This window comes from Capricornis sumatraensis, chromosome 2 (genome assembly GCF_032405125.1).
Source record: "Capricornis sumatraensis isolate serow.1 chromosome 2, serow.2, whole genome shotgun sequence".
NCBI lineage: Eukaryota > Metazoa > Chordata > Mammalia > Artiodactyla > Bovidae > Capricornis > Capricornis sumatraensis.
The window spans coordinates 127,869,453-128,157,810 of record NC_091070.1 but is presented as its reverse complement, the minus strand read 5'-3'; the positions used below and the strand labels follow the sequence as shown (position 1 = coordinate 128,157,810).

General features: G+C 45.5%; 2 protein-coding genes across 4 annotated transcripts; both read right to left on the bottom strand.

The window, feature by feature from the left end:
- Positions 1-91,851: 91,851 nt before the first annotated feature.
- On the bottom strand, positions 91,852-141,432 carry CD58 (CD58 molecule). Of its 3 annotated transcripts, none has more exons than XM_068964254.1 (6): positions 141,319-141,432; positions 113,218-113,514; positions 108,019-108,300; positions 102,301-102,372; positions 99,899-99,939; positions 91,852-94,735 (listed from the first exon to the last, which is right to left on the bottom strand). In XM_068964254.1, the coding sequence occupies exons 1-5, from the start codon at positions 141,386-141,388 to the stop codon at positions 99,899-99,901; spliced, it is 762 nt and encodes a 253-aa protein (XP_068820355.1). In that variant the 5' UTR covers positions 141,389-141,432; the 3' UTR covers positions 91,852-94,735. The 3 variants fall into 3 exon arrangements, with proteins under 3 accessions (XP_068820355.1, XP_068820357.1, XP_068820356.1); XM_068964256.1 differs by having other exon boundaries at positions 102,357-102,372; XM_068964255.1 differs by lacking the exons at positions 91,852-94,735; positions 99,899-99,939; positions 102,301-102,372 and adding an exon at positions 106,103-106,190.
- Positions 141,433-148,435: 7,003 nt separating this feature from the next.
- On the bottom strand, positions 148,436-232,650 carry IGSF3 (immunoglobulin superfamily member 3). Its single transcript, XM_068960566.1, has 11 exons — positions 232,485-232,650; positions 210,847-211,257; positions 208,006-208,416; positions 202,669-203,058; positions 201,199-201,258; positions 198,068-198,469; positions 192,286-192,690; positions 181,187-181,597; positions 177,168-177,575; positions 169,217-169,705; positions 148,436-148,686 (listed from the first exon to the last, which is right to left on the bottom strand). Exons 1-11 carry the CDS (start codon positions 232,648-232,650, stop codon positions 148,436-148,438), a joined length of 3,804 nt encoding a protein of 1,267 aa, XP_068816667.1.
- Between the last annotated feature and the right edge of the window lie 55,708 nt (positions 232,651-288,358).

The window sequence follows — 288,358 nt, the reverse complement described above, 5'->3', positions numbered from 1 at the left end:
GACCCCTACCTCTCAGGCTTCTGGCTTCCAGAACTAGATACATTTCTACTGATGAAGCCACTCAGCTTGTGGTACTTTGGTATGACGACACTCGAAAACAGAGGCTCACACAACTGTCCCCCTGAATGCTTGCCTCTCCTTACTCTCTCCCTTGAGCAACCGGCCTCCTTCTGCTCTGCAGATTCACAGGTGCCCCTCTACCTCAGGGGCCTTGCAAAGCTGTCCTCTCTGCCAGGAAAGTTCTTCCTCCAGATATCTGCCTGGCTTCCTTCTTCACATCCTTGAGTTCAGTTCAGTTCAGTTCAGTCGCTCAGTCGTGTCCGACTCTTTGCAACTACATGAATTGCAGCACGCCACGCCTCCCTGTCCATCACCATCTCCCGGAGTTCACTCAGACTCATGTCCATCGAGTCCGTGATGCCATCCAGCCATCTCATCCTCAGTTGTCCCCTTCTCCTCCTGCTCCCAATCTCTCCCAGCATCAGAGTCTTTTCCAATGAGTCAACTCTTTGCATGAGGTGGCCAAAGTACTGGAGCTTCAGCTTTAGCATCATTCCTTCCAAAGAAATCCCAGGGCTGATCTCCTTCAGAATGGACTGGTTGGATCTCCTTGAAGTCCAAGGGACTCTCAAGAGTCTTCTCCAACACCACAGTTCAAAAGCATCAATTCTTCGGCGCTCAGCCTTCTTCACAGTCCAACTCTCCCATCCATACATGACCACAGGAAAAACCATAGCCTTGACCAGACGGACCTTTGTTGGCAAAGTAATGCCTCTGCTTTTGAATATACTATCTAGGTTGGTCATAACTTTTCTTCCAAGGAGTAAGCATCTTTTGATTTCATGGCTGCAGTCACCATCTGCAGTGATTTTGGAGCCCCCCAAAATAAAGTCTGACACTGTTCCTACTGTTTCCCCATCTATTTCCCATGAAGTGATGGGACCGGATGCCATGATCTTCGTTTTCTGAGTGTTGAGCTTTAAGCCAACTTTTTCGCTCTCCTCTTTCACTTTCATCAAGAGGCTTTTTAGCTCCTCTTCACTTTCTGCCATAAGGGTGGTGTCATCTGCATATCTGAAGTTATTGATATTTCTCCTGGCAATCTTGATTCCAGCTTGTGTTTCTTCCAGTCCAGCGTTTCTCATGATGTACTCTGCATATAACTTAAATAAGCAGGTGACAATATACAGCCTTGACGTACTCCTTTTCCTACTTGGAACCAGTCTGTTGTTCCATGTCCAGTTCTAACTGTTGCTTCCTGACCTGCATACGGATTTCTCAAGAGGCAGGTTAGGTGGTCTGGTATTCCCATCTCTTTCAGAATTTTCCATAGTTTATTGTGATCCACACAGTCAAAGGCTTTCAAGTCTTTACATAAACATAGCCTTCTCCGTGTGGCTTTTCCTCACCACTTTGCTAAAAACAGAAACCTTCTCTCCATCCATACCTTCTGATTCCTTACTCCCCTCTGTTCGTTCCCCATCTCCTTTATCACCTAGTAAACTGCAGACTTTCCTTATTTATTATCCTTAGTGTTTCTTGTCTGTTCTCCCCCCATAAGAAATTGCGTTCTTACCAGGACGGAGACCTCTGTCTCTTTAGTTCTCTGATTGCCTAGCACAGTGTCTGGCACATTTTCTTGTTGTTTGGTCACCAAGCTGTGTCCAACTCTTTTGTGATCCCATGAACTGTAGCCCACCAGGTTCCCCTGTAATGGGATTTCCCAGGTAAAAATACTGGAGTGGGTTGCCGTTTCCTTCTCCAGGGGATCTTCCTGGCTCAGGGATCAAACCCGAGTTTCCTGTGTTGGCAGACCGATTCTTTACCACTGATAGAAGACACTTGATACATATTGAGCAAATGCAGGATGTTGAGTGGCTGGGGTGTGTGAGTGCTCATGAATATGTCCACTCCATGCAAAGCACTGCTTGATACCCATGGAATGTTCTCGACAGCCCATGCTGTCGAGCCCATGAGAACTATGGTCCTCATTCTACATGAATGAGGAAATTAAGACTCATAGAAGTTAAGGACCTTGCCTATGCTGGTGCAAACCAGGACTGGAACCCATGTTCACATTCCCGGCTTTTGGCTGAAGCTACACCAGCTCTTCACTGGGCATTGCCAGGGGGCTCTGTCTGAGAGAGAATGCTCTCAGCCTAGTTTGCTAGGGCTCAGGGTTGGGGACCAGGGCAGCTGCTACTCTGCTGCCCAAGGAAAGCATTCCCCGGGGCTATGGCTGGCCGCTGCCCAGCTGGTTTTCTCTCAAGCGTCCAGGCTTGGCTCCCTGGTGATCAGTTGGGTCCAGATCACTCTGGATCTGCCACTCACACGTGTGCTGGGGAGGGTGAGAGAAAGAGAAGACGGGAGAGGGCAGTAAATGAGGGCAGGGTGAGGCAGGCTGTTGAAATTCTAGACTTGCCAGGAGCCAACTGGGCCGGGAGACTGGTGTCCCTGGCTGTGCTCAGCAGGCACCCAGTGGGCAGAAATCCCATTGCCTGGCCTTCCTGGGGTGGGGGTAGAAGGGCAGACTGTAGCTCTGTAGTTGTATTGTGATGGCGAAGGAGGAAACAAGAGCAGCTGATCCAGCCTGGATCGGGGGTGCCCACGTGCACACAGATAGGCCTTTGTATCCTGGGCCCAGACAACAGGCCACATTCTTCCCCCACCTCAGTGACGTCCTTCACGGACATGTCCCCGGAGCGAGTTTTCAAAGGCTTGATCAGCTGTGGATCAAATGACACGGCATTCCCTCCACTGCCCCCTCTTTGCTTAGGCTGCACCTTCTTTTTGTGGTCTCGAGTGCAGAATGGGTGGCTGGCCCCAGCCCTGCCCTGGGTCTGCTTACAGGGCTCTCTGCACAGCTGCAGGCCTCCAACCTCAGGCCTGGAATCTCAGAACACAGCAGCTGGATGGGCCCCAGAGCAAGTCCAGCCCTAGGTGTTAAGGAGAGGTGATGGCGTCAGGGCTTCCCAGGAGGCTCAGCAGTAAAGAATCCACCTGCTACGCAGGAGATGCAGGAGACTCGGGCTCAGTTCCTGGGTTCGGAAGATCTCCTGGAGGAGGAGATGGCAACCCACTCCAGTCCTCTTGTCTGGAGAATCTCATGGGCAGAGGAGCCTGGAGGGCTATTAATACAGTACTTGGGGGTCACAAAGTTGGACAGGACTGAGTGACTGAGCACAATGGAGTCAGAGATGCAGCCACACTCAGCCCCAGAGCCCCTCCCCACAGAGCAGTGGCCTTTCTGCTAACAGGGCAATATTGTCCCAGGAACCTGGTGGTTACAGCAGCCCTGCCTCAGGGTCTGGACCACCTACCAGAGATGCCTGAGGGGGAGGGGCTCTTCATGAGAATATACTTAACTCTTAGCACTGTGACTCCCAGTCCTGCCTGACTGCTTTCCAAAGCCAGTGGCTTTACTTAACCCAAGCCAAATGCAGGAAACAGGAAGCACCCCAGGATGTTGCTTGCTAGCCCTACACTGTGAATCTACTGAGGAGCAGTTACCTGTAAAGTGCATGCTGTCTGGATGTAGAATACGTCCCAGAAATACCAATATGGCTACTGCTATGGACTGAATGTTGGTTCAGTTCAGTTCAGTCGCTCCGTCGTGTCCGACTCTTTGTGACCCCATGAATCGCAGCACGCCAGCCCTCCCTGTCCATCACCAACTCCCGGAGTTCACTCAGACTCACGTCCATCGAGTCCGTGATGCCATCCAGCCATCTCATCCTTTGTTGTCCCCTTCTCCTCCTGCCCCCAATCCCTCCCAGCATCAAAGTCTTTTCCAATGAGTCAACTCTTCGCATGAGGTGTTGGTATCTCCTCTAAATCTTCATGTTAAAGTCCTAAAATTTCCTCTGTGATGGTATTTGAGATGGGACCTTTGGGAAGTGATTAGATTTAAAGGAGGTCATGAGGGTGAGTCCCCCATTAGGGAATTAGTTCCCTTGTAAGAAGACATGGAGACCAGAGCTCTCTCTCTACTATGTGAGGACACAGTAAGCAAGTGGTCATCTGCAAGTCAGGAAAAGAGCCCCTTTACAGACACTTAGGCCTTTCCTGGTGACTCAGCAGTAAAGAATTCGCCTACAATGCAGGAGATGAGGGTTCGATTTCTGGTTTGGCAAGATCCCGTGAGGAAGGAAATGGCAACTCTCTGCAGTATTCTTGCCTGGGAAATCCCATGGACAGAGGATCCTTGTGGGTTCAGACTAAACAACACCCTAGGCACTAAATCTGCAAGCACCTTGTTCTTGGACTTAGAGTGTCCAGAACTGCAAGAAATAAATATCTGTCACGTTTTGTTATAGCAACTTTCGCAGACTAAGACAGCTGCCTTCCCTGTTTCTCTAGGTCATGCTTTCAGAGTTGAAAGACCTGGGGTTCTATTCCCAAGTATGGCAACTTCAAACTGCAAGATCTTGGAAAAGAAGGCACCCTCTCTAACCCTTCATGTAAAATGAGGCTTATGATCTCTGCCCTGGGTACCTCTCAGACCACTGTGAAGAATCAAATAAAACAATGCAAGTGAAATACTATTAGGAGAGCGACAATGACTGCAACTACTGCCGTTATCACTTCGTACTATTACTCCTGCTACTGCCAACAACAGTGGCCAAGCCCTGAGCAGCTGCTTCAGGTGCCAGACACTGTCTCACTGACTTCCAGTATAAAGACTCTTTATACCTGATGATATGTGAAAGCATAAAACTAAGTTTAAATTATATATTTGTGTTGGTTATAATCGTGTTTAAATGCATTTTAAAGTGTCCCATGTACAATTTATTTTCTATCAAAAAACGCTTGGGTATAGATTAAAAAAAAAAAAACAAAAACGCTTGGCATCCTTCTGGATTTACAGCCCTCCTGTAACAACAACTGTAGTTTCTCTCATTCAATTAAATCCTCTAAAGAATCCTATGATGTGGGTAGTTTCCCCATTTTACAGATGAAAATAATGAGGATCAGCAATACCACATACTTAGGAAACGGTGGAGCCAAGATCCAATAACAGATTGACTCCAAATTTTGTGTCATTCCTATTGCACTACACCAAACATCTTCCAGACCTAGAAAAAGTTAAGCACATCTTCAGGTTAGATGGGGCCTTCCCGGGTGGCACTGTGGTAAAGAACATGCTTGCCAATGCAAGAGACATAAGAGACGCAGGTTCAGTCCCTGGGTTGGGAAGATCCCCTGGAGAAGGACGTGAAAACCCACTCCATTATTCTTGCCTGGACAATCCCAGGGACAGAGGAGCCTGGTGGGCTATAGTCCATAGTGTCAAAAAGAGTTGGACACGACTGAAATGACTTAGCACGCACGTACGAAGCTTAGATGATTGACTTGAGACTTTCCCTCTTTTCTAATGTATGTATTAGTGTTATGAATTTCCCTGTAAACACTGTTTTAAAAAAACTAAACTATAGTTGATTTACAACATCATCTTTGTTTCAGGTATACAACAGCAACTCAACATTTTTATAGATTATACTCCATTCAACATTACCGCAAAATAGTGGTTATATTGTGCTGTACAATACCTCCTTGTACCTTTTTTTAGTGGTCCTTCTAATTTATTTTTTTAAATTTATTTTTAATTGGAGGATAATTGCTTTACAATATTGTGTTGACTACTGCCATATATCAGCATGAATTGGCCATAAGTATATATATGTCCCCTCCGTCTTGAACCTCCCCCCACCCCTTCAGGTTGTTATAGAGCACGGACTGAGCTCCCTGCATCATATAGCAAATTCCCCGTCGATATCTAGTTTACCTATGGCAATGCACGGGTTTATGCTCTGATGCTACTCTCTCAATCCGTCTCACCTTCTCCATTCATTTCATGACAGTAGTTTGTACCTCTCAATCCCTAATCCCACCTCACCTCTCCCCACTGGTAATCACCTGTCTGTTCTCTGTATCTGTGAGTCTGTTTCTGTTTTACTGTGCTACATTTTAATTACCTTTAGTTTCAAATAGTTTTAAAAGTCTCCCTTGGGAGTTCCTCTTTGATTTATGGATTATTTAGAACTGTGTTAATTAGTTTCCAACTTTGGGGCATTTTCCTGTTTTCTTTCTGTCACTGATTACCAGTTTGAGTTCCTTGTGGGAATGCACTCTGTATTTTTTTCAGTTCTTTATAGTCTGTTGAGCTTTGTTTTATGGACCAGGATAAGATCTACTGATACCTTTGTTTAATGGACACTTGAAAAGCATACATATTTTGCTATTATTGGATGGAGTATTATACAGTGATTAGGTTCCGTTTTTTGATGGTGTTGCTGAGTTCTACATCCTTTCTGATTTCATATCTAGTTGTTCCATCAGTTGTTAAGAGAGAAGGCTGCTGAAATCTCCAACCATAATTATGGGTTTGTCCACTACTCCTTTCAGGCTTTTCGTTCTTGCTTTGCATAATTGGCATTGTTTGGTGCACACAGCTTTAGGATTTCCACGTCTCCTTGGTAGACTGACCCTCTTATTATAACGTAATGTCCATATCTGATTCTGGTCATTTTATTTTCTCTATATTGATATAGTCACTTTATCCTATATTGATATAGTCACTCCTACATTTTACTTAATGTTGGCATGATAAATATTTTCACATTATTTTGCTTTCAACCTGTTTACATTATATTTGAAGTGAGTGTCTTATGGGCATTATATAGTTGATTTTTTTTTTTTTTTACTTCACTCTGCTAATCTGCCTTTATATTGATGTAGTCAATCTATTTACATTTAATGTAAATACTAATGTTAGGACTTACTTAAGTCTTCCATTTTGTTTTTTGTTACCTGTTTCTTCTCTCTGATTTTCATTTCTCTTTTCTTTTTCCTGCTTTCCTATGGGTTACTAAACCATTTTTTAGGTTTCCATCTGTATTCACCTATCTTGTCTTCAAGTGTATCTTCTTGTGCTTAGGGGTTTCCCAGGTGGTGGTGGTGCTGCTGCTGCTAAGTCGCTTCAGTCATGTCCAACTCTGTGTGACCCCATAGACGGCAGCCCACCAGGCTCCTCCATCCCTGGGATTCTCCTGGCAAAAACACTGGAGTGGGCTGCCATTTCCTTCTCCAATACATGAAAGTGAAAAGCGAAAGTGAAGTTGCTCAGTTGTGTCCAACTCTTAGCGACCCCATGGACTGCAGCCCACCAGGCTCCTCCATCCCTAGTGGTAAAGAACCCTCCTGCCGATGCAGGAAACATAAGAGACGCTATATATACGTGACACCACAGTCTACTGGTGCCATAATTTTACTAATTCAAGTAAATGTAAAAACCTTACTCCCTTTTATATCTGTCTACCTCCCTTCTTTAATTATACTTTTCTTAGATATTTTCTCTACATACTTAGAACCACATCAGAAGTATTATAATTTGTGCTTCAATCATATAACCTAACTTAGAAGATTAAAGAGGAGTCTTTGCCTTCATATTATTGCTTACTGTGCTTTTTTCCTCTTCCTGACATTCCAAGATTCCTTTGTTCATTGTTTCCTTCTGTTAAAGAACCTCCTTTAGCCATTCTTTTAGGATAGGGCCTGATGGTGACAAATTACCTTAGTTTTACTTCATTTGAGAATATCTTCATGTTCCCTGCATTCCTGAAGGATATTTTCCTTGGATACAACATTCAAGGAATATTCTGGGTTAACCTCTTTCAGCACTTGAGAAATTGTGCCACTTCGTTCTGACCTCCATGGTTTCTAATAAGAAATCCACTATCATTTGAACTCTTCTCCTCCTAGAGGTAAAACACTGTTTCTCTCTCTCTCTGTGCTTTTAAGATTTTTTTTTTTCCTGTTTTTAGCTTTCTGAAGTTTTACTAAGATATGTCCTAGTGTGATTTTGGTTAGCATTCACTTACTTTCTTGAATCTGTGGGGTTTTATATTTTGCCAAATTGGGGGGATTTTCAGTCAGTTCTTTGAGTACTTTCTCAGTTCAGTTCAGACTCTCAGTCGTGTCTGACTCTTTGCAGCCCTATGGACTGCAGCACACCAGGCTTCCCTGTCCATCACCAATTCCTGGAGTTTGCTCAAACTCATGTTCATTGAGTCTGTGATGCCATCCAACCGTCTTATCCTCTGTTGTCCCCTTCTCCTGCCCTCAATCTTTCTCAGCATCAGGGTCTTTTCCAGTGAGTCAGTTCTTCACATCAGGTAGCCAAAGTATTGGAGTTTCAGCTTCACCATTAGTCCTTTCAATGTATATTTAGGACTGATTTCCTTTAAGATGGACTGGTTGGATCTCCTTGCAGTCCAAGGGACCCTCAAGACTCTTCTCCAACACCACAGTTCAAAAGCATCAATTCTTTGGCACTCAGCCTTCTTTATGGTCCAACTCACACATCCACACATGACTACTGGAAAAACCATAGCTTTGACTAGACGGACTTTTGCCGGCAAAGTAATATCTCAGCTTTATAATATGCTCTCTAGGTTTGTCATAGCCTTTCTTCCAAGGAAGAAGGATCGTTTAATTTCCTGGCTTCAGTCACCATCTGCAGTGATTTTAGAACCCAAGAAAAGAAAGTCTGTCATTGTTTCCATTGTTTCCCCATCTATTTGCCATGAAGCAATGGGGCCAGATGCCATGATCTTAGTGCTTTGAATTTGAGTTTTAAGCAGCTTTTTCTCTCTAGTCTTTCACTTTCATGAAGAGGCTCTTCAGTTTCTCTTCTTTTTCTGCCATAAATGTGGTGTCATCTGCATATCTGAGTTTACTGATATTTCTCCCAGCAATCTTGATTCTAGCTTGTGCTTCATCCAGCCCAATATTTTGCATGATGTACTCTGCATATAAGTTAAATAAGCAGGGTGACAAGATACAGCCTTGATGTACTCCTTCCCCAATTTGGAACCAGTCTGTTGTTCCATGTCCAGTATTTTCTCAGACTTATTCTTTTTTCCCTCTCCCACTGGGACTCTTGTAGTACAAATGTTCAATCCTTTATTATAGTCCCACTAGTGTCAAGATTCTGTTTATTTTATCTCAGTGTATTTTACCTTTGTTATTTGGAATGATGCTAACTTGGGTATTAAAAAGGAGAAACATTACTTTGTTGACAAAGGTCTGTATAGTCAAAGCTATGGTTTTTCCAGTAGTCATGTATGGATGTGAGAGTTGGACCATAAAGAAGGCTGAGCACCGAAGAATTGATGCTTTTGAACTATGTGTTGGAGAAGACTCTTGAGAGTCCCTTGGACTGCAAGGAGATCAAACCACTCAATCCTAAAGGAAATCAATCCTGAATATTCTTTAGAGGGACTGATGGTGAAGCTGAAGCTCCAATACTTTGGCCACCTCATGCGAAGAACAGACTCTGGAAAAGACCCTGGTGCTATGAGATGGTTGGTTGGTATCACTGACTCAATGGACATGAGTTTAAGCAAACACTGTGAGATGGGGATGGACAGAGAAGCCTGGTGAGCTGCAGTCCGTGGGGTCACAAAGAGCTGGACACGACAGAGCATCTGAACAACAAGTTTTTGTAATTTCTATTGTTCTATCTTCAAGCTCACCGATCCTTTCCTTCTCTCTTCCATTTTCTTGTTGAGCTTTATATTTTAGTTGTAGTTTTCAGTCCTAAAATTTTCATTTGGCTCTTCTTTATACCTTCTATTTCCTTACCAAGACTCTTTATGTTGTCCTCTGTTTTAAGCATGCTAATAAATTTTTATGAGAGCTGGTTTAAAATCTTTGATATATAATCCAAAATTTCTGTCACCTTGGTGTTGGCGTCTATTGTCTCTCTTCATTCAGTGTGAAATCCCCATGGATCTTGGTATAATGAGTGATTTTTCTATTGAAACATGGACATTTGGAGTGTAGCGCTGTGAAATTCTGGGTCTGATTGAAGCTTTCTGTTTTCACTGGCTTTCTCTGACACTGCTCCAGCATGGAAAGAGGGGGTAAGAGGCCACTTCTTTATAGCTAAGTGGGTATAGAAGACCAGATTCCCTGCTTGGTCTCTGCTGACACTCGAGGGCAGGGGTTCCTCATTAATGCTGGGCCGAGGTGGGAGCTCCAGCACCTCACTATGCCTCCACTGATGCCTTCTTGGCTGGAAGAGATTAGATTGCTTCATTACTGCTCCCCACATGGCCACCACAAGTCCCTTGGGGGTGAGCGGCCTTTTACCACTGAACAGTGATGAAAGTCCTGTCTCTTCCAGAGCCCTAACACTACCCCACTGGGAAGCAGGAGGGGCACTTCATTACAAACCCTTGGATGTCAGAGTTTAGGCTCCATGTCTGACATTTGCAGTTGTGGGAGCTGTAGTTTTTGCCATGGTGTCTGAAGTAGAGCAGTTAATTCCTAAAAGTTTTCTCTCTTGCAAGGTTGCGCTTTCCATGATCATTTGGCTAGACAGAGCAAACTTTTTTTCAGTTCAGTTCATTCGCTCAGTCGTGTCCGACTCTGCGACCCCATGAATCGCAGTACGCCAGGCCTCCCTGTCCCTCACCATCTCCTGGAGTTCACTCAGACTCATGTCCATCGAGTCCATGATGCCATCCAGCCATCTCATCCTTGGTCGTCCCCTTCTCTTCCTGCCCCTAATCCCTCCCAGAGTCTTTTCCAATGAGTCAACTCTTCGCATGAGGTGGCCAAAGTACAGGAGTTTCAGCTTTAGCATCATTCCTTCCAAAGAAATCCCAGGGTTGATCTCCTTCAGAATGGACTGGTGGGATCTCCTTGCAGTCCAAGGGACTCTCAAGAGTCTTCTCCAACATCACAGTTCAAACGCATCAATTCTTCAGCGCTCAGGCTTCTTCACAGTCCAACTCTTGCATCCATACATGACCACAGGAAAAACCATAGCCTTGACTAGGCGGACCTTAGTTGGCAAAGTAATGTCTCTGCTTTTAAATATGGTATCTAGGTTGGTCATAACTTTTCTTCCAAGGAGTAAGCGTCTTTTGATTTCATGGCTGCAGTCACCATCTGCAGTGATTTTGGAGCCCCCCAAAATAAAGTCTGACACTGTTTCTACTGTTTCCCCATCTATTTCCCATGAAGTGATGGGACCGGATGCCATGATCTTCGTTTTCTGAATGTTGAGCTTTAAGCCAACTCTTTCACTCTCCTCTTTCACTTTCATCAAGAGGCTTTTTAGTTCCTCTTCACTTTCTGCCATAAGGGTGGTGTCATCTGCATATCTGAGGTTATTGATATTTCTCCTGGCAATCTTGATTCCAGCTTGTGTTTCTTCCAGTCCAGCGTTTCTCATGATGTACTCTGCATATAACTTAAATAAGCAGGTGACAATATACAGCCTTGATGTATTCCTTTTCCTATTTGGAACCAGTCTGTTGTTCCATGTCCAGTTCTAACTGTTGCTTCCTGACCTGCATACAGATTTCTCAAGAGGCAGGTCAGGTGGTCTGATATTCCCATCTCTTTCAGAATTTTCCACAGTTTATTGTGATCCACACGGTCAAAGGCTTTGTCATAGTCAATAAAGCAGAAATAGATGTTTTTCTGGAACGCTCTTGCTTTTTCCATGATCCAGTGGATGTTGGCAATTCTTAGGGCTTTTTTTTTTTTTTGGTTTGTACCCACTGGCATGCCCAGGGTGCAGCTTCTCCAGCACTCATGCTTAGATCTAACATGGGAAAAAAATCCCTTCTCTCAACTCTCAGAGTATCTTTTTATGTTTCTTTTATGTATAATTTCCAGGCTACTTCTCAGAGGAATAAAGGAAAGTACTCCATCTGCCCAGAAACAGACTTTGCTATGTAGCCTTTGAGACTGGCTTTTTCACTCAGCAGAAGGCTTTTGGTATCCATCTATTGATACCTGCTGTTGCGCCTATCAATCATTTGTTTTCTCTCTCTCTTTAACTGCTGAGTATTCTATTACATGTACCATTCTGTCTATACGTTAAACTTTTGAAAGGCATTTTGGTGTTTTCTAGTTCGAGGGCTTATAGAGTTGCTATAAATATTCATGCACAGATTTCTGCACGAACGCAAGTTTTCATTTTTCTATGGTGAATACCCAGAAATAGAATGGCTGAATTCTATGTTGAGCTTAATGGGAAATTGCTAATCTGTTTTCCAGAATGGCTGTGCTATTTTGCATTCTCACCAGCAGTATGACAGCTCCTGTTACTCCCTATCCTTAATCACACTTGGTGTTTTTATTATTTTTATTTTAGCCATTCTAATGATGGTATCTCACTGTGGTTTACTTTACATTTCCCTAATAGCTAATGACACTTGACACTTTTTCATGCACTTAATTGCTATCAACATATTTGCTTCAGTGAATTGTCTATTCAAGTCTTTAGCCCATTTTTTTCCACTGGCCTGTTTGTTTTTCTTTTTTTTCCTGTTGAATATGAGTATTCTTTACATATCCTGAATACAATAATAACCTTTTAATATTATAAAACTAAAGCAAAGAGAGAGAAAGAAGAGAGGAATAAGGCAATCTAATACAATCAGCCATCACACCACAGCTTTCTGCCTGCAAAGTACTTCTCCTGAGGCTCAAATATGTAACCTTGGCCACATTAGGACTATTTTCTACCACCAACAGAAGCCACAGCCTACTTACAGTTCACGTTCCAAGTCATTGGTGTCTCTTTCCATGCCCCGTTCTCTTCATAACTCACAAAATCCAATAAAGTAGGGCACTGGGCTTAGACATTTGATGAGTACTTGTTTTCACATTGTGATCTCCTAGATAACAGGGACTATGTCTGCTTCATTTTGCTTTTTCCTAGAACCTAGCTCTTTTCTGCATTCATTCAAATTATATTTATTTAGTTCCCCTTGTGTGCCAGGAACTTTCTACTGAAAATACAATGATGAATAAAACAGAAATTGTTCGTGGACTCATGTTCTTTCAGAATTAAGTCTGGAATATAGTAGATGCCTATGCTGTGTGGTTATTTTTACATTTCTTTTCTTGTTAAAAATTTCCCCCTGGAGTTAATTGCCTTAAAAAAACATTGTTGGTCTATTTCCATATTGTTTCATTAAGTTAAATCCTCTAACAATTATACCAAATTCCTATCAACAGTTTTCATATGCTCAAACACATCTATTTCCATTTTTCCCCGGATATTTCTTAAGGAAAGTCCTCTGTATTCTTTTCCAGCTAAAAGAAATGCTCTCCAGGACTGAAACATGTCTGTTTTTCTAAGTCTTCTCTTATAACCTAGGTTCTTAGATACCAAGTTTTTTTCTTTTTTATTTACTCTTTATTTTTCTGGAGTGCATGCTCCAGTACCTTTAAAAAATATATATATGTGTGTGAAGTTATTTTTAAATCCATTCATGTCCCAAATTCTCATATTTGTTAATAGTTTAGCTGGATATAGAAACCTAGATCAAAAGTAATTTTCCTTCCAATGTTTTGATGCATTTCTTCATTTTATTCTAGTTTCTAGCTGTTGAGATGTCTGATAACTTTCTGATTCTTGATCTTTTGCATGGACCTCTTTTTCTCTCCAGAAGAATACAGGAACTTCTCTTTGTCTGCTGTGTTCTGAAGTTTAACAATATAGTGCATTGGTCTGGGATTTTACGCATTCATTGTAGCAGACATTCCAAAGCCTCTTTCATTCTGAAGACATGTGCTTTAGCTTGCAGAAACGTTCCTGTACCTTTTTTTTTTTTTTCATCTCCTCTCCCCTGATTTGATTTTCTCTCTTTCAGAAACTCCTATTAGCCTGATGTTGGACACTTTTATATAATACCTACCTGGATTTGTACAGAGAAGGGAGGCAACACGCCAACAAGCCAAATCTTAGTCAGATTTACCTCTTTCTCCCTCCACTCTCTTTGCTTTCCTGTGTCATTTTTGACCAATAACCATTTAATTCATTTATTTAGAATTTAAAAAAATTGGAATATAATTTCTTTACAGTGCTGTGTTAGTTTCTGCTGTACAACAACGTGAATCAGCTATATGCATTCTTATATACCTTCCCTCTTGAGATTCCCTCCAATCCCTCCCTCCATTCCACCCCTCTAAGTCATCACAGAGCCCTGAGCTTGGCAAAAACCATTTCAAAGTGGACATTATTGCTGCCCCACTCCCGTGGCTTGATGTCACGTTTGTCCAGTTCAGATGATGTAGGTGTTTGTCCTGACCTCCATTCATCTTATTATCATTTCAGAGGCTTTTCTTTAGGGTAAGCCCCCTGAAGCATCCTGGGTGTTCAGAGTACCCTGAGGGAGGCCATTTTTCCAGGAGCCAGCTGGGAGTGGAGGATGGAGGAGGGAGTGTGTCCTCAGTGACCTGCTGTGATGGTAACCAGCCGGAGACCTTGCCTGGAAGTGGGCAGAGGCATGAAATGCACCCTGGGAGGGGGCATGTGAGGCCATCGTGCCCTCCCGCTCCTCTGTAAGGATGCCCCTAGCCTGTATGTTTGGATAAAGAGTCCTAGCCCTTTTGAAAACAGGATGTCATCCTTGACTATTAAAAATTGCCCTGTGTGCCTGCCATCCTGCCTGACCTCAATCCCTGAGTTTTGGATAACCCAATCTCTTGTCTCCTCCTTAGCACTTGTTCCAACAACCCCTGCAATAAGTTCCTCAGGAAACTTGGTGTCCTAGAGCTCCACACACAATACTTCTTTCTGAGGAAGGGCTCTGAGGGCTGTAGGAAGGAGCAAACGGAGGGAAGAACAGGCTGCAGTTTCCTCTGAGTGTAACGCGGGTTCTGAGTTGTTCTTTGATTTTCCCTTCCTCCCAACTCTAAGCAAAGCTCGCTTGCTTTCCTAAAGAAGTGGCCAAAGAAATCTGTGCTAATTGTGAACTCCATTTCTAGACTGGCCCCGGTCTAACTCAGCACATGAGAGGGTTACCCCCAAACCTGAGGTCAAAGCTGTGCTCCCAGGTATGTCTTGGCAAACCTTCTAGAAAGGATAGGCAGGACCCACTCTGTCCTCTCCTCGGCTTGCAGAAGACTCTCCAGCAAAGCACCACCCCAGACTCAGCAGATCTCCAGCCTGCTCCCAACCATACAACATTCAGAGGCGGATTACAGAACCCTGGGTCATGCTCAGGAGGGGCTGAGCTTCCTGCAGTGGTTGAACTGCGTGTGGTCACAGGCCAGGGCTGCAGATCAAAACCTATGTCTGCTCAACTGGGCTTTGCCATTAGTTTGCTATTCAGCTTGGGCCGAAAACCAAACCAATCACAGCCTCAGTTTCCTCATTTGAAAACAAGGGAAATTTTTCTCCCTACAGTTTGATTTGTGGTGAGACATGTGTTGCTGTTTGAATCTTAGCATTATTACTTATTCACTGTGCAACTGAGGGTGAATTATTAATTTTCTCATCTATACAAATGTAGAAAATAAATACAGTAAACATAGTTGTTGTAAGGAGTAGAATAGTACTGTAAGGTTTAACAGAAGGTTGAAATAACCACCATCACCCACCTCTGGAAGGTTCTAGTCCTCTTCCCTCTCCACACCACATCACTGGCTCATATGTGCTCCTCTCAGATCTAACCTGACATATGACTGTTGCCTGGAATATATTTAGTAAATTGAAAGAGAAAAAAAAGGCCAATATTTTTTCTCACTCACTAACTGTTCTCAATATTTTGGATCTTTTTGATTCTGTCTTTTACATATGACTCAGTGCTTGGAACAGTGTCATACATATATTTGACATTTAGAAAACATTTGCCGAATAAACAAATTTAACAAAGATATGTAGAGAAATTGGGGTGCAGTTATCACGGATAAGTGAATTAAACAAAAATATGATGTTACTTTTCCTGCCCCCTAGGTTTGCTCACGCACAAGCCAGAAACCTGGGTGTCTTTCTTGGGTCCTCCTACCCCACCACCTTCCATGGCCAGTTGATCAACACATTTGGTTCATTCTACCTCCTCATTATCTCTCAGGGTTTCCCTGGTGGCTCAGAGGCAAAAAAGCCTCCTGCCAATGCAGGAGATATGGGTTTGATCCCAGGGTTGGGAGGATCCCCTGGAGAAGGAAATGGTAACCCACTCCAGTATTCTTGCCTGGGAAATCCCATGGACAGAGGAGCCTGGCGGGCTATAGTCCATGGGGTCACAAAAGAGTCAAAAACAACTTAGCAACTGAATGACAATTATCTCTCAAGATTGTCCTCTCAACTTCAAACCCTGCACGGCATCCCAGGTTGGACTGGGACATCTTTTGTTTACCGCCACAGCCTCCTCGTTAAATAACCTACATCATCTTTCAAACTCCAGTTGGATCCTCCCACTCTCTTGCTTAAAACCCTTCAGTGGCTCCCCGATCTCTGTAAAGTGATTTCCAAACTCAGTGTATTATGAGAACACTTTGCGAAGAACGTTAGACAAATCAAATCTCTGATGGTGGGTCCTAGGATCTGTGTGCGTTGAAAGTTGCCCAAGTGGCCTTGATGATCAGTCAGATTTCGGAACCATAGGTTTCCAGCTAAAAACCCAATGTCTGCACTTCCGTGGTGCTCCAATGGCTAAGACTCCTCCCTCCCGGTGCAGGGGCCCAGGCTCATTCCCTGGTCAGGGAACTAGTCCAACGTGTTGCAATGTCAGAGTTCCCATGCTGTAATTAAAGACCCCACATGCCGCAACTAAGACCCAGTGCAGCCAAATAAGTAAATGCATATCAAAAGAAAAATAAACTCTGAAATCACACATTGCTCAGAGTAAATAACAACTCCATATTTGAAATACTTCTTATTAAAAAACCAAACAGACCCAATGCCTTTGCGTGATGTGGAAGGTTTTCCATGACAACCTTCTCTCCCCGCCTTCCTCTTTAGTATTCTTTCAGGTCTCCTGCCCCTCTTGAATGTTATGCTCCAGCACAGCTGAAAGCTGACAGTTCTCATATGTGATGTTATTCCATCTCTGCTTTGAGCATTCTACCCCTTCTTCTCGCAATGCACTTCTCTACCCTACCCCCTGATAATTCCTATTTATCCTTTCAGCTTCATCTCAGCCATCAAGGAGTTCATACCGAATGGCTCCATTTATATAAAGCTTAAAATAGGCAAAACAAATTATGCGTTAGGGCCAGGACAGTGGCTCCTTCTTGGGGGCTAGGGGCAGTGGGTAGCACCCGGGAGGGGACAAGAGTGGGCCTTCTGGGATGCTGAGTGTTTCTTGATCTGGGTGCTACTTCCATGGGTTTATTCCAATTTCTGAAAATGCATCAAATTGCACAGTAGTCACTTGTGCAGCTTTTTTATGTTGAAACTCACATGAGAACGCCACTCACATGACACTTCCTCCAGGAAGCCCTTGTGGATATCCTCCCTTAGAGTCAAGACATCCTTTCCCGTTGCCACTCTGCCTGGTTCAACCTGCTTTTTTGGTGTTTAGCCCTCTGATATCATTGCTTTATTGCTGTATCCGTCTCCCTACCTAGACCATGAGCTACTTGAGGACAAGATGGGAGAATCCCCTCACCTTCCCAGTGCTCTCATCCAGCTCAGAGCTATATGGAGAAATGTCCATGGATGAATGAAGGGAAAGTGAGCGTCAGTGCAGTGGCAGTCACTCTTTCTACCCTTTTTTCCTGCTGAGAATACATAGTGTTTTGCTATTAATCTTTTAAGCAACCAGATCAAGAAATGTAAATGACTCTCACATGCCTCTCATGCCTGAGAAAAACTGACTACATCCCATAGCACGAGCTCCAGACTCCACGGCCACTGAGGCTCACTCTGCGCTCCCAGTGCCCCCCAGCTAATAGCAGCTCTTCTGACCTCGTCCCCTGTAAACATCACCACCCAGAAGAGTTCCTTCCCATGGGATCACCCAGCTGGCATTTGGTCACTGTCTTCCATTATTGCTTAGCTGGAGAAAACACTCCAGGCAAGTCATAAAACAACAACAACATTTTTAAAAAGGCTTTTAGGACCAGGGGGAGGTCTGTGGCCACTTCTGAGCTAACAGCAGATTCATTCCTTGGCAGGGATGTAAAGCTGGCAGAGTTCACCCAGGATAATCCTCCCCTTCTTGCATCCTCTCTACCCCTATCCTTCCCCTGCATCCTTTCAGGAGACCCGCTACCTGCAGGTACCTAGGTTCTAAGGCTGGGGATATCTCTTCCGACTAGCAGTTCTAGCTTTGGGGATAATGGCCACTTATATCTCAGTGTATAGTAAGAAGCAGCTCCGCTACAGTGAAAGAGTTCTGGACTTATAACCATCAAATCTGGGTCTCAGTTGTCTTGCGGTCACCTACTGTCTTTTGACAAGTCACTCTAATTCTCTTGCTCTCTCTCTTTTTCTTAAAACTAGTTTTATTTGTTTATGTTTAGCTGCACTGGATCTTCACTGCTGTGCAGGGTTTTCTCTAGTTGTGGCGAGTGGGAGCTGCTCGCTACTTGCAGTGTGCAGGCTTCTCATGGCAATGGCTTCACATGCTGTGCAGCACGGGCTCTAGAAGGTGTCGGCTTCAGTAGCTGGGCTCAGCTGAGGCACATGGGCTTAGCTGCTCCAAGACATGTGGGATCTTCCCAGATCAGGGATCGAACCCACATTTCCCGCACTGGCAGGCACATTCTTTACCACTGAGCCACCAGCAAAGCCCCTCTCTTGCTCTTTTTATAAGAACTGAGACATGAGCACAGGTTGCTGTGAGCATTCACAATGACATAGGCTAATGCAAATGATTTACACACTGTGGAGTTCCACACACATGTGAGGAGTAGTCATGGTGTGAAGAGGAGTCCACCTTTTCAAGGAGCCATTGCTTTTTAAACCTTGTATCTTAAAGGAATGTCAGCCACCACTGACCAAGCTGGTGGGAGTGTGCGCAGGTGGAGGTCAGAGGACTTTCTAGTAAGAGCACTCCAAGACTGCTTACCTCCTTCAGAGGACTGTATTTCCACATTTGGAGCATCCTGCCTCACTAGTTTTAAACAGACTCAAACCTGAGGTTGCAGGACCCTTTTCCCATATAGGAAGACCTATTCCCTAAAGCTTAATTGAAGCTCCAGTCTCATTAAATGGACATCCCTGAGGGCCTACACCTGCCTGATGTCCCTTCAGGTAGAATTTGTGTAGTTCTCTGCCAACATCTATAACACAGGTACTCAGGCAAAACCAGATGGGCAGGAAAACACATACCTTTGTCAGCACATAATATCATTGGTAGTGAATGGATAAAGTGAGTTTTGAAAGGCCATTTGTAGCTAAGGGTCTTCAGTTCACCACAGAGAGAAAAATAAAAAAACAACACCCAGCACCTAATTTTTTAAAACAGTATCAACAAAGGATGTTTTAAGCCTTCCTCTGAGTTAACCATTACAGGGTATTTATGGGGCGGGGGGTGTCCAAGGAACTCCAGATGAACTCGTAGTGCCATCAAGTAAGAATATCTGATGGCATGAAGGCTAAAGTACTTTCTTGTGAAGTTGGCGTGTTTGTCTCTTAAGCATCCAGGGAAGCAGAAGATGCTCATCCTTGGAAGTTCAAGGCCATTGATAAGGCACCCAGTAACACAGTGGTTATAATGAGAGGCTTTTGGTCTGATAGGCTTAGGATGGAGTCTTTGTTCTGCCATTTAATCACCAATGCAGGAGACCCGGATTCAATCCCTGGGTTAGGAAAATCCCCTGGAAAAGGAAATGGCAACCCACTCCAGTATTCTTCTCTGGGAAATCCCATGGACAGAGAATCCTGGTGGGCTCACTAAGTTGGACTTGATTTAGTGACTGAACAACAATGAACATTAGGGATACATGCTGCTGCTGCTAAGTTGCATCAGTCATGTCCAACTCTGTGCGACCCCAGATATCTTTTTAAATCAGAGTTCTCATCTTTTCTGGATATATGTCCAGGAGTGGGACTGTAGCCCTATTTTTAGTTTTTTGAGGAACCTCCAAACCGTTGTCCATAATAATTGCAGCAATTTACATTCCCACCAACAGTGTAGGAGGGTTCCCTTTTCTCCACACTGTCTTCAGCCTTTATTATTTGTAGACTTTTTTTTTTTGTAGGCTTTTTAATGATGGCCATTCTGACTGGTGGCCACAGGACTGGAAAAGGTCAGTTTTCATTCCAATCCCAAAGAAAGGCAATGCCAAAGAATGCTCAAACTACCGCACAATTGCACTCATCTCACAGGCTAGTAAAGCAATCCTCAAAATTCTCCAAGCCATGCTTCAACAGTAAGTGAACTGTGAACTTCCAGATGTTCAAGTTGGATTTAGAAAAGGCAGAGGAACCAGAGATCAAATTGTTAACATCCTCTGGATCCTCGAAAACACAAGAGAGTTCCAGAAAAACATCTGCTACTGCTTTATTGACTATGCCAAAGCCTTTGACTGTGTGGACCACAACAAACTGTGGAAAATTCTTCAAAAGATGGGAATATCAGACCACCTGACCTGCCTCTTGAGAAACCTGTATGCAGGTCAGGAAGCATCAGTTAGAACTGGACATGGATCAACAGACTGCTTCCAAATCGGAAAAGGAGTACATCAAGGCTGTATATTGTCACCCTGCTTATTTAACTTCTATGCAGAGTACATCATGAGAAACACTGGGCTGGATGAAGCACAAGCTGGAATCAAGATTGCCGGGAGAAATATCAATAACCTCAGATACACAGATGGCACTACCCTTATGGTGGAAAGCAAAGAAGAACTAAGAGCCTCTTGATGAAAGTGAAAGAGGAGAGTGAAAAAGTTGGCTTAAAACTCAACATTCAAAAAACTAAGATCATGGCATCTGGTCCCATCACTTCATGGTAAATAGATGGGGAAACAGTGACAGGCTTTATTTTTTTGGTCTCCAAAATCACTGCAGATGATGACTGCAACCATGAAATTAAAAGATGCTTGCTCCTTGGAAGAAAAGTTATGACCAACTAGACAGCATATTAAAAAGCAGAAACATTACTTTGCCAACAAAGATCCATCTAGTCAAAGCTATGGTTTTTCCGGTAGTCATGTATGGATGTGAGAGTTGGACTATAAAGAAAGCTGAGCACGGAAGAATTGATTCTTTTGAACTGTGGTCTTTAGAGTCCCTGGACTGCAAGGAGATCCAACCAGTCCATCCTAAAGGAAATCAGTCCTGAATGTTCAATGGAAGGACTGATGGTGAAGCTGAAACTCCAATACTTTGGCCACCTAATGTGAAGAATTGACTCATTGGAAAAGACCCTGATGCTGGGAATGATCGAAGGCAGGAGGAGAAGGGGATGACAGAGGATGAGATGGCTGAATGGCATCACTGACTCAATGGACATGAGTTAGAATAAATTCCAGGAGTTGGTGATGGACAGGGAGGCCTGGCGTACTGCAGTCCATGGGGTCGCAAAGAGTCAAACACGACTGAGTGACTGGATTGAGCTGAACTGACTGGTGTGAGGTGAAACCTCACTGTGGCTTGATTTGCATTTCTTTAATAATTAGTGGTGCTGAGCTTCCCTTCATGTGCCTGTGGCTACCTGTGTGTCTTCTTTGAAGAAATGTCTATTTCTGTCTTTTGCCCATTTTTAAAAAAATTTTTTATATGAAGCTGTATGAGGTATTTATATATTTTGAAAATTAAGCCCTTGTCAGTCGAATCATTTGCAAATATATTCTTCCATTCTGCAGGTTGTCATTGTTTTTCTGATGACTTCCTTTGCTGTGAAAGGCTTTTAGGAATTTTCCTGGTGGTCCAGTGGTTAAGACTCGGGACTTTCACTGCAGTGAGTGCAGGTTTGAACCCTGGTTGGGGAACTAAGATCCTGCATGCTGTATGGTGTGGTTTAAAAACAAAACAAAACAGGGGACTATTTTGTGATTTCCCTGGTGGTCCAGCAGCTAAGACCTCACACTCCCAATGCAGGGGGCCTAGGTTCAATTCTTTGTCAGGGAACTAGATCCCACATGTCACAGTTAAGACCTGGTGCAGCCAAATAACTAATTTCTTTCTTTCTTTTTTTTTTTAAAGCTTTTCAGTTTCATTAGGTCTGGCTTTTTTTTTTTTTTTTTTTTGCTTTTATTTCTTCTGTCTTGGGAGACTTATCTAAGAAATGATTGCTACAATTTATTGTGTGAGAATATTTTGTCTATGTTCTCTTCCATGAGTTTTGTGGTAATGACAGTTATTTTAAAATTTTGCTTCAGAACTAATTTCCTAGCAAATGGTCCTATACATGAAGACTCGGACTTCAGTAAAACACAAGCATAGTTAAATTCTATTTTTATCCTCCCAAGATTTGTTAGAAAAGAGAGAGAGGATATCCAGAGAAAGGGTGAATTAAGGGATATGATTTTCTATCACTCCATCCAGGATGTGGTACAAGCTGAAGGTGAAAAATGTATATGGGGGTTCATTCCAATAGCCTAAAAGTCCCACCCAAGGAAACCAGAGGCTGGGGGAGGGAATGGGAGTCAGTGTTTCATGAGGACAGAGTTGAGTTTGGGAAGGTGAGAAAGTTCTGGAGATGATGGTGGGGATGTTGCACGAATGCCACTGAGCTGTGCACCTAAAAATGGGTTAATATGGTAAGCTTTGTGTTCTATATATTTATCACAATTCTTTAAAAAGACTCATCTGTGCAGTGGACTTCAGCCCTCAGCAAGCTACTTTGGCTATTGATAGGCAACCATCCATTGCTTGCATACTCAGTCATGTCCAACTCTTTGCAGCCCCATGGACTGTAACATACTAGGTTCCTCTGTCCATGGGGTTCTCCAGGCAAGAATACTGGAGTAGGTTGCCATTTCCTCCTCCAGGGAATCTTCCCAACTCAGGGATTGAACCTGCATCTCTAGCATCTCCTGCATTGCAGGTGGATTCTTTACCAAAGATTGATTCAACCTAGGCAGCCCATTCCAGATAGAGAGTTGTTGCAAGCTTCAGACTCTTACACACTGGCCATCTCTCATGGGGCCAGCTGGGGATCATCTGATTTCTAAATGAGAATGAACAAGGATGGGGCTTCCCATGCACAAATGACTCCGCAAACTTTCAAAAACATTTGGCTAAAAGAAAACTAGGCTTTTATCATTTCAACCACACCATAGGCACTTAATCCCACCTACTGGATTATAGTCACTATGCATCAGCCAGTTTCCTAGTTATGCCTACAAGCTTCAACTATTTTAAGGAATACTCAAGTAACAAAGGACAGTCTCTTTATAAAGTGGACTCTGCTGAGGAGCTTTCAGTCCAGAAAAGGGATTATTCTGCCAAAACCCTATTATAGTATATGGTCCATAAATGAACCAGCAACTGACTGGTTCATCGATTCCTTAATTCATTGATTCAGCAAATGCATACGAAGCACTCACTGCCTCAAGACTTGAAGGCCAGAGATGAGTAAGACGTAGTCCCTGATCTCAAAAAACTTAAAACTCAGTGGAAGATTATAAAAAGCTGACCATAATACCAGGAAGAATGAAATAGGTGCTTTAGGTGAGCTGCAAGTAAAGGGCTGTGGGAGCTCAGAGGGAGAGCAGTTGCCCAGCACAAAGGAGACAGTCAGTGATATATGGGTGCATGAAGGCTGATGCATGTGATGAGCAGTGAACAGAGGAGCACTCCCAGCGGTCTGCAAGGCGGTGTCCTATGCCCCACTTCACATCTGAGCTGCATGCCCACTGCAGACCCTCACCCGAGGCTCTGCAAAGCGCCCAGGAATTTAGGTGGCCAGCCCCTCCCAGCACTCTTGGGTCTGCATTTCTCCCCTGAATTCGAGCCAGCATTGATTCTCCAGCATTGCCAACATGTCACACCACTTTACAAAGCCAGCATCTTACAGGCTCAGTTAATAACTCTCTAAGCGGATCTTAGGAGTCTCAGCTTGTAGAAAATCAGTTCACTTCTGAACCCTGTTGTGACGAATCATTCCCCCCGTTTATTAGAGATCTTGTCAATTTGGGAAATTGTTTTGCTCTGCCTATAAAATAGAATAGAGAGAGAGAGAGAGAGAGCACAGGGCAAAAGTTAAAGGAAGGAGATGTGTATTGGCATCAGGGATTTTGTCAAGAGGTGGTGCTCAGGAGTGGACAATTTCTCTCTTGTATGAATAGAAAAACTTGAGGACTTAGTACAAGAAAACCCTAGCAGGATTCTAATTTTTCATAATCACAAGGTTCGGCATTTGCCAGCTTTGAGTTTCCCAAGTGTCAGTCTGAGGGCAGAGTGGAACCAAAGAGGAGCCTTTGGAAGATGTGATCTCAACAGCTGGGGGGTGCCTTGGGTCGGGGAGCACTGGAGTGGTCCAGGAGACAGTGTGAGTAGAGAGCTGTGAGTGACTGAGCAAGGAGTGGGGTTTGCAGTGCAGGACCTGGATCGGGGTCCTGACTCTCTAGATAAGTGGACATGAGGCCTTACAGAAATCACTTCACCTTCATGAATCTCAGTTTTCTTAGTCTTTAAAAGGGGGTATTACGTGTATATATATGGCTGAGTTCATTTGCTGTTCACCTAAAACTATCATAATATTGCTAAATCAGCTATTTGTGTGTGTTAGTCAGTCAGTTATGTCCGACTATTTGCAATCCCATGGACTGTAGCCCACCAGTCTCCTCTATCCATGGAATTCTCCAGGCAAGAATACTGGAGTGGATAGCCATTCCCTTCTCCAGGGGATCTTTCTGATCCAGGGATCGAACCCAGGTCTCCCACACTGCAGGCAGGTTCCTTACTGTCTGCACCACCAGGGAAGTCCTGAATCAGCTACACCCCAATACGAAACAAAAAGTTAATTACAAAGCAGAGAGAGACTCACTGACTCGGGGAACGGACTTGTGGTTGCCAGGGGAAGGGATAACGATAGAGAGTTTGGGAATGACATGTACACACTGCTGTGTTTGGAATGGAGAACCGACAAGGACCTACTGTATACAGTGCATGAAACTCTTCAGTCTTGTGTGGTGGCCTAGATCGGGGGTGGGGGGAGTTTGAGGGGGAATGAATACATTTATATGTGTGGCTGGGCCCTTTCGCTATTCACCTGCAACTATCACAACATTGTTAATCAACCATATCCCAATAAAAAGTTTTTTTAAATGGGGGTATTTATATCTTCTCTGACAAGATGGGCCAGAGACTGAAACACCATGAAATTCCTTTCTAGAAGATAGAAATCAGTCTAAGGAAGACCTCGATTCAGTGAATTTGCAGGCCAAAGACTGGAGATCTAGAATAAGGTTAGCACACATTAAGAAACCTGCTTTTCTTTTCTTTCTTCTTCTTTTGAGTGTTGAATATTCCTTACCTCTTAAGATTTCTAGCTCCCTAAAATGAGCATTAATTCTAATTATGCTGCTAATTATTAATTCTACTTATTGAGCACTTTCTCTGGCCAGATTGGGCTTCCCTCATAACTCAGTTGGTAAAGAATCTCTGCAATGCAGGAGACTCCAGTTCGATTCCTTGGTCGGGAAGATTTGCTGGAGAAGGGATAGACTACCCACTCCAGTATTCTTGGGCTTCCCTTGTGGGTCAGCTGGTAAAGAATCTGCCTGTAATGTGGGAGACCTGGGTTTTATCCCTGGGTTGGGAAGATCTCCTGGAGAAGGGAGAGGCTGCACCCTCCAGTATTCTGGCCTGGAGAATTCCATGAACTAAGTCCATGGGGTGACAAAGAGTCAGACACAGCTGAGCGACTTTCACTTTCTTCTGGCCAGATAGAAATGTAATCCTCAAAACATTCCTATCAGATAGGAACTGCACAGATAAAGAAGGAAAGAGTCAGAGAGAGGAGTAATCTGTCCAAAGAGATTACTGGTCATAAAGCTAGAGGCAGAGACAGGTTTCAGATCTGGAGCTAGATCTTCTTTGAAGGTTGGTTCTGAAGATAAGAGAAGGAGGTTGGTTAATTCTGAACCAGTGTTATAGTTTCCTAGGCCATAAAGGATGAACCCTAAAATGTCTCCCTTCTTCTCTCTCTCCCTAGAAGCTTTGCTGTAGGAGAGTGGAGAAAAACCAAAGCATTATGGATGAAATAGACCAGTGCTGCATGGACAGTAATCTAAAGAAGAGTAATTATGATTCTAGCAGCCACATTTATGGAGCAGTTACTATCTAGGCTCAATATTTACCCTCATCTCATTTTAACCTGTAAAACTTCCCCATTTTACAAGTGGGTAAACAGATTGGTGGAGATGGAAATTCCACTGTCCACATCTTATACTACAATGCCACAGGACCCCTCTTGTTTCTGCTGCTTTCTCTTGAGACTTGAACCCACGGATTATGTCAGTGTTGCTTGTGCAGCCCACCCACTGCCAAGGCTAATAACCTTGGAAGAGAGCTGGTTTCTGGAAACTCAGCCTGCAGAGTACTTTGGACCTGCATAGGTCTTTGTGATTGCTTGCTTGCTGTACCGTGGGTTTTGGCTGGGTTTGAGTCCCAGCGCATGGGTTCGAGTCCCAGCGCATGGGTTCGAGTCCCAATCTGTGGTAAATGGTTTCAATAAGGCTGCCCCAAGGGTCATCAAGAGCCATGCTTCTGTGGCCACTCCACTAGAAAGAGTGCAGTATTTTAGATCTAGTATTTTATTTCATACCCATGCTCAATCAAACAAATAAAATAGGTTCTTAAATGATATAAAAACACAAAAACAAAAACAGAGTCTTGGAGTTCCAGAGACTGGTTATTTAGGTCAAAACAAACAATCCTTGTTTACAGCTCACAAACTACAGCCTCATTTTGAGCCAAGTGGTTAAGGTTGTCTTCAGCCTCTTTCCCTCCCACTCAACCTCAATATACAGACACACCCTTGGTGGTCCCCACATTTGACCCTCATGCTGGCAAGTGCCCTAAATCCACACGTTACTCTGGTTGTCTAATTTACCTCCACCCTGCACAGAGCCCCACATTCCAGATTTTCTAAACCCCTATCCACTCTCTCCAAAATTAACCCATGTCTCCCCTCCCCCACTCCTACTGAGAGTAGAGGGTAGGGGTCAGGGCACAACCATTAAAAAAATGACATAGCCCTTGAGAATATGACAAACTGGTTAGAACTGATCAGACCCAAGATGGCAGAAGATTCAGCTCCCAGTAGATCCTGAGATTCACTATATGCTCACTGTAATACATTAGCATATGCTACACAGCACACCCACAGGTGCAGGACACCTCCCAGGACGACCATAAAAGGCCAAAAAGTGGGCAGTGGCTCAGTTCCTGGAAATGCCGTCCCCTCCCCCCAAATAGTTGGAACAATTAGCTTGTAAAATTACCACCCATTAGCTTATAAAACTACCCAGCACGTAAAAACTACCTCCTATTTCGGGCTGCTCCCACTCTCTGAGATGGACTGCATTCTGTCTATGGAATGTGTGTCTCTCAATAAGCTGTTAATGCTTTCATTTTACCATGGCTCACTCTTGGATTATTTCCTCCACAAAGCCGAGGATCCTCCCTTGTCGGTGCATCCCAAGGACTCACTGAAAACCTGGGACATGACCCTCCTCTTGTGTGACCTTGGGCCTGTCAGTTAACCTTTGAGCTTCAGGTTCTTATTTAGGAAATAGTGGTATCAACAATTATCCTGGAGGGTTGCTGTAAAGTTGATGATATGCCCTTCGTAAAATATTTATTATAGTGACTGGGATGTAGTTGCTCAGGAAGTTAATATTCTTTCCCTTCTGAAGGACTCACAGTTTGGCTATTGGAATATGTACAATGGTGTCACAGGAAAATGGGGTGCAAGAGGATGGTCACTGGCTGCTCTAAATTTTAGTTTCCCAAAGTTACAGGGGGATAGACTTTATTCTCAGAGAAGGCAGTGGCACCCCACTCCAGTACTCTTGCCTGGAGAATCCCATGGATGGAGGAGTCTGGTAGGCTGCAGTCCATGGGGTCACTAAGAGTCGGACACGACTGAACGACTTCACTTTCACTTTCATGCATTGGAGAAGGAAATGGCAACCCACTCCAGTGTTCTTGCCTGGAGAATCCCAGGGACGGGGGAGCCTGGTGGGCTGCCATCTATGGGGTCGCACAGAGTCGGACACGACTGAAGTGATTTAGCAGCAGCAGACTTTATTCACTTTTGTATGTCTCCTGATCTGTCTTAGTGCCTACAAGTAACAGGTGCCAAATAAATGCTATTGAATAAATGAATAGATGAATGAACAAATGAATGGATGAGTGAGAGCAATAGGTACACTGAAATGAACTTTCATGGGCATAAACTCAAAGGTTGGCCTTCTCAGATAACATCTATATGTGTTTCGATTCTGAAGACAGTTCTGAAGTTATGGTGCCATTTTCGTGTATGCCTTCCTTACCAGTTGGAGAAAAACTGAAACTTGTTCAGAGGAAAATATCAGGATTGAAAGGAGATCCAAATGACTTCTCATGAGGAAGACTCATTGAGACTATCAGAGAAGAGAATGTTCCGTGTTCAAATATTTGCAAGTTGAGTAGAGGGTATGTGGAAGAGGACGCGGGTTGTTTGTTTCTCCAAGCCATTAGAACTAGGATCAAAAGTGATACTATGATGGGGCTGATTTACCATCAGCATATTCTATTCTGTGCATACATTCAACAAGCACGTTTGGTCATTTCCTGTATCTGAGACACAACAGAAGCTTGTCTGAAGAAGGAATTGCATGTACATTTTTATGCCTCTTCAAGAGAAGCAGTAAGCAGTTGCTGGTGCTTCTCTTAGGGTCTTGAAAAATGTCTGTACTTGCAAGGAATTCTGAAGTTTAAGCATTATTATGTCTTCTATCAATCCACTCCTGATTCAGTTCCCTCTTCCCTGTCCATTCTCTCCTCCCTTAGTTAAAAAAAAAACAACAAGCAAATGTGTGTAAATAGCCACACTCTCTTTTCCTTAGGTGAAAGAGAAAATGCTGTATATTTTTTTCTAACTTGAATTAACATTGTACCCTGGAGATGGACTGCACGGCAGTACACTGAAGCATCTTCATTCCTTTTCACAGCTGCATAATGCTCCATTTAGAGGATACACCATGGTTTATTCTCTATCAACAGACATTTGATTCATTTTCAGTCTTGTATTCTCTTAATAGTGAGTCAATGAATGACCTTGAGAATTATCTTAAATTTTTTGCTGACGTATCTTTGGGACAGCATCCTAGAAGTTGTATTGCTGGGCTGAAGTGTCAGTGCGTGTAGAATTTTGTTGGATACTGCTGAGTTCTCTTCCATGGGGCCTGTAGCTGAGGCCGCTCTTAATACTACCCTCTCCCCCGATCTGCTGTTTCTTCATGCACTGCCCAGCAGTGTGGCCCACTGACTCCCTCCAGAGTTGCCTGAATCCAGACCAGTCAAAGAAGAGAGAGCGTCCCAGGGTGACATGACGGCAGGTTGGGAAGGGCCCTGAGTGGAGACATTTACCTGGCAAGAGTGTTTCTAAACCCGGAACTGTCCAGGGCTGCCAGGAGTCAGTAAACCTTTGTGATCTGCCTCTGAGCTGGGAGATGATTCATGACAATATTGATATTAATCATTTGAATGATGATAAGTGACTGGGGAGAACGGGTAAGGCCAGTAAAATGGGTAAGGCCAGATGTGCCTCCATGCATCAAGGGAGGAGGGGAGAGGGCCTCCAGACCCCAGGGCTGGGAGAAAAGGGCCTCAATCCTTCCCTCCAGGGAGACCCTGCCATTTCTCATTTGTCTCAGCCAGTATGCCCACACTCCCAGACAAAGGCAGTAAGCTGGACAGCAGCTGCCAGGAACTTATTAGCTTATTTATAGCACAGGCTACTCTTACCTTCACCCCTGTGAAACTGTGTGAAGAGAACAACTCAGCAGGAAGGGCCGCATGGCCATCTGCGATTCTGTTTCCACAACAAATGCCTCGCAGCTGCAAGTCATCTGCTGGGCTCCCGTCTGTTCTGCTTGGGCACTTGAGCTGATGGCATTCAGCTGGGGCAGGGCCAGTGGAATCCCAACCCTCTGTCACCTCATCCCTTCCCAGAAACAGCCTGGCACCCAGATGGCCCTGGAGGTCACCCTCTGTGCTCCAGAGAGAATAAAGAACAGTGCTGAGACTTCCCTGGAGGTCCAATGGTTAAGGCCCCACACCTCCACTGCAAGGGACAGGGGTCCAATCCCTAGTTGGGGAACTAAGATCCCACATGCCCCATGACTTGGCCAAAATCAAACAAGAAAACAAAGCAAAAAACAGTTCTGGGACTAGTTTGCAGCCCATGGTTGGTGGGGGCGGGAAGTGGTGGGGGGCATAGACAGCCCTGAGACATCCTTGGCAGGTACCTCCACCTCTGCCCCAGTCTGCAGCAAATTGAGATTATTATTATTTTTTTTTTAAGGCTTGGAGAGCCCAGGGGCATAGAAGGAAGAGACAAATTCCCAATGCAGCACAGAAGCAAGTGGGTGAGATCCATCAGAAATGGGGCAAGTACACTCCAAAATACGCCTCCTGCTTGGAAAACTCAAAAGACTGGTTTTATGTCCACATTTTGTCACTGATTCAACTACTGAATCAGGCCCATGCTATTTTTAAATTGTGAGGGCCATGCTTCATTGTAAAAACAAAACAAAACAAACTGTTAGGAGCAGTCAAGACCCTTGTTCCGATCTGCCCATCTTAATTCAGCCAGCCAGGAGTCTCTCCCAGGCGCTTGCGATCAGTCTGGAGCTGTGAAAAGAAGGTGGCCAATGGACCCTACCTTCCACTGATCCTACTCTTCCTCCTGACTCCAGCCCATAACACCACTGAATGGGGTGTTTCCCCATCACGCAAGAGGAATTGATTAATTACGATTTTCAGTGCATCACTAAAAAGAAATCACCATCGCTATATGTGGAACATGGCTGACAACTGACCTGAGGATTCAAGTAGTTACTGTCAGGATGTTAAAAGCCTAGATGCATGCTCAGTCACTTTAGTCGTGTCTGACTGTTTGCAATCATATGGACAGTAGCCTGTCAGGCTCTTCTGTTCGTGGGATTCTCCAGGCAAGAATACTAGAGTGGGTTGCCATGCCCTCTTTCAGGGGATCTTTCCAACCCAGGGATTGCAGGTGGATTCTTTACCACTAAGCCACCAGGGAAGCCTGGAAAGGCTAGGTAGTAATATCTCTTTCTTCCCAGGCTGGGCTCCATGGATGGCAGGGTGCAGTGTGGGAACTGAGGAACTGGCCTCAGGAGACCAGAGCTTTCAACTCTTTGCTGAGAGCTCAGCCGAACCATCCACGAACCACACCAGCCAAGAAGGTCACCCTCTCTGAACTCTCAGCCTCCTTGGTGTTTGCTCTCATCACCTGGTTCTCAGATTCTTGATTTTGTACCCAGGATCTTTTATCTGTTCCTGGTCCCTTTAATTTGGCTAATTGCCCGATCCTAGTCTTTTGGACTTAAAATTTCTCAGTTCAGCCCATAGCAGTCCTCATTCCAGTCCCCAGCAATGAAGGACAGCATCCCATCCTGATAGCTAAACTCCCCTGATGTCCCTCCCCAAAGAAGGCAGATGAGGGGTCCACTCTCATGAGACCTGTGTGCTGAGATGTTAGAACACTGGGTCTGAAACTGAATCCCCATAAAGCTGAATTCCCTTGCTGAATTTCAATTCAGTTCAGTTCAGTCACTCAGTCGTGTCCAACTCTTTACCTATCCCAAACTTTATTCTCCTTCTTGTCCTGCTTCCAGTTCCTCCCAAGATTAAGGAGTATCAAAGAAAAAGGGGAGATTGAAACCAAGAAGGACCCTACAGGGCCTTCCTGGATATAAAAGCCCCTCAATCCTCCCCATTTCTTGTTTGTAGAAAAGGGCTTTAGTCTCCTAGACCTTCCCTGAGTTCCAAAGAGTAGATTCAAGCAGTTACTAATTAGGAAAGTGAGGGAATGTAGAAACACAGGGAAAGCAATCAAGAAAATAGTTCAGCAATGAAACAAAGTTCTTGTTCGTCCTCAAGGGATATACCTAATAGTCTGACACAGGTCTTTGAGTTGCTCATCAGGAGCTGAGACGTCCACTTCATCCAGATGGAGGATGCTGACTGCATGCTGACCGCAAGCATGGAGATATCAGCCTCCTTGGAAGCAGAAGGTTAGTGGTTAAGATTCCTGAACTACCACTCTGTTATCTTACTACCAACCAATCAGAAGAAAGCCATGCCCCCTGCAACTCTCACAGCAAACGTTGCCTTTAAAAGCCCTTCCCTGAAAGCCATCAGCAAGTTTAGGCCTTTTGAGCATGAACTGCCTGTCCTTCTTGCTTGGCAACAGCAGTATAAAAAATTGTACTTCCCTTTGCCACAACCTGGTATCAGAAAATTGGTTTTGCCGCACAGTGTGAAGCGAATCCAAGTTTGGTTCAGTAATAGGTCCCTACCTGACAGGGTAGAGGGGGAGCATCAGAGCCTGCAGGAGCCAGTTCTGAAGGGATGGGCTTCCTGACCCATCCTCAGAGCAGAGTCCTGGACCTGCAGATCCAAGAGGCTCTCAGATCAGAGCCAATCTGGATTCTCAGCTCTGCAGTGAAATGGTCATGATGTCAGGGAGGTCACCCTCTATGCTGCTCCCTGCCTCTGTGTCACACTTGTGGAAAGGGAACGTGGTCTGCCATTCCAGGAGACAACAAATGCTGCCCCAGCATCAAGCCATCGGCCACTGCAGCTACCCTCCCCTTATAGTACAGCATGAGGGGCATTCAGGGTGGAGAGAAACAGGAAATATTCTGTGCTCTGGATACTGGCCCTGGATAGTTAAGATGTACAGCTAAGGAATAATTTCAGTGAATTCAGACTCTGGCATCTTCCCACTCAAAGTGCTAAAATGATTACCTTGAGATGTCATTTTCTGTGATTAGCAATAATCTTTAAAAGTTAGACCACATGGTTTTGTTTTCAGCAAAAATTCCTGTATATCCTGGCTCCTTCCTTACCTCTTCAGAGCAGTGCCTCAGAGCCATCCAACAGGCTGCCTCCTGGGCTATAGTCCTGAGGAAGGTTCCCAATAAAACTTAATTTGCACCTTTTGGGTTGTGTGTTTTTCTTTGGTTGACATACTCCTTCCCTTCCAGGCTCTTCTCAGAGAAATGAAGCTTCCATTTACCTCCTGCTCTCACAGATGCCAAAGAATATGTATTCCAGACACTTAGCGCTTCCTATGTGTCACCCTTATTTTATAGATGAGGACACTGAGTCACAGAGAGAGAAAGTAACTTTTCCAAGGTCATTCAACTGGTAAGTTGCAGAATCAGGATTCAAACCCAGAAAGTTTAGCCCTATCCATGATGCAGAGTCAAATGGAGAGCTCCTGGCATATAATACGTGCTTGGCAAAATGTAGTAGGATTAATATATTACCTCAGCATAGCCTCAGCTGTTCTTTTTTTACTATGTAACACTGGACTATGACAGAGAGGTCACTTGGTAAAGGGCCAGTTGTAGTCAAGTCAGGGGTACAAAACTACACAAAGCGATTCTGAGTGCCTGACCTTTGGCATTCATATTTCGTAAGAGCTGGTTTGTGCAAAAAGCTATACCAGATAATAATTTCTAACTTTGCTGAGGCACAAATCTGAATCATAGATACTATTTGGAAGTGAGTTCATTGGCACTGGTCTCAAGCCCTTCATATTCCCTTCCCCTGACACAGCCAAAGGGCCAGCCTGACCCTCCTCCCCAGCCTCCCACATCCCCAAGGCAGTTCAGGAACCTGCTTCCTGATTGTCAAATTCAAGTTTGATAGTTCTATAATGGGCATCCGATTTCCTGAATCCCCTGCCCTGCGTCACCCTCTGTTCTCCTATCTTCAGTATTTCTCTGGGTATTTTCAATATGGAAGGGGATTCATCAGAACAGCTTCTAATTAGGCCTGATATTTTACTTGCTGAGGCGGCAATATTCGTGGCATTAAGAAGGAACATTAAGAGCAAAGGCGTCACCGAAAATGAGGACAACCAGCCAGGTATTATACGTATAAATGGTCCCTCTGCCAGTCTCACCAAGCTGAAAACAAATATTCTGAGATCATTGACTAGCAGCCAAATAAGTTAAATATTTAATTAAAAGAGAATTGGAACTGCTTTAAAATTGAACATATTAAATATTTGCCAATCTGAGCATGGTGGAATTGGGGGTTCTGAGTAGCAGCAGCAAATAAAATAGCTAGAGGTCTTAGCAGAAAGAAATGCAGAAAGCCTCATTTCTAAGGAAAATGCATGATGGCCATTTTAAACCCACCTTGGTGAATACTTGATGACTTGGAGGAAGAGAACATGCCAGCAGTGTAGATTGCAGGGGCAGTACCATTGTTCAGAAGCAGGCTGTCACTGACAGTGTTTCCGGATGTGGATGTTCCCAAAAGGAGAAGGAGAGCGTGGAATTTCAGTAGGGTGGCCAGAGGGCAACAAATTCTCTTTCCAGTGTAAGTATGTCTCAAATATCGCATGGGACATATCTATACTAAAATTGTATTTGTTGTTTATCTGAAATTCAAATTTAACTGGGCATCCTGTATTTTTTGCTCAATTTGGCCACTGTAAATCTATGCTGTGCAAGTAACCCCCACGACCCAGAAGAGTAGCTGAGAGACAAACGAACATCCTGGAGTGGCTCAAGTGCCGCGAGGGTGTCATCTGAGTATCTGGGCCCTTGCATCTTCATCTAGACAATTGGGAGATGCACACTTACTGTGCAGGGTTGTTGCTAAGTATCATCGGTGGAGTTATAAGGCACCTGACTGTCACATTTTATGTCTTTAGTCAATAGTAGCTGTTATGATATGTAGACAGTCTGTAGCCAGGAAGCAGCACATAGCACACTACTGCACAAAACAAGTTAGTTCTTATCTCCAAAGGAAAGAGAGTTGTCAGGTAAGACTAAGCATCATTTACACGTACCAACTATATACCAAGTACTTTGCAACATTGTCTCATTTCAGCCTCATAATAACCCTATATAATAGGTATGCTAATCCCCTATTCATGGGTATGAAAACTGAAGCACAGAGAATTTAATTTAATTAAAATTTTATTTTTGGTCGCACTGGGTCTTTGGTGGTGCACACAGGCTTTCTCTAGTTGTGGTGAGCTGGGGCTACTCTTCATGGCGGTGTGCAGGCTTTTCATTGCAGTGGCTTCTCTTGTTACAGAAAACAGGCTCTGGAGCGCCAGCTTCAGCAGCTGCAGCACATGCGCTCAGTGGTTGCGGCTCGAGGGCTCCAGAGTCCGGGCTCAGTTGTTACGGTCCATGGGCTTAACTGCCCCTCAGCATGTGGAATCTTCCTGGAGCAGGGATCGAACCCATGTCCCCTGCATTGGCAGATGGATTCTTTTCCACTGGGCTGCCAGGGAAGTCCAAAATTGACTGAATTTAATTTAAAATTAATGTTACAGGTAATGTTACATAAGAGACAGAGCTGAGATCCAAACCTGCTTAACTCCACATCCTGCACCCTTTTCTTTGTATCATTCTGTCCCACACCCCCAGATTCCAGGCAGGCACAACCCTGCTAGAATAACACAGTAATCTGTTTGTCACAGAAGTGGCACTTTCTTAACCTCTTCACCTGAAGAGTCTTCACCTCTGATTATTGGAGGAGTTCCTTTCCCTGTGGGAACCCAGCTACAGTCTCATGTGAACTTGGTGAAAAATAGTTTTGGAAACTTTGAAACTCACTTCACTGTCAGCCTCACTGATGTGTCTCCTTTGCACAATAACAGATAATTGGAAACTGTTAAAATCAGAAAATACATGCTCTTTTTACGTGGTTGGTGGGAAATTAAACAACCAAGCACTCTACATGCTTCCCTCATGTCCCATTCTGTCCTCATACAGACTCCTCCATGTTTTTGAATGAAACCAGGAAGGCTTGCTGCTCCTTTCTGCTTAGGAGCTTGACTAGTGAGCACAAAAAATAAAATGACGGGCAGGAAGGCTGCTGAGCTGGAAAAAGAGACGTTTTGCAGGGTGGCATTCAGAAGTCAGTATCTTTTTAAGCAACATGAGGGATCCTAGCTGGGGAATCTCACTTAGGAAGGAAGGATCTCTCCCTTTGAGGGTAACCACAATGTGGGAAGAACAGGACTTGATGTTATTTCTTGCAGGACTGAAGGTATCAGAGAGACTTGGCGGAAGATGTAGAAGCAAGTGTCACACCGACCACGCCAGAATGGGAAGTCAAGACACAAAACCGGCAGTGTATAGAGAAATGTCCATCAGTCGTATTTAAACTGCTTCCCTCCGCTGACTTGGTTAGTTACCTAAATGTCAAGATGTGGAGACTTAGACTCAGTGACAGCCAAGATTTTTTCCAGTACGTGCCTTCCTCATCAGATTTCACCTTCAACCTTTTATTGTTTTATTGGTCAGAACACCCCAGTATTTTGGGATTACACCCTAATTCTACTTAGTTCCGTATTATAATTTGACTCAGGCTAAGAACAACCATTTCAGCTCGCCCCTTACAATAGTAAGTTCCTTGAAAGGCACTTTGACGGGCTCACTTGGCTCTTTACTGAAGCTTACCCTTTCCCTCTTGTCCAATCTCCTTCTCTTTCACGCTCCTTCTACTTTGTCAGCAAAACTTGTCTTTACTGGAGCAACCCCAGTAGACGATACATTCCCTTTCTAAGCTATGTCCCCACGTCAGAGCTGGTTCCATGCCCGTCTCCCCACTGGACTCCCTCTTTCATATCATTCATCCTTGGCTCACTAATAAATCATTTTGCAACCCATCTCTAGGCCCTCTCCTTGGGCACAGATGGAGGCCCAGCCCCTCTTCTGCACTCCTGGATCTGAGATCTGGTGGCGTTTCAATACTGAGTTCATGTTTGAATGTCAGTGCAGAGCTGTTTACACATCTGCAGGCCCAAGGGGGCTTATTTACCTGGAGCTCTGACCTAAGCAGAGCTGGTTACAAGCCCCAGGGGCCCCTCAAGGGCTTCCTAGGCCATCCCGACAAGGGTGCAATTAGGGAGCTGTGGAGAACACTGTTGCTCAAGTCAGGCTGCAGCTTCCAACAATAAGCTTCTGACTGGCTACCAAGCTTCTCCCCTTGTTTATGTCAGCAAGTTTTCAAGTTGGAGACTTCCCAGTGGGGCCAAAGCCTTCGATGCAGAACTATATTTGTCATGTGTTTACGCACAGGGCAGGTTCTGAGGCGCCCTCTTAGCCCACGTCTCTGAGCTCCCACTCAGGGCCATGTGTGGAGACAGGTCGGCTTCATAATGTCTGTGGCTTATCAGACACTTTCTTTAACCCAGTGATTCTGTAGCTTCGGGGCTGCCCAAGAGTGCGTGAAGAAAGCTGAGCTCTCTTTATATCTGTTCACAGGGATTCTGACGCCATAGCAATTTGGAACATGACTTGTTCTTTTGCAGAGGTGGGAGTAAGGAACTGTGGTTCTTCTCATTTCTCTGTTGGTATAGTGGATCTGCTTCATGCTCCCAAAGTGTGGCTGGTGTGAAAGGGAGAAGCATCCAGTAAAGAACATTGATTTGGTTTCCTTGGGTTGGGCGGTGGGGAGTAATGTTCATGAACATTAAATAGGTCGTATTAAATTTTCCTCATAAACGAGTGATGGTGGAGGTAGTGGTCCTGGTGCTGGTGTTGACGGTGGAGTTAGGAGAGGAAGATGAGGAAAGAGGAGGATGGTCAAGGGAAGGACACATTTCTGTCATTATTGCTTCTGTTTCTGAGATCTTGGCTTGAACGATAGTCCAAATGGCATTCCCTTCCACTAGCTGCCCTATTAACTCTGAGTTTTGCTGTTGTTTAGTCGCTAAGTTGTGTCCGATTCTTTTTCGACCTTATGGACTGCAGCCCACCAGGCTCCTCTGTCCATGGGATGTCCCAGGAAAAAATACTGGAGTGGGTTGCCATTTCCTTCTCCAGGGGATCTTCCTGACCCAGGGATCGAACCCACCTCTGCTACATTGGCAGGCAGATTCTTTCCCACTGAGCAACCAGGGAAGCCCAACTCTGATTTTACCAGTATTCAAAATCGTCAGGTTTTATGGACAATGACTGGATCTGAAATGAGACAAGTACAGCAATTTCTCACAAAGCTTCCCAATATCAAGGTTGAAGAGAGCTGAATCGTCTGCAGGTGTCATTCTTCTTTAGCTCATTTTGTCACTTTTAGATACAGAAAGAAATACTAGGGAGGATTATAGTGTTTTGTACCCAAAAACTGCTGGAGGAGAAAAGGCATGGACTTTGGAGTCATATAGATGAGAGTTCAAATTCCAGGCTTTGATTTCCTAGTTAATCACACTCTTTAAGCCTGACTTACCTTGTCCATGAAATGAGAATAATAACACTTGCCTGACCAAGTTATGCAGATTAAGTGAGACAGGGCCTGGCATAAAATCAGTTTCTTTGATGCTCATACCATTTCCAACAGGGGGTCTAAGACAAGATGAAGATGCTCGCTCAAGGCAGTTTTATTCTAACATTCTGCTTCTCCTCCTTCTAGTCTCAGCCAGAACCAGTAAGCACTTCCTGTCCCAAACATTTTTGACGAGTCATATTTTAATTTATTAAGAATCATCTTGATTCCTGTGACTTAGGAATAACAAAGCTTCAGACATCAAAACAACCATTTAAAAAGAAGAGAGACAGAATGTAAGCATTCACTTGGTTGTTTTTCAAATGCTGCCCAACTGTTTTTTTCCACTGAATGGACTGATACTGTGGTTGACTTAACCATGTGAAATGATTCTATAGCAGTTTTTTTTACACTACTGGATGTTTTCCTTGATGTCTGGCCCAAGTGCTTCTGTCTATGTCATTCCGTTACTCCTACTTATGCCATCTAGTACCTGAATAAAATATTTAGATTCCACCACTTGAATTTGTTCCTTTAAAATATTTATAAACCATAGTCATGACTTCATCTAGTCCAAGGCTATGCATATTTAATTTTCCTTTATAAACAAGTTCTAGTTTCCCTACATCACTTGTTTCCTCTTTTGAGATCTTTCCAAAGTTGCTTTTGCCTTAAGATGAGGAGATGCCTCTAAGTGGATTGTTATCAAACAGACTCTATAAAATAGCTGTTCTGGAACCTGGGGTATATCTGAAAGGTAGATTTCCTGACCTCACTGCCAGTGATTCTGATTCGTGGTTCTGGGATGTAGGATCCTGGAAAGTGCATTTAACAAACCCACATCCACCCTTACACTGTCTCCAGGTAATTCTGATGTGGGTTCCCTGTAGACACCCCCTCTTGGAAGTAGTGTCACGTCATAGTTGATAGAGTAACAAACATGACATATAAGCCATTAGTTTCCCACTTTCTGATTTGCAATCACATTCGGGCCTGTCTTCCTTAAATTACAGCAAGCTCACCTTGATTTCTATTTGAGTATTCCCAGACTGTTCAGTCACATACATCGTTTTGGTTTACAACTGCATATGGCTAAGCATATTCATTAGAGACAGCTTTTACCCATTTAAGTTCTAGAAGTTTCTCCCATTTCTATGCTCTTCATTTTCTGGGTTGAAGAGCATAGGATAATGAAGGGGGGCTTTCACTGCTACCCGCAAAATCCTAGAAATCTAGCATTCTGCGTTCTATGTAATTACTATTCATATCTCATTTTTTATATGATTGTGACTCCAGTTAATGATAGTAATTATATTTGTGCAGCACTATATGAGTTGCAAAATATTTCACTTCTCTGATTTCATTTGATCTTCACAATAGCTCTGGTGTGGTAAGCAGGTCAGGCATTACACTGTTTCCATTTTACAGATGAGAAAATGCCCATAAAGAATAAGAAAATTGGCCAGGGATTTATAACAGGTAGAGGACCTAGGACTTAAAATGATGAATCTACTCTTTCATGACCCTCCACCTTAAGGCCACAATTTTTATGTTATCAGATCTACACTCTTGAAACTTTGCTGATTAATGAATTATAATATGACTGCTTCACTAAGGTATCTGTTACTCAGTATAGCTGCTTGAAATGGGAAAGATATATTCAAGTAGCACACTTTTAAGCTGCTTCTTAAGCATCGCATCGATACTGTCCACAATTATATGCCTGCTCAGTCGCTCAGTCGTGTCTGATTCTCAGCCTGCCAGGCTCCTCTGTCCATGGGTTTCTCCAGGCAAGAATACTGGAGTGGGCGGCCATTTCCTCTTCCAGAGGATCTTCCCTCCCAGGGGCTGAGCCTGCCTCTCCTGTGTCTGCAGGCAAATTCTTTACCTCTCAGCCACCTGGGAAGCCCCCACAGTTATGTAACAATTCTTAATTCCTCAAAGTTATATTTTGAAAGTTAAAATAAAAGGCAGTGGCAATTCAGCACATTGTGAAAAATACACCTATTATACCTCAAGGGTTCAGCCCACACGGATGCCACTGGCCAGAGAGAGAAGATAAAAGGGAGATCTCAGTTCTTGAATAAAGCCTAGGCCATGTGTCTAGTTGTCCCAGGCTACTGTCAGTCACTAGGCCATAGTTACTGAAAAGTATTTACTGGACACTGGTTATATGCAATCAAAGATCAGGACAATAAAGGACAGAATGGTCTGGACCTAACAGAAGCAGAAGATATTAAGGAGAGGTAAAAAGAATACACAAAAGCATTATACAGAAAAGAGCTTCACGGCCAGATAATCCCGATGGTGTGATCACTCACCTAGAGCCAGACATCCTGGAATGTGAAGAGGCCTTTTAGGGCAATGAAACGACTCATTATGATACTAGAATGGTGGATACATGTCATTACGTATTAGTCAAAACCCACAGTGTACAATACCAAGAGCGAACCCTGATGGGAACCATAGACTTTAGATGATGCTGTTTCAGCGTAGGTGCATCAGTTACTGCAAGCACACCACTCTGGTGGGGTTGTTAATTATGGGGGAAGCTATGCGTGGGGAGGGTCATGACGTATAGGAGGAATCTCTATACCTTCTGTTCAGTTGTGCTGTGAACCTAAAATTGCTCTAAAAAAATAGTCTATTTAAAAATTGCATTGGGATGCCATTTATTTTGTTTACTGAGGCTTTTTTTTTTTTAGTTTTGCTACCCCCATAAATTCTGTAACTTCTCCTATTGCCAGAGGCCCCGGGGATCTGTCTTCCAGGACCTGTGTTTCGGGGGATACTCAGAGTTCCTCTGCAGGAGCTTGACATCAGCTATGACCTGGGCTGAGGGACTGCTGATCCTCAAGGCTCACTCTGCTTCTTTGGTCCTCCTCGCCTTCCGCGTTTCCTTCCCTTCCCCTCCGGTAGCTCTCCCCTCGGCTTCTCCCCCAGTCTCTCTCTTTCTCTCCTCAACACCCTCTCACCCCAGCACCCACACTCGGGCTGTGTGTTCTCCGCAGTCTGCTCTACCTCCCCCCTCCCTCCCCTTCAGGCACAACTGCCTTGTGATGAGGGAAGAAGCTCTTGAACACCTGTGAAATCCTGTCTGGGCGGCAAAAGCCATGCTCATTGGCTGAATCATCAGCACAATGCTGCCATGTGCTGGAGTAGGCCCCAATTCCCCCACAGTTCTCCCTTCCGTTTTCCTCCCTCAAAAGGACCCTGAGCCCTGCAAAGAGGCCGTAGAACAAGACTATGGACCGCCTGCCCTGACTGCCTGCAGGCCTCAGATGGGCCCATCTCCTGTGGCTTCCCACCCACCACAGCTGGGCATACACTCAAACCATAAACTCTGCCAATGGCCGCACATCCCTGTGTTGCTCACAAAGAACAGACGAATGGAGGCACTCGAGGGTGATGCCACATCAATCAAAGGTATGACCAATCAGGACAAGATAGAGGTTTAAACCTAAGGTTTATGACCCACAGTCCTGTGTTCAATGAGAAGCCCAGGTGACTCAGTGGCAAAGAATCCACCTCCCAAATGCAGGAGGTGCAGGAGATGTGAGTTCTATCCCTGTGTCAGGAAAATCCCCTGGATAAAGAAATGGCAACCCACCCCAGTATTCTTGCCTGAGAAATCCCATGGACAGAGGAGCCTAGAGGGCTACAGTCCACGGGGTCGTAAAGAGTGGGACACGACTGAGGAGACTGAGCCTGCCTGTGTTCATTCCATTATTCCATGGACTCCCCCCTTTACAGCCCTCGACCCCATCACACCCCACCCCTTGAAAAGTCACTTCAGTCCCAGATCAATTGGTGGGAATGGGCCAACAGTGATGTTTTTAAATTGCAGACTTTTGGCTTAATAAATTCAAGACACTCTTCAGGTCTCCATAGACACATGCAGTCACTAGTAAAAGAAAAAAAATGTCTCTCCTGCATTTTCCCTCTAATCTGAATTTATTCACCAACTTTTCCAGTATCTCTGCAGAACCTTTTACAAATTACCACTTGCAACCATGCTAAAGGACGAAATGATGCATTCTTTCAGGTGGTGCTGTGTACTCTAAAAGCACAGACACTACCAGTGAATATGTGCCTGTATTGGATTTCTCAGCTGAACATCCTCAGAAGCCGGGGCGGTTGCTTTTCCACACCAGCAGGCAAGGTTTGTGGTCCCTGAGCTTGTGGGAGGGCAAAGTCCTGTAGAGAGGCCATTGTTTTCCTTGCCTTTGCAGATAGCATGAGATCAACTAACTGATGGTGGCCGATTTCCAAGACCAAGTGCAAGAGCAACTAGGGGTACCGTAATGGGAAACAGTAAATTGTAGAAGGTATTTATAATCTAGCCAACATAAGTCATGCTTTTTCTGGGAAACTGAAGTACTGAATGTTTGAGAGCCTAATGGGTTTTGAAGCCTCAGTAAGTGTGTGGGGATAGGCGCCAGGAGTGAGCAATCATTGTGACCGCAAGCCACCTCAATCCATATCTGAGATCCCCACTGAGAATGACTGGAAAGGCTCCAGGCTCTGGCAGCCATAAAGTCGTTCAGATTTGGGAGGCCCTGGGGAAGGCCCATCCTCAGTGATCTCCGGGCAGTCGCAATTAAAACGTAACCTCTTGTCAGACACTGATATAGATATTTACATATGTCATCTTGGCAAACCCTCACCACAGCACTATTTGGACAGGTGCGCTTATTTCAAAGATGGGGAAACTGAAGCTCAGAGAAGTTATAACCATGCATCTATTAAGAGGTGGAGCAAAATCCAAACTCAGTTTTATCTGATTCCAAAGCACATGCGTTTAACTACCCCAAGAGGTCAGCTTATCTTCATTCATTCAACACTCAACAATATTTAGTGAGCGTCTTCACTGTGACCAGGCTTTGGCTAAGTATTCAGGCTTTGCTGATGAAAGAGATAAGAGACCATACCTTCCTGGAACTTGAAATCTAATGAGTGAGCTTCAGGTCTGCCCTTATGGTTGAGTAGGTTGGGGCCTCCATAAAGTCTCTTGCCCAGAGCCAGGGCTGGGGGGGGGGGGGTGGGTGGGAGGTAAGTAGGTGCTGAAACCCAGTTTGCATTCTTCTACCTGCCCACAGAGCTGCATCTTTCAAAGGAAGCAATTTTTAAATATTTTCCCATAGTGTGATAGGGCCCATGACAACCTTCAGGGCCCAGGGAAAGTAAATCTGCACCAGGCCAGGTTCTGGACAGTAAGGAGGTCAATAGCAAATCCAAAGAGAGTGTAGTCTGGTCCATTTGACCTCCACTAGTGAGGCCCACACCCACTTCCAGGGAATCCTGACTAATCAACCAGGACTTGAACTAATTCCCTCCAAAACAGTGCTTGCATGAGGGAATCTTCCAGCGATTCCGAAAGATAGCACCTTCTCCAGATAAGGCTGAGCCTCTTGCTTAGCCCTGGATCTGCAGGTTTTCTTCTCATAGCTGTGAGGCCCAGGGATGCTGTAAGGAAGGCTTCCAGAGATGCTAATTGCAGGGAATAAGCCAGAAGAAAGGTCAAGGTGATATCAAGTTCAAAGCCCAGAAATAGGAGGAGAGTATCCCTATTAGCAGAAATAGAGGCTAAAGAATGAGTTATTTACGTATGCCAGCTTTTAAGTTCCAATCATATAAGGGCTTGTGTTTAAGGAGCCTTCACGCGTGAGATATTGTGTATAATTCTTCCCCAAACCCTAATATGATTCCCTTCTGATAGATGAGGAATTAACACCCAGACAAATCGTTTGGCCAAGGTCACATAGCTAAGGACCCAGGTCTCCTTCATTGCAGGCAGAGTCTTTACTGTCTGAACCACCAGGGAAGCCCGGAAGTAGAGCTGGAAAGTGAGACATGGGTCCACTTGACTTGGGTCCACAGAAGACACGTGATTGTGTTTCAGCTTCCAAGGTGACGTCCGCAGCTCTAAGGTAAGGGTAAGGGAATTGAGATGAAGGAAGGCACAGCAGTGAGGCAGATGGAGAGAAGGGAAAGGAGAGAGAGGCAAAGGGAGCAGAGAGCTGACCTAGTGAATTCTCACGCATGAGAAAGAAATACTGAGTCGGCCAAGAAGTACGTTCGAGTTTGTTCATAAGATGTTATGAAAATAACATACGGAATGTATTACCACAGTTAGCTCTAAGTGGAGTTCATGGGTCTCAGCATCCAGGGCAGAAAATATCTGAGTCAGAATGGAGATTTTGTGCTTCTCTTCCAATCTCTCTTTTTACATCCAAGGGAAATGAGGCCCTGAGACGACTAGCCTCTCCCACAAGACTCCCCAAGCTGTCCCAGAGGCAGAGCCAAGGCTGACCCCTGGGTCTCCCGGCTCTTGGGTCTGATCCTTTCCATGACCCCCCGCAAGGGCAAGATCAGTCTGACCAGTGGCCATGATGCTATAAACAGCTGTGGTCACCCACCATCCAGTGCCTAAGCACCCACCACTTGGCACCCACCTTCGCTACGTGGCTTGCGGAAAACACTGCCCTGGTCATGTGAGCTTCAGAGCAATGGAAAATTCCAGGTCAGTGAACAACCCTCCCTCCAGGTATCCTTCTTCATCAACCCTGCCTTCAGAGACTCCCAGGCCCTCTGTCCCACCAGCAGTTAATATTTCACTTGGTGAGACTTGAGGGAACAAAGAACACGCACGAAGCTGGCCTTGAAGGGCCAAAGGTAGGCTGCCGATGGCGTCTGATGCAGCTCATAAATGAGAACAAATGTACTTTGGATGAGAACGCGGCTTGGCCTCCTGCAGAACAGCTGGGCAGGCTATTCATAGGCGAGCAGAGCGTGCTATTTGCGTCTGCCTGGCATTTGAATGAGGCTCCCCTAACTGTGGCTGCTTGGCCGAGCAGATGTGAGTCACGAGCCTCATTCATGAGAGGGGAGTGGTGGGGGCAAAGGCGACCTGCCTCTCCAGTGCAGCCAAGGGCACACAGGGCCAGGAGGGGTGTGTCCAGGGATATCTCCTGCCCCTGTGGAGGGCTTGGGATCCAGAGAGCACATTTTGTAGGAATGTCAGCCTGGTCCCTAGCGTGTTTTGTAGGAATGTCAGCCTGATCCCTCTCCACGTGGGTGCCATGTGTCCTTGGACCCTTCCTGAACGCCATCTTCGTCCAGCATGTTGAGTGTGTGTTAGTCGCTCAGTGGTGTCCAACTATGCAATCCCATGGACAATACCCCGCCAGGCTCCTCTGTCTATAGAATTCTCTAGGCAAGAATACTGGAATGGGTTGCCAAGCTCTTCTCCAGGGGGTCTTCTCGACCCAGGGATTGAACCCAGGTCTCCTGCATTGCAGGCGATTCTTTATCATCTGAGCTACCAGAGAAGCCCCAGTTCACCTTTGTCCAGGCTCCAAGGCAAACACAGGAGACCATCCACAGCCCCTCCAAGGCCCCCAGGGAGGCCAAGTCCCCTCACCAGGCTGTGCTCCAATATCTCAGGCTTCTTGCATGAGAAAGCCAAATGGAACAACTATGGAAGGGCTGTTCCCTGATGTTGCACTGAGCCCCCATGCCACCTGTTTCCTGGCCACCATACAACAAGCTTTCATGCTGGGGACTAAAGTGCTGAGGCTGGGGGCAATGAGTGTGAACTGACGTATGGGTGATTCTTTCCCATCCTTAGCACCAGCCACCCTGGAGATGTCACCCACTGCTCCTTCTCCCAGTTATGCAGTTAAGCATAGTTCTGGCTGGTCCTGAGGCAAGAATATGCCTCAAGGAGGGTCCACTCTGGTCCAAAGTCACCCCAAGAGGTCCACCCTAGGCCTGGGTACCCCTCATCTAAGGAGCCCTGAAAGAGTGCTCCCAGGGCCTCACTGCAGAATCAGCTCCACTCATAGAAGCCTTAATGGTTCATATCCATCTCAGGCCCGAAAGAAAAATTCCAGCCGTATCCCAAAAGCAAAGTGGCATTTAAGTCCACCGACCCCACGCGTCAGGAATGGGCCAGGTCCTCCTTCCTGGTGGTTTCCACTTCCCTACAGTGTTTCCCCCACTCCTGCTCTCACAGACTGGAAGGCCCCAAGGGTTCGGCACACGCTGACACTGGGGGCCCGTGCACACCTAGTCAAGCCTTAGGTGTGTTTGGAGCTCATCCAGCTGTGGATGGCTCAGCTCCCCAGCTGAGCCAGGCGTGCTGTGACTTCCTTTCAGTAGCCCCACACAGAAGCTCACAGCTGGCCCACACACGAGGAACTCACATGCATTTAACACCTGACCACATCTCCGCAGCACCTAGACTTTGTTCCCAATAGGGAGAGACCTCTCACTGTGCATTTCCGTGGGGCCTACTGTCAACTCGGACACAGAGTAGATACCTACTCACCATGGTTAATCTGACTTGTCTACCCTGAGGAAATACGTTTGCAAGTGATTCAACATTATGGCCTAACAGACACAGACAGGACCATCTGATGCAAATTTACGCTAATGAACATATTATGGCAGATGCTGTGGATTCAAGGACTGACGCAAATTCCACCTTCAACAAACTAGTAACCTATTTAGAAATTATACTTTTCCAGCAATCCTACTCCTGGGCATATATCTGAAGGAAACTCGAATTCAAAAATGTACATACCCTCCAATTTTTATAGCAGCACTATTTACAATAGCTAAAACATGGAAGCAATCTAAGTGACTGCCAACAGATGAATGGAGAAAGAAGATTGGCACATATATACAGTGAGACACCACTCAGCCCTAAAAAAGAATGAAATAATGCCATTTGTGGCAATGTGGATGGACCTAGAGATTATTATACTAAATGAAGTCAGACAGAGAAAGATTAATATCATATGATATCATTCATATGTGGAATCTAAAAATAATGATACAATGAACTTATTTACAGAACAGAAACAGACTCTTAGACTTAGAAAACAAACTTACGGTTACCAAAAGGTAGGTGGGGGGAGGAATAAACTAGGAGTTTGGGATTAGCAGATACAAACTACTATATATAAAATAGATAATCAAAAAGGACTTACTGTATAATATGCACAGGGAACTATATTCAATACCTTGTAATAAATTACAATGTAAAAGAATCAAAGACATATATATATCAACTGAATCACTTTGCTGTACACCAGAAACAACGTAACATTGTAAAATAAACTATACTTCAGTTCTTAAAATTAAAAAAAGAAATTATACTTTTTAATATTCTTTGTGAGCAAAGATGATTCATACATAGAAGACATGGCATTTAGGCTGTTTACGCAGAAAAAGAGCAGGGTCTCCTGCTAAATCATACCTTCATTCAATGTTTATGGGCATCTACTTGGTACCCGGTTGCTTACTCAAATTAAACAAGGCATAGGTGAGTGCTGCATGGATAACTCACAGTCCAGTGGGGCCAAAGGCGTGTTTCAAGGAATGCCTTACACTGGGGGAGGTGCTGCTGAGAAGTATGGCCTAAGCTCCTTGGAGGTAGAGGAGAGAGATGAATTCTTCCTGAGGTCAGAAAACGAGGATAGAGTTTGAGAAGGTCTCCCAAAGGAGGGGCCATTTGAAGGATGGACAGATCCAGATGGACAATAGCAAATTCTAGCCTGGAAAGTGAAAGTATTAGTTGCTCAGTGGTGTTTGACTCTCTGTGACCCCATGGACTACAATCTGCCAAGCTCCTCTGTCCATGGAATTGTCCAGGCAAGAATAATGGAGTGTAGGTTGCCATTCCCTTCTCCAGGGGATCTTCCCTGGAGATCAAACCTGCATATCCCGACTTGCAGGCCAATTCTTTATTGTCTGAGCCACCAGGGAAGCCGGAGGATATTAACCAAGGCATCCAAACCCAGCTGTGTTTTGGGAATGGAACTGTCTCCCCTGCAGCTACTATGGGTGATGGCTGGATGACGGCATAAGATCAGGTGACACCTTTGGCTAAGGGATGAGTCCTTTGCTTCTCTTGAATAAGTCTGCTTGTCTTGAGGATACTTCCCAGTCTGAAATCGCTGCCTGGATCTACTTTTCCTAGAGAAGAGTTGGGTGAATGGCTAGAGCTGGGTGAACGGACTTTCTGACATGCAGGGCAGAACTTTTAGCTGGAAAGCAGGACCCACAGCATGACCAAGGACACCCTGGGGCACCTGGCAGGAGGCCATGCGTGACCACACCTAAGGTCTGACCAGCTAAGTTTGGACAGACCCACTGTAGTTCTTTCCCCTTCGTGTGACTAAGAACCTTATCATAAAAAAGCTGTAAAAATGCCAAACTTTAACCCTATTAAAGTCACACTGTTCTGGCCTTGGCCACCCTAATGGGATTTTACAACTCACCCTCCGCAGCAGGAGTCCTTGAATAGCCTGAGGCCTGCCAGAGTCCATGATGAGTGACTAATGCCTTCATGGACTGGAGCCCACCCCCATTATTCCCACCCTCCCCTTGCCAATCCCCCACCTTGGCTGTGACCTTCCACAGTGGCCTCCTATTCAGTGACAAGTACAAAGTGAGAAATTGCCAGGGTTCTGGACCCCGGGAAGAATGTATGAGTGTACCCTAGAGGGCTCATCAGCTAACATGGTATTTTCCTTGGGATTAATGAAGCGTGATGGAATTCTTAGCTGCTGTTGTAATGATTAATATGTCAAGTCCATATCACAAGAGAAGTGAACAGGAAAGGGATGCAGGAGTGAGCCTGGGGTAAGGGTGGTTAGGGAGGGGGAAAGTGAGAAGGGAAGAGAGAAGGCAAAACTGGCGAAGGGAAAGGGAAGAAAGAGAAGAAAAGGGGAGGGCTGGGAGAAAGGGGGAAGGGGGCTGATGGGGTTTTATTCCATGGGTTACATTGGATCAAACAGGCCTAAGAACTTTGGTGGGGTGGGGGGCGGTGGTGGCAGTCCTCCTACCCTGGGCCGTACCGGTAGAAAGCTGGGTTGAGCCAGTTCAAAACAACCGCTCTCCTGGGAGTGGTTGTGAACAGAATGTTCTGCTTACATTGTATCATGGGACGTCATGGGTGCTTAACAACTAAGGGATGTGTTTTCTCCCCAGAAAAATATGCAGAAAGAGAAACTGTGCAACTAGTGTCTAGGGGCTCACCAAACACCTAACCTTCATAAAAGAGCCGAAAAACAGCCCTGGACTTCCCTGATGGGCCAGTGATATAGATTCCACCTGCCAATGTAGGGGACATGGGTTGATCCCTGTTTGAGGAACTAAGGCTTCTCTGGTGGCTCAGACAGTAAAGAATCTGCCTGCAATGCAGGACACCTGGGTTTGATCCCTGTTGGTAAGATCCCTTGAAGAAGGGAATGGCTACCCACTCCAGTATTCTTGCCTGGAGAATCCCATGGAGAGTGGAGCCTGGAGGGCTATAGTCCATGGGGTCGCAAAGAATCCAACATGACCGAGTGACTAATAATTTTGCTTGGGGAACTAAGACCCCACATGCCAGAGGGCAACTAAGCCTGTGTGCCACAGCTACTGAATCTGTGCTCCAGAGCCCATGAACCACAACAAGAGAAGCCGCTGCAATGAGAAGCCCGCACAAACTACAACTAGAGAGCTGCCTCCACTCACCTCAATTAGAGAAAGCCCAGCATGGCCAAAATAAGTAGGATAAATTAAGAGAGTAGTGTGGAAACAGACACTCAGTTCAGTTCAGTTCAGTCGCTCAGTCATGTCCAACTCACTACCATATGTAAAAATAGATACCCAGTGGTAATTTGCTGTACGACTCAGGGAACTCAAACCAGGGGCTCTGTAACAACCTAAAGGGGTAGGATGGGGTGGGAGGGAGGTTCAAGATGGAGGGGACATATGTATACCGATGGCTGACTCATGTTGATGTACAGCAGAAACCAACATTGTAAAGCAATTATCCTTCAATTAAAAAGAAATTTTAAAACTAACTTCAAAAAAAAAAAATCCCAGCCCTGCGTCTAACTGATGGTTTCAGCAGCTGGAAGTGTGTCATATGTCTCAGCACCCCTCTGCAATGGAGGGCCTTCTGCAAACAGATTTGAGAAGGGGACAGTGGCATCAGTCATGTGCTTCCTTTCTGCCAAGCCTTCACCTTGCTCTGCAAGGATATGACCCAGCTCCTCCGACCCTCAAGCCCACAGCTGAGGCAAACCCCAGGAGACTACACTCACTGGTCCCCTCCCCCACTCCAGGCCATCCAGATGCTCCCACAAGAACTGGCATCCACCCTGTGCATGCTTGTGCCCCAAGTCCTTGAGGCCAGCTCACAGAGAGGCTGAGGGACGGTGGCCAAGCTGCCAAAGAGAAAGATATTTGCAATGTAAATCAGCCCTGCCAAGCCAGGCTTTTTCCTCTCCTGCCGATTATTTTTATCAGGATGTATTATAATAATTTCATGTTCTGTATAATCATGAGCTGGCTCTGTGTAAACACCCTCGCATCTATTGAAATCACCTGTCAGTTACTGCAGCTCTCTGAATTCTCTTTCCTGCCCTTGCATCCGCTCTTCTCAATCACATCATGGGCCAGGTGGTTCACGTTTACAGAACCCCATGTGCTATCCTGCGGACCATCACATGCAGTAGCTCTCCTAAAAGAAGAGGGGAGAGAATCAGGTTCTGGATGCCCTGTAATGGTCGAAGTATCTCTGTGATCAGAAAACAGTACCGAGCTCCACCACACACCCCGGCTTACCTACCAGCAAAAACCTGGCTTACATTTCCAGCAGAGGATAGAATTACCGAATTCACAATCACATTTTACAATTGCATTTTGGAATATATTTTTACACCTAATATTGATTTATCTATTTAGTTCTTTGTCCACATTAAAACCATTGGTAAGTAGACCTGACTTCAACACAACCACTTACAGAGCAGCTGGCCCAGGGGCTCACCAGGGTGTACTGAGCCACTACCTACACACCCAGGGCTTCATGTGGGCCCCAGACCATGTTTCCTTAAGGAAAGAGATCCTGGGACGTCCCTGGGGGTCCAGTGGCTAAGACTTCGTGCTTCCAATGCAGGGGGCTCAGCTTCTATCCCTGGTCAGGGAACTATGAATAGATCCCACAGGCCACGACTAAAAATTCCACAGGCCACAACGAAGATGGAAGATTCTGAGTGCTACAACTAGGACTCGGTGCAGCTAAATAAATAAACGAATGTTTTTAGAAGGAAAGAAAGAAGAGGTCTTGCAGGGCAAGCTGTCTGGCCTTCTGACCTTCACCTGTGGGGACAGGCAGGATTACATGATGAGAACCCCATCGATCAACAAAGAAGTCGTGGACTCAACATCCCTTCCCCACCCTACATGCCTGGGTGGCATCATGGGAAGAGGCAGCTGGGGCTCCTCTAAGGAGGAAGGGACCCGTCGTCTAAAACCACCATGTTTCCAATTCTCAGACGGGAGCTTTCATATTTCTACCACCTGCTGTAGCATACCCACGATAACTATTAGCTGTTTCCTTGATGGCCAAGTCCAGTATAGCATAAATCCCTAGCCCCTGTGCCTGGCACCCACTGGCACTCAGTTAATGCACTGTAGGTGGTGGTGGTATCAAAGCACAGGGGCCAGGTCAGGTGAAAGGAGGGTTGGTTACAAAGGATCACCAAACATGGCCAGCAAGATGTCATTTCATTAAAAACCCTGTCTCTTGGCCCTTTGACAACAGGTGGGAGAGAGGGCTCCCAAGGGAGAAATCAAACAGTCCCTTCTTTTTCCTCCTCGCTTCCAGCTCTGACTGCCCTCCATTCTCACGCCCAGCGTCTGCCTCCCGAAGTCTGGACTAAGCTCCGTGTTCTGGGAAGGGTGGAGTTTCTTACAGGAAAGCAAGTGGCAGGGGAGGTGAAAAGGGCAGTCTGGGTGGGGTGCTGGTGGGGCTGAGGCCACCGGGGCCTCTTCAGGCACAGGCAGGAAGGAGCAGGATAAGACTGCCCAGGGCGGGAGGTGGGAGTCTGTAGGGGAACCAAAATGGGGTGGAGGAGCCTTTCCTTCCATCTTCCCCTCCCCACGGCCATACCTTCACTTCCAAACATTTGACTCCTCACCCAGGGCAACCTGGAAACTCTACAGTTTTAGATGAAAGCAGAGAGCAGACATAACCCTACATCCTTGTAGCTGCCTTGAGACCCCAGACCTTGGACCTCTTCCCAGATGCTCAGCTTCTTGGTCCGAGGAGGATAACGGGAACATGGCTGGAGCTAGCCTGGAAAGGAAGAAGTTACAGACAGCAGCTCTTTGAAAGGAACAAAGGCCTTACAAATCCAAGGGATCAGCCCATCCCCAGGACCCCAAGGGTGACTGCTTCGTAAATAGACAAGGCACACCCATTTCCATGGGGGTCATTTCATGGCTCAATAAAGCGCCAGTGAGGAGTTGGCATGGGCATCTCCTCTGTGCCTACATCCCTTTCGGGCAATCGTCCTGTGCCTTACGTTGGGTTCAGCTGCTGTGGCCTCTGTGGAACAGTTAAGACTCTGCTAGCTTGGATATAAAGTGAAGGCCCTTCTTTGACACCAGTAAAGGCTCTCATCATCCCCCCAAAGCATTGGAGACCTAGAGATATCCATGCCTTAATAACCAGAGTTGCTGTGCACTCTATCTAGCATTTAACTTACCTGGCCAACTGCATGTCATAAACCCAGCATTTCTTCAATAAAGCCCATATCCATTTACCTTTTATCTTGCAGCTGAAAATAACTCAAACTCCTGCTCTTTGTTCTTTAAAGGTGAAAGATTATGTCTATTAATAATACTTATCAAGTCTTTAGAGTCCCTATTGAGCTCCTAGGGTTAATTCAGGCTCCAGTAAATCCAAAGTCTGGCTGGGAGACAGGAGGTGGCAGGATTTCACCTGCAAGGTCAATTTTTATCTAGATCAGGGCTATGCTACATTAATTTATCACCAGTGGAATATAAATATCAACCCACCAAGAATGATAGATTTTGACATGAGGAGTGGTGGGTTATTCAGAAATTTTAAAATGAAAAGCCTAAAAGAAATTTATATTTTTTAGCACCAAGAGAAGAGCTAATACCTGTCATGTTGAAAGTGTCCTTACGTCTCTCCCTGCTCCCCAGTTTGATGACAGGTTCCCTTCTCATCCTTCCCATTAAAGCTTCAATTTTACCCTCTCGCAGTGGCTTCTAGGACCACTCCTTCTAAGCCAGATCCCATCCACTATTCTTCTTCTTTAATTTTTAGTTATTCACTTATTTTTGGCTGTGCTGTGTCTTCGTTGCTGTGCCGGCCTTTCTCCAGTTATTGCAGGCAGGGGCTGCTCTCAAGCTGCGGGGCATCTCGCTGCGGCAGCTTCTCTCGTGGTGAAGCGCAGGTTCTAGGGTGAGCTGGCTTCACTAGTTTAGTTGCAGCTCCTGGCCTGTAAGGCCCAGGCTCAGTAGTCGCGGCACGTGGGCTTAGTTGCTCCGCGGCATGGGATCTTCCCAGACCAGGGATCAAATGCATTGGCAGGCGGATTCTTTTCCATGGAACCACCAGGGAAGCCTCCACCTGCTATTCTCATCTAGGCAATGGGAACAGCCTGAATGAAGACTATAACTCAGGACAGAATGTGGTGTTTCTAGGGACGGGTGGATGGCCAGGGTCACTCCACTGCGAGTGCTGGGAAAGCGGTACAAGATAAGGTTGGAGAACTGACAAGGAACAATCTGTGCAGAACTGGCGGGCCACTGTGAGAGGTTTCTCCTTTATCCCAATGTCCAGACCAGGGAAGAAGGATTTGCAAACACTTTTTAGCATGTTTCGGTACTGTATGTCTTTTTATGGCTGGCTAGTATTACACTGTATTTATATATCACAATTTGTTTATCCCTTTATCTGTTAATGGACATTTGGTTTATTTCTATCTTGTGGTTATTATGAATTATGCTCCCAGAAGGAGTATATGTTTGTAAAGTTTCTACCTATCAGATTGACAAAGATTAAAAACAACATTGAGAAATTTTAAATTTCTTTGATGTTATAATGTTATTTGTACCAGTGGCCAATGAATATGTTCAAGCATAATCAGATTCCTTGATGTGGACAATAGCAGTCTTCTTGATGTTTGTCACCAATCAGTGAATCTGGAAATACGTGGTGGGTACTTTGTTGTTCATGTTGTTGTTCAGTTGATAAGTTATATCCGACTGTGACCCCATCCGTGGACTGCAGCATGCCAGGCTCCCCCGTCCTTCACTCTCTCCCAGAGTTTGCTCAAATTTATGTTCATTGAGTTGGCGATGCTATCAAACCATCTCATCTTCTGTCATCCCCTTCTTCTTTTGCCTTCAGTTTTTCTCTTCATCCGAGTCTTTTCCAATGAGTCAGCTTTTTGCATCAAGTGGCCAAAGTATTGGAGCTTCAGCACCAGTCCTTCCAAAGAACATTCAGAGATGATTTCCTTTTGGATTGACTGGTTTGATCTCATTTTTGGTCCTGGGCTATGTGCTGTGGCTGGTTGGATTTCTGAAAGAAGTTGTTTGCGAATGGACCCAAGAATCTGCACATCTTTTAATTGGTTTAAGCAAAGGGATTCAGCCACAGTGACTGCACTGATTCAAGCCGTAGGGCAGGTTAGTGTTTGCAGAGACTCGCTCCCCTGAGTTAGCCTCTTGGAGTAGAAGTGAACTGTCTAGAGGTTCACCGGAGCAAAAGGAGATAAGCCACATCACAGTGGGGCTTGAGCCACAGGGGGACCTGCCTGGAGCTGAGCAGACCGGCTGAGGGCTCCACGGAGCCTCAGGCTCTCTGGGGCCACTTCCATCGCTCCCCCATTTCCAGGGCGTAAGAGCCTGTGCCTGCCTCACCCCTCCTCCGGCCTGCCCGCTTCACTGCCCCTGCCGCCCTCCCCTGCAGCCACCCCACCCTTCCCTGGAACACAGAGTTCTCTGCTGTGGACTCTGGGAGGGCCCTGAATCAGGTGCCAGATGCAAGATGTGCTGCAGCGAGGAGGGGAAGGAAGGAGGCAACTGGGAGGGAGGGAGAGAGGAGAAAGGGACTGTTCTGGAGTTTCCCCCTCATACATTCCAGCCCTTTCTTTTGACAAAAAGCAAAGGGATTAATTTTCTTTTAATAAACTGAAATCAAATTTTGTTTGTTGGATTTGGTCAGCTTCCTTAGTGGCTCAGACAGTAAAGAATCTACCTGCATACCCGGGGAGACTGCAAAACCTGGGGAGACCCAGGTTTGATCCCTAGGCCAGGGAGATCCCCTGGAGGAGGGCATGGCAACCCACTCCAGTATTCTTGCCTGGAGAATCCCATGGACAGAGGAGCCTGGCGGGCTACAGTTCACGGGGTCACAAAGAATTGGACATGACTGAGCTACTAACACTTCCTTTTCCATGATCCCACTCAACTTCCACATTGCCCCTCTCTTTCAGGACACTCATCGGCAGCGGCAAACACTACACGAAGTACCTACTGTGTGTCAGGCAAGGACAGGGCCCAGGAGTTCAGGCGGCCAACTGCCATGTTTGCCAGGATCTGGGTTTCCCAGGACATGAGACTTCCACTACTAAACCCGGGACAGTCCCAGGCAAATTGGGAGAGCTGGTCACCTTAGCAGGAGTTGACCATCTAGGAGAGTCAAGTAGACAGGTGTGGCTTGTGGGCAGTGGCAGATGGAATAAAGAGCTTCCCCCTTAGAACTGGAAACCTCTGCTTGGCCCTTAGCTCCCTTCCAGAAAGGACCCCAGTGTCTGTTTCCATGATGCCAAACCTAAGCTCCTAGGATGGGCAGGCAGTGGTGTCGAGACGTTTTCTAAGATCACTTTCATTATATTGAGCTGTGGGAGCCTGTCCACTGGCTCTATAATCAAAGGTCAGCTAAGGACAGGCAATTAGCTTGCCCCTTTGGGCCTTTCTCTTGGTGACACCACCTCTGAATTCAGAACAAAGGCTCCTCATTTTGCTTGGGCACAGTGTTGAATGTGAGAATGCTGCCACCTGCTGGTCACATGGGGCTATTTTTCAGGAGGAGCGCTGACACCCCCCAGAAGAGTGACAGGTGATCCGAGAGACTGCTGAGCCCACAGGCCACAGTATGACCTCCCAGACTGCCCAGGGCCAGAGCTCTAGAGAGAAGCAGCCAAGGACCCCCTCAAAGTACACCTGGAAGAGCCCCGGAAGCCCCCCAGTGTCTGCTCTCTCAGTCTGGCTGTGGAGTCAGAATTCCCAGCTAGGATGGGTGCTCTTTTAGCTACACAGTACAGTCCCCTGGACCCCAAAGGCATGCTGGAGCAGGCTGCACCAGAATCCACAATTAAATATCCAGAAGTTGTACAAGCTGGCATAGCAGCTGAAATCAGTGCTGGTAGGAACATTTACACCATGAAAATTGGCAAATGCTACAAATCTCCCAGCCCCACCCGACTCTAAGGAATTTGTCAACATGCCACTGCAAAGCCCCTGTCAAGCTTCAAATACTGTGAACCGGAAGAGGGAATGTACCAGCCTGCTAGCAGGAATTTTCTCAGATAAAATTCCATACCAAGTATGGAATCAGTATCAGAGAAAAGAGACATATTCTAAGAAGGAGGTTGTGGGGAAGACATTTAAAAAAAACAAAAACAAAAACAAAAAACCTCCCTAAGAACTATGGGACTTCCCAGGCGGCGCTAGTGGTAAAGAACTCACCTGCCAGTGCAGGAGACATAAAAGAAGCTAGTTGATCCCTGGGTTGGGAAGATCCCCTGGAGGAGGGCATGGCAACCCACTCCATTATTCTTGTCTGGAGAATCTCATGGACAGAAAAGTCTGGCGCACTATGGTCCACAAGGTCACAAATAGTCAGACACAATTAAAGCGACTTAGCATGCACACAGCAACTACTTAATGATTAACGGCCCTGGCATCAGAAACACTTGGAGTTGAGTGACAGCGCTGCTCCTTGGGAACTGGAAGACACTGAGCAAATGGCTTCACCTCTTAGCTCCCAGTCTGTCTCAAATGAGGGCAATATTAGCAGCTTCCTCGCACGGTAGCTGTGAGGCGATGCACTTAAATGCTTAGAACGTTGCCAGGCACAGAGTGAGCACTCAACACATATTTAATATTAAATATTATCAGTCATTGATTAGAATCACAACTCAGCAGGCTTGGAACTGATCTTGCCATCTCCTTACTAAAACCAGTTTCACCTCTAAGCGTCCTTCACAGAGTTGGGAACCTCCATCCTCACCAGCAGCTGAATTTTGACATCAGCCTCACTTGGGGCTATTTATCTGCACTTTTCCCTACAGTTAGAACAGAGGACAAGGTGTCCCCTGCTGCTGCTGCTGCTAAGTCGCTTCAGTCGTGTCTGACTCTGTGTGACCCCATAGACAGCAGCCCACCAGGCTCCTCTATCCATGGGATTTTCCAGGCAAGAGTACTGGAGTGGGGTGCCATCGCCTTCTCCAAAGGTATCCCCTAGAACACAGAAATAAGGTGATAAGGTAACATCCTGAATGTAAAAACATTTAAGATGCAAACAACAGATACTAACAGAGTGCAGATTTTCTGTGAATGGGTTCCTGGCCATCCAGTACATGAGTTCAGAAAGGGAAGGATTCAAATATGATTTTAACCTATATGACCTGAATCCTCTTAAATCATATTGCCTTCTAGCCAGCAGGAAGCCAGAAATCTGACATTTCTGATTACAAATCAGCTGGTCAGATGTAGTCATGTGACCACACCTAGATGGAAGACAAGTGGAAAGGGATAGGAGACATGTGTCTAACTGAAAACTAGGGGTTCCATTTTTAGGAAAGGGCTTCTCAGATGGCTCAGTGGTGAAGACCCCACCTGCCACTGCAGGAGACGCGGGTTCGATCCCTGGGTCAGCAAGATCCCCTGGAGAAAGAAATGGCAACCCACTCCAGTATTCTTGCATAAAAACTCCCATGGAGAGAGGAGCCCAGCAGGCTATAGTCCATGGGGTCGCGAATGAGTCAGGCATGGCTTAGTGATTAAACAATAATCAATATAAGCAACATGAACAAAATAATCAAAATAAACAACAATAACATTTTTAGGAAAGGAAGAACAGATATTTGGGCGGGGGTGACCCACAGACTCTAACACTGTAGATCAGTTTCTCCAGGCCTGCTCACTTCTTAACCTCAGGGTACCTCTAGATAACAACTCCCAGGATAAACTACCCTAAATCCAGGCTGGGCGGGTGGCTGTATTCCCTCCAGAATGTCTTGTCTACTTCAGCATGAGGCACAAACCCCCCATCCCATCAGGCATGGATCCCCACTCTATTACCTCCACAGCTCTTTTCCAAAGTTTCCCTTCTTGCCCGTCCTGCTCTCCCCACTGCACTTCAGGCCTCCATGATCGCCAATCTGGGTGACTGTGTTAACCCCTCCTCGTTCTCTCTGCCTGCACTCTTGCTCTCCTTCAAACCCTGCAGCCAACACATCACTCTTCCCATGAAGCACAGGTCCCACCGTGACACATTCCTGCTCAAGAATGTCCACGGTTTCCCAGATCCTGCCCCAGATTTCTTAGAATCTTGAAGGTTTCCTGTGACTAGGCCTTTGGCTGAATTTCTACACCATTCCCCTTCACACATGTGAAGCTCCACGGGAAAGGGCTGCTCACCCCTCCTAGGCTGACTGTGCCTCCTGCCTCCCTGTCTTGGCTCTGCTATGCGCTCTGTCGGTATCTTTTTCCTTCTCACTCAGCCTGTCTAGATCTTACCGGTCTCGCAAAGCTCAGGTCAAAGCCTGCTTCTTCCAGGCAGCCTTACCCAAGCTAGAGCTACTCCCACCCTCCCAAGCACTGTCACAGAATTTCATGCTTCTATCAGGCTTGGATTGCAAGCATCTCTGCATTCCCTACTAGCATGAGCCTCCACAGCGCTGAGGGCCATGCTTGCTGGCGTCGGGCTCTAGTACCTGCCATGTTGGTGAGTCACAGTAAATGTTTGTAGATGAGATTTGCAGAGGAGGAATAGTGCTCCATGGAAGCAGGGCACATGGGGGCTGGGTGTGAACTTGAACAACTCACACAATGACCTATGAACCTGCTGAAAGTCAGAAAGCCAGGGCGACCATTTACACCACTCGGGAAGCAAATTCAGACTCCATTGAATTTATAAATGTAGGTACAAACCTTCCACAAAAGGGGAGCACCTTCTGGGCTTGTGTTTGAGGGGCTGCCTGAGGGAATGGAGTGGCACTGGTAAGGATGCCTGTCATCTCTCCCATTTTTTTTTAAGGATCAAGTGTGAGTAGCCATGAACAGCAAAGCTTTTCATGCCGGGTGGCTGGGGTGGGGATAACACATTGACAGGAAACTAAGTTATCTAGACAAACCTGTCATTTCTCAGTGAGGAACCCCAGTCCCGGAGCAGCAAGGTGGCTTGCCCAAGATCACATGGTCATAGTGTCAGGCTGTACATAGACTGTTCCAGTTTCCTGGCTACTATTTTCTGCTCCGCTGCACAAGCTCTCTAGGTTAAAGGCACCATTAATTCCAAAGGAAACATCTAGTTTGGGGAAGTATGAGGTCATAGGGGTTACACATAGATTGTGTGTTTATTTTTATGCTGGCCATTAAAATTTATTTTATGCTATATACCCCAAGAAGGAAGACATACAGTCAATTTTAAATTTTACATGTTTAAATTTTACATGTTCCATCTGCTATTTAGACTTTCCTCCTCTGTTCAATGTCACCTTTTTTTCCTTAGAAAGGTATCAAAATGGCTTTTCCTCACAAACTACTATATATAAAATAGATACACAACAAGGTCCTACTATGTAGCACAGGGAACTATATTCAGTATCTTGTAATAAACCATAACGGAAAAGAATATGAAAAAATATATAGATGTAACTAGGTCATTTTGCTATACAGGAGAAACTAATACAACATTGTGAATCAACTACACTCCAATTTCAAAAGTTTTCATGGCTTTTCCAGTTTTCTGAGATGTCTTACTAGGAGCACCCACCCTGACTCCAGCTTCTAACTGGCTAGAATTTAATGCAACAGATAAGACTTGTGACCACAGGCTACTGAAAAGCCCTTTGTGTGTGGATTACAAGGGGGTCACTCAGTGTCTCCTTCATTATACCATGCAACTTTTTTGAGTTGCAAGGTTAAGGCCTGGGGCAAAATGTTGATGGAAGGGAACGTGAAGCACCAAACTGGTCTGTGTTTTTGTTCCCTCCAACCCACTTAACCTCCCTTAGCGGGTGAAGGTTATGACTCCAGCCCAATTCTCTAGTGACTGACTCCAGGAAAAGGACATGTGATGAGAACCTGGCTCTCATGGGACTGCTGGCCAGCGGTGCCAAGACAGAGATGGTATTGTTCAGGGAAGCCTCAGGAAGTCAAATATCCGGAGACAAATGTACATGGGCAACTCACCCCACAGGCTGCAAGAGAACATTTTTCCCCACCGATCAGCCTGTGTATTTGCTTCCACAAGGGCATTCAGAGGACTTCTGCAACGCTTATTCTCTTCAGTCAAATGCAGCTTCTCAGCGGGCCAGGAAAGGAAGGGGTCGGTGTTCCTGGAGGCCTGCTGAAAGCTTGAGTGCCTTGCCTGTTGTCACATTTAGTTCCATTCCCACATTGAGAGAAACACTTTTGCCTTTCACTTTTTACAGACGAAGAAATTTAGGCGCATGGAATTTGACTTTGGCCAGGCCCAGCCAGCTATTAAGCAACAGACTGAGGAATCAAACCTGGGTCTAGGTTGACGTTAAAGGGTATTTCCAATGCCAGAAATGCGGGTCCTTTCCACGCTGTTGTCCAGCCTTCTGATAAAAGAAATGTTCACATACTGAAATATAGGGTAGTCATTCTGGCCTATACATGAGCTAAGTTGAACTTTATGCTAACTACAATAGCTTGTTTGTGGCCTATCAAACATACATGGTAATTCCGTTTTAATCATTAAAGAAAAGGGCACCCTGGCCAGAAGTAAGGAATGTCAATGTTAGAAATAAAGATCAAATACACCTCTTCCTTTGATGATAAGATTCCTTTTCCAGGTGCCAAGACCATACTGTATGTGCTGCGTGCGGACATGCTGGTCTGTTTTTCTGAAACTTGAAGACATGTGTCCCCAATTTGTTTAATGTTCTTTGTTCTGACAAGATATAAAACTGTGCTGAAAACCCTGCTTCTCCAGAGCAGTTTCTCAGAATAATTTGGAGAACAAGCTTCCGGGCTAGTCCTCGGTTTGGCTCAAATAAAACTCTTCCCTGTTCTTGTTATTGATCGTTCATTGTTTTCATTGACACCTGCTCTAAGGCAAGGCAAGTGGTACTGGCCACTGACCAGACGCTTCTGGAAGCTTTGTCTCTCCACTTACTGCCAAACTCAGTTTTATTCTGACCTCTTTCACTCCACATCTTCACCCCTGAAGACCCTTGCAAATGCACTTTCCCCATGAATGGTTCCTGAGCACATAGTTTCAAGAGATTTCTCCCCCATTCTCTCTTGCCCTCTGACCCTCTCAGCCTGTGCTCCAAGCTCAGCCTTCATAGGGACTGTAGTTCAGCTCACTGAGGCTTGCAAGTGCACTCGTAAACTCCCAGTTGTGCTCTGAACTCCTCAAGGGTGTGGGGAACAGCCTTGGAGAGCCTTGAGAAGGCTTAGCATAACAAATAATAACAGGTACTGAATGACTACCTGGTTAATTTTTAGGAGAGGCTATGGGAGTCTCCTTTTTGCCTTCAACCTTTCCCAATCAGGGTCTTTTCCAATGAGTTGGCTGTTCGCATCAAGCGGCCAAATTATTGGAAGAGAAGGCATCAAGAGGATAAGATGGTTGGATGGCATCACCGATTCAACGGGCATGAACTTGGGCAAACTCTGGGAGATGGTGAGGGACAGGGAGGCCTGGCGTGCTACAGTCCATGGGGTTGCAAAGGGTAGGACACAACTGAGCAACTGAGCAACATGGGAGTCTCTGTGACTCTCTTAGGTAAAGAAGTACAGAAAACTCAGACAAGTGGCTGCTATCTCTGGCTCTTTTGCCAAGACTCACCTTTGCATCACATAATCCTACAGAGCATCTATAATCCTCTCCCCAACCTTCTGGAGGTCTCAGAGGAGATAGCCATTTCCTTGCGCTAAATCCATGCCTTCAACCACCTGCCAGTCCTGGGCAGGGAACACGGGGTGGTAGGGAGAACCCTGCCCTGAGGGTTGGCTGAGCAGTCCAGGCTTTCTGGCAGCCTTGCCTGTTCCTTTGGCCTTTTCCCAAGTCTGGGTGCTCACACCAAGCACCTTCCCGGGACTCCGTGATGAGGATCTAATCATACTGGTCACCACCAACGCCTCAAATCTCCTCTAGGGACGTATCTGCCAGCACAAACCCCAGTTCTCATTTCTTTCTTCCTGGGATCCTGCCTGATTCCTTTCCCCTATCTTACCATCCTTCCTGTCTGAGCACCTGTTTATCTCCAGCACCAACACCCACATGGCATGTCTGCTCCCATCCCTCACCCCTCCTCCCACCCCCAGGTCCCTGAGTCTTCAGAGTCAGCACCGACCCTCCACACAGCTTGCTTCCTCCCCTTCTTTCCTCCTGTCTCTCCTCCCAGCCAGGCTCCAGGCACGGAGAGCACTGTGACCCACTGCATGCCCTATCCTGGCCCCCAGACTGCCTGCCCACACCCGGGGGCCAGACCTACCCCTGGCTCTGAGCATGCACCTGCCTGTCTCCCTCACTCAGCTGGGAGGACTGCAAAGGTGCTACCCCATTACCTTGGTTCCTGATAACTGGCCCTGTGACCGTCAATCACTGTTAACTGAAGGTGGAAATGAATGGCAGTTGAGTTAATGGTGTTGGTTCTGTTCTCAATGCAGGAGATCAATCTACATTCACAATTTAGGGGCTTTCCTGGTGGCTCAGTATTAAAGAATCCACCTGCCAGTGCAGGAGACACGGGTTCAATCCCTGGTCTGGGAAGATCCCACAAACCGTGGAGCAGCTAGGCATCTGTGTGCTACAACTATTAGCTTGTACTCTAGAACCCAGGAAACACAACTGTTGAGCCCACGTGCCACAACTACTGAAGCTGCACACCCTAGAGCTCATGCTTCACAGGAGAGGCAACCTCAATGAAAAGCCCCCGCTCTCTGCAACTAGAGAAAAGCCCGAACAGCACCGAAGACCCAGCGTAGCCAAAAATAAATTAATAAAATGACATTCACAGTTCAGCCCCTGCCTGGAGGTCCCTGAGGCAGACTTGGAAGTATGGACTAGCAAAGGTGCTGTATCTGGAGGGCCCTAAGTCTACAAGACGAGGACCCAGACAGGGCAGTGGCTTGCCCAGGGTCATCTGGTGTGAGTCACAGATCAGACTGGACCCGACTCTCTGATTCCACCACAAAGGCACTGCTTCAGTCATGCCTTCAGAGTAGTAATATGCTTGCTTTGCTTCTAAAAGACCTTGTAATTCAGACCTGACTCTCCTCCCAGTGATTTCTAAATAGTGAGGGCTGTTCTTGGACTGCTAACTCTAGCTAGCATTGATGAATCCTCTGAGGAGGAATGCACACAGGCAGGCAGGGATACTGGCATCCTGTTCGGTCCTGCAGGGTTCACAGTCGCAACGTGTGCAAGGTTGAGATGACACACTTGAAGCGTTCCTCTCTGCCTCCTAGACCTGGCATTGTGCGTCTCCCACCCTGCTACACCCTTCATCCACAGCCCGTTGGAGGCTGTTCTGGCTTCCCCCACTCCTGCCAGCATCATTCCTGTTGAACCTATTAGGGAGTTATTGTTTTTGCAACAAACAGCTGATGCCTCCGGAAAAGGTAGCATTTGCTGGTCTCTGCTCCATTTATCTTGTAGTTGGTACATTTTCTCTTCTTTATTAGCAGGGGTACTTACTGGAAAACTAGATCTCTGTCACTTAGTGGTTTCATCTGTTACTCCTGTTCAGAACCCACCTGGAGTCAGAATCCCATCTCTGCGACAGAACAATTGGTTGCTATGGAAACTACTGGACCACCCCAGGCACAGGCTTGTCTGCAGAGCAGCAGAGTTGCTGCACACAGGGATGGGGGAGGGATAAGGTGTAACAGGATTCCGGGCATGACCTGTTAGACTAGTGACTGACTTTTCTAGGTCACTCTTCTCCTTCTGCTCCTTTCCTCCCAAAACACTGTGTGTGTGACTTCACTTATCCATACCCTGCCCTGAACACCCGCACCCCCCACAGCCCCCACCACTAACCACTCCACCCAGATTTGAAAATCTTCCCCTACCTGCTCTCTTCTGCTGCCAAGTCCAGCTTAGAGCTCGCTTCCTCACTCTGTGGTTAACCACACCTGAAAAGGCCTTCTTCAATCTAAACCTCCCAATTGTAGTGAGTTGGCATTTAATTTATTTGAATGGAATCACTTGCTTAGTTTCTCATTGTGCTATTTTTTTCATCCTTCTTCTCAAGCTCCTATACTTTCTCTTTCCAATGGTATTCTGGCCCCGTCAGAGCACACCTGGGCCAGTTGTGTGCACCCTCCCACAGACCCCAGGCCGGGCTCTGCTGACCACACACACACAAGTGCAAGTGTTAGTCACTAAGTTGTGTCTGCCCACAGACTGTAGCTTATCAGGCTCCTCTAGCCATGGAATTCTCCAGGCAAGAATACTGGGGTGGGTAGCCCTTCCCTTCTCCAGGGGATCTTCCTAACTCAGGGATTGAACCCAGGTCTCTTGCATCGCAGGCAGATTCTTTACGGTCTGAGCCATCAGGAAAGCTCTGCTGACCACAGGTTCTTGATAGATGCTACTCCTTGACTCCCAGAAAGAAGACAGACTCAGCCCCCAAATGTGTCCGATTAAATTTACCCAGTCTTATTTCTTGAGGATCAATAAGTCCGGAGCGATAGACAAATTGTATAGCTCTGGATATCATTTTGAACTGTTGACAAACGAATGAAAAGGAAAAACTCTAACGCTTCAGTTGCCTGAAATACCCTCAGCTGATAATGAATGAAAAAGCAGTGCTTTGTTATTTAGAAATGTTTTATTTTTATGGGTTTTAAATCAGTTTCCTGTTTCAAGTTTTTCTTTGGTCTCATTTGCCTGTCACCTGGGACAGACGCAAGGAAACTCACCCTTGAGGCCCCGGACCGCTTAGGTTGAACTGGCCAAACACCCTCTTCTGCATTTTCACGTGAAGGGCTATGCATGACCGCCCAGCCTAATGGCAGCTCCTTGTGCCTTGGAGAGCCTGGAACCCTTCCAGAGCACTCTTTAGATGAGGTTAAGCTTACAAACCTGAGTGTGGATTTGGGGTTACCCCTGTGTCAATCGGGCAACGTCCCTTTATCCAGCGCCTGGGAGCGCAGGGCCAGTGAAGCCCCCTCTTGCTGGGTGTGGCTGCAGGTGAACAGACCTGTGCTGGATCACACGGCGAAGGAGGCAACGTTGGATTTGGGGGTCCAACCTTTTTCCAGAACCTGCCCTCCAGTCCCCTGTGGTGGGAGTCAACCAGTGGACATGTCCCCCTTAGCTAAGAAAGGGGCAGAAGTCAGGGGGCCTCCAGCTGCGGATCAACCTTGGAGCTGGACAGAAGCCACTTCCCAGAAACTCACTGGAAGAACGCCGGGCACACAGGCTGCGGCTGCTAGGGAGGGCACCCTACGCCCAGCAGTGAGAGCGTGGCTCTCCCAGCACTCATACCATAGCCGAGTCTGCTCATGAAAAGAGGTGCTGCCCCTTGAAGGCCCCAGCACTCCAGAGAATTACCCACGCCCCAGGAGAGAAGAGCCGGATGTGGGAGGGGCCTGTCTTTCCCCCCACCCTCAGGGCTGTTTCCCTTGGGGGGGGGGCGGGTCCCCTGAGGCCTGAGGAGGTGTTGGCAAGGTGTCCTCACCAGGTGAAAGCCCAGGACAAACACCGAACCTGGATTCCTCTGGCAGTGGGGCTGCAGAAGAGCTGGCTTTGGCCCATGGCGGCTAGGAGAAGGGTCTCAGTCGGGGATACCCCTTTAACCCCAGGCTTGTCACCCCATGGGGAAGCTTGCCCTTGCCCTTCCCAGTGGGTGCGGAGAAACCCTCGCACGAGTCTCAGCCCCTCTGCAGCCCCAGCTTGAGAGAAGGCCTCTGTTCCCCATGGGATGAGGGTGTGGGTAGTGACATTGAGGTTCCCTCTTGCTCTGCCCTGACTGTAAGAGAAGAGGAAGTGCCCCAGTGGCATCGCCCATGGGACAAAGACCTTGCCCAGCCTCACTGCTCACGTTTATTACAGTTACTAAAGGGGTCTAGGGTACTCTCCAAAACTCACTCACTGCTCGAAGGAGAGGCCAGAACTCCAACTCAGGCTGTGTGGCCGCAGCTCAGGTGGTGCGGAGGCCACGGAGGGCTACTTCTGAGTTGGCCACTCTGGATACGGACCACAGGCTGGCTTTAGAGCCTTGAGGGGTGAGAGGCACAAGGGGGAATCCAAGACAGCCCGATTCCAAATGTTCCTTGAGCATCTGGGTGAGGTGCTTGGTCTTTTTCCAAAGAAATAATTTCTTTCTGCGAGAGAGGGAAAACAAAGCTCAAAAACCAGAGCCACAGAAATAGCCTGAGGCTGATCAGCCCTGACAGGCCAGTGGCTATGGTCTCCCACCAACAGCCTTGTCTGACATAACAGAGGAGCCGGGCGCACCAGGCCCCATTTGCAAAATAGGTACCTTAAGCTCTGTCAGCCCAGATCCAGGAGTCAGACACTTCTTCAGATGCTGCTTCACGGGAGGGAGGGATGGAGGGACAGGGAGAAAGAGAAAAAGAGAAAAAGAGAAAGGAAGAAGGAAAGAAAGAGCACAGAGAAGTGGAAAGGTGGGGCACCCAGCCAGGAGAAGAGGACTGGGCAACCAGAGTGCCTGGACCAGGTCTGGCTGGAGCTGGAGTAACTGCTTTATGGGAAAGATTGAAAGGTTAATATGAAACCAGCTGATGCTGCAAGAGAACAATTAGGAAGGTGTAAGGGGCTTCGTATTAGATTTTTTTTTTTAATTTTAAAATCTTTAATTCTTACATGTGTTTCCAAACATGAACCCCCCTCCCACCTCCCTCCCCATAACATCTCTCTGGGTCATCCCCATGCACCAGCCCCAAGCATGCTGTATCCTGCGTCAGACATAGACTGGCGATTCGATTCTTACATGATAGTATACATGTTACAATGCCATTCTCCCAAATCATCCCACCCTCTCCCTCTCCCTCAGAGTCCAAAAGTCCGTTATACACAGCTGTGTCTTTTTTCCTGTCTTGCATACAGAGTCGTCATTGCCATCTTTCTAAATTCCATATATATGTGTTAGTATACTGCATTGGTGTTTTTCTTTCTGGCTTACTTCGCTCTGTATAATCGGCTCCAGTTTCATCCATCTCATCAGAACTGATTCAAATGTATTCTTTTTAACCGCTGAGTAATACTCCATTGTGTATATGTACCACTGCTTTCTTATCCATTCATCTGGTGATGGACATCTAGGTTGTTTCCATGTCCTGACTATTATAAACAGTGCTGTGATGAACATTGGGGTACATGTGTCTATTTCAATTCTGGTTTCCTCGGTGTGTATGCCCAGCAGTGGGATTGCTGGGTCATAAGGTAGTTCTATTTGCAATTTTTTAAGGAATCTCCACACTGTTCTCCATAGTGGCTGTACTAGTTTGCATTCCCACCAACAGTGTAGGAGGGTTCCCTTTTCTCCACACCCTCTCCAGCATGTATTGCTTGCAGATTTTTGGATCGCAGCCATTCTGACTGGTGTGAAGTGGTACCTCATTGTGGTTTTGATTTGCATTTCTCTAATAATGAGTGATGTTGAGCATCTTTTCATGTGTTTGTTAGCCATCCGTATGTCTTCTTTGGAGAAATGTCTATTTAGTTCTTTGGCCCATTTTTTGATTGGGTTGTTTATTTTTCTGGAATTGAGCTGCATAAGTTGCTTGTATATTTTTGAGGTTAGTTGTTTGTCAGTTGCTTCATTTGCTATTATTTTCTCCCATTCAGAAGGCTGTCTTTTCACCTTGCTTATAGTTTCCTTTGTTGTGCAGAAGCTTTTAATTTTAATTAGATCCCATTTGTTTATTTTTGCTTTTATTTCCAGTATTCTGGGAGGTGGATCATAGAGGATCCTGCTGTGATTTATGTCTGAGAGTGTTTTGCCTATGTTCTCCTCTAGGAGTTTTATAGTTTCTGGTCTTACATTTAGATCTTTAATCCATTTTGAGTTTATTTTTGTGTGCGGTGTTTTCGTATTAGATTAATGGCTGCCGGAGGATAAAGTTTACAGCTTCCAGGAGAGAAGTCTGGCTCAGAAAAATCTTTTTCATTGATGGTTCTTGGTTGGGTTTTGCTGATATATTTTTTTCTTCTGGATAATTTAGAGAAAATGACCATTCATTCAGGTGAGATTCATTCTCTCCTTCCCTCCCCCACTCTCCCCTTCTTCTCTCTTTCTGTTTGGCAATGTCTAATTATCTTCAGGTTCTGGAATGAGTTTTAAGGTCCCACCTGTACCATTTCCCCCCAGCGAGACTTGTGATGCTCAATAAGAATATTCTCTGCAGTGCTGCTTGTGTTACGGGGGTATTTCAGGCCAGTAAGTGGTTTCACAGGTCAATAGCTCAGCCCAGGAAAGATGTTCTGCATATGTGCTCAGTTGCTAAGTCATGTCCAACTCTTGGCTACCCCATGGACTGTAGCCCACCAGCTTCCTCTATCTGTGGAATTTGCCAGGCAAGAATATTGGAGTGGGTTGCCATTTCCTCCTCCAGGGGATCTTCCCGACCCAGATTTTGAACTCGTGTCTCCTGCATCGCCTGCATTGGCAGGTGGATTCTTTACCACTGTGCCACCTGGGAAGCCCCAGAGATGTTCTGAGGTAAGACGTCAAAGAGTTAACTCAAGTGTGGGGAGCCAGCTAAGGAGACTGGGGCAGGGGGTTCCCAAGCTTCTGCAACCCAGCAGCAACTCGGTTTCCCCCAGGGAGCTTTTAACATAACAGACTCCCAGCTCCACCTGGACCAGCTGGATTAGAATCTCCGTAGGAGCCCTTGGGAGTCTGTATACAGAGTTCCCCAGGCAACCTCAGGACCAGCCAGTGTGGGAAACACTGGCCCAGGGGCACAAGGAAGAAAGGCAAGGGCCGGGGCCACTGGCCCTTTACAGCGTACTTGGTCATTTGTGTGACTTCCTAGGTCCCATCCCAGCTGGTGGGTTTCTTGGAACAGACACTGTGTTTTACTCATCTTTATGGTCCCTGCACAAGGCTGACCACATTCAGTTTTCAGGTTCACATTTTCAGAAGCCTGGATGGTAGAAACCCAGCTTGCACAAGACCACAGGATCCCTGAGATGGCAGGGCCCTAAGAGACCCTCCAGTGCAGTGGCTTGCAAACTGTGCCTTGGGGTCCCACCGCAGAACCCCAGAGACCACCTCGAGGAAAGAGCAGAAGCCCATGGAGGGGCTCTTCAGGCTCCCCTCCACCCCCCACCCCTGCAGCCTCTTCGCCTCATACGGCTCTGTGTTACCTCTAAAGGGGAGCAGAATATGTCACCTAAAACATGTCACTGTGACCTATAGGTCATTCTGAATTAGGATTTAAGAAACAGCCAGTGCAAAAAGACACCCTGACCTTCTTTTGTCCTCCTGAAAGCAGGAGATAAATCTCCCATTGAAAGGACCCTCCTTGTTCCAGGAGGAAGGAAGGCATCCTTATCACCAGAGGCAGGAAATTTGGGGCCCAGAAGGCAGTATAAACAAACCCGGTTAGCTCTTCACCATTTATTCCCTTGGCTTGTCAACTCTTCCCAAATGTATTATTTCTTTATCCAAAAGGCCTAGAAGCTGCTTTTTCTGGTCGCTTCAGGTCTTCATTCTCCTGTGAAGACATTCATGTACGTGTAAATAACTGATAAAATCCATATGCTTTTCTTTCATTGATCTGGCTCTGTCAGTTTAATTTTCAGACCCAGCCAGGTTCCCTAAGATGGTGAAGGAAAACTTCCCCTCTTGGTGCTTTTTTTTTTTTTTTAAATAATGACCCAGAATGGAAACAACCCAAGCACCTCTGAATGGGTGGATACATTTTATTTATTTTTTAAAAATTTATTTATTTATTCGTGGCTGTTGCTACAGTGGGCTTTTTCAAGTTGCAAGCAGTGGGGGCTACTCACTAGCTGCAGCGCACAGGCTGCTCACTGTGGTGGCTTCCCTTGCTGCAGAGCTGGGGCTGCAGGCGCGCAGGCTTCAGGAGTTGCAGCGCTCGGGCTCAGCAGTTGTGGCACACAGGTTTAGTTGCTCTACAGCTTGTGCAGTCTTCCCAGACCAGGAATCAAACCCGTGTCCCTTGCATTGGCAGGATTCTTATCCACTGGACCACGAGGGAAGTCCTCCCTACGCTATTGCAATCACCTATTTGGCTTTCCAGCTCCCACCCTCAGCAACCCCCAGTCCCAGTCCCAATCTATTTTCCATCCAGTGTCCAGAATAATTCTGTCTAAATATAATGCTGGTCAGGTTGCTTTTCATTCAAGGGCCTACGTTGGATTTCCATTTCACTCACCTACAATCTGAGGTCCCATCCTTGCCTGGCTGCCCGTTGCTCAACTGCTCCAGCTACACTGTCGCCTTCGTGCACTGAACATACAGCCAGGCTCTAACCACACTATTCCTTCTGCCTGAAACACTCTCCCCCCAGATGTCTGCCTTGCTGCTTCCTCTTTTCCTGACCACCACATACCATAAATGGTGCCCCATCCCATCAACCTACAGTCCCCTCCTTTGCTCTGCTGAGTGTCTCCTCTACCAGGACATAAGCTCCAGGAGGAAAGGGACTTTGTTTTGTTCATACTGTATCCCCAGCACCGACAACAGTGCCTGGCACATAGTTCGTTGTTGTTCAGTCCCTCAGTCGTGTCCGACTCTTTGCAAGCCCATGGACTGCAGCAAGCCAGGCTTCCTGTCCTTCACCACCTCCCAGAGTTTGCTCAAACTCACGTCCATTGAGTTGATGATGCCATCCAACCATCTCATCCTCTGTCATCCCCTCCTCCTCCTACCTTCAATCTTTCCCAGCATCAGGATCTTTTCTAACGCATCGGTTCTTTGCATCAGGTGGCCAAAGTGCAGGGGCTTCAGCATCAGTCCTTCCAATGAATATTCAGGACTGATTTCCTTTAGGATTGATTGGTTTGATCTCATTGCTGTTCAAGGGACTCTCAAGAATCTTCTCCAGCACCACAGTTTCAAAGCATCAGTTCTTCAGCGCTCAGCCTTCTTTATGGTCCAGGTGCTCCATTAAATAAAGCTGTTTCCTGAAATAATCAGGTTGGTTTCCCATCTAAAATCATTCTGTACATTTTCTCCTTTATGCATGTCTATATTTTCTGAATTTTCTGCAGTCTATATCACTTTTAGTCACAAAATGAGCAGTAAATGAAGTCTTCTCCAGGACCATTCTTTAGGGGGTCCTCTGGGGTCTGATTGGCACCAGGTCTGTCCTTGGAACCATAAGGAAACTAGGAGGAACGACTGGCTCCTGCTGGTGAACTGGGAACTTAGTCATGCCAGGTAACAGCATCTTGTCTTGGAGTTAGTGGGAGAGCTGAGGAGGGGAGAGAGCAGTGAAAACATAACCAACAACAGCTGTGATACACGCCCCTCTCTGCTCTGCGCAGTACACACACAGACACAAACTCTTCCAAGGCCCCAGCCTCCCAGGCCTGCTCCAGAGAAGGCCCTGCTGCCCTGGGCTGAGGTTTCGCTGGCACCACCTGCTTTCCTCCCTTATCTTGTCTCTTTAGGGGCCCGCTCTGGGCCCGGTACCTGCCGCCTCCACTCCTTTGAGCGACTGAATCTAAAACAAAGGAGCAGCACTGAGGCTCTGGGGGCAGGTCTCAGGCCTGTGGGAGCCCCTCGTCTGTCTCTGTCAGGAGCCCTGCCTCCCCAATGTGGGTGGCACTCCCAGGTCGTCCCATGACTCGGATCCTGTTCACAGGAGCTCAGCAGTTCCGGAAAACAGCACAGCCTCACGCACTAGAAACGATTCCGGAAATGAAAGCCCCTTCACTTGGTCATTTTCTGGTGGAATCTTTTCTGATCTGCTTTCGTAAAGCCCATCCAAAATAGACGTCGGAAAAGAGAACTGGGAGGCCTCGTTTCCTCTGCAGCCCCAGAGCTTCCCTCCTGAGGGTAACTCAAAGCCCCAGAACCTGGCTCCTGCCTGTCTTCTTGTGAGGCACCAGCCAGGTCCCACCACCTGCAGGGACAGAGCTGCTGTCTCCTGGGCTAAGATGAGCCCAGGACACTAAAGAGCTCAGCTCTGTCAACTCCTACAAAGAGCCAGGTGGCAAATACTTTAGTCTTTCTGAGACACCTACAGTCTCGTGTCTGTTGCCTCTGCTTTTCCCCCCGCAAAACCATTCTTACTTCTTAGAAATATAAAAACCATTCTTAGTTCACAGCCCTTACAAAATACAGACTGTAAAGCTGGGCAAGGTACAGCCCTTGAGCCAAATGCAGCCCCCTACCTGCTTTTGTGAAATGAGGTTCTATGGGAACATAGCCACACTGGTCTATGTGGCTGCTTTCAGACTCTAGTAGCAGAATCGGGCAGTTGCAACAGAGTATAACTTTCCTGGCGACTCAGTGGTAAAGAATCCTCCTGCCAGTGCAGGAGATATGGGTTCAGTCCCTGGGTTGGGAAGATCCTCTGGAGAAGGAAATGGCAACCCACTCCAGTATTCTTGCCTGGAGAATCCCATGGACAGAGGAGCCTGGGGGCTGCAGTCCGTGGGGTCTCAAAGGGTCAGACACGACTTAGCACACACACATACAACAAGAAGGCTGACAAAGCCTGAAATCGTTACTATCTGACCTTTTATAGAAGACATTTGCCAAGACCTGCTTCAAAGTGCTCATATAAATGATTCACAGGTATTCCAGCTTTTAAAGTACTTCACACACATTCCTACTTCTTACTGGAAACATTTTTTGACATTAGTAATTGTTCCATTTTACAGATGAGGAAACTGAGGACTGGAAAGGTTAAGGCTTACCCAAGGTCACACTGCTCATGGGGATTTTGGACCAGACGAAGCTGCTCTGGAAAGAGCAATCTCTGAAGCCTGGCGTCTACCTTTTGATCCGCTCATCAGGAAAGGAGGCAGTAAGCAGGTCCCCGGGTACAGCCTCAGAGAGAGACACCGGGCATGGAAAGCAGCCGGGCTGTCCTGCACAGGCACTTCCAAGAGTCTCGTGAAATGAGCAGGGACTTCTGGTGGTCCAGGGGTTAAGCGTCTGCCTTACAATGCAGGGGACACAGGTTTGATCCCTGCTCTGGGAACTAAGATCCCACTTGCCATGGAGCAGCTAAGCCTGCAAATGCTGTGACTACTGAACCTCAGTGCTCCAGAGGCCCTGTGCACAGCTAGAGAGCCCGTGCTCTGCAAGGAAAGACTCTGAGTGCCACAATTAATGAAAAGAAAAAGTCCTCAACGCAAGTCCGTTTTGTGCAAGTCCTCTGCACAAAAAGTGCCGAGAATATCTTCAAAGGCTGTCTGTGTACAGGGAAGGCTACTGGCTGACTGGCTGGCAGGAAAGCAGCCCTTTCAAATCCACATTTGGCTTCTGTAAATAGCTAACAGGCAGTCACATCACTGTGAGGAGCAGGGAGCCGCAGCAATCCTCTCACGGAGTTCTGGAGAGGGCCTTGCACCCCACAGGCTCCCAGAACTGCTACTTCCTGCAGAACTAAAGATGGCAACGCCATCACTGGTGTGAGAGAGACTCTCAGTGGACACTGGTGGCATTGCCACCCCTAAGAATCATTTCAGAAACACCCTCAGGTTCCTAGGAGCTCACTTCCTGGGCTGGGAGTGTAAAGGGCTGGTGTCATCTTGGAGTAATCGTCCCAGTACACTCACTCATGTGAAACTAAATGATTGTCGTCCTACTCCAAACCCTCCCTGAGGAAGGCTGGTGTGTGCATGCTCACAATGCTGCCATTTCATAGAATGTGTTAGGAGTGCTTCCTTCAAGACTTCGTGACCTTTCCTGCACCTTTGGAGTCTTATCCATGGGGTGTGTCTGACTCCTGAAAACAGTTAGCCTTTGTGAAGCTTTGTTTGCATTTCCTTCCATCCAGCTTTGCTCCAGGACCTGTTTAGTGTGTCTCATGGAGTTGTTAGTTTTGGCTGTTGCCATTGTTTATGGGTTTTTTTTTTCAATTGGAATTAAACACCACAATTATAAATTAGGATCCCCAATATTTCTAGAAAAGTCAGACAAACGCTGGTTCTAAGTGTTGCAGTCAGTGGTGGAAACTAGGGAGCTGGTGCCCCCTAGAAGCATTCTCCTGTTTGCCACAGTCCTCACTGTTCCCTCTTAGACACATGTGAGTACCATGACCCTCTCCTGCAGAGCACTCATTCCTCAGGGATGGAATTCCACATGTATTGATTTAACATACTCCTCAGATGATGAGTTCAATGATGCCATCGTGGAGATATTTTATTTTTCTATTCATTTTTAAAATCCTAGTGCCTAGGTGCCTTAATTCATATTTGCTGAAGGAAAGTGGTGGCCAGAGGAGGAGGGAAGGGAAGAATTACTAATGACTTTCTGCAGCTGAATCAGAGAGAACTTAAATGACTTGCTCAGATTCGCAGAGCTAGCTAGTGACACAGCAGAAAGTCGGACCCAAATTTCAAAGGCACATTTCTACTCCACTTTATCATTCTCTGTTCTGGTGCCTCTGCGGGTCCCTTTGGACTGTGAAGAAGAATTGCACCCTGAAAATTGTTATGGCTTTGGAGGCATGCCTGGCCTGGCTCCTGACAGAGCTGGTGTACTGGAACTGGGCTGCAGCTGGGTCCCTCTGCCACATGCAGGGGCAGCGCAGCCCTCTGCATCCCCTCCAGGTGGGCTCCTGGGGCACCATGGCCACACTTAGTGGACACGTAAGACCCAGGATCATCAATCTGTTGGAAGAAGAAATGTGACCATCTGCCACGTTCTTGGGATTCCCAGGCGACTCAGTGATAAAGAATCTGCCTGCAATTTAGGAGACCCGGGTTTGATCCCTGGGTCAGGAAGACACCCTGGAGAAGGAAATGGCAACCCACTTCAGTATTCTTACCTGGAGACTCCCATGGACAGGGGAGCCTGGCGGGCTACTGTCTGTGGGGTTGCAAAGAGTAGGAGATGACTGAGTACACACAGTATTAGGTTGATTTTGACATAAGACCTGTCAGAAGCATGTTATTCTCCATTTACAGACGAAGAAACAGGTCCAGACATTGAGTTTCCAAAAGTCACACAGCCAGTCAGTGCAGGAATGGGTTTTTAGACTTGATGTGTGAAATTCCTGGGCAAATTGTTACACCGTGGTACATGACAGCCTTGAAAAAGGACAGACCTTATTCATGTCCAGAATATAAGAAATTAACATCAAAAGAGTAAGAAGCGAGCAGGACCTAGGACCCAAGGAGGAAGGGCCAGCTGGAGGTCGGGAAGCAGAGGCTGCAGGAGTGAGGGAGGACCTGGGGCTGGGCAGAGAAGGACAGCGATGATGAGCCTGGAGTTCAACGCACTCTCCTCTTTCTCCCGGCTGTGCCCTGCCTTTGCGCCTCAGTGCGTGCATGCTCAGTCGCTTCAGCTGTGTCTCTTTGTGAACTCTTGGACTGGGCCTGCCAGGCTCCTCTGTCCATGGGATTCTCCAGGCAAGAATACTGGAGTGGGTTGCCGTGCCCTTCTCCAGGGGATCTTCCCAACCCAGGGATCAAACTTGTGTCTCTTGCAGCTCCTGGGTTGCAGGTGGATTCTTTACCACTGAGCCACCAAGGAAGCCCCTTACACCTCAGACTTCTGAGCAAAAATATGTTTTATCTCCACTCTCTATGGAAACATAATTTCTCAGCAATCAGATGTCCTAGATCTGGAAGAAGAAAGTGGTGGTCCAGAGGCTTGGCTGTCCAGTTCAGAGGAAAATGCAAGGATGTGCTCCTGTCCTTCATGTTGAGTCTCTGACCCCTGCTTCAGAGAAAGGGGCTCAGGGCGGGAAGGGAGGAGAAACCCGGTGTGTCCCGGGGAGGTGAGGCTCAGGAGCTCAGGCTTCCCACTGGGTGACTTTGGGCTCTTTTTCTGGAATTCAGTTTCTTCCCTCTAGAGGGAGGGGCTAGGTGGGATGGCCTCTTGTACTTTGTGGTTTTATGCTTCTCCAGCACAGGCCTGGGGTGCAGGCAAGTGAGATAAGAACAAACACAATGGTGATCAAGAGTCATCCAAGAGATCGTTTAACCGATGACCCCGGAGCCACTGAACAGCCTAAGATGGTGTTTGAAACTTATCTCACCGGCATGTGCTTTGAACCTTGGGAGTTTCTCATTGTCCATGAGAAAAGCGATTGTAGATGTGAAGTCTGTGGGTGCTGTGTTAGCTTAATGGCAAAGGTCTGAGTGTCAGGCCCAAGTTCAAAAGATCAGGTCTTGGGTAGACGGCTGACCCTCTTTGAGCCCCAGACGCCTTGTTTTTGGAAGATGCACACCTCACAGGGTGGCCAAGGGGTTAGATGAGTTTCCACAGAGGGAGCATCTAACACGGGACCTGGTAGGATTCCTACAAATCATCTGTCCTCCTCCCACTGTAGACGGGAAAAACCGAAGTGAAGAATGGAGCTAAACTGTGAATTCAAACTCAACAAGTGTTTGTGGAACCCCAGCTGGGTTCTGCCCTCCTCTTCCGCACATTGATGTGTTCACAACCAACTGAATAGGTACTGCTACTCCACTGCTGAGGGGCTTGCCAGGTGGCGCTAGTGGTAAAGAACCCGCCTGCCAATGCAGGAGACACAGGGGACGATCCCTGGGTCAGAAAGATCCCCTGGAGTAGGAAATGGCAACCCACTGCAGTATTCTTACCTGGAGAATCCCATGGACCGAGGAGCCTGGTGGGCTACAGTCCGTGGAGTTGCAGAGTCGGACACGACTGGATCGACTTAGCACGCACGCACACTCCGCTACTATTCAGAAGAAGACTGATGGTCAGAAAGGGCTTCAGCACGTAAGCAGAACTGAGATCTGAATGTTTGTCTGCTGGATTCAACCCCAAAGAGTCTTTTCACAGATTCTGAGAAACACCTCCAGGGCAGATGCTCTGGGGGCCAGGTCCCCTGGGAGGGAATTTAGCTTAGGGGTTGCTCTGGGAAGCCCCCCTGTTATATAGTTGTATTTAACATCCTCATATTCTTGGCATTGTGAGGAGGGGCTGGAGCAAGTGTGCCCCTGCCCTTGGTTCTGGCTGGAACAACCAGGCGCAGGTCCACCTTGGGAGAGGGGATCTCTCAACTGCTTTCTGCGGTTCAGTTCAGTCGCTCAGTCACGTCCGACTCTTTGCCACCCCATGGATTGCAGCACACCAGGCCTCCCTGTCCATCACCAACTCCTGGAACTTGCTCAGACTCATGTCCATTGAGTCAGTGATACCATCCAACCATCTCATCCTCTGTTGTCCCCTTCTCCTCCCACCTTTAATCATTTCCAGCATCAGGGTCTTTAACAAAGAGTCCGTTCTTCGAATCAGGTGGCCAAAGTATTGGAGTTTCAGCTTTAGCATCAGTCCTTCCGGTGAATGCTCAGGATTGATTTCCTTTAGGATGGACTAGTTGGATCTCCTTGCAGTCCAAGGGACTCTCAAGAGTCTTCTCCAACACCACAGTTCAAAAGCATCAATTCTTCAGCGCTCAGCTTTCTTTATGGACCAACTCTCACATCCATACATGACTACTGGAAAAGCCATAGCTTTGACTAGACAGACCTTTGCTGGCAAAATAATATCTCTGCTTTTTAATATGCTGTCTAGGTTGGTCATAGCTTTTCCTCCTATGGTTAGTCAAGGCTTTTTTAGTATTGTCACTCCAGCTCCTCATAAGCATTACTATTCACATAGGGTCTTGATGTTTACGGTGATTTCTCTTACCCACTGCGATGTGGGGGGAGAGTAGTGTTAATATTATCATCATTTTTCAGGTAGGACTAGGCTCAAGACGTCCCCTGACTTGCTGGAGGCCACGGCCCCCTCATCCACCTCTGAGAATCCTCTGCATCTTGCCAGCACGGCTCCTCTGCCCTTTCATTCTTTAGCCCTAAGGCCTAAGGGGTTCTTGTCACCCAAAGGCAGAGTTGAGGGGAGGGCCTACAGTCAGAGCACTCGTGAGTTCAGTGGTAACAAGGCTGCTCTTTCTTTCCAGGGATTGAGTCATTAATAGTTCCTTAAATATGCCCACCCTTCAACTTAGAGTGCCATTCAGTCTGCGGTGATCACTGCCGCCGTGGGTGTGGTATGAGAGGGTGGGTGAGTCACTTCACCCAGAGGCGCTCTCAGCCGGGGCAGTGTTCTGTGGGGGCTCACCAGCCCCGCCTGCCTGCCCCAGTCAGCCAGAGTGCTGAAACCTCTCCCTCTGGCCACAGCAGTTCCTCAGGAAACTACCCCACCAGGCTGCAGCTTTCTGACTTTGCCCCACTTTGTAACCCCTTCCTGGCCCAACCTGGAACACAAGTGTAGGCCTAAGCTCCAAGCTTCTGGCCTTGCCCACACCATTTGCTCCTAGGTAATTCTCAGGCCCTGTCATCTATCAGCTAAGGTCTTGGGGTCAGGCACACCTGGGTTCAAATCTTGGTTCTACCACTTACTGGCAATGCACATTCAACCATGTTGCTACACTGCTACAAATCGCTGCTTTCCCATCTGTGTAATGGGAATAATAGTACTGCCTTACCTCCAAGAGAGGGGCGAGATGCAGCAGGCAATGTACTTAGCACAGAGACTGGCTCGTAGCAGATGTTCAGTGAATTTCTCTGTGTATGTGTGTGTGTGACTGTATGTCTCTCCTGAGCACCCAGCTCCCCTCTACTGTGGTTCTGTTTTATTTTTCTTTTTTACCACATATCAATGTGAGTACCACAGGGCTAACCATTTGTATCTTCCCAAGCATCCTGATTTCACCCCTCCTTTTTCCTTTTGTTCTAACCTCTTCTATGCCATTTTATTTTTCAAAGCCTTTTGCAACTTTCATGCCCTCTGTCTGTTTTTAATGGTTTATAATAACAACATATTGTAGCAATATAACATTTTTCAGTCTTATCCAACAGGACAGGGAGTGGAAACTGATGGACTAGCTGTGAAACACTGATTGAAGCAATGAATTATTTTCTTTAAAAAAAGAATAAAAATTTGCAATTCACAGAAGAGCAAGTGCAGATGCTCAAAGAAATATGAAAAAGTGTCAGACTCTAGTAATCAGGGAAATGCAAATGTAAATGGCATTGAGCTGCTTCTTTACTTCTAACAGAATGATCACAGTTTTAAAAGACTGATATTACTGGATTGGCCAAAAAGTTTGTTTGGGTTTTTCCATACTGTCTTATAGAAAGAAACCCCCGTATGAACTTTTTGGCCAACCCAATACCTATTGTTGGTAGGAATGCAGGGATAAAGGTTACTTTAATCATTGCTCTTGGATTCCACAGCTTTTGCAAATCACCCTGGCACCATCCATTAAAATTAAAAATACATAACATATACCTTTTGCCTAGCAGTTCCTGAAAATCTACCCCATAGAAATAAAAATATCAGAATGTTTAAAATAAAATAAAAATAAAAATATCCTTATGCACCAAGATTTCTGACTATGTGCATAGGGATTTAGAATTAACTTTATATCCTGGAACTTTATATCGTGGAAAACAAGCAAAACCTAGAAACAGAGAAAATGCCCTTCGAAAGGGGTATTGTTGAATATATTATGACATGCCAGGGAATATTCTGCAGCCATTAAAAAGAATAAATTGGAGCTATGTCCCATGACTCATGGGGATTGCCATGAATAATTGATGAGAAAAAGCAAAGTGCAGGACACTGGTTATAAAATTTTAAAGCTGAAATAATGCTAGTCTCCCTCCCCCACCCTCCCCTACCCCAGATCCCCACTGTGCAAATGAGCCAATATACATGAGCATGGAGAAGAACATGGCAGTATCCTGACCCAGGGTCACTATGGTTTTGGAGGGGAGGATAGTTATATGGCAGGAGAGAGATGGGAGAAAGGAAGGGAGAACCCAATCTGAAGAATAAAGAAAAGAGAAAAAGACTGCATTGAAATGTATGTGTGTGTATGTATATATATATATTTAATAGGGGCTTCCCTGGTGGCTCAGATGGTAAAGAATCTGCCTGCAGTGCAAGAGACCTGGATTTGATCCCTGGCTCGAGAAGATACCCTGGAGAAGCGATGGCTACCCACTCCAGTATTACTGCCTACAGAATTCCATGGACAGAAGAGCCTGGCAGGCTACAGTACATGGGTCACAAAGAGCTGGCCACAACTGAGCGACTAAGCACAGCACAGCACATAACATGTGCAGATTTATGTATTTATGTATTAATTAATCTGTGTAAGTAGATGTAAGAAGAAAATTTTAAATTATATATACAAACCTTGTATATTTTTGTTAACCTAAAGCAACCAAATGTACATTTCCTTCACCAATGGTGTCACAGACAGCCAAGATCTTTTCACTGAGAATAAGCCTGTTTTGGGGGGGGGGGGTTCGGCCCTATTCTGCCTTATGTACAAAAATCACACATTTAGTGCTTTGTCCTATAGTTTCTAATTTCTGTTTCTGTAGAGTGCAGTGAGAACCTAGACACTTGGAAAATAAGTTTGTACAGCAATCTTTTAGATATTATGCTTCCCCTCAATCTATTCAGTTCTCTTGCCTACACGCAATTCAACAGTAAACTTATTTTAGGATCTCACCTTTACTGTTTTCCCAAAACTGTTGCCTGGGTTCTTACAGAAGCAATGATTCTCTTTCTCTTCTATTCACATTTCCTCAGTTTTGCGGCATTTGTTAAGGTACAACTGGCATAAAACAGACTTGGGAATAAATACATCTCTCTGTAGGTGACATTCACGTGAACAGGCAGACGCCATTGTATGTGGCTTCCTGGAAGGTGTGGGCACCTTCAGGTGGCATAGTCAATGTGCACCCCCACGTGCACTGAGAGAAGGCACAGGGCCATGGATCCTGGCCGGTAAGTTACCAGAAGTAGGACTTCACTGAAAACCCTTCTGTGCTGAATTGGTAATCCCTGCTGGATCACATCCAGCTCTTTGATCATCACTCTGTCGATTATTCTATGACTGAAACGTCTAAGGTTGCATGTGGGTGTCGGAGACATGGAAGTTTGCAGCCTTCTTCCTGCAATACATCCTGGAATGTTTTTGTTAATATGGCAAAACATCTGGGTCCAGTGGCCTGTCTAGGGTGGGCAGACCTCATGCTTACAATCTTGTCTTGGGACAGGTGATGCAGGGCTGGGACAGGACTCTGGCCCACCTTCAAATCCCCTGACTGCCTGTGTAATTTTGGGAATGTCATCTTACATTACTACACCTGTGCCCTTGTTTGCAAAATGGCGTGATACTATTTAATTCACAGAGGCTCACATGAGATGAATGATTTTAAAAGTATTTGCAGAAGGATAAGATCATCTGGTTTTTTTCATCTGTGTACACCCTATATGGTGTGATCACTCACCTAGAGCCAGACATCCTGGAATGTGAAGTCAAGCGGGCCTCAGGAAGCATCACTACGAACAAAGCTAGTGGAGGTGATGGAATTCCAGTTGAGCTGTTTCAAATCCTAAAAGATGATGCTGTGAAAGTGCAGCACTCAATATGCCAGCAAATTTGGAAAACTCAGCAGTGGCCACAGGACTGGAAAAGGTCAGTTTTCATTGCAATCCCAAAGAAAGGCAATGCCAGAGGATGCTCAAACTACCACACAGTTGCACTCATCTCACACGCTAGTAAAGTAATGCTTAAAATTCTCCAAGCCAGGCTTCAGCAATATGTGAACTGTGAACTTCCAGATGTTCAAGCTGGATTTAGTAAAGGCAGAGGAACCAGAGATCAAATTGCCAATATCCGTTATATCATTGAAAAAGCTAGAGAGTTCCAGAAAAACATCTACTTCTGCTTTATTGACTATGCCAAAGCCTTTGACTATGTGGATCACAACAAACTGTGGAAAATCCTTCAAGAAATGGGAATACCAGACCACCTGACCTGCCTCCTGAGACATCTGTATGCAGGTCAGGAAGCAACAGTTAGAACCAGACATGAAACAACAGACTGGTTCCAAATTGGGAAAGGAGTATGTCAAGGCTGTATATTGTCACCCTGCTTATTTAACTTATATGCAGAGTACATCATGAGAAATGCTGGGCTTGATGAAGCACAAGCTGGAATCAAGATTGCTGGGAAAAATATCAATAACCTCAGATATGCAGGTGATACCACCCTTATGGCAGAAAGCGAAGAAGAACTAAAGAGCCTCTTGATGAAAGTGAAAGAGGAGAGTGAAAAAGTTGGCTTAAAGCTCAACATTCAGAAAACTAAGATCATGGCATCTGGTCCCATCACTTCATGGTAAATAGATGGGGAAACAATGGACACAGTGATGGACTTTATTTTGAGGGGGCTCCAAAATCACTGCAGATGGTGACTGCAGCCATGAAATTAAAAGATGCTTGCTCCTTGGAAGAAAAGCCATGACCAACCTAGATAGCATATTAAAAAGCAGAGGCATTACTTTGCCAACAAAAGTCCATCTAGTCAAAGCTTTGGTTTTTCAGGTAGCCATGTATGGATGTGAGAATTGGTCCATAAAGAAAGCTGAGCACCGAAGAACTGATGCTTTTGAACTGTGGTGTTGGAGAAGACTCTTGAGAGTCCCTTGGACTGCAAGGAGATCCAACCAGTCCATCCTAAAGGAAATCAGTCCTGAATTTTTTTTAACTTCTATTCTTTGATGTTCATTATTTTAAAAAAAAATTTTTTATATTAATTGGAGGCTAATTACTTTACAGTATTGTGGTGGTTTTTGCCATACATTCATATGAATCAGCCATGGGTGTACATGTGTTCCCCATCGTGACCCTGCCTCCCACCTCCCTTCCCATCCCATCCCTCAGGGTCATCCCAATGCACCAGCCCTGAGCACCCTGCTTCATGCATCAAACCTGGACTGGCAATCTATTTCACATATGATAATACATGTTTAAATGCTGTTCTCTCAAATCATACCATCCTTGCCTTCTCCCACAGAGTCCCAAAGTCTGTTCTTTACATCTGTGTCTCTTTTACTGTCTCGCATATAGGGTCTCTTTACCATCTTTCTAAATTCCATATATATGCATTAATATACTTCATTGGTGTTTTTCTTTCGGGCTTACTTCACTCTGTATAATAGGCTCCAGTTTCATCCACCTGATTAGAACTGATTCAAATGCATTCTTTTTAATAGCTGAGAAGTATTCCATTGTGTATATGTACCACAGCTTTCTTATCCATTCACCTGCCAATGGACACCTAGGTTGCTTCCATGTCCTGGCTTTTGTAAACAGTGCTGCAGTGAACATTGGGGTACATGTATCTCTTTCAATTCTGGTTTCCTCAGTGTGTATGTCCAGCAGCAGTCCTGAATATTCATTGGAAGGACTGATGCTGAAGCTGAAACTCCAATACTTTGGCCACCTAATGTGAAGAACTGACTCATTGGAAAAGACTCTGATGCTGGGAAAGATTGAAAGAGGGAGGAGAAGGGGATAACAGAGGATGAGATGGTTGGATGGCATCACCAACTCGATGGACATGCGTTTGAGTTAACTCCAGGAATTGGTGATGGACAGAGAAACCTGGCATAGTGCAGTCCAAGGGGTCGCAAAAAGTCAGATACAACTGAGCGACTGAACTGAACTCAACTGTACTGAACTGAACACCCTATACATTGTTTGTAACAACAGGATGGCATGAGGGACTCCATCCCTACAGCAAGCAGCAAGATTTACAACAAGGAGCCTACCCTTTGGAGGCAGGTAGAGGGGATCTGGATGCACTTTCACCAGAATTTCACTGTACCTCCTGGTGCAAGTCACTTTATCTCTCTGAGCATTAGCTTTGTCACCTGAGAAGTGGAGAACAAGAATTGGAAAATCACATCTAGCTTGAGCAGTGATGGTGGTGGTGGTGGTGGTTTAGTCGCTAACTCATGTCCAACTTTTGCGACCCCATAGACTGTGGCCTGCCAGGCTCCTCTGTCCATGGGATTCTCCAGGCAAGAATACTGGAGTGGGTTGCCATTTCCTTCTCTGGGGTTTCTTCCTGACCTGGGTCTCCTGCATTGTAGGCAGATTCTTTACCAACTGAGCTACGAGGGAAGCCCAAAGTTGAAGAGAAATCGCCTATGGTGAGAATTAGAGATTAGGGTCCAAAGATGTCTGGAACACAGGAGAGGCCAGATAGATGTCATTCTTGAGGACGTGACTTAGTCCATAAGCTAAGATCTAAAAGAAACTTCATGTCTTTTAGTTTCTGTAACTCAAGTCATTTCTGACTCTTGAGTTCTCGTTTTGTTGGTAGAAAACTTCAACCCCAGCCCTTCTGGGGAGCATCCCCACTCTGGCTCTGTGGACTGTGACTTTATGTTGAATGACCTGAGGGTCGAGGGTGCTTGACCTTGATCTTTTGCCCACACAGGTTGGGCTGGATCTCCTTTGCCCTGTCCATCTGACCTGTGGCTCTCTATTGCTTACAGGACATAGTTTGAGCGTGCAACTATCTTTGTGGCTTGGTACATAGAGCCAGGAAGCAGAGGAGTGCAACACAATAGGAAAGAGTAGGGCCTATGGATAAAGCCAAGCCCATCTAAAAACATCCAAATCCAAAACAAATGGCTCACACTGTGAGGGCCAAACAAAACGAATGGGCCTCTCTTCTCCTCTGTAGTCACAGTGGGCCTTCCCTCACCTCGGCCTCGGCTGGGAATACTCATTCCCAGCAATCAGTTTGTCATCTTGTCCAAGCTCTACAAGCAAGGCCTTTCTTCCCCATTTCTGGTGCTCCCTATCCCTTCCTTGTTTTATTTTCCTCTAAAGCCCTTAGTGGTGTACTTTTCTTATTTATCCTGTTTAGTGTCTATTCCCCTCCATTAGAATGCAGACCCATGAAGGCAGGTTTTCATTTCTTTTATTTATTGTTATATCCCGACTGCCCAGAACAGTACCTGGCACATAGTAGGCACTCAATAAATGTGTTGAATGAAATAAAATGGATGGATGTTTGAATGAATGGACATATGGATGACTGAGTGAATTCACTGTTGAATAGTCAAATTGGTTTCCTTTCTCCCCTTCCTATGATACTTGTGCTTTCAGAAGGTTCTCATCTGGGCTGCAACTAGGGTGAGGTCAGTGAGGCACTCACTTTGGGTACAAAACTTACCTGAGAACCAAAAAAGCTCAGCAATTAAATAAGGATATTTAATGCAATTGTTTGAAAAATCAAAATTAATGCCCAAAACTCTGTGATGAGCAAAATCTCAATTTTTAAATGAAGACATGATCTGAAAGAAACTGCAGTGAGCTAAACTGAAAATTATTAAAGATTGTCACTTGATCAAGAGGAATTCTCAAACATGGCAATGTTCTGAATTGAAAATAAGGTAGGCAAAGAGGCAGGATTTGAAAGTTTTATGAGTTTCTTTTGTTAAAGCCAGGAAAGTAACAGTCTAATTAATTCTGGGGTAAGTAAAATATTTAAATGTAAAATAATGTTAGGTTTTAATATTAATTAAAACTTTTCAATTTTTCTCTCTTTTTTTTTTTAATAACACTGTGTAGCTTGTGACATATTAGTTCCCTGACCAGGGATTGAACCCAGGCCCACAGCAGTGAAAGCACAGAATCCTGGCCACTGGATTGCCAGGGAATTCCTTTTTTTCATTTTTTAAAAGCTGTTTTAATGTTCTGGAGAAATATAACTTGTTAAGAAAAGACATGCACACATAGGAGCACACATTTTTCTTTTGCTATAGAATCTTATTTAGGTTGTTTCTCAGTAGATGCATGATCTCAGTAGACGCATGTCAGCTAAGCAGCGTTATGAGTCATCCCTTCCCAACAGGCCTCCAGAGTTTACACAACCTGAACTACTTTCATCTAAATGAGTAAGAGGAACCTCCATACTCTCCCCATGGTGGCTGCACCAATTTACATTCCCCTCAACAATGTATGAGGATTCTCTTTTCTCCACATTCTCACCAATGCTTGCTATTTCTTGCCTTTTTGATAATAGCCATTCTAACAGGCATGAAGTGATACCTCACAGTGGTTTTGATTTGCATTACCCTATGATTAGTGATTCTGAGCATCCTTTCATGTGTCTGTTGGCCATCTGTATGTCTTCTTGGGAAAAATGTCTTTTCTGCTCCACTGCCCATTTTTAAATTGGGTATGTGTTTTTGCTGTTGTTACTGTTGAATTGTATGGTTTCTTTACGGATTTTGGATATTAGCGCCATACTGGATATATGATTTGCAAATATCTTCTCTTATTTGATAGGTTGTCTTTTCATTCTGTTGAAGGTTTCCTTTCTTGTGCAGAAGCTTTTTAGATTGACATAGTTCCATTTGTTTATGATCCAGCTCTCCCACTTCTGCATATTTATCCAAAGAATCTGAAAACACTAGTTCAAAAAGATATATGTATCCCTATGTTCATCACAGCATCATTTAAAATAGGCAAGAGATTAAAAACAACCTAAGTTCCCATCAATGGATGAATGGATAAAGAAGATATGGTATACACACACACACACACATATATGTATAGATAGACAGATAGATACACACACACACAATGGAAAAAAATGAAATCTTGCCATTTGCAATAACATGGATGTACCTTGAGGTTATTATATTAAGTGAAATAAGTCAAACACAGAAAGAAAATAACCTATGATTTCACTACTATTTGGAATATAAAAACAAAAAAACCAACCAAACAAAAAACAAAATAAATAAACCAAATCAAACACAAAGATATAGAGAATGGATTCCCTGGTGGCTCAGATGGTAAAGAACCTGCCTGCAACGTGGAAGATCTGAGTTCAGTCCCTGGGTCAGGAAGGTCCCCTGGAGAAGGAAATGGCAATCCACTCCAGTACTCTTGCCTAAGAAATCCCAAGGACAGAGGAGCCTGGTTCATGGGGTTGCATGAACACAACAGAGCAAGTAACACTAGGCTACCAGAGGGTAAAGGGTTGGGGGAAGGGGAGGACAAAATGGGTAAAGGGGATCAACTGTGTGGTGACAGATGGAAATGAAATGTTTGGTGGTGAGCATGCTGCAGTGTTTACAGAAGTAGAAATATGTCGTGCTCATGAATTTATGAATGTTATAAACCAATGTTACCTCAATGAAAAACACATTAAAAATAAATACTAAAAAGGGAAATGAGGGCTTCCCTTGTGGTTCCATGGTAAAGAATCCAGCTGTCAAAGCAAGAGACATGAGTTCAGTCCTTGGGTCAGGAAAATTCCACATGCCACGGAGCAACTAAGCCTGTGTGTCACAACTGCTGAGTCTGTGCTCTAGAGCCCAGGAACCACAACTACCAAGCCAGCGCGCGGCAACTACTGAAGCCCACAGGCCGAGAGTCCGTGCTCCACAGTACGAGAAGCCGCAGCAGTGAGAAGCCCGTGCCCACAACTAGAGAGTAGCCCTTGCTTGCGGCAAACGGAGAAGAGCCTGTGACGCAAACAAGACCCAGCACAGCCAAAAATAAATAAGATACATTTTTTTAAAAAAAGATAAAGATGTAAGACGTCAGAGGATTGCAGGAGTCTGGTGAGGGAGGTGGTCTTGATTGGGACACTTTTCAGTGATTCCCAAATCAAGACACATAGGCCTATGACTTTGATCATTAGTTTTCCGTTTTCAGGAAGGGATTTTTTTCCCTAATGTTTATTTATTTATGTGGCTGTATTGGATCTTTTTTCCAGCATGCAAACTCTTAGCTGTGGCACGTGGGATCTAGTTCCTGGAGCAGGGATCAGACCCGCGCCCCCTTCACTGGGAGCCACTGGACCACCAGGGAAGTTCCCAGGAAGGGATCTTGAAAAAGAAATATTGAGAGAAAAAAAAAGACCAAGAAGAGGAAGAGCCTGGCAAAAGAGGAAGGGCTTTCTTATTACGCAGACGTCAGACAATAACACAGGCAGCCCGGGCAACCCACACACTTTCTCACTTTGCTCTCACTTCCGCCATCGTCTATTCCTTCCATTCTGACCCAGAGGAATGGGTACCTCCCAAGATGACACGTGCCACAACCCCTCACAGGATGCTGAGCTGAGCCAGGCCCCTGACTACATGGCCCCGGCAGCCAGTGCCATGCTTCCTGGGGGTGGTGTACAAGCCTGACACTTGGTGAGGGGTTAAATCTGAGGGTGGATGTTAGGAGACAACCCTGGTGGCACCCAAAAGCACTGGAGCCAAGGCTGAGATTTCCGGGCTCCTGCTTCTGGCCCCTTCACTGGACTACCTGTTGAGTGGCTGGTCCAGTTCCCTTCCCTCTCTGAGCCCCAGGCTTTTCATCTGTCTAATCAGACCTGGGTTCAATTCCTGGGTCGGGAAGATCCCCTGGAGAAGGAAATGGGAACCCACTCCAGTACTCTTGCCTGGAGAATCCCATGGACAGAGAAGCCTGCCATGGGGCCGCAAGAGGTGGATACAACTTAGTGACTGGACCACCAATGAGACCTCGGAGGACCCCTACAGCTTTGAATCTAGAAGGTAGAACTCAGCATAATATTTGGTGCCTTGGATAGGCGGTCAACACAAGTGGTTAAAAGCAAGCCCTCCCTCTAGAGAATACCTAAATTATGGATAAATTTTTCCTTTGAGTGAACATAAAACTTGGAAAAGCATTTCCAGGGACTCCCAACTATATGTAGAAAATAGACCACAGGCACCTGTCTTTTCACAGTGTGGTTGGTGGTCAAGAGGCCTCAGGGGCCACACTGCCTGGGTTTGAATCCTGGTCTGACTGACCTCAGACAAGTGCACGTCAGTTGTCTTGTTTCTGAGATAAGGAAAGTTCTAGGACCTGCTTGTCCCTTGGAGAGGGCTACCAGTGGAGACATTTTTTGGGAAGAGGGGCCAAGATGCAAAGATGGGTGTGACTAAAACCTAAGGTTGAAGGCTGAGGCTGAGGCTGTAGGGTAGACAGTTGATGGTGGAAAGGAGGTTCCAGTGGCTTTGCAAGAGGACACCCCCAGGAGGAGGACAGGGGTGGGAAGCACAAGGCAGTGTGGAAATGGGAGTGTAGAAGAAGGCAGATGACCGGGGGATGTGTACGTGGGGCAGAGCCTGGCTGAAGAGGGAGAAGGGAGAGACACAATGAGACAAGCTGTCTCAAGATTCCAAATTAAACTCTGGTTTAAGGGGCTTTCATAGATTCACTTCAGCTAGTGTCTGAAGCTAGTTCTTTGCTCGATCTTCCAAACAGGAAGCTGCCTTTTGACCTGGTAACTTCAGGTTCTGGGTAGAGAAACATAGAGTCCCGAGAGGAAGAAGTTGCGTACATAGCCTTTCAGCCTCCGAAGAGCTGAGCCCAGGCTGAGGAGCCGATGGGGAAGTCCTGCTTCAGGGTAGGAGGCCAGTCCCCTTCCTATTCTTTTTTTTTTTTTTTTGGCCAGCCACTCAGCTTGAGGGATCTTATTTCCCCGACCAGAGATCAAACCCGTGCCCCATGCAGTGGAAGCTCAGAGTCCTAACTGTTCGGTGTCTGATTAAAGCTTGGAGTCTTCCCCATCAGGGAAGTCCCAGTTCCTTAGTTTTTTTAGTAATGACAGTTTTATTAGGACATAATCCACATACTATACAATCCACCTATTTAAAGTGTACAGTTCAGTAATTTTAGTCTCATCAGAGTTAGGCAATCACTTCTAGAAGGTTTTCATCATCCCCCCCAAAGAAACCATGTACTCATGAACAATCACTCCCTCCCCACACCCAACATCCTCCTCCCAGCCCTATTTGGAAATTTTGTATAAATATAATTGTATAACATGTGATCTCTTTTTAAAAACTGGGGCGCAACACTCTCAGACATAAATCACAGCAGGATCCTCTATGATCCACCTCCCAGAATTCTGGAAATAAAAGCAAAAATAAACAAATGGGATCTAATTAAAATTAAAAGCTTCTGCACAACAAAGGAAACTATAAGCAAGGTGAAAAGACAGCCTTCTGAATGGGAGAAAATAATAGCAAATGAAGCAACTGACAAACAACTAATCTCAAAAATATACAAGCAACTTATGCAGCTCAATTCCAGAAAAATAAACGACCCAATCAAAAAATGGGCCAAAGAACTAAATAGACATTTCTCCAAAGAAGACATATGGATGGCTAACAAACACATGAAAAGATGCTCAACATCACTCATTATCAGAGAAATGCAAATCAAAACCACAATGAGGTACCACTTCACACCAGTCAGAATGGCTGCGATCCAAAAATCTGCAAGCAACAAATGCTGGAGAGGGTGTGGAGAAAAGGGAACCCTCCTACACTGTTGGTGGGAATGCAAACTAGTACAGCCACTATGGAGAACAGTGTGGAGATTCCTTAAAAAATTGCAAATAGAACTACCTTATGACCCAGCAATCCCACTGCTGGGTATACACACCGAGGAAACCAGAATTGAAAGAGACACATGTACCCCAATGTTCATCGCAGCACTGTTTATAATAGCCAGGACATGGAAACAACCTAGATGTCCATCAGCAGATGAATGGATAAGGAAGCTGTGGTACATATACACGATGGAGTATTACTCAGCCGTTAAAAAGAATTCATTTGAATCAGTTCTGATGAGATGGATGAAACTGGAACCGATTATACAGAGTGAAGTAAGCCAGAAAGAAAAACACCAATACAGTATACTAACACATATATATGGAATTTAGAAAGATGGCAATGACGACCCTGTATGCAAGACAGGAAAAAAGACACAGCTGTGTATAACGGACTTTTGGACTCAGAGAGAGAGGGAGAGGGCGGGATGATTTGGGAGAATGGCATTCTATCATGTATACTATCATGTAAGAATTGAATCGCCAGTCTATGTCTGACGCAGGATACAGCATGATTGGGGCTGGTGCATGGGGATCACCCACAGAGATGTTATGGGGAGGGAGGTGGGAGGGGGTTTCATGTTTGGGAACACATGTAAGAATTAAAGATTTTAAAATTTAAAAAAAAAAAATAAATAAAATAAAAACTGGGGCGCATGCATGTTCAGTTATGTCTGACTCTTTGTGACCCCATGGACTGTAGCCCGCCAGGCTCCTCTGTCCATGGAATTTTCCAGGCAAGAATACTGGAGTGGGTTGCCATTTCCCTCTCCAATATATTTGCTTTATAATGTTAGTTTCTCCTGTACAAAGAAGTGAGTCAGCTGTATGTGCACGTATATCCCCTCCCTCTTGGGCCTCCCTCCTACCCCCCAGTCCCTCCCCTCTAGGTCATCCAGAGCACTGAGCTGAGCGCGCCACACTGTACCGCAGGCTCCCGCTAGCTAGCTATTTCTCACATGGCAGTGCACGTGGGCTTCTTTCACTTAGTATATTTTTAAGGTTCATCCACTTTGTAGCATGAATCAGAACTTCAGTATTTTGAGTTTTGAAAAACGTTGTTTAATATTATACAAATACACCATAGGTATAGTCTGTTGTAAATATTATGTGGGTCAAGAAATAACAACGTTAACCCCCCTAAAGCCCTCATACCCCTTCACAGTCAGTATTCCCTCCCCACCCGCCAACCACCTAGAGTAAGAATGACTTTTTCTTTACCATGTATCATCAAACATTTGCATTACTAAAGACCTTTGAGTATCATTCCATTGTATGGATAGACCACATTTCATTGGTCTATTCATCCATGTATGTGTATTTGGAGTATTTCCATTGTTTGGCTGCTGTGAATAATGACCTATGAACATCCGTGTGCAAGTTTTTGTCTGGACGCATTTCTCTTGGGTATATTCCAATGGGTGGGATTGCTGGGTCTTATGGTTACCTCCTTCTTCCTTTGGATACACTTCCATTTTAAGACGTGGCGTATATCCCACAAGTGATCACAGGTCTGCCTGCTCTGCCACACTATGAGCTTTCTTCATCTTGAATACCCTGCCAAACCTAGTACTTGTGTGTGTATGTGTGTGTGCAAAGTTACACAGTCATGTTTGACTCTTTGCAACCTCAGGAACTGCAGCTCACCAGGCTCCTCTGTCCATGAGATTCTCCAGGCAAGAATACTGAAGTGGGTTGCCATGCCCTCCTCCAGGGGATCTTCCCGACCCAGAGATTGAACCTGCATCTCCGCATCTCCCGTACTGCAGGCAGATTCTTTAGCACTGAGTCACCAGGGAAGACCAACCTAGCACCTAGAAAGCACTGAACTATGGTAAGGGGCCCTCCACTGCTTCAGATTATGCTTCCGGGCAAAATAAGAAGAGGTCTGTGAACTGACCATCCAATCTCCCAGGAGGGCCTGGCAAGCTTGATCTCGGCAAGATCTTGGTAAGCTTGGCAAGTAGTGAGAGTGAAAGCCTGACTGACCTGTGTTCAAGGAAGAATGGGGAGAGAAGAGTCAGAAAAAGAAAGTACAGATCATTCCTTTGAGGAACTTTTCATAAAGAGAGCAGAAAAGTGAGACAAGACCTGGATGGGAAAGTGTAGTCAAGAGTATTTTGTTTTTTCTTAAAGATATGAGAAATGACAGTATGTATGATGTCATAGAAAGGTAAGAGCTGATGATGGGAGAGAGGGGTGGGCAAAGACAAGAGTGATGTCCTTATGTAGATGAGGAGAGACGGGATCCAGTGCAGAAGCAGTGTGAATGGTCCACCCCCTGAAAGTCACGTGGAAACCCTAACTCCTGCTGTGACTATATTTGGAGGTAAGGACTGGGAGGAGGGGATACAGGTTAAATGAGGTCATAAGGGGAGGCCCGCAATCCAACAGAACTGGTGCCCTTCTTCAAGGAACAGATACCAGAGCTCTTCTCCCTGCCATGTGGGGACATAGCCAGACAGGAAGAGACCTTACCAGGAACCACACTGGCCGGCATCTGATCTGGGGCTTAGCCTCTAGAACTAGGACAAATACATTTCTGTTTTTTAAGTCACCCAGTCTACGGTATTTTGTTATGGCAGCCCAAGCAGACTAAGACAAGTGGAGAGATTGGTTTTAGGAGGAGTGAGACGAGTTCACCCACAGTAACAGGAGGGGAGGCAAGGCACATGGGTGCTGACGCAGCTGGGTGGGAGGTGTGGGAGGGCGGGGAGTGGGAAAAGGGGTCTCCTCAGTGCTTTTTTTCAGTGATATAGGAAGCACAATGAGAAGTTGAGAATGAGGACACAGCGTTATGGGTGTGAGAAGAGCAATGAGGAAGCAGCGAATGGACCAGCGTGATCCAACGAGGACCTCTGAGAAACACTGGGAATCCCTTTAAGGTGTGCTGTCACTGAAGTGAAACTCATCAGCCAGGTGGTATGTTTTTCTCCAGGATGTTTAGCAGTTTGACTGGAGGGAAGGTAACTAGTACAAGTGACTATAACCGCAGCTGGGGGCTGGCCAAGTATAGGGGTAAAGAGTGAGGGTGGAGTTGCCCTGTTGAACACTGTAGACCCCAAAGAGTGAGGAGAAGGAGGGCTCAAAGAGGATGAGTGCCAGGGTAGAGGCAGGGTGGCCAGCTTGCAGGTCCTGGTGGGACCGCTGGAGTTTTGGATTAGGGCCCCTTGGGGGTGTGGTGTGGAAGACAGCAAGCAAAGAGGGCATGCTATCGCTAGTGAGGGGCTGCTAAGGGAGGGGGTGGCTAAGATACTGAGGGGCTGTGATATTGCTGAAAAGGCCAGGAGCGGGGCCCAGGCGGTGCTGGGAAAGGAAGCTGAGATCCCTGGGGGAGACCATGCCAGGGTATTGGAAGCTGCAGGTTTTGAAAACACTCCAGTTCTGAAAGGGGCAGGGTTGAGAGTGGTTTCCACCTGGTGTTAAAATCTTCATGGCATGAGGAATAACAAAGATAACTCAGAAAAGGGCTGTTGGGTGGTGTGGGTCTGCTGGCGTGAGCATCAGAGCTGGAGAAGGAGCAACGGTCTGGAAGCAGAGGTGAGCCAGGAGGATGCCGCTCCTCCCCTGAGCCCACTGTACAAAGTGCACAGGAGAGGAGCGCTGGCCCTCAGGATGGCTGCCAGGGCTCATGAGAACAGAAAGGGGACGTGGACATTCATTAAAGAGGATACAAGGGGTTTTACTGGTGATAGATGGGGTCAGAAAAGGCCAGGGAGACCATATGGGGACCAAAGTATGGAAGATAAAGGAAATTCTGGGAGTTGCTTCGCCATATACATACACATACTTACATTATTTACAAAGATTTACATCTCTAGAAAAATACAATTTATAATAAACAAGGAACAAGATAGCATCCAGTTATGTTCAGTGTGGGTGACAGAGTAGAAGCTAATGCCTGTTATGTGTTAGTCCTTGTTTCTTCTAGGAAACATTACTTCTCATAAACGGTCCATTTCAGGCAGACTTTCAGAGTTTCCTCAAGGAGAAGGTAATATATGAATGGTAAATCAGATGCCTTCCCGAAGCGACTGAAATAACTTAATTACCATGTGTTCCATTTCATCTTCTGTTACCAAACAACAGGCACTATAAAAGAAATATCTCATATTAGAATAAAACACAGTCAATCTGTGCTGCAGTATATGAGTCTAAATGACCCTCTTATTCTAATGCAGGCAGCCCTTTTGTAATAAACCCATCAAAAGCAAGAGTTCTAGGGAGAAGAGGTGGAGGGAGACTGGTCTTATGGGATGGTAGCTGGAGATCTGCCAGGAGTGCTGTCCTGGTGCACAGCACAAATTCAGAGTCCCAGCTTCTCAAACCAACTCAGTCTTGATCTTTCTACACTTGTGCTTTTTGCGTTTTGTTTTTCATCTGACATTTACTCTTCTATGTGACACATAAAAGGATTTTAACTTTTTCTTTGTTTCTTCAAATATTTTCTAAGTATGCTGTCATTTTTAAAGTAACTTCTCTTCACTACTTTAAGATGGAGTTTTTTTTATCAGATGTGTAATTCCTGTACTAAATAGTACTTGATTATTATTTTCATTATGATGTTTGCCAACTGTAGGATGGGAGAGAACTTATTTGACATCTTGCCATGTGCTGAATGGCTTGAGAGAGTAGACTTGCGGATAACGTGAGTGGAATAATGACGTTAGTGTAATTACTGAGCCTATGACATGAACTATTTCTTTTATGAAGAATTAGGGCTCACTTTCTTCATGCTGAATTGAATCCTGGTATCCCCAAATAACAGACCTGAGCTCGTAAGACCCATAGGTAAACCGTCACCCCTTCTAACAGCCATCTCCTTTGCCACAAGAATATCCTGGCCATGGTTTTCTTCTTTCAGCTTCTCTTCCTGATTATTCATCTTTGTGGTGATGACAGAACACCCTTGAGTGACTCAGAGGAAATCAACTCAGCTACAGCCCTGCCTGACAAAGTTCCTTCAAACTGAGAAAAGGTCATTTCATGGCTTTTTTTTTTTGGTCTTCCCCACAGTCTGTATTTCCATAGAACAGATCAGACCAGGGTTCCAAAAGATCTGCATGAGTTTGGTAAAAGGAGTTCATAAAAAATCAGTGCTGGACATGAAAAGATGTTCAGGATCATTAGTCATTAGCAAAATACAAATTAAAACCACAACAAATTCTTGTTTTATATCTTCTAGTTTGGGGAAAGTTAAAGAAATTTGACAATAAAAAAAAATTAGTGCTGGGATCAGAGGGGTTAGGTAAAGGAAATAGGCCTTTTCCTTACTAAGAATCTTGTTGTTTAGTTTCTGAGTCATGTCTGACTCGTTTGTGACCCCACAGACTGCAGCACACCAGGCTTCCCTGTCTTTCACTATCTCCCGGAGCTTGCTCAAACTCATGTCCATTGATTTGGTGATGCCATCCAACCATCACATTCTCTGTCACCCCCTTCTCCTGCCTTCAATCTTTTCCAGCATCAGGGTCATTTCCAATGAATCAGCTCTTCGAATCAGATGGTCAAAGTATTGGAGCTTCAGCATCAGTCTTTCCAATGAGTATTCAGGGTTGATTTCCTTTAGGATTGACTGGTTTGATCTCCTTGCTATCTAAGGGACTCTCAAGAGTCTTCTCTAGCACCATAATTTGAAAGCATCAATTCTTCAGTGCTCAGCCTAATTCTTTACGGTCCAAATCTCACATCCGTATATGGCTACTCACAGAGATGTGACAATTTTGCATTTCTTTCTGGTTATGCTTGTCCCCCATACCTCCCCCTGCCCTGCCCCTCCACCACATCTGTTAACCCTTTAATAACTGAGTTTAGGAAACTCCCCTCTGCAGCCACAGTGGGCTCTTTCAATCCAAAAGGCATTCTTAAATAGGTAAGAAACACACAAAATACAAAATCTGAACAGCCAACAAAAATATACCAAGAAAAGTAAGCTCCTCTCCCACACCCAGCCCCAAGCTACCTATTTATTCCTCAGGATGTTACCCTGAGATGTCAGTTTTCTCTTCCTAGCTCATCATCCCAAGGCAATATTTTTCATGAAAAATTCTCGTGCCACAGAACCTACAAATGCCTCCCTACTCCCATATCACTCATTTTAATGCTCTTGACTTCCAAATATTTTCTTGCAAATATGGCCTCTTTCACCACTTCTTCAATTTGATGCGAAGCAGGCGGACCTCTTTATCAATAACGATGCTATGTTTGGTTCCCGCCTATGTCTCTGCCTCTGCTGCTTCTCCCAGCTGGAACGCCTTTCCCTCTCTGCTCTTGCTTTGAAGATCTAGCTCACATCGTACTCCTTTCAAAGTCTTCATGATTCTTTTTCTTTCCCTCCCCCTTGCTGGTTGCCTAGCCCTGATCGTCCATTCCAGTCCATCACCATGGGCTTCTTGCCTAAGTCCTGTTTCTTACATGCCCATCCATTCTCCCCAGTGTGACCTTAAGTTTCTCAGAGGTAGGATCCCTAATATACACTTTCTCTGAATCTCATACAGCGTCTAGCCTCACTGGGTACACTGATCTCAAGGCATCGGCTCACACAGTGCCTGCCACCTAGTCATCTCCATAAGAGTGCTTGTTGAAAGAATGAAGGAGCAGGTAAAGGAACGAGGCCTGGACTACACCGTCACCTTTCTCAGTGGCCCTGGATGACAGCCCGCGCATGAACAACATGCCCTGTCACTGTTCATGAAGGCCACACCTCCACTGTTACCATCAGGATCTCAGCAGAGGCCCTGCCTAGGATCTCACCCTCACCTGCCCTCACAAGCACTGCTTCAGATCTCAACGCCGCCCCCGCCCCCGACCATAACCTCCAGGTCTTCTGCCGCTGCCCCCACACTCCTAGCACACCTGCCTCTCACCTCATCCATGGGCTGTTGATCCCTTTCCACCCTCTCTCCACGGGGCCTCCTAGCCCACCAAGCCCTGGTGGCCTCAGTACCCCTGCCCAGCCTGCACCCTGCAGCTGGCTGAGCTGTCTTCTAGAATCCCTTGTCCCAGGCCTTCTGCAGTAGCTGACTTGCCAGGTGACTTGGTCACTGTCCTGGCCAGCAGCTGGAGGGAAAGAAACCTCCCAGCCCACCCAGTGGTCCAAGGTACCACTGCTCTCAGGCCAACACTGCCATGCAGTGATGGCTCCATCACCCTACTCCAGCCACTCAGCCAGTGGCTTTCATGAAAGCCAGCCAACTCGCTCAGCCAAGCCAAAGGTCGTGGCCACCGCCCTCCTCCTTTGCCTCCCTGAGGCTCTAATGCATGGCCTTTTCCCTTGGATCCATAACGCGGTGTTCCTCCTGGACTCCTCCACCTCGCCCTCCACTTGAGGGCCTCTGGTTTCTATTTCTCGGTGACCTCAGATGCTCTGGCAAGCCGTTACTGTCCTGACAAAGGTGCTCCCCAACTTGTAACCTTAGCCCCAGCCCCTATAGCCACTTCTCCAATTAGGTGCTGGATATCTCTACCCACATAATGTGCCTGCACCCCAAACTCGGCCTGACTGAGCACAAATCCACCTTTCCAAACAAGGGCTCCATCTGACTCCTGCTATGTCTGGCAGTGCTGCCAAGAGTTGAAATTCCTGTTGCTTTTGGCTCCTTTCTTGAAGAAGAGTCATAACCAAAACAGCTATTTATTGGGCACCATTATGAGCCAGTCCTCCTCCAATGTGGGAGACCTAGGTTTGATCCCTGGGTTGAAAAGATCCCCTGGAGGAGAGGGCATGGCAACCCACTCCAGTATTCTCGCCTAGAGAATCCCATGGACAGAGGAACCTGGTGGGCTACAGTCCATGGGGTCATCATGAGTCAGACACGATTGAGCTACTAAGCACAGCACAACATGAGCCAGTCACTCTGAAGCATTTTGATTACACCAACTTGCTTGGTGGCTTCCCTGGTGGGTCAGATGGCAAGGCGTCTGTCTGCAATGCAGGAAACCTGGGTTTGATCTCTGGGTTGGGAAGATCCCCTGGAGAAAGAAGTGGCAGCCCACTCCAGTACTCTTGCCTAGAAAATCCCATGGATGGAGGAGCCCCTGGTAGGCTACAGTCCATGGAGTCGCAAAGAGCTGGATACAACTCAGCGACTTCACTTTCACTTTCACCTTGCTTGTACATATTGTTATTTCCATGCTACTATGACCTAAACTATCATTATTTCTATACTATTGTTATGCCCATTTTCCACAGAAGAAACTTGAGGTGCAGTGGGGTTCATTGACTTGTCCAAGTCCTATGAGAGATGGAGTTACCACTGAACCCCAGGGAGCCAGGTGCCAGACTGCATTCTCTGCTGAGACTCTGTTTATACAATATCCACACTTTCCCTGAAGTCTATCCCTCTTTCATTTGTGCCACAATCACACCGATACAGCTTCTCTTCTGCTTGGCTAGATTATTTCATTTATCCACTAACCAGTGTCCCCATGTTTTGCCTCTTGTCTATTTATTCACTGTATGCTTTACCAATACAGACAACGTCCCAAAGCATAGCTCTGCTCAAAAATCCTCAGTGGTTTCCCAGAGAGAGATCACTGAACCTCTTGGTAGCTCTCTCTCAGTATCCTGGCCTGGCTCAACCCCTATCCCATCAAAATATGCTGCCCCAAAAGGGGTGACTTGCCACCCCCAACCCTGCCCTTTCCAGCCCTGAGCTTTACTCTTCCTCGAATTCCTAAAAGTCTAGCTCATCAGCCTCTGCCTCCTGACCACGGGGATTCTGCAAGGACAGGGACTTCTGGATCTCCTTAAGGCAACTTCCTTCACCCATGGCAACCATTCATTGTGTTTGAATCCTATCTTTTGTTCATGATGCAGGCCCAGCTCTGACCCTGGCTCCCTAATGAACCTTATCCTTGGCTCCATTTTCCTGGGATGGAAGAAGGAGGGAGTATATTTTTGGTGGTTAACAGGATAACCCATGGAGTCTGAAGACCTAGATTTGAGTCCCAGCTCTACCATTTATGAGTCACGTGACTTGACTTCTCCAAGTCTTCCATTTGATGTCTCTAAACAAGCTGTAATGATACCCCCTTGCAAGGCTTGATGAGAGGATTGAATGAGATGTTACATGGAAAGTGAATGGTTGGTACTTAATGAGTAACCTGCTGGTATTACTTATTACTGTTCAAGGCAACTAACTGACAGACAAGTAGAACCTGGGTCCCCAAGGAACAGGCCCTCTACATGGGGGTTGTTCTGCTTTTAATACATGATACATAACTTGCCCACTGAGCAGTCTATGGGTTACTTACCTAGGCCCCTGAGTTTCGTTGGCTACGACGTCCCAGAAAACCTACAAATGAAGACATTTTTGTCTCAATTAAAGAGCTGAAAAAAAAAGCTGAAATGTGGGGTTGCTGGCTAGAGGCCTGAACTGGGAAAACTCAAGAACACAGCCCTGTCGAGCTGGTCTTTCCTACTCTCTTAAATGCTCACATCAAATTGGCTACTGAGTTGAGCCAAAGAGTTGTTCAAAAATTGGTCATCAGATGATAGAAAAACAAAAACTGTTGATGAATGTTTTTTTCTATAGCAACTTTGCATGAAGCTAAAGATGGAGGGAAGGCTAGAATATCCTGGACCAGCGATCCCCAATGGGGATATAATGTGAGCCACCTAAGTACTTATATATGCTTACTAGCCACATGATACAGTAAAAAGAAATGGATGAAATTAATTTTATTAACTACCCCAACATATCAAAAATATTACCGTAACATATAATCAGTATAAACATTATTAATGAGATACTTTACATTCCTTTTTAAATAAGAAGTCCTACAAATCTAGTGTTTATTTTATACTGATGGCACATCTCAGTTTGGACTCTCATATTTAACTGTTTGAAAAGCCACATGTGGCTACTATTTTGGACAGCACCAGTTTGGATGTTAAGATATGGTCTCACATGTATCCCTCAGTTGCCTCCCCATCAAAGGCACCAGTTAGCCTGGAGCCATGCTGATGATCCGGCAGCTGAGTCCACAAGGTTGAATGAGCTTGTAAAAGTGTCAACTACAACTAGCTGATGGATCTGTGTACATTCAACTCTCTCCCGTTTTGATGGCTCCATGCCAAATACCTCATCTTTCCAATTACTGGCTTTAGGATTGAGATGCTTGCTGAAGTAATTATTGGTTACTTTTGGCGGGGGGTGGATATATGGTGCAATCAGTATTGACCACTGGGGTAAGTTTCCTTCCATTGAATAAAGGTTTGTTTTTGTTTGTTGTAATAAGTTAAGTCAGTCAGTTGTTTTGAAGTTATATGGGTACACAGGGCTCTTTTTTTAGGCTCAGGAGTTGTGATCATAGACATCTTACCTCCCTACCCCCCAAAAAACACATATGAGTAGAAAATTACTTTGGTTTCTGGTACCAATCTGTTAAAGACATTATTAACTATACTACTGCTATTTGGGGATTAAAAATAACTTTTTGAAAGAACACTTGAGTTCCTTGATGTTTTACTTATTGGTAATGATGCCTTAAAACCTTCTTCAGCTGATTTTTTTATAACTTGGTTAGAGGAGATTCAGTTGACTGACAGTCAATTACTTAGAGATCTACATGGTATTTGAAACCTATAATATAGAAATGGTATCTTTGGGAAATCACATTCTAGGGCCAATACCCCAAAACAGACTAGGTCAGTACTGGCCTATAATAGAACTTTCTGAAGTGATGGAATTGTTCTCTATTTGATCTAACATGGTAGCCACTAGCCATCTGTGAGCACTTGAAATGTGGCTAGTATGACTGAGGAACTAAATTTTAAATTCTGTTTAATCTTCATTGATTAAATTTTATATTTAGATTATTACATGTGGCTATAACACACCGTACTGAACAGTGCAGGTCTAGGGAAACTGAAATCTAGTTTGTGAACTTGATTAAAGACACAAGTATGAAATGACCTGGATCCAGGATGCCTTCACCTTGTGGAAACCTTACTCTTCAACAATCCCTATGGGAGCGACAAATTGTAAATTTCCTTTTGGCGAAGGCTGATACGGAAACTGTTAGGGCTTCAAGAACCCCCTAGTCTGAAATTTACAGACTGGTCATCATCCTCTAGGACTTAAGGAGGGGTTTCTTGTCTCCAGGAAAGAATAGACTGGGACAGGGTCACCAGTTCTCCAGGACATATGGGTTGCCTTCCGGATTGGTCCGAGATCTCAGGAGGCTGAGGAAGGCAATACAGGTAATACCATGTCAGCTTTACCCTCTCCACATCACCTGACTCAGTAAAAACTCCTTCTTACCTCGGACTTGCTTCTGGGTTGTAAGTCATGGGAATTATGACCACAGCAGCCAAGAGTAAGAGTTTTGTTGTTTTTTTTGCAAAGTCTGGCTTGGAGACCAGAAGTGTAATGTACGTTGAGGCAGACCATAGACAGGAGGCTGTGGAATGGTCTCAAGTATTATTGGCTGTGTTCCCACTCCTGTAATGGTCTCTACAGCCCAAGGATTCCTACCGCCTCAGGATAATGCAGAATCTCAGGGAACCCCAGCCAACAAGTACAACAAAAAAGGTTTTGCGAAACAACTAAAATGTCAAACTTTGTTTTCATCTTCAAATTAATCATTTTCTGGCCTTGAAAAACCAATTCCCATTTGAAAACTTTTTTTTTTAAGGAAAAAAGTATACATACATTTTAAAAACAGCAAGCCACATATTACTGCTGGCAGTATGGCAAAAAGCACATACCTATGCCTTGCATAATCTGGAAAAAAAAAAAGAAATACAATTAGCTGAACTGACCAAAACAGATACAGCTGATCCTCCTTATATGCAGATTTCATATTTGTGATTTACCTATTCACTACAATTTATTTGCATTCCTCAAACCAATACCTGCAGTACTTTCATAGTCATACGCTGACACAGGCAACAAAATGCTGAAAACTGTTGTTCCCAACTGAGGGTCAAGGCGAAACTCTGCCCTCATGTTTCGGACCTTGTACTGTAGACACGATCCTATTTGTGATCTCTTTAGTGCCATGTGTTCCACATTTTGTGCTTTTTTGTTGCCTATTTCACTGTCTAAACTGGCCCTCAAAAACAGTGCTGAAATGCCAGAAGGACCATAATTGATGCTTAAATGAAGTTTATTTAACACGTGTATTCTCTCTATAAGACACACAGTATTTCCCAAGCACAAGCAGGCTGTGTATGTCATAGAGAGAATACACATGTTAGATAAGCTTCGTTTAGGCATCAGTTATGGTCCTGCTGGCTGTGAATTTCACCATTCATGCATTAATCACATATATTAAATACTGTGTCTTTGAACAGAAACACACATAAAACAAGGTTCTATATAGATTCCTTTTCAAACGTGATCAGAGACTTGCAGGAACCTAACCCTATATCTCCCCTGGGAGGAATGCTTCAATATTCACTAATTCTGTGTTCACAGTGACTTAATAAAACATAACTAGGTGAATAAGTGGCTTCCCTGATAGCTCAGTTGGTCAAGAATCCACCTGCAATGTGGGAGACCCCGGTTCGATTTCTGGGTCGGGAAGATCCCCTGGAGAAGGGATAGGCTACCCACTTCAGTATTCTTGGGCTTCCCTGGTGGCTCAGCTGGTAAAGAATCTGCCTGCAATGCAGAAGACCTGGGTTCGATCCCTGGGTTGGGAAGATCCCCTGGAAAAGGGAAAAGCTACCTACTCCAGTATTCTGGCCTGGAGAATTCCATGGACAGTCCATGGGGTCGCAAAGTGTCGGATATGACTGAGCGACTCACTTCACTTTCACTGTGAATAAGTAAATTTATATGCACAAGGTTGATACATAACAGGTCCAGTGCTTTTTATTAAAAGCAGCAAGTATTTCACTATTTGGCCATCCCATCCTGCCACTGGCAGCACAACTTGGCATCGCGTGCTTGGCAGGGCAATGTGGCAGCCGTGCACAGCAAGCCTTAGAAGTGTTTACCATAGAGCAGCTGACCCTGTCCTAATGATGTGCCTACAGTCTCCCTGAATCACTGCCACAACGCTGGATTAGTGAGTGATCTAATGTTTCAGAGACTCAGGTTTCTCTCGACCTGAGAAATATGCCTCCTGGGGCAACTGTGAGCATTAATTGAATCAATACATGTAAGAGGTGATTAGCTATTGTGTGCTCAGTTGCTCAGTCATGTCCAACTCTTTGTGACCATATAGACTGCAGTCCACCAGGTTCCTCAGTCCATGGGATTTCCCAGGCAAGAGTACTGGAGTGGGGTGCCATTTCCTACTCCAAGGGATCTTCCCAACCCAGGGATTGAAGCTGAGTCTCCTGCATTGGCAGGTGGATTCTTTAACAGTGCGTCACCTGGGAAGCCTGTTAGCTATTACCATCAACCTATTGGAATCTCTACTAATGTCCTTTGATTCTGCAGTTCCATCTCTAAGATGCTAACCTACAGACAGAATCAGTGATGTGCCTCTCTTCTCCGTCCAAAAAAGGCGCAAAGATATTTACTACAGCCTTACAATATCAAAAAGATAAAACAACCAAAGTGTCCACAACAAAAAATAATGATGGTTCATCAGGTGGACTCTATCCACCTACCAAAAATCTAAGGGCAGAACACAGAGGATATGGCAAAACAATCACCACACATTGCTAAGGGAGAGGGTAGGGTCACTAACAGCAAATACAACATTTATAAGAGACAGGGGAGAGGAGGGGAGGGGAGGAAAGGGAAGAGGAGACAGAAAATGAATGAATGAATGAGAATATGAACACACCCCCTTTCCTCTTAGTTGGAGCACAGGTGGGTTAGAATGAATAGGCACTGGTTTGATTTGAGAGGTCCCTGGTTAGGAACTGTTAAGTTGTCCCACATACCTATTCTCTCCTCTTTAGTAAAAGAATTCAGATTTGCAGCTGGGCATACCGCCACTCACCTAAAAAATTAGTTTCTCAGCCTTTCTTGTAGTGAGGTTTAACCATGTGACAAGTTTTGGGCAATGAGATGCAAGAAGGGTTGTGTGGTATTTCTCAAAAGCCTCCCTGGAAGGTGTAAGACACACTATTTTTCCCTCCCTGGGTCCCACTCCTGAGATAGCAGGGGAGGTGGCAGGAGCCAGACCATACTTGGGTTTCTGACAACTGCATAAAGCAGCAATGTGTGCCCAAGGCTGCCTACCTTCAATTATTATTATTACCTTTTTTAGTTGAGAAAAGTTAATCATTTATCCTTGCTTTCCATTAAACTGAGTTGACTCATTGGAAAAGACTTTGATGCTGGGAGAGATTGGGGGCAGGAGGAGAAGGGGATGACAGAGGATGAGATGGCTGGATGGCATCACTGACTCAATGGATGTGAATCTGAGTGAACTCCGGGAGTTGGTGATGGACAGGGAGGCCTGGCATGCTGTGATTCATGGGGCCGCAAAGAGTCAGACATGACCGAGCGACTGAACTGAACTGAACTAACTTAAAATACTGTGTTAGTTTCAGGGATATAGCACAGTGAATTAGATACATATATAAAGGCTGAGTGCCAAAGAATTGATACTTTTGAATTGTGGTGCTGAAGAAGACACTTGAGAGTCCCTTGGACTGCAAGATCAAACCAGTCAATCCTAAAGGAAATCAACCCTAAATTTTCACTGGAATGACTGTTGCTGAAACAAGCTCCAACACTTTGGCCACCTGATGCAAACAGTCAACTCACTGAAAAGACCAATGCTGGGAAAGATTGAAGGCAAAAAGAGAAGGGGGCAAAAGAAGATGAGATAGTTAGATGGCATCACCAACTCAATGGGCATGAATTTGAGCAAACTCTGGGAGATAGTAGAGGACAGAGGAACCTGGTGTGCTACAGTCCATGGGGTGGCAAAGAGTTGGACACGATATAACAACAAATTTTGTATCAATGAAAGGGATGCTATTGTGACAATCTTTTCTCAAGGTATCAACAGGGAAAAGCATCTTACTTGAGCATTCAATTCTAAGGGCAAAGGTTAAACGAAAACTGTGGGAGGGGAAAATGCTTAAAAATCTTAAAATAGCCCACATAATTCTAAGGATTTTATTTAGAAATTATTTCCTTCAATAATAGTAATAATAATATTTCCTTCAATATTTCAAAGGTAATAGAATTATTTCCTTTGGCCACCTGATGCGAAGAGCTGACTCATTTGAAAAGACACTGATGCTGGGAAAGATTGGGGGCAGGAGGAGAAGGGGACGACAGAGGATGAGATGGCTGGCTGGCATCACCGACTCAATGGACATGAGTTGGGGTGAACTCCGGGAGTGGGTGATGGACAGGGAGGCCTGACGCGCTGTGATTCGTGGGGTTGCAAAGAGTCGGACACGACTGAGCGACTGAACTGAACGGATTTCCTTCAAGTATATTGACTCTTTGAACACCTGAAGCTTCTCAAGATTTCAACTTGCTTGTTCATTCTGTAGACAGTCAACTTCTTTCTCCTTGGTGGTTGTGCACACTGCACACACGTCCAAGCCGAACGCGCATTGGCTTTGTTTCTTCTTCTCAGTGTAAAGCACACAAACTGCATTCCCACGCTGTACGCCCTGGGTGTTATGCAAAACCCGATAAGTGGAAGTAACGAAGGACCGTTCGCTCCGAGTATAGTAACTGTCATTAACTCTGCAAATGGATTTTTAATATTCTTGGCAATTGTGTTACTTGTATAAATGCTTCGAAAGACACCTCTGCGGGCTTGGTCTTTCCTCTGTTTTTAGAGACCCAGTCTATCAGTTACGAATTGCAAGCCATTTCATACTTTTTTCTGGAAGCATTTGTTTGTTTTACTGGAGAAGTCACACTGCTTTGTCTGAAAATGATATCATAACCTTAATGGCTTTCTATCATTATCTGAAAAGTTTTTTAAACGTTCAATATGTGGGAGACTTAGGGAGAATGGCTCAGGAGCCAAATAAAATTCAGACTTGTTCATATTCATCTGTTGGAAGATATCATTAAAAGGATGTGATTGTAAGTTGACTGGAGAACTGGACCCAGGCCATCAGAGGCCCAGCACAGCCACTCCTGTGCTTGAAATGTACATGCTCCGAGCTAGTCCCACCATGCGAACGGTTTTTAAGGATGCAGCCTAGAGAGAGAACTTTAAGAGTTGTGAGGCCATCAGGATGGTCTATGTGACTGAATCGTGATCTCTATATGAATTCTAAGATTTGGCAGGCAGACACAGAGGTCTATTCCTCTTGAGGTCACCCAAGACAAGCCTCCTAAGTGAGCTTCCTTGCTTATTAAACCTGCCACCACTAATCTGGAGTGGCTGCCTTCTTCCTCAGTCTCTCCTTGCCCTTTATGAAGGGTTATGACCAGTGGGCCAATTTACAAACCAACATCATTATATTCATTTTTTGCCTTTTTCTGTTTCATTTGTTTAGAAAAAAAATTATGCACAGAATCACCCTGCCCCAGCCTAAGGAGACTCACATTCTCTTGTCTGCCCTAGAATCCAGTCCACACTTTACAACTGTGGTATTATCCTGAAATACAGTATTGACTATACATTTCATCTCTTAGGCTTTAATAACCACTTTCACATTACTGATCCCTCTGTAAACTGGAAGTACAATATAAAAAATAGATAAGGAGAACTGTAAATTACAAATATACATGAAACTTAAGCAACATAAAAAGACCATAGCTGAGACAGATTGTCACGCTATTAATCAAGTATTAGCCTACACAAGCATATTGAATGCACTTTCTTGTGGCACATGTGCAAACTTGAAGAACATAATGGTTATGAAGAATATTAGGAAGCAGTGAATAAGTGTGAGTAATTAAGAGAATGGACTCTGAAGCCGGATGGCCTGATTTCAAAATCAGGTTCTACCACTTACAGGTTTGTGGCTTTGGACAAGCACTTTAAACTCCCAATCACATCTTGGTTTCCTCCATAAAATAAGGATAATTATTAGATTGTGTGGGAACAGAATTAACATACGTATTAAAACGGTGCTTGACACAAAGTACTAAAAAATACTAGATTTAGGTCTAAAAACAAAGTGGAATTTCCCTGGTAGTTCAATGGCTAGGATTCTGCGCTCCCAGGGGAGGGGGTCTGGTTTCAACCCCTGTTCAGGGAACTGGATCCCACGTGCTGCAAGAGTTTGAATACTGCAATTAAAGATTCCATATGCTGCAACTAAAGATTCCACATTCTGCAACTAAGACTCTGTGTAGCCAAACAAAAAAAAAAATTTTTTTAAGTATCTGTGAAAACTATAACTCATTTTATGTTTCAATTTTGTGAAGTGAGAGTTAGCCACTAATCTGTGGTGTGAAATTCATGAATCACCAGTGGTCCGTGAACCCCATTTGTATATAGGACCTCTACCATAACCCATGCAGTCACTTACTCACCCTCTGGCAAACAGGTTGACAAAGAGACGGAAGCTGATGTTCTGAACAATGGATTGCTAACGATACACTGAACATTCTGTGAAAGATCACTTTCCGCTGAGACAAACGCTTCAGATGAAATCGAGCCACGGTGACACTGTACTGTTGGCGGACATTCCCACAAATACCGTATTAGGTCACTATCATCGAACTCTTTGGGGTCACCTTCCTGGATCGAGCAGGTGAGAGTAATGTTTCCACCCTCAGTCAAGAAGCAAGATGCTGACGGTGTTGGAGGAGGTTCTGGGGGGAAAAAAAGGGATGTTTAGTACAGAAAAGAATAATATTTAAACTCCTCATCCACAAATTCACAAAGAACTCCCAAACTTCCTTACGAGCTTGAAAAGATAAGCAGACTACTCCTTGAGAACCAAGGGGAGAAAATTCTATTTTCTTCTGGATCAAATTCAGTGCAGATATGGGCCCTGAATCCCTTATCCTCAATTCTGAAATCCAAAGACGTCTGAAAGCCAAATGATTGTTCACAAATATTTGTTATCATGTTTTACTAAAAATACCTGCTTGAGTATAAGGTGCTCCCCATTAACTAAGTGAAGTGCTTCCTCACACACACAGAGATCATTTACATCACCTTTCTAAAATCTGAAAAAGGCTGAATTCCAAGACATCTGACTCAAATGAGTTTGCTCAAGGTTCTGGGGAGCTATACTGTGGGCTGGTCCCACTCAGAGGTAGAGGAGGGTGTGGTACGCGTCACAGGCCTGCCAGTCTAGAGGCATCACCCCCAGGTTTCTTCTGGAAACGCCTGCTACTGGTGAAGGCAGGTGGGCCTTTGAGGATGAGTAAGACACAAGTCATGATGTCCCATCATTTCTCTCTAAAGCCTCAAAGCTAATCAGCTGACAGTATCAACCACTTGTTTATTTATTAATTCATACACCTTCTTGCATCTCTCCTTTCCACCTAAAACCAATCATAAGAGATTTGAGAAAAAATGTAAAAATATATCAAATATACAAAAAGTGGTCATGGACACATTTGGATAATAAAATTTCAATACCTTATAAGTTGCATGTGGAAAAAAAAATTTCAATACCTTGGAAATACTAAAAAGCAAAGTCAAGTCCATCAAGACGATGCGATACTATACTGTCACTTAAAATATCTTCTAAGACAAAGGAACTCAAGCTCCAACTAACAATCTAAAAAATAAACATGTACAACTCATCTTGCCCTCGTCTTCTCCTTCTATTTCTGGCTCAGTTAAATAAAACACCCAGCCTGTCTTGTTAGACCCGAGTTATACATGACTTTCCTTTCTGCTTGGGGGCTTCTTCAAGTTTTAGGTTTAATCTAGCTCATATTATTCATTACATGCTGTCTTAAGGTTTGTTCTTTTGTTAAAAGAACTCATACACAAACACACACCACACGAGTGTGTATTCACTGCAGAGTACCTGCTATCAGTAAGCAGGGTGACATATGGTGAGTCGTGGCAGAAACAGGCATCAGTAAAGTGTGCATTCAAGGGCAAAGGGAGAGGAAGGTGAGGGGACGCTGGGAAGGCCCAGAAGCCATGCTTCACGATTTGGCCAAGAACAGGTCCTGAGCAGAAATGACAGCTGAACCCAGAGCTCAAGGAGTCAACCTGGAGCCTCTTCTAATAATCACTTCAGAATCCCATGGTCTACTGGAAAACCACAGACCATCCTCACCATGGTCATTCAAAATCACATTTGCAGTCAGCCTTAAAAGAAAGGAAATTCAGACACATGCTACCACAGGGATGAGTCTTGAAGGCATTATGCTAAGTGAAATATGCCAGTCATGAAAATACAAATCTTGTACAATTCCACTTATAGGAGGTTTTTAGAGGAGCCAAATACTTAAAGAGACAGAAAATGGAATGATGGTTACCAGGGAACAGGGAGACAGGAGGGAGGGGGGAATTAGTGTTTAACGGGCACAGAGTTCTACTTCGGAAATGAAAAGTTCACCATGTTCTGTTACAGACTCTAGTTTCTGATCTAGTTCAGCCAATGTTGGGTCTTTCCAGGTGGCACTGGTGGTAAAGAACCCTCCTGCCAATGCAGGAGACATGAGATGTGGGTTCAGTCCCTGGGTGGGGAAGATCCTCTGGTGGAGAAAATGGCAACCCATTCCAGTATTCTTGCCTGGAGAAGCCCAAGGACAGAGAAGCCTGGTGGGCTATAGTCCATGAGGTCACAAAGAGTCAGACACGACTGAGTGACTGACTACACTCAGCCAATGTTTCGCTGCCCACAGGACTTACCGCAGCTATAATCTAACAAACATTAGTTACATCTGTCCCTTAAACAACCAGCAAGAAATGTGCCTACTTCATCCATCGGACAACTTAGTTAATTGATATAGTTATGAATTAAGAACGCACTATTCTGTAAGAAATGAGAATTTCTTACACATATCTGGTGACATTTCTATATTTTCATACATACACCTTAATAAAAAGTCATATACTAGTCCAGACTTATTAAGGACAGAGCAGTTAATCCTATTTATATGAACATTACCAGCCCCCATGCAATAAAGGTTGTAAGAGGATGGGGAAGAACTATGAAATGTTGATGGTGGCAATTTTAAGGGGACTTTGAAGGAAGGAAGAAAGCCAGATGTTCACCTCTAGAAAAGCACAAAGATGCCCTGAACTGAGGAGGTACCAGGAAATCCCCGTCTAAAATATCTTTTCTGAAAGGTTCTGGTGTCTCCGGAAGGCTACTGAGTCTTATTATTTTAGTCTTAACAAACCCTCATGGAAGTATGACTTCCTCATTTCTAAAAAAAAAAAAAATAAAGTGTGACTAATCATTTTGACATTCAGATGTATATTTTTATAACCAAAATCTAAATTTTATTAACTCTAACTTGGAAATACCTTCTGGTTCTTTCCTTTCCAAACATCTGCTACCAACACCTCTGTCTACCAGGATGATCATGATAGCTTCCAACCTGGGGTCTCTTCCTAATCCACCATAAGTTGATATCATCTGATTAACCTTCCAAAAATACATTTCATTAAGGCACTTCTCTGTTCCAATATGAGACACAATGGCTCTTGACTGCTGCTGCTGCTAAGTTGCTTCAGTTGTGTCCAACTTTGTGCGACCCCATAGATGGCAGCCCACCAGGCTCTTCCATCCCTGGGATTCTCCAGGCAAGAATACTGGAGTGGGTTGCCATTTCCTTCTCCAACGCATGTACATGTGCTAAGTCGCTTCAGTTGTATCTGACTTTGTGCGATCCCACGGACAGCAGCCCGCCAGGCTCCCCTGTCCACGGGATTCTCCAGGCAAGAATACTGGAGTGGGCTGCCAATTCCTTCCCCAGGCTCTTGATTGCCACAGGCTAAAACCCAGATTCCCAAACCAGAACTTGAAGTCGACACATTTAATATGGAAGCAATTGATCTGGATGGTGGGATATACAACTGATAGAAATGAGTGCCCTCAGACTGGGTGACTGGTTTGTCCAGGAGATTATGAACTCCTTTTAGATAAGCGAAGCTTTTTAAGGTGTGCAGGCATCCCCCTAGAACCAGTTGATGCCAATATTACTCACTGTTTCCTGACTGAAACTCACATGCCCTGCATCTTGCGCCTCCCCAGGCCTTTGCTGAGCTTCCTAAGAACGGTCCACTTGGCTTAATTATCAGAATCAAGCACCATTGTTGAGTTAGCGGGCAATTTTAAAATTTTAATTATTTTTAAATTATATTTTTAAACATTTCATGAAGTTTCAGAAAGAGAAATTGTTTTGAACTCAGGTTTATAAACTCTATAAAGGGGCTCTTAAGAAGCATTCAATTCTAATTTAAATTCTGAGCCAATCTTTTCATTTGTTTGCCCTCTAAACTGCCAGATCCCCAACTTGCAGGTTTTAAAGATTCTGTTTCTTCAGTGGCATCAACTGGTTCTAGGGGGATGCCTGCACACCTTAACAAGCTTCACTTATCTAAAAGGAGTTCATAATCTCCTGGACAAACCAGTCACCCAGTCTGAGGGCACCCATTTCTATCAGTTGTATATCCCACCATCCAGATCAATTGCTTCCATATCTGTTGAGTGCCTATTACCTATTTAAGTCCTTTGCTAGGCTCTGAAGTTACAATGGTGACCAAGAGAGAAATTCTGTCTTCCTTCCAATGTCGCCAACACTCAGTAGTTGAACTGGTGAGTGACAGCTGTTCATCCAGTTAGTCATCATATCCTGTTCCACTGAGACCACCACAAACAGGAGGTAGGGAGCTCAGACTTGAACTGTTATATTGCACTCTTGTCTCTACTTCACCCCCTGGAAACTATCTTACACACTTTGTCACCGGCTGGATCTTCCTAAGACAGCCTTTAACCTAGAGGAAGTAGGCCTAGAACTATACTCACACCTCGGATAAGATGAGCGGAAACTGTGATGCATCAGAGGGGAGAGATGGGAATGGGTTGAGCTGTGCTATGCTGCAGCACAGAAAAGGCAGCTATGAGACAAAGCATTACTAGGACATCTGAGAACAGCAAGGGAAGATGAATGTTAGCTGAACCTACTGTGATAATCATTTCACAATGCATGTGAATCAAACCACCAAGCTGTATGCGTTAAACCTGTACAGTGATGAATGTCAATTATTTCTCAATAAAACTAGAGGAAAAAAACAAACATGTAGATGTAGCCATCAGCCTCTGGAAGCCTGTAACAAGGCAAGTGCTTTAGAGATGAGGGAAAGAGAATAACCAGGAAGCATTCGTGAGAAGCACAGAGGAACCTGAATCCTATCCCCAGTTCCAGTTTAAAGTGATAAGAGGAGGGAAAATAAAATCCCACCACATGTGTGGGGTGCAGGCGGAAGCAGGAACTCCAATTCACAGGTGTTCAAAGAGTTCTGAGCTCATGTTGCCACTAAACCCTTTTCCAGAACATTCCCTGCAAGACAAGGGATGCTGCTGCCATGGCCAGCTTGTGCTCTTCTCTCGACCTCAGTCACATACTCTCTTCCCTGAGAGGATGACAGGGAGCTGAAAGTGGCTCCTGGGCACCAGAAAGAGAGAAAATCCCTGACAACACGTGACATAACTCATTGTTTTACTTCCCATAAACCATTGGTTAGTATTAGTCTCTTAAAATACTTGGAAATTTGCTATTTGAACAAACAAATTTATGGATACTCACCAATCACTCTGAGGTGGAACTGGGAGCTCTTTTTAACACTTGGGGATTCAATTTCATACACATCTTCATCTAATTTTGTTAACCCGGTGATGGTGAGGTTACCTGACACAATGTCTAAATGAACTCTATTTTTAAAAGACTGAAAAGCTTCGAGTCCAGATATTTGATCCCATTCTACAACTTTATCCTTCCCCTTCTTCCACATAATCTCTGTAAACGGTTGAGACTTTGAAACGTAAAAGGTTACATTCCCATTCATAGCTCCATAAATATCTTGGGAAAAACAGCTGATGAAATCTAGAGAGGAAAAAAAAAAAAGAAATTGATTAGGAAAAGTAATATGACTTGATCAAAAATAGGAAACTAGCTTCCAAGATGCCTTTTTGGGAAAATGATTAAGTTTAGTGGTAAAAATTATTCATTAGCTACTTTTTGTGCAAAGCTGATAAACTGCTGATAAAAAGTACAGGAAGTAGAACATGCTTAACCCTGTAGAGTTTATTCTTTAATGGGAAACGGGGTGGGGGGCCCTTCCTTGGTAGTCCAGTGGGTGAGAATCCACCCAGCAACGCAAGGGGATACAGGTTCGATCTCTGGTCTAAGATTCCTACGTGGTGCAGGGCAGCTAAGCCCCTGCGAGGCAACTACTAAGCCCATTTGCCTAGAGCCTGTGCTCCACAGCAAGAGAAGTCACCACAATGAGCCTGCACACTGCAATGAAGAGTAGCTCCTGCACACCACACTAGAGAAAGCTGGCGCCCAGCCATGAAAACCCAGCAGAAGCAAAAGTAAAATAAATAAATAAATTTGAAAAAAAAAAAAAATTAGGGAACTGGGGTCTGCCCAAATACAAGAAATGGATTCAACATTTCTGGAGCACCGTAGGTGGTTCAGCTGGTAAAGAAGCCACCTGCAATGCAGGAGACCTGGGTTCAATTCCTGGGTTGGGAAGATCCTTGGAGAAGGGAAAGGCTACCACTCCAGTATTCTGGCCTGGAGAATTCCATGGAATGTGTAGTCCACAGGGTCACAAAAAGCTGGACATGACTGAGCAACTTTCACTTTCACACCAACTACATGCCAGGTACTGTGGGCCATGCTGGGAATAGGGTGGCAAACAAGACAGGTATCGCTCCAGGCTCTCAAGGGAGAAGACACTGAGCAGGCAAGGAGAGCCACCCAGTCAAGGGCCTTTCCTAGGAGATCATGCTGACCTGACACAGGATAATAAAGCACTGGAAGATAAGAGGAGTCAGCGAGATAAGAGGAGGTGTAGGAGAGGTGATCCAGCAGATAGGAGTCAGGGCATGAGTCAGGAATGTGCTTGGCATGTTGGAGGAAATCAAAGCCATTCCAAATGGCTGGAAGGCTTCCCTGGTGGCTCAGATGGTAAACGTCTGCCTACAATGCGGAAGACCAGGGTTCGATCCCTGGGTTGGGAAGATCCCCTGGAGAAGGAAATGGCACCCCACTCCAGTATTCTTGCCTGGAAAATTCCATGGACTGAGAAGCCTGATAGGCTACAGTCCACGGGATTGCAAAGAGTCGGACATGACTGAGCAACTTCACTTCAAATGGCTGGAACAGAGCAAGGCAGGGGAATGGGTGGGCAATGAGGCTGGGGAGGCAGCCAGGGGCCAGATCACAGAGTCCGGGAGTGAGGGGCTGGGCAGAGTCAGGCAAGATAAGCTAAGGATTTGGGATTTATTGTAACTGCAAGGGAAAGTCACAGAAAGGTTTTAAACAGAAGACTGGCATGATATAATTTAAATTTCAGCAGGCTGACTTTGTCTGCAGGGTGGACGTTGGTTGATGAGCAAGTGTGAAGGCAGAGAAGCCAGAAGATAGGTCAGTGGGGTAGCAATGAAAGAATGGCGGGTCAGGAGACCAGACTAGGCTGCTGGCAGCGGGAAGGGACAAGTGGACAGACTTGACATTTGAGAGAGAAATGAACAGGGTTTAGTGATTGGATGAGAGGGGTTAACTGTGACTGTCAGGCCTCTTTCTTGGCTGACCACTAAATGAAATCAGAATGACTAAGAAGAAAGTTGGGGGATGTGATGAAGTTTAAGGTCTCAAGGATTGAGCGCAATGGCACGTCGGAGCCAACTGTAGGTATCCCTGCAGGACTCCATTCAGTGAAGTCTGGTTGATAGCTTGAAATCCACCACAGTGGGAGTATTTACAGCCAAGAAATTGACTCATGCTTCAAATCAGAGCCTCCCGCCTCCTCCACATCAATCCAGTTGGCAAACATTGACTATCACTATTAGATTGGGATATTCTTGATACCCCCAAACGGGCTTAAAAACATCTTGTTCCAGACTTAACTTTCTTAAGAGAGAAAAGCAGCTGTTAAGGGAAAGACATTCAAGATAAATTAAAACTTCACTGTTTGAAATTTTTGGAGGTGCAATCAGGATAACTGAAAGAGTACAAGAAAAATAAAAAAATAGTAAATGGACCAATTGTGGGCTTTCTTGGTCAAGCACTATTTCTCCCACACAACCAGAGCCCATGAAAAGGCATGAACAGGAGTAAGATTTGAGGTGTGAGAGTCTATCCACACACAACAGCGGAGGCTGGAAATGTCTTGTAAATGAATAAACGGATGAGAGTAAGCAGGGTGGCGGAGGAAGAGAAGAGGTCTGAGTTCAATCGCTTCTTCCTGGCTGCATAATGCTGCCTTCTGTCTTTTCAGGGGCGGGTGGGGGGGGGCGGTGTGAGGCAGGGGGTTGTTTCCTGGGGTTGAGCACAGGAAAAAGAAAAGTCAGAAATGGAGCTAATGGTGGAAAATGGGGAGACCAGTTGAGGAAAAAAATCACAGTCATTTTGAGTTGAAAGAAATCTCCATGATTAAATCACCCCCATCTCACAGGTGCAATGACAGAGGGAACTAAGAAAAATGAAAGAAAATGTTACTGAGTGCTTACCAACTGCCGTTACATGTTCACGTACTCTTGTGTCCCTTTTTAATCCTCTCTACATTCCTGTGCAGTCGTGTTGCTAGTTCTGTATCACGGATGAGGAGACAGGGACCAGAACAGACCTGACCTGGCCCAGCCCCTCACTCACTCACAGGGGCCAGACACTGTGATCTGACCCCTGTCTGCCTCTCCAGCCTCATTCCCCGTCCGTTCCCCTCTTGCTCTCTTCCTTCCAGCCACTTGGAACTGCCTTTATTTCCTCCCACATGCCAAGCACCTTCCTGACTCAGGGCCTGCCTTCTTGGAGGCACTGCTTCCTCTACCTGCTTCATCATCGCTCCTCTCCCGTCCTTACCCAGCCGTCAACTGACTGATGGATGCTAAGCAGAAGCAACTGATAAGACATCCACATGGAGCTGTCCTGGGTCCAAAGGTCTGGGGCTCACAGGGGAAGGTACAGATTTGGGAATCATCACATTTGCAGAGGCTAGTCTACCCTTTCCTTCCTACAGTAAAGACTTTTCTGTTGCACCTCCAAGACTGATCCTAAAGTAAGTTACTAATACAATCATTTCCAATGAAAAAGGACAGGAGAAAGGAGAGTGAGTTTTTCCTCAAGGTAACACACTGTGAACAAATGAATAAATGAGCAAACATCAGCTAAGGAAAGGACTCAGCAGTGAGTTGGTTACTTTGCTGATAACAGTGAGTGGTTAGAAAAGGGACCACTGGGATGCTGCTCTTACTATGCCAGAGGGCAGTATGAAAAGGGCCCCAACTTTCAAGCCAGATGGACCCAGGATAAATACTTAAAAGTTCCTGCCATGCTAGATTTCCTCAGCCTAAAATGAAAATCATAATGGCTCCCAGAGAAGATTGCTTTGAGGTCTGAATAAGACTGAGAGAAAAAATAATAATAATAAAATAAATAAGACTGAGAGTATACACAATGGCTAAAACAAAGTAGGCTTTCAACAGGGTTTTCTTTCTTTTTCTTTCACTGATTCACTGTGAGACTGTGTGAGAACTGGGCATAGAGTGCCTTCTCGCTGTTGCAAAGTAGAGAGAGATAGAGGGAGGGGAAAAATGTATCAGTGATTGCTTAAACAGATATTCTATACTAGACAGATTTTTTTTTTAACTATTGGAGATGTATTTGTTTTCAAGAATATTGAATGATATTTTCTTTGTAAGATATGAACGTACCTAGTACCAATATGTAGAGTGGTAATTTCCAACTGCAAAGACTCTTGTAGTCTTACAAAGTATCATCATTACACCCAGTTTGGTAGTTCTCATAGGGCTAGAAGTCCAAAGTGGAACTCAAATATTTTCAGACAAAGTGACATGATTTTTTATTTAGAAAATATAGTCACCATTAACTACTGGGTTAATGAAATGGGCCTCCCCACCCCCCTCAACTCCCAGCCACAAAATCCTTTGCTCATTTTTACTTGAGTCCTGAGATTCAGGTTGACTGCTATTTTCAGTTTATTTAATCAGACACTTCTATAGCACTTACTATCTGCTGGGCAGTTGGAAGAGCTCTACAAATATGTATTCAGAGAATCCTCTTAAAAACAATATTAAGCAGGTATTATTTTTAAAAGCCTTTGACTGCATGGATCACAACAAACTGTGGAAAATTCTTAGAGAGATGAGAATACCGGACCACCTTACCTGCCTCCTGAGAAACTTGTATGCAGGTCAAGAAGCAACAGTTAGAATAGGACATGGAACAATGGACTAGTTTCAAATCGGGAAAGGAGTCCATCCGGGCTGTATATTGTCACTCTGCTTATAACTTCTACGCAGAGTACATCATGTGAAATGCCAGGCTGGATGAAGCAAAGCTGGATATTGTTTTAACCCTGTTTTGCAGACAGGCACACACAGATGAACCGGCTAATTAGGTAGTGACACTGGACTTGAACTCTGGCTGACTCTTCACCACTGCTTCTTCCTTGGCTCGTATGTGTGTGCTCAGTTACTCAGCCATGTCCAGCTCTTTGCGACCCCATGAACTGCAGGTTGCCAGGCTCTTCTGTCCATGGGATTTCCCAGGCAAGAATGCTGGAGCGGGTTGCCATTTCCTTTTCCAGGGTATATTCCCAACCCAGGAACTGAACCTGCATCTCTTGAGCCTCCTGCTTTGACAGGCAGATTCTTTACCACTATCTAGGAAACCCCTTCATAATTGGCTTGCTAATATGGTATAAGGTTATTAGAGACAGTGCCATGATACAGGGTATCTCAGGATGTAATTTCTAGAATGTATTGGAACAGCAGTTGTCAGGAATGAGAAAGTCAAACCATTCTAGTTGGGAGTCAAGCACATCTCTAAAGCCTATAGGTAAGGCACAAACTCAGGGGTCCCCAAATCACTGAATGTCAGGGCTGGACAGATCCTCAGAGAACCATGCCCTGTTCCACACCCATCTTCAGATACATGAGGAAATTGAGAAGGTTTGCTTGAGCAAGGTATCAGTGAGCCCAGATCTTCAAAATGTTCCATGGGAGCCCAAATTCAAACCCAAGTTTCATAATGCTGTTGCTTTCGAAAAAAAATTTAGATATTCAATGAGAAATAAGACAGGGCTTCATAATTAAAGACCAAGGGAAACTAAGTTGAAAGGAAGGTCTAAGAGTCTGTACTTCTCACATATGATAGCAAGGAATATGTGACATGTGAAAAAAGTAAGGAGGGAAAGGGGACGAGAGAGAGAGAGAGAGAGTCAAATGCAGGAAGGAAGAAAAGCTAAAGGGGGCATGCAGGGAGAAAACAAGGAGCAAACAAACAGGCCATAAGGACACAAAATCATAGGAGCCACTGAGAAGCCTTTGAGAACTGGCAAATGAAACCCTGAAATAGAGACCAGCGATTCAGCAGAGAAGCCATGGACGAGCCAGGTGTGATACAAAAGGGACAGGTGGAGACGACAGACCCAGCAAGCCTGGCTCATCTAGAGAGGGCTCCTCAGCTCTTCCCCGTGTGGCACGTGGAAACTGCCAGATTTCCTCAGTTTCCAAGAAATGTTGATGCTCAAATTTTACGTGAACATAAAAATCAAATTTTATGGAACGTCAAATTTTATGGAACGTCAAATTTTATGGAATTAGTTGGCAACTAATTCCAATCTGAGTGGAGGGCTGAATCAGGTCAGCCCCAAAGACAGGGTCATTCTCTATCTCTGCTGCATCCCCATTGCCCAGCACTTGAAGGACATTCAATAAATAAATATTTTTTGAGTGAATTAACTAAACTGATTTAAATATAACTTTAATGTAATACAAAACTTAGGGCTTCCTGACAGAATCACAAAATTTAATAGTCATCCCAAATCCTGAGATTTTTGCAAGACCCCATATCATTGTGGATATCAAGACCCTGGTGCTGAGAAGGATTGAAGGTGGTGGGGGGGAGGGGGACAACAGAGGATGAGATGGTTGGATCTCATCACCGACTCAATCAACATGAGTTTGAGCAAGCTCCGGGAGTTGGTGATGGACAGGGAAGCCTGGTGTGTTGCAGTCCATGGGGTCACAAAGAGTCGGATACGACTGAGCAACTGACTTGATATCATTGTGCCAACGAAGAATCAAGACTCGGCAAGAAGAGGTGGAGATGGTTAACTGAAGCTGTGGAATAAATGGCCTGGGACCCCTCATACGCAATCAGAAGAGACCTCTTTCCTCCTCACTGTCTGCCTCCAGCACCAAAGCAAGACTGGAGGGTCTGTCAGCTCCCCACTCCCCATCCCCTTCAAGTTTAGCTAGGTTTCACCTACCACGTGTTGTGGGCTTCAGGGCACTGCACCAGATAAGCATACCCACTCAGGACATCAGCCCTTAATCAATGTTAACACCTTGTCTGAGGTTTGAGGACATGCAGTTTTTTCACTTCCATTATTTAAACACAAGCTAACAAGTCTTCTGGATTTTGAAGAAAGGTGTTTTTCTGGAGTTTTTCCTTAGAAACGAACAATATGATTTTAAAATACTTCCTTCTCTTCCTAAAATTTTTTCAAGGTTCCACATGGCTGCAGATTTTAGCAGTTAAAACAAAAATTCATTTGATGAGTAGAAAAAAAAATCCCCTGAAAGTTTCAGTACCCAAACATATAAATCTTGGTATTTCCCCCTGTGTGTATGACATCATAACGACAATTCAGTTAAAGATTCATTCAAGCCAGGAGCTAGGAGGGGCCTGGGCATTTTTGTACCCGAGTGAGCAGCTGGACGTCTCCAGCAGACGAGCTTGTGGCCACGATCTTGTTCCTCTCATTTCAGCATCAGAGCACACTTTCAGTTGACACCCATTTGGGGTAGTGCAACAGCGGCAGCTGGGAAACTAAGTCTCTGGAGACATGAGCACACATGCTCACAGTACAGAGAGTGGCCACCCTCCTCAAATGTCTTGGTCACTGTGATATCGAATAATCTGTTCCATGAAGTCCACAAAAATTCTATTCATCAGCCCCATGCCCCAGTTCTGGCATAGGAAATATGCTCACTGGATACAAAGCTGTTGTTGTTCAGTTGCTAAGTTGTGTCCAACTGTTTGGGACCCCATGGACTGCACATGCCAGGCTTCCCTGTCCTTCACTATCTCCCAGAGTTTGCTCAAACTTATATCCATTGAGTCAGTGATGCCATCCAACCATCTCCTTCTCTGTCACCCCCTTCTCCTCCTGCCTTCAACCTCTCCCAGCATCAGGGTCTTTTCCAATGAGTTGGCTCTTCGCATCAGGTGGCCAAAGTATTGGCGCTTCAGCTTCAGTATCAGTCCTTCCAACGAATATTTGGGACTGATTTCCTTTAGGATTGACTGGCTTGATCTCCTTGGTGTCCAAGAGACTCTCAAGAGTCTTCTCCAGCACCACAGTTTGAGATACAAAGATAATCAAAAGGACAGCATAGTCTCTTCATCTGAGGAAGTTTAGTGCAGCTCGTTTCTCTAACCTAGCTCTTAATAAATTCAAACTGAACGAGCCCTAGATATTAACAACAGATCATCCAAATGAGCCCTAGACCAGCTCAGTCTCAATAATACTATTTAACAATAGCAGCAACATCAGCACTTTTACTGAAGGCTCACTATGTGCCAGGTACTTGTTCCAAGACATAGATAGATATGTGAATAGATAGGTAGATGGATAGGTTCATTAAATCCTCAACTTAACTCTGCAAGGTAGACCTTACTCTTCATTTATTCACTCACCAAATATTTATTGAGTTCCTCCTATGTCCCAGGTACTGTACTAAGCAGTTAGGATACAACACTGAACAAATCAGCCAGAATCCTGCCCTCCTGGAGTTTACATTATTGGTGGGGGTTAGGGGTGGGGGAAGGGGAAGAAAACATTAAATGAAAAAGTATATTAGGTGGTATTAAGTGCTATTGAGAAAAATGAAGCAGTGTATGGGGAGGATGATTAATAATGAGAAGGGAAGTTACTGTTATATGTGAGGTAGTTATAGCTGGCAAGTGAGCAAGGCCCAGAAAAAGTAAAGGAATGAGCTTGAGCATATGGGGAAGAGCATTCAAAGGTAACTGGAGCTCAGAGAGGTTCAGAAGCTGACCAGTCACCCAGCTGGTCCATGACAGAGCTAGTAACAGACAGGCAGCCAGCTCCAGAGCCCGTGCTGTTAGCTACAATGTGAGATGCCTAGATCTTTCCTTGTCAGTTCCACCTACATCCAGTCCCAGTCAGTGATTTCTCTGTTTCCATGATTTCCAAAGGCAGAAATCTACTGGTCTTAGCTATACCACCACAGCTTCCCTGTCTTCATCTATTTCAGACTTTAACTGCAGCCCCCTGCCTGCCAACAGACAACAACTCCCCAGGCTCCCCCGTTCCAGAAACTCCACAGAACTCGCCTCACACGTGCTCTCAGCTGTCAAGCTATTTCTAGTCTCGTAGATGAGTTCAACCAGAATTAAGATGTTTGTTCTTTAAACCAACTTCCTTCTGAGCTTTCCTGTCTCCTGTCATGCTAAAAATACTCTTCTTTTTATTCCTTATTCTTGTACTTGAGAATGCTTCTCTCCCCAGGATGTTTCCCTCTCAATCTGTGCAGTCCAATTCAACAGCCACTAGCAACACGTGGCTCATAAGCCCATGACATGTGGTTAGTCCAAATTGAGATGTATTGTGAGCATAAGACACATACCAGACTTTGAAGATTAAGTACGAAAAGGGAAATGTAAAATCTCTCATTAATATTTTTTATATCAACTACATGTTGAAATGAAAATATTGTGGGTATGTAAGGTTAAATAAAATATACTAAGATTAATTTTACCTGTTTCATATTATATTTCTATTTAACAGCATTACTCTGGCCTGCTCTTTCAATATACCCATATCATATTATGCTCAAAAATCACATTTGCCTTTGATTGTTCTTGTCTTGGATAGTACCTACAGCATGCTTTGGAGAATAAGGTTCTTACTAGAGCTATTTAAGATTCTGAAAGTCTTTTTAAATCTATTCACCAAAGTTTGATTAAAGGTATTTCAATACACTATTGGTTATTTCATTAAAAATTTCTTTATAATCCCTATTATTTTTTCCAAGTACTCAGCTCATACTTGAGAAACTCTATTACAACAAATTTATGATGACAGCCTTATTAGTTTCTTATTAATATGGATTTATTATAATCTGAATGTGCACATTAAACTTTTTTTTCCCTACTTTTTAACTGTTACATGGGAAAAACATTCAGAAACTACAGACCAGAGAGCCTGATGGAAATTCAGACACTGATCTTGACAGACATTCAGGGAACATTAGGGAAAATGAAGGTCACTAGGGGGCATTCCCTGGTGGGCCAGTGGCTAAGACTCTGTGCTCCCAATGCAGGGCCTGGGTTCAATCCCTGGTCAGGGAACTAGATCCCACGTGCTGCAATTAAGAGTTTACATGCCTCAACTAAAGATCCCACGGGCCACACCAAAGGACAAAGATCTCACATGCCACAACTAAGGCCGGACACGGCCAAATAAATAAAAATTTTTTTTTAAATGAAGGTCACTAGTAACCAAAATGGGTTCATTTCCTCAGAACAAGCCTATCAAAATAATTTGGTTTCCGAGTTTCTGACCTTTACTGGAGCAGGGGACACGAGGAGTAAGGTGTCTAAGAGATCGTGGTCTTACATGGCTTGAGCTTCCCAGTGTGGCTTTAACCAAGAGAGCAGATCCAGCTGAACTTAAAACAATATTTTTGAAGTATGCAAGCATTGAAAAAAATGGTGAACTTTTCATGTCTCCCAATGACTTCGTCACCCGATATTTGAACATTTCTGGAGAAAGCCAACCTAATCCAAAGACTGTGGAACTTTTAAGTGGTGTGGTGGATCAGACTAAAGATGGTGAACCTCTCTGGCTGTCCCTCAATGTGGAGAAACTTTTCATCTTTAACCTAGATGTTTTATCATCGGTGTTGTATAGATGGAGAAGTCTTGAGGCTACTGTAAAAATAAAACTGAAAACCAGAAGCAGGAGGCTTAAGTCCAAAGCCTGAAAACATTAGAGAACTCCTGAATCCAGGAAACATTAATCAATAGGAGCTCATCAAACGCCTCCATACATACACTGAAACCAAGCACTACCCAAGGGCCAACAAGTTCCAGAGCAAGACATACCACGCAAATTCTCCAGCAACATAGAAACACACCCCTGAGCTTCAATATACAGGCAGCTCAAAGTTACTCCAAAACCACTGACGTCTCATAACCCATTACTGGTCACTCCATTGCACTCCAGAGAGAAGAAATCCAGCTCCACCCACCAGAACTCCAACACAAGCCTCCCTAACCAAGAAACCTTGACAAGCCACTGATACAACCCCACCCACAGTGAGGAAACTCCATAATAAAGAGAACTCCACAAATTCCCAGAATACAGAAAGGCCACCCCAAACGCAACAATATAACCAAGATGAAGAGATAGAGGAATACTCAGCAGGTAAAGGAACAGGAGAAATGCCTACCAAACCAAACCAAAGAGGAAGAGATAGGGAATCTACCTGAGAAAGAATTCTGAATATTGATAGTGAAAATGATCCAAAATCTTGAAATAAAAATGGAATCACAGATAAATAGCCTAGAGACAACGATTGAGAAGATGCAAGAAAGGTTTAACAAGGACCTAGAAGAAATAAAAAAGAGTCAATATACAATGAATAACGCAATAAATGAGATCAGAAACACTCTGGAGGCAACAAATAGTAGAATAATGGAGGCAAAAGATAGGATTAGTGAAATAGAAGATAAAATGGTAGAAATAAATGAATCAGAGAGGAAAAAAGAAAAACGAATTAAAAGAAATGAGGACAACCTCAGAGACCTACAGGACAATATGAAACGCTCCAACATTCAAATTATAGGAGTCCCAGAAGAAGAAGACAAAAAGAAAGACCATGAGAAAATCCTTGAGGAGATAATAGTTGAAAACTTCCCTAAAATGGGGAAGGAAATAATCACCCAAGTCCAAGAAACACAGAGAGTTCCAAATAGGATAAACCCAAGGCAAAACACCCCAAGACACATATTCATCAAATTAACAAAGATCAAACACAAAGAACAAATATTAAAAGCAGCAAGGGAAAAACAACAAATAACACACAAGGGGATTCCCATAAGGATAACAGCTGATCTTTCAATAGAAACTCTTCAGGCCAGGAGGGAATGGCAAGACATACTTAAAGTGATGAAAGAACAGATTACTGTACCCAGATTACTGTACCCAGCAAGGATCTCATTCAAATATGAAGGAGAAATCAAAAGCTTTACAGACAAGCAAAAGCTGAGAGAATTCAGCACCACCAAACCAGCTCTCCAACAAATTCTAAAGGATATTCTCTAGACAGGAAACACAAAAAGGGTGTATAAAACCGAACCCAAAACAATAAAGTAAATGGCAAAGGGATCATACTTATCAATAATTACCTTAAATGTAAACAGGTTGAATGCCCCAACAAAAAGGCAAAGACTGGCTGAATGGATACAAAAACAAGACCCCTATATATGCTGCCTACAAGAAACCCACCTCAAAACAAGGGACACATACAGACTGAAAGTGAAGGGCTGGAAAAAGATATATCACGCAAATAGAGACCAAAAGAAAGCAGGAGTGGCAATACTCATATCCGATAAAATAGACTTTAAAACAAAGGCTGTGAAAAGAGACAAAGAAGGCCACTACATAATGATCAAAGGATCAATCCAAGAAGAAGATATAACCATTATAAATATATATGCACCCAACATAGGAGCACCACAATATGTAAGACAAATGCTAACAGGTATGAAAGGAGAAATTAACAATAACACAATAATAGTGGGAGACTTTAATACCCCACTCACACCTATGGACAGATCAACTAAACAGAAAATTAACAAAGAAATGCAAACTTTAAATGATACAATAGACCAGTTAGACCTAATTGATATCTATAGGACATTTCACCCCAAAACAATGAATTTCACCTTTTTCTCAAGTGCTCACGGAACCTTCTCCAGGATAGAGCACATCCTGGGCCATAAATCTAACCTTGATAAATTCAAAAAGATCGAAATCATTCCAAGCATCTTTTCTGACCATAATGCATTAAGATTAGATCTCAATTACAGGAGAAAAACTATTACAAATTCCAACATATGGAGGCTGAACAACTCGCTTCTGAATAACCAACAAATCACAGAAGAAATCAAAAAAGAAATCAAAATATGCATAGAAACAAATGAAAATGAAAACACAACAACCCAAAACCTGTGGGACACTGTAAAAGCAGTGCTAAGGGGAAGGATCACAGCAATATAAGCATACCTCAAGAAACAAGAAAAAAGTCAAATAAATAACCTAACTCTACACCTAAAGCAACTAGAAAAGGAAGAAATGGAGAACCCCAGAGTTAGTAGAAGGAAAGAAATCTTAAAAATTAGGGCAGAAATAAATGCAAAAGAAACAAAAGAGACCATAGCAAAAATCAACAAAGCCAAAAACTGGTTCTTTGAAATGATAAATAAAATTGACAAAACATTAGCCAAACTCATCAAGGAACAAAGGCAGAAAAATCAAATCAATAAAATTAGAAATGAAAATGGAGAGATCACAACAGACAACACAGAAATACAAAGGATCATAAGAGACTACTATCAGCAATTATATGCCAATAAAATGGACAATGTGGAAGAAATGGACAAATTCTTAGAAAAGTACAACTTTCCAAAACTGAACCAGGAAGAAATAGAAAATCTTAACAGACCCATCACAAGCAAGGAAATTGAAACTGTAATCAGAAATCTTCTAGCAAACAAAAGCCCAGGTCCAGATGGCTTCAGAGCTGAATTCTACCAAATTTAGAGAAGAGCTAACACCTATCCTACTCAAACTCTTCCAGAAAATTGCAGAGGAAGGTAAACTTCTAAACTCATTCTATGAGGCCACCATCACCCTAATACCAAAACCTGACAAAGATGCCACAAAAAAGGAAAACTACAGGCCAATATCACTGATGAACATAGATGCAAAAATCCTCAACAAAATTCTAGCAATCAGAATCCAAAAACACATTAAAAAGATCATACACCATGACCAAGTGGGCTTTATCCCAGGGATGCAAGGATTCTTCAATATCTGCAAATCAATCAATGTAATTCACCACATTAACAAATTGAAAAATAAAAGCCATATGATTATCTCAATAGATGCAGAGAAGGCCTTTGATAAAATTCAACATCCATTTATGATAAAAACCCTCCAGAAAGCAGGAAAAAAAGGAACATATCTGAACGTAATAAAAGCTATATATGACAAACCCACAGCAAACATTATCCTCAATGGTGAAAAATTGAAAGCATTTCCCCTAAAGTCAGGAACAAGACAAGGGTGCCCACTTTCACCACTACTATTCAACATAGTTCTGGAAGTTTTGGCCACAGCAATCAGAGCAGAAAAAGAAATAAAAGGAATCCAAATTGGAAAAGAAGTAAAACTCTCACTGTTTGCAGATGACATGATCCTCTACATAGAAAATCCTAAAGACTCCACCAGAAAATTACTAGAGCTAATCAATGAATATAGTAAAGTTGCAGGATATAAAATCAACACACAGAAATCCCTTGCATTCCTACACACTAATAATGAGAAAGTAGAAAAAGAAATTAAGGAAACAATTCCATTCACCATTGCAACGAAAAGAATAAAATACTTAGGAATATATCTACCTAAAGAAACTAAAGACCTATATATAGAAAACTATAAAACACTGATGAAAGAAATCAAAGAGGACACTAACAGATGGAGAAATATACCATGTTCATGGATCAGAAGAATCAATATAGTAAACATGAGTATACTACCCAAAGCAATCTACAGATTCAATACAATCTCTATCAAGCTACCAACAGTATTTTTCACAGAACTAGGACAAATAATTTCAAGATTTGTATGGAAATACAAAAAACCTCAAATAGCCAAAGCAATCTTGAGAAAGAAGAATGGAACTGGAGGAATCAACTTGCTTGACTTCAGGCTCTACTACAAAGCCACAGTCAGCAAGACAGTATGGTACTGGCACAAGGACAGAAATATAGATCAATGGAACCAAATAGAAAGCCCAGAGATAAATCCACACACATATGGACACCTTATCTTTGACAAAGGAGGCAAGAATATACAATGGAGTAAAGACAATCTCTTTAACAAGTGATGCTGGGAAAACTGGTCAACCACTTGTAAAAGAATGAAACTAGATCACTTTCTAACACCACACACAAAAATAAACTCAAAATGGATTAAAGATCTAAACGTAAGACCAGAAACTAAGAAACTCCTAGAGGAGAACATAGGCAAAACACTCTCCAACATACATCACAGCAGGATCCTCTATGATCCACCTCCCAGAATACTGGAAATAAAAGCAAAAATAAACAAATGGGATCTAATTAAAATTAAAAGCTTCTGCACAACAAAGGAAACTATAAGCAAGGTGAAAAGACAGCCTTCTGAATGGGAGAAAATAATAGCAAATGAAGCAACTGACAAACAACTAATCTCAAAAATATACAAGCAACTCCTGCAGCTCAATTCCAGAAAAATAAACAACCCAATCAAAAAATGGACCAAAGGACTAAATAGACATTTCTCCAAAGAAGACATACAGATGGCTAACAAACACATGAAAAGATGCTCAAAGTCACTCATTATTAGAGAAATGCAAATCAAGTCCACAATGAGGTACCACTTCACACCAGTCAGAATGGCTGCGATCCAGAAGTCTACAAGCAATACATGCTGGAGAGGGTGTGGAGAAAAGGGAACCCTCTTACACTGTTGGTGGGAATGCAAACTAGTACAGCCACTATGGAGAACAGTGTGGAGATTCCTTAAAAAATTGCAAATAGAACTGCCTTATAACCCAGCAATCCCACTGCTGTGCATACACACCAAGTAAACCAGAATAGAAAGAGACACGTGTACCCCAATGTTCATCGCAGCACTGTTTATAATAGCCAGGACATGGAAACAACCTAGATGTCCATCAGCAGATGAATGGATAAGAAAGCTGTGGTACATATACACAATGGAGTATTACTCAGCTATTAAAAAGAATACATTTGAATCAGTTCTAATGAGATGGATGAAACTGGAGCCGATTATACAGAGTGAAGTAAGCCAGAAAGAAAAACACCAATACAGTATACTAACATATATATGGAATTTAGAAAGATGGCAATGACGACCCTGTATGAAAGACAGCAAAAGAGACACAGATGTGTAGAGCAGACTTTTGGACTCTGAGGGAGAGGGAGAGGGTGGGATGATTTGGGAGAATGACATTGAAACATGTATACTATCATGTAAGAAACAAATCGCCAGTCTATGTTCGATGCAGGATGCAGGATGCTAGGGGCTGGTGCACGGGGATGATCCAGAGGGATGGTGTGGGGTGGGAGGTGGGAGGGGGGTTCATGTTTGGGAGCTCATGTACACCCATGGTGGATTCATGTCAATGTATGCCAAAACCAATACAGTTTAGAATAAAGTCTTAAAAAAGAAAAAAAAAATTAAAAAAAAAAGAAACAAAATAATTTGGTTTCCTGAGATGGATACTTGCTTGATAAAACAGATCAAGGTCACAAAGGACAGACCTTTGAACTGACAGTTTCCAACTTCAGGCAGACAGCAGACATGAATTTCTTACAGTATTTCTGGGAAAGAGGTGCCCTCACTTTCACTGGTTTCATTTTGAGCCCCACAGTCCTTGGGCTAAGAGCTCATCAGCACAGGCACAAGCAGCATTGAGAAGGAGAAGGCCAACAAATGCAAGGGAAAGGGATTGAAAACAAGAAAACAAAGAGGCCAAAGGAGAGAATCCCATGCCCATAAAGTAGCTACAAGACATTCTCCTTTGAGGCTGGTGGATGGGTATTGAAGGCTATCTCCAAAGAGGAACTGCTTGAATGTCTTCCAGCCCTGTTCTGGGGACAGGATCATTATTTTAGTCACACTTCATATTCAAACTTGTCTGAGCAAATGGAAAAGGTTGTATCCTGGTTTCACCTTCAGTCCTGAGATGGAAGCTTTTATCTGTAACTGCACAATCTAAGGTGCTGATGCTGTGCCCTTCAGTAAAAACTTCAAAAAGCCTTCTGTACTCGAGAGAAAACAACATGAGAAAAAATCAAAAGACAGAAAACTTGGGCAAACAAGGGCTGATGCATGCAGGCAAACATTCTGCTTTTAAAGAGAGAAAGCAATGCCTACCCTCAAAGCTTGTATTAATTTAAAAACACGAGTGTAAGTCATGCTGGGACCCAGACTCACCCTGCAGCAGGCCAGCAGCTTCCACACCAGGTAGGGCCTGGCAGCCAGTGGAGTCAGGGGGGTCAGTGGAGCCGGCTGCCCACAGTGTCTGACTGTGCCGCAACAGAAGGGTGCATGCAGCCCACATGGGGGCAGCCCTGGAACATATAGTTCTAGTTACCAAAAGGGAGAGAGTGCTGATGGGCCAAGAGCTCACCAACACAGGCACGAGAAGCATTGAGAAGACCAACAAGCACAAGGGAAAGAGATGGAAAATCAAGAAGACAGGACGTCTCCTACACAAGGCCGCTTCTCCAAGACCAGAAGCCATAACCAGCCCACTCGCTGCATAGAAAAAACCCAGAGAATTAGGCAAAATGAGGACACAGAAATATAAAACAAACAAAGGAAAAAGACAAACCCCAAAAGAAGAACTGAGTGGAAAGAAATAATCCATTTATCTGATAAAGACTTTAGGGTAATTCAATGAACTCAAGAGAAGAATAAACAGTGTGAGAAGTTCACCAAAGAGTTAGAAAATAGAAAGATTCAAACAAAGCTGAAGAATACAATAACTGAAATTTTAAAACGACACTAGAAGGAATTAACAACAAAAACTTGATTGGAAAATAGGCAGGGGACCTGAACACACGTTGTCCAAAGAAGGCAGAGATGGGCAACAGGCCTATGAGAAGATGCTCAGCATCACTAATAATCAGGGAAACACAAATCAAAATCACAATGAGATGCCACCTCACACCTGTCAAAATGGCTATCAGCAAAAGGGCAACAGATAACAAGAGTTGCAAGAATGAAGTGAAAAGAAAACTCATGCACTGTTGCTGGGAAGATAAATTGGTACAACCACTATGGAAAACAGTATGGCAGTTCCTCAAAAAATTAATAGAAACTGCCATACGACTCAACAATTTCACTTCTGTAAATTTACCCAAAGAAGAAAAAAGCACTTATTATAAAAAACATGCACACCAATATTCATTGCAACATTATTTACAATAGCCAAGATGTGGAAGCAACCTATGTGTCTGTAGATAGATGAATGGATAAAGAAGATGTGGTATTTATAAACAATGGAATATTACTCACCCTTAAAAAATGAAATCTTGGCTTTTAGAACAACATGGATAGATATAGCAGGTATTGTGCTAAGTAAAGTTAGTGAAACAGGGAAAGACCAATACCATATGATTTTACTTATATGTGAAATCTAAGAACAAACAAACACTCAAAAGAGAAACTGACTCATAGATACAGAGAACAAACTAGTAGTCACCAGAAGGAAGGTGGGTAGAGGGAGGAGTGAGATAGGTGAGGGAGATGAAGAAGTACAAACTATCAGTTATAAAATAAGTAAGTTATGGAGATGTAATATACAGCATAGGGAATATAGCCAATAATATTGTAATGACTTTCTATGGTGACAGGTGATAACTAGACTTATTGTGATCATTTTGTAATGTATAAAAATATTGACCCACTATGTTTACACCCGAAACTAATGCAATATTATGTCAATTAAAAAAGGGAAAAAACAAATAACAGTAATAAAGTATACAATTAAACAATTCAATTTTTAAAAATTATAGTAAAAAGAGGGCAACAAAACAAATTCCCAGATCCAGTTCTTTAAAAGTAGTTGCAAGTTGTTTTCAAAATTCCTAAAAGACACTTGTCAAAGATAAAACAGCAGCAAAGGAAAAAAATGTGAAATTTGATTAGATCTTGGTATTTTAAAAGACATTCTTGTGACAATTGAAGGAATCTGAATAAGAGGAGAAGTTAAGTGATATTATGAAATTATTGTTAATTTCAATATTAATAAAATATTGTTAATTTACAAATATTATGTTATTGGGTTTATGCCAAAGCATTTAGGAGTAAAGTGTGAATGTATAAAACAGTACAATTATGGCAAAATATTAATAAATGAATACATAAATAAACCCCCATTCTTAATTCCATGGCCCAAAGAAAGTTCCTCCACCCCTGCGCTGTAGATTACAATATTGAATACAATCTATGTGACTGGTAATTTGCTGTTTTATATCATTTTACCTGCTTTGACAACATTACATTGGGCAATATATACATGTTATAAGAGATCAACTATGGTTATACCAATCATTAAAAAGTTGCTTATCTGGACTTCCCAGTGGCCTAGCAGTTAGGATTCTGGGCTTTCACTGCCTTGACCCAGACTCAGTCCCTGGTTGGGGAAAGATCCCACAGGTCACATGGTGCAGGGGGGAAAAGTTGGTAATCTCTTTTGGGCTGGGAACACATGGACTTTGAGTCACGGACTAAGTGCCAGCAGGTTCTATTACTTCTCTGCTGTGTGAACTTTGACATGGCACTCAACATACCTCAACTATTTCTCTCCTCTTTAACAGTCTCTATCTTATAAAACTACTACAACAATTAAATGAAAACAAAAACTTAAAACTCTAAGCACAACACTTGACACAGAGCATGTGCTTAATTCATGGCAACCCTTATATCCACCCCATTATAATACTGGATCTAGTTGGTTTTTTTAATAGGAATACACAACATTATTTTGACTTGGATTATCTTTCCTAAATAAAAACACATAGACTCTCCAAACCTTAAGTCAAACAAAGTGTATGAATAAGTTTCACATAACAATGAACTTCCGCTTCCCGGGTGGCTCAGCAGTAAAAGAATTCACCTGCTAATTAGGAGCCAAAGGAGCCACAGGTTCAGTCCCTGGGTCAGGAAGATCCCCTGGGGAAAGTCATGGCAACCCACTCTAGTACTCTTATCTGAAAAATCCCATGGACAGAGGAGCCTGGTGGGCTACAATCCATAGGGTCACAAAGAGTTGGACACGACTGAAGCGACTTAGCACACACACACACAACAATGTGACATAACATAAGAATTTAAAATGGAGAAATGTTTGACCAATACTTTACCATCTAATGTTCAGATTCAACAATCTGTACTGTTAAAAATATTAAAATAAATCAATGAAAGAGGCATTTTATTAAGTATTATCTGATTTGGTTCCTGTGTACAAAGATCTAAAATCTAGTTGGAGAGATTAGGTCAACAACAGCAGAATAAGGCAAGCTCCACTAATAGGAGCAAACTAACAAAATCACTGTCTGGGGAGGCCTTACAAATAGCTGTGAAAAGAAGAGAAGCGAAAAGCAAAGGAGAAAAGGAAAGATATTCCCATCTGAATGCAGAGTTCCAAAGAATAGCAAGGAGAGATAAGAAAGCCTTCCTCAGCAATCAATGCAAAGAAATAGAGGAAAACAACAGAATGGGAAAGACTAGAGATCTCTTCAAGAAAATTAGAGACACCAAGGGAATATTTCATGCAAAAATGGGCTCAATAAAGGACAGAAATGGTCTGGACCTAACAGAAGCAGACGATATTAAGAAGAGGTGGCAAGAATACACAGAAGAACTGTACAAAAAAGATCTTAACGACCAAGAGAATCACGATAGTGTGATCACTCACCTAGAGCTAGACATCCTGGAATGTGAAGTCAAGTGGGCCTTAGAAAGCATCACTACAAACAAAGCTAGTGGAGGTGATGGAATTCCAGTTGAGCTATTTCAAAGCCTGAAAGATGATACTGTGAAAGTGCTGCACTCAATATGCCAGCAAATTTGGAAAACTCAGCAGTGGCCACAGGACTGGAAAAGGTCTTTTCATCCCAATCCCAAAGAAAGGCAATGCCAAAGAATGCTCAAACTACTGCACAATTGCACTCATCCCACATGCTAGTAAAGTAATGCTCAAAATTCTCCAAGCCAGGCTTCAGCAATACGTGAACCGTGAACTTCCAGATGTTCAAGCTGGTTTCAGAAAAGGCAGAGGAACCAGAGATCAAATTGCCAACATCCGCTGGATCATGGAAAAAGCAAGCGAGTTCCAGAAAAACATCTATTTCTGCTTTATTGATTATGCCAAAGCCTTTGACTGTGTGGATCACAATAAACTGTGGAAAATTCTGAAAGAGATGGGAATACCAGACCACCTGACCTGCCTCTTGAGAAACCTGTTTGCAGGTCAGGAAGCAACAGTTAGAACTGGACATGGAACAACAGACTGGTTCCAAATAGGAAAAGGAGTACGTCAAGGCTGTATATTGTAACCCTGGTTATTTAACTTATATGCAGAGTATATCATGAGAAATGCTGGGCTGGAAGAAGCACAAGCTGGAATCAAGATTGTTGGGAGAAATGTCAATAACCTCAGATATGCAGATTACACTACCCTTATGGCAGAAAGTGAAGAGCAACTAAAAAGCCTCTTGATGAAAATGAAAGAGGAGACTAAATAAGTTGGCTTAAAACCCAACATTCAGAAGACTAAGATCATGGCATCTGGTCCCATTACTTCATGGGAAATAGATGGGAAAACAGTGGAACAGTGGCTGACTTTATTTTGGGGCTCCAAAATCACTGCAGATGGTGATTGCAGCCATGAAATTAAATGACGCTTACTCCTTGGAAGGAAAGTTATGACCAACCTGGATAGCATATTTAAAAGCAGAGACATTACTTTGCCAACAAAGGTCCGTCTAGTCAAGGCTATGGTTTTTCCAGTGGTCATGTATGGATGTGAGAGTTGGACTATAAAGAAAGCTGAGTACAGAAGAATTGATGCTTTTGAACTGTGGTGTTGGAGAAGACTCTTGAGAGTCCCTTGGACTGCAAGAAGATCCAACCAGTCCATCCTAAAGGAGATCAGTCCTGGGTGTTCACTGGAAGGACTGATGTTGAAGCTGAAAACTCCAATACTTTGGCCACCTCATGCAAAGAGCTGACTCATTGGAAAAGACCCTAATGCTGGGAAGGATTGCGGACAGGAGGAGAAGGGACCGACAGAGGATGAGATGGCTGGATGGCATCGCTGAGTCGATGGACATGGGTTTGGGTAGACTCCAGGAGTTGGTGGTGGATAGGGAGGCCTGGCATGCTCGATTCATGGGGTCAAAAAGAGTTGCACACAACTGAGCGACTGAACTGAACAACAGTTCCTATTTTTGAGCTTGCTACTTGCCCAGCACTACCTAGGTCCTGTCCACATGTTACCCCACTGATGCACTCCACTGCTGAATCCTGCCAGCCCAGCCTTCAAAACACCCCCTGATAGTTCCTATTCCTCACCCGACTCCGTCATTTCTTACCCATCCCCAGCTAGTCATTGTTCCCACAGCTTCCTAACTGGTCTCCCTGCTTCTCCTTTTTCATTAGCAAGGACTACTCTCTACCCAGCATCTAGAATAATTCATCACAGTTTCACTCCTGTTCAAAACTCTGAGACTTTCTACTTCACTAGGAATTTAACAAGTTAGTCTTTAAGGGCCCACAAAAATTTATCTCTAGAATCCAGTCCTGACTACTTGTACAATTTCATTTCCTATTTACTCTCCAGCACGGTGGTCTCCTCAAAGTTCCTTAAATGTTTGAAACCTATTTCAGGGTTTTTGCTGCCATCCTCTTTGTCTGGAATACTACTCTCCCAGTCACCTCGCCTGCTCCATCACTTCCTTTTAAGTCTACACTCAACTGTTTTCCCTTTTAAAGAGACCTCCCCTGACTACACTATATAAACTACTAACTACCAGAGAGTGACTGAATGAAATATACCTCCATCCCACGGAGCACTATGCAGCTGTAAAAGAAAAAAAAAAAATGAGGATGATTTCTATGAACTGATATGGAATGATTTTCCAGACATGTGGTTAAGTGACAAAAGCAACCTATAAGAGGGTACATTGAGCATGTTACCTATTGTTTGAAAGAGGGAGTTAGAAACAAACATATGTATCTGTTTGTATCTATAAAAAGAAACAGGAAAGACAAAAACAAACAAATGATACCTTGTTGGGGGAGAGATAGGGATGGAATGGAATTTCTGAGCATTTTTTAAATGGTCATCCCTCAGTGTCCACAGGGTATCGGTTCCAGGATCCCAGTGGATACCAAACTCTGAGGATGCTAAAGTCCCTTACATAAGAATGGCATAGTAACCTATGCACATCTTCTCATATACTTTAAATCATCTCTAGATTACTTGTGCTATCTAATACAATGTAAATGCTGCTTAAATAATTGCAAATACAACATAGTTCAGTTCAGTCGCCCAGTCCTGTCTGACTCTTTGCAACCCCGTGAACCACAGCTCGTCGGGCCTCCCTGTCCATCACCAACTCCCGGAATCCATCCAAACCCATGTCCATTGAGTCGGTGATGCCATCCAAATACAACATAAATGCTATTTAAATAATTGTCAGAATACAGCATATTCAAGTTTCGCTTTTTGAGATTTTATGGAATTTTTTCCCTGAATATTCTTGATCTGTGGTTGGTTGAATCCAGAGAGGCAGAACCTGCAAATATGGAAGGCCAGCTGTGTTTGGTTTCTATTTGAACCATGTTAACAGCTTCCATATTTAAAAATTAAATTAAGGTGGGGGAAACCCTAAAATTGAATAGACAGAAACACATTGATTTAACTATGTATCCATTTGATAACATAACCACACAGAAGAAAAATTAAGAATTCAGGTAACTTGAAAATACAGTGTTCTGTACATATTTAGTGGAATATATGGAAGAATAAAAGTTTCGAACTATATTTAGTAAAACTTGCGCTTGGGAGTAGTATTGGCACAGGAATTATGGGACTAGTCTGTGTTTAATGTAGATTAGGCAAAAATACTAATGCTACTAAGAATAGAATTCTTAGGAGGAAATTCTTAGGGAGGAAACAGAACTGAATTTTTGGATTACTCTGCGGTAACAAGATAAACGCATGACTTTGTGAAAGCTATTTCCTAGCTCTGAGAATTGACAGGGCCTAGAAGCTGTGACTTCAGGAGCCTTGAGCACACCTAGTCTTAGTCACGCTCAGTCGTGTCTTACTCTTCCTGACTCTATGGACTGTAGCTCATCAGGCTCCTCTAGTCCATGGGGTTTTCCAGGCAAGAATACTAGAGTGGGTTGCCATTTCCTTCTCCAGGGGGTCTTCCCAACCCAGTGATCAAACCCGTGTCTCTTATGTCTCCTCATTAGCAGGTGGATTCTTTACCGCTGAGCCACCTGGGAAGCCCTTAGCACATCTAGCACCCAGATCTTAAATTCTAAATACCATTCCCCACTAAAAGAAAAAGGGGGTCTAATGAGTCCAAGGCTGAGGCAGGAAAGGTACAAAATGGGTCCAGAACATCTTTCTATGCCAGCAAGGAAGGCAGTGCTCACAACTGAAGCTTGGAGGGGTTCCCAGTGACCAAATTCAGAATCACCAAGCATTAGAATGGATAATGACAGGAATGCTATCTTAAATAGGAGAAGGCAATGGCACCCCACTCCAGCACTCTGGCCTGGAAAATCCCATGGACAGAGGAGCCTGGTGGGCTGCAGTCCATGGGGTCGATAAGAGTCGGATACGACTGAGTGACTTCCCTTTCACTTTTCACTTTCATGCATTGGAGAAGGAAATGGCAACCCACTCCAGTGTTCTTGCCTGGAGAATCCCAGGGATGGGGGAGCCTGGTGGGCTTCCGTCTATGGGGTCACACAGAGTTGGACACGACTGGAGCGACTTAGCAGCAGCTATCTTAAATGATACCAATGAGTCCTTACTAGTACTAAAAAATAAAAGAAAAGGAGGTCCCAAAGCTCTTTGTTACTGAAGACTGTCAATAAAGTATATAGACAAATTAGGATAGAAAATTGCCATCTGCAACAATTTAGGGATAATGGACTCGGGGAAGAATTGTCACTGAGTGCTAAACCACTGGGTGAAAGATTGTTGGAGGACGGGATATTCACACAATCTCAAAGTGTTACTTAGTGAATCACATATTACAGATATACCTCATTTTATTATGCTGCATTTTATTGCACTTTGTAGATACTGTGCTTTTTACACAAACTGAAGTTTTGTGGCAACTCTGCATTGTCAGGTAGTAGTCAGCATTTTTTAGCAATACAATATTTTTTTATTAAGGTATGTACATTTTCTTAGGCACAATGCTATGGCACACTTAGACTACAGTACAGTGTAAATGTCATTTTTAAATGCACTAGGAAATAAAAACTCATATGACTTGCTTTATTGCAATATTTGCTTTATTGAAGTGGTTAGGAACTGAGCCCACCTATCTCCTATATTTACTCACCTCTACAATAGAGAAATCTGATGGACCTCACCTTAACCAATCAATCAATATTAACATCTCCGATAATCAGCAAATGGACTGCATCTGCACCCTGATGAGATGGACACCTGTGCTCAGGAAAGTCCACATCAGAATTTAAGCATGCACGCCAACACTGAGGGACATTTATATAAGACAACTGGTCCAGACCCTTCAAAAAGACCAATGTCATACAGTTTAAAAAAAGAAAAATGTTGGCAACAGTTTAGATTTTTAGATTCAAGGGGATTAAAAAAGCATGGGGCTTCCTCGGTAGCTCAGCTGATAGAGAATCTGCCTGCAATGTAGGAGACCCTTGTTCGATTCCTAGGTTGGGAAGATCCCCTGGAGGAGAGCATGGCAACCCACTCCAGTATTCTTGCCTGTTGAGTCGCCATGGACAGAGGAGCCTGCCGGGCTACAGTCCATGGGGTCGTAGAGTCGGACAGGACTGGGCGACTAAGTATAACACAGCACAAACAGGCGTGAGTACCAACCTTGATGTATGATCCAGGACTGGCTTCTGGACCCCATCTGAAAACAGTCTTTTATCAATGCTATACTTCCTGACTCTGAAAATGGTGCCAGGGCTTACTGGAGACATATTATTCTTACAAGACCTATGTTGAAATATTTAGGGTTAAGGTGTTGTAAGAGCTGCAACTCTCAAACGGTTTAGCAAAAACAACAAGAAAAAGTAACTGGGTAGGTGTGGGTGTTTGTCTCTATAAAAAGAGAGAAGTAAACCAAATGTGATAAAATGTTAATAACTGGTGATTCAAGGAGAAAGGCGTGCAAGTGTTCACTGTACTGTTTTTGCAACTATTCTAAAGATTTTAAGTTTTCCAAAATTTAAGAAAATTAGTAAGAACTATTAACCACTTCCATTTCCCTTGCTCTGCACTGCTAACCTCTGTATTAGTAAATGTTCACCACCACCCAACAACTGCACACTCACTGCTTTCTTTCTTCACTGTCTCTCCCCCACTCTAATAATTGTAAGTTTCCCTGTGCTGACATAGAGCTGACAGTCAGTAAGTATGTGTTGAATTACTGATGCTCACAATCATTCTATGAAGCAGATGTTAGTATCCTTTCTCTCACGTGTGCTGCTCTCTCTTCAAAGGCAAAGAGACAGAGTCACAGAGAAGTGAGGTAACTTACAGAAGTTTTAACCGTGAGGGGCGGGGCCAGGATCTGAGATCCAATACTGTTAATCAGTTAGGCAGCTTTCCCCACTGAGACCGGCTTGGTACCCAAAGGGCTCACTATCTGCAGAGCTATAGAGTTTTCCTTAGTGCAAAGCCTATTCAGAGAAGGTAATATTCATGTCTGCAGAACCAAATGACCTCTGAATAAATAAATGAATTAGGTGGGAGAGACCATCATGAGGGGACTGTTTAGAGAGTCTTCCTAGAAAAGGTGTGGCTAGATCGGTAGACTGTTTTCAGTGGAAAAGAGCATAGCAACAGGCAGTGGTGGCCAAAGGTGCCTTCTGAGACCAGGGAGAGACCCGCACATCTGAAGGAATTACCTCATCCATTCAACCTAGGTATGTGCTTCTTCCTCGTGCTGACAGCTCTGGCCTATGAAACCCTCACAGCCTTTGGGGCCTGTGATGGTACCTGTCCTGGCCCCCTCTGCCTCCAATCCCTCTCAACTACAATCTTTTCTCTTCATTGCTGCCAGATTATTCTAAGTGGATGGGTCTGCTCCTGTCAGGCCCAGAAACAGGTCTGCTTTGCCTGCAGGAGAGAATCCCAGCTCCCAAAGGGGACTTTCGGGGTCCCCCATGGGGCCTCAAGATCCCACGGGCACACCGACTCTCCAGTGACACTGATGGCTCCCTACTGCCAAAGTTTACCCTCTACATTCTCCTCCTCTTTCTTTCTCGATCTCCTCCTCCTGGCACCTTTTCCCACATCATGGCATGATACCACCTATCCTCGGAGGCTAGGTTCACACACCCTCCCTTCCAGGAAGTTTTTCCTTCACGAAAGATATTTGATTTCACCAAAGATGTGGCTCTCTTCCCTCTGCACACCCGCAGCACTTTATATTTACCTCTTGCAACGTTTACTTCTGTGCCTTACACTGTAGGTACTTTTGAGCACATGTCGACCCGCACCACGACCACCCCCACCCAGGCTGGATTCCATAGACGCATGCCTCCCACAGGCACTCAACACACTCTGAACGCAGAGTGGAGAGGAAAGGCTGATCAGGTGTGTGTGCTAAAGGGCCAGCAGGGGGATTTTCCCAGTACTAGTTAAGGGGGCTGTTACTATGCTCCCGGGGTTTGGCTATGACTTAACTAGGAGCCTGTGTGGGAAGAGGTTGATGACGTGGGTGAGGAGGTAAAAAAATGGAGACAAAGATACCTATCTTACGGGGCTGTCGTGACAGTTTAACTGAAGAAGTGTGAAAAGGAGGAACACAGTCCTAGGCACTCACACATTCGTCCTTTTCTGTTCCGAAGGGAGGGGAAAGCAGCACCAGCCACACTACTTAGAAACTCCGAATGGAGGCCCACTCGTTCCTGTTGCGAGGCGATTCTGAACCACCGCCAGCAGCCCAGGGCGCGGCCGCAGGACAGGCGCGGTTGCACTAGGCTTTGGCCGCGGCGCGCCCATCCCAGCGCAGAAGCCGGCGCGCGCGCACACAGCGCGATCCACTGCCAGTGGAGGCCCGCCCCGGACAAGCTCGCGGGCTGCGGAAGCAGTAACAAAAAAGATCTGCTCAAGTTCTGGACGATGGCGTCTCGGGAAGTAGTAACTTAGTCACTGGGGTCGCGCAGAAAAGGCACCCCTTCCAGAAAAACACGGGGTGGAAGACAAGCGGGGTTCGGGGATGGTGGGAGTTAAGAAGGACTCCCAAAGGGAGGAAAGAGCGCAGGGGAGGAGAACGAGCCGGAGTCTGGTTTCTTTTTCCCAGACCTCAGAGCCTGAGGAGCAAGTTTCTTACTGACCACCCTATGGTGATTTGTGGATGACACGACCAGGTCCCGCGCACGTGCCCCCCGCCACCTTCGCCACCCGAACTTGCAGCCGCCTTGGGCCGCGCCCGTCCACCGGGCCCGGAGCCCGGGGGCCACTGACACCTCGCGCTACCGGTCCCTGTGGGCTCCCGGAGGAGGCCTCCACTCACCCAATTTGAGGAACAGGCAGACCAGTCCAAGGGCCCCCAGGGCACACCCAGGGGCACTCCCTGCGGCCATGGCGGTCCAGGCAGTTTCTGCTAATGGGTCGCAGCCGCACAACTCGGCCTGGGCCTGCCGGAGAGCCAGCCCCACTGCGCACCCCGCCCCGCGCCCCGCCTCGCGCGCCCCGCCTCCCGCGCGGCGGGCTGGCACCGGATGCAGTCTGGGCGCCGGCCCTTTCCTCTTTTCCCGGACTCGGTTCGGGTCCCAGTCGTTCCTGCCATTCCGCAGCCACCCGCTTTGCTCTGTGGAGCTCTTTAGCAAAAGTGGTGTGCGTTTTTACAACCAGGTTTATCCTCGTTCCTCCCGCACTTTTCCTTGGCATTAGGAACGCGATGGAGGCGCCCCCGCAGCTGGAGGTATCGGACTGTCGGTCCCCGAAAGCTGCGCCCCACTGGGCGGGAGGTGACAGGAGAACTCCGGTGGGACACGGAGGTTCCGAAGCGCTTTATTCTTCCAGCGCTTTCCAGCAGCTGCAGCAGCGCGGAAGTTTTGCCTGCAGGTTAAGACGGTGAAGAGCTTGCCCACAATGCCGGAGACCCGAGTTCAATCCCTGGGTCAGGAAAATTTGCCTGGAGAAGGGAACGGCAACCCGCTCCAGTATTCTCGCCTGGAGAACCCCATGGACAGAGGAACCTGGCGGGCTACAGTCCGTGAGGTCAAAGAGTCGGGCACGACTGAGCGAGTAGCACGCACGCCCCATTGATGACTCTAGATAAAACAGCCTCTTTGAAGCACTCTTTCCTCAAATACTCGGAGAAGGCAATCAAATATTAAAACGAAAGGAAACGGGACATGCTAGACAACTGCTAGAATGTGTAGAGTTCCCTGGTGCAGCCCCAACCTCCCCACCCCCCTCAAGTGCCTACCTTTCCTCATTGCAGGGCAGTCATCTTTTCCTTAAGACTGACTCCCACCCCAGCACTCCCCTACTCGGAGCTGGGATTTCCAGCCTCGGGTTTCTCCCTTCTCCATTTGCTCTGTTTCACTCTTCCTCCTAACCCTCAGGCTGAGGAGTCAGACCTGTTCACTCCCTCAGTGTTTGGCCTTCCCAAATCTCTGTCCCTCAAGCTGCAGTGGGCACTTGCAATCTCTATCTTATTGGCTAGTCCTCTCGCCTCAAATCCACCTGCTCCCAGGCTCAGTTACTACTGTATTCCCAGAACCAGCTCCTGGCATGGGCCTCCCTGACAGCTCCTTTTCTTTCAGACAGAAGCACCAGAGTGACCTCTGCTCAGCCACTGTGGCTCAGGGAACTCTTCCTTACCATGTGGGCAGGAAACTCCTCCCATGAACTGGACTCATGAACTGGACCCTCTGTTGTCCTAACAAACACCAACCTGTTTGCCAGTTGTGAAAGAGTGGAAATGTGCTTTATTCTTGCTGTGATTGCCATCATCCTCAGGTGGGGACCCCCAAACCACTCAAGATACTTGAACTACACTGTAAGAATCCATAAATTATTTCTTAAATTAGCCATGAAATTGTAAAAGGTGTCTCTATCTGTGAAATTCCTGGGACCAATGTTCGATAAGGCAGGTACAAGTGTGTAGCACAGAAAGTGAGAAGGTCAAGTTTCTCCTCTACTCTGGGCTGGCAAGAATTCAGTTTAACTTGGAAAGGTAAGATGGAGTCAGACCTTTAAACTCTGGGGAGCCACTCAAAACCCCTCAAAGGTTTTGAACTGGGAAGTGATATAACAGCAAACATCTGTTGAGTACTCAAGCCCTGTGTTAAGTGCATTGCCTGCATTAATTTAATCTTAATGATGTCCCTGTTTTTACAGATTAAGAAACTGAGGATCAGAGAAGGTAAATGACTTGCCCAAGAACACACAGCAAGGCACAGAACTGGGAGTCCAACCAAGCTTAAGTCCAAAGCACCACTCTTACCCTTTCATATAGGATGGGCAGCTATACTACTGTTTGGACTGGGCCAGCAAAAGCTCTCAACCCCCTCTGAGCAGGGACAAGTAAAGGACCACCAAGTCACCTGGGACCGGGAAGCATCTCCAGGTCATGGTCTCCAAGTACCAGGTAAGGAATGGTTCATTAAGTCTTCCTTGGTTGGCCATGTCTCTGGCCAAATGAATGATGAGACATGCTGTGGTTCCAACAAACATTTTCAGATATGCCTATATATGCCTGGTAGCAGACTTCATGAATTAAACGTGGCTCAGAAAGGCTGGATCTGCAGTGTATCAGGCAGATGGGCTACTGAGGACTGGGCACCAGAAGAAGGGCTGGATGTATTTTACATCCTGTGGCCAGTGTGGAGAGGTCCAGTTTTATCTGCTTGTCACTGTAAAGAAACATGGCCTAGAAGAAAGGAGGGCTTGTTCAGTCTGCCTGTGTGGCCTGGACGGGCTGCTGCTCTTCCCAGCATGTCACCCTCTGGGTCTCTGGCTGTAGTTCCTGCCAAACTTGGAACCACACCCAGGAAGCTTAGGAATCCTAGATAGAACAAAACACTGCTTCTAATCCTGCATACATGAAAATGGTCCTTGCCCCATGTGGAAGTGTACGTTCACTTTATTTAAATAAGCACTGGGCAGGTTAGCACCAAGAGGGTGTGTGTGTGTGTTGGGGTAATTTTTATTCTGTAATAATCTGTTTCCCTTTTTCAAATGTTCCCCAGCAGAAAAGACAGCATTAGGAGAAAATTAGGCGAAAATAATACATAAGACTTAACATGGAACCATTATGGGTACCCAAGAGATAAACAGTCACATTTCAACTCCTGGCCAAGCCAGCAGCTGCAAGAAGTTGATAAGCATGCAGCAAATGGGGCTGGGAAGCAGAGGAAAGCACATATTAAAAGCCTTTGAAAGGCCTGAGTTTTAAAAAGAAAGAAAAAAAAAGGAAGTACCTCCTTTTGCTTTTTACCTCCATCTAGTTCCTTCTGCACATTCTGTGAATTTTGAAGAATTAGTTGGGTTCTGACTAACCACGTGTCACTGCTATAGCTTTAATCATGCTATCATTCTTCCCAATTTGCAGATGTGGTGAACTCCCCCCACCCCCAAACCTCCCAGCATTTGAGTTGTGCAGGGAAGAGATGGGTGTGCCATGTGGCCTCACTGCACAGGAACCCACAGCTCTTGGGTTTTCTTCCATTCTGGAAAAGGTGTGCTGAGCATTTTGTGGTCAAGACAATACTAGAGTTGGAAGAAGGTGGTGAGGTCCTGCTGCCAAGACCAAGCAGAAGTTTGTCCCAAGTTCCTGCTCTCTTCTATCAGGCTCCTCTTACCATGTCCTGTCTCCCTACCTCTACCCCACCCACCCCCACCCCAAAGCAAGCTAGATTCTGAACTGGCCTATCTGGCCTCTGGGTCTGTGTGTTGAGACGACTCTGGTCTTGACAGTCAGGGTAGATGTCTACTCATGCATGCTTGTGCATGCTCAGTTATGTTGGACTATTTGCGACCCCCTGGGCCACAGTCCATCAGGCTCCTCTGTCCGTGGGGTTATCCCAGCAAGAATACTGGAGTGGATTGCCATTTTCTACTCCAAGGGATCTTCCCAACCCAGGGATTGAACCCGCATCTCTTGCATCGCCTGCACTGGCAGGCGGTTCTTTACCACCAATGCCACCTGGGAAGCCCTATCACACATACGTACATACATACACATACATTTACTCTGTCAAATATACATATGTGTGTGTGTGTGTGTGTATATATATATATAAACATACATTTTTTAGCAGCTGACAGTAAAGTGTCTTGAGGAAGGGTTGCTTTTTATCCTGTATACAAAGGTGCCACTTGGGCTGGGGGTGGGGTGTGATAATAAAGGCCACAATTCACAAACCCTGAGTTTAGCAAGTCAATGTCAGGGGCAGAACTCCAGGCCCCCAGGGCATAGTTCCATAGCCAAGAGTGGCTGATTAAGTGACCAGAAAGGATGACAGTGGACTCAGTCAATGTAAACAGCCATATTTTCAACATAATTTACTACAGGTCTCTGAAGTGTATATAAAACATTTTAGTGCAACATCTTACAAATAGTTTTCTTTTAAAAAAAAACAAATCAACAGCTCTCTACATCATGCATGGGTAGACTGTCTACCCTACTTTTTTTTTTCTTCAACAGTAAACGCAGAGAAACCATTGTTTGAAAAAAACATGAAAACTTGCTACAGAAACCCCCTAGGGAAAGAGGGTGTGGTCAGAGCCATGTCCTGGAATGGGCCTAGCACAGTGTTGTTTTTTATTAATGCAATATTGTAGATACAGATAAGTCAACAGAGCTGTTGGCCGTTTTCCTCTCTGGGTCTCTCCTGTAGGCAACTTGCAATGAGGTCTCCCAGCCACTGGAGGCCAGCATTACCACTCAGCAGATGCCATATATCCACAGAAATGGCCAAAGAAAGAAGGTCCTTGGGATTTTCATACAAAGCAGAAAAGCTCACCCTTTGAGCTCACCCTTTGATGGTACCCCCTGGCCCAACAGAAAATGCACAAGAATTAAAAAAAAAAAAAAGACAATTATTAAAATACTGGCTTCGGTTTCTTTTTTCCTTTCAAATCTCCAGCAAGTGCTTCACTTATTTATATGCAGCACTGGCTTTTCTTTTTTCCATGAACCTGTTCAAACTCAAATCTTCATTACATGTCCCAGTTCCAGCCAGCCCTCCAGCATCTTTCCATTCAGATGGATGGAAAGTACATCATCATCTCAGGTTGACTCAGTCTATAAATGAGGGGCTAGCAATTTCCCACCAAAAGTCCACACCTTGACATGAAGAAATGGGGCCAAAGGCCATCTGATTTCCTCACCACTCCACCTGTTCTGTGCCTCTACAGCGTTGATGCAGCACAAGAAATGGGGATGAGCGTGTGAGGCATTGGTGGGATTAAGGTGGTGGTGACTACAGAGAGTCGCAGGAGAGGACTGGCATATCTGCGAGGGAGAGAACGCAGCCTATGTAAGCCCTTCGGAAAACAGCCAGGCAACGGCGTTGCTTTCCCTTGGCTATGACACATCCAAGCACCTGCCAAGCACCCAGGTAAGGGTCAGCGTCCACATGGCCTGGAATCCCACAGCCTCCCCTGCCGTTTGTTCAGCCTCAGGATTGGGTTCCACACTCATCTCTTGGGTTAGACTTAGTTCCAGAACTCCTGGACACTTTTTCCAAAGTGGGTTCTCCCTTGGGATTCAAGCTGCAAGTTCATAAGAAAGGAAGATGGCACTTGTGGCCAGCAAAGTACGAGGAAGTGAAGTGAAGTGAATTCGCTCAGTCGTGTCCGACTCCTTGTGACCCCATGCACTGTAGCCTACAAGGCTCCTCTGTCCATGGAATTTTCCAGGCAAGAGTACTGGAGTGGGTTGCCATTTCCTTCTCCAGGGGATCTTCCCCACCCAGGGATTGAATCTGGGTCTCCAAAATTGCAGGCAGACACTTTACAGTCTGGGCCACCAGAGAAGTGGCCAGCAAAGTATGAGGAAGCCAGGCAAAAAAAACAAAAACAAAAAACCATCTTCATGGAGCAAGCAAAAGGAAGCACTTGCAACTGAGGATGCTCCGGAGCCCAGGATCTTGCCCAACAAGTGAAAAATAACAGGTGACATTGGCTTCACCAGGCTTTAAGGGACATCCAAATAAAAAGTCAACAATAAACAACCAAATCACCTAAAGCCACAAATAAGATCTAAGAAAGGGAAGGGTACAAAGTCCACGCATGTGACCACGTTCTGCTGAGATGGGGTAATCCATAAGGATTACAAAGGGCTGCGTCTGGGCTTCCCCTGGGGAGGTATTCTTATGGCAGTGAGATGCAGGTCAAATGGTGAAGAAGAAAGACATCAATATCTTTGAGAAAGATGTAGTCAGAAAGAAGAAGGAAAACATCGTCTTCATACCTCCAGCGAGGTAGCTATTCCTCCCTGTTCTCCAGCGCCAGGCTCTGGAAACCACTGCTGGCTACTGTCCCAATGTTCATGAACCTAAGCTGTCAGTCGGCTCCTGTGCCTTCCGATGGTGTATGTGGTAGCTGCTTGAGCCCCGTGTGTTCAGCTCAGTTGCTGGCCCCTTTCCAGGCTCACTGGCCACTTGCCCTTAAGAGTTTGATAAAGCACCTGGAAACAGAAGCCCACCTGCTCACGGTTATCAGAGACTGCCCTTGTAGAACAGACCAAGCCAACAACCAGCCTTATTTCCTTCTTTCACTAATTGCTGACTTTGATCAATCTGAAAGTCAGTAGCTGAAAGTAACCTTCTGCCCACTTTAACTTGCAAAGTGTGTACTGTTCAGAGTTTCTGACTTGTTCTCCAACCAAGTCTGCTTATTTTTTGGCAAGGATAGGATGAAGCCTATTGCCCCCCAAGACAGATAGGCTAGGCTGGGCACTACCTACTCCTAGTGGGGTTTATACGCAGGATTTATCTTGTACACACACAGTTCTTTGAAGCTAAATTCAATGCTTTCATCTTGACTACAAAGTGGTTCCAACAACTCCAGCTGAGGGAAAAGATAAGATACAAATTGGGCCCATACTACACATAATTTTCAAGTCTCGTTAAGGAAGTAAAAAATGTTGGAGTACATTTTGATCCATGGGTGGGATTTTCAAGTGTGCAAAAATGAAAAAAGCCTTGGAAGAGAGTCCTTTGCACTATAAAGTCTGTCCTTCCTTTTGCCATCAGTGGTAGTTCAGAGTAATTCATCCACAACATCATGGAATCCAAAAAGGGTAAACCAAAGGGATCGAAAAAGAGTCCCTTACAAAGAATAAGAACCCCTGTAACATCTATATCTGAGAATACTATATAAACCAGCGAGTAGACGTGCCACCGGGAGCTACTCACCACATTACCAAAAACAAAAACAAGAAACCTAACTGGCAGGATGGCGCCATCTGCTCGAAAATAGCTAACCGGCCAAGACTGCCACCTAGCGGCAGTCTGCCTCTGACAGATGGGCGACTCTGAACACTTCTGAAGTCTGACTGTGTTCTGCGAGGGCGCCCCAGAGGTCGGGTGCTGTCCGCTGCCTGGTGGTAGAGCAAGATGCAGCGAGGAGAGCCTCAGCTCCTCCGTGGTTTACGATCACCTGCAGTCCCCTTAGTCTATGGCTCCTGGGTGGATACTGAGCACGGGGGGCTCCAGGCAAGTGGGGGAGTAGTTGAGGTGTGGCTCCTTGATCCACAACAGGGGCACCCCATTCTTCCCCTCGGAGTTCTTGCTGGAGTTCCGGCTCTTGAAGCGCACCAGCAGGATGGTGATGATAAGGATGCCAAAGATGGGGAAAGGGTAGAAGAAGACGAAGTAGAAGAGTGCGTCATTGGAGCAGATGATGGACTGCAGGGTGGAACCTGAAAAGGACAGACAGGGAGACAAGACATGACAGCTGAGAACCTGGACGGTTGCTCACTCCTGAAGACCCCACCCAGATCCACAGAAGTGACTTGGCAGAACTCCCATACCTACGCTATCTTTCCCCTCTTGCTACTAATGGAGGGCGGACTACCTATGTATTTTTTTTTTTTTACTTTATTTTACTTTACAATACTGTATTGGTTTTGCCATACATCAACATGAATCCGCCACAGTGTACACGTGTTCACAATCCTGAACCCCCCCCCCCACCTCCCTCTCCTCCCCATGTATTCTTGTTCTCACACTTGTGTCTCTTCGAATTCATAGTTGGAAGTTCAAACAAAGCCAGGCCTCCATTTCCCACTGTGAGTCAGTATTACGACTTGGAAAGCCACATAAGAAAGTGTAATTTACTGATTATGTACTCAGCTGTATCTGAGATGGTGAAGAGGCCAGCTGCACTTCAGCTTGAACCACCTTGTTGGTTCTATTTTCACATGTCCCTTTGCATTCGGTTCTGCTGCCAATGCCCTTCTTTGGGATAGAGCACATTCTCTACCTACCAGCTTCTGAGAGCAGGTTTACCAGAACTGATGGTTATTTGATTAATGTTACCAATTAAAAAGTCATTATGGCCCACTTACACATGTCTGCAGTGTATCTGTGGCTGCACAGAATACAGTGTTAATTGTTCCTGGATATAGAGGAGAATGAAACCCCACACCTCTCACCCCATCAAGGCCTGCTCTGGACTGGAGCCTGGGCTCTAGGAGACTGCATTTTCTCCGTAAAGTAAGGCTGCTGGATGATCTCTGTGTTCTATAAAGCTTACTAAATTTGGATAGCCACAGTGGGCAGATAAAATACGGTCTAATCACTTTCCCTTGTGCTTTTGGTCAGTGGGTTATTCAGCAGATCTTCAGAGGGTCTAAAGTACAATTCAGGTGGTTGGGTGTTTTTTTTTTTTTTTTGCTTTCTACTGAATAGCTGTTGTTCATCATTATTAAGAAAATTTAACACACACTTACATGTATCAGATTTCCAAAGTATATGAGACTGGTGATATTAACCAGTTTTGACCAATGAAACCTCAATTTCATAAGTTCTATCTAATAAACAGGAAGTTATCAAAGAAAAGAAAAAGCTGATGAAACTCAAAATTATCTGATACAATGTCATGCTGGGAAAAAAAAGCTGAAATTTCCAGCCTGTTTTTTAACTTCTACATCATAGGCTAATTCTACTGTAACAAACATCATTTTAGGTTGATCAGATCCATATTTTGACAGAAGATCACTCAAAAGACTTCTTCATTAGAACTAATAATTCAGGTCAGCATGATGAAAACATTGTGTTCTGGACCATTCTGCAGCAGCAGCTGCTGGTTAACTGCTGCTAAGCTCTTACCAGATGTTCTGTAGCATCACTGCGCTTCTAGGCTGGTCTTCCCAACTAATCATGCAGATCCACCTAATCCTCCACGTCACCCTCCAAAATAAAAATGACCCAGGAACTTGAGAAAAAGCAAGAAGGCAGTGAGGTACTCAGACTTCATTTTCTTTTCTTCTTCCCCTTCAGTTCAGTTCAGTTGCTCAGTCATGTCCGACTCTTTGTGACCCCATGAACCTCAGCACGCCAGGCTTCCCTGTCCATCACCAACTCCCGGAGTCTACCCAAACCCATGTCCATCAAGTCGGTGATGCCATCCAACCACCTCATCTTCTCTCGTCCCCTTCTCCTCCTGCCCTCAATCTTTCCCAGCATTAGGGTCTATTCAAATGAGTCAGCTCTTCACATCAGGTGGCCAAAGTATTGGAGTTTCAGCTTCAGCATCAGTCCTTCCAACGAACACCCAGGACTGATCTCCTTTACAATTGACTGGTTGGATCTCCTTGCAGTCCAAGGGACTCTCAAGGGTCTTCTCCAACACCACAGTTCAAAAGCATCAATTCTTCGGCACTCAGCTTTCTTTATAGTTTAACTTTCACATCGTACATGACCACTGGAAAAACCATAGCCTTGACTAGATGGACCTTTGTTGGCAAAGTAATGTCTCTGCTTTTGAATATGCCATCTAGGTTGGTCATAACTTCCCTTCCAAGGAGTAAGTGTCTTTTAATTTCATGGCTGTAATTACCATCTGCAGTGATTCTGGAGCCCAGAAAAATAAAGTCAGCCACTGTTCCCACTGTTTCACCATCTATTTGCCTTTACGTTGGAATCCTTTAATGGACCGGAACTTGGGGGTCTAGAGTCAACGATAAGAAAGTGAAAGAGAGAGAGCCAGAGGGTGGGGGAGAGAGAGAGAGAGAGAGGGGGAAAAAAAAGACAGACACGGGGACCCAAGCTCTGATGGAGCAAAGGTGCTTTAATGATCTTTCTGTGAGTATATATAGGCTGTTGTACAAGAAATTTCTTTCGACAATGATAAAGATCAGAAAACCAAACGTACAGCAACCTTTACCAAGGGAACGAGGGATTAATAATGGTCACAAGGTCAGGAGACAATCCATATCTCAAGAAAGGGGATCGGGACTAAGCACTTTTGCCGTAAAGAGAATGTTTACTGAAGGAGACTCAAGCCTGTCTCACATAATGACCTCAGTCCTGGGAGCAGCTTGCTGTTCCACTAGTTTCTGACAACAGAAACTGATAGGGAACTGATAAGATTTATGAGAAACAGCACGTAGGAATCCTCCTGTTAAACATTCCCTGACAATTCCCCCTTATTTATTAATATTTGCAAAAAGGGCTCTGACCATTAGAGTGTGTTTAGTTTTAACAATTTTTGCATGAAGGCAATGGTAGACAACAAATATAATTGTTAAGACAATCACCAAAATTACAGTTCCAGACCTGATGTTGTGAGTAATGCTGTGAAACCATCTGTGTGGGTCTAGCCCAGATCAGCTAGTTGTTCAGCTAAAGTGTTCAAATTAGTGGAAAAGGGCAGATTTTTAGAAAATGTTTCAAAGATTTTTTTAAAAATAACTGTACATTCAGAGAAGCATTATCATGTATGTTTTGTAAATGAAATTTCATTTGTTCCCAGTTGTAGGCACTATTATTGAATTGAAAGACTTTGACTTTGTGGATCACAATAAACTGTGGAAAATTCTGAAAGAGATGGGAATACCAGACCACCTGACCTGCCTCTTGAGAAATCTGTATGCAGGTCAGGAAGCAACAGTTAGAACTGGACATGGAACAACAGACTGGTTCCAAATAGGAAAAGGAGTATGTCAAGGCTGTATATTGTCACCCTGCTTATTTAACTTATATGCAGAGTACATCATGAGAAACGCTGGACTGGAAGAAGCACAAGCTGGAATCAAGATTGCCGGGAGAAATATCAAAAACCTCATATGCATAGGACACCACCCTTATGGCAGAAAGTGAAGAGGAACTAAAAAGCCTCTTGATGAAAGTGAAAGTGGAGAGTGAAAAAGTTGGCTTAAAGCTCAGCATTCAGAAAATGAAGATCATGGCATCCTGTCCCATCACTTCATGGGAAAGAGATGGGGAAACAATGGAAACAGTGTCAGACTTTATTTTTCTGATCTCCAAAATCACTGCAGATGGTGACTGCAGCCATGAAATTAAAAGACGCTTACTCCTTGGAAAAAAAGTTATGACCAACCTAGATAGCATATTGAAAAGCAGAGACATTACTTTGCCAACAAAGGTCCATCTAGTCAAGGCTATGGTTTTTCCTGTGGTCATGTATGGATATGAGAGTTGGACTATGAAGAAGGCTGAGCACCAAAGAATTGATGCTTTTGAACTGTGGTGTTGGACAAGACTCTTGAGAGTTGCTTGGACTGCAAGGAGATCCAACCACTCCATTCTGAAGGAGATCAGCCCTGGGATTTCTTTGGAAGGAATGATGCTAAAGCTGAAACTCCAGTACTTTGGCCACCTCATGCGAAGAGTTGACTCATTGGAAAAGACTCTGCTGCTGGGAGGGATTGGGGGTAGGAGGAGAAGGGGATGACAGAGGATGAGATGGCTGGATGGCATCACTGACTCGATGGAAGCGAGTCTGAGTGAACTCTGGGAGTTGGTGATGGACAGGAAGGCCTGGCGTGCTGCGATTCATGGGGTCGCAAAGAGTCAGACACGACTGAGCGACTGAACTGAACACAAAACTGAGTAGAATTCCAATCACAGTTTAGCATCACCTGTTTTTGTACATCTATTAATTAATCTCCAACCCATTTGATGGCTGTTTTTAGTTCCTGTATTTCATCTTGAATATCCTCATCTATCTGAGCCTGAGTGGGCATCTTTAGCCCAATTTTGAATAAAATTATGTGTTTGAATTGGGGTTTGTAAAGCAACACCAGTGATAGCAGCAGTGGTGCAAATAGCTATTAATCCCCAAATGCCAAAAATCAGCCATCCAATGAATCGTTTAGATTGCCAGAGCAATTTAGCAAGTAACCGGGAAGCAAGTCCACCCACTGGATCTCCTTCCCAGGGTCATTGGAGATTTACTGGTAACCACAGACTATGTCGAGATCGAAGAATCAAAAGGGATTCATTTCTTAAGGAAATAAAAGAGTTCAGGGGGTGGTCCTAAGATAGTGGAGGAATAGGATGGGAAGACCACTTTCTCCCCCACAAATTCATCAAAAGAACATTTGAATGCAGAGTAAATTCCACAAAACAACTTCGGAATGCCGGCAGAGGACATCGGCACCCAAAAAAGCAGCCCATTGTCTCCAAAAGGAGGTAGGAACAAATATAAAAGATAAAAAGAGAGACAAATGAGGTAGGGATGGAGATCCATCCCAAGAAGGGAGTCTTAAAAAAGAGAGAGGTTTCCAAACACCAGGAAACACTCTCACTGGCAAGTCTGTAGTGAGCTTTGGAACCTCAGAGGGCAACATAACTGGGAGGAAAAATAAATAATTAAAACCCACAAATTACGTGCCCAACGGTAACATCCAGCGGAGAAGCAGCACTGACGCCCGCATCCGCCACTAGCAAGCAGGGGCCAGGCAGGGAGGCACGGGCTGCATTGGTTAGAGTAAGGACCGGGCCTGAATGCCCCGAGGGCAATCTGAGGGAACTAACTTGAGATAGCAACCCAGACTGTGGGATAGCTACCACATGAAAACCGGCTCACAGAACAAAGGACTGACTAGAGCTAGCCAGCTGCGGACCGGCCCATCCCCCACCGGAGACAGGCAGGCAAAGGCAGCCAGAGCTGGAAAGGGGGCAATCATGGCCCCAGAGAGGCATTATCTACCAAACTGCAAACAGGTTTCGTTGCTAACCAAGACTTCTTGGGATTCTGGATGGTCAACATCTGCCTGAGATGGTGCGCCAGTTGCACACCCAAAAAACCAAGCAGCAGGGACAGGGGAGGTGATAAGTCACAGCTACCGTGCTCACCAAACACCTGATCACCTGAGCTGCTTGGACCTGGGAAGGGCACAAAACACAGGCCCAACCAGGTCTGCGCCTCTGAGGAGTACCCGAGTGCCTGAACCCAAGCAGCTTAGACCTGGGAAGCACATACAACCCAGGGCCGGCCTCAGACAGTTCCCGGCAGAGCAAACCTACAGCCTAAGCAATGTATACAGGGAAAGCACACACGCTGTCAGCAGAGGCAAACTCAGTGTGGCTGAGACACTGTGAGCACATGCCAGTGATATTTGTTTGCAGGGTCCCTCCCTCCCCACAGCACGACTGAACAAGTGAGCCTAAAAAAGTGTCCACCACCGCCCCCTTGTATCAGGGCAGAAATTAGACCCTGAAGAGGCCAGCAAAGAGAAGAAGCGAAAACAGAGGGAACCGCCTTGGAAGTGACAGGTGCAATAGATCAAAACCCTGTAGTTAGCAACAACTACATAGGAAGGGGCCTATAGATTTTGAGAAGTATAAGCCGGATCAAGGAACTATCTGAAAGTGAAGTATAGATGGAGAAGTCTTGAGCTGAATGTAAGAATAAGACTGAAAACCAAGGCAGTAGGCTTAAGTCCAAATCCTGAGAACACCAGAGAACTCCTAACTCCAGGGAACATTAATCAATAGGAGCTCATCAAATGCCTCCAAACCTACACTGAAACCAAGAACTACCCAAGGGCCAACAAGTTCCAGAGCAAGACATACCATGCAAATTCTCCAGCAACACAGGAACATAGCCCTGAGCTTCAATATACAGGCTGCCCAAAGTCACTCCAAACCCACTGACATCTCATAACTCATTACTGGACACTTCATTGCACTCCAGAGAGAGAAATCCAGCTCCACCCACCAGAACACTGACACACGCTTCCCTAACCAGGAAACCTTGACAAGCCACCTGTCCAACCCCACCCACAGCGAGGAAACTCCACAATAAAGAGAACTCCACAAACTGCCAGAATACGGAAAGGCCACCTCAAACACAGCAATATAAACAAGATGAAGAGGCAGAGAAATACCCAGCAGGTAAAGAAACAGGATAAATGCCCACCAAACCAAACAAAGAGGAAGAGATAGGGAATTGACCTGATAAAGAATTCTGAATAATGATAGTGAAAATGATCCAAAATCTTGAAAACAAAATGGAATCACAGATAAACAGCCTGGAGACAAGGATTGAGAAGATGCAAGGAAGGTTTAACAAGGACCTAGAAGAAATAAAAAAGAGTCAATATATAATGAATAATGCAATAAATGAGATAAAAAACACTCTGGAGGAAACCAACAGTAGAATAACAGAGGCAAAAGATAGGATAAGTGAGGTAGAAGATAGAATGGTAGAAATAAATGAATCAGAGAGGAAAAAAGAAAAATGAATTAAAAGAAATGAGGACAATCTCAGAGACCTCTGGGACAATGTTAAATGCCCCAACATTTGAATCATAAGAGTCCCAGAAGAAGACAAAAAGAAAGACCATGAGAAAATACTTGAGGAGATAATAGTTGAAAACTTCCCTAAAATGCAGAAGGAAATAATGACCCAAGTCCAAGAAACCCATAGAGTCCCAAACAGGATAAACCCAAGGCGAAACACCCCAAGACACATATTAATCAAATTAACAAAGATCAAACACAAAGAACAAATAGTAAAAGCAGCAAGGGAAAAACAACAAATAACACACAAGGGGATTCCCATAAGGATAACAGCTGATCTTTCAATAGAAACTCTTCAGGCCAGAAGGGAATGGCAGGACACACTTAAAGTGATGAAAGAAAATAACCTACAGCCCAGATTATTGCACCCAGCAAGGATCTCATTCAAATACGAAGGAGAAATCAAAAGCTTTACAGACAAGCAAAAGCTGAGAGAATTCAGCACCACCAAACCAGCTTTCCAACAAATGCCTAAGGATATTCTCTAGACAGGAAACACAGAAAAGGTGTATAAACTCGAACACCAAACAACAAAGTAAATGGCAACAGGATCATACTTATCAATAATTACCTTAAATGTAAATGGGTTGAATTTACAACCCATGGGTTCAATTTACAACCCATGGGTTCAATTTACCAAAAGACAAAGACTGGCTGAATGGATACAAAAACAAGACCCCTATATATGTTGTCTACCAGAGACCCACCTCAAAACAAGGGACACATACAGACTGAAAGTGAAGGGCTGGAAAAAGATATTCCACACAAATAGAGACGAAAGAAAGCAGGAGTAGCGATACTCATATCTGATAAAATAGACTTTACAACAAAGGCTGTGAAAAGAGACAAAGAAGGACACTACATAATGATCAAAGGATCAATCCAAGAAGAAGATATAACAATTATAAATATATATGCACCCAACATAGGAGCACCACAATATGTAAGACAAATGCTAACAAGTATGAAAGGAGAAATTAACAATAACACAATAATAGTGAGAGACTTTAATATCCCACTCATACCTATGGACAGATCAACTAAACAGAAAATTAACAAGGAAACACAAACTTTAAATGATACAATAGACCAGTTAGACCTAATTGATATCTATAGGACATTTTGCCCCAAAACAATGAACTTCACCTTTTTCTCAAGCGTACATGAAACCTTCTCCAGGATAGATCACATCCTCTGCCATAAATTTAGTCTTGGTAAATTGAAAAAAACTGAAATCATTCCAAGTATCTTTTCTGACCACAATGCAGTAAGATTAGATCTCAATGATAAATTCCAGCATATTGAGGCTGAACAACATGCTGCTGAATAACCAACAAATCACAGAAGAAATCAAAAAATAAATCAAAATATGCATAGAAACAAATGAAAATGAAAACACAACAACCCAAAACCTGTGGGACACTGTAAAAGCAGTGCTAAGGGGAAGGATCACAGCAATATAAGCATACCTCAAGAAACAAGAAAAAAGTCAAATAAATAACCTAACTCTACACCTAAAGCAACTAGAAAAGGAAGAAATGGAGAACCCCAGAGTTAGTAGAAGGAAAGAAATCTTAAAAATTAGGGCAGAAATAAATGCAAAAGAAACAAAAGAGACCATAGCAAGAATCAACAAAGCTAAAAGCTGGTTCTTTGAGAGGATAAATAAAATTGACAAAACATTAGCCAGACTCATCAAGAAACAAAGGGAGAAAAATCAAATCAATAAAATTAGAAATGAAAATGGAGAGATCACAACAGACAACACAGAAATACAAAGGATCATAAGAGACTACTATCAGCAATTATATGCCAATAAAATGGACAACGTAGAATAAATGGACAAATTCTTAGAAAAGTACAACTTTCCAAAACTGAGCCAGGAAGAAATAGAAAATCTTAACAGACCCATCACAAGCAAGGAAATTGAAACTGTAATCAGAAATCTTCCAGCAAACAAAAGCCCAGGTCCAGACGGCTTCAGAGCTGAATTCTACCAAATTTAGAGAAGAGCTAACACCTATCCTACTCAAACTCTTCCAGAAAATTGCAGAGGAAGGTAAACTTCCAAACTCATTCTATGAGGCCACCATCACCCTAATACCAAAACCTGACAAAGATGCCACAAAAAAGGAAAACTACAGGCCAATATCACTGATGAACATAGATGCAAAAATCCTCAACAAAATTCTAGCAATCAGAATCCAACAACACATTAAAAAGATCATACATCATGACAAAGTGGCTTTATCCCAGGGATGCAAGGATTCTTCAATATCTGCAAATCAATCAATGTAATTCACCACATTAACAAACTGAAAAATAAAAACTATATGATTATCTCAACAGATGCAGAGAAAGTCTTTGGCAAAATTCAACATCCATTTATGATAAAAAAACCCTCCAGAAAGCAGGAATAGAAAGAACATACCTCAACATAATAAAAGCTATATGTGACAAACCCACAGCAAACATTATCCTCAATGGTGAAAAACTGAAAGCATTTCCCCTAAAATCAGGAACAAGACAAGGGTGCCCACTTTCACCACTACTATTCAACATAGTTTGGGAAGTTTTGGCCACAGCACTCAGAGCAGAAAAGAAATAAAAGGAATCCAAATTGGAAAAAAAGAAGTAAAACTCTCACTGTTTGCAGATGACATGATCCTCTACATAGAAAACCCTAAAGACTCCACCAGAAAATTACTAGAGCTAATCAATGAATATAGTAAAGTTGCAGGATATAAAATCAACACACAGAAACCCCTTGCATTCCTATACACTAATAATGAGAAAGTAGAAATTAAGGAAAAAATTCCATTCACCACTGCAATGAAAAGAATAAAATACCTAGGAATATATCTACCTAAAGAAACAAAAGACCTATATAAAGAAAACTATAAAACACTGGTGAAAGAAATCAAAGAGGACACTAATAGATGGAGAAATATACCATGTTCATGGATCAGAAGAATCAATATAGTGAAAATGAGTATACATCCCAAAGCAATCTATAGATTCAATGCAATCCAGCTACCAACGGTATTTTTCAAGCTACCAACGGTATTTTTCACAGAGCTAGAACAAATAATTTCACAATTTGTATGGAAATACAAAAAACCTCGAATAGCCAAAGCAATGTTGAGAAAAAAGAATGGAACTGGAGGGATCAACTTGCCTGACTTCAGGCTCTACTACAAAGCCACAGTCATCAAGGCAGTATGGTACTGGCACAAAGACAGAAATATAGATCAATGGAACCAAATAGAAAGCCCAGAGATAAATCCACACACATATGGACACCTTATCTTTGACAAAGGAGGCAAGAATATACAATGGAGAATAGACGATCTCTTTAACAAGTGATGCTGGGAAAACTGGTCAACAATTTGTAAAACAAGGAAACTAGAACACTTTCTAACACCATACATAAAAATAAACTCAAAATGGACTAAAGATCTAAATGTAAGACCAGAAACTATGAAACTCCTAGAGGAGAACATAGGCAAAACACACTCTGACATAAATCACAGCAGGATCCTCTATGACCCACCTCCCAGAATATTGGAAATAAAAGCAAAAATAAACAAATAGGACCTAATTAAAATTAAAAGCTTCTGCACAACAAAGGAAACTATAAACAAGGTGAAAAGAAAGCCTTCAGAATGGCAGAAAATAATAGCAAATGAAGCAACTGACAAAGAATTAATCTGAAAAATATACAAGCAACTCCTGCAGCTCAATTCCAGAAAAATAAATGACCCAATCAAAAAATGGTCCAAAGAACTAAACAGACATTTCTCCAAAGAAGACATACAGATGGCTGACAAACACATGAAAAGATGCTCAACATCACTCATTATCAGAGAAATGCAGATCAAAACCACAATGAGGTACCACTTCACACCAGTCAGAATGGCTGCGATCCAAAAGTCTACAAGCAATACATGCTGGAGAGGTTGTGAAGAAAAGGGAACCCTCTTACACTGTTGGTGGGAATGCAAACTACTACAGCCACTATGGAAAACAGTGTGGAGATTCCTTTAAAAACTGGAAATAGAACTGCCATATGACCCAGCAATCCCACTTCTAGGCATACACCCCGAGGAAACCAGAATAGAAAGAGACACGTGCACCCCAATGTTAATCGCAGCACTGTTTACAATAGTCAGGACATGGAAGCAACCCAGATGTCCATCAGCAGATGAATGGATAAGAAAGCTGTGGTACATATACACAATGGAGTATTACTCAACCATTAAAAAGAATACATTTGAATCAGTTCTAATGAGGTGGATGAAACTGGAGCCTATTATAGAGAGTGAAGTAAGCCAGAAAGAAAAACACCTATACGGTATCAGTTCAGTTCAGTCGCTAGTCGTGTCCGACTCTTTGCGACCCCATGAATTGCAGCACGCCAGGCCTCCCTGTCCATCACCAACTCCCGGAGTTCACTCAAACTCATATCCATCGAGTCGGTGATGCCATTCCACCATTTCATTCTCTGTCGTCCCCTCCTCCTCCTGCCCCCAATCCCTCCCAGCATCAGAGTCTTTTCCAATGAGTCAACTCTTCACATGAGGTGGCCAAAGTACTGGAGTTTCAGCTTTAGCATCAGTCCTTCCAAAGAACACCCAGGACTGATCTCCTTTAGAATGGACTGGTTGGATCTCCTTGCAGTCCAAACAACTCTCAAGAGTCTTCTCCAACACCACAGTTCAAAAGCATCAGTTCTTCGGCACTCAGCTTTCTTCACAGTCCAACTCTCACATCCATACATCACCACAGGAAAAACCATAGCCTTGACTAGACGGACCTTTGTTGGCAAAGTAATGTCTCTGCTTTTGAATATGCTATCTAGGTTGGTCATAACTTTCCTTCCAAAGAGTAAGCGTGTTTTAATATCATGGCTGCAATCACCATCTACAGTGATTTTGGAGCCCCCCAAAATAAAGTCTGACACTGTTTCCACTGTTTCCCCATCTATTTCCCATGAAGTGATGGGACCAGATGCCATGATCTTCGTTTTCTGAATGTTGAGCTTTAAGCCAACTTTTTCGTTCTCCTCTTTCACTTTGATCAAGAGGCTTTTTAGTTCCTCTTCACTTTCTGCCATAAGGGTGGTGTCATCCGCATATCTGAGGTTATTGATATTTCTCCCGACAATCTTGATTCCAGCTTATGCTCCTTCCAGCCCAGCATTTCTCATGATGTATTCTGCATATAAGTTAAATAAGCAGGGTGACAATATACACCCTTGACGTACTCCTTTTCCTATTTGGAACCAGTCTGTTGTTCCATGTCCAGTTCTAACTGTTGCTTCCTGACCTGCATATAGGTTTTTCAAGAGGCATGTTAGGTGGTCTGGTATTCCCATGTCTTTCAGAATAATGCATATATATGGAATTTAGAAAGATGGTAACGATAACCCTGTAACTGAGATAGCAAAAGAGACACAGATGTATAGAACAGTCTTTTGGACTCTGTGGGAGATGGCGAGGGTGGGATAATTTGGGAGAATGCCATTGAAACATGTATATTATCATATGTGAAATGAATCACCAGTCCAGGTTCAATGCATGATACAGGATGTTCGGGGCTGGTGTACTGGGATGACCCAGAGGGATGGTATGGGGAGGGAGGTGGGAGGGGGGATTCAGGATGGGGAACACATGTATACCGGTGGCAGATTCATGTCAGTGTATGGCAAAACCAATACAATATTGTTAAGTAATTAGCCTCTAATTAAAATAAATTTATATTTTTAAAAAAGAAGAGTTAAAACAAGTATATAATTTGCAATTTTATTAATTTTCCTGATTTGGCCTGACATTTGTCCCAGTGAACAAGGATTATATTTAAAGATCTTATTAGTAAACGCTTTGCATAGTGTTGTTCGTTCCCTAATTCTTTCCCTAAAGTTTCAGTACTATAAACATGGTTCATGGACAAAGAAAGGGCAGTAAGTAATCCAAGCAATGTGTGGAAGTTCTTTTTTGGAGGCAGGACGAAAGCCCAAGTTTGTCGATTAACATTAATACATAATTTTATTGGGCCCATGTATAAAGGAAGGATTTCATAGCCTAGAGAAATGTTAATTAGTCTTCCTTCTTCCTCAGGATGAGAGGGCCCCTCCAAGCTCCAAGGAGGGGGCATATGTGTTGAGTCATTAGTGGATACGATTGGTCCTGTATCTGTCCATTCTGTAATCTACAATAAAAAGGGGGCGGGGGTCAGGCCCCCACTATAAGCTCAATAAGTGTGATCAATAAAGTCAGCCTGAGCGGGGGAAGGAAAAGCAAGCAAAGCACACATAGCAAAGAAAAATATTCTCAGGATTCCGAGGCGTTCCCTGTTGAGAAATCAGATTTTCAGTTTGATTAGTAAGGGTTTTTATCTGTCCCCAAGTAGGGGGATCATGAGGTCGGTGACGTCGAGTGTGGTTTTATGGAAATTTTTAAAGCTGCCATGGCTTGTATTGGAATTTCTTCTTCCTGGGGTTTTTGTTGTTTGGTCTCTAGTTTGAATGTTGCGGGCCCCCTTAGGTTTAATCTTCTGAAGAGGAAGCCATATGAGTTCGTTGGATCCATCTGGAGAAATAGAAGCATACCCTTTTCCCTGTAAGATTAGTTTCTTAGATTTCCATTGATTAATCTGTCTTGATACCAAATGGGCAAAGGAAGGGAGGTGTCCTTCACTGTCTCGAAATGTTTTTCTGCTTTTGTCAAAATATCTCCTTTCGGTAAGTTTAAAAAATTTAAAATAAATAAAGCTATATTAACAATAGTTATAGAAAGAAAGGAAAGCGATAATGATGAAAACACTTCTAGGAAATATTTTAGTCCAAAAAAATCATCTAGAGATCTGTTTGGGGCCTGGTATTTGGTTGTGGTTTTGAATTAATGGGTTGATTTCTTCCTCATTCAGTACATACATTTTTCTTGATATAAAAAGAAACAGGATCTGACTGTGTTTTAAGTGGTTTGTGTTATCTGGGGCAAAGGATTAGGAGCAGTCAAACATTTTTTCCTAAGTGAAATTACTGAAAAGCTGATGCAGAACAAGTTGACAAATGAAACGTTGCTCACATCCAAATACCTGACCTTGTCCCTGGAAAAAGAAATGCAACCTGGTGGTTGTTCAAAGTCTCTGTTCAGTGTGTTAAAGAAGATGATTGAAAAAAAAAAAAAGATGATTGTACTTTCACGACAGACTTGAAAAGAAGGTGAATATTTTGTATTTTTGATATTCTTAGGAACAAATAACTTATTTGGCAAATGGTGTCTTTTTTAATGTTGTTTTCATTTTGTATTGTGAAATAGGCAGTGAAGTTGATGTTATTTTAAGAATCTTACAGACTGGAAACAGAAATAAAGCTATAGTAATAATAGTTATAGGCTTAAAGAATATATTGCATTAGAATCTGGTAAAGTCTGTTCTGGATAAGGAAGATAAAAGTGTTTCTGTGTATTTCTTATTTAATTTTTTACTTGCAGTTACAGTGTGCAATGTGTTTAATTATGTCGTGTATTTGTGGATTATAAGGAATGTCTGTAATCTGTTTAATAGAGAATGAATGTAAAAATTGTTTGAATTTGCTTAGAAATAAAGGCAGGCCATTGTCTGTTTTTATAGAATTAAGTGTTCTTCATTATTTCAAAGTAAGTTAATAGATGGGTTATAATATGTTGTGTAGTTTCACCTTGGAGAGGTGTGGCCCATATAAAAGAAGAATTTATATCAATCGAGACATGTAAGAAGGAAGAGGAAAAAAGCTCAGGGCAATGAGTTACATCCATTTGCCATCAAATTTTCTTTCATTTGTCTTAAACCTTTTTTATATTTTCATATTCATTTTGCTATGTCTTATATCTTTTCATTAAAAGCATGTATCTTACTTTTCTTTAGCAACTATGAAGTGTCTTGTATGTTAGCATTTTATAGATTGATGAATATAATATATATTTATTTTTATATTTATTAATAGTCTAAAATCTCTTTAGTTTTTTAGTAAGAAAAAATTTTTTGTAAGAGGAAGTTAGCGTTCAGTAATTCATGTTTTAAAATTTTACTTCATTTGGAAATGACCTAGCTATTTAATAAACTTTTATTATTTAGTTTAGTATATCTCCAGAAACTTAAGTTACCCCAATCCTAAGAGATTATTTTAGATGATTATAATAATATTCTATTAAAAATATAATTATTTTTAATAGAGTTTATCTAAAAGTTTTCATCTCATTTATATATTTATATATATATATATAAAGAGTTACCTTCTTGTTGACAAATTTAGTTTACCTTAAACCTAGGCACAATAAAAGTATTATATAATGTTGATGACTTAAGACATGTCTTAATTAGATTAGCAAATAATTATAAATTATATTTATATTTAAATAAACATTATATTGAATATTGAATATTTTTCAGTTCATGTAGACTTGAATTTAAATAGAGCTTATTAATTTCATATTATCTAAAAATAAAGACATATATTGAGACATAGATAATTTTAGATAGACAGGCATAGTTTTCCGCTTGAAATTTAAAATATGTTTTTTTTTTGAGTTCCACCAATTTGTTTATGGCTGGAATCCTAGATAGAGTGGGCTGTGTATCCCAAGGACAAGAGTTAACTTTAGGTTTTTTCTTAGGCCTATTTTTGTTTCCCAGGCAGAATTGGAGTTCCAAAAAATTTTAACAAAAGTTAACCTTTTCCTAACTGCACATGTAAAAAGAATCGGTTTTGTAATTTCAAAAAAAATTTTATTTTAATCAGTTTTCTCTGGAGTCTAAAGCAATCTTGTAAATCAGTAATAATCATGTGCCAATAATAGGTGATGGGATCTCTGGTTGTAATGTATCCATAGGTTTCATAGATGCATTAACCTTTTTTAAGGTCTGTTAAGAGATGCCATTTGTTAGATTTCTTTTTTATAACAAAAATAGGAGAGTTCCAAGGAGCAAGATTCCTCAATATGTTTTAATTCTAACTGTGTGTCTATAAGTTCTTTAGTAGCCTGTAATTTTTCTTTCGTGAGGGGCCACTGCTGGGCCCAAATAGGCTCGTCATTCTTCCAAGTTATTTTAATAATTGCTTTGTTTGTTAAATGAGCAGTGGCCCTTAGGAAAAATGTGGAATGTATATCTGAGTTTGCCATAGCATAAGTCCCTTCCTATTAGATTAAGGGGTGCATCTATCACATAAGGTCTTAATGTTGCAGGCTGGCCTTTTGGTCCTTCAAATGGGTAGATCTGAACATTTTGATAAATTTCTTGTACTTTGGTTTGAGAAATTCCCGCAATTTGGCAAGAGATTTTTTTGTATAGGCCAGGATTTGGGCCATAAGTATTTGGAAATAATAGTAATATCAGATCCAGTGTCGAGGAGACCAGAAAATCTTTACCATTAATTTTGACACTTATTTTTAGTTGGGCATATTCAGATACCAATGATGTCCATAAGAATTGTTTTTGATCTGTACTGTTGAATCTGCCTGTCCGTGTATCACTAGAGGAGTTAATAGAAGTTTAAGGCAAAAGAAGTAATTGAGCAATTTTGTCCCCCGTTTTGAATTGCCATAGAACCTGAAATGACATCACAATTTGAATCTCTCCTTTATAATTTGAATCAATTATTCCCGGGTGAACATTAATTCCTTTAGAAGTCAAACTAGATGGGCCAAGTAAAAGACCGAAGGTTTGTGGAAGCAGAAGTCCAAAAAGTCCGGTAAGTACTCTCGAAGGGACTGCTTGAGGGTAAAGGAAAAAATCATTTAAGGCTGGTATATTGATGGCAGCACTGCCGGATGTTGAGGGTTTGAGGGAAAAGATAGAATTTGCCCCTTGTTTTTGTTGTAGGGGACCTAGGGGGTCCCCTGTTTGGAGTTTCCTGGAATAGGTTTTCCTTCAATATCAAATTTAGATTTACAATCTTTGGCCCAATGCATTCCTCTACGGCAGCGAGGGCAACTTCTTGGAGGTTTTTTATTAGTCTTCTTAGGGCAGTCCCTTTTTAAATGATTTTTATCTCCACATGTAAAGCATCCTTCATTTCCCTTTTTAAAGATAGCAGCCATTGTCTCAGCTAGCATTTGCGTCTTTTAAGTTTCTGATCACAGATTGTGACAAGCCTTCAAATAAATAATCAATATTAGTCCCGGTCTCACGAATTGGAGGGATAGTTCTTTAACATTCCTGATTTGCATTCTCATAAGCAAGTAATTTCTCTAGCTGTTTCTTGGTTTCTTCTCCGATTACAGTATGGGAAACAGCAGTTTCTAGTCTAGCTAAAAAATTAGCATAACTTTCATTAGGTTCTAACAAAGGAGAGACTTTTGGAGTTGTGCCTGTTGGCACAGGAGGAGCATTTGAAGCAGCCGGGGCAGGGCTAGTAAGAAAATTTTGAAATATTTTACATTGTTCTAATTGGGCCTTTTGTAAAGTTTTATCATCTACTTGATATTCATGCAATAAATGTTCAGTCTGTTGTCGAATATCGTGAGGGCTAGAATTACCTTGAAATGAATGGCAGAATTACAGCTTTCATGAGAGCCCATAGGGGCCAGAAATCAATTGGAATATTTTTTCCCTGCCTGGTGGCTCGTTCAACATTTTCTTTGACCTGGTGTCAAATTTCTAAATCAAAACTGCATTTATCAGGGAACCAAGGATTATATTTAACCACTGTTTGAAAGCAAGCCTCTATTCACTGACGCGAAACTAAAAATCCCTGAACTTTAAACAAATAGTGAAGTAAAGCAGAGAAATAATGGGGCTTTCCAGCCGTTTGACCCGTGTCTTAGTACTTACCGACCTCAATAGGCCCTGACCTCAATAAGCCTGGAGTCACTCTGTCCGAAATGCCACATATACCAGTGTCTGTGTTCTGGGTGCCACTTGTTGGGGTCCTTTAATGGATCTGAACCTGGTGGTCCAGAGTCGACAATAAGAAAGTGAAAGAGAGAGCCAGAGGGAGGGGGAGAGAGAGGAAGAAAGAAAGAAAGAAAGAAAGGCATGGGGACCCGAACTCTGATGGAGCAAAGGTGCTTTAATGATCTTTCTGTGAGTATATATAGGCTGTTGTACAAGAAATTTCTTTCGACAATGATAAAGATCAGAAAACCAAACGTACAGCAACCTTTACCAAGGGAACGAGGGATTAATAATGGTCACAAGGTCAGGAGACAATCCATATCTCAAGAAAGGGGATCGGGACTAAGCACTTTTGCCGTAAAGAGAATGTTTACTGAAGGAGACTCAAGCCTGTCTCACATAATGACCTCAGTCCTGGGAGCAGCTTGCTGTTTCACTAGTTTCTGACAACAGAAACTGATAGGGAACAGAAGATTTATGAGAAACAGCACGTAGGAATCCTCCTGTTAAACATTCCCTGACACCATGAAGTGATGGGACTGGATTCCATGATCTTCGTTTTCTGAATGTTGAGCTTTAAGCCAACTCTTTCACTCTCCTCTTTCACTTTCATCAAGAGGCTCTTTAGTTCCTCTTCACTTTCTGCCATAAGGGTGGTGTCATCTGCATATCTGAGGTTATTGACGTTTCTCCCGGCAATCTTGATTCCAGCTTGTGTTTCTTCCAGTCCAGCGTTTCTGATGATGTACTCTGCATAGAAGTGAAATAAGCAGGGTGACAATATACAGCCTTGATGTACTCCTTTTCCTATTTGGAACCAGTCTGTTGTTCCATGTCCAGTTCTAACTGTTGCTTCCTGACCTGAATATAGGTTTCTCAAGAGGCAGGTCAGGTTGTCTGGTATTCCCATCTCTTTCAGAATTTTCCACAGTTTATTGTGATCCACACAGTCAAAGGCTTTGGCATAGTCAATAAAGCAGAAATAGATGTTTTTCTGAAACTCTTGCTTTTTCGATGATCCAGCGGACGTTGGCAATTTGATCTCAGGTTCCTCTGCCTTTTCTAAAACCAGCTTGAACATCTGGAATTTCACGGTTCACGTATTGCTGAAGCCTGGCTTGGAGAATTTTGAGCATTACTTTACTAGCGTGTGAGATGAGTACACTTGTGCGGTAGTTTGAGCATTCTTTGGCATTGCCTTTCTTTGGGATTCTTCCCCTTACGTTGCTGATTTGCTAAAGAGAGACTAAGTTGGATATTCTAATGAGTCACAAGGTAACATCTAACAATATACCTGTACATGGTTGTTGTTGTTCAGTTGCTAAGTCATGTCTGACTCTCTGCAACTCCATGAACTGTAGCACACAGGCTTCCCTGTCCTTCACTATCTCCTGGAGTTTTCGCAAACTGTGTCTATTGAGTCAGTGATATTAGCTAACCATTTCATCCTCTGCTGCTCCCTTTTCCTCCTGTCTTCAGTCTTTCCCAACATCAGGGTCTTTTCCAATGAGTCAGTTCTTTGCATCAGGTGGCCAAAGGTTGGAGCTTCAGCTTCAGCATCAGTCCTTCCAATGAATATTCCAGGTTGACTTCCTTTAGGACTGACTGGTTTGATCTCCTTGCTGTCAAAGGGGCTCTCAATTTGAGTCTTCTCCAGCACCACAGTTCAAAATCATCAATTCTTTGGTGCTCAGCCTTCTTTATAGTCCAACTTTCTCATCCGTATGTGACTACTGGAAAAACCATAGTTTTGACTATATGGACTTTTGTCAGCAAAGTGATGTCTCTGCTTTTTAACACACTGTCTAGGTTGTCAGCTTTTCTTCCAAGGAGCAAGTATCTTTTAATTTCATGGCGGCACACACTGTCCGCAGTGATTTTGGAGCCCAAGAAGATAAAATCTGTCACTGTTTCCCCCTTTTCCCCATCTATTTACCATGAAGTGATGTTGCCAGCAGAGATATTACTTTGCTGACTAAGGTCCGTCTAGTCAAGGCTATGGTTTTTCCTGTGGTCATGTATGGATGTGAGAGTTGGACTGTGAAGAAAGCTGAGTGCTAAAGAATTAATGCTTTTGAACTGTGGTGTTGGACAAGACTCTTGAGAGTCCCTTGGACTGCAAGGAGATCCAACCAGTCCATTCTGAAGGAGCTCAGCCCTGGGGTTTCTTTGGAAGGAATGATGCTAAAGCTGAAACTCCAGTACTTTGGCCTCCTCATGAGAAGAGTTGACTCATTGAAAAAGACCCTGATGCTGGGAGGGACTGGGGGCAGGAGGAGAAGGGGACCACAGAGGATGAGGTGGCTGGATGGCATCACTGACTCAGTGGACGTGAGTCTGAGTGAACTCCAGGAGTTGGTGATAGACAGGCCTGGCGTGCTGTGATTTATGGGGTCGCAAAGAGTCAGACACAACTGAGCGACTGAACTGAACTGATGGGGCCAGATACCATGATCTTAGTTTTTTGAATGTTGAGTTTTAAGCCAACTTTTTCATTCTCCTCTTTCACCTTCATCAAATATATACATGGATAATGAAATCTAACTAAAATTTAATCTGGTGGAGAATCAACTTTTTTATAAAAATGAGAGGGCATATGATCACTTTAATTCCTATCGCCATTTTTTTTTTTTTCACAAGGGCAATCAAGAGTCAGTTACTTAAACTGGTGTGTCAAATCCTAAATGCCTGTAACAGGCAAGAAAACAGCTTAGCAGTCCCCCATCAAGCTCTGATTTTTCTTCCAGACAGCTAGAATCAACAGTGTGACACCTTCCCCTGAAAACTTAAAAAACTTACTTGTGTCCAGAACGCGGATGCCGATGGGGGCCGACTCCTCCTCGGTCAGCCGGTACCATTCCTTTTGAGGGCTGGGCAGCCACTCCTCCACGCGGCAGGAGTAATTACCCGTGTCCTGGGGGCTGGCCTGCAGCACGGTGAGCCGGTAGAGGAGCGGGGAGAGCATCTGAAAGCGAAGCCTGCCCTCCCAGGGGCTGCCCTCTGGGCCAAAGACAGCATCTGCACCCACGCTCAGCAGGGCTGTCCGCTCTGTGGGGTCCTCTTCCTCCTCTTCATCCACCTCCACTTCCTCCTCCTCCTCCTCCTCCTCCCCATCTTCTGGCCCAGGGCTACCCCTTTTTCCTCCAGCCTTAGTCCTCAGGGAGTACCAGGCCACAGCGAAGCGGGAGTCCTGGCTGGAGCGAGACACGATGCTACAGTCCAGCTGGAAAGCTGCCTTCTCGAACACCGTGGCATTGGGGACCACTGTGTCCACCTGCAGGGCAGCATCTGGGGGAGACAAGGCTGTTTTAGTTTCTGCTCAAAACAACTTAAATGTCCACCATTAAATATGTTTTAGGAATACAGTAACATACAAGAGAGTTCCATGCATCTATTGAAAGGAATGAGGGGGCATTGTGTACAGAGAGGAGGAAGGAAATTCAAGAAAAACTGTTAAGAGTACGGCACACTGTGTACTCCGGATGTCACTCTGCAGAAGAAAATGTCTGTGTGTGCTCAGATGCTCAGTTATGTCTGACTCTTTGTGACCCCACGGACTGTAGCCTGCCAGGCTCCTCCGTCCATGGGATTTCCCAAGCAAGAATACTGCAGTGCATTGCCATTTCCTACTCCAGGGGGATCTTCCTGACCCAGGGATCATACTCGCATTCTCTTGAATCTCCTGCACTGGCAGGTAGGTTTCTTTACCACCAGCACCACCTGGGAAGCCCCATGGAAGAAAATAGAAAATACATTTTATTCTATTTGCTTGAATATCTGTGGAAGAATTCACAAGGACCTGGTAACATGGATGCTTATAGGAATCCAGAGGGAGAGGGGCACATTTTTCACTGTGATCCCTTGTAGTGGTTGAATAGATTTCTGCCCAAAGTCATGTCCACCTGGACTCTCTGAATTTCCTTAACTGGAAATAGGATCTTTGCAGATATACTTAGTTAAGATGTGCTCATAACTGATTTGGGGCAGGCCTACATATCAGGAGGGAAGAGGGCACACAGAGACACATGGAGAAGGACACAGAAAGGCAGAGACAGACTGGAATGATGTAGCCACAAGCCAGGAAACATGGGGCCATGAGAAGCTGAAAGAGACAAGGAAGGACTCTTCCCTGGGAACTTCAGGGGAGCAGGGCCCTGATAACACCTTGATTTCACCCTTCCAGCCTCCACAACTATGACAGAACAGATTTCTGTTATTTGAAGCTACGAAGTTTGTGCTAATCTGTTATGACGGCCCTTGGAAATGAATTCACCCCCTTAGTAGCTTTTGAATTTAAACTGTGTGTGTATCGGTTGTTGGCTACAACACAGGAAACCCAAGAAGTAAACATTCTCCAAGGATTGAAGCCAAGCACAGACAATAAACCTGAAAGGGCTCCTTACTCCAAGTATGGAATCCCCAGGAGGATAACATGGACAGTGTCCTCTCAATGGACGTAGGAGATTGAGATAAGAGATAAGAGATAACCACTAAGAGATAACTGAACAAGTAAGTCGTATCCCACAGACGCTACCAGACGGCTCTATCTGTTTCTTCTGCAAGTTTGGGCTCTCTAGAGTAGGTTCTAAAGGTGTAATTCACTCCCTACCTCCTCCCTTTGGCTCTGTTTATGCAATGCTCACGCAAGATGCCAATGTAGCATCAACAAAAATAGACCGAATCGGATTCTACTTGCATGACGACCAAATAGGAACCATTCCCAAGTACTGTCCTGGGCTTTCAATGAATGGGCTGAATTGGCTTGCAGGTGAACACAAAGCTGGTTACCACCACTAACTTGGGGCTCTGCTAAGCCCCTCCACATTCCTCTCTGCACATCTGGAATCTCGTGTGCACCACTGGACACAAAGCTTAGGAACCAGCTATAGGTGATGGGCACGGTGCATCAACCCACCTATCTCCAGGGACGCGTTGGGGGGCAAGGTCGGGGCGGGGGCGGTGATGGTGGTGGCAGGAGACACTGGAGGGGCCCGAGGGCAGAAAGTGGCAGGACAGGAAATCGGTCTGCTGGCGACTCAAACTGTCTCACTCATCAGCTTACCCCTCCAGGGAGCACAGCTGATGTGCCAACAGAGAAAAGCTGCACTGGCCCGAGTGAGGCATTGGACCCATCATGGCAAGGTGGTCAGGGGCTGTGAACATTCAGTTCCCCAGAAGGGCCTCTTCCATCTAGTATCCCTTTCTGTCTTCTAGTCTAAGGCTCACAATTTTTTGGAGCCCCTTCAAGGGGCTTCCCTGGTAGCTCAGAAGGTAAAGAATCTACCTGCAATGGAGGAGACCCAGGTTTGATCTCTGGGTCTGGAAGATCCCCTGGAGAAGAGAATGGCTACCCACTCTAGTATTTTGCCTGGAGAATCCATGGACAGAGGAGCCTGGAGGGGACTAACACTCAAATGCCTTGTTTACATTAATCACTCAACACAAGTTTTTTGAATAAAATTAATTTTTACCTTCCCACAAGCCCAGTCCCCTTAACATGCATGCCTCTCTACCAATTTGGTTTTCTGCATCTGTCCCCTTCTAGAAAAGGCAAAACCATCTCCCTGGTCAGCCTTTAACACTCTTTCCTTACTTTCCCATGTTTAAGCTACAAGAAAAAAAGTTTGTCCCTGCCCCACCCAGAGGTCATGCTGATACTTCCAAGCTGTGACCTAGACCAGTGACTCTGGTCTGTGGTCCTGCTCTTGGAGAGCAATGTGGTTTCCCCTCTCCCCTGGTGAACCAAACATAACTACTAATCTATTCAGCAATAGTCCCATCCTGAAGAAGCACAAGCTGGAATCAAGATTGCTGGGAGAAATATCAATAACCTCAGATATGCAGATGATACCACCCTTATGGCAGAAAGTGAAGAGGAACTAAAAAGCCTCTTGATCAAAGTGAAAGAGGAGAGCGGAAAAGTTGGCTTAAAGCTCAGCATTCAGAAAATGAAGATTATGGTATCTGCTCTCATCACTTCATGGGAAATAGATGGGGAAACAGTGGAAACAGTGTCAGACTTTATTTTGGGGGGCTCCAAAATCACTGCAGATGGTGACTGCAGCCATGAAATTAAAAGATGCTTACTCCTTGGAAGAAAAGTTATGACCAACCTAGATAGCATATTCAAAAGCAGAGACATTGCCAACAAAGGTCCATCTAGTCAAGGCTATGGTTTTTCCTGTGGTCATGTATGGATGTGACAGTTGGACTGTGAAGAAAGCTGAGCCCCGAAGAATTGATGCTTTCGAACTGTGGTGTTGGACGAGACTCTTGAGAGTCCCTTGGACTGCAAGGAGATCCAACCAGTCCATTCTAAAGGAAATCAGTCCTGGGTGTTCACTGGAAGTTCAGTTCAGCTCAGTTCAGTCGCTCCGTCGTGTCCGACTCTTTGCGACCCCATAAATCGCAGCGAGTCCGTAATGCCATCCAGCTATCTCATCCTCTGTCATCCCCTTCTCCTCTTGCCCCTAATCCCTCCCAGCATCAGAGTCTTTTCCAATGAGTCAACTCTTCACATGAGGTGGCCAAAGTACTGGAGCTTCAGCTTTAGCATCATTCCTTCCAAAGAAATCCCAGGGTTGATCTCCTTCAGAATGGACTGGTTGGATCTCCTTGCAGTCCAAGCAACTCTCAAGAGTCTTCTCCAACACCACACTTCAAAAGCATCAATTCTTCGGCGCTCAGCCTTCTTCACAGTCCAACTCTCACATCCATGCATGACCACTGGAAAAACCATAGCCTTGACTAGACGGACCTTTGTTGGCAAAGTAATGTCTCTGCTTTTGAATATGCTATCTAGGTTGGTCATAACTTTTCTTCCAAGGAGTAAGCGGCTTTTAATTTCATGGCTGCAGTCACCATCTGCAGTGATTTTGGAGATCAGAAAAATAAAGTCTGACACTTTCTACTGTTTCCCCTACTGTTTCCCCATCTATTTCCCATGAAGTGATGGGACCAGATGCCATGATCTTCGTTTTCTGAATGTTGAGCTTTAAGCCAACTTTTTCGCTCTCCTCTTTCACTTTGATCAAGAGGCTTTTTAGTTCCTCTTCACTTTCTGCCATAAGGGTGGTGTCATCTGCATATCTGAGGTTATTGATATTTCTCCTGGCAATCTTGATTCCAACTTGTATTTCTTCTAGTCCAGTGTTTCTCATGATGTACTCTGCATAGAAGTGAAATAAGCAGGGTGACAATATACAGCCTTGACGTACTCCTTTTCCTATTTGGAACCAGTCTGTTGTTCCATGTCCAGTTCTAACTGTTGCTTCCTGACCTGCATACAGATTTCTCAAGAGGCAGGTAAGGTGGTCTGGTATTCCCATCTCTTTCAGAATTTTCCACAGTTTATTGTGATCCACACAGTCAAAGGCTTTGGCACAGTCAATAAAGCAGAAATAGATGTTTTTCTGGAACTCTCTTGCTTTTTTGATGATCCAGTGGATGTTGGCAATTTGATCTCTGGTTCCTCTGCCTTTTCTAAAACCAGCTTGAACATTAGGGAGTTCATGGTTCACGTATTGCTGAAGCCTGGCTTGGAGAATTTTGAGCATTACTTTACTAGCGTGTGAGATGAGTGCAATTGTGCGGTAGTTTGAGCATTCTTTGCATTGCCTTTCTTTGGAACTGGAATGAAAACTGACCCCTTCCAGTTCATTGGAAGGACTGATGCTAAAGCTGAAACTCCAATATTTCGGCCACCTCATGCAAAGAGTTGACTCATTGGAAAAGACTCTGCTGTTGTGAGGGATTGGGGGCAGGAGGAGAAGGGGGCAACAGAGGATGAGATGGCTGGATGGCATCACCAACTCGATGGACATGAGTTTGGGTGAACTCCGGGAGATGGTGATGGACAGGGAGGCCTGGCGTGCTGCTATTCATGGGGTCACAAAGAGTCCGACACAATTGAGCAACTGAACTGAGTTCCTTCAGTTGCCATATTTCATAAGCAATGCCAGGCGATTCTTAACTCTTAGAGCTCTTTTATTTCCAATCTTCTATATGTTCAACTTATATCAGAAAAAAAAAGCTCTGAGGTACATCTACATAAAGAATCTTAGGCAAGCAGTAAAAATGGTGGTCATGAAATTCTTTCAATGACATGCGGAAAGGCTCACAAAAGAATGCTGGGGCGGCAGAGTGGGAATCACATGAAACAGTAAGATGCTGACTTCGTTTAGAGAGAGACACACACACACAGAGGGAATATGAAGATATGTTGTTTACTCGCTAAGCTGTGTCTGACTCTTTGCAATCTCATGGTCTGTAGCCCACCAGGCTCCTCTGCCCATGGAATTCTCCAGGCAAGAATTATTGCAGTGGGTTGCCATTTCTTTCTCCAGAGGATCTTCCCGACCCAGGGAGTGAACCTGCATCTTCTGCCTTGGCAGGCAGGTTCCTTACTACTGAGCCACCAGGGAAGTCCATGAAGATATATAGACAGTGAGATTACAGAATTTTTTTTTTTGGCCAAACCATGCGGTAGGATCTCAGTTCCCCCACCAGGTATTGAACCAGCGGCCCCTGCAGTAGAAACTCGGAGACTAAACCACTGGACTGCCAAGAAAGTCCCTACAGATAATTTTTTATTTCAAAACTGTATTTTTCTGTTTTCCAAATGCTATATTATTAGTATGATCACCTTATATAATCAGAGAAGGAAGTGAGGCAGGCAGACAGCTGGTTAATCTAGGCTACTCAACTGGCTAGACAGGAGGCAGACTCGAGGCAGATGATTTAGGGGCCACATTTTGAGCACACAGGGTGGCAGGAGGGAAACCTGGGCAACCCCTCAGTCTGCTCAACATACTGGCAGTGTGACACTTCTCATTAGGCTTTGGTTCTCTCCAGAGTACCTACACTCAGGGCCCTGGTGAGGACTGAACGTGAACCTCCCCTCTGTGGCTGGGAGGGATGCAGCTGGCTGCCTCCTCCCATGCTGTCTGGGGCCTCATGTGGGGATCTACAAAATGGGTGGGAGGAGGAGGGAGACAGTGTTCAGCTGCTGTATCTACCATTTGTCTTTGGGGAAAGACATGCAGCACATTCAAGGCAAGGGGGAAAGGGGAATAAAGCTCATGAGAAATACATCTCAAAGCAGAGGCAATTCCCTCTCCAGCTTAGGCAAGACAGGAGGGCAGAGATAATGTCCCTCTCCTATAACAAAGGCTGTATCTGCTCACTGAAGTGTGTGCCATGATGTGTGGGGTGGGCATAACCGTGAGGCTCCAGGATTCCACCAACAAAAAGAGCTGCTCTACTTAGATGTGAAAACATCATGAAAGCTTCCCTCGGCACCAGTGACCACAAACAGAACCCTGGGATGCTCAGAACATAAGACAAAACATTCCTCTGGATACAGGTCCTAGTGCATTTCTGCCCCATGTCCTTCAGGGGACTGTCCTTAACTGACCTGTGGTCTGATAGGGATGAGTGATGACATGGTGTTTCAGAGGACAAAGGAATCCTGCACATCTTTGCTTTAATTATGTGTTTGAATATGGAACAATAATTCTGCCCAGTAATTATGCACATTTGGGTACTTTAGAACCAACAATAAAGAAAAGCATGAGGCTGCACAGAATAGTCATTAGCACCAATAAAATTATTAGGAAGTGAGAGTGTAAAGGCTATAGCTACTTCATTTTCTATTTAAATCGTGTGAATCAATTCTTTTCCACTGAAAATCCACAAACTGAATTTTCAGAACTACATGATTATACTGTTTCAAGATTTTTGCCACCTGTCTGAATCTGAATGTACTCTTTGAAAAGAAAATATTCTACTCTGTAAATGGGCTTCCCTGTGGCTCAGTAAGTAAAGAATCCACTTGCAACGCAGGAGACTGCCTACAACGAGGGTTTGATCCCTGGGTCGGGAAGATCCCCTGGAAAAGAAAAGGGGAACCCACTCCAGTATTCTTGCCTGGAAAATCCCATGGACAAAGGAGCCTGGTGGACTACAGTCCATGGGGTCACAAGAGTTGGACACAAGTGAAGCAGTTGAACACTGCTCTGTATAACAAGCTCTAGATTCATCCACATCACCAGAACTGACTCAAATGAAGTAAGTCAGAAAGAGAAAAACAAGTATCATATATTAACACACATATATGGAATCTAGAAAAATGGTACTGATGAACCTATTTGCAGGACAGAAATAGAGATGGCGACCTAGAGAACAGACTTTGAACGCAGTGGGGAAAGAAGAGGGTGGGACGAATTGAGAGAGTAACATTGAACATACATTACCATATGTAAAACAGATAAGCTGATGGGAAATTGCTATATAACACCGGGGGCTCAAGCCAGTGCTCTGTGACAACCTGGAGGGGAGGGATGGGTGGCGGGCAGGATGGAGGTTCAAGAGGGAGCGAACATATGTATACCTATGGCTGATCCACGCTGTTGTGTGGCAGAAGCCAACACAATATTGTAAAGCATCATCCTCCAATTAAAAATAAATTTTAAAAAGTATTCCAGGCTCTGGAATAAGTGACAAATGTTATTCTAGTTAAGAAATGGAATCACCTTAGGCCAAAGCCAGATGTGCAGTTTTTCACTCACCAGGGGAGAAAAAGATCTCAGACACTTGTGAATGCAAATGTAAAACGTAAATGCTCATACATTTAACTGCAAGTAACTAATTAATTGTATTAATTTAATTAACAATGGGTTCATTTTGAAATTAATTTTATGCAACACATAAACGATCACAGGAGAGGAGGCCTGGGGAGGTTAACTCTCACCTGGTCGAGTGATGCGAACAGCCATCTGGCCAGCGGTGTCCTCTGCCTGTTTGTACCACATGCCACTGGGGCTGGGCAGCCACTCCTCCACACGGCAGCTGTAGGTGCCGCTGTCCTGCACGGCCACGTTCTGGATGAAGAGCCGGTACACGCCCGGGGAAGGGCTCTCCAAGTGCAGCCGGCCCTTCAGGTTGTTCTTGGCTGCCTGCTCTCCGTAGTGGAAGGTGGCATCGCGACTCAGGCGGGCCACGGTCTCCCGCTCTGGCTGGTTGGGCTTCCACACAAACCATTCCACCAGCAGCTGTGAGGCTGCGCTCGTGCGGTTCAAGACCACGCACTCCAGCTGCACCTGCCGCGTCTCCAGAACCGACAGGTTGCCCTGCGCTTGGCTGAGCTTCAGGCGGCTGTCTGCAAAAGTGAGGAAAGAGAAGTTGCCAACAGGCAAACAACGAGCCACTTGCATGCAACCTTTCCCAGTGGACGTTGAGTGCATGCCTTCCAAAGACAGGAGGACAGTGGCAGGCTCAGGTGTGCACTCTGAGTTCTTGATCATGGGTCTGAGTTCCTGAGTTTCAAGGAATTTGCTGTTACAGTAGCAGCTGCCCCCAAATTTATAACCCTCATAGATTCAGATGCTTAGGAGAGGACAAGCATGCACGGTAGACGACTCCACGTCCAAGTGACAGCAGAGCATGAGGAACGTGGCCAACTGGAGGGGTTGGCAGGGCAGAGTTGGAAAGGGCATGGTGAGAACCCTGCTGGAAGTAACAGCAAATGTTCAAAACTGACCACATTATGGCCAGAATATGCTGAGCCATCAACCTCAGAGGAACAGCAGGGGAAAGCCAGCTTAATATGTATACCAGTTGGTCCTAAGAATTGCAGTTCTTACCTTCTCTACCAAAAAAAACAAAACCAAAAAGACCATAAGGGTTTCCTCTCAAGATGGGAGCAGAACTGATCTAACATCAGTAAAGAAAAGACTGATATGGATGGTGGTTTGAAACCTCAGCCAATCAGATTGTTCTCCAGAGAAAAAAGTCATTAAATATGGTCATTAAACATGCTTTGATGGCATCCTTGCCATTTCAAAAGGGCCCAAAGAGCCTCTCTGGACTAAAGGGGTTAAAAAGCCATGAAACTGTAAATGCACAGAAGCCCCTGGAAAGAACACCTCCTGAGTCAGGGAGGGGGAGGAACTTTTACTTTTCACTTCTCCACTTCAACACTGTCACAATATTTTATAAGGCACATTTATTCCACTTTTGTAATAAAAGGTCAAAAAATTTAAAAAACAACTGAATATTTTAAATAACCAATCTCTGAAAATATATACATACCCTCGTCTCAAGGTTGAAAGATTATTTTCTCCTTTGTGGTTTTCAGTATTTTCCAAAAGTTCTATGAGTGTATGCTTTCTTATTAAAGGGGGTAGGGGGTACTGGAAGAAGTAGGGGAGGGGAAAAAAAGAAAAACATACAAACTAAAAATCTCAACTGGGGACCTCCCTGGCAGTCCAGTGGTAAAGATTTCACCTTCCAATGCAAGGGGTGCGGGTTCAATCCCTGCTTGGGGAACTAAGATTCCACATGCCTCATGACCAAACAACAAGAATGCAAACAATAAAAACAATACTATAACAAATTCAATACAGACTTTAAAAATGGTCCACATCAAAAAAAATTTTTTTTAATCTCAACTAAAAAGGGGGAATGTGTTGTTTTAATCTGTGTCCTGTGAGTTTTCTGTTTATAGTGCTAATATTCCCCATTAACAGAGATTTCACTAGCTGTGTTTTGACAAGGATCCTTACAGCCCTTGTGCCCCAGTTAGCTTGCTGCTGAGAGTCTGTTATCCCCAACAGGGAAATTCCCTTGATAAATTTAGGCTGTACCAAGAACTTCTCAGTTTCAGCACAAACGAGAAAAGGGAAAGGAGGAATGATGACTAAGAGGAAACACATGCTGGGGGAGGGGTGAGTGGCCTCCCAGTGGGGAAAATGGTCAGAACTGAAAACAGACACAAAGAACAGAAACCCAAGAGAACATCTGTGGGGCTAATGGCAATCTCCAGCTCTCAAAAGCCCCAGGGACTGGCCTGAAGGCAGGGCATAGGTCACTGGAAATACCAACAGCAATCATTTAGACTGGAGTTTCCTGTTTTATGCCTCAGAAGGGGTGGACCATGAGGCAGATGAGAAGCCCAGGACCGGGTGGCCTGAGAAATACAGTGTCCTGAGCAGAGGAGGGGACCAGCCCCATGGCATTCGGCCTGGGCCAGGCCACCCCTTCTGCATCTGCTTTCATCTGCTTACAGAACAACCTTTTATGGAGGTCTCCTGGGAGACAAGCCGTGAGAATAGCATGGTGCGGAAAACAGGACCTGTGCTCACTCATGGGGCTTCCCGCCTACTGATTCTGAATATATAAACAGTAAACAAGTAACACATAGTAACTGATGATAAACGAATGTCCGCAAGTATAAATACGAACAGGCAGTTCATAATGACTTATATACAAAGAGCTGTTCCAGGTGGTGACATGCTCTGAAGAGGCTGGAGAAAGGAGACACGGAGAGATTGTTGTTGTTCCGTCGCTAAGTCATGTCCGACTCTTTGCGATCCCATGGACTGCAGCACACCAGGATTCCCTGTCCTTCACTGTCTCATGTTTCACGTGCACACATGAGCTTGATCAAACTCATGTCCATTGTGTCAATGATGCCATCCAACCATCTCATCCTTTGTCGTCCCCTTCTCCCCCTGCCCTCAATCTTTCCCAGCATCAAGGTCTTTTCCAATGAGGTGATTCGGGTACCATTTTAGTTAAAATGAGCTAGGAATGCCTCTCTGAGGAAGAATGAGATAGATGGACATCTATGGTCAACATGTCCTAGGGTGAGAGGATAACAAGCACAAAGGCCCTGGGGGTGTCAGGGAAAGCAACCAATATTTACTATGGGTGTCATGCCAGTGGCTGGGGATCCAAAGGCACAGCACCTGTCCTCTAAGTGCTTACAGTATCGTGGAGAAGAAATGAAAACACCTATTATACTATGCGTTTTCTGTGGAACCCCTGGTGACACAGGAGAAACCAGGGAAGGCTTCCTGGAAGAGGTGCTGAGTGAAGTCTTAGAAACGGGCTAAAGACAGGGGAGAAGCGTCAGGGGAGGTGCACTCCAGGAGAGAACAGCATACGCAAAGGCATAAGGGGGCAACACAGCATCCCACAGCCCATCGGGAAGCACCAGTAGTGGTAACGGTGAACTACAGGGCACGCAGGCATGCGGGATGGAGAGGAGCGCAAGGCCACGTTGTGTGAAAAGCGCGAAGAACTAGAACTTTTCAACAAGGAGAAGGGGCTCCCTTCACATATTTGAAAGGGTATCACTTAGACTAATCTCGGGTTGTTCTGGGACAGACCTAACACCTGAGAGGGAAATTACAGGGAAGGGGACTTTCTAACGACCAGGGCCACCCAAAAGTGGAACCAAGTGGGGCGGAGGCGGTCAGCGCTCCCTCCCTGGAAGTGCGCCAGCAGAGGTCAGGGAGCAGAGCATAAACAGGATAAAGGCCGCACTTACAGGACCTGAGAGGGGCCGAGGGGTGATTCGGTCCAGACAGGAAGGCCTCACTCCTGGACTGGGATTGGGTGAAAAGGAAGAAGGTGGAAGCAGATGAAGGCCACCAGAAAACGCCTTCCAGGCAGGAATCCTGGGCATGGAGCTGGCACCAGCCCGAGGTCCGGGAGCACCAGGGACCCTGCCTTGCTGCCCCTTACGACCCCCGTCTGTCCCCTGGGCTTTTCCCTGGTGAAGATGTCGTCTACAACAGCAGAGTCAAGAATGCGTCTCTGAGTTTGCCATCAGTACCAGGACCCATGAAGTAAAGTGGAAGGCCCACAGTGTACTAGGCTGACACTCTGTGCCACACTTCATCCAGCATGAACCTGCAGAGCCTGCCACCCCCAGGCAGTCTCTCTGCGCTCCGCCCACTGCCCAGGCTGCACCCCTGCTCTTACCTGGCCGCTTCACAGTGACCTCCGTGCGCCCTGAAACCTCCTCTGCCAGTTTGTACCAGGCATAGTTGGGGCTCAGCAGCCACTCTTCCACGTGGCAGTAGTAGCTGCCGCTGTCGCTGACCTCGGCTCTCTGCACAGTGAGGCTGAACAGACCCCCGGACGCGTGCCTCTCGAACTGCAGCCTGGTTCTCAGGCCCTCCTCCTCGGCATAGGTGCCATACTCAAAGGCAGAGTTGTGGGTGGTTTTGAGGATGAGCTTGCCGTCGGCGTCCGAGGGCTTGTGAACATACCAGAGCACAGCGAAGTGGGAGTTCTGGCTGGTCTGGGACTTGACTGAGCAGTTCAGCTGGATGGGCCTGTTTTCCACCAGGGTGAGGGTCCGCTTTGATTTGCTCACCTGCAAATTTGTCACTGCAAAGCAAAAGGGGGCGCTTTAGCAGAATCACCACATACTCCTGGAAATGCGGCCTATCCCAGGTCCTGCCTCCAGGTTCCCCGACTAGCACAGTTCCTAGAGGACCCAACACTGACGGACTTCCCTCAAAGCATGGCTTCACACAAGGAAGCAGCACAGACCCCATCTCATCCCAAACAGCCTCTCCTGCCTCTGCCTTTCCTCGCCCCCAGCTCAGGTCCTCACTGTCTCTCCTGGCTGCTAACCCCATCACAGAGCCTCCAGGGAGATTTGGCAAAAACACACACCTGCCCATAGCATTTTCCTGCTGAAGCAGTTTAGCAGCTTCCAACTGCTCATACTGTTTAGGGTATGCCCGCTCCATGTTCCTCATGAGGCTAAAGGTAGGGGTGCTCTGAAGAATAAGATGGTCCTGCCTGGAGATGCTCTCATCACTGCACCCCCAGATCTGGGCTTCGGAGAGCACTCACTCACTCAACATTTTCTGGGATATGCAAATGAATGAGTGGGTGAGTGGGTGAGTGAATGAGAGTGAGCTGGAGAAATATGGTAGCAGTCGGTGGGAGGATGCTGGGGTGCTCTGCTTGGAGGAGGGGGAAGGAGAAGGTAGAGAAAAAAATGATGAACAATGGGACAGAGCAGAGCTAACTCCAGCTCCCCCTTCCCCTCTCTCCTGATCTACCCTACCTAATTAATTACCGTGCTCTCCTTTAAAGTGCCAAGAAGCCACGGTCTAATGAAATATATCTTATGAAGGTAATTGGAGATCTCACCCACTTCACCATTATTATACTTGGCTCTGCTTCCCCTACTCACCATCCTCCCCTTACTGAGAAAGAGGGAAAAAAAAAATCACAATTCCGAGTTTCCCTTAGGAAGCGAAAAGTAAAAACATCATTTTACCCTCACCCTTCTCTTTTTACTGTGTGTGTTGAGGACCAAATCAGCTAAGAAAGAAACTCAGGACAAGGCACAGACCCTGACAGGGAGAGCAAGCTGGGCTTCCTCCAATGAGTCTGCCCAGAGGGAAGACCAGGGCAGGTTGGCCTGGGCCTGTCTCCAGCATCCCTGCTGATCAGTCTCTTGATCCAGACACAGGACTGAGTCCACTGGTCATGCCTGGGTCTCTCTGTCAGCTCCAGCTGGCTGGCTCTCTTAGAGCTGAGAGTGGAAAGGCAGGATCGAGATCCAAGTCCCATGCCCCAAGGCAACTGAAACTTTCAAAAGCTCCAGACTATTACCTGGACACCCGGCTAAGCCACAGACCAAGGTTCTGAGTGACTGAAAGGATTCAGCAAGCTAAGTATAGCAGAGTCCAATACACAATACCATGACTACAAAAGCAACTCTCAGCCTGGGTCTTCCGGTGCTAAATCAGGTGACACTCTTCACGAAGCCGAATTCACATACCTACAGACCTTCTCAAGGCATCAACACATGTGGTTGAAATAACCTGGGAGAAATCCCCTGGGCCACGACCCCACCCTTCTGGTTTCATCTTTTTTGGGCAACGAGCCCAGTCTCCTGCCTTATTCCTTCTTCAAACGCACAACATCCCCAGGGCACTGGAATCCAGGGCAGGCTTCACCAACAAGCACCCAAGCTCTGGAAACTAGATTCACGTTAACCTGCCAGTCGACTTTTCAGATCCGATGCCTCTAATACTTGAAACAACCAGCTCCCTTTTCATTCCTTTCCAACCCGATTCACTGCATGCAAATGATATCTATATCAGAGCAAATGACACCACCTGAATTGTCTGGTGCTTGGCCAAAATAACTGGGTTGTTCAGTGTAGAATAGAAAGAGATTTAAAATGTATTATTAATTGGGGCCAGATTATTTTTGCAACTGTTACTAAGGAAACCTCCATTGCTATAGTAACTGCATATGTTAAACTGTATTCCTATGACTAAACTTCAACTAGTCACATGGTCTGAGAACAAGAATCCAAGGAAGAGAAATGTTTCAAAGCATTTCAGGTGGTTTTTTTTTCTTCCTTTCCACGTCAAAATATTGTGAGGTGTCGAAAAGCTTGAAAGAGAGGCATTTTTGAAATCTGGTGCATGTCTGACAGGTGGGCAAGGGGTCAGCTCCATGCCTACGTTCTGAATTTCCTCTCGCGTCTCAAGGACAGAAAGGACCTTTCCTGAAGCCCAGGGGAGATGGCAGCCTGCACCAGTAATTAGGAAACACTCTCGCATCCTACCCGGCACTGCCCTGGGCGATGTGCGGCCAGCCGGCACCACCTTCCTCTATGGGGTGGGGAGAGCCCAGCCCCCTTAAGAATCAGAGGCATTTTCATCTGCAAGATGAGAAACATCACAGCGTTACCTCCGAGGAATGTTGTGCAGATTAAAAAGCAATATTCTACAGAAAGAAATTAGCACAGAGCCTGGTATACAATAAACATGCAGGATGTTTTCACCATTCCCCTTTCTTTTTGGTGTCTGGGCTCAATCCCACATTCAAAGCTCCCTACCAAGTCAAGAACTGCCAATCGTAAGTTGCACACTTCCTACGGAAACTACTGTCTGCAGACTGGCAGCATCTGTGTCGCCTGGGAGCTTGTTAGAAATGCAGATACACAGGGCCCACCTCGGGCCTCCTGAACCAGACCCTGCCTTTTTTAAAACAAGATCCCCAGGTGGTTCCAATGCACCTGAAAGCCTGAGAAACCTTTCAGCTGCGAGAGTGAATGGAATGGAATTAGACAATAAACACAAAGGTGAAAGAAAAGTTGCTGAGGACTTGGTTAATTCCCAGCCGTGTCAGCAGGAAGAAAAGGTAGGAAGATGGGTGAGAGGCTGCAGGCCAGATCCTTCCCACACCCCACATGTCTGCACAGATACCAGGCACTTCCCAGCTCCCAGAGCTGGACTGTACGCTGTTGGAGAGAAAGGCTCTTTCTGTACCTGGAAAGTCTCCATCTGAGGCCTCCGATCACCTGTGGACCTGCAATATCAGCATCATGTGGGGTGAAGACACTGACTTACACTGTGCCCGGGGCCCAGCGACCTGTGGTTTCAGGAGCCCTCCAGGTGATTCTGATGCACCAAATTTGAGAAATCACTGGTGTGGCACCGAGGTGGCTGCAGGTAACTCTGGAGATAGCAGTTTCTGCGCAGTGGTGTGAGCAGTAGCCAGAGGGCAGCAAACAGGCAGTGAGGAGCAGAAGGAGAGAGGGATGGCTCTGTCTTTGTTAGAGATCTGTGACAGTCATCAGTCATGTGAGGACTACAGGGGGCAGTAGCTGGACAGCAGGGGTTTTTCAAATTGAGGGACGTTAAGTCAGCCAGGAGACTGGGAGAGAATGAAGGAAGGGCTGCAGAAGTGTGTGTGTGTGTTGTGTGTGTGCGCATGCATGTGCAAATCCTATCCATCTTCAAAGAAGGAGGGGGACTTCCCTGGCAGGGCAGTAGATAAGTCTGCCTGCCAATGCAGGGGACACGGGTTCAATCCCTCGTCTGGGGAGACTGCATATGCCTCGGAGTAACTAGGCCCCTGCGCCACAACTGCTGAGCCAGAAGCCTGCAACTACTGAGGCCCGTGCACCTAGAGCCTGTGCTCTAACAAAAGCCACCACAATGAGAAGCCTGCCCACCCAACTTGAGAAAGCCCTCACAAAGCAACGGACCCAGCTCAGAGAAAAATAAGTAAATTAAAGCAAAACACTACGGCTAGAGACTTCTGCAACCAACTTCCCCCAACCCCCAGAAACAGAAAGGAGGGGGCAAAGGCACCTGCTAGTCAGCAGTTACCACACCTTAGAGTCCCTACAGCCTTAACACCACCTTAGCACCCCTCCCTTCCCTCCCCGTGCTCATACCCTGGTTGAGCCCCTAACTGTCTCCTTCTCAGACCTTATACTCCAGCCTCAGTCTCACCAGGGAGAGCCTCCTAGGCTGCAGACAGGACCTCACTGCTCCCAGCTTAGGGCCTGCCTGTGGCTCCCCACATTGCAGTTCTCAACAGGACAGCAATGCTCTCAGGGACACCAGGGAAATTGAGGTTGGGGGAGGGCGGCGGAGGGAGGGTACAGAATATGAGATGGCCTAAAGCCAGTAGATTCTGTACACCAACCTGGGTTGACTCTGCAAGAGGTCTCTGCCTCGTGTCTCATGTGACTTTCACATGACATTAATCGAAGTGAAAACTCGGTGGCTAGTACCTAGCACTTTTCATTTTGCTATCAGCACGATACTTTTTGTTTTTTTCCATAGCTCTAACATATGCTAGGCAAGTCAAGGGAAGGGTTTCCTTTGCTTTGTTCAGCATTATCTCACGAGTTGCTCAGGATCTTGGAAACCGGTCCAGACAGCAGTGCTGCTCAGAAGTGGCACCACTGACACAATCAGGCAGAGCAATGGGGTGGGGAGCAGGGCCTCTGCCTGGCAGCAGCATGAACTGGGGACCGATCCTCCCACAGTAGCCGCCCCCGAGCACTGACATGTTAGAGTTTATTGCTTTATTACAAACTACTTCTAAAAAAATTTCTCCATTCTGCCACCATAAGGGCATTGTAACATCATTGACTCAATGGACATGAGTTTGACCAAACTCCGGGAGATGGTGAAGGATAGACAGGGAAGCCTGAAGTGCTGCAGCCCATGGGGTAGCAAACAGTCAGACACGACTGAGCAACTGAACAACAATGAACAACAACAGCAACAATTCTTAAAGATTCCATAAATTTTATTTTAGAGTAGGAAATGGACTACTACAAACTGTTATTAAAAAAAGGAGAACATAATAAGTGCAGTCCCAAGTCTTATCTGCCCAGTTTAGAATATTCTTACTTCACACAATTATGCAGTCCTTTCTATGTGCTAAGCAGTGCTCTAAGCCTTTTATAAATATTAACTATCTGGTCCTCACCAGACCTATGCAATAAATATTATCATCCCCAGTTCTATAAAAATACTTGCTCAAAGTCATACTTCTGATAAGTGGTAGGGCCAAGATTCAAACCCAGGCTGTCTGCTCTGTCCTTGCTTCTAACCTTCATGAACTCTGACACTCCACACTGTCTTGTAGAAGTGGGGCTCCCCTGGCCCCTGCCAACCCAACCTCTCCCCAACCCTAGGCTTCGGTCACAAGCACGCTGCTGCCTCCCTTGTGATGTTCTTTACTCACAGCTCTGAGCCTGAAAGCTGCGCTGCTCCTTCCTGCCACCCGCCCCCATGCAAACTGATTCTCCGCTCAACCCTGTGGCCTACCCGCTGGACTAGCCTCTGGCCAGCCTGAGAGGCAAGCCCTGTGACACACCCATCACTGCAGCTACAGCACCCAGCACAGAAGGTGGCACACAGCAGGTGCTCAAACATGCTCATAGAAGGCACTGGAAGGGAGGGGCGAGGAGAAACCAGCAAAAGTCAGGAGGTAGAAACAGCTAATTAGGGTAACCCAGACATGCCCTGTCTGCCTTACCTGTCTGCAGATAGAGCACTGACCCTTGCTCACTGGCTCCAAACAGATGCACCCGGTGTAACCATGACAACCAGGCCCGAGGCATGGGGGGAGGGCTGGGGCTCCTCCAGGGCGCTTGCTCTCATGCTCACTCCTGCTCTCAACACCCACTGGGCAGAAGCCACAGGCACACGAGATGGAAAGAGAGCCTCAGGTTCTCCTGAAAGAAAGGAGGGGCCAACCTCTCTGAAGGACAGGACAGCCTGTCACCTACTAGCCTGTGACAGGGACAGCCACTGTCACAGGCCCCAGACTCAAGGAAGTCAAAGAAAAGAGCCCTCAGCTCGCCCAACCTGCCAGGTCAGCAATAAGAAATTGGAGAAAACGGATTTGGCAGCATCCAGAGGGTATTAAATATTCATCCCAACTGCCCATCAGCAAAATCCCCGCAGAATACACCCACTGACAAGTCGGCTTTCTACACCGGAGGCTGTCCTCCTAGAAGCTTGTTTATTGCTTTGTCAATTTTAATGTGCAATATTTAATAGCCAGACCAAGATATGGTTGTAAATATTTGGAAAATGAGTGCTGACATTTCCCTTATTGCTTCTGTATTTAGGAATATGTAATTGGAGGGTATTTTGGGTGCTAAAGAAAATCAGAAGGAAGCAAAGCAATGCTTCAAAATTAAAAGGAAAAATAAGTGATTAAGAGCAAAGAATCAAATATGCTGAACTAGCTGAAGAGTCCTGCTTAATGCCCCTGTGGTGTCACACTCTGCCTTCAATGGTAGTAAAGGCTACGCTAAATCAACAAGACAGGAAGGGTGACGGGATTCCTTGAAGAGGTCCCTATGGATGTGCCTTTGGAACATGAAGTGCACCTCTGGAATGGTCAGTAATTGGAACCACATGTTTATCACGCCATCCAGCCAGGGATTTCAAAGAAACAAAGAGCCGTGGTGCGGCCAGGTCAGTCAGGGGCCCTGACAAGGACTGGTCTAGGGCACAAAGCACACAGTCTTCTTGGGAGCAGGTGACACCAGCTGTAGAGGGCTGATAAAAGGACCGCCATGAGTGAGCCAACAGTCCCTGGGTTTCTACGTCATGCTGTTCGAACAAGCATATTCAACAAAAGCATCTTCTAAAAGGCCGGGCAGGGGGGCGACGATGTTCCTGTAGAAAACACCAGAGCAGGGTTAAGAATCCATGGTTTGAGAGGCAAGATGTGGAAGAAGAGTAAAAAGAAGAGAAGCCAGCACTGGATTGAGCTCTGGTGTCCCCAGGCCTTAGAGCCATCTGGTGGCAGAAGTGAGAAGAATCAGAGGTGCTCAAGGAGGCCCAATTTAAACTCCTTCACCATGAGCAAACTGTGTCTGGAGGAACCTCTACAGAGACTTTGTGATTCCAGTTTAAGAAAACAAATTTAACAGTCTGCTAAAGGGGTTCAGGGATGGTAAACCTGAGAGAGAGGGTGGATTAAATCAAAGTATATGTTACCAAAGAAGATTCCTGAGGCGGGGGCGGGGGGGGGCAATACTATAATAGAATTAAATTAAGAGCCTGGGCTCTGGAGCCAGACTGCCTGTCTGGATTTGAATCTTGCCTCCGCCACTTATTATGGATCGCTGGGTAATTTATTTACCCTCTGGGTCAGTGTCCTCACCTATAAAATGGGTGAAACCAGCACCCCCTCGTGGAACTGCATGGACTAAGAATGAAGAGCTTTATTGTATATAAAGCATTCAGGGTGGTGATGGGCACGCCAGAAATGCTCAATAGAGATCAGCTGATATCACTACTGCAGTTACTTCTTCCGCCACCAGTGCTGAAACACCTCCACACAGCACTCTACAAAGAGAAACTGCTTCTGTAAATGAGAGTAACTGAGTGCAGAAAGGATTTGGCGCGGGGGGGCAGGGTTGGGACGGAGTGTGCTATGCAGCATGCAGGATCGTAGTTTCTTGATCAGGAACGGAACCTGTGGAAGCACAGGCTCCACAGTAGAAGCACAGAATTCTAGCCACTGGACCACCGGGGGAGTTCAAGAAAGGATCATTTCTGATACGGTCTAAAAAAGGCCAAAGTCTCCCTTTCATCCACCCCAACTGCTTTTGAATGACATTCATACCTGGATTCCCACCCCTATTTCCCAGTTTTTGGACTTTGGCGAGTTCTGATCTCTCGGAGCCTCAGATATTCCATTTATAAAACGGGCAAGCAGTACTTTCTTCTCAAGGCTGGAGGAAAGGTGACTGAGGGCCATCCACACCAAGTGTCCAATACACGCTCTGACTCGTGGCCAGCCCTCTGGAATTTCTCCACTCCTACTTCCCCAAATAAAAGCTCTAGTAACAACCAGGGTGTGTGAGGAAAAGAGTAAAAATGAACACAAAGCCCTCTGGAAAATCTTAAGTGCTAAGTGCATAAATATTTGATAAGGAGCGATCAGAACGCTTAAGGGGGATGCACTCTCTCTGGTGCCGCAGTCCCTCCCAGGAGCTGCGCACGCTCAGCCTCAGCTCCCACCTTGCTCTCTGCGGCCCCCAGAGGGCCAGCCAAGTGCATTACCATGCTCCTCAGAGCAGAGGCCAAGCAGCCGGGCACTTGCTCCCAAGTCTCCCATGCCAGTCGCTGCTTGTTCTCACTTCATGGTGAAATCACAAACAAACTGACTCAGTGTAAGCCATGTGAGAGTTAAACATATAGCCCTCAGAGCAGATCCTGGGTCCCCTAACTCTTCGGGGGGCAATAAAATGATATAATGGAAAATGGAGGTATGTGGATATCAGAGCAACCTAGGCTCCTTGTTCCAATCTGTTTTCCATTATCTGACAAGCAAACTGTCCCTATCAAGGCTCCTAAACACTGGGAGCCTGGGTTTCCTCATTAGCAAAATGGGCATAAAGACATCTATATTATTTCATTGCTGGATGAATATGAAAAGAAAACAGAGGTATTAAGCATAAAGCCTGGCACCCAAGAGGTATTTAGTACATTTCTGTCCCCTTTCCCCTTTAGCTGTTATTGTTTCAGTTGCTAAGCCATGTCTGACTCTTTGCAACCCCAGGGACTGTAGCCCACCAGGCTCCTCTGACCATGGGATTTCCCAGGCAAGAATACTGGAGTGGGTTGCCATTTCTCTCTCCAGGCATCTTCCCGACCCAAGGATTGAACCCACATCTCTTGCATCCCAGGTGGATTCTTATCACTGAGCTACCTGAGAAGCCCTACTTCCCCTTTAGTAGCACCAGAATTAATCCAAATCCAAATAACTAGAATCTTCAATGAACAAATTCTTTTTTTCTTTCCTTAAGTAAATTCCATCTTAGCTTCTAAGTAATAAGACAAGCAAGCAAATATTAGGAATTTATTTGAAAAGGCAGCACCAGTCAAGGTCCTAGGGTCAGTACTTCCTCTGCCTTCTATAGCTGAAACCACGTGATGGGCACTGAGGGGGTTCACAATCTGACCGTGAGGACAGAGGAGACCACAAAGGATGCAATTACTCAGAGAAGCAGACAAGCGGGTCCCTCAGCATCTTCCCCAACAAGGGTTCACACAAAACAGGGTCTCTGCTTAACCCCCCATTAACCTGCAAATCCACTTCAGCAGAACAGCCTCTTCCCTGGCATCTTGTTGTCCAAGTTTCAGCTCTAATTGGCCAGGGAACCATCCCATCACTTATCCAAGTCATTCATTCCAAACAGGACCCTGCTATGGGGCTAGAAGAGGTGAAGGATAAGCCCAGATGTTGCCACTTTGTAACCTCACGTTGCTGAAAATAACAAACACTGTGATCATTTGCAGTGGTGGAGCAGACCAGGTTTGGGCGCACACCATGGCTGTGAGCAATCAGAAACACCCTTTTTGCATGGTGTTCAAACCATCTTTGCAAAGTTGGTGAGGTATCTCTTCAAAATCTTTGCAAAGATCCCACCCTTCACTGCATGGCTGCTGGTGCTCTCCTGCTCAGGGCCAGGCTCCTCCCTCTGCCTGCCACCAACCTAACTGGAGACAGGTACAGACACAGAGAAAGAGCAGCAGAAACTTACCCTCTCATTAGAGGAAGAGCCTGATTAAGGTGAGAGTGTTTGCACACTGCCCCCTGACTAAGGCTCCCCAAATGAGTGTGTCCTTACAACCTGATGCAAGAGAGATCCCACCTGCCCGGGAGAGGGGAGCTCTCAAGTGCTCAAATCCAGGGCAGGAGGGCAGGGCCTGGGTCAGGCAAACAGTGTGGGGGAAACGATTCAAACATGGCTCCATTCACCAGCTACATGACCCTGGGCTGATCACTTGACCTTTCCTGGGGTTGTTGTGAAATTTTCATAAAATAATCCCAAGCACCCAGTGCAAAGCAAACATTCAGTAAGAGCCTGTATTCTCCCTTTCGCCTCTGAGGTTCCTGTCTGCAATCAGGGAACAATGGGTACCTTGTTCACATCACTGTTGCAAGGATCATAGGAGACGACATTAAGAGACAGAGCTTTCCACAGTCAAGTTGGCCTGCATACCCCACGGATATCAACATCATCTCACATACACACAAACACATACTCATACAAGCGACTGGGGAAGTGTTCTGGATTAAAGGAATCTAAAGAGACATGACAACTAAATACGATTGTGACCCGTGACTCAATGCAGGTTTGGAAGGAGAAAACACTATAAGAGGCATTTTCAGGACAACTGGCAAAATGCTAGTACTGTCCTATAATCGTGTTAAATTCCCAGAGTCTGACAATGCTGTTGTGGTTCTAGAGTGTGTGCGTGCGCTCAGTCATGTCTGGCTCTTCACTACCACATGGAATTCTCTGGGCAAGGACAGTGGAGTGGGTTGCCATTTCCTGCTCCAAGGGATCTTCCTGACCCAGGGATCGAACCCACGTCTCCTACATTGGCAGGCAGATTCTTACCACTGAACCACCTGGGAAGCCCGCTATTACGGTTGGGTGGGACCCAGTCCTGATCTTTAGAGACCCACACTGAACTATTTAGGAGGAAGTGTCCTGATGTTGGCAACTTAACTCTTAAATGACTCAAAATCGACAAAAACTGACACACAGAGGGAGAAACAAACATGGTAAGATGTGAACAACTGGTCATCACAGGAAGGGAATACGAGTCTTATAGCTTCCTGCACACGTGAAATTTCTCAAACTAGAAAGCTGGGAAATAAAAGCAGCCCGTCCAAGGGCTCAGCACTCGACTCGCCCTGCCTCCCTGCATCTCAACAGCTGGCAGAGGCACATGGGACCCACCCGGGACCCTCACCTGGCTGCAGCACCCGGATCTCTAGCAGGTTGGAGGTCCTCTCGGCCAGCCGCATCCAGCTGTTGTTGTAGTTCCTCCGCCACAGCTCCGCCACACACTGGTACTTGCCCGCCTCCGTGTCGCTGGCTCGGCTAATGCTCAGCCGGACGTTGTTGCTGGATTCTGCCTTCTCGATGGCCGTCCGGGTCCGGAAGCTGGAAGATCTGTCCCCCCACTGGACTCCGCCATCCCGGGTGAAGGTCACCAGATCGTGGAACTCGTTGGTGCCCACCGGCTGGAACCACCACGTCACTGACACAGGGACCCGGGAGAGATAATGGGGTTTGATGATGCACTGCAGGTCGAAGGACTCGTTGTAGGTTACCCCCGGCGTGCGGGAGATGGCAGTGACTGAGAAGCCTGTTTCTGGAGAGAGAGCAGAGAGAGGTAGATAGACACATCCATCTGCATGGAGACAGACACTTGGCTTCCTCAGGGCAGTGGGACGCAGTGACAGCTCCTGGCAAAAGCTAACAGAACAAAGGCTCACACACAGGGCTTTTTTTTTTTTTTAATTGGAGGCTATATACTTTATAATGTTGCAGTGGTTTTTGCCCTAGATGTCCATTGGCGGACGAATGGATAAGAAAGTTGTGCTATATATACACGATGAAATATTACTCAGCTATAAAAAAGAATGCATTTGAATCACTTCTAATGAGGTGGATGAAACTGGAGCCTATTATACAGAGTGAAGTAAGTCAGAAAGAAAAACACTAATACAGTATATTAAGACATATATATGGAATTTAGAAAGATGGTAACAATGACCCTGTATGCGAGATAGCAAGAGACACAGATGTAAAGAACACGGGGCTCTTTAGATGCTCAGGCCAGTATTACTTCTGCTAGCGTGTTGACACACAAACCCAACAATTCACAGGACCTCACAGAAAGAGGCTGGCGGTGATTCTCCTTAAGCAGCACTAGCAAACCCTTCCCAGTGAAACGTGCAGTTGGATTTCTGTCGCGTTGATTCCCACCCCATCCCTGAACAGCAGAGACTGAGTGCATGGAGGCGGGACCATCCCTAGACAGCTTGGATTCCACGCTGAAACAGGAGAATGAAGCCCAGTGCTGACTGCCTTCAGGCCCGGCCCATCAGCGCGCTTCTGATGGAGAAGCGGGAGGCAGGCGGGGCAGGTGCCCTTGCTCCCTGGGCAGGGCAGCTCAAGCTGGCTCCCCAGTCTGACCTCCATCTCCTCATGGAATCCAGGGAAAAGAGGCAGCAAAGGGCCCACAGCAGGAAGGACCGATCTTCAGAACGGGGGACCTTGGGCAAAGCAGGGCCCTGCAGGTGTGCTAGGCTGAGTCTCTCCATATTCCAGCATCCCTAACTCCAAATACTGACTCCTCAGGACGGGTGATTAGAGTCCTGTCGGCCCTGACAGTATGATGGACCGTTAACACATTGGTTACGATCCTAAAACTGAGAGCAACCAGAATTTCCTGAGCACTACCTGTGTGCCCCATCTAACACTGTACAGGAGACGGGGATCGAGACCATCCCCATGGAAAAGAAATGCAAAAAAGCAAAATGGCTGTCTGGGGAGGCCTTACAAACAGCTGTGAAAAGAAGAGAAACAAAAAGCAAAGGAGAAAAGGAAAGATATAAGCATCTGAATGCAGAGTTCCAAAGAATAGCAAGGAGAGATAAGAAAGCCTTCCTCAGCGATCAATGCAAAGAAATAGAGGAAAACAACAGAATGGGAAAAACTAGAGATCTCTTCAAGAAAATTAGAGATACCAAGGGAACATTTCATGCAAAGATGTGCTTGATAAACGACAGAAATGGTATAGACCTAGCAGAAGCAGAAGATATTAAGAAGAGGTGGCAAGAATACACAGAAGAACTGTACAAAAAAGATCTTTATGACCAAGATAATCACGATGGTGTGATCACTCACCTAGAGCCAGACATTCTGGAATGTGAAGTCAAGTGGGCCTTAGGAAGCATCACTAGGAACAAAGCTACTGGAGGTGATGGAATTCCAGTGGAGCTCTTTCAGATCCTGAAAGATGATGCTGTGAAAGTGCTGCACTCAATATGCCAGCAAATTTGGAAAACTCAGCAGTGGCCACAGGACTGGAAAAGGTCAGTTTTCATCCCAATCCCAAAGAAAGGCAATGCCAAAGAATGCTCAAACTACCGCACAATTGCACTCATCTCACACGCTAGTAAAGTAATGCTCAAAATTCTCCAAGCCAGGCTTCAGCAATACGTGAACTGTGAACTTCCAGATGTTCAAGCTGGATTTAGAAAAGGCAGAGGAACCAGAGATCAAATTGCCAACATCTGCCGGATCACGGAAAAAGCAAGAGAGTTCCAAAAAGATATCGATTTCTGCTTTATTGACTATGCCAAAGCCTTTGACTGTGTGGATCACAATAAACTGTGGAAAAGTCTGAAAGAGATGGGAATCCCAGACCACCTGACCTGCCTCTTGAGAAACCTGTCTGCAGGTCAGGAAGCAACAGTTAGAACTGGACATGGAACAACAGACTGGTTCCAAATAGGAAAAGGAGTCCATCAAGGCTGTATATCGTCACCCTGCTTATTTAACTTCTATGCAGAGTACATCATGAGAAACGCTGGACTGGAAGAAGCACAAGCTGGAGTCAAGATTGCCAGGAGAAATATCAATAACCTCAGATATGCAGATGACACCACCCTTATGGCAGAAAGTGAAGAGGATCTAAAAAGCCTCTTGATGAAAGTGAAGGAGGAGAGTGAAGAAGTTGGTTTAAAGTTCAACATTCAGAAAACTAAGATCATGGCATCTGGTCCTATCACTTCATGGGAAATAGATGGGGAAACAGTGGAAACAGTGGCTGATTTTATTTTTCTGGGCTCCAAAATCACTGCAGATGGTGACTGCAGCCATGAAATTAAAATACAGTTACTCCTTGGAAGAAAAGTTATGACCAATCTAGCATATTTAAAAGCAGAGACATTACTTTGCCAACAAAGGTCCATCTAGTCAAGGCTATGGTTTTTCCAGTGGTGATGTACAGATGTGAGAGTTGGACTGTGAAGAAAGCTGAGTGCCAAAGAACTGATGCTTTTGAAGTGTGGTGTTGGAGAAGACTCTTGAGAGTTGTTTGGACTGCAAGGAGATCCAACCAGTCCATCCTAAAGGAGATCAGTCCTAGGTGTTCACTGGAAGGACTGATGTTGAAGCTGAAACTCTAATACTTTGGCCACCTGATGTGAAGAGTTGACTCATTGGAAAAGACTCTGATGCTGGAGAGATTGGGGGCAGGAGGAGAAGGGGATGACAGAGGATGAGATGGCTGGATGGCATCACCAACTCAATGGACATGGGTTTGGGTAGACTCCGGGAGTTGGTGATGGACAGGGAGGCCTGGCATGCTGCGGTTCATGGGGTCGCAAAGAGTCGGACACGACTGAGCAACTGAACTGATCATGTGCCAGGCATGGTGCCAACTGCTTCACTTTCACGTCACTTCACTGAATCCTCAAAACAACCTGCAGGACAGGTGGGCTTAGCACTCTTTTCTTACAGAGAGGAAACAGAGGAGGCCCAGAGAGTGTATATAAATTGCCTACTATCAAGCTGCCAGCAAAAGGCAGTCAGACTACAAACATGTATATCACTGATTCCAGGGACCTTATTAGGTGGCTTTACTCCTGGGAAGCATAACGCAGTAGTTAGGTTAAAGGCACAGACCCTGGAGCCAGATGCTCAACTTCGACACTTTCTACTTGTGTGACGTTGAACGAGTTACTTAATCTTCTGCCTCTATTTCCCCACCTGTAAAATGGGTCTTTGTGAAGACTGAATGAGTTAGTATATATAAAATACTTGGAACAGTACCTTCCAAGGTACTATTACAGTATTACTGCATTTTGTTACATATATAGTAATACACTGTAATACTTACTGTTACATATATAGTTCATTTTTTTTTTAAAAGACTTAAAGGAAAGTATTTTAAACTCCATTGGTAAAAGACAAGGTACGGAATGAAATCTTTTGGCAGAGTTAGGTCAGAATCCCTTGGTAAGTCCTGGCTGTGGGAACCACAGATATACGATGAATATGAAAAAATTTCAGAGGACAGAGACATCACTGGTGGTCCAGTGGTTGAGAATCAGCCTTCTAATGCAGAAGACTGGGTTTGATCCCTGGTCAGGGAACTAAGATCCCACATGCCATGGTGCAACTAAGCCTGTGCCCCAACAAAGACCCAGAGAAGCCAAAAGTTAAAAAAAAAAACCATATATATACGGTTTAAAAAAAATTCAGAGGACAACCTGATGCTATAAAATTCCTTCTACCTCTAACCACCCCTGAAGACATTCCTAGCCTCACAGGAAGGAGAGACTCCCCCTGTTGGACACCCAGGACTCTCCTCATAGGTTCCTTTCCCATATGTCCACAGAGGATGCTGAGCAGAGGTTCAGGGATTGAGCTGAACAGGAAACTCAACCACTAGATGAGGTTTCCAGACACAGAAATCTGAGCTGCATGGTGAGTGCAGAAAGCAGGTCAATCTTTGGGATTAAGCTTTGGAAACGAAAAGTAGTTCTGATCTGGGGCGGGTGGTGACACAGGGCTTTGGTGAGGGCAAAACCACTTGGGGCTGCCCCTTCCAGTGGGGTGTGCCCAGAAACAGCAGCAGCCCTCCCAACGAGGAAGGTGAACATGGTCCAGGGGTGGGATGCGAAATCGCTGAGGACAACTGATGTCACAGTCTCTTGGCAAACAGAACACCTAACATGACAAGGTACCTTCCCAGCAAAGTAGCTGACTGGTCTTGTAAAATGTAATATACAGATTCCATTAGGCAGATAAATGTTGATGGAAGCCTCTTTAACTACCCCATGAGAAGGAAATCTAATATACCCTGGTTTTAGCCAGGGTATCAAGGTATCTTAATTTCGTGCTAATCAGGAAATGGCTTTCTTTAGGAAGAGCTGTATGGAGGAAAAGATAAAAACATAGGCTTTGAAAAAAATTTTAAGGCAGATTGCTGGCTTCCTGGGTTCAAGACTGTGGGTTTGTCATTTAAAAGCTATAGCCCTGGGCAAATGAGTTATCCCCTCTAAGGAGTCTACTTGTAAAATGACAGTGTTTACTTGTAGGCTAGGTGAGGATTCTAAGGGACAATTAAACTTTATTTACACTCAGCCAGGAAGGGTAGTAAATGCTAAATAAATGGTGAAAGGTTTTGTCCTACCCTTCTCTGCCAGGCTCTAAACTGCCAGGAGGGCTGAGCCCCTGCTTCCATTCTTCCAGGTTAGTTTTAGCAGTGGTCTTTGCTCCTCTATCTGGGACCACCCAGGCCAGAATCCTTACAACTTCATTCCTACCACCCAGACCCAGGAGTAGTAACAGTGCCCGGCTGTCACCCGTCCCCTGGGCCCACCATGCTGAACCACTGTTGGTTCCCTGAACCCCATCCATACTTCGTCAATGCTTTCTTCAATCAAAACCTTTGGAAGGTGCCGTCCATTTCCCATGTGCTTCCCTGGTGGCTCAGATGATAAAGAGTCCACCAGTGCAGGAGACCCAGGTTTGATCCCTGGGTTGAGAAGATCCCCTGGAGAAGGAAACGGCAACCCATTCCAGTATCCCATGGACAGAGGAGCCTGGCAGGCTGTAGTCTACGGGGTCGCAAAGAGTCAGACACGACTGAGTGACTTTTTCTCATAAGTGTCTTGATACGGGAGCATCTCCCACAACGGTCCCACCAAAAGACAGCAGAGCTTACTTACCGAGAGCAGTGATGGAGACAAGAGTGCTGGCCCGGCGCTCCCCCACGATCTGCCACTCGTTGTCCACGGCCCGTACCCATTCGGTCACGTGGCATTCGTACTGGCCCTCGTCTTCCTTCCTGGTGTTGAAGATGCTCAGGCTGAACGAGTTGGGCTGCACCTGCTCCATCTGGACGCCCCCAAAGCTGCTGCGCTCCCAGTAAGATGTGCCGGGCTCCACAGTGCCGTCTCGGTCCAGCCACATGATGTTGCTACGGCGGTTCTGCCGGTCCACCAGCTGCCAGATGACGGAGAAGCGGCTGGGTGGCCGGCCCGTCGTCCGGATGTTGCAGGTAAGGTGCAGATTGTCGCCCTCCAGGATGACGCTGGCGTTGCTGGCCACATCCACAAAGATGCTGCTCTCTGGGGAGAGGGAGAGAGTGCCACACTGGGGCTTTCTGGGCTCCACTGTGCCCTCCCCACAGACGTCACAGGAGAAGGGGTACGAATGTCACTCTATTCAGGTACAGGGGACCTGGGAGGATGCAAGCCCTCTGATGCTTGCTGCCACGAGCCCTGGCTGGCTCTGGGCTTTGCTGCCTGGGATTTTAGACCTGACAACCTAGGAGGGCCTTTGCTGGCTGCAAAGATAACATGTGGGACATTGAGGGCCTAAGACCTGAGACTGAATCAGAACCTAAGAAATATGTCATCAAACATTACCCTTAGGGCATAAAACAATTCATCAGGTACAGTCAGCCCTCCATATCCATAGGTTCCACATAAATGGATTCAACCAACGGTGGATAGAAAAGATTAAAAAAAAAAAAAAAATCCAGAAAGTTCCAAAAAACAAAACTTGAATTTTGGCAAATTGGCAGCTCTACATAGCACTTACATTGTATTAGGTATAAACAGTCTAGAGATGATGAGTGTAGGTTATATGTAAATCCAAAAAGCCACCTTGTATAAGGGACTTGAGCATTCTCAGATTTGGGGTGGTCTTGGAACCAATCCCCCCTCAGAGTCTGATGGATGGCTGGAATGTGTTCAGCAGGGTTAAAAATTTTTGACGTGGATTTTCAGTGAGTTAAATAGCTTGAAAATTCTACTTCACCTCATCTTCCCATCATTTAGGGCTACAGCAGTCAAATGAAAGCTGAGCATTCATATATGCCATTTGAGTCTTTCAGAGCAATATTAGGAAGTAGGAAAAAAAGTGCCAGGAAGTATTTGGAGGACAGCACATGCTTTCTTCCTTGGCTGTGGGCAACAATGCAGCGGCAATGGCCTTGTTTCACAGAGCGAGTGGCGAGCAACCTTTCAGGCTTTCATCAACAAAGAGGAACAGACCGAAGGCAGTGGCTCGCCTTCCCGTGGCCATCCACCTTGCCCAGGGGTTCTGCTGCTCTCGACCCTGACTTTCTGCCAGTCAAACTCCAGGATAAGGATTCTACTCCTTTATTCCTGTGCTACTCACTTAGCTATCCGGCCTCCTCCAATGAATTATTTAAGCTCCACATGCCTTCTGCAATGGGCTAGGTGGGCAGAGTGTTATTCATATTGTGAATTTTTAAAAGGTTATAAAGTAAATAAGCCAATGTCTATAACTCACCTAATACATAGGTTTTCAAAAACTGGTCATCATGATAGTTAATTTTCCTATTCCCATTAACTATTTGTTTTTCATAAAGACCTTGGGTATTTTAATCTATCTTGATCTATGCATATATTATTTTGTATAATTATCTATAGAGATCAAAAAGCAAGGCATAAAAAAACAGAAAGCACCAGATTAATCTGGCTCCAATTTTCTGGGCACCATCCACATAAAACATATACAACAATTTTGAATCAATCAATCAATCTAATCCCAGATCAAGGGGCACACCCAATTACTGAGGGGAAAGGCATATCCATGACCATGCATTTGGAGTCAGTCTTAGCCCTGTGTTTTCCCCACAGGCAGAAAGAGGCTAAGATAAGCACTGAGCCCGGGCATGGAGCTCTTGCTATAGTGAACGTGTTGGCCACCCATTCTGGATAAGCTTGTTTCACATGAAAAATAGACAGAGTGGGGAATAGGAATTTTCCCAGGAGCCACACCAAGATGATTCATGGTGATGACAGATCTCCTGAGTAGCTACCTCTACAGCACTCATGTCTAAAAACTAGGATTTGGAGGCAGACAGACCAGGTTCCAGACCCCAGTCTACTGCCCCCTAACCCTGCAGTCTTGGGGGTCTTACTTAATCTACACAAGCTTTCATTTCTTGTGTGCAAAATGGAAGTACTAATAGTCCTATTTCTAAAGGTCATGACACTGAGAGTATCATATCAGATAATTATTTCTCATCATTGTTAATAGTAACAATATTCCTCTTTAGATTAAAGACTCATTAATGACTCACTTCCAGTGCTATCAATTCAAAGCGAGAAATTAAAGAAGGGCAACTTTGGCATCAATGGAAAAAAAAAGTCTCCTCTTGCCTTAAGCAGAATGACTTACAGGGCATCACTCCCACCCCCTACTATCACCCTAATGGGCTCTTCTATAAGCGCTGGCTCATTTGTTATGAGGGCTGCTGTTTGGGAATCTGCTATTTGAGCAAGCCTGAAAAAACCAAGCAGTTAGATGTGAAACTACAAGGGGAAAAAAAAAAAAAAACATTCTGCAGCCCAGGCAAAAGCAAATACAGACACAAAGCTAACTGCCCATTAAGACTATTTACAAGTGTTTCCAAGCTTGAGAAAAAGGCAGCCAGCAATTTAAAACTCTCTGGATTAAATGAAAACCAGGACAGAACTAATGAGAATCTAAGTGCATGGTCACAGCGAAATTCCAAATCAGGAGACTGATGGTGGAGCACAGGCTAAGCGCAGAGCAGTCGATCTGGAGTTAGAAGCAGATATTTCTAACGCGATGCAAGCTTGACCACTAAACGGAACCGGCTTAGCCACTTCCCAGTATGGTGCTCTGGTCTCTTCATTCAGAGGATGGACAGAATACTACTGGATTGGAGGGCTGGGAGTGGAGGAGGAGATGAGATGCGCAGAAGCAGTTTGGGCTCTTGGGAGACAAAGCGCCATTAAAATCCAGGTCTTTACTATCACCATTACCGATGTGATTCACTGTGTTCTTTGAGACTTACCCACGTGGCCTTGGGGCAGGATCTGGTGGTGCTGGGGAACTCTAACTACCCAGTTATCTGCTGGAAAAGCAATATAGCAGGCCACAGATCATCAAACAAGTTCTTGGAAGGGGACAGGGGAAATCGCTTAGTACAAAAAACAGAGGAAGGACACAGTGTGGCTGTCCTTCACTGGATCCTTAGAGAACAATGAGGAATTAGTTGCAGATTTAAAAGTAGAGAGTCCGTGGTTAAGGCAAGCAGATTTAAAAGGAGAGAGTCCGTGGTTAAGGCAAGCACAGACCGACAGGAAAATGGTAAATAAGGGGCATCCAATTCAACAAATTCCATTCTACAAATATTGAGCAAGCATCTACCCTATGCAAAGCACCATGCTAAGCATTGCAGGGGGAAATAAGAAAGAAAAGAATTTCAAGACAATGAGATGTGTGTCAGAGAGCAATTTAAAAAAAGAAAAAAATAAGCACAAAAGAAAGCCATCCTGTTGGTGAGAAAAGAAAAAAAAGAGCTGCAAGACCCCTGTTGTCTGTGTTTTTCTTCACACTTTAAACTGTATTAAAAATGTCAAAGTGTAAATAAAAATATAAAGGGAATCATTACAGGCCTAAGAGAAAGAACAGTTTGAGCAGTGGAGAAAAAGGTTAAAGGTTAGTTTAAAAACTTCACCATCTTGTTTAAAATCAGAGCATTCTAAGGTTTCTCTTTTTACTAAAAATAAAACTATGAGAGAAATGAGATATTAATAAGGACATGCTGATACTATGAATGATTAAATCCAAGATAAGCAAACACAGGCAGTCCCCTAATCCCGCAGTCCTGACAGATACCCACCCAGACAATGCCAGCTACAAGCAGGCAGGGAGCCCACCTAAGCAACCCTGGAAATGATCTAAAGCTTTAAAAGCCTCTGCTCCAGGATGATGTGAGAGGTCCCATCCACTGATTTTTAAAAGCCCACTTCCAGAAGGGAAGACACAATTAGGGAAATGCCAATCCCTACAACCTCAAACCCAGAAAGCAAATCTTTCCTAATAATGCTCTTCAGGATTTAAAATCCTCCCATAAAAGACCAACCCTCTTAAGTGAGGTTTCAAGACAGGCACCCACCCATTTCTTCTGGGATTTAATTCCCACATGGGAGTGAACAGCTGTGCTGGAGTCCTGGTTGGTCTCCAAACTGAGCTGGCACTGTTGGCATTTTTACAGAGCTGCTAGCATTCGGATCTGCCAGGCCCCTCGCCAGCCTGCAAACACACACCAGATGCTCTGCCTACTAGAGGGGGGAGGGGGCAGGGTGCTAAGTGTGAGCAGGCGAGCTGGAGAAAGGAGGGAGGTTTTCTCTGCCAGCTGCTGGAACCTGCCCTGCCCTCCCCACAGCTCTTCTCTTCTCCCCAGACTTCCCTGATGATGCTAGCTCTAGGACCAGACCAGTGGGAGGAGGGGAAGGAAGCGGTCCCTCCCTATACTTACTGATGGGGAGGACAATGATGGGTATGTTCTTGGGACGCTTGCTCTCTTTGTCGATGAATTCCCCAGTCACTGTTTTCTCCCTCTCCGTCACACGACAGTTGTATTTGCCGCTGTCCTCCTGGCGGAGGTGGTAGATCTTCAGCACGAAGACACTGTCGCTCTCCTTGACCACTTGGAGCTCGCCCCTGGCCTCCCGATGGGCGAATTCACTGTTGAGAACTGGCACGGCGTTGGGCCCCATGCTGGCGATGAGTGAGCTGTTGAAGGCCCAGGAGACAGCGAAGTAACGGTCAGGAATGTTCTGTGCCTCCAGGATGCATCTGAACTCCATCGGCTCTCCCACCGTGTACAGCCGCTTCTCCGTCTCCAGCCGAACGGAGAACTCTTTGTCTGAGAAAACAAATAACAAAGTGGACGCATTCTGGGTGACCAAGGGCCCCAGCGCTCCAAGCTGCATCAGCAAATTCCCACCGTCGCCACCTTCTCAACAAGCTGACTACTGGGAAGGCACTGCCACACCTGTCTTAAGAGAAAACTCTCAAATATCTCAGAGGAAACTCAAAGGTAGCCAGACCCAGAAAGTTTAAGGGTCTTGTTAATCCCAATCAAGATGAAGAAGCTCTGTCTGCAGCTTATAATGCCTTAGATTTCACTCCCAGAGATCAGCAAGCAATATCACTCCTAATTTTACTTGCATGGCAGATTACAAAGGTCCAACCTTGATCTATATGCCCAGAACTCCATCAAAGCATCAGGAGTACAAATATTTTCAGTAGATATTGTAGACATTACCCTGCTAGACTTGTGAGACAAAATTACCCCAGGTGCTGACCCCAATCTTAATAAATATTCTTTCTCTCAGTCTATTTATCTATCTGGAGAGAGAAAAAAAATGTCTATTTTTCTCAGTCTATTTATATATATAGAGAAAAATGTCTCCCACCCTCATGTGAATACTGGAAATAAAAATCCCTAACAAAATTGCATAGGAAAAGTGAAAACTATTGTCTTTTCACTAGTCCATCATCCGTCGGATCAAATCTCTAGAAAGATGGAGGGGGCAAGTACCTACTTCCGCTGACAGCCACATGACCTCTAAAACAGTCAATGAACCCAAGCACCCTTCAAAGAACCAGAAGCTTAATCAGGAATGAGGGGAGGGAGCAGGGCAATGATCAAAGAAGGGCTCACTGCCACTAACTGTCCCGCACACCATGTAATAGTGTGTCTGTCAATGCCATGAGACAATTATAGTGTCTCATGGGCACTGGTGGCAGGGGACAAAGGAGTGAAGGGCTGGAGAAGCTTCTGGAAACAGAGCCACGGAGCCTTGGGTAGGGGAGGCTGTAGCTTCAACCACTGCCCAAGTCCTTCTCTTCCCAGTTCCAGCTCTGTTCCTCTAAAGAGAACACGGAAGGGAGAATCTCATCACAGGGATGTCTGAATTCCTTGTAGAATCATAAGCTCCAATCTCAACTGTCTTCCTTACACTGGCATTCCCAAGTCTTTACGTCTATTATTAGGGCCTTTGCCTTGTTCTTTTTTTTTTTTTTTGGCCACCCTGTGTCGCACGTGGGATCTTAGTTACCATGCTGCTGCTGCTAAGTCATTTCAGTCGTGTCTGACTCTGTGCAACCCCAGAGACGGCAGCCCAGCAGGCTTCCCCGTCCCTGGGATTCTCCAGGCAAGAACACTGGAGTGGGGTGCCATTTCCTTCTCCAATGCATGAAAGTGAAAAGTGAAAGGGAAGTCGCTCAGTAGTGTCTGACTCCTAGCGACCCCATGGACTGCAGCCCACCAGGCTCCTCCGTCCATGGGATTCTCCAGGCAAGAGGACTGGAGTGGGGTGCCGTCGCCTTCTCTGTTAGTTACCATGACCAGGGATGAAACCCTCGCCCCCTGTGTGGGAAGCACAGTCTTAACCACTGGACTACCAGGGAAATCCCACCTTGCCTTGCTCTTATCTCCTATTCCATGCACTATTCAAGCAGATGAGAATCCCGTTTCCCTAAAAACACAGGAATCGCAAGAGCACTTGCTTCCATATTACTATCCTTGTTTTGTACCCACCCATTCCTCAGGCTCTTCATCTCCTCCCTTCCCACCGGAGCCAGTGTCTTGCCCCAAATACCTATCTTCTCCAGCGAATCAGCCTCTTCCTTTTATTACCCAAACTTGCTGACAAAGTGAACTAGACCCAATGACTCTAGGGTCTCACTTCCAAAATGACACCTGTTGCCTCCGCTTCCCCTCCCAAAAGACCAACCTGAGAGATGTGGGTTTCAGTCTGCCAGCCTCTGTCTAGACACACCCACCCACATGGGACTGAACCCATGCCAGCTGCCAGACACTAGCTTTCTGGTCAACCACATTGCAGTAACTTATAACTCAACGTCAGTGATTTAAACAAACAAACAAAAAAAATCACCCCTTCCAAATAAATGCCACCAAAGGCTTACAAACAGGCCCCTCAGACCTCAGACTTCCCACTTCCTCAGAGTGAGGCTGGTTGCAACAGTGGCAGTCTTCCTTAGAGTCTTCTGATCTCATGGGAATTCCCCCTCCTGACATGGTGAAGCCTTCACATTGCCAGGTGAAGATGAGATTCCTCCTTTCTGCCCAGCAATTTGCCCTTGCTCTTCCCTAGTCAATTAAACCTCTGATTTATGCTTTTTCCAATCCCCTCTCCCTCCTCAGCTCACTGAAATTTTGCTTCTGACCTTCTCCCACACTTCACTGACTGAGCAAATGTCTCCAGTGACACCCCCGCCCCCCAACCCATCACAGCCGAAGGCTTAGGTTCTAGCCTCTGGACCAGCTCTCCTACTTTGTGTCCATACCACTTTTCTTCCTGCTTCTTGCCAACTGGCCTGACCACTCTGTTTCTCTGTCACTGGGACTTGCTTCCTTGACCACCTCTCACTGCCACAGTTCTCCTGGGTCCTTTCCCAATTTCATCCCGCGGGCTTCTCCTGGGGCCTCATCAGTCCCAAGTTCAAGCTCCAACTGAGCTCCATGTCTGATGACATGCTGGCTGCTTCACACACAGAGCATCTCCATGAGAGTCTGCTTGCAGGATGGCCTCCTTGACCAAAACTGACAAGAACAAAAGAAAAGCTAACCAGTGCTGCCACCAAGGAGAAGTAGAGGCCTTCAAGTCTAACTCGGCACATTACCTCATCCCTCCTTATCACAGTTCAAGGCATCACCCTGAGCCCCAGCCTCAGGGCTCCCAACAGTTGCGTTCCTCCTTCCCTAGTACTCTCCATCCTGTCTGCCCCTGGCACCCACTGCTCCCTTCCCAGGTCAGTGCCACTGACCCAGCTGTGGCCTCATCAGCCCTTCCCTCCCTGGTCTCCTGACTTCAGATCCAACCTGTCAGGTCAGTCCTAGGTGGCCTCCATGGTTTTTCCTTTCTCAAACCCAGTCTGATTGTGCCACTGATGTGTTTACAAATCTCTATTCCCTCCTCCAAGTGTCTACAGCAGTGGTTTTCAGACTTTGCTTGGGCAGAGGAGAGGGGGGCTCTTCCTCTCCACATACAAAGTCTTTTATTGCCCGATACAGAAAACATTTGGTTGAGGCAAAGAGGGGACACTGTAGGCCTCACATGCCTTCCTTCAGCACCTCCCACCATGGCGTCTACCCACGCACACCAACACACACACACACACACACACACACACAGACGTCCACCCACAAAGCGACTGCTCAGGCACCTCTATGGGGCTCCTACGAGTCCAAAGAGAACAGCTTGAGAGATGCTTGGACCAGAGAGTCAAAGCCAAGCTCACATTACAGCAGATAGGGCTTCAGGCCATCTTTCCTATCTCCTATCTCTTATCTCTCACCACTCATATCTGGAACTCAGCATCTGCCTACCCTTGATTTCTCTGTGCTTGCCAAACATGACAAATAATTCTGTACCTTTATGCTTCTCCTCCTGATGCCTGCTCAAGCTTCAAGCCTCAACTCAAAGTCACCAAATGTGTTGGTTTTCCTGACTCTGCTTTAACGACCCCATCCAGGGAAAATACTGTTGTCAGAAGAATTATATTCACTGTGTCCCCAGGGCACCCCATCCACCACACCATCATCACACTCACTGCCCTCCACTCAGCCCCTGGCTTTCATATCTGCAGTTCCCTAAGGCAGGGACCAAGGGTTTTTCATCTCTGAGTCCCTGAGGCCTATCACCCCACCTGCAGTGCTGCAGAGACTTACTAAATGTGACTGAAATGAAGTAAGAGAAGGGCAACACTGGGGCCACAACCACTGAACCAGAACATCACTAGGACACGGAGTGAAATCATCGACTTTTTGGTTTTTTTCACCTGGTTTTCCCTTTGCTTAGTCTGGATACATTTGCTGAGCAAATTAAAAAAAAAAAAAAAATCCTGATTCCAAATTGGCAAGATTAAAATAAAGAAGATTAACTGATGCAACCTAATTTAAAAGCATTAAGACTCAAAATGTGGCCCAGACTTTTGAAGCTGCTCTTAAAACCAGCCAGGAAGGGAAGGGATAAATATGAAATAAAGCGCCTTCTGTAGATTTCTTAGTACCAGAAGTTTCAGAAGCTGCTAAATACTCTGGATCCTACAGAACAGATAAAGTGCTCCCAGTCCAGGAGCCTAACCCTCCTTGTAAAGTTCTAACATCCATTAGGCAGCCAGAGAATCGCTTCTGCCCTGTTGGCTCTAGAGCTGTGCTTGACAAAGCGTAGACTGTATACACTGGAAGTATACTGAAAACTCAGCTTCCCAGGTCCCAACCCGGAAGCCTGACTCAGAAATTTGTACTGCCCAAGCCTGGGCATCTGTGCTATTAGGTAAATCAGAAGCACAGCCCCAGAATGACAGAACAAGTGACAAGAGAGCTATGCAGAGACCAAGACCACCACCATTTAACTGGAGCAAATGGGGCAGGAGAGTCAAGAGACAGGTCCTGAAGAGAAGTCCCCCCCCACAGCCTGTACTTCAGGCACTCCAGCTCATCTCCCACAAACCACACCTCTGATTGTCAGAACAATGGCAGCCCCTCATTAGAGGTGAGCGGTAATGCAAGGACCCTTGGGCACTTCCTGCATCTCCATGCCGGCACAACCATACCCTCCAACCAAAATTAGTGGACTGAGTGCCCACAGTACGCCTGCCCTCAGCCCAGCTGAAGCAGCCACCAACAGCTGTCAGCTCTAATCTGAAGCCCAGCTGGACTCAGGGGCTGGGAGAGCACAGTGAGAGAGGGTCAGGGCTTGGGATACCTGGCCCCTAGGGACCCAGAGTACTTGCAGAGTCATCAAAGGAGTCTGCACCACCTCGCACCAGACAGACTCACCAGTGGGCTGGACGTTGACCACGGTCCCCTCAGAACGCTTTCGGGTCATGGGGTACCACGAGCCGTCCGGGTCCTGGATCCACTCAGTGGCCTCGCAGTAGAACTCGCCCTGGTCGAAGGGCTGCAGGTGGAAGATGGTGAGGCGGAAAGTGGTGCCCCCCAGCTTGTCCAGGCGCACTTCCCCCAGGCTCTGCCTCTGTGCATAGTCGCTGCTCGACTGCAGCACGAAGTTCCGGCTCAGGGCGATGACCTCCACCGGCTTCTCGCCGCCCCGCTGCCGGAGCCAGGCCACTGACACGTGGCTGTGCTGCAGCGTCTCCGTGGACGTGTCACATGCGAGCTCCAGGCGGTCCTGCTCCACTTTGTGCAACGTCTGGGGCACAGAGCTGGCCTGCAGGGTGTCCGGGATCACTGCAACACAGGAACCGCCCCAAGCGTGGTCAGTAGGCCACAGATCTTACACTCGAGGGGCTGAGTGCCAACCCACCCGGGCTTCCACAGTTCTGTGGGGCCACGGAGGACCGTGGGCAGCACAGAAACAGAACGAGACTTCTGCCTGGGTTTGGACTGCAACTGTTTGGCACTTATGCTTCCTGTCTGGTATTTCAATAACACTCGGATAAAAAGTGGGTTGGGAGCAGAGGGATAAATTGAGAATTTGGGATTAACAAAGACACACTATATATATAAAATAGAAAACAACAAGGGCTTACTGTATAGCACAGGGAACTATATTCAATATCTTATAATAACCTATAACAGAAAGCAATTTGAAAAAGTACATATATATTTATGTGTGTAAGTGAATCACTCTGCTGTACCCCTGAAATATTGTAAATCAGCTACACTTCAATTAAAAAATTGATAAAATAATGTTTGTAGACATTACATTTCATTTTACACAATAAATGAACTCACAGAAAATAACATGTCAAAGAAATTTTATGTCAAGTGAAGTAAGACTTTGTTGTTCAAGGTGAAATTGCTTTCAGAACTTTAACTTGGGTACTGACTCATCTTCAAACAAAAGGAGTTCCTGGAAGTTGGAGCGTCACATTTTCAATACAACTTACTCATTTTCTCCTTTCTAGCCACTCCACGCCCATGTTCCCCCAACTCATGTCAGCAATGCAGTGCTCTATAAAAGCTATTTCTTCTCTTTTTTTAAAAAGAAAGGGTTGTGGTAGAGAGAAACAGCAGGGTCCTCGATTTTTTAGTAGGTTTAATTTTCATATAACTCGTGTCAACATGTGTCCGTGGGCTGGAAGGAAGCCATGAAATGGGGATGAGTCAGGCAAGCGATAAGATTACCTCTGTGGTCACCTGGTCAGCATTTTACTCTGGAGACTAAACACCATCCTCTTCTCTGATTTGAAGGGTGGAAATTTTGATTTCCAGTTTCTATTATCTTAATTAAGCCTGGAAGTTATGACTTGGACAGAAAAACAGAATGGCCTTGATATTTCTGACCCTTCACACTGGGAAACAATGTGGCCCAGAGCCAACAACACGGAAATCTCCCTCCCGCCTCCCTCCCTCCTCCAGCTCCCTCCATCAGCTGGGGAGCACGGGGGTAAACGGAGACTGGTGCACAAAGAGCTGGCGCACAGTTTCTTACTCTGGCACCAAAGGACACACAGACCCACTCCAGGTCTGAGCAGAGTCCTGCAGCCACACTTGCTTCCTGACACAGCAGCACCCCCGGTGGCTCAGAGACGCCATCTAAAGGCCCATCATTTCCTGGAGGTTTGGCCTCTTCCTCCAGATGACACATGCTTCATCTTCCTCATCAGTTCTTCAGCTTATCAACCACAAATGTCCTTGCCTTATATTTTTATATCCCCTTTCATCAGTTAGAGAGGGTCAGTTAACCTCCTCTTAAGTTCTTAACATCTGCATTAGACCTTCTTCAAGTTGCAGCTTCAACCTTCTATTTACAAGTGAACACACAAAACTTGCTTCACCTATGCCACTTGGTGACCTCTAAAATATTTGGGGAGCTTTGGATTCTTCTTTTAAAGTCAAATGCTATGTTATGTGCTCAGTTGCTCAGCTGTATACGACTCTTTGTAGCCCTGTGGACTGTAGCCTGCCAGGGTCCTCTCCCAATAGAATTTTCCAGGCACGAGTACTGGAGTGTGTTGCCATTTCCTACTCCTGGGAATCTTCTCAACCCAGGGACTGAACCTACGTCTCTTGCATCTCCTGCATTGGTAGGCGGATTCTTTACCATTAGCGCCACCTGGGAAGCCCTAAAGAGGCTAAAACTGTAGTATAAAAGAAGTGACTTAGTGTTATGTACTGAATGTTTGTGCTCTCCCCTGTCCCCCAAATTCCTGTGTTGAAACCCAATCCCCACTGTGTTGGTATCTGGAAATGAGGCCTTTGGGATGTGATTAGGTCATGAGGATGAAGTCCTCATAAATCGGATTAGTGCTCCTTTAAAAAAATTTTTTTGGCCACACTGCCTGGCATATGGCAGTTCCCCAACTAGATCCTTCGTTCCCCAACCAAGGATCTAACCTGAATCCCCTGCATTGAAAGCACAGACTGCCAGGGAAAAAGATTCAGGGATTAGTGCCATTATAAAGGGACCCCAGACAGCTCTCTTGTTCCCTTTCTGCCACGTAAGGAGACAAGAGAAAGTTAGTACTCAGCAATCCCCATGAGGGCCCTCCTTTGGCACCCTGATTATCCAGACTTCCAGCCTCCAGAACAGTGAGAAGTAACTGCTTGTTGTCTAAGCACCCAGTCCAGTCTATGATAATTTATTTTACCAGCTCAAACTCACTACGACACTCAGGCAGAACACCAGCCACATGAACACAGTTATCTCCTTACCCACGACGGTCGTCTTGGCGCTGTAACTCCCGAAGTACCGCTCGTCGGTGCTGGGCGTGTGGCACTCGTACACCCCGGCATCCCGGGTCTGGAGATCAATGATGTGTAATAGGGCCAAGTTCCCCTGGACCCTCTCCACGTAGATCTGCCTGCTGCGGACACGCTGCGTGTAGATGGCATAGGAGAAGGTGTCGTCCATGGTGCTGACAATCTGGATCTCGCGTTCCGGGGCCTTGGGCATGTAAATGGACCACTGGAAATTCTGCTCAGAGGGCCCCTGGAAGCCGCTCACGTTGCACCAGATGGTGATGTGAGAGCCCTCTGTGCGGTACAGGGGTCCTTCCTGGATGCTGACTTGCCGCTGCGCTGACACGACACCTGTGGGGGAGACACACACAATGGGCTCTCTCACTTCTCAGACTAAAATGCAAAGCAGGCAGCAATCTACAAAGGGTTTGTTATTCCAGTGACATGATAATAATATAAATAACTTAGCGGCCCTTTCTGAGGCGCTCTGTGATTTATAAATATTAATTAAAACATTCCATGGTAAGGCACTGTCCCTAATTTGCATATATGAGAATGTGATCGTGCAAGGACATGGTCCTGTTATTTATTCAATGGCTGACCCTTGGGAATTTCATTTAGTCTCTCTGTCATTTAGGCAGCAGTTTTATATCTACTTATTAGTGCTCTTTATAAAGTTTTTTAATAAAATGAGCATGGAAAGTTGCATCCTTGGCACAAATTCAGAGGAGAACAATAGCAATCACCTTGCAATCTGGCTGAAATTAAATGCTCCTTTCTTGATTGGAGAGCTGGAAGGAGGGAGTCCTGGGTCCTTTCTTTGGTTCCACACCCTTATTTGCAAAGGTAGCTACTCCCAGGCCACCACGGACACATTCCTTACACCCTCTTGCCTCCACATGTGGAAGTAGAGCTGAGCTCCTAAAGGCTGCTGTTCACATGAACAGGAATGGGAAGGGCTGACGCAGAACCCTGCAGCCCAGATGCCCACATATCACCGATGGGGGCAACTGTCAGTGCCACCCCAAGTCAAAGAAGTTTCCAGGCTGCCCTGGAAGCTGGGCTCTGGTTCACCAACGGCTGCCCCACATCCTGGCTGGGATCTGCTTCTCCAAGTGGCCTCTGCCTGCCTTCTGCTTCTCCGAGTGGCCTCTGCTATGCTCTTAACATGGTCTCCCCTTGCAGACATGGGGACAAGAGAGATAGTGAGTTTGCTTTCTCATTCCACGCCAGCACAACTGACTCTGCCTGAGCCACTGAGAAGGCGGCAGGGGACATGACCCTGTGGCAGGTAAGGGCTAGTTGCAGCTCTGCCGGGAACTGGAGCTGGTGGTGCTGTCTTGGACAAGAGGCTTTTCCTTTCTGGACCTTGATCTCTTCATCCATAAGATGATTTCTAGGAAGGCTTTGGAGGGGACTAGCATGTGTGACTAGCTTTGTCACTTATTACCTGTGACCTTGGATAAGTGACTTAACCTCTTGAAGCCTATTTCCTCATCCATAAAATAGGGATAATCACGTGTGCCTCACAGAGTTATCAAAAAGACAATAAGACAAGATCTGTAGCGCCCCTAGCATAGGGCCTAGCCCATAATTAGTCCTTAAAGAAGAGCTGCTTGATCAAACCAGTCTATCCTAAAGGAAATCAACCCTGAATATTCATTGGAAGGACTGATGCTGAAGCTGAAACTCCAATATTATGGCCACTTGATGTGAAGAGCTGACTTATCAGAAAAGACCCTGATGCTGGGAAAGATTGAAAGCAGAAGAAGGGGATGACAGAGGATGAGACAGCTGAATGGCATCACCAACTCAACAGACATGAGTTTGAGCAAGCTCCAGGAGTTGGTGATGGACAGGGAAGCCCGGTGTGCTGCAGTCCATGGGGCTGCAAAGAGTCAGACAGGACACAGCAACTGAAGAACAACATAGGAAGAGCTCTGGCTGGAACATTCTATGCCTCTGGATCCACAGGGAACAGGATTTTGGCCAGTGATCCCTCAAGGTCAGGCCAATGGCCTCTTGACAATGACACCATCTCTGGGCCACCCACTTCCACCCACAGCTGCAGCCCATTCCCATTTTCATGAAAACTTCCCCCACTCCCCCTCTGAAAGGCAATCACGGCTGCCCCAGCGTAAACGTATCTGAAGTGGATACAGCTGGGGAACAGCTGGGATGGCTCAAATCCTAGTGGGAAGCAGCTCTAAGCCCAGCCTGGGGGATGCTTGGGCCTTAAAACAAACTGATCTAATCTAAAACAGACCTTACCAGGAAAGGCCTGTGGCCTATAAACTTTTATTTATGCAGAATCTTTTCTCCCAAACAAAATCTTACATGGAATGCCATCTTGGCTTAAGCAACAGAAGCAAGGAAAGTGAAAAAGGGGGTAGGAGTGTGGCAAATCAAATCAAAGTGGTATGCGGATTCACTTGACATATTCCGGTTGACAGCATTTACGACTGTATTCAAGATGGTTGACAAACAGCTCGTTAGTTATCTTCAGTATGTTAAAATGTAGTGTGTTGCGTTTTTATTATGTGTACTCTTTCTCTGACAATGTAAAAAAACAAACGAACTATATATATATATATAGGCTTCCCTGGTGACTCAGATGGTAAAGAATCCACCTGTAATGCAGGAGACCTGGGTTTGAGAGCTGGTTGGGAAGATCCCCAGGAGGAGGGCATGGCAACCCACCACAGTATTCTTGCCTGGAGAATCCCCATGGACAGAAAGGAGCCTGGCGGGCTCCATGGGGTCGCAAAGAGTCGGGCGTGACTGAGCGAGTAAGCGCTATATATACATAGTGACACTTGAGCCAAATGTTTGAAGTCCTCTGGAAATGGAGAACTTTGAAAACAATGTAACTACATTCATAATATTTAGGTCTCCCTGCACTTTAGTGTTATATGACAAAATAGCCACAACCAGTCCCCACCTGCTACAAAGAGGACTGGACACAGGTCAGGACAAGCCAGCATCTTTCTTCAAGACAGGACTTAACCTTAGACCTGCACTGGAATCACCCAGGGAGCTTTAAAAAATAACAGGGCCTGGACCCCACCCCAAGTAACTGATCTGGTGTGCAGAAACCTGGGCATTAGGGTTTTTTTTTTTTTTTAAACTCAACACAGAGCAGTGTCAAGATGTCTCTACTGATAGAGTGTCAGCCAGGGGCTCAAACGAAAAGACCAGATACTGATTTAAGGCTCTCAACAGCTTTGAACTCCTGCCTTCACCGATCTGGGTCAAGAAAGTTTTATTCTCCTCCAGTGAATGGGCAACAGAAAGCAGCTGAGGCCCATCAGACACTGGCTGCGGTGACACAAAGCTGAGTCCACCCAGCATGCATTCTAGTTACAGACCTTACGGAAGCACTACATCAGGGGAGCATACACATTATTCCCCAGAAAGGTAAACAGTGCTAAGTGGCCTGAATGAGCCAGGGCACCAGGGTCAAAACAACTTGTCTCCTGTCGGAAGCTGGTTATAAACAGTCCTGGCAAATAAACAAACAGAGAGTAGACTGTACTTTCACCACACACATTCAGCTACACCTGCTTATTAAATATCTCCTTAATTTCCCTCCCACCACACAAAGGGCCTTTGAACCCTGAAAATAATGCTGTTCTTAGGAAGTGGGCCTTAGCATAGAAATAGAAATGAACTTTTTCTTCTCAGTGGTCTAATTCCCCTTCCATACCCCCCACCTTCCCCATTTCCTTCTCTGGGCACTGCCCCTACTATCCAGATCTCATTCTCCTAAAGCTGTGCTGTGCTAAGTCACTTCAGTCATGTTCAGCTCTTTGCAACCCTATGGCCTGTAGCCCACCAGCCTCCTCTGTCCATGAGATTCTCTAGGCAAGAATACTAGAATGGGTTGCCATGCCCTCCTCCAGGGGATCTTCCCAACCCAGGGATCGAACCTGTGTCTCTTATGTCCCCTGCATTGCTAGGCAGGTTCTTTACCACTAGCACCACCTGGGAAGCCATTCCTAAACACTGCTACCTTCAAAAAGACCCAGGTCCCCAACCCTGGCCAAGGCATCCCCTAACTCGACTGCACCTTTCATCTTCCCTCAGCCCACAACAGAAGGTTCCTCCGGGCTGGGATCACCTTTTTTTTTAAGTAATATTTTTTCTTTGGACATTTCTGCATTCTCTGAATTATTTTGCAATAAGCAAGTATCACTTTTTAAATTAAAACAATCCCAAGTATTATATATAACTGTATAAAAAGGACTAGACAGACACAAAAGACAGTAGAGTGGGAAACAAAAATAGGAACAAAAAACAAGGGCAACAAAAAATATTAATGAAACTGGTAGATATTAATTCAACTATATCAATAATTGCTTTAAAGGTTAACAATCTAAATGTACCAATTAAAAGACTGAGATTGTCAGAGTGGATTAAAAACATGACCCAGCAATATCTTACCCACAAGAAACCACTTTAAACATAAAGACACAAAGATTAAAAATAAATGGGTGGGACTTCCCTGGTGGTTCAATGGATAAGAATCCGCCGGCCAATGCAGGGACACAGGTTCAGTCCCTGGTCCACAGGCCTCAGGGCAGCTAAGCCTGTGCACCACAGCTACTAAATGTGGGCCTAAAGCCTGTGCCCTGCGACAGGAAAAGCCACGGTGATGAGAAGCCCCACTCACTGCTCCTAGCTGAAGGCTGCACTCAGCAACGAAGCCCAGTGCAAACAAAGACAAGAAAAGTCACTGAGTGGAGAAAAATATACCATGTTAATTCTAATCAAAAGAGCTGCAGTGGCTATAGTAATTTTAGACAGACTTCAAAGTAAGGGAAATTATCAGCAACGAAGAAGGACATTACATAGAGATTAAAAAAAGAGTTAATTCTTCAAGAAGATATAACAGTTCTTTACTGTGTATGCATGTAACAACAAAGCCTCAAACTACATAAGGCAAAAAGTGAGACAACTGTAAGGAGAAATAGACAAATCCACTATCATAGCTGATGACTTCAACACCCTTCTCTCAGAAATGGACAGAATCAGCAAGCAGAAAACCCATAAGGAACAAAGCTGAACTCAATAATATCTTCAATCAGCTGGATACAATAGACATCTACAGACTTCATCCAACCACAGCAGAAGACACATTCTTCTCATGCTCACACAGAACATTCACCAACATAGACCACATTCTGGGCCATAAAAAAAACTCGTAATAAATTCTTTTCATTTGTTTGTTTATGTGGCTGCACTGGGTCTGAGCTGCAGCACGTGGGGTCTTCCACTGCAGCACGCAGACTCTGCAGGTGCAGTGCCTGGGCTCAGGAGCATGTAGGCTCTCTAGCTGCGGTGCAAGGGCTTAGTTGTTCCGAGGCATGCGAGATCTTAGTTCCCTAACCAGGGATCGAACCCATGTTCCCTGCATTGTAAGGCAGATTCCTAACCACTGGACCACCAGGGAAGTCCACCCTTAACAAATTTTAAAAAATTGAATGATATAATATCTGTTGGCAAACCAAAATGGAATTAACCTAGAAATCAATAACAGATAACTGGAAAACAGCAAGCTATGCGGAGATTAAACGACACACTTCTAAACAAAACACACACACACAAAATCTCAAGAGAAATAAATTTTTTATCTAAATGAAAATTAAAATACAACTTATCAAAAGCTATGATATTCAGGGAAAGCAGTGCTTAGAGGAAAATTTATAGTATTAAATTAGAAAAGAAGAAAAACTTTAAATCAGTAAGTTTCCACCTTAGGAAACTAGGAAAGGAAGAGTAAAGTAAATCCAAAGTAAGCAGAATAAATAAGAATTAGAGCAGGAAAAAAAAAAAAGAATTAGGGCAGAAATCAATGAAATTAAAAACAGAAAATCAATAGAGAAAGTCAATGAAACCAAAGGCTGGTGTTTTTAAAAGATCAATAAAATCAATAACGCTCTAGCGAGGTTAACAAAGAAAAAAAGAGAATGTAAGTTATTAGTATCCAAAATGAAAGAGAGGGAATTATGAGATCCCATGGAGATTAAAAGAAGAGTAAAGGAAAGCTATGAACAACTCCGGGCTTCCCAGGTGGTGCTAGTGGTAAAGAACCTGCCTGCCAATGTAGGAGACATATGTGATGCAGGTTCAGTCCCTGGACTGGGAAGGTCCCCTGGAGGAGGGCATGGCAATCCACTCCAGTATTCTTGCCTGGAGAATGCCATGGACAGCAGAGCCCAGTGGGCTACAGTCCACAGGGTCGCAAAGAGTCAGACACGTCTGAAGTGACTTAGCAACAGTAGCATGAACGACTCTGTGACCACAAATTTGATAACCCAGATGAAACAGACCAACTCCTTGAAATAAACAATCTGCAAAAGTCACGTAAGAAGCAAAGATGATCTGAATAGGTCTATACCTATTAAGGACAGGCTTAATAGTATGGGCTTCCCTGGTGGCTCAGCTGGTAAAGCTGGCTCAGCACCCTCACCTGCAATGAGGGAGACCTGGACTTGATCCTTGGGTTGGGAAGATCCCCTGGAGAAGGGAAAGGCTACCCACGCCAGGATTCTGGCCTGGAGAATTCCATGGACAGAGGAGCCTGGCAGGCTGCAGTCTATTGGGTCGCAATGAGTCAGACATGACTGAGCGACTTTCACTTTCACTATACCTATTAAAGACATTGCATCAATAATTAAAACCCTTTCAAAACAGAAAGCACCAGGCCCAGATGGGGTCACTGGTGAATTCTACCCAACGTTTAAGGAAGAAATTATACCAATTCTCCACAATATCTTTTTTGGGCAGAAACAAAGGGAACACCTCTTCCTAACTCATTCTATTAATATCAGGCCAGCATTACCCTGATACCAAAATCAACAACGGCATTATAAGGAAAGAAAACTACAGACCAATATTTCTCAAGAACACAGGTGCAAAAATTCCCAAGAAAATATTAGCAAATCAAATCCAAAAAGTATAAAAAGACATATATACTAGAACCAGTGAGATTCATCCCAGGTATACTTATTCAATATTGGAAAATCAACTAATGTAATACATCATGTCAAACTTCAAAAAGGAAAAACCACACGGTCGTATCAACAGATGCAGAAAAGGCATTTGACAAAATTCAACACTCATTCACTATAAACTTGTAGTAAACTAGGAATAGAGACTTTCTCAACTTGACAAAGACTACCTACAAAATACCTTTAGCTAACATCACACTGACCAGTGAGAAGCTCAAAACTTTTCCACTAAGATCAAGAACAATGCAAATATATTCCTTCTTGCCATTCCCTTACAATAAGGCAAGAAAAAAGAGTATACATATTGGTATACTCTTAAAAGGTATACATAGTGGGGAGGAAGACAAAACTCTTTGCTTGCAGGTGACATGATTGCCTGTATTAAAATTTAAAAAAAAATTATTGCCAAAATACTACTGAACTAATAAGTGATTATACCAAGATTGCAGGATACAATAGCTTAATACAGAAGTCAAGTGCTTTTCTATAAACCAATAATTAACAAATGAGAATTTAAAGTTAAAAGCATAATAATCACTTACATTAGCATGATAAATTTAGTCAACTGATCTCTGACATAAGGCAAAGGCAAAACAATGGAATAAAGATAGCCTCTTCAACAAACAGTGTTCAAACAACTAGATACATGCCAAAAAAAAAAAAAAAAGAATCTAGACACAGACCTTACACACTTCACAAAAATTAACTCAAAACAGATTACGGACCTAAGTGTAAGATGCAAAACTGTAAAACCCCTAGAAGATCACACAGGAGAAAGTCCAGATAACCTCTGATATGGTAATGTCTTTTTAGCCACAACACCAAAGGCATGATCCATGAAAGAAATAATTGATGAGTTGGCTTTCATTAATATTTAAAATTTCACCTCTGTGAAAGCCAATATCAAGAGAATTAAAAGATAAGTCACAAACTGGGAGAAAGTATTTATAAAAGACATATTTGATAAAGAACTGTTATGCAAAATATAAAACCAAATCTTAAAACAATTAGAAAAAAAAACCTGATTAAAAAATGGGCCAAAGATCTTTAATGGACACCCCACCATAAAAGATATACAGATTGGAAGTGAGCATATGAAAAGACGTTCCACACCATACGTCATCAAGGAAATGCAAATTAAATCAACAAACGAGAATGGCCAAAATCCAGAACACTGACAACACCAAATGCTGGCGACTGTGTGCAGCAAGAGGAACACTCATTCATTGTTGGTAGAAATGCAAAACGGTACTGACGTTTTGGAAGACAGTTTCGTGGTCTCTTGTATCTTACCGTACAATTCAGCACTCGTGCCCCTTGGCATTTACACAATGAAACTGAAAGCTTCTATCTACACAAACACCTACACATGGATATTTATAGCAGTTCTCTTCATATCTGCTGAAACTTGGAAGTAAATGAGATGTCCTTCAGTAGGTGAAAGGATAAACTGTGATACATCCAGACAACCAAGTTTTGTTCAACAGTAAAAAGAAATGGGCAATCAAGCCATGAAAAGATATGGAGGAACTTGAAAATACATATTATTAAGTGAAAGAAGCCAGTCGGAAAATGCTACACATTGTATGATTCCAAGTAAATGATATTCTGCAAAAAGTAAAACTGTGGAGACAGATCCGTCTCCATAAAGATCACTGACAATGGAGGGCAGGGATATGAACAGGCAGAGCACTAATATTTTTAGGGCAGTGAAAATACTCTGTATGATACCACAATGATGGACACATATCATTATGCATTTGTCCAAACACACAGAGTGTGTAACACCAGTAGAGAACTCTGAGATAAACCATGGACTTTGGATGATTATAGTATGTTAACATATTCCTGGTTTAAAAATTTACCTCTCTGATGAGTGATGGTGATAATGGGGCAAGTTATGCATGCCTAAGGGACTAAGGGTATATGGAAAATCTCTGCATCTGCCTCTTAATCTTACTGTACACCCAAAACTGCTCTAAAAAAAACAAAGTCCTTATAAAGAACTCATACAACTCAACAGCAAAGAAACACTCTGATGAGAAAATGGGCAGAGCATCTGAACAGATTATTTTTTCCAAAGAAGACACACAAACGGCCAACAGACACCTGAAAAGATGCTCAACATCACTAATCATCAGGGAAATGCAAATTAAAATCACAATGAGGAATCATCTCATACCTATTAGAACGCTACTATCAAAAAGACAAGAAATAACAAGTGCTGACGAGGATGTGGTAAAGGGGAATTTTTGTGTCCTGTTGGTGGGAATTTAATTGGTGCAGACACTATGGAAAAAAAGAGAGAAGAAAAAAAAAAAGAAGAAGCTAAAGGCAAAGGAGAAGAGGAAACATATACCCATTTGAATTTGGAGTTTCAAAGAATAGCAAGGAGGGATAAGAACAGCAAGGAGGGTTAAGTGATCAATGCAAAAAATAGAGGAAAACAATAGAATGGGATAGACTAGAGATCTCTTAAAGAAATTTAGAAATACCAAGGGAAGATTTCATGTAAAGATGGACACAATAAAGGACATAAATGGTATGAACCTAACTTATTTAACTTATATGCAGACTACATCATGAGAAACGCTGGGCTGGAGGAAGCACAAGCTGGAATCAAGATTGCCAGAAGAAATATCAATAACCTCAGATATGCAGATGACACCACCCTTCTGGCAGAAAGTGAAGAAGAACTAAAGAGCCTATTGATGAAAGTGAAAGAGGAAAGGGAAAAAGTTGGCTTAAAGCTCAACATTCAGAAAACTAAGATCATGGCATCCGGTCCCAACACTTTATGGCAAACAGATGGGGAAACAGTGGCTGACTTTATTTTGGGGGGCTCCAAAATCACTGCAGATGGTGACTGCAGCCATGAAATTAAAACACGCTTACTACTTGGAAGGAAAGTTATGACCAACCTAGACAGCATATTAAAAAGCAGAGACATTACTTTGCCAACAAAGGTCCATCTAGTCAAGGCTATGGTTTTTCCAGTGGTCACGTATGGATGTGAGAGTTGGACTATAAAGAAAGGTGAGCACAGAAGAACTGATGCTTTTGAACTGTGGTTGGAGAAGACTCTTGAGAGTCCCTTGGACTGCAAGGAGATCCAACCAGTCCATCCTAAAGGAGATCAGTCCTGGGTGTTCATGGAAAGGAATGACACTGAAGCTGAAATTCCAATACTTTGCCCACCTGATGCGAACGGCTGATTCACTGGAAAAGAACCTGATGCTGGGAAAGATTGAGGGCAGGAGGAGAAGGGGATGACAGAGGATGAGATGGTTGGATGGCATCACCGACTCGATGGACATGGGTTTGGGTGGACTCCGGGAGTTGGTGATGGACAGGGAGGCCTGGCATGCTGCGCTTCATGGGGTCCCAGAGTCGGACACAACTGAGCGACTGAACTAACAGAAGCAGAATATATTAAGAAGAGGTGCCAAGAATACACAGAACTACTATACAAAAAAATCCTCATGACCCAGATAACCATGATGGTATGATCACTCACCTAGAGCCAGACATCCTGGGGTGCAAAGTTAAGCAGGCCTTAGGCAGCATCACTATGAACAAAGTTAGTGGAGGTGATGGAATTCCAGTTGAGCTATTTCAAACCCTAAAAAATGATACTGTTAAAGTGCTGCACTCAATATGCCAGCAAATTTGGAAAACTCCGCAGTGGCCACAGGACTGGAAAAGGTCAGTTTTCATTCTTATCTCAAAGAAGAGCAATGCCAAATAATGTTCAAACTACTGTACAATTGCACTCATCTCACACACTAGCAAAGTAATGCTCAAAATTCTCCAAGCCAGGCTTCAACAGTACGTGAACCATGAACTTCCAGATGTTCAAGCTGGATTTAGAAAAGGTAGAGGAACCAGAGATTAAATTGCCGACATCAGTTGGATCATCGAAAAAACTAGAGCGTTCCAGAAAAACATCGACTTCTGCTTTATTGATTATGCCAAAGCCTTTGACTGTATGCTGCTAAGCTGCTGATAAGTCGCTTCAGTCGTGTCCAACTCTGTGCGACCCCATAGACAGCAGCCCACTAGGCTCCTCTGTCTCCGGGATTCTCCAGGCAAGAATACTGGAATGGGTTGCCATTTCTTTCTCCAATGCATGAAAGTGAAAAGTGAAAGTGAAGTCACTCAGTCGTGCCCAACTCTTAGTGACCCCATGGACTGTAGCCTACCAGGCTCCTCCGTCCATGGGATTTTCCAGGCAAGAGTACTGGAGTGGGGTGACTGTATAGATCACAACAAATTATGGAAAATTCATAAAGAGATGAGAAAACCAGACAACCTTACCTGCCTCCTGAGAAATCTGTATACAGGTCAAAGAAGCAACAGTTAGAACTGCACATGGAACAACAGACTGGTTCCAAATCAGGAAAGGAGTACGTCAAGGCTGTATATTGTCACCCTGCTTATATAACTTATATGCAAAATGCCGGGCAGGATGAAGAACAAGCTGGAATCAAGATTGCTGGGAAAAATATCAATAACCTCAGATACACAGATGACACCACCCTTATGGCAGAAAGCGAAGAAGAACTAAAGAGCTTCTTGATGAAAGTGAAAGAGGAGAGAGAGGAGAGTGAAAAAGTTGGCTTAAAACTCAATATTCAGAAAACTAAGTTCATGGCATCTGGTCCCATCTCTTCATGGCAAATAGAGGGGGAAACAATGGAAACAGTGATAGACTTTATTTTGGGGGGCTCCAAAATCACTGCAGATGGTGACTGCAGCCATGAAATTAAAAGATGTTTGCTCCTTAGAAGAAAAGTTATGACCAACCTAGACAGCATATTAAAAAGCAGAGACATTACTTTGCCAACAAAGGTCTGTCTAGTCAAAGCTTTGGTTTTTCCAGTAGTCATGTATGGATGTGAGAGCTGGACTATAAAGAAAGCTGAGCACTGAAGAATTGATGCTTTTGAACTGTGGTGTCAGAGAAGACTCTTGAGAGTCCCATGGACTGCAAGGAGATCCAACCAGTCCATCCTAAAGGAAATCTGTCCTGAATATCCATTGGAAGGACTTATGCTGAAGCTGAAGCTCCAATACTTTGGCTACCTGATGCAAAGAACTGACTCATTGAAAAAGGCCCTAATGCTGGGAAAGATTGAAATGCGGGAGGAGAAGGGGCCGACAGAGGATGAGATGGTTGGATGGCATCACTGACTCAATGGACATGAGTTTGAGTAAGCTCTCGGAGCTGGTGATGGACAGGGAAGCCTGGCGTGGTGCAGTCCATGGGGTTGCAAAGAGTTAGACACGACTGAGCGACTGAAGTGAACTATGGAAAATAATACAGAGGTTGTGCAAAAAAATTAAAAACAGTACTACCATATGACTCAGCAATTCCACTTCTGGATATTTACCTGAAGGAAACAAAAATACTAACTCAAAAACATACATGATCATCTATGTTCACTGCAGCATTCTTTATCACAGCCAAGACATGTAAGTAACCTAAGTGTGCATCAACTGATGAATGAATAAACAGCAGGTGGTACATAAATACAACGGAATATTATTCAATCATAAAAAGGGAGGAAATCCTACCATTTTCAACAACATGATAGACCTTGGGGGTGTTATGCTCAGGGGTGCAGAGGTGGGAAGTGGGTGAAGGTGGTCAAAGGGTACAAACTTTCAGTTACAAAATAAACAAGTCCTAGGGATATAATCTATAGCATGGTGACTACAGTTAACAATACTGTACTGTATATTTGACATTGCTAGGAGAATAAATCTTAAAAGTTCTATAACTACGTGTGGCAATGTAGTTAACTAGTTAATGTTAATTAACTAGATTTGTGGAGGTAATCACTCTGAAACCAAGCAGGATCCTGCCGGCCATTCCTGGGTACAAAAGCCCCTCTCTGTCCCCCATTTCTTGACTACAGAAAGAAGCTTTAAGTCTTCCTAGGCCTTCCCCATGTGGAGAAGGTGATGGCACCCCACTCCAGTACTCTTGCCTGGAAAATCCCATGGATGGAGGAGCCTGGTAGGCTGCAGTCCATGGGGTCACTAAGAGTCGGGCACGACTGAGCGACTTCCCTTTCACTTTTCACTTTCATGCATTGGAGAAGGAAATGGCAACCCACTCCAGTGTTCTTGCCTGGAAAATCCCAGGGGCGGGGGAGCCTGGTGGGCTGCTGTCTATGGGGTCGCTCAGAGTTGGACATGACTGAAGCGACTTAGCAGCAGCAGCAGCAGCAGCAGGCCTTCCCCAAATTCCAAACAGCAGACTCAAGCAGTAACTAGTTAGAGAACTGAGGAAATGTGGGAACAAAGGAAAAGCAGTCTAGCAAGAAAAGTAATGATAGCTTAAGCAAAAGTGCAGAGACCAAACAGAGACACTGGGCTCCTACTTTCTCCTCAAGAGACACATATAACAATCTGATGCATATCTCTGAGTTGTTCTGCAGGAACCAAGACCCTTCCCACCTAAGGTGGATGATGGAGACTATATGCTGACCACGAGCACTCGACCTCAAACTGGTTAGAACCAGAAGGTTGATGGTTAAAAGTTTTCCAAAACAATACCCCATTACCTCACCACAAACCCCTGAGAAGAAAGGTCACAAGCTGATCACACATTCTGCAACCCTAACCTCTAATGTTGCCTTTGAAAACTCTTCTCTGAAAGCCATTGGGGAGTTTGGATCTTTTGAGCATTAGCGGCCTTGCTTGGTGCCTGCAATAAGCACTGTGCTTTCCTCACCACAACCAGTCAGTAGACTGGCTTTGCAGCATGCATCTGGCAGGAGACCAGAGTTTGCTTTGGTAACAATTTTACCATACATATAATACTGAATCATTATGTTGTACACTTGAAACCAATATAATGTTATATGTTAATTATATTTGAAGAAACATGTTTTCATAGAGAAAAGAAACTCATAAACAAATAAAAGGACTAGAAAGAAAATCTTGGGTGAAAAAAATGGCAACTGATTTTTATTTTCTTCTTTATTTTTACTTCTTCCCTCAGACCTCTGCAAACAGTATAATTAGGAAAAAAACATTTAACCAAAATAAAAACAATGCATGATCATGAAATTTCTTCTGTTTTGACTCATGTGATATATGAATAATAATGAAACAGAGCAGGACTCTATGGGGCCCTCCTGGATACAAATCCTTTTCAGGTCCCCTGTTTCTCATTCATTGGAAATAGGTTTCATCCAACCTCCTTGACCTTCTCTGAATTCCCAAGGGCAGATTCAAAGAGTTGCTAATCAGAGAATTTAATGACCAATTTGAGTAAACTCAGGGAGACAGTGGAGGATAGAGGAGCCTGGCGTGCTATACAGTCCATGGGGTTCCAAAGACTAAATAACAATGAGAGAAGGGAGAGAAATGTAGAAATTGAGAAGAAACAGTCAAGAAACAATAGTACCACCATGGGACAGGGTCTGGATTCTTCCTCAAGGATTACACAGAAACAATGCCTTTGAGGGCCTTCCCTGGAGGTCCAGCAGTTAAGACTCCACACTTCCACTGCAGGGAGCATAGGGCACAGGTTTGGTCCCTGCTCGGGGAACTGAGATTCCCCCATACTTTTGTCTTTGTTGTTTGTGTTTTAGTCGCTCAGTTGTGTCTGACTCTTTTCGACCCCCAGGACTATAGCCCACCAGGCTCCTCTGTCCAGAGAATTCTCCAGGCAAGAATACTGGAGTGGGTAGCCAGTCCCTTCTCCAGGGAATCTTCCCGACCTGGGGATCAAACCTGCATCTCCTCCATCTCCTGCATTGCAGGCAGATTCTTTACCATCTGAGACACCACGGAAGCCCATGCCATGTGGCAAAACCAAAAAAACCAAACAAACCAAAAAAACATCAATAGTTTTGAATTCTGCAGGTACTAAGCCCTCATCCGGCTTCCCTGGTGGCTCAGACGGTAAAGAATCCGCCTGTAATGCGGGAGAACTGGGTTTGATCACTGGGTTGAGAAGATCCCTTGAAGGAGGGCATAGCAACCCACTCCAGTATTCTTGCCTAGAGAATCCCATGGACAGAGGAGCCTGGAGGGCTGTAGTCCGTGGGGTCCGCAAAGAATCGGACATGACTGAGCGACTAAGCACAGCACACAGCACAGGTACGAAGGCCCCCACCCAGGTAGAGGATGGTACCTTCAGCTTATGCTGGAGATTCCTGGAGCACCACCCTATTACCTCACCACCAACCAATGAGAGTCGGAAACGACTAAGCAACTTCACTTTCTTTTTTCTTTCTAACCAATGAGAAGAAAGTCTGCACACAGCTGAAGATAAAGAAGACTCTGACCACCCTGCCAGATGACTTTCCCTTTCATGGTCTAGCAGAATCTTCGGAGTTGGGAGTTGGGCATGAATGTCATCTCCCCAGGTTATCAACCTCCTGAATAGAGTAACCTTCCTTTCCTTTCCAACCATACTCATCTCTTACGTGGCTTTCAAGCAGCAAGCAGCCAAACTCAAGTTCAGTAAAAATAAAAACTATGTATTTGGTTTTTGTCACTGGTTCCTGACCCAGAGCTCCTAAAACTCTTGGAATTTCCTGAGTTACAGTGTCTTTTGTCATTCACAAGGAGCCTCTGGGAACAAACAGAAGTTTATGCTAATGAGGTAATTCAAGGTGAGTCGTTAGTTTCAGAGGGACTCATCATGCTTGGAGGGGTGGACCTTTCAGCCCCACCCTCTGAAGTTAAAGGAGGAGAAAGGGGTTGGAAGTAGAGTTTAATCACCAGTGGCCAAAGATTTAATCAGTCATGCCTATGTAGTAACACCACACACTGCCCCCACTGCTCTGCATAAAAACCCTAAATGATAGGATAAGGAGAACTTCCAGGTCAAAGTGCTGGGAGGTGGCACACCTGGAGAGCTACTCCCTCAGACCTGCCCTCTGCACTTAATAGAGCTAACACCTGTGACTAACAGGAAATGCAGAAACAACGGAGTGTGACTTCCAAAGCAAAAAGACACTGGGGTTTCCGCCTCGCTCTATGGGCTCACATATCCTGAGGAAAGCCAAATGCCATGTCACAAAGACACCAAGGCAGGCCTATGACCAGGCCCACATGAAGCCGAGTGCCAACAACCAGCCACGGTCGCCGTGGAACTGCCTCCTCCAGCCCCAGACAAGATTTCAGTGACTGCAGCTTCAGATGACATCTTGACTACACCCTTCCTGGGAGCTCCAGCCCCAGAGCTAAAGCTAAGATGCTCCTGAATTCCTGATCCACAGAAACTGTATGAGAGAATAATGCTTACTATTGTTTTATACTCTGAGTTTTTTGTTTGTTTGTTTTCGCTTTAAGAATTATATTCACAATTGCAGTAACTAGTGGTTCAGCAGAACACAGTTTCTCCGATCAAGATTTTTATTTTAGGACAATTTTTTTAGAGCAGTTTTACATTTACAATAAAAATGAGAATTTACTGTTCCTTTAAGTTTGGAGATAATTTTTTTGTACCAACATATGAATGATAAAGACACCAATGGGTCTTAAAATGGAATGAAAAATTATATTACATGAACTTGTGTATGTTCTTCTGGAAAGGAGTTCCATAAACTTCAAGAGATTCTTGAAAGGTTTCAAGATCCAGAAAAAAAAAGAAAAAGATTAAGAATCATTGCTTTAGACAATAAATAGTCAGTGGGAAAGGCTATGTCCTTTCAGATTAATTTGGACAGTTTCTACTCACATAAATACATGATATAGCTTAACTAGTTTTTCAAGATACTGCTCATTCATGTTTGCTCCCTCTTTTTCCTTTGTGCTGAGTCCTAGACAACCTGGCTAGAGGCAGTATGATTCAGGAGTTAGTGAGCAGGGAGGGGTGGCTGCTGTGCCTGTGAAAGTCAGCTTCTTATGCATTTCTGGAACATGCCTGGGCTGAGAGACTCACATCTCTAAGCACGGGATCTAATGTCTAATTCAAGACACGTAAGTGAGAGTGTCAAAGTGTCAGAAGGATCTAGCTCACCATCCCACATCTATTTCAGTTGTGACCTCTATAAGCCTCAGATTTCAATCAGCACACAGCTTTTACAAATTCTACATGTGACTCGGCCACATAAGTATACTTCTTTACCTGTAAAATGGGAATAATGTAATAGAACATATATCCAGCTCAGAGGTAATCCTAGAGATCAAATACTACTGTGAAAGGCATCAAATGAACATTTAAAAATTTCTTCTTGGTTCTATCAAATGAGATAGGTACCAATCCAAAAACAGGAAAAGTTTTCCTAAGTAAAACCATTAAAGAGAACATTAATGTTTGAATTTCAGTTAAAAATGCAAAACGGCACAGGCAGTAAATTTATGTTAAAAAAATACTGAGAAAAATGACCAAGCAAAACATTGATACTGGGCTGAATCTGAGTGGTGAGTGATTTCTTCCCCCTCTCTTTTCCTTTCCTCTATTTTACCATTTTTTAAAAATAAGCACGTATGTTTTAAAATGAAGGTTAATGACAAAGATGATAAGCACTCTCGTGTGTCAGACAATATCCTAACTTCTCTGCATACATCCTCTTATTTGATCCTTACAACAAATAAATGATTTCATTTAACTCTGCTAATCTACCCAATGTCTCTTGGCCTTACTTTTCTATTTTTTCTTTTTTCTTTTTTATCTTTTCAAATAGGCTTCTCTTACCACAGAGTGCGGGCTTTAGAGCAGGCGGGCTCTCTCACCCAGCAGCAATGTGGGATATTAGTTCCCCGACTAGGGATCGAATCTGCATCCCCTGTACTGGAAGGCAGATTCTTAATCACTTGACCATCAGTGAAGTCCTCCAAGGGGGATTTCATTATAGCCAAATTTACCAGGTGAGGAAAGGGTCTTCCAGGTTAAATCACTTTCTCCAAGACAAAGAACATGATTAATGGTTTTCTGAGTCTGTGGTTCATACTGAACATGCCTAGTGAATATCAGTGATAAGTGATGACAATCTACCCACTGAGCTTCCTTGCCAACTTGGTCCTGAAGATGTGATGGGGTATCTGCAGGGTCTCAGGTTAAAAATGCCAAACAGACCGACCATGGAGTGGAGACCAAGCCTCCCAAGGGCCTCACAGAACAGAAAGGCTCCGAGACAGCAGTGAGGAAGGCCACTCCAATGACAAGGCTGGGGATTCCCACTTTCTGGCCTTCAGCCAAGGCAGGATAAGAAGGGGCACGAGCTAAAAACAAGCTTCATTTGATCCCTTTCTGGACAGGGGACAGACAGACACTGAGCCTGGCCCTGCCCAACGAGAGCCAGCACTTGCCGGGCCCTGATTTTAGACAGTGAGCTACATGTATTAATTTTAATGCTCACAGCAACCCAATAGGCACATCCTCTTAGGGACTCACCATATAGAATCAGAACCTGAGGCAGGAGTCGGGGTGGGGGAGGGGTTAATGGAGCTAGGCTGCAGACACCTACACTATGGAAAACACTTAACAAGGATGGTCAATGTCTCTGCCCTCCAAAGGCGGCCTGACCAAGGTACAAACACAGTGGAGCCACGGAGCCAGGATGGCTCACAGTTCAGCTTCCCTACACCACCAGCATAAAGACCTGCATCCGGGTCCTTACTTTCATCAAAACATCCCTTGAAGCAGCCGTCAACACCCACGTGATATGTGCAGTGGCACAATCCAGCAGCAGACCTGAAGAATGGAGCTACTTCCAGAACCTTCTCTGTCCCTGATCTCTCCAGCATAGGCAGGAGCTGTGAGACTGTGGCTGGTTACTCAACCTCCCTGTGCCTCAGCACCCTCACCTCTAAAGTAATATATTCTTCATAATGTTGCTGAAGGCATCAATGATTTAGTCCATTTAAGACCCTTAGTGCCTGGCCCATCGTAAGCACTCAATATGCATTCAACCTGCACCTGTAGTAGTAACAGTAGTGTGCGCTAAGTCGCTTCAGCAGTGTCAGACTCTGTGCGATGCTATGGACTGTAGCCCGCCAGGCTCCTCTGCCTGTGGGGATTCTCCAGGCAAGAATACCGGAATGGGTTGCCATGCCCTCTTCCAGGGGCGCATCCCAACCCAGAGATCAAAACAGTGCCTCTTTCATCTCCTGCATCGGCAGGCCGGTTCTTTACCACTACCGCCACCTGGGAAGGCCCAGCAGCAATAGCAGTCAGTGATATTAGCTCCTGCTGTGAACTAACCTCTCCCACATCACCACCACAGGTTCTATTATCCAAACACGTGCATGTGTGCGAAGTCGCTTCAGTAGTCTCTGACTCTGCGACCCCATGGACCATAGCCCGCCAGGCTCCTCTGTCCATGGCATTCTCCAGGCAAGAGTACTGGAGTGGGTTGCCGTGCCCTCTTCCAGGGGATCTTCCCGACCCAGGGATGGAATCCACTTCTCTTATCTCTCCTGCATTGGCAGGCAGGTTCTTTACCACTAGCACCACCTGGGAACCCCCATCCAAACACAGCAGTAATATCTCCTGTCCCACGTGCTCTTCTGCAACAAGACCAATAGATGAAGTTTATCATAACCTTTCCCTTTGAATCTGGGCAGGTTTGTGACATGGGGTGCCTTTCAAGGCTAGGTCATAAAAAGGGATGTGGCATCCACTCTGCAACCTGAGGCCATCATGGAAGAAGACCTGAGGCTGCCACACTGTGAGGGAGTCCAAGGCCCAGGAAGAGGGCACGAGGAGGGTACTCCAGTCCAGAGTCCCAGCAGAGCTCACAATCAACAGCCAGCACCACCAGCCAGGTAAGTGCAGGAACAATACTTCAAGGTGCCAGGCCTGAGCTGTGAGCTGCTGCGATCCCATCCTCGGGACCGTCTCAGCCAAGGCCCTGGACACTGTAGAGCAGAGAGAAGCCACTCCTGCTGTGTCTGCCCAGATTTTCAACCCACAGACTCTGTGAGCATAATAAAGTGATTATTTTAAGTCACTGAGTTTTGGAACAATGTGTCACATGGGAAAGATAACTAGAACTCTCTACACTTTCAGCCGACACTTTCTGAATACCTGTTACAAGAAGGGGACTAGTATGGAGATTGTGAAGGAGAGATGAATAAGACACAGTTTTATCCTAAGCTGACAATCCCAAAAGAAAATAAATAAACACTTTAGAAACAAACAAAAAAACATAACTCCCCCAAAAAATACACGTAACTAATTAATACTATACGAGAGGCTGCGACGACAGTGAGGCCCAAAGTACAAGGTTAAGACCTCTCAAAAGGAGAGAAAGTAAGGCCAAAAACGTTTTACAGAAGTAGTAACATGGATCTTGAAGCAAGCAAGGAGAGGTACATGTCATGTGAAAACATTGCAATATGTCCCAGAATTAGCCAGAGGTGTACAGGTCTCTTGTGCCCCGTGACTGTGGGGCATATCACAGCCAGGTGGGAAAAGGAACTGAAAGCCACACTCCTAAAGTCAAACCCCTCCTCTGGGCCAGAGGAAGCTGAGAAGAGGGAAGCAGGAGACAGATCAGATTCGTGTTTCTGAATCATCAGCCAAGTGGCATGGAGGACAGAGCAGAGGGCAAGACTGGAAGCAGGGAGACCAAATTAAGAATCAGGTGAGACAAGACGAGGGCCTGACCTGGTGTTAAGTTCAAGGACAAAAACATCACTCATTTATTTCTTCGTTCTTTTTTTAATTGAAATCCCCAGTGCTACCTAAAAGAGATGTTCTAGAGACAATGATGAATAAATGTTAAATTATTGATGCCACTTCTAAAGTGTGACTACCAGCTCCAGAACAAAGAAGGCTGCATATGCAATGAATCACTTCATCCCAAACCAACTCTGATCTCCGTGACATCCGCACAGCTGAGTCACTAGGCTGCCTCACATCCCAGGACATGTAGCTAATAAGCCCCTGGTAGTTTGAGCTTCTGCCTAATTTACTCATTGCTAAATGTTAAAGCTGCCACCTTACAGGACTGCTACAAACTTTTTTTAAACATTCTAATACTTTAGACAAAACTTTAAAAAATTTTAGTTACAATATAACAAACCTTTAAGCAGTTATGACCAACCTAGATAGCATATTCAAAGGCAGCGACATTACTTTGCCAACAAAAGTCCGTCTAGTCAAGGCTATGGTTTTTCTAGTGGTCATGTATGGATGTGAGAGTTGGATTGTGAAGAAAGCTGAAGGCGGAAGAATTGATGATTTTGAACTGTGGTGTTGGAGAAGACTCTTGAGAGTCGCTTCGACTGCAAGGAGATCCAACCAGTTCATCCTAAAGGAGATCAGTCCTGGGTGTTCACTGGAAGGACTGATGCTAAAGCTGAAACTCCAATACTTTGGCCACTTCATGCGAAGAGTTGACTCATTGGAAAAGACTCTGATGCTGGGAGGGATTGGGGCAGGAGGAGAAGGGGACAACAGAGGATGAGATGGCTGGTGGCATCACTGACTCGATGGAAGCGAGTCTGAGTGAACTCTGGGAGTTGGTGATGGACAGGGAGGCCTGGCGTGCTGCGATTCATGGGGTCGCAAAGAGTCGGACACAACTGAGCGACTTAATTGAACTGAACTGAACAGCTTTGGCTATAACCAACAAACCCTTCTTTTTTTCACATGCCTTCAATTTCTTGTCCTTTCCTCACCTGAATTTATGACATCTTCCAGCTCCTCTATCCTTGACTGTTTAAACAACAGGGAAGACGTGTGTACGTCCAGGATGGCCCTTTCATCCCACGATGTCGCTGGCACGAGGACCAGCCCGAAAGACTGCATCTCCCTGCTCTTCCACCTGGGCTCCTCCTCTCCCATCACTCACCTCTTGCCGATACCCTCCACTCCTTTCCCTAAAAGGCAGGGATAATGCTCCAGAGTCTTACCCACCCCATAATATTCTTCACCTGGATCACCCCTCACCCCAACCTAAGGATGGCATGGAAACCTCTGGAAGGACAGGCAGCCAAGGGGTAGCCCTGTAACCCTGCCAACCATGCCCATGGCTATGAGACAGATCCTCTCCCAGTCCCATCATGTTTCAAGGCAGCAAACCCAGTGGAAAATGGTTATAATGGAATATAAGTACCAGCATTTGCCTTCTGCTTTCCGGAGGGGAAAAAAATTTAAAAGATGGAATCATATTACTTGCCTGTAAATGCTCTCCCTGTAATTACTCTAGATCTACTGACCACTGTTTCCCTCCATCCGGTCTCAAAGATAACAGAAGTGGACTGAGTGTCAGGCCGATTCTTTTTAATAACAAGGTGGCCTCATGGCACAACAGCCCCTGCCAAGTCCAGGGGCCTAGAAGCCATAAGCTTACCGTGAGTTCTAGTAAAGGAGCATCACTCACAACCACTGACTGCCTTGGTCCTTCCCACAAGCCTACATCTCAGAACTGCTGCCATGCTGCTATTTTAGGGTGCATTTCTGGACCAAAGGTGTTCCAACTGCTCTAGATTCTGAGTCTGATCAAGAGGTGTCTGCTGGGCTTCACAACAGTCTCTTCACTCTCTGCCACACCCTCCCCTCACACAGAGCAATTTCTCTTCAGCCGCCCTCAACTCATCCTCCTGCCCTTCCTCCTGGAAGCCGGCAAGTCCCATCAGGAAGAGGACCACTGAGCCCAGGTCATTCCTGAACCATCTCAATGGGATTCTTCGGGCAGCATCAGGATGCCTGCTCGTGGGGCAGCAGAGGGAAGCAGAGGACCTTTCCAGAGGGCTTCCCTGGTGGCATCAGGAATAAGACGTGATGTGAAGGGATGGCCTCCACGTCAGGAAGCTCACAGGGGTCAGTCTGCCATGTTCCTAAACACATGCCCTGCCTTCTGCCTCCCAGTGCCCGGACTAGAAAGCGGGGGCTGTCTCGCTGCCAAGGGTGTGAACCCAGGCCTGCAGGGGACCTCACACCAGTTTCCCACTCCTGGCACAATCCGCCCCGTAAGCCTCCTCATGCAATATATGAACGCTCTTCTCAAGTCCACCCAAGGCCCCTGCCCCAAGCCTTCTCCTCCTCCAGGTCCGCTGGCCTCTCCAGGCTGGAGGCCCTAAACAGTGAGTGACTGTGTCACTATCTGTGCTGCCCTGGGCGGCGCTCAGCCAGGAGAGATTGTAAACATCACGGATATGTGAGTTGATGACTCCAGCAGGGCCCTGGCTCCCAGTGTCCACTTCTCCACGGTTAGGAAAAGCCCTAACAGTTGGTTCCAGAGGTTCCCAAGCAGTGTCCCTTAGAAAAGGATGGGCAGCTTTGGGAGCTGGGCTGTTTGCACAGGACAGGAAGGGCAGTGGCTGGGTGGGCAGCAGAGATGACCATCCTCCTGGACCATGACCACCTCCGACACATGTGGGCCACCCTGTTAGGAAAATCACAGGAAACTGAGCCCATTCAACTAGCTCGAGTGTGTCAGCAGAGCAAAATGAAGCGAGGAGCACCCGCAGAGTGGATGCTCAGAGCACCCCGAAAGTATGGTCACAGCACAGCTAAGCCTTGGAGGGCCCAGGACTGAAAACTTCAGGGAGGTGCTTCCTATCCTTGGCCTCGGCTTCTGAGCTCCAAAACACGGCCTACAGGTACCTACTGTTGCTGCTGCACTCACCGGCAGCTCGCCGCTATGCCTCTTGATGCAAATTCCCCAGCAGCAACCTCAATGGCTGACCAACTCTTAACCAGCCCTCCCAAACTGGAGATTTGAGCACCAGTCATGACATACATGGGCTTCCCAGGTGGCACCAATGGTAAAGAACCCGCCTACCAATACAGGAGATGCAAGAGATGCAGGTTCGATCCCTGGGTCTGGAAGATCCCCTGGAGGAGGGCATGGCAACCCATTCCAGTATTCTTGCCTGGAGAATCCCATGGGCAGAAGAGCTTGGCAGGCTACAGTCCACAAAGTCGTAAAGAGCCGGACGCAACTGAAGCAACTTTGCACACTTGCACGTGTGCATGACACACACTTTCATCCCACGCAGGTCCACTAGGCTTGACCAGATACAATCTGCGCTCCATAACCTGGCATATAACCACGCAGAGCAGCAAGGACCATGCAGGGAGGGGAACACCCTCTGCTTTAAGTGTGGATAGCCAGGCACCCTATGCATCTAGCACGCTAAAACACCGACATCGACACTTAACTAAAAATTCATAGTTAAGCGCACTGACGTGGTTTCCGGGGATTCCCTCTCTGCCCCCACAACCTGTTACACAGAATATCAACTTGTGGCCCCGCCCCCATCTCAGCTTTAACTTTCCCTGTTGGTGGTTCAGTCACTAGCTCTTTGCCCTCCTCTGTGGGCAGCCCTGGGGTTGCATATTGTTCCCAATTCAATAATATGATTTGAACAGGACTGTGAACAGGTGGTGGGCAGCGAGCCCTACTTGTTCTTAATGGGGGCACAGATGCATAATATAGAACCATGAGAGTGGAGATTAATTCTGTAACAGCCCTGAACAGAGAACTGAGGAGAAGGAACCTAGACACATTACTGGAATATGGAGGGCTATGCAGGCAAAGTGCAAGACCCTTCCAGCAGGAGGTAGATGAATGGGGCAACACACCCTGGGGCATTCCCAGAAGCTGGGACAGGCCTACCTAGAGACTGGGTTAATTACAGCACTGCCCCATGTGGTGAAGTACTAGGCAGCCATTAAAAATCACAGAGAAAATTAATGACGGATGTCAACACTGTTGAAGGCTCATTACTAAGTTACAGGAGGAAAAGGCTCTAAAAAGGTTTGAAAGTATTTCTGTAAAAAAAAAAAAAACGCCCCCACACTCCCACACACATGGGTGGGGAAAGTTCCGAGCTGACACACAGGAAAATGCCAGAAGGCAAGAGGGTAACCGATGACTGTTTTCTCTCCACTCAGTGGGGTTTTCTAACCATTCTGTGCTCTGCATGGATTATGCTCATAATGAGAACAAATGGTCCTAAATCACCTTCCTCCTCACTGTCCAAGAAAGCAGTCAAGACAAGCGAACATTTTAACACAGGCCAGAAATTGTGTAAGCTGGCAGGGGGGTGGGGGGGTGGTGGTGGTGGTGGTGGTGGTGGTGGTGGTGGTGGTGGTGGTAGATAGGGCTGGGGGTGCTGTAAAATAGGGAAGGGGTTGAGATAGAAACTAATGCAAAAATGAGCTAGGGCCAGACCGGCCAAGTGGCCTGGCAGGTGTGTGATGTGTCACGTGGTTCATCAGTTGCCTCCTATTTGAGCTATGTTCTGCTCAAGGGCCTGGTTGAACAGGTTTGACCTCATCTCCTTTTTTCTAAAGCTGTTTAGTCACTTCCCTAAAACTCCTTATTTTCCAAGTTATTAAACTTTCCATTTCAGGTTGATCTCTCTAACGTTATCTCTTCTGCTTCTTCCAACTAGACACCTCTGTGCAGCATTAACAGATACCATGAGCCTTGATGACAAATTTATCCTTCCAGGGCACAAAGAAGGTACCTGAGTGACAGAGAGTTGGAGAAATCCTGAGAAAGAAGTTCAGGCATTAACATGCAGGCAGCCACTGTTACACAGGGCTGTTTCTTAATCCCTACTGGACGCAGCAGGTGTACTATCCAAGGCCCTGGAGAAACTTGTGAGGCACAAGATCTGGGTTCTGAAGATTTGCTGAAAGTGAAGTCAATGTGTTAGCCACTCAGTCGTTGTAACTCTTTGCAACCCTGTGGACTGCAGCCTGCCAGGCTCCTCTGTCCCTGGAATTCTCCAGGCAAGAACACTAGAGCAGGTAGCCATTTTCTCCTCCAGGGGATCTTCCCGACCCAGGGACTGAACCTGAGTCTCCTGCACTGCAGACAGATTTCTTTACTGTCTGAGCCACCAGAGAAACCCAAACACTTGCTGAGGCCCCCACAAAGTGAGGAGGGCTCACACACCTTTGCCCTATGGTGGCAAACCCAGCCCTCTTTCTATAAGGAGCCCTGGGCACACTCTCCAAATAGGGACAAGCTGAGAAGGCCGCTCTGAGAAGGTAAGGATGAGACTCGTCCTGAAACTGAGGGTTCCTCCCCACTGTCAACAGAAGTGGACAAGAAGGACTGAGTCCCTCCTCAGCTCCAAGCACTCACCAAATGTGCGCCACACCAACTTTTTTCCAGGTGTCAGCTCATTTCAACTTCACAGCCATCTCATGAGATAAGTGTAATGACCCCATTTCACAGATGAGACAAACCGAGGCTCAGAGAAATTTGCTGTCAGTGGATGCAGAGCCAGCTTTCTTATTCATTTCACAAATATGGATGGTGCTCTTCTTTGCTGGGCACTGTGCAGACCCAAACCCCCAGTCTAGGAGGGGAGACAGATGCGTACACGCAGGTTGCAATATGCTCGAGGGGCTGTCAAGGACACTTGGAGGACACAGGGGAAGGGTCCCTTCTAACCAGGGGAAGTCAGGAAAGGCTTCAGAGAAGGAGTTTCCTTGAGCCAGGTTTTAATTAAGGGAGTGGGCATCCTTGCTGGCTGAGGGCAGGAGGGTATTTCATGGACCTCAGCACAGAGCAGCCCGCGTTGTGCGCAGGCCTCCAGGAGAGAGCCGGAGGGGCCAGAGTGATGGAGCAGTTGGGTGACAAGTGAGGAGGAAACTGAGGGGCAAAGGAAGCCCAAGAGGAAGCAGCAGAAAGGGGTGGATCAGGGTGTGGCTGGAAAGAGACTTTGGCCCATGGACCACAGGCAATGGGGAGGGGTGTAAATAAGAGAAAATCAATCAATCAATCTTCTGAATCATGTCTCAGGAAGATGGTCCTGGCAAAGATTCCAGCAGTGACCCAGATGAGAGCTGCTGAGGTCCCAGCTAGAGCAGAGCACAGAGAGTGGAGGGGGGTGGTCTGGCAGGAAAAATTCTAAGGAAATGACGTCAGAAGTCAAGAGTGCACGAGGATATCTAGGGAGCCGTCCAGAACAACCCCTGTAATCTTAGGCAACTGAGTGGGTATGCAGAATGGGAACAGAGGAGGCTTAGGGGGGAAGGGGATGATGTCATCATTGGACAGAGAATTTATCCCTGGGCCCATCCAGCTCTCCAGACCACCCCATCATGTACAGCTAGAAATCATCTCCTCCAGCCAGCCCCTGGCAGGACAGAGGGAGCGGAGACCAGTCACATAGCTCATGGATGGCAAGCACTCAGATGGGAGGGGCCTGTTAGGCCATAATAAACCAGCGATCAACTGGAGAAAGTTGCCAAAAGACAGTGAATTCCAGGCTGCTCCCAAGTACTTGGCATTCCATCCTCAACATCTCCATCGGCTACAGACCCCACAGCTCCCAAATGCGGCATCATCACCACAAAGGTCAAGATGTAGCCGAAGTCAACAAGGGCAGAGCCTGTTCCTGGAAAGCAGTCAAGGACTCTAGACTCATGCAACTTAATCAAAGAAGGAATGATTGACGGACAGAGGAAAGACAACCAACATTCAAAATAGAAAGCGATCCCAGTAACATAGGCTCTGATGATATAGCTGTGAAGGTTATCACTTGGCTAGAGCTGCACATGGAGAAAATCAGAAAATGGTGACTATCCCCAAAGGTCTCCAGCCCATCTGGTGCTGATAACTGGAGTAAGCAGTTGCCTTTTGTGATGCCCAGATGAGACAAGGATCTGGTGTGGTGGTGGGCATGGGGTGTCAGCATCTCTTAGCACAGCAGACTGTCACTGCACAGTGACATATCCCCCAGGACTGAAACAGCGTCTCAGAAACCACTTTCAAGATCACTGTGGAATAACTAACCACACAACGTGACAAGTGAAGAGCCCTTGCAGGTGGAGAGGAGAACAAACCCAGAAGGCAACAAATGGGCATGTGGATGCTGAAGGATTAGTTTTTAATCCTGCCCAGCAATCCTTTTTCAGCCATATATTTCTGTTTTCCCTAAGTTAGGAAGGACTTTAAAGGAAATCCATCCTCCAGGGAGGGAAGAGATGGTACTCGTTAATGCAGAGCCATCCTTGTCTGACACGATTAACTCACCAGACCTGCAGAGCCCAGAGGACAGGCCCCGGTGCATGAGGGCAGGGGGAGGGGGGCATTTGGAGAGCAAAGGACCTACATAAATCCTGTTTTCATAGAACCTCCAAGCAAATCCAGAAAAAATAAACGACTACAGTGAGTAACAGGTGAGGCACCAGATAGAAAGGGGCTTTGAGAAAGTTGTAACTCCTGGTGGGTATGGACTGTGCCATTAGTGTGTTTACAGAATATTTGATTCACTTGTTAAGGCAAAATTCCAGAAGTATGAGGCCCTGGGAGCGGAGAGGAGCGTTTCTTTACTGCAGCTCTCCTTGACAGGCTCATTGTTAAGTAATGAATTTTGTGGACACTCAGAGAGAAAAAATAGCCTCAAACGCTCCGGATCGATGCTGCGCACTGCAGAGAGACCGCCTTGGGTTTCTATCAGCTGCATCTCAGCCCTGTGCAGAGTTCAGTGGCAATCTGTCCCTTTGAAAGTAGGCTAAGGAGAAGTCAGCCCCAGGCCTGCACATAGCACCAAACGTCTCCATGCTTGGATCAGCTGGAATACCCCAGGTTCAAGCATTTTTGTCCAGAGCTGGACCAGGAACTCCCCACTACCTGCTCCAGGGAACTGAGAGGTCTCAGCAAGTGACCATCCCCACCAGGATGTACAGCAGAGTTGGTCTGGGGTTTTTTGTGCATTTTGTAGAGCAAGGGAGCAACTTTAGGTAATATTTTAGTTTCCTCTCTAGTGCTAAATTCCCTATATGCAAAATTTAAAAGAGATTTTTTTTAATTTTAAGCACAAACAAACAAAACACAAATGGGAAAACACAGACAATCTCAAAAGTCCCTTTTCAGACTGAATAATTTTGTGATACAAAAATCCAAAGCCTCAGGACCTCCCCTAATTATATATTTTCCCCCTTTCAAGAAATTTTACATGTAAATGATAGAACAGAATGAAATATCTGAATCACTATCTTAGGAGTAAAAGAACACTTAGAAACCACACAAAGCAGAAATGAAGCCACCATGAAAGGAATCTGACTTAAATTAGAAGCAACATTTAAAATTATAGGTTCAGAAAAGCCTGAACAAAATTCAGGGTGAAGTCAGCCCTGAGTCTGCAGGCCCTGACTGCTTGTGAAGGTGGCGGGATTGGTCTGGAGAGGAGGTGCCGGCTCATGAAGCACCGCCCTCTCTACCCCATCCCTTGCTATGCAGGCTGAAATGGACGCCAGGGAGCAGAAGTCTGCAGTCAGCATCACAGCAGCAACTCAGAATAGTTTCTGAAGAATACCTATGAAACCAGTCACAGCTACGGTTTTTCCACTAGTCATGTACAGATGTGAGAGATGGACCACAAAGAAGGCTGAGTGTCGAAAAATTGATGTTTTTGAACTGTGGTGTTGTAGAAGACTCTTGAGAGTCCCCTGGACTGCAAGGAGATCAAACCAGTCAATCCTAAAGGAAATCAGTCCTGAATATTCATTGAAAGGACTGATGCTGAAGCTCCAATACTTTGGCTACCCGATGCGAAGAGCCAACTCATTGGAAAAGACCCTGATGCTGGGAAAGATCGAAGGCAGGAGAAGAGGGCGACAGAGGATAAGGTGGTTAGATGGCACCACCAACTTAATGCACATGAGTCTGAGCAAACTCAGGGAGGTGGTGAAGGACAGGGAAGCCTGGCATGCTGCAGTCCATGGGGTTGCAGAGTCAGACACGACTGAGCGACTGAACAACAATGTGCAACTTAACATCAGTGACCTCAGCAGGGATGGGATGAGAAGCAGACTATTTTCACAGACTACCTCCTAAGTCATCCTTTTAAATTAATTGGATGGTGGTGTTACCTATTCAAAAATAAATGAATAAAAATGCACGCCATACCAAAATAAAATAGGAAAACAATTTTAAAAAAAGACAACGATAATTTAAAACTTCTCCTAATGAAATGTCATTTCGAAAGCTAAGGGGGGAAATGGGGCAAGGGGCGGGGGGAGCAGAGGGCTGGAGCTAGTTAAGAAAACAACTGATAAGCAAGAGCCATAATGTCCTGGCCAAACCCGCCGCTCTCCTGTCCTCACTGTTCATATCTGCCTCGGAGTCCCCACAGCAAGCCCAGCTGTGCGCCCAGAACATCTGGTTCTCATCCTCCACCCCTGCCCACATCTCCTCCGTCACTGGCTGCTTCCCCTCCTGCCCCCTGCCCAGAGACTCAGGTTGCCCACCCGGGTTGTGCCCCCACTCGCCTCTGCTCGTCATCACACTATTAGGGAGTTCATCTGTTCCAGAAGCACTTGAGCACAGTTGTTAATTCCCAAAGTTGTCTGCAACACGATCTCCCATCCCACCAGCTCTGCTTACATGACTTCGACATTGTTCCCATAAAGAGATGGGATCGGTGTTTCTTCCCCTTTAATCCGGCTGTGCTTATGACTGTGGCTTATGACTGCACCCCCTGGAGAAGGAAATGGCTACCCACTCCAGTATCCTTGCCTGGAAAATTTCATGGACAGAGGGGCCTGGCGGGCTACAGTCCAGGGGGTACCAAGAGTCAGACTCGACTGAGCATGCACACACGCACACACGACTGTGGCAGTCGTGACCCTCTGTGACTTCACCTGGAGCTCTGAGAGCCACATGAGCAGCCTGACTTGAGGATCCCAAGCCAGCGCCCAGGAGTGACCCCATAAAGACAGTTAGATGGTAGCCCTGCCATTCCAGGTCAATCGATACTGGCCCAGTCCCAGCCACTGGCTGACCACCACCCCATGAAAGAACCAAGACTTAGCCACCAGTCAAGCCCTTCCTGGAGTCCTGAGCTACAGACAACTCCTGAAAAATAAAATAACTTTTAAGACACTGAGATTTGGGATGACTGATTACAAAGCACTGCTGCTGCTAAGTCACTTCAGTCGTGTCCGACTCTGTGCAACCCCATAGGTGGCAGCCCACCAGGCTCCTCCGTCCATGGGATTCTTGCCTGGGATTCTCCAGGCAAGAATACTGAAGTGGGTTGGCATCTCCTTCTGCAATGCATGAAAGTGAAAAGTAAAAGTGAAGTCACTCAGTCGTGCCCGACTCTTAGTGACCCCATGGACTGCAGCCTACCAGGCTCCTCCGTCCATGGGATTTTTCAGACTAGATAACTAATAAGCTACCTCTAACAGCGGAATTCCAAAGACCCATCTCAAACTCACTTTAGGTGTCCACTTCTTACTGATTCTAAGGCACTGAGCTTGACTGAGCCCTTGAGCCTCCAGTTCCAGAAATTTGTTTAAATAAATTCATTGTATCTTCCCATAACATCTGTTCCTCCAAAACTGTCCCACTGATGTCTGCCTTTCTAAGTTCTCATCCTGGTGTTGAGGAGGCCAGGCTCTCCTCCTCTCCTTGTTGAATTTCACCCCCACTCATGGAACTGTCCCTAAACTCTGTATCCGTAGGAGCTCTTAGACCTGATCCCTCCTCGCCTCTCTGCACCCACGTCTATGTCCACTTTCCCAGGCCTTTACCCGGGGCTGCATCAGCCACCTCCCCGTCCCTATCCCTCAGCCTTCCCACCTCCCCACACACAGGGCAGGAAGGACTATTTTGTTTGTTTTACACCCACGATCTTCCAGAAAAGACTCCAGGCAGCTTGAGCACCAAGAATTCTCATCCTCAAACACAGGGATGATCATTCCCTTTGGGGAGAACTGAAGCAGTCTAGCCCCAGCATTCCAAGAATCAAATGAACACCCTCTGGTTATGGGTCCCTGGCCTCCACCCACCACACGGAGCTGAACTCGGAAAGATTCCAAGGCTCCTCCTCTGGAATGGCCTTTTCTCTCCCCAACACCCTACCAACTCCTGGTCACACTTGGAGGCCCAGCTCATTTGTCATCTCTGCTGGGAAGCCCTCCTCACCCCCGCGGGCTGTCAGTCACTTTCTCCACGCGTGGTACCTGCCCAGCACCAACGTTTATCTCTGCACTCACCCACCTCGCAGACCTGGAGCACCTTAAATCAGGGCCTCACCTTAACCCATCTCCTGGTTACTGCTTGTGGGATAAATCTATTGGTTCTTCTCCAGGAACATCCTCTCTGTGCAGCGCCCCTCCTCACAGGGGCTGACATCACCCCACACCCACTCTGAGGCCTCCCTCAGCCTCTCCTTGAACAAAGCAGGACCCCTTGTGCAGCTGAAAGCCCCACTCCACAGCCACCTGTCCTGGGAAGAATGCCCCATCCCAGGTTTACGATTCCTCCCATGCTCAAAGGTGCCTCTAGAAGCATCTGTTCAGCTGGCCAAGCCTTCGCAGCTTGATCTTCACACACTTCCCAGTCAGCCCTAGTTCCCCTTCAGGCTTCAAGCACATCAGCGGGAGGGCTGGTCACAACTTTCCCAGCTCAGAACAGTTTTCCCCGCATATGGTTCTTATGCCTGGAGGAAATGCTGCTCTCCAGTAACATTAGTGAAATGGATGGTGATGTTCTTAGCGTCCTAGGTCTTACACTAGAAAAAGCATTAACACTGCTGAATCCCCAGGTTCGAGAATGGTGAGTGTTAGTTGCTCAGTCATGTTTGACTCTCGGCGTCCCCACGGACTATAGCCTGCCAAGCTGCTCTGTCCATGGGATTTCCCAGGGAAGAAAACTGGAGTCGGTTGCCATTCTCTTCTCCAGGGGATCTCCCTGACCCAGGGATCGAACCCAGGTCTCCAGCATTGTAGGCAGATTCTTTACCATCTGAGCTACCTGGGAAGCCCTTTGAGAATGATGCCTGACACTTAACAGGAGCTCAAAATTATTAGTTGAATGAATGAAAGAATGACCAGTCAACCGGCTCAGCCCTGACATGAAGCAGCTCTGGCCTGCCAGGCACCTCCACACCAGGCGCTGAAACCCAAGAGGTTGTGCAGCTCCCCTAAGGTCATGAGCAAGCCACTGAGGGAAACTGGAACCCCCGTCTCTTGGCTCCCAGCACATGGCCCTCCTTCTGCCCAAGTGGGTAGCATCCTCACCACCCACCCCTTCCACATTCCAAAGACAGCGTCTCCACAGGAAGTTCTGGATGGTATCCAGGAGTATTTTTCTTCCTGGCTTTAAAACAAATTGTGACAAATGGCTCTGCAGATCTACTGGGCCATGAAGCCAAGCAGATGGGACTGCAATTCACACTATTAACTTAAATTCCACTTGATGCTAATTTCAAATTAGGGCATTTTATCTAGAAATTATAAAAAGCACTTTGAGGGGGGGTGTACTTGTAAATAAATTTGCCAGCAGATTCGTTTACAAATCTAGTTGTTCCTGGCCACCCCTCAGTGATCACAGACTTTTCTTCCCTACTCCCCCTTACTCTCCTCCACCAAAAAGTCCTGACTCATGTAAACAATGATAGATTCTTGGGGTCCACTGGTCTAACCGCCCACCTAAACTTGACTCCTTATGTCTGCGGACCCTCTCCTGGCAGAGACACGTCACCATTGATAGCAGCCCAGGCGGGAAAGTTCTATTGGAAAGTTCTTTACTTTGAACTGAAAGTGGGCTCCAGGATCCTGGACAAGCCCAGTCTATTAGTCATCCATTCAATGGGTAATAACTGAACATATTCTGGGCACCAGACACTAAAGAGGCACTGAGGCTACAGACGCACAGAATAACCCTGACCCTCAAGGAGCTTGCCACCTAGAAACTCAAGCTTCTCGAATCCCAGGCTGAATAGCTGGCGATCTTTTGCGGCTGTGCATGACATGGATTTGGTCTCTTTCCCTGTTTCTAACAAACAGGCTCCAGTTCACCTCTGTCCCACCAAGGGTGTGGCCCAGAACTTCCTGCCATTTCTGAAACACGTGGTCTGGCCAGCACAGGGCATGTAGACTACCACACCCCAGTTCTAGACACCACATTTCCTTTAGCTGCAGACAAGACAGCTTTGTTTGGTGGCCATATCACATGGTTGATGCCTGCCAGCATCAACCCACCATCCTTCCCACAGCCTCTCACTCCCACACTTGGGCTGCTGGATTCAAAACCTTCCAAGTATCTCTGTCCATCCTACTGGGATCCAGACCATCAGCCCATCTCCTCCTTCATGATCAAGACACATACTTGCTGTCCGTTCTTGTTTTAAAGTCATGTACATAACTTTAAATCATTTGGAAGAGTATGACCTCTACCTTCATCAAAATAGACTAGAACAATGCAAAAAGGTAGAGGACTGAATCCTCCAACACCTATCCCAGCCAGAGAACTCTGACGATGATGCTTGGAATATTATTTCCCCACTTTTGTCTTGCCTGTAAGTATATGAGGTCACAGTGCCTCTTGCTAGCATCCACAGTAGGTATCATCAATAAATACACCAATTTGATGCCAAATTCAAAGCCATTCCACACCTGGTAGCTCAGACGGTAAAGAATCTGGTTGCAATGCAGGAGACCCAGGTTCGATCCCTGGGTCAGGAAGATCCCCTGGAAACAGAAATGGCAACCCACTCTAGTATTCTTGCCTGGAGAATTCCATGGACAGATCGGGCTACAGTCCATGAGGTTGCAAAGAGCGACTGAGCAACTAACACTTTCACACTTCCACACATATTAAAAGTAAAAATAAAGTTTAAAAAATGTTCTCGTTGCTATCTTCCCTCTTTTGGTGGCTTCCTGCAGAGCAACTGGTGAGAAATCTCAGCGCTAGGCTGCAGCTTGCCCTGCCCTCCTCCACCCTTTCACCTGAGCCCTGTCCCTTCCTCGCCAGATCCTCTCCAGTTCCTCCGCCACCAATACCAACCCGATCCACCTGTCTTCTCTTCAATCTTAAAGCTCTTTAGCAAATCTTAAAACCTGTCTCCTCCTGCCACTCTCCCTCTCTGCCCCAGTCAGTTCACTGCCACTTAAGTCCGCTGCAGCAGTTTTCCGCCATATGCATAATGACCGCACCACTAGGCCCATCCCTTCAAGCCCAGACTCCTCCTTTTGGGCCTCAGGGTTTCCAAATTCTCGCCCCTCTCCCACATCTATCTAATCTGACTCCCACCCGTCCTTCCAAAATTTGCCTTTCCCCCCCAAGTCTGCTATTAGTCATTCACACCTGTCTGCTATTGGTCACTGGGTGTTGCTTCCCATGGTTTCCATCTTCCCGTGTTGAAGAGCTACACAATAAGGGAAAAAGAAAGAGGAAGGAGGGAAGGAAGAAGAGGAAGAGTGAAAAGAAAGTGAAGAAAAGAAGAAAGCAGAAAAACGACGACACCCTGCCAGGCCCTGCTATAAATGCCAGCACACAGGACAACACTGAGCCTTGAGAGCAACAGGAGGCAGCTGCCATCCGCATCCTCACTTGCAGATGAGAGCGGCGCTGAGAGGTTAAGTAATCTGCCCGGGGCAGCCATCGAGCCCCTATTTGGAACCACTCCACCTGCGTAAGTGTAGGAGATAAGCACCACCCAGACAAGGAGCCAACTGTGCTGGGGCAGGCGGGGTCAGTCTAGAGGGTCAGGGAGGGTGTCACGCGGAGGTTACCTGGATCCGAGTCTTGGGAAGCAGGAGTCGGGCAGGCAGCCCAGGCAGGTATGCGGAGGCACTTATGCCATGTGAGAAGCCAGGGCACATGCAAAGCCAGAGGACAAAGGGTGAGCTCACCGAGAGGGCTGGTGAGGGCTCCGGCTGGAAGCAGGGCTGGGCGGGGCAGCTACTGAGCAGAGATGAAGATGAGGTGAAGGGACCGGATCTCAAGAGGTCTGTCTAGCTATACTGGGTGCATGCTCATTCATATCCGACTCTCTTGCCACCCCATGGATTGTAGCTCGCCAGGCTCCTCTGTCCATGGCATTTTCCAGGCAAGAATACTATAGTGGGTTGCCATTTCCTTCTCCAGGGGATCTTCCTGACCCAGGGATCGAACCTTGCTCCTGCATGGCAGGCAGATTCTTTACCACTGAGCCACCTAGGAAGCCCCTTGTCTCGCTAGAGACGGGCCCTTAATCCTGAGACAGACCAGATCAACCACTTCTCTTCTCATTATCTAAACCCTCCCTCTCCCAAGGCCTGTGAGCCCTACTCCAGTGCAAACCAGGTGTAGAGACAGGTGCTAAGCAAGTGCAGGTTTTGTGGGACCAGTCCACACACAGGCAAGGCAGGATGCCCTCCTCAGCCTCTCTCTCTCACTGTCCTCACCTTCTGCAACAGGGAAAAGAAAATACAATGCGACTGCTTCCTCTGCAAGCTTGGTAAGTCAAATCCTTAGGACTTCATTACTTGGCTTTTTCTAACTATCAACAGAAGCGTCTGGAAAATACATGGAGTCATGGACTTCTAGAAATCCATTAAATTTAGGGGGCAATCTGTGATCTAGTATCACTAAATGACAAAGGAAATAAGCATTTTCTCAGGATTGGACAAGTGTGTTTAGCTTCAGTTTAGATGCTGACAACATCAGGTGACACAATGGCAGCCTCAGGTTCATCACGTGAAAAACAATTAAATTCAACTTTTGAATGAGGAAGTATTTAAAACATACAGAAAATGTAGAGAATAATAAATACCTGTACACATCAAAGACTGTCAAATCCTCATATTCTGCCTCACTGGCTTTAGATTTTTCTTTCAAGAAAGAAGGCATTAGAGGCACTGATCAAGTCCCTTATTTCACTCCCTTCCCAATTCGGTTACCCCCACCAACTCCAGAAATAACATCCTGAACTTGGTATTTATCACTCTCATGCATTTTTATGCTCTTACTATATATGCGTGTATCCAAAAACATAGTTTTGGCATGATTTAAAACTTTTTAAAATGGCATCACACTGTAAGCACTCTTTTGCATTTTTCTTACTCGGCAAGACATTTTTGAGAGTAATCCTTGTTGACATATGTCAGTCTGGTGAATTCATTCTGATTGCGGCAGATCACTGCAAGAATATTCATCGTATGTATCACAAATTTTAAATTCATTTTTCTGCTGATGAACTTTTCAGAGATTTCCAACATTTCACAGCAGTAAATGTTCTTGTAAATGTTTGTCTAGAGGTATCCTCAGTCACAGGAGACTTGGCCCAAATGGCTCTGCAACACCGATGCACCAATTTCATACTCTCAAGGTCAGTGTTTAAGTATTCTTTCTGTATCTTCCTCAACTCCTGGTATTGTTCATCTATTACACTATCACCAATCTGACAGGGATGAAATGTTATCTCCTTGCTATTCTGCAAATTAATTTTAAATGAGAAAATAATAGGACTGATGCTGAAGCTGAAGCTCCAATACTTTGGCTATCTGATGCAAAGAGTCGACTCACTGGAAAGGACTCTGATGCTGGGAAAGATTGAGGGCAGAAGGAAAAGGGGGCAACAGGGGATGTGATGGTTGGATGCCGTCACCGACTCAACAGATACACGTTTGAGCTAACTCTGGGAGATAGTGAAGGACAGGGAAGCCTGGCGTGCTGCAGTTCATGGGGTCACAAAGAGCTGGACATGACAGACACTGAACAAGAACAATAACATAACTAATAAATGCAGCTTAGCGGGCAAGAATTTTCCACAACATGTGGGAATAGAATGTGTGATCCTTGAGTTTGCTGGAAAATAATACAGGAAGGATAGGGAAGTGACAGAGGGTACAAATAAAACAAGACTGGCCCTAAGCTGGTAATTGTTAGAACTGGGTGATGGGTGTGTAGGGGTTCATTATCCTATTTCCTCCACTTTAGTCTACATTTGAAATTTTCCACAATAAAAATTAAAATACAGAAAAGCAGTTACAGCATCCAGAGCAAAGAAAATGTGAAGAGGCGCCTCTGTGACAGTGGACGGAAGGCAACCTTCAGAAAGGGCAGAGCCTGGCGCTGCAGGGAGCACAGGACAAAGGGAAGCTGGAGAGGGGCTTTGAATTGTGTCGTAATTCAAGTCAGGAACATTATTTACGAGATCAGTGTTTTTGATGACCCTTCACAAATAATAAAATGTTATCACCTAATAAAATGTTATCATATTTTATTTTATTTTGAAGGAAACAACTTTTATTTCAGGTACATGGAAATGTCATTTCCTCCTTCTGATACTCAGAGGTTAAGTGGCAGGACAACTGAGGGTATGGACTTTGGAGTCAGAAATACCTATAAAATGTTATCAGATTTTACATGTACAACTGATACAATGAGGACCACTCAAAAATCACTCAGGTTTTTGTTTCATGAAATTTTACTCTGAACTATAGAATATTTGTTTTCATACTCCCAAATTTGTTGTTCAATATGTGAAAACAGGTTAAACGATGTAACGGGTTAAATGATGTGACCTATTACATCATTTAAAAAATATTTTTAATGAAAAAAAATTGGCTTTTAAGTCTAGAATGACTTCAGTAAGGATAAGATGTCATACTGCATGTATTTGAGTGAAACTCCAATCATGATGAATCATATGAGAGCTCTGGATGCTTCCAAGCAGGCAGACCTGAGTCCCCACGCTTACGGCGCAAAGGGTCCAGGTCAGGATGCCTAGGATGTAAAAGATAAACCCCCAAAAAACACAGAGTGGGATTCTAGACAAACCAAAATTTGACCAGAGAACTAAAAATTCTTGTCACACAGAAAGAGGCAGATTAGCTCAAATGGGTTAAGGAAATGTGGAAAAGGAAAAGCCTCAACCAGAGGTACAGCTAGTGGTTCAGAACCAGGACTCAAGGTATCTGAAGCATCTTGAATGGCAGGCGCGGGGCAGAGGCCCCACTGTAGTGTCATCAATCACAGCACCAACCAGGCCTCGGGAGCTCAATTGGCAGGTGTCAGCAGGGGGCCCCCAGGGCCACCTGCCAGCAAGCCCAGGGCAAAACCCGCTTAGCCAAGTCGTTTCCAAGTTCCTCTGCAAGTTGCTGCCTGAAATCATCTCACCTTGGTGGAACTTGTGTCCCCCATGTCTCCACTCGCAGTCCGCACTCCCCCACTTCTGCCCTGAAGCAACTATTCACTAACCACAGGGATCTGCCAGCCAGTAGCCAAGGCTGGGGGTCCAGAAAGCACAGTGTGAACAGTGAGAGGGGCCGAGGTTGTGGCGCCAGCTCCTCTGCGGAGGCAACGCATTCCAGAGCCCACCATCCGGTCCCATCCCCTCCTTTACAGGAGAGGAAGCTGAGGTCAACCTGTCCAAGGTCTCTTGACCAGTTGCCAACAACAGGGCTTAGTGAAGCCAGATTCCCAGATCAGGGCTCTCATCCCTCCCACAGCGCCTCCCTCACCTTTCTTTTTTTCGGCCATGTGGCATGGGGATCTAGTTCCCCAACCATGACTTTCCTGTAGCTCAGACGGTAAAGAATCTGCCTGCAACCTAGGAGACCTGAGTTCGATCCTTAAGTTGGGAAGATCCTCTGGAGAAAGGAATGGCAACCCACTCCAGGACTCTTGCCTGGAGAATCCCATGGACTGAGGATCCTGGCAGGCTACAGAGTTGGACACGACTGAGCGATGAACGCTCCTGACCAGGGATCAACACGGTGCCCCCTGAAATGGAGGCAAGGAGTCTTAACCACTGGACCACCAGGGAAGTTCTGCGTCTCCCCTTTCCAAGCATCCTCCTGGTGCTGGAATCCTGGCGTTGGTTCTGTTCACACCCAGGGTCACCGAGGCCTCATCTGGATGGACACTCGTGGCAGGACCTTCAGAGGCCTTGACTCACTCCCCTGCAGTGTCCTCGACTCCAGGCTGATTGTCAATAGCTCTCTTCTCTTTTGTGAACCTATTCCTGCCAGTCTAAGGGAGCAAGCAGGAATTCCCAGGCCTGGTGCTCAGACCCTGACCATTCTCAGCAGACTCTGCCTGGTGGTAGCCTGCCCCAGAAGCATCCATCCATGCCTGGTCCTCCTGAAGGTGCCAGGAAACAATCAGATCCAAGAAAGGGGAAGGGAAGGGGGCCAAGGCCAGGCCTTCATGCACTCAGGAGGCTTCCCCATGGGCATCGAAATCCCCAGGCAACAGGGGTGCTATTCCTACTCCACTGTGAGGAAGCTGAGGGCTAAGGGGTCAAGGATTCACCCAAGGTCATGAAGTCAGCAGGAGTCAGGGAAATGACAACAGCCAGGGCCTCCCACTCTGAGGGCAGGGCTCTTTCTGGCCCTGCAGGCAGGTTCACCAGTGGGCTCTGATCTCCCCAGACTTGTGACCCCGATTCACAAGTGCACGTGCTACAGGACAAACAGCCACACGTTCTCACTCCAGATATCACTGCTTTAGAAAGAATGACCCGTGCTTCCTTCCATGGACCCCTACCAAGAACACCGTTCAGGAAATGTTGCCACAAATAAAAGAAAAAATTAATACCCAACCACAGGTCCTCAAACTCCTCCTCTCCATTTCCCCTGGAGGTCATATCAGCACAAACTGCACCCGCCTCTACCGTTTACCGGCTTGGTCAAAACCTCAGCACATAACAAGAAAACAATCCAGGACCCTGCAGTCGTTGGACACCTGTTCAGGAGCATCCTGAGCGAGCTCCAGTCCCGAGATGCCTATGAAGTTGCAGCTCCCACACAGCCACCCGGGCCCCAGCAGACAGCCCACCAGAGCTGAGCCCGCCCACAGCTCCCAGTGGCTCCTGCTCCAGCACTGGCCTGGAGCCATCCTCCTGGGGCCACGATGGCCAGGGAAGTGAGCAGCACAGGTGTGGAATGCTCCAGTGTCCACACTGCCAGGGGGTCCCAGTTACAGCAGGGAATCCACAGGTGACTCTTAGTTGTTAACCAGGTGCGGTCTGAGGGGAACGTGAGCAGAGGATGCCCACAAGGCATGGGGCTGTCAGAGGAGAAGGCCGCCCTGGCTGGCTGGAGGGCACCTTAGGAAAACCTCTCCAGCATCAACTGGAAACCTCTCCTGACATCCCCTCTTACAAGGGCAGGCTCAGGACTCATTAATGTGACTGTCAGGCACTAATGCCTCAGCAGCAAGTGACCCTACAGGATAACCAGAAAGACCCAAGATGTACCATTGTACAAAATCAAATGTACTAGGTCCCCTTCACACTCTGCTCATGGGAATGTGAGATGCGCATCACTTTGGAAGACAATCTGGCAGCTTCTTAAAAAGTTAAACACACACTCACCATATGGCCCAGCAATCCCGCTCCTGGTGTTTACTAGAGAGAACTGAAAACCTACGTCCACACAAAGACATAACACAGAGAAAAGCAGCTTTATTCATAATAGCCTCAAACTGCAAACAGATCAAATGTCCTTCAGCTGAGGAGTGGAGAAACAAATGGTGATACAGCCATACAAGGGAATACTACTCAGCAATAAAAAGGAATGAAACAGACACACACAATCACGTGAATGAATCTCAGAAGCATTTTGATGAGAGAAGCCAGATTCAAAAAGCTTCACCTGAAAAAACATTACTAAAAATTTTTTTAAAGGCTTCATACTACAGGATTCCATGTGGACCACATTCTGGACAGGATAGAGCTGTAGGTACAGAAATCAGATCAGTGGCTGGCAGACCTGGAGGTGTAGGGAAGGAATTTTTGGGGGTGATGGGAACACTCTATATGTGATTGTGATGGTGGTTTCCATAATTGTTTACATTTGTCAACATTCAGTGAGGTATACACTTAAAGCTGGTAAATTCTGTTGCATGTAAATTATACCACCATCAAGTGAATTAAAACAACACTAAGTTCCTTTTGCTTAACTGGAGTTCAGGGAAGTGGCCTGGGCTGGTTGTGACTTGGAGAAATCACAAAGCCTTGCTGCGCCTCAACTGTGCCATCTATACAAGGGCTGCATCACGGTCCCCCGGCTCAAAACTACGAGGGTGAAGTTGGAGGATGGGAGTGAACGCACAGAGCTGGCATGAAGCGGGGCTCCCTAAGGCCAGCTTCTGCTTCCCCCATCAGTGCAAGTGAGCGACTCTACTGATCCATAGGCCTTCAACCAGCCCCGGACAGGGATGAACTGGAGCCCCTGTGACGAACTGAAACACTGAGGGGGGTGAGGGACAAAGACCCCAGCCCAGTGGGATGGAGGAGGGTAAGGGGGTGGGGGGAGGCCATGGACGTGGCTGCTGGGGGCAGGGCTGAGACCAAAGACAGCACAGAGGCTGGTGGCGGAGCCCAGCACTCAACCAATTTGCTCAAGGCCAGCCTGGCTGTGGCCTGCAGGCCTCTCATTTCCTCTGCTTTAACGAGGGGCCACAGAAGTGCTTTCCCACAACTGCATCACCTCCCTATACAGCCGTCAGAATAAACACAGAGCTGAGCCAGGGCAGGACAAAGTCTCTGTTATGACACACTGCGGTTCATTTCCATCCGTTGAACCCTTGGGCACAAGCTCTGGCCGCTCCCCATCCCTTCCCACAGGCGCCAGGACAGAGCATTCCTCTGCCTGGCTTCTGGTTAAATGCCACCATCAGGATCTTTAGAAGGAAGGCGGGGTAGGGTTTGGGGCAGGGGAGGGGTCAAAAAGAAACAATGGATCCAAAGGACTTTCCAGGAACTTTAAAAGCTTGGAAATTCAAGGTGTGGTTCTCTACCAGGTCTAATTTTACTTAGAAAGTTCCTCTAAGCACAATACACTTTCCAGCCAAGACAGGGCTAGTTTTGGCTCCTAAGTAATGAAGGTGGGAGCTTCCTCAATTCTCTGAAGAGAGCTAGAATGAGGCAGAAAGCGGCCATAGAAAAGCATCCACAGGAAACTAGGATTGCCAGAGGCAGAATCAAGTGAGCTGTCAGAGGTGAAGTGCAGAGAGGGTAGACAGCTAAGCTGGGCACCACGGGAAACTGGGCACAAAAACACAGCTCCCTCAGGAAAGCCTGGCAAGTCTTCTTGCCCGCTCCATGCCCTTGTTTCAGGTGCCACCGAGCTAGGCAAGGCCACCACCTCCCCAAACCGTCCCTGCCACCCAGTGATAAGCAACTCCCTTTCACCAGGACAATCCAATTACATCCTCTCTGCCTGGCACTCACAGGGCCAGGGCAGGTTCTCTTGAGCAGCAGTCCCTAACCCTTCTGGCACCAGGGACCAGTTTTGTGGGAGATACTTTTTCCATGGGGGCAGTAGGGAATGGTTTCGGGATGACCCAAGTGCATTACACTTACTGCGCACTTTATTTCTGTTGTTCTCACATCAGTTCCACCTCTGATTATCAGGCATTAGATCCCGGAGGTTAGGGACCGCTGCTCGAGAGTGAAGCCCAGCACGGTACACAGAGGATGTCAACGCTGCTCCCCAAAGGACCAGGTGTGCCTGCGCTCAGTTGCTCAGTCATGTCTGACTCGTTTCCAGCCCAGCCAGGCTCCTCTGTGCATGGGATTTCCCAGGCAAGAATACTGGAGTGGGTTGCCATTTCCTACTCCAAGGGATTTTCCCAACACAGGGGTTGAACCCCATGTCTCCTGCACAGGAAGGCAGACTGTTTACCACAGCACCACCTGGGAATCCCGAGTAAAGTACCAGGACCCTGAAGAACAGGCAAGAGACAGCAGTGCCAACAGGAACAGGTGCTGAGGAGATGGAGAAGGGAAGAGGGAAGAGTGGTGGGCACTGTGGAGACACCAGAAGCAGGGAGGTGGCAGGGGGCAAAGAGGTGAAGTGCAGGGCAGGAGAGATCCAGGCAGCAGCCCCCAGACAATGCGGGGAGGACCCCTTGGAGCCACCTCAGCATGAAAGAACCTCAAAGCTGGGGAACGCCCAGGGGCCATCTGGTCAAAGGCCAGGAGATTTCAGCTACAATAGCCTCGCCAAGGCTGAAGCAAGAAAAGCAAGATAGCCCGAGAGAGGTGTCAAAGTGGTCCAAAGGTAGCTGTGCGTTTGTTTATGGCTCGCCACTATGTACTGTGGCCTAAATCCAATCTCCAAACGACATGTATGTCTAACTAAGGCAATCTGCGGCTGTCAGCTGATTAGGGTGGCACCCTGGTCCTGAACAACGATGAGCAATCACTACAGCTTTCAGAGCCTTTCCTACACAAAGACTGTCTCCCGATGGTTCCACTAAATTCACCCAACAACCCAAACGAGCAGCTCCCGTTATTTTCAGATAAGGAAAAGGGCATTTAGAAGAGTTAAGTAATTTGCTCCAAATCACACTGCTGGCTCAATAACCAGTGCTTATCGAACAGTGATCAGGTGGATGGAGGGATGGATGACTGGATGGACTGATGGATGAAGGCAAGGCCAGGCTGACAGACGTCTCCTGCGACTAGACGTGGCTCTTCTGGGCCTGTCAGAGGGAGCAGGGAGAGCTGTGAATAAACCAAGCCCATGAACAAGGCATCATTCACAAATATATATGACAGCTCTAGTCTGCCGAAAGCGGAGGAAAAATAAAAACACCAACTATCCATGAAACAGAGAAAGAGTCCCTCGCTGTCCTTAAATTTTCAAGTCATAGAGAAACACCCCAGTGGCCCAGGCCAGCTGTCCCCAGTTCTGAAGGGTTTTCTTCTAAGTGTCTGTAGAGTCTAAGTGTCTGTAGAGTCAAAGTCTCCAGTAAAAGGAGAAACAGGACACAGCAGAGATCACGTCGAAGCAGAAGAGACCCTGCACAAAGGCCCTTCCTTTGTGTCTAACTGTGCTTTGTTTCAAGCAGAATCAGATTCAGCATCTGCACTTTTACTCGCTGCCTGACGAAAACCAGATGCCAAATGCTTCCCAGCGCTGCACCGGGGCCCCTGCCCTTAGGAAAACAACTTGAGTCAGCCAGGCCAGTGCACGCAGCCTCGAACAAAGCGCGCCTGTGCTCTCCGGGCCAGCTCAGCACTCCTGAGCCTCTAAGCAGAGCACATTTGGAATCTCTGCAGACTAGGAAAGGTGAAAAGGACTTCAGACCTCGTTCTTAGTCTGGTCTAGAAGTCTGGAACTTCTTCCCAAAGCTCTCACCTTTAGTCAGGTGGTTGAGATGCTCAAGCTGGTCACCAGTTAGATGCCAGTCACCAAAACATTCCCCTCTGAAAGCCACTGACATCCTGGTGACCAGCGGGCAGAGCAGTCATCTTGCTGGCACGGCTCAGGGACAGGGATCCCCTCCCTGGAAAGCGGAAGGGCCTTGGGGCAGGGGGTGGGGGGAAGTAAACTCACCCTCCAGAAATACCGAGAGCCCCAGAGAGAGAAGGAAAGTCAGTCAGCATGCTCCAGCCCCTCCAACACAGATCTCTGAGCAAATCAAGTCAGAAGCCGGTAGACAAAGTATAACATGAAGATCACTTATCACCCAGACCACACAAACAGCAGTTAGAGTGCCACCCTGTCACAGCTCTAGAAGGATTCCACAAAGATTCCCTGACTAAAGGTGAAGCACTGCAAGTCTGGAAGGATGGCCCTCTTCCCCTTGTGGCCACATCCCCGGCCCCTGGCCCCTGGCCCCTGGCCCCAAGAGTGCTGTGGCACGGGAGGAGGAAGTGAAGAAATATGGGCTTTTAGCTGCCTCGGCCAGAAGGTGACACCTGTCACCTCCTCACCCATTTTATTGTCTCACATTAGTCACACGGCCTCAACAAATCTGCCAAAATTTGAAGGAAGGTGCGCATACCTGGTGAGCTGTTGCCTCCGCCACCTCATCTGAAGCCCTGACCTCTCATTCCCAAGGTCAAGCCCCTATTTTCATATGAATTCAAAGTCTCATTACTTAGAGCTTCCATCATTACCTCAAACTCCACACAGCAGCTTCCTAAATTCAGTCCCCTCTCCCGAATTTCCATTTTATGTCAAGTCATCACACTCAAAACTCTTACAGTCATTTTCTCGATGCAAGATTCAATCACCCCTTCATTCAATCCTCCCTTCTTTTAACAGTTACTTTCCTTTACAATTTTCCTTTGATATCTTCTGCCATGTCCTCCTGCTTTCAACTCACATCTCATCACAAACAACTGAGTCATTCCAGGAGCTTAAACTGGTCATTCAGCTTTTATTTTCTTCCCTCTGATCGACCTGCCAAACCCTTCCTTCCAAGGCCGCTTTCTTAGTTTCTTCTCTGCTCAAAAGCCCACAGTCCCCGCACCGCATAAATCAAGGGTCACCTTCTAAGCCTGCAATTTGCAGTGCTCTAGAATCTGCCTGTGGAATTAGGACATAATCTCCCTGTTCTCTGCCAGAGCCTCGTCCACTCCTGTCTGCACAGGTCTGTTCATGCCATCCGCTCCTCACTCTTTCTACACAAATCCTAATTCTCCCTCAGGATCCATTCAAATACAATCTCCTCACTTGAGTCCCTCCTACTAACATACTTAACCTCTTTCTCCTCTGCTTTACCACAGGGGTAAGCACTGGCTCTGAACACTGTGCCTCGTGATGAGAACCTTCCTTGTTTTATAAGAGAGAAAGAACCTTTTATTGTTTTATAAGAATAAATCCTATTTCCTGCTCCCTTGAGGGAGTATCTAATACAGGTTGCCTTCAACTCTAAGCAGTGGGAAACATCAATTCTGTTACCCAAAAAACTAGGTTTACCTCTTGGTGGGTGCTGAGCCAAGAAAAACACAACCACGCCAAAGATTAGGAGAAGAAAGAATTTATTATTGCAGCAAGTAAGGAGACCACGAGAGGTCTTTCCCAAGGCAGTGTCACCTTGACCAGCAAAGTTAGGCTAGTTTAAAGCTAAGAGTACATACATATTCATGGAGGCTTGAGAGTCCAAGTTTTAGTGGACTGAAATCACAAGGATTAGAAAAGGTCAACACCATCATCCCTTTTAGGTTCAACTCTCACATCTATATGTGACCACTGGAAAAAACCATAGCTTTGACTTTATGGACCTTTGTTGGGAAAGTGATGTCTCCGCTTTGTAATACACTGCCCAGGTTTGTCATAGCTTTTCTATGAAATTTGGACCATAAAGAAGGCTGAGTACCAAAGAATTGATGCTTTCAAATTGTCGTGCTGGGGAAGACTTAAGAGTCCCTTGGACTGCAAGGAGATCAAAATAGTCAATCCTAAAGGAAATCAAACCTGAATATTCACTGATAGGACTAACGCTGAAGCTGAAGCTCCAAAACTTTGCCTACCTAATGTGAAGCGCTGACTCATTGGTAAAGACCCTGATGTTGTGAAAGATCGGGGGCAGGAGAAGGGGGTGACAGAGGATGAGATGGTCAGGTGGCGTCACTGACTCAATGGACATGAGTTTAAGCAAAATCTGGGAGATAGTGAAGGATAAGGAAGTCTGGCAAGCTATAGTCCATGGGGTCACAAAGAGTCAGACATGACTTGGTGATTGAACAACATTATCCCTTACATTCCAGTTGATCTGGAGGTTAAACATTTCAGGCTAATCTTCACTACTGAAAGAGAACTGGGAGTCTTTTTAACTGATATACTATCTTTGCTATCCTTACTTCTCTTGCCTGATAACAGTTCTTGCATTCTTTTGTTCTCTTATGATCATTAACTACTGAGTTCTGTTCCAGGACAAGCACTGTGGCCAGGCTTAGATCCAAAAATAACTCAGGCCAAAAATGACTTCTCTTGTGTCAAGAAAGCCATGCCTGGTTCTCTTTCTCTGGTGAGCCCCTACTCTATCTGCTTATAATTCCTCTGGCTGAACCAGTGACAACAGAAAGTGCAAAGATCGGCCTACTCAGCCTTCAGTGGCTCTGTCATTAAGGACCCTGTTTCTTCCCATCTTTACCCCTCTGACAGCCTCAACAGATTTCCTTTCCTCATGGTGACAAAATGGCTGCTCACTTCCAAGAATCTAACGGAAGAAGCTGCCCCTTCTGTGCTTCCTTTTAAGGGAGAAGACTTCTTTCCCAGAATCCACTCCCTTCCCTCCCCAGAGGACTTCTCATATCTCACTGGCTAAAATGATGTCACATGCCCATATCTAGACCATGGGCATGGCTTGAATCAATCACATTTCACCCTAGAGCTGGAAGCAGAGCCACTTTTCCTTGAGTTGGGGGGTGGGGGTGGAGAAGGGAGGCATGACATTCAAACTACATCAGGGCTCTGCCAACAAGAAGAGAGAGAGGGAAAAAAAAATGGCTGCTGTGTAGGTAACCAACAGTGTCTGCCACAGGCAGGACCCAGCGTCATGCATCTTTGTGCTTTCCCTCCCCCGCCACTCCCATCCTGTGCTGGCACATACGGCTGCTCAACAAATAGTGGTGGAATTGAGCCGAACGAGGAATTATCCTGTGGGTGTGAGAAAACAGTGAGCGTTATAATAGTGTGGCACAATTGGACATTTGTGCATAGAAACTGCAAAGAGAGCCATGAAATCCAAACAGATGCAAAAAAAAAGGATTTAGCAGAGGAGGCTGGGAAGCCCTAGTCCAAACCCTAGGCTGGGCCTGACTCCCAGTTCCACAGCCAGGGAGCAGGCCCCAGGCCAGAGTGCTGGACCTCTCCCAGCAGGGCCCAGCTGGGCTTTTTCCTCATTTCAACCCTTGCCTCCACTGGGCCAGGGTCTACATCCAGCCCGCAGTGGCTCAGGCACAAAGGAGGCTCCCAATGAGGTCTGCAGTGCCTAGCCAGTCACTGGGCACACTGTGGGCACCTCAAATCCATGGACCACGAACACCTGAGTGCAGGAAGTCTGGGCTGTGAAAACAAGGGCTCCCTTCACTCAGGATCAGACGCGGCTCCATCAACAGGGCTCATGGGTCTCTCTGCCTTCTTCGGGCCACCTTATCCCTGTCTTTGCCTTCCAGCCCAGCTTTCCAGCACACCCTCCCAGATTCTTCAGGCTACGGACAGCACTCCAGACCCCAAGGCACACGCCTCTATCTTTGGCTGGAAAATGCACCAAGAACTGCAGAGAAAATCTACTGAATCCAAGGCTCTGAAGTCTCAAGTCTCACGGATGCCCTACCTCTGCATCACGAGTCCACACGTTTTTAGCTATTGGCAGTTTTAGAGTTCCTTTTCAAATACTGTAGCTGGGATCTCGTTGGCTACAGAAAACTGTGTTGGGGACTTCCCTGGTGGTCCAGGGGCTAAGATTCTGCACTCCCAATCCAGGGGCCTGGGTTTGATCCCTAGTTAGGGAACTAGATCCCTCATGCTGCAACACTAAGAGGTCACATGCTACAACTATGATCTGGCACAGCCAAGTGAAAAAACAAAGATTAAAAAAAAAAAAGTAAAGAAAGAAAACTGTGTTAAATACAGGCATCTAAGAACTCTTCAATTATGATACATAGTCAACATTCAATACACAAAGATGGCACAATATTAGGTTGAACTGTGTGACCTAATTGCTGATATTCGACTGTTTTTTACCTCTAAACATGGCAATGTTACATAGTTCAACCCAATATTTACACTATGCCAGGCAATAGGCTAAGGACGGGCTTCGGACCCCAGGACCAACTACAGAGCCGTAATTCCTGTCCTGATGGAACTTACAGTCTAGTACACTAAATCATTAATTAAAAAGTCACCTCGGACACGGTCACAATGAGTGAAGTACGTCAGACACAGACGACAAATATCAAATGATATCACTGATATGTGGAATCTAAAAAAATGGGTAAAAATGAACTTCTTTACAAGACAGAACTAGACTCACAGATGTAAAAAACAAACTATGGTTACCCTGGGGTGAAGAGCAGGGAAGCAATGAATTGGAAGATTGAGATTGAAACATACACATACTATTATATATATAATGTGTGTGCTCAGTCACTCAGTCAACTACTATTTATAAAATGTGTGTGCTTAGTCGCTCAGTCATGTCTGACTGAGCCCGGGAGGCTCCTCTGTCCATGGAATTCTCCAAACAAGAGTACTGGAGTGGGCTGCCATTTCCTTCTCCAGGGGATCTTCCTGACCCAGGGACTTCATGAACCCAGGTCTCCCACATTGCAGGTGGATTCTTTACCCCCTGAGCCACAGGGAAGCCCATATGTATATAAAATAGATACCTTAGATAACTAATAAGGACTTACTGTATAGCACAGAGAACTCTACTCAATACTCTGTTAGGGTCTATATAGGAAAAGAATCTAAAAAAAGAGTGGATACGTGTATATGTATAACTGATTCACTTTGCTGTGCACTTGAAACTACCACAACATTGTAAATCAACTATACGCTAAAAATTAATAAAATAAAAACAAAACTGTTCCTATAGTAAATCTGCTCACCTTTCTTCAATACTGTCTAAAGGCAGTGTTTGAATATGTGTGTTCAGTCTGACACTGTCCAAATTATGAATGCCATATATTTCCCCCCACATTATATGCTGTAATGTGCATCCCTGGGGTCTCAGACAGTAAAGAATCTGCCTGCAATGCAGGAGACCCAGGTTCCATCCCTGGATCGGGAAGATCCCCTGGAGGAGGGCATGGCAATCCACTCCAGTATTCTTGCCTGAGAAATCCCATGACGGAGGAGTCGGACAGGACTGAGACAACTTAGCATGCACACACGCACAAACCACCCAAGGATGGCTGTGTCTCCTCTACGTAACACACACACACACACACACACACACTGTTAAACTTATTAGTTTGTGTTACAGGAGACAAGTGCTGGTGCTGTGGAAACATTTGGCTAAGTGATCTAACTAATTTTGGGAAGTTAAAGGTCACCAACTTGGGATTTCTGATATTGCTGATAATTCTGAATTAGGTCCTCGAAAAACAGGTCCTTACACCACATATAAACTGCCAGCAGTATACACACATGGGGATTCATGGGCCCTATTCAAAATATTTAAGAGAACAAACTGCTTTCAACCACAATCCCAGCGTCTCAGAAACACCATTTACATAAACAATTGGTATGTTAATTGCAAATCAACCTTGTTTCTCTCCTAAAGCAGCGTCCCCCAAGGATCTTTGTTAGGTGTTCCGGTAGCCTAGTCTGAGTTATGGTATTTACTTAAAAGTACCAACAGTGAAGTTCTTGAGAAATATTTGGTAACTCAGACACTTTCCTAATTCAAACTAATCTTCTTCAATAGTCTCCGCCGTTAGGGATTTTACCACCCCATTAAGAGAAAGTAGCAAAGACTGCGCTTGGTGTAATATTCACCAAATTCTTCTACTAGGACACTTCTGGTAGTGAGAACCAGAGCTAACCTCAGAAAGTGGGTGAAGGGACTTCCCAGGTGGTCCAGAGGCTAAGATTCCGTGCTCCCAATGCAGAGCCTGGTCAGGGAACTAGATCCCACATAGGGCAACTAAGAGTTCATATGCCTCAACTTAAAGATCCCATGTGCCGCAACTAAGACCTGGTGCAGCCAAGTAAATACACGAATAAAGAGTAAAAAAATTTTAAATGAACCCATAAATAAATAAGAAAGAAAGAAAGTGGGTGGGGAAAAAAGGAGAATGACAATTGGGAGAGCAGCTGCAATCCAATTCAGTCTAATACACGACACCTATACAAAGTTACACTGGGGTTCCAAGCAAAGCACATGAGAACTTTAGACCCTGTATCCCTGATCTTTTGATTGACCTGATGTAATTTACTAAAAAATGTCAGTGAACAACACTACATTAGACAGGCCTCCTGTCTATTCTGTTGCGTTTCCGTGAGAGCCAGCCCTGCACATGCTGTACAGACATCAATGAGCTTGGATGGCATCTTCACACGAGTTCAGCCTGTCATCGTCCGCTGTACCAGCACAGAGATTCAGTAAAACACTAGTCACATTCATGGAACATCTTGAACTCTCTTGACATAGCAAATGATCAGCAGGCCCTGTTCCCATGCCAAAGGCAAACAAAACCTGTCGCCAGCAAGAAGGATGCCCAGTCTCTCCGAAAGATGCCAAGGCCCCTATCTGGTCTCCTCTGCAGAACCTCGCCAATCTCTGGGATGCAGGCAGGATGATCAGGGACCAGCGGAGATTATGCTCTGACTGTCTTAAGAGATTAGTTACTTAAAATCCTCCACATGACTTCAGTCATCCCCCGTTACAGATGACAGAAGCAAAGCCTACTTGATTAAAGCTGAACGCCTACACATTTGAAAACGGGAAAATACACAGAAGAAAACAAGAGTCAGACTGCTGATGGGCAGAGCATCAGCTCCAGGACATCAGGGGCTGCTGAATAAATGATGACAAGGAAGCACATACATTATCCATAGATACACCATAAATACCACAGCCCTTTCGGCACTTAGGGTTACTTACTTTTCCCCAAAGCATAGACTGAGCCTGGCCTTATCCTCAGACGTGGCCTGGCCCTCCCGAGATTCCAAATATGGGAAATTACAGCTCTTCTGCGGTGGGGTAAGAAGGGGAAGGCAAATGTTTGTATTGCATAGTGTTTTAATTAAAACAAAGGTGACGTACCCCAGAGCCTCTTTCTCTTCTGCTGGGAGAGTTTTTCCAGGCCTCCTTCCACTCTCTCCCCATGCAGGCCATCAGTTTCTCCCTCACCTAAAAAATAACTCCCCTTTAAAATAAGGGGATTATGCATAAGATCTGCTAAGATTTTTCTAAAGTGAATTCAACTCCAGAGGCACAATCATTGTCTTACCTAGTTTCAACCTTCTTAGCAATCCACCCTTGCGGGGTGGGGGTTGGGGTGGAAGGACCAGGATTCAGATTCAAGTATGAAAAAGGAAAGGACTGCCGCTCCTCCCAGTTGAGAGGTACAGGGACACCCAGCTAAAAGCCATCCCCCATCCTGTAAAGGGCAGGAGAGCGACCTCGGCCGGAGCTCCGAACGCAATCTGGCTTTCCTGTAATGCAATACCACCAGACAGATTGCAAAACTCGTCAGCAAGCTATCTTACTGTACTGGAACATCAGAAGACATTAAGAAACTGCTCAGCAAATCATCTCTAAACAGTGTCATGGAGGGTTGTCTAGCTTGGGGATGAGCCGAGAACAAATCTATCTGCACAGTCACTCCTCTAATAAACTAACAGACGTGTCCATCTGCGAGGCAGAATCCCCAGTAGACCATCCATCTCCAGATCAACACAGAATCAAGGCAGAACAAAACCACTGAGGAAAACCAGAAAGGCTTCTGAAGAAAGCTGCTGGTGGAGAGAAGGCTGGCCCAGCACACAGGGTCCCAGGAGCAGTACCGCCTGCTATGGAGCTCAGGCCAAGGTCACCAGGCACAGCTTACAACCCGCCTGGGACCTTCTGGCTTAGGGGATGAAGCAGGGAGAAACACCAGGGACAGGAGAGAGAAGCGCAGGCCAGTGCTGTCCAGGGATCATCCCAGGTCAGGGAGGGCCTCTGAAAAGGAGCAGACCTGAAAGAGTCTGCCCCACCCACCTCCCACTGAGCTGACCCAGCAGCTTCCAGAAAACAACAGTGGTGAGAGCTCCAGGTTCTGGGACTGAGTACCAGGTGTGTGCGTGTTAGTCGCTCAGTCGTGTCCAACTCTTGGAGACCCCAGGCACTGTAGCCCGCCAGGCTCCTCTGTCCATGGGATTCTCCAGGCAAGAATAGTGGAGTGGGCTGGCCACTCCCTTCCTCCAGGGGATCTTCCCGACCCAGGGATGGAAAGAATCCAGACCTCGGGCACTGGCAGAGAGCTTCTGTACTGTCTGAGCCACCAGGGACAGGCCCAATCTTCCTGTCACCACACCCTCAACACCGAAGTCTTCAGGAGGAAGTTTGGTATGGATGCTGTCTCCTATCTGATGGCAAAGGAAGTGATCATTCTAGTTTTTGTTTGTTCTGTTCCGGTGGGCTTCCCAGGTAGCACTAGTGGTTAAGAATCCACCTGCCAATACAGGAGACACAGTTCAACCCCTGGGTCAGTAAGATCCCCTGGAGAAGAGAATGGCTCCCCACTCTGGTATTCTTGCCTGGGAAATTCCATGGACAAGGTGCCTGGGGGGCCTACAATCCACAGAGTGGCAAAGAGTTGGACACAACTAAGCGACTGAGCAGAGCAACAACAGGAATTCAGAGCCAAGTAAGAAAATCCCAATTCCAATGCAAAATTCCCATCAGTTAATAAAGACATTCCATATATCCAGGACTCGGGATATTTGCATATTTTCAAAACAAAGAATTTGCCCTTACCTCTCCCCAGCCCCAGTCTCCCACCAGCATTGGTATTGTCTCTTATTTCTAAGGGCTCTTTACCAGGACTGCCCAGGGTATGTGTAATTCATAGCTGCTAAAGAAGAGCTGAGAACAAAACAAGATTTAAGAAACCGCAGGAAAAAGATTTTCCCTTAGGGACAGAAAAGAGTTCCCTAACGTCAGAGGTGTTTTTAGTTAATGTTTCTATTTATCAAAGATTAAAATACATACCAGGTGACTACTTAAAATGGTCATTCTGATGTTAGCTTTTAGTTCTCGGTATTTGAGATAACAGAACAATGAGTGCTTGTAGAAGGTACTCAAGTATTTGTCGAAGGAACAGATCAAAGTCTTCTCAGGAAAGGACTGTAAGGAGGCTCTAACACAACAGGGCTGGCTCTCTGGATGGGTGGCAGCAGGTCAAACCCTGATGTTTAAGAAGGGCTGGCTGTGATATGTGAATTCAACAACCATCCCTCCAAAACAGCAACTATTTTCAAAATCAGGTCTAAAGGTGAACCATCCAAGAAATCTGTTTTTGCTCCCGAGGTTTTAAAGAAAGTTCATACCAGTGAACTTAAGAAGTAACCCAACACTTTGAAATGATAATCTTTTTACAGCAATAGCTGCTCCAGCAGGACTAAAGGAAAAAAATTATCTTCCTTTAGGTTAAAGTCTTGAATGTCTGGTAGCCAGCAACCTTAAAGGTTACTCCAGTCCAGTTCACTCTAAATGGAAGAATCATTTGGGAGCTGAAAATGCAGGAAAACGTCTCATTTTTTTCCTAGTCTATGAACAAATAAAAGCAGTTGATTGACTTGGACACAAAATCTAGTATTTACAATTGTCCTCTCAACAAGTTTTAAATGGGCTTTATTTAATTCGAGATTATAACTAAGATAGTCAATAAAATACGGGTGTGCTTAATTTGTTAAATGTCTGTGTTTCTAGAGAAAATATTCAGAATGAACAAGTCAATTATTTCTCTTAAGTACATTAACACTTAAGGGCAGTGTTTTCATTATGACTGTTGCTCTTGATACCACAAGACAAAATTATTCTGTTATATGGCTACTGAGTAAGACTTGCTGCTCCCTAATGACTGCACCAATTACAGCTTCTACTAGCTGTAAAATAACAAGATCAGTTCTGATATGAGTATAAAATTAAGACTGAAAAAAAGAGTGGAATAAATCACCCCTTGAGAATCAAGTTGTTGAAAAATGTGTTCTTGTCAGTCCATTTATGTCCAAAAAAAATCTATATTTGTGTGGGTATATGAATAGGAATGGCAGGGAAAAGCCTGGGAGAATATAGTGTATCAAACTATAAAGAAGGTTATTTCAGAGTCAAAGAGGGACGCGGGGCAGGGAGGGGAACCTCCCCATTTTACTTTCTGTCTGTGCTCCTAAGTGTTAGCCACTGAGTCATGTCCAACTCTTGGTGATCCCATGGATTGTAGCCCGCCAGGGTCTTCTGTGGAGGATTCTGCAGGCAAGAATAACTGGAGTGGGTTGTTCTCCATTTCCTTCTCCAGGAGATCTTCCCGACCCAGGAACCCGGGTCTCCCACCTTGTAGGCAGATTCTTTACCATCAGAGCCACCAGGAAAGCCTTCTGTCTGAACTCTACTAGATTTTTACAACAGATCTATACTCATACAGCACTCCACCCAAACAGTAAAAGTCAAAGAAATAAAGCAAGCATACATAAGCTATCTCATGAAACGGCAACCAATAGCTCATCACCCTTCTTTTTTATAACATTCTACCCTGAAGCACTTTATTTGTTGTTTTAAATTATGAGTTAAATCAGTGAAAATCAAGTCTTCCTTCCCAATATATGTGTTGCATCTAAAAGGCTGCAAAGTTTCCTTCCCGGGAGGGCTTTAGAAAAGGGGCGGAGCCGCGGGGGGAGGGTATGTGGCCAGGACAGGGAGGCGTGGTTTGCCCTGGAGCAACAAACAGTTACTCACACAAAGCTCTCCCATTCCTCCTCCTCCTCCTCCAAGTCCTTCCTACCAAAGTCAAATCAAGGTCGCCAATGCAATCAGTTAATTTTACCTAGGAGCAAACACATCCTGGTTAAGTTACCCAAGCTCCTTACAGCTCTTAAAGTAACACTTGAGGGTGGAGAAGCTGGCCACCTTATGTTTCAAAAACACCTAACCATGATACCACTTCCACTAAGGTACAGACACAGGGCTAAGATACCTAAGGGATGCAGGCTATGTGTGAGCACCAAGCTAATTTTGCTTTAAAACCAGACTACTGTACCAAATGTGAGGGTTCACACTGTTTGTCACGTAGAAAAAACAGATTAATACTACTTAATAAATGCTGCCTTTCTAGGAGACAGAAGATTTCAAATTTATGGGACTCTTGGGGTAAGGGGAGTTAATGGAAAGGATCCCTGAGAAGATAGGCAGCCCCATCTCTTGACATGGCTCCATTATCAACAACACAAACAGGATCCAAGGCCCAGCTGAGAGCAGAGAAGGTGTTTGCAGAGGTCGCCATGCAGAAGGAAGGGCAGACCATCCCCCAGAGTGAGGGGAAACGGGTGTTACGAACAAAACAAGCAAACACATGAAAATAGCTCCAACCTTAGGCAATCCTGAACAGATCCCACTATATCAAAGAATTATAACGGAAAAGAACACATAGCTGGTATCAGATTTCTTCCCTGCTTTTATAAAGGAAGGGTCTGGGGACCTGTAAATTGATGGCAACAGGTCCCCACAAGAAGACTAGACACTGATCTCTTTGAGTTGTTTTGTTAGGATTCTGATGAACAAAAGCTCTTCCTTCGGTACAGAAACAGGCCCCCTTTACTTCCACTCAAGACCCCCACCTCCAGTAATGTCCCCTACCCTCTCTGTTACTTCTCCTATCTACACATATCTACAGCTCTCTGGTATCTGCCATCTGTCCCTGGCCCAAATACCTACACCAACCGACAACTCCAGTTCTTCCAACCAGCACCTTAAGGACCCAGGCCCACTGACACTAGGGCTTCCCCACCCCTTCAGAAGTCTTTTTGGGACTTCCTGGTGGTCCAGGAGGTAAGATTTCGTGCTCCCAAAGCAGGAAGCCCGGGTTCGATCCCTGGTCAGGGAACTAAGATCCCATATGCCACAACTAAGGGTTCACATGCCACAACTAAGACTCAGTACAGCTAAGTAAATCAGCAAATAAGAAATCTTCTCAAAGCATCCCCTTGTGTCCTGGTGTCCTCCACTCCACAATTCTGCCAGGACCTCACTCTCTTATTATTTTTTTTAAAAATTGCCTAAAATTCCAGCCCATCCAGAAAACCTTTCCAGACTGAGCATTTGAGGGCTACTCCAGTCACATCCCTGGACAAAGAATTCCCTTTACACCTCCTGCTTAGCTGAAAGCAAGAACAAACTTGCCTGGCCTCTCCTTCCCCAACAAGACAACAGTCCTTGGAGTGTCTGTGGTTGTCCACTTGCAAAGTGATTTACCACCCCCACCCCTTTTTTTTTTTTTTTTTAACCCCCAGCTTTAGCTTACCACCTCCTCGAGGGCAGGAACATGGTTGTGCAAAACCTGGATCACCCGAACGAAGGGAAATACAGTATTCAGATGAATTTCATTAGAGGGTTGGGCAGAAACTTTGCTTCAACTCTCATTATCATAAAGCCTATTATAAAGCTTTTTAAGATCCATCTGACCACTTCCCAGCCTGAGTGGAGTTAATATAATTTAATCTTTGATTCAGAATCTTACAGGGCCCCTAGGCTCATCCTTCTCTTCTGCTACTATAATTAGAGTTGTGGAAGATGGAGAGACTGGGCTGACAGTGGCCTGGGAGCCAGTTTTTAGAATCAATCCCTGCTGCTGCCATCTTGTGATTTCACCTTCCTGAAAGTGGAGTTCAAAAATAAAAGCAAAATCCCACTTAACTGGGGTTCCAGTTAAGGGAGGCCCACTGCCATGGTCTCTGTTAAGTGTCTGCCACTGGGGTCCATGATTAGTCACTTAATAAAGGGGTCTTGATGAGGGAATTTGGCAAAATGTGATTTTCTACACATAACAAGCTTGATTTTGATGCAACCACTCATTTCTCTGAAAATTAGGGGCATTCACACACAGGTGTCCTAAATTTCCTTAAATTAAAATCCAAGCCTTTACAAGGAATAGCTGTGCTCACGTTGAAGCAGCAAAGAAACAGGTGTCCAATCACGGTGAACAAGGAACTCCCAAAGGAACCTACAGATACTAATCAAGATGCCATAGCTCAGAGTGCACAAGGCCAGGCACCAGGAGAGGCCACTAAGTAGAGCCACGCCTTCCAGTTCCTAGGCCAGGGCTCAGCAGAAGTGGTCTGCCTGGGCTCCAGGGACCCAGTCTAGGCCCAAATCCCAAACTCAATTACAATCCAAACCAAATCTCTGTGTCCGGCATCACCCCACATGAACTGGCCCCTAAAATCACTGACAGTCATTTATCCAATCCCTAAAGGGCCACTCTGCCATCATTCTGACTGCTGATGCCTCTGCATTAGCAGGACTCTCCTGGGAAGAGAACACCCTCCTCAGTCAAAGCCCACCCATTGCTGAAAGCCCAGCCCAAGACTTGTTCCACAGGGTTTTTGCTGACAACTACTGATTACACTGAACTTTACTTTGAACTTCACAGGGGTCTGTGGACAGAGTTCAGGAGATAGATGAATTTGAATGAGAAAAAAACTGCATCCTTATTTTCACTGATCTCTTAAGTGAATGTTGGGGCTTCCCTGGTGGCTCAGCAGTAAAGAATCCACCTGCAACGCACGAGATACGGGTTCAATCTCTGAGTTGGGAAGGTACCCTGGAGAAGGAAATGGCAACCCACTCCAGTATTCTTGCCTGAAAAATACCATGGACAGAGGAGCCTGGCGGGCTACAGTCCTTAAGGATGCTAGAGTCGGACACATGTTAGCAACTAAACGACAAGAAAGTAAATAGCTGTTCCTTTGATTATGAATGTAGGTAAGGATCATGGTAATATATTCAAGACCTGTGACTCTGTCACAATGCAAACCATACATACTTTCATATCACATCACAGTGGACGCAGATACCTCAAAATATCATCTGCACCCTTCACTACACCAAAACTACACAACTGTGGCTGCTGCTGCTAAGTCACTTCAGTCGTGTCCGACTCTGTGCGACCCCACAGACGGCAGCCCACCAGGCTCCGCCATCCCTGGGATTCTCCAGGCAAGAACACTGGACTGGGTTGCCATTTCCTTCTCCAATACAGGAAAGTGAAAAGTGAAAGTGAAGTCGCTCAGTCATGTCCGACTCTTCGCAACCCCATGGACTGCAGCCCACCAGGCTCCTCCGCCCATGGGATTTTCCAGGCAAGGGTACTGGAGTAGATCTTGTTACTTAATGTGTTATTAAAGAAGTTTAGTGCTATGTTATAAATTTGTTTTTGTTAATATTTTGGTGAGGGTATTTCAATAAAATTGATTTTCTCTAATCCTATGTTATTTATTTATGCATTTGAGAACGTTACCCTAAGAAGAGGTCCATAGACGTCAGCAGCTTGCCAAAAGGATCCATGGCACAAAAAAGGTTAAGAACCCCTGTTTGGTGGAGTAAAAAGCACAAGCACTATAGCCAGACAAGGCTGGATTCAAATCCAAGCTCCGTCAATTCTGAGCTCTTTCCTTTTAAGCAAAATGATTTAAACTCCCTGAGTTTTGAATTTCCTCATCTTGATCAAGGGAGCTGTTACAGAAACAACACCTACCTTGTGAAATCATTCATTCATCAAAAAATTAAATGAACAGCTACTTCGCTCCAGGCACACGGCTGAGTTCTGGGGCTACAGTAATGAACATCACAGAGATGGTCCCTACTCACTTTATGCAGAAGGTCATGCTATAGGAAGTGTTTACCAGTGACTGGCACCTAAGCATTCTATAAACACAATGCTACCACTAAAACCACAACCCCGAGTGTCCAATTACACACTGATTTGTGTCGCTTCAGGTAACAGCTGGTTTATCTAGCTCTTATCTTCCCATTAAGGATTCTAAGAGGCCAGGGGAGGGGCCTCCTACTCAGACAGACAACTTGTAGGATGAAAGAACATGGGATTTGAACCAAGCAGTCCTGGTTTCAAAACCCTGTTCTGCCACTTTCTAGCTTTGTAAGTGTGCCAGAGACCAGCACCTGTCCCTGCTAAATCTGTTCTCTCCTTCCCCTGTAATAAGAGAACCCCGGTTTTTGGCTGGACACTGAGAATTAAGGATATTTCCAAGACTTCCTTGCAGCAAAGTATGGTCATGTGACCAAGTTCTAACCAATGGGGATGTAAGCAGAAGTGAGGGGTACACTTCTGGGAAATGTTCTTAAATTAAGAGGGCATGCCCTTGACCAATCCTTTCCTCCTTCCTGACGGTTGGGGTTAGCACAGCCATCTTGGACTATGAGATGCTCTTGGGAATAAAGGCACACACTTGAAACAAGACAGAAAGGGGCTGGGTCCCTATCGCTGTGGAGCACCATTTCAAGCTGGCACAGTCATCTAAAGAATTGATGCTTTAGAATTGTGTGCTGGAGAAGGCTCTTGAGAGTCCCTCGGACAGCAAGGGGATCAAACCAGTCAATCCTAAAGGAAATCAACCCTGAATATTCATTGGAAGGACTGATGCTGAAGCTGAAGTTCCAATACTTTGGCCACCCAATGCAAAGAGTTGACTCACTGGAAAAGACTCTGATGCTGGGAAAGATTGAGGGCAAGAGGAGAAGGGGGCAACAGGGGATGAGATAGTTGGATGGCATCACTGACAAAATGGACATGAGTTTGAGTAAACTCTGGGAGACCCTGAAGGACAGGGGGTCGTCCTTCACTGAAGTTCATGGGGTCACAAAGAGTCGGACACGACTTAGTGACTAAACAGCAATGATCATCTACCTCCAGGTGAGTTCCTTAACCTTCCTGGACCTCAATATCCCCAACTACAGAAAGATGATAATGTAAGGTCTCTATTTGGCAAGACTGAGGACTCAAAGAGAAAGGACTTGCTTCACAGTAAGGGCTAGAGTTGGGAGAGGTGGTAATACTACTATTCTCTTGCTGCAATAACAGACATAGGAGACTGGGATATCTTAACACAACCCTCAGTACCCAGGGGTGGCTCAATGACTCATACAGTTGAAAGGCATCTTAGCTAGCCTAGTCCTGACAAGAATTCCCTTCTCTGGCACCCTTGTCAAATGGTCCCCAGGAAAGGGAAGGGCATTGTCTCTGGCGAAATTGTTGGGACACTGGTGTTGGCTCATGCATAAATCACAATCCTTGTCTTCTTCCATCAGAACCTTTTCCCTGACTGCTCCTAGCCACTTTGCTGCTTTCCTCTGCCTACTCCCTCTCCTCAGCCTTTGATCACCCCAGTCCTGCCCGTGAGCTCACTCCCACCAGAACATCAAAGTTCCTTTCAATCTCTTTTGGAAGCACTCTCTGGCCTCTCCCCTAAGAAGCCTTCCCTGACTGGGAAAGAAGTGATCGCTTCCTCAGTCCACAGTATTCAAACAAGAGAGTTTTCAAACTCTACAAATGAAAATTCTCTCCCACTGGAGAAGAACAAGAATGCCCATGAGCCACTCACGAGTTCTCTGTGTCCATCCGGGGATGTCCCAGTCTCCTACATTTTTCACTGTGAACATCTTCAAGCAATTTCATCTTGTTTGCAACATCAGCACTGGTCTAGAAGGCATAACTCTTCATGGTTATGCAAAATCGAAATTTGCTTTATGTGCCTAAAGCTTATATTCATCTCTCCTGATTACTCCCTTCCTGCTCTCGCAGCCACAAATCCTATTCTGTCTGCCCCCTGACACTGTGGTCACCTCCCCATGTCTCTGGCACTCATGCAGGGCTGCTCCCAGGCACGGGCACAGCTGCAAGCAGCCTCTCCTCATTCCCTCTTTCACACTCAAGCCACATCCACACCAGCCCCTACTCTCTCTCCTCTTCTACCCCTCTGGCTCCACCCATTCTCAGTAGTGGAAACTTTACTATCCTCAATCAGGCCCATGCTTAAGACGGCTATAGAATTGGGACAAGGGTATCCATAGCAGCTGATGGTTCCCTAGTTAGGTGGGCACTCAGAGGTGCAGAAGGAAGAAACAAGACACAGTGGTCAAGAGGGCAGGAATTGGTACCCAGGCAGGCAGAAAAGGAGAAACTGGACCTAAATCCTAGACAGTGGCAAAGGAAGGGAGCAGAAACCATGGGTCTGATGATGGCGAGGGAGAGACAAGCATCTTGGATTTACCCTGTTTACCCCTTACACACTGTCACAGGGATTTCTAACTCAAACCGCCACTTCTGGAGGCTAGCAGCACCTGGGTCAGTCTCAGTTTGCAGAACACTTAACCTGATTCTACTTTTTACAAACAAAATTTTATTCCAAGCATGTGACCCATCTGGACACAAAACCTTGAGCATCTTTGCTATTTGCAATTCATATTACACATTAATTTTCATTACACAGCAAGAATGATGACGCATGAATCAGACCACACCAGGCTGCAAGCAGGTTATAAGACCCCAACCTAGGTTTTGTTCCCTCCACAAAGACCTGCTGGTCTCCAAGGTTAAAAAGTAGTAGTCACTCCCTCTCCCTGCCATGCTGCCAATCATCAAGTGATGAGAAAAGGTGAGATTTCACCAGTAGGGATCAAAAAAACCAGGGCCCTCCACAGCTCTAAACCTCCCCACTCTCACCCAGGTGTGGCCTTCTGCCACCACTCCCCTTCAGCACCACCGTCGACACTCACTTTCCTCCATGGCACCTGTTCACACTTGAGGCTGGGAGTACAAGACAAAAGTGGCCCAAGCTCCACTCCACAGAGCAGCCCAGAGGGGAACAGCAGGGGGACGAGCTGGCAGCCGTACATTTCTGGAGCAGCCAGGAGAAGCAAAAGGCACAAATGCCACATTTCCTTGTCTTCCCATCAGTGGCTGCATCTCCTGCCCAGGGCCCCACCCTTCCACTCAGCCCTCTTTCCTGCCTTAGCCACACCATCCACCCCACACCCAAGCTTCCTGGAGGGCTTTCCCTGCTTGTCTCTTGAATCCACATGAGTCACTAATTACTGATTTTAAACCCAGACACTAAGTGAATGGCAAATACCAATACAATATTTAGTATTGGTGAATGGAGAGCTGCCCGTCTTCTTAATTCTGCCTGAGCACACAAGAGACAGGGAGACACTGACCCACACCTGAGCCAAAGGCTGACTAAACTTGCCGCCAGACGGGGTGTCTGTGTGAGCGCTGGGGAGGGGAGCACAGAGCTGGCTGCGGTGAACCCACTCTCACTCGCTGGTTCCCTAACTCGGCTACACATTGGAATTACCTAGGACAGCTAAAAGATACATGCCTGGGTCGTCCTCCCAAAGAACCTGGTTTAACTGGTCTCGGGTTGCTGCCTGGACATCGAGATTTCTTCAAAGCTCTCCCAGCGATTCTGGGCTTCCCAGGTGGCTCAGATGGTAAAGAATCCGCCTGCAATGCAGGAGATCCGGGTTTGATCCCTGAGTTGGGATGATCCCCTGGAGGAGGAAATGGCACCCCACTCCAGTATTCTTGCCTGGAAAATCCCACAGACAAAGGAACCTTGAGAGTTCCCCCAAAGAGTTGAACACGATTGAGCTCACAGTGCCTTAGACATTTTTCAAAGCAGTCAAGACATTTACAATACCTTATAACCTTTAACTGTCAGGACAACCCTTGGAGGTATCACTCGATTTCACTGAGATTCAGACATCAGTCACTGTCAGGCTGAGATCTGACCTCGGATTCTCCCATCTCCAAAGTCCACTCTCTTTCTGCCCCTCTGTGAACTCTTGCAAGGGTTTAGACGATGGATGAAAGCAATCTCCACTGGTAGCAGGTCACAAGTTCCATAAATGCAAGACACCGAGATGTGGAGATGGAAACCCCACAAGCAGCAGTGATGTCCTCTTCTGAATAACAGGGGACTGAGCTGTACCCAGAGAGCAGAGGGTGTGCTCAGCTGTGAAGTCTAAGGAGTTGGAGGGACAGGATGTACCACATTCTGGCCAGGGAGCTTATCCTCAACCCAAGATACCGTATTTAAGATTAAGACAGCATTCAAGGGCATGGAGAGCACTGCTGAATCTGAGAATGTTGGGCAAAGGGTTGGGGGGGTGGGGAGGGCTCTTCAATGGGAGAGAATCCTTAAGAAAGGTGTCAAGGGTTCACCTCTCAAGCCAGAGTTTCTCCATCCAGTCTAAGCATCCTGACCTTCCGTGGGGGCACAAAACCCAATCCAAGCACAGCCCCTATCAGGCACCATTCCTCCAGTCTCTCTTCTTCCCAGAACTATGATCTTAACTTCCTTGGGGAGGGGACTTATGACTAGACCCTCAAACATTTTGTCTACAGATCACTTACATGAGGCAAAGCTTCAACCCTTATTCCACCCATTCCTACTTCCCCCCTCAAAAAACCACCATCATTGTCAACTTTCCAAACCAACTTTCCCAAGAGGGGGAGTAATGTCGCCACTTCAGATTAGGAATTGATGTGGAGCAACACAGACGAGAAGAGGAAGACGCTGAAGCACTATGTTTAGCAAATACAAGAAACCAATCCATAAACCACATGGAAGTCCCTAAACATTGACCGAGATGGGGGGGGTGGGGGGCGGGCGGTGGTGGTCAGGGAGGGGTGGACCCCACAGCAAAGCCCAGGACAGACACTAAGGACAGCAAATGTCCCTCTTCAAGACAACAAACAATATGCCTCCCGGGTCAGAAATGGGGCTCTGGGTACTCTAGTCCAACCTGTGACACACACCGCTGTCTCCTGCGGTCCCCCCAAGCCGTGTTGATGGGAAAGAACCACAAGGAATTACAGGAACCAGGAGCAGGTTAAACTTTCCATCGATCGCTCTGATAAGCAGCACCACTTACCCAGCACAGCCAGACAGCCCAGCACTGGGAGAAAGCACTTCATGTCGGCAGCCAAGAGGAGACACAACACACGGCGCTTCCTCTTCTCCCAGCTCTTAATCTCTCCTTTCTGGCAATCCACTTATAGCTGCAGAGGACAGTTTTGGAAACAGAACTCAATTCAGGGAATGAGAACAGGTTAAGGAGCTCATCAGGAGGGAGTGTGGGGGCGGGGAGGGGCGGCGGGTGGCAAGTGTTAAACTCCTCTATGCTAAAAAGAAGGGTCCAGAACAATTCGGAAGGCGCTGGAGGCTCCTGCCACGTCCTGTGCCTTGTGGCTTCCACTGGAATTGTAGATTGCGGTGGATTAATCCTCAAGGAAAAGGAAAAAGAGAGTCTGAGAAAATCCTTTCATCCACTGATTATACAGAAATGTCCTTGGCTTCCCGGTGAAGGTGTCTGTAATCTCCCTCATTCGGATTCCCCGAAAGAGAACACGGCAGGTTTTGTCAAAACCTTTGACAGCCAAATCGCCCTGGCTGACATCGCCTGCTTTGGGTTTCTTCATCAAAAAGTCTGTCACCATCCATGACGGGGCTGCCACCTGCCCTAGACCTGCCCGAAACACACGAAGCAAGTTGGCGTTCGTTCGGCAGCCCTGAAGCGGTCCCACAATGCCAGCAGATTTCTAAAACAAACACAACAGAGATTTATCCGAGGCAAGCACGGCTGCCACACAACCGAGAGAGGCTGAGCGACACCTGGGTCCCGATCCGGGATCAGGACGGTCCACCTTTGCGGTCTGACCTTGGCTAAGTCGCTACCTTCGCCTCCGCCTCAGTTTCCCCGCCCCGAGTAGAGCAATCCTGGGAAGCCCGATTGTTCCTGCAGTACTTTCACCAAACGCTTCACTCCAGGGAATTCCCTCCGCCTCCCACCGAGCCCCGGCGCCGCGAGTAGCCCCACCCTCCGCGGGGGCAAATCTGGAAGGGGCTCCGAGGTGGGGCCGCCACTCCCGGTTCTACCCTCGGCACCCGCCCCAAACGTGGGAGCTCGGCTCGCGCCGCGTCCCAGGTGGCCCCGCTATTGTTTTACCTTCCCGGGTGTTTGTTTTTCGCTGACTGGAAAGAAAAGAGGAGGGAGAAGAGATACCGGGGCTCCGCTTTCGCTGCCGGGGCGCGCTCGCCGCGCGTCCGACCGGCCCGGGGAGGGGTCTCGCGCCGACCCCCGAGCGCAGCCGGCGCCGGGCCCGCCGCCGCCGCCCCTCCCGCCGCCCTCCCCCGGGCTCCGGCTCCCTTCGCTGCCGCCCCTCCCCGCGCCGCCCGCGCGCCCACCGGATACCAACCTCGCCGCCGGCCCTCTCCCTGCGCGCGTGGGTCCGTCGGTCCTTCCGCCCGGCGCACGCCTCTGGGGACGCACTGCCTCCTTCCTCTGCTCCCGCAGCTACACCGGCAGCCGCGCTCCGGCCCCTCCCCAGGCCCCGCCCCCTTCACCCGGCCCGCTGCACCCGGGCCAGCCGAGCGCGGGGAGAAGGCGGCGGCCTCGGCGAGAGGCACCGCCCCCGGGCCCGCCCCTTCCCACCACCCCTTCCCCACCCCCCGACCCACAGAGAAGGGCTACCGCGCTGGGGGCCGGCCTTGGGGCTCCACGCGCCGCTGGTGGCGCCTCACCCGCACCTGCGGGTGGCAAAGGCCACCCGAGAACCTGGGCGCAGCTGGCGTGGGGGCCGGGCAGCTCTAAAAGTTAATCAGGGGTCTCACCCGCACACTACCCGGCCACGGACAGGATGCACAGGCCCTTCCCAAAGCCCAGCAAAGGACCCCGGAGCCTGCAAGAGGGCGGCCGGGGGCGCGTCCCCTCTCTGGGAAACATAAACAAAGCCCTTTTCAGGAGACTTGAATCTGCTCATGTAGTGGTTCCCCACACTGCACTTGACGCTGAGACAGAATTTCCTAGACGTTGCGATCGAATTGGACTCTGGAAGCAGTCTGGATTCTAACCCTGGCTCCTCCACTTCCCCGCTGCCCATCTCCGCCGAGTTATCTAAGAGCCCTGTGCCTCAGTTTTCCCCCACCTGTTATATGAGGGAAACGGCCTGTGCTTGATAGGGTTATATGAGATGACACACTTGTAAAACACTTAGGATGGTGCCTGCTACATCTTAAGCACTCAGTAAAATGTAAGCTATAACTATTTTATGAGGAACACTCCAAGCAAATACAATTTCATTCATTCAAAACTTATCCAACACACATACTCAGGTACTGGGTGAGCACAGACTAAAGGTGACCAACGTGAAATAGGACTGTCTTGCCCCTGGAGCTTGCAGGCTAGTAAGGAGATCATGTTGAAGAAGCCCATGCAAGGTCCCTGAACCTGTGTTGAGGGGTCAAGGCATGAGGAGGATGAGGGCTTTATCCAGTCAGGTGCAGGGAAGGCTTCTCAGAGGAAATGAACACCAGATAGAATCTAAAGGAGCAGAAGGAGGCTCCAGGGGCAGAGAAAATGGGGAGGGGAGGGCTGACAGGCTGCTGAATCAATAATCTCACGGGCGGGAGTGGAGAGACAGTGGTCCAGTTAAGGGGACCAGAAATCTTTGTTAGGCCCAAACTTGTCTGTAAGAAAGAAGTGACAGGGACTTCCCTAGCAGTCCAGTGTTTATGCAATCACCCGCCAATGCAGGAGGCACCACTAGAATCCCTTGTCAAGGTATTAAGATCCCACATGCCTCCGGGCAGCTAAGCTTGCATCCTGCAAGGAAGACCCAGTGCAGCCAAAAATAACTTTAAAAAGAAAAGAGGGAAGTGACAAGAAATAGGAAGAGAAGAAATCAGGTGTTGGAACCTGGAGGGCTTTGTCTGGTATGTCAAGGGCTTCGGACTTAAGCCCGGAGCCACAGCAAATCCCCTGAAAATTTTGTCAGGTAGTATTGACATCAGACTTCCCTGGTGGCACAGACGGTAAAGCGTCTGTCTACAATGCGGGAGACCCGGGTTCGATCCCTGGGTTGGGAAGATCCCCTGGAGAAGGAAATGGCAATTTCCTGGAGTGGCAATTTCCACTCCAGGACTATTGCCTGGAAAATCCCATGGACAGAGGAGCCTGGTAGGCTACAGTCCATGGGGTCAAAAAGAGTCGGACACGACTGAGGGACTTCACTATATCATTATATTGACATCGGATGTACATTCTAGAAAGACCACTTTGGCCTAGGTGTGGAGGATGGAGGGAGGGGGAGTTCTACGGGAGGCTAGCCATCTCCAGACAAGAGATGATGGTGCCCAGGACCATAGGAACAGAATGAGGGGGTGAGGAGCTAGGCTCTGTGGAATACCAGGTTGAGGGTGAGGAACAGGGCAGAAAAACCAGTGCAATCGCAGCAACTGAGATGAGAATACGTAGGATCAGGGTGGATGTACTGCATTAGAAATACTCAAGAGGCATGCAATGAAGACGTCCAAAAAGTAACTGGAATGGGATGATGATAGAGTGGAGTTCCAAAGTGAGAAACAGATAAAGGTTTGTAAGGTATTTTTCACCTCATTGGACAGTATGACAGTGAAAGTATTTAGTGAAAAAATAGTCTGATAATTCACTGATACAAAAAAAAAAGTTAATTACCCCTCCCCTCTCCAGGGTGCAGGTGACGAAGGACACGCTATGGAGATGCAAAAATAACTAAGGGGTCCTATTTGCCCTCACCCTTCTCTCTTGGCTGTAAATTTCTTGTGGGCAGGATCTGCCCTTTAATTATCATTTATCCCAAACAACTCTTGGCATTGTGATCTGCATACAATAATTACACTATAAATACTTCAACTGAATTGAATTAAATTAAATTTTCATCACATCTGCCAAGTGTTGTATTGAAAATCTCTTCTTGTGTTAAATATTACCTCTTTCCCCCAAGATAACCATGACTCCGGCATCTCTCACTTCTCCTTATCTGCTGTGAAAATGGTTCAGTCGTGTCCGACTCTTTGCGACCCCATGGACTGTCCATGGAATTCTCTAGGCCAGAACACTGGAGTGCATAGCCTTTCCCCTAGACATGTTCTTTTATTTACTGAGCATCTACTATGTGTCCAGAAAACTCTCCGTTCTCATGGTGCTTACATTCTCATGGGAAACACAGACAATGAGACAAATACATGAAACAATATGTGTTCTGAGGAAGAATGAGATAAGGGAATTAAGCATGTATGTTTGGGGCTTAAGGGGAGTGACATTTGAGCAGAGATCTGACTAGAAGGGCTTCCCAGGTGGTGCCAGTGGTAAAGAACCCGCCTGCCAATGCAGGAGACATAAGATACACTGGTTCGATCCCTGTATCAGGAAGATCCCCTGGAGAAGGGCATGACAACCCACTGTAGTATTCTTGCCTGGAGAACCCCACGGACAGAGGAGCCTCGCAGGCTATAATCCATGGGGTCACAAAGAGTCTGACGCAACTGAAGTGACTTAGCATACAAGCACGCTGATTAGAAGGAATGCGTAAGCCCTGGAGATCTCTAGCGAAAGAGCATTCCAAGCATAGGGAATAACAAGTACTGGCTCCCTAACATTCTTTGATAATAGGTGTGTTCATGTGCCTGAAATGGCATGGGAGAGAAGGAGAAGGAGAGATACGAGCAGGGAGGCTGCAGAGGCTAAATCTTGTTCAACTTTTAGGCCTGGGGACAATTCAGTGTTGGGAGGTAGAAGTGGAAGATGGACATTGAACAGGTAGGAGAGGACCATGGCTCAGACTAAGGAGTAGAGATATAGGTTGTGAGGAATGGGTGGTGTCTGAAAGCATTTTGAAAATAAATCCAATGGAATTTTCTGGAGTACTAGATATGGAAGTAAAACAGGAGGGAAAGGGGCAGGGCACAAAGTTTAAAAGAATGACATAGCCCAGCACATGACATAAACTGAGTGCAGTGAAGTTGCTCAGCTGTGTTCGACTTTGCAACCCCATGGACTATAGCGTACCGAGTTCCTCTGTCCATGGGATTCTCCAGGCAAGAATACTGGAGTGGGTTGCCATTTCCTTCTCCAGGGGATCTTCCCAATCCAGGGATTGAACCCAGGTCTCCCGCATTGTAGGCAGATGCTTTACCATGTGAACCACCAGGGAAGTCCAATATAAACTGAGTAGAACCACTAATTCAGGACGGCAACCAGTCAACTTCTACTAGACCTTGAGCCTCAGCATATTCTCATTGTAACATATCAGCAAGCTAAATGACCCACCCACCAGCAGCACAACAGCTCTGAGGCCAATCATTAAAGGCCAAGAAGTGAGCAGTGGCCCAGTTCCTGGAAATCCTTGCCTCTTCCCCAGAAATAGTTGGAAAAATCCTCCCACTCATTAGTCTATGAAATGACCCAGCTCATGAAAACTAAACCCATCATATTTCAGGACCACTCTCTCCTTCTGAGGAGGCCCATGTTCTATCTGTGGAGTGTGTTTCTCTCTAAATTAATTCACTTCTTACCTATCACTTTGCCTCTCACTAAATTCTTTCTGAGATGAGACATCAATAACTGCAACTTCTTTATGTCCTGAAACCAGGTGTGTGATCTCAGCTAAAAGACCATGGGTCCCAATCTGAGTTACATGGTTTCAGAGGGGAGCAAGAAAGAGGAGAGTCAAGGAATCTTCCAGAAGATCCACCTCAGTCTGAAACGGAGATGTCAGATCCCCCCAGGCTGCCCAACTCCTTCTCCAAGGCCATACTTCCTAAGCACTCTCTCCCCAGGTCTCTGCCCAGGCCACTTCCTCCATCCTTGAACCCTATACTCAATTATCCCTTCTCAACCCAGCCCATCTCCTACCACCTAGACCCCTGGGGTCAATGCCAAATCAAATCCCGTAGACAGAGTTTTGGGTGAAGTGGAAAAGGATAGCTTTATTGCTTTGCCAAGCAAAGGAGGACACAGCAGGCTAATACCCTCAAAACCAAAGATCCCAACTTGGGGAAGATAGTGACAGTTTTATAGTAAAAGAGGGTGTGATCAGCTTGTGTATATTCTTCTGAAGGGTTGGTGGTGAGGTAAGTAGGAGTCAACATCATAAACCTCAAGTCCAACTGGTGTGGGGTCTACATGCTTGAGGGCAGCATACCATAACTTCTCCCACCTGGAAGAGGTTTCAGTATCTGCAAAATAGCTTAAAGGTATTGTTGTGTGTATCCGTTGATGGGGAAGCAGGACATTGTCCTGAGGCTGCTCTTGACTGTTTCTCCATGATCTCACATCCACTCCCTTCTCTAATTAACAATAGATTGAATCTGCCCATTGGACCTCAGGAAAGATCATGGAGGCTGAATGAAGGCTACTTCCTAGAATCAAAGAAATAGGGGCACAAGGTCTTGTGCCCAGGAGCCCCCAGGACCCTGCATGGTATCACATCCCTCTGGGTGATCTGTCAACTTTGGATTTCCATCTGCACCCCAGGTACATTGCGGCCAGCTCCCAGCCTAGCATCTTTCCAATTTCCACACTAATGGACCACCTTAGACCGTCAAAGGACAGTGCCAACTGTAAGGTGGAGAGAGTAAAGTACAATTAAAAGAATGACTTTGCCCTTTGGGTGGAGGAACAAGCAAGTGTTAAGTAAGCACTGAAGAGCTGCCCTTTCAGGAGATAGTCCTCACATAGAGAAAGGCTCAAGTCGTAAGGGAAGGGGAAGCACCCAAGGAGGAGCGAGGACAGCAGTCCCCAGGCAGCAAATCTGTCTAGGTCCTGGGCTAAACAGGAGCAGCATGCATCTCCTGGACTGGCCTGGAACCAGGCGAATATTTTGAACGTTTCTGAAGACAGTAATCTTCCCCCTCAGGAAAACAGACCCTCCTGAAGCCTGCAGAAGGCTGCTCTGGGGAACAAAGGTCCAGTGTTGCCTGATTTTCTTACTTTCCAGGAAAATCAGGAAATCCAGACCTTAGTTGAATTCTTCCTGATTGTATTCGTTGGAAGCTAGTGTTTAAAAACAAACGTTGTTGGAGAATACAACAGCACCAAATTTGTTTGTGGATAAAACATGAACAAGGGGTTCTATCTGTTCTATCTGACGTCTCCAGACCCATTGTGGCTACGATCAAAAGACTAATATAAAACCATAATTGGTAGAAATTTCTGCTTTAAAAAAAAAAAGGAAAAAAGAAAGGAGGCATTAACCTAGTTGTCTTTTGTCAACTGAAAGAAAGTTGAGGGCAAGGCATTTTGCTTAAAGAGAGCCTGACACTGTGTGCTCGCAAGCAGTGATGTTGATTGTTCCTAATATGTCAGGAATGCTGGGTGGAAACAGCACTGCTCCCAGCTCACTGAACAGCCAAATCAGGGCTCAGAGTGCCACTAAACAGCCCTCCTGATGGAAGCTTCCTTCTCGGTGATTACCCTTCTATGCAGGTGAGGATCCCCAGAGCTGAAGACTAGGAATAGCTTATGCAGGGCACCATCTGTCTTTAAAAAATACAGTTGACTCTAATATCTTGAGATCAGGCTAGTGAAGGGGTAGGCCCCTAAAACTTTCTCCACAGGTGGGTGCTCAGAGGGGCTTTCTAGGGGGCTCAGTGGTAAAGAATCTGCCTGCCAATACAGATGTGCGTTTGATCCCTGGGTTGGGAAGATCTCCTGGAGAAGGAAATGGCAACCCATTCCAGTATTCTTGTCTGGAAAATCCTATGGACAAGGGAGCCTGGCAGGCTACATACAGTCTATGGGGTTGCAAAGCGTCGGTCATTACTGAGCATGCATGAATGCTCAGAACCCCAGGGATGCCATATAGTGATAGAGAAGTCTGAATTTGCCCCCCAGCCCCATGGGCTTCCCTGATAGCTCAGCTGGTAAAGAATCCTCCTGCAATGCAGGAAACCCTGGTTCGATTCCTGGGTTGGGAAGATCCGCTGGAGAAGGGATAGGCTACCCACTCCAGTATTCTTGGCCTTCCCTGGTGGCTCAGCTGGTAAAGAATCCGCCTGCAATGCAGGAAACCCTGGTTCTATCCCTGGGTCGGGAAGATCCCCTGGAGAAGGGAAAGGCTACCCACTCCAGTATCCTGGCCTGCAATTCCATGGACTATATACTCCATGGGGTCGCAAAGAGTTGGACAAGACTGACCGACTTTCACTCTCCGTGGGCTTCCCTGGTGGCTCAGATGGTAAAAAATAAAATAAAATAAAATCTGCCTGCAATGCAAGAGACCTGGGTTCAGTCCCTGGGTTGGGAAGATCCCCTGGAGAAGGAAATGGCTACCCACTCCAGTATTCTTACCTGGAGAATTCCACGGACAGAGAAGCCTGGGGGATTGTAGTCCATGGAGTTGCAGAGTCGGAGAAAACTGAGCGACTACCACTTTACTTTGTTACTTTTATCATGCAACTCCGAAGGCTGGTTTATTCCAGAGGGAAAAAATTAGATTCTATTCAGCGAACGTTCTCCTTCCTCCACAAAACCCCACAGCTGTGCTCGCTTATTCTCCGGCTGACAGAGAACGGTGGGTCTGGAGAAGAATGCCTGCGTTTGTGTGATCTACGCTTACTGACACTCAACTCTGGCCAAGTTAGTCCGTTTCGCTCACCCGAGGTTCTTGGTTTGTAAAAAGGGATCACAATAGCACCTGTCTTCACAAGGAGCTTGTAAGGATTAAATGAGCTGATGTATAGAAAGAACTTAGTGGGGACTTCTTTGGTGGTCCAGAGGCTAAGTCTCTGTGCTCCCCATGCAGAGGGGCCCAGGTTTTGATCCCTGGTCGGAGAACATAGATCCTACATGGTGGACGATGCGGCCAAAAAAAATTTTTTAAGAAAGAACTTAGCAAAATGCCTGGTACTTAGTTATCAGTATGCATTAGCTATTCTCCTCTCTCATCATGAACCTCACACAGTCCAAGGAGCCAGAAATTCTAGCTTTCAGTCCAGACTCTACTGTTTATGCTGTCTTTTGACCTTTCTGGACCCAAATTTCTTCTGTAAACTGAGATTGGTCAGATTAGTCAGAAGGTCCCAGAATGCTGTGCATGAATTACTCCAGCAGCATTAAAACACAGATTCTCCAGCCTCAACCAGGCAATTCCATCTCCAAGTATTGCTGTGAAACTGGACTAGATGAGTTTTAAGGGCTCTTCCAGCTCAAAATTTTATGATGAATTTTCACAAATTCATGATGCCATCTCCTCTAAGTCCATTTCTGATTTTGGTTGGGAGGACTCTCCACTACAATAGCATGACACCTAGCTCAAAAAAATTAGAAGAGCTTGTCATTTCTACCATTATTCTATTCTAAAACCTGCATGTGTGTGCTTAGTTGCTCAGTCATGTCTGACTTTTTGTGACCCTTGTAGACTCCCAAGCTTCTCTGTCTACGGAGTTTTTCAGGCAAGAATGTTGCCATCTCCTTCTTCAGGGGATCTTCCCAAACAGGGATCGAACCTGTTTCTCTTGTGTCTCCAGCATTGCAGGCGGGTTCTTTACCCTTTGAGCCCTCAGAAAATCCCATGTTCTAAACCTAATCCTGATCATTTCGAGAGCACCCACCGCATCCTTCTCACTCCAAGCCTTGAGCATTTCATTGCTCTCCATTCCTCCTTTCCAAAAGTCTCAGCAAATCCTAATTGTTTTTTTAACCCAACAACAGCCTTAGATGGGCCTTTTACACTCAGTTCTGGCTCACCGCCTGTGCTTTTCTCTCTCTGCATTCCGTCCGTTTGGTAAAGAATGGAAATAACCCAGCGCCTGTGGGCAGGCAAAGATTCTGAGCTCAGGCTGAATGCCATGGCACTCGTGTTGGAGCGATTCCTCTGAGCTAGATTGTCTGACCCCAATCTCTCTCTCACTCTCTCAGTGTCCCAGGGCAGCCAGGCTTGCTGCCAGGGCTGGCTGCCACTTTCAAGCGTGCTGTTGCCCAGGTAGAAGACTCTAAAGAATTTGGCTTGGCCTCTCTGGTGTAAAAAACAATGTTAGTTTGATCATAGAGCCTCTGTCTCCTACAGGGGAAGGTGTGTCACCAGAGACCTAAGATTCAAAGAATGAGACGGACCATGAGCTTAGAGCAGAACAGAGCCTTCTGGATGTGGGGGTGCTCTTTCTGAGACATCTGTTATTCCACTGATCACCCAGGCTGTTTGGCCTGATCTGTCTGGCATGTAGCCTGTTTCTATAAAAGAGTGCAAAGACATTGGCAAATCTCACCCAAATATATATGAGCCCAGCTGACAGTTTCCCAAAGTTCACTTGGAAGTTAATTATTTGAAACTCAGAACATATTTCCCTGTAAGAGTGAAATAATAAATGGTGATTATATTTCCAGGCTGACACACAAGTCTATTTAACCCTTTATATGCTTCAAATGCTACATATTTATGAGGAAAAAAGCAGCCAACCAACAATACAGTTGAAACACCAGGGATTAAATAATACTTAAAAATAACATTGGGATAAGGATTTTTTTTTTTTTAATGTAGCACATATTCAGTTAACATAAAGCACTGTTCTATGCCCTGAAGTGTTAGAGAAAGCAGGGGAATTTACATTTATCCTCAGGGGGATTTACATTGCTTTGATTTTTCCGTTCATGGTCTGTTTTCTCCTGAGAATGTAAGCTCCCCGTGGGCTGAAATCTGGTCTGCCTTGTCCTCTAGCGTATGCTTCAACGCCTAGCGTAATGCCTGCCACAAAGAATGTACTCAATAAATATTTGTTGAATGAATGAGTAAGTAAATTCCAGTCAGAGAGAGGCAGTAAACAAGTAAGCAGATACATATGTGACCAATGTCAGGTGATAATAAGTTCTATGAAGAAAAATAAAGCAGAGAGTTCAGGGATGGGGATGACTATTTCCCATGGGGTCTGTGAAAGGCTTCTCTGAAGAAATGATACCTGCATGGAGATCTGAAGGAGGAATTGACTCAGTAAAGAGGTCAGAGAAGGACTCCCGCTTTTGGTGTCAGACCAGGACATCTGGACCAAAGTTCCCACAGTCAACTAAAATGCCCGGACAAAGTTCAAATAGTATTAAAAATAGAGTTATCAAAGTGGCAAGGAATTACTAGGCAAAAGGTAGGAGAAAAAGATAACCGCTACTCAGAGCCATTGTTATTCTGAGGATACCTGTGAATGCGCAGTAAACATCTGCCAAACTGAGCTGAGATTTTGGTGGCCTCATAAGCCAAGGGAGACAAACACCAAAGCTCAAGAAGAAGGTGGGGGCTTTGAGCTTGAAGCTGGGGAGACCTTGAACTTCTGTTAAAGGCGTTACAGATGGAGACCAGCACCGGGCAGCTTCTAGAAGCAAATGAAAATCCTTTCAGATCCTATCACTTTGGGCCTCAATTATCTTAAAGTGACATCTCCCACATGTAATCAGAAATAAGCAGAAAATAACACCATATGAGTGAGAATCAGCAGAAAACTAAAACAGATTCACAAATCCTGAAGATATTGGAGTTATCTGACATAGCCAATAGAATAACTATGCTTACTTTTCTCAAAAAATAAAATGAAAACTTGAAAATTTTGTCAGAGAACTGGAGGCTGTAAAAAGATCTAGAGAAAGAGCAGCCCAGGCTGAGAGGAAAACAAATGCAAAGGTCCTGTGGCAGATTTGAGAGAAAAAAATCAGTGTGGCAGAAGCAGAGTGAGCATGACAGAGAGAAAGGTAGAAGATGAGTTCAGGAAAGGAGGCCCAGGCAGTTCACAAGGGGGGTGGGAACTTTATGTTGCGTTTTTTTTTTTTTTTTTTTTTTTTAGAATTTTTGGCTGTGCCATTTGGCATATGGGATCTCAGCTCCCTGACCAGGGGATCAAAACTTTGCTCCCTGCGTTGGAAGGACAGTCTTAACCACTGGGCCACCAGGGAAGTTCTGAGAATTTGTCTTTTATTCCATGTGTCAAGAGAAACTATTGGAAGGTTTACAGCATTAAAGTGACATGATTTAATTTACATTTTTAAAAGGTTAGTTTGGTTGTATAGGAAATAGGCTCTAGGGAAGGAAAAGTAGACACAAGGAGACCAATTAGATCATTGCAAGGTCCAGGTGAGAGATGATGGAGGCTTGGTCTAGGGTGGGAGAGATGGAGGTGGTGAGAAGTGCTTGTTGTTTAGTCGCTAAGTCATGTCCCACTCCTTGTGACCCCATGGGCTGTAGCCCGCCAGGCTCCTCTGTCCGTGGAATTTTCCAGGCAAGAGTATTGGAGTAGTTTGCCATTTCCTTCTCCAAGGACCCAGGGATTGAGCCTGCGTCTCTTGAGTCTCCTGCATTGGCAGGCAGATTCTTTACCACTGTACCACCAGGGAAGCCCCAAGTGAATTTGGGATATACTTTGAAGGGAGAGTTGACAGCTCTTCCTGATGGACTGGGCATGGGATGTGAGGAAAATGTCAGAATAATTCCCTACCCCTGTGTACTCTCTATATGACCCTGTCCTCCCCATCCACACATGGTCTCTCCTTCTCTCTCAGTAGACAACTTCCTAATTGTAATTTTCAGCCCAGTTCTTTTTTCTGAGCGTTATCCCTATGAAGCCAACTGCCTTTTAAAATGTTCTGCCCGGATGTCACCAGACCTTAGACTGAACATACCCTAAACTTAGCTCATTATTTTACCTTCTAAACTTTTTATTTTTTTTCTCATCAATTTCCTCGGTTAAGGATATTACTTTTCACTCGATCATGTAAGTCAGAAAGTAGGGATTAATTTTAGACTCCTCACTT

What these genes read in the sequence shown, in the direction of transcription:
- CD58 (XM_068964254.1), bottom strand. Translation starts at nt 141,388, where the DNA reads ATGGCCGCAGGGAGTGCCCCTGGGTGTGCCCTGGGGGCCCTTGGACTG. An exon ending in CTGCCTGTTCCTCAAATTGG is followed by an intron (nt 113,515 to 141,318) that starts GTGAGTGGAGGC and finishes TTTCCTCTCTAG; the next exon opens with ATTTCATCAGCTGTTTTTCC. An exon ending in GTCAACCTGTTTGCCAGAGG is followed by an intron (nt 102,373 to 108,018) that starts GTGAGTAAGTGA and finishes TTTTTTTTCCAG; the next exon opens with ATTATGCAAGGCATAGGTAT.
- IGSF3 (XM_068960566.1), bottom strand. Translation starts at nt 232,650, where the DNA reads ATGGGAGAGGAGGAGCCCAGGTGGAAGAGCAGGGAGATGCAGTCTTTC. An exon ending in GGTCAACGTCCAGCCCACTG is followed by an intron (nt 203,059 to 208,005) that starts GTGAGTCTGTCT and finishes TTGTTTTCTCAG; the next exon opens with ACAAAGAGTTCTCCGTTCGG. An exon ending in GGTCACTGTGAAGCGGCCAG is followed by an intron (nt 177,576 to 181,186) that starts GTAAGAGCAGGG and finishes TCACTTTTGCAG; the next exon opens with ACAGCCGCCTGAAGCTCAGC.